Source organism: Macrotis lagotis, chromosome 2 (genome assembly GCF_037893015.1).
Source record: "Macrotis lagotis isolate mMagLag1 chromosome 2, bilby.v1.9.chrom.fasta, whole genome shotgun sequence".
Taxonomy (NCBI): Eukaryota; Metazoa; Chordata; class Mammalia; order Peramelemorphia; family Peramelidae; genus Macrotis; species Macrotis lagotis.
Window position 1 is genome coordinate 79028238 of NC_133659.1, and position 288358 is coordinate 79316595.

Sequence of the window (288358 nt, forward strand, 5' to 3'; positions counted from 1 at the left end):
ATAGCTATAGGCTAGCTCATTCTCACATTCAACTTGAAATTTTGATATTAGCTGAATAATCTCATTCTAGTTCTTTGTTGTTTGATTTTCATAACGTTGTGAGAGCAGTGTGAGATGAACTCATTCAACACCTTCCCCCACCTTCATCAAAGCAGCTCACTCTATTCTTGAAGGCTGCAATCATTAAGACTTTTTTTTATATTGAATCAAAATCTTCCTTCCTTTCCCTTTAATCTATTTGTACCACTTCAATCTTCTGAGGCTACATCATCTTAAACTTTTCCCCAAAAAAATAACCTTTTGGGGGCAGAGCCAAGATGGCAGTGTGAAGGCAGCATTTCCCAAGAACTCTGAGGCCCCCAAACCCCCAAAAAGCAAAGGGCAGCTCTAGCCAAAATTTAGAGGGGCAGAACCCACAGAAAGACTGAGTGATACATTTATACATTTTTCCTAGTCCAAGATAACTTAGAAGTTCCGTGGGAAAGGTGTGTTTCATCAGAATGGGGGGGGGGGTTGGGAAAAAAAAAAGCTGTGGCACAGCCCAGCCTAGTCCAGCCCAGAGATGACTGGCAACAGCTTGAAGGGGTGGTAAGAGAATTCTGCTGTAGCTGGGTGAATGTGGAGTGGGGGAGCACTGGCAGCAAGAATAGGGAGAAAGCAGCCTGCACCCCCAGAGATGGTAAGGGAAGCCTGTAGAGATTTCTCTGCTGTCCCTGGGGTAGGACTCTGCTGTTTGCCTACACTCACATATTGCAGTTTGGGCTTACACACTAAAAACCAAGCTGGATCCCTCCTTATAGCCCTAGGGCAGAGGGAAGTATTGGGCCATCTACATATCAAAGCACAGGCTAGAGAGCATAACACCTTAGAGGAATAAAGGTCACAGTGGGGTGTCCCAAAAAAAAAAAAACCCAACCCCAAAGCCTTGGAAGTGCTTTAAATTAGTCTTGGGTTGAGAAAATGAGTAAACAACAGAAAAAGAAGAAGCTGACTATAGAGAATTACTTTAGTCCTATGGAAGATCAAAACACATATTCAGATGATGACAAAATCAGAGCTCCCATATCCAAAACCTCCAAGAGAAATAGAAAATGGGCTCAGACTATGGATGAGCTCAAAAAAGAATTGAAAAGCAATTAAGGGAGGTGGAGGAAAAATTGGAAGGAGAAATGAGAGCAATGCAGAAAAATCATGAAAACCAAATCAAAAGCTTGGTAAAAGATATACAAAAAATGCTGAAGAAAATATTATGTTAAAAACCAGTTTAGGCATGATGGAAAAAGCAAAAGAAAAGGCAAATGAAGAGAATGCCTTAAAAAGCAGAATTGGCCAGCTGGAAAAGGAGATTAAAAAAGCTCTCTGAAGAAAAAAACTCCTTCAAATGCAAAATGGAACTAAAGAAAGCTGATGACTTTGCAAGAAATCTGGAAGAAATAAAACTCTTCCAAAATATCCAAAAATTATAAGAAAATGTGAAATATCTCATTGTAAAAACAAATGACCTTGAAAACATATCCAGAAGAAATAATTATTGGGCTACCTGAAAGCTATGAGCAGAAGAGCCTAGACTTCATTTTTCAAGAAATAATACAGCAAAATTGCCCTGAGATCCTAGAAGCTGAGGGTAAAATAGAAATCAAGAGAATTCACCAGTCACCCCCTGAAAGGGATCCCAAAAGAAAAATTTCCAGGAATATTATAGCCAAATTCCAAAACTCCAAATCAAAGAGAAAATTCTAAAAGCTGCCAGAAACAAACAATTCAACTACTGAGGCTCCACAGTCAGGATTACACAGGATCTGGCTTGTAGGGTTTGGAATATGATATTCTAGAAGGCAAAAGATCTTCATTTACAGCTGAGAATCAATTACCCAGCAAAACTGAACATCCTCTTTCAGGGGAAAAGATGGATTTTCAATGAAACAGGGGACTTTCAAACTTTTCTATAGAGAAGACCAGAGCTGAATAAAAAGTTTGATCTCCAAGTACAGGACTCTGGTGAACCATAGAGGGAGTGGAAGAGAAGGATTAACTATGAGGAACTTAATGATATCGAACTGTTTGTATTCCTGCATGGGAAGAAGATTTTTTTTTAGGTTTTTGCAAGGCAAACGGGGTCAAGTGGCTTGCCCAAGGCCACACAGCTAGGTAATTATTAAGTGTCAGACTGGATTTGAACCCAGGTACTCCTGACTCCAGGGCCAGTGCTTTATCCACTGCGCCACCTAGCCGACCCCAGGAAGAAGATATTGATAATTCATATGAACTTTCTCATTTATAAGAGCTGTTAGAAGGAGTAGAATATAATGGTATGGTGTGGGAAAGGGATGGAGTCAATGGGCAATGGGGGAAAGTACTGGGAGGAGGAAAAGGAGATAAAGAAGAAGCTGAGAGATTTCACATAAGAGTCAAGAAAAAGCTTTTTCAATGGAGTGAGGGAGGGGAAGACAAGGGGGAATGAGTGAGCCTTCATTCTCATCAGAAATGGCTTAGGGAGAAAATGACATACACACTTAATAGGGTAAGGAAATCTGTCTTGCCCTGGAGAAAGATGGGAGGAAAGGGACAGGATGAGGGGGAATGGGAGGAGGGAAGGGAGGAATAGGTGATAGAAGAGAGGAAGACTGAGGGAGAGTGTACTCAGATTCAACACACTTTTGGACAGGGTCAGGATGAAAGGAGAGAGAGAATAGAATAAATGAGGGTGGGGAGAAATAGAATAGAGGTACAGCTAGTAATAGCAACTGAGGGAAAAATATTGGTGGACTTAAGATAAAGAAAGCAACTCACTCCAAAGACAGAGCCATTGAAATCTGAGCACAGACTGAAGTAAATTTTTTTTCTCTCTATTCTTGAAGTTTCTTATCTTCTTGGAGGGGTATGTTTATTCTTATGTTTACTCTTATAGCATTCAATTTACATCAATGTATGGCATGGAAACAATGTAGAGACAGCCAGCCTTCTGTGGGGGGGGAGGGAGGAGGGGGAAATTGTAGAATTCAGAGCCTTGTAAAAAATGATGGGTACATATTACTATTGTATATAATTGGAAAACAAATAAAATGTTAAAATATTAAAAAAAATAACCTTTCCAATATTTACAAATTGCTAAAAACACCCAGACTTTTTCCTTATATACTTCTTTCAACCAGTAAACAGAGGACATAATTTTCGGTTCTCTCACCATCCTGCTTTCAGGTCTTTGATTATCTTGGTTATTGGTTTCTGTTATGCTTATTTACTATACTCTCATATACTCTCATATACCTGTTATAGCACTGTCTGGTTCTTGCTTTAAAATGGGTGTCACTATTTATACCTTCCCCTTTATTTCATATTCTTCTTTGGAGATGACATGAAAAAAAAACTTGGGAAGGTGCTTGAAATGAAATTAAAAGCTTGGGAAGACCATTTTGCATCATGCAGTTGCTAGGTGTTGGGGGGGGGGGCTCTGCTAAAGCCTTGAGCTTAGAAGACCTTCAAATGATTGAATAATAATTTAAATTCTTTAAAATCAGCGCTTTTATTATACACCTCTACATTAACCATCAAAACAGTGATGAGGGGTCATTATAACCAGTAGTTGCAGTCCTTTTTTTGCTCCTAAACAGAAGATGCTTGATTAGGAGAAAGTTGCCTTCTGCTGTGTATTTAACCTTGGTAATCTAGAGAGTCTTCCTACATTCTTCTGATGTACAAGGAATAATGACTTCCCATTAACACTAAGTCAATTCTACCTCAATTTTACAGGGATTTCAATGTCAAGATGTTTTAGAAATAGAAGACACAGCAGTGATGAGCAGGAAATCACTTGGTCCTTTCAATGGCATTGGTTAACTCTAAGTATCAAATTTATCACATTCTTCAATGGTTCTAGAAATAAATCCTGGGAGAACTGACTTCTTTTTTTTAAAGGTTTTTGCAAGGCAAAATGGGGTTAAGTGGCTTGCCCAAGGCTACACAGCTAGGTAATTATTAAGTGTCTTGAGACTGGATTTGAACCCAGGTACTTCTGACTCCAAGGCCAGTGCTTTATCCACTACGCCACCTAGCCGCCCCGAGAACTGACTTCTGATCAATATGATTTAGAGAATCAATGAACAATCACATATTTTTTTGGTCTACATTTATTTAGTTTATTAAAAAGAACTCCAGGAAAGCGAATAAATAGTTTGTAACTTTTTTGCCCCCACCCCTCACCAGCAGTGACATACCCATTTGAAGGTATATACATTTACACTACAAAACAGAGGCAATGTGAATTATTAAGCTTCCATACTCTTCAATATTCCAATGGTGGTCATGTATGAACACTGTCTGGGAAAATGGGAATGCTGAGAGGATAGAGAGTAATGTGTTGGTTCTCTCTTTTGATGTATTGGACTTTTAAGAAATAACAGCAGTAATGATGGAGATAGCCCTTTTATATATGGCAGAAGTCCTTAGTAACAATAAGGAGTGTCCAGACTACATCTGCCCTTCTAAACTTGGGCGCATGGGCACAGCAGCTGGAGACCATGGGTCTCATCCTTTGCTGTTGAAGATGTCACTTTTAAATGTGGACATTGTGAGCCCGAGGCTAGGATGGAGGCAGGAGGGATGATGAGCTGAGCTTGAGAAGGTGGAAGGGATAGGTGAAAGGATCCATTCTGAAGACATCTCAGCAGCTCCCCTCCCATCACCTCCATCCTCAAATTACTGCTGCCGTTCACAAGGTTCTTCTGTTTCCTTTGTGAAGAAGCCAAGGGGGAGGGAAAAGAGCTTGATTCACAGTAGAACAGTTCTACTCTAAAGTCCTAGAACTTAAGGTCACTGTCATGTAGAAATGGAAATGTACAACACTATCAGACCGGCTGACAGGGAATATTAATAAACACAAGTAACGCTTGCTTCACACCTGAAGCAAAGCAAAAAACACAGAACAATCACTCCTGCTCACTTCCACCCATTCCCCACTCCTCATGCATCCAAATCACTCACCCTACAGACACCCACCTCAATTTACATGCACACACATAAAGTACAAAATATCCAAATATTAAACCATCCTAGGAAATCAATTAAAGCTTCTGCCCCCCCATCCAAATTCCCCCCATTACTTAATGTTCTTAGAAAATAGAGAAAATACAATCATGCAGCTAAGTCTAAGCAGTGTAACTGAGAATCCAATAGGATTTCTTGATTTCTGATTTTTTTAAAATGATTTTATTTCATTTTTAGCCTTTGGCTGCTTCTCCAAATGAAAAAAACAAAACAAAACAACAAACATTAACACCCAAGCAAGAACATTAAGCTTGGTGGGTGCTATGTTTTCTCTAGCCTAAGCTGCTAGAAAAGACTTCCCTCAAAAGGGAAGTCAAAAGACTTCTCCTTCCCTCAAAAAAGGTAAAAGGCAAAATGCTACCAGCTATGGCCCAAACAGTCCCTACTGAGCAGGGAAGATCATGAAAGCAGGGTCTATATTGCAGGGAAACTATTTCAGAAGGCACTTTGTTTTGGACCCCAGAATCCAGAATTTAAGCTTATGCCAATAGTTAGTTTACAGATTTACACTGGAGCTAGGAAGGGTCTCAGTGATCATTTAGTTCTATCTTCTTATTTCTCATATAAAATCAGTAAGAGAAAGGTGGAAGAAATGGTCTCAGTGGAGATTTCACTTCATATGGCCTGGTTCTGGGATATCTCCAGAACTGATAAGAGGGCAGGATCTTCCTGTCTCATGAGCCAGCAGTTTCCCAGTTTGTTTGTGAAGCTAACTCAGGGTCTCTAGTTGTGACTTCTTGTTAGTGTCTGGGAGGGACTTCTATCACTCAAGCTCCAAGGGAGTATATTTTGATTGAACAGTCAAAATATAAATTTGCTATTTGCTTTTTTGATGGCTAGAATTTTCAGAGGTCCCTCAGGGAGAACTAGGCTGAGAATTTGAGGAGCAATAGGAACCAAATATTAGAGAAGATAAATGTATACTAACTACTTGCAACAGGTTGGTAAAATGAAGGTCAAAACCTAAGCACCCTTAACCATCATATAATATTAAAGACTTTATAAAAGGAATATTTAAAATATAATGAATTATTCACCAATAATACTTTTCTTGGCTGCCCCCCTCTCCTCTGTCTCTCATTCCTTTCTTTCTTGTCTCTTCTCTTTATCTCTCTCTCCCTCTCTTTTTTCCTGTCTCTTTCCTTCTATCTTTTTTTTTTTAGGTTTTTGCAAGGCAAATGGGGTTAAGTGGCTTGCCCAAGGCCACACAGCTAGGTAATTATTAAGTGTCTGAGACCGGATTTGAACCCAGGTACTTCTGACTCCAAGGCCAGTGCTTTATCCACTACGCCACCTAGCCGCCCCCCTTCTATCTTTTCTTCCACTCTTTTTGTCTCTCTGTCTCTGTTTCTCAATCTCTCTCAATCTCTCTCTCTCTCTCTCTCTCTCTCTCTCTCTCTCTCTCTAATTCTAACTCTTTCTGGTTAATGTCTGATAAAATTTCATATTAAAAGTTTCTTTGGTGATACAAAGTATGGAGAAGAGAATGGGAATGTTGAAGTAATACCATGAAACCTCTTGGTAGGAATAATCATAATTCCATATTTTAAATGTTATCAGAAAAAATGGAACATCCTAACTGCAGTAATCATAGGGGAAATGCAAAAAGAAGAGCTTATTTTAAAAAGACCCCTAAAAATAACTGTTATATAAGATCAGAAAACATTGACAATTTCGTGGGACTTGGAACAGTTATTGGTAACAATCACCTTGGAGTTTTGAATAACATTATTGTCAAGTGCCAAGTCGGCAATAGAAAACATAAAACACTAATTCTATTGGGCTAGCCTGTCAAAAGGCCTAAAATGTTGGTGTGCCTCACTTTGACAAAGATAATATATGACAATTTAGAGTCACACAAAAGACAAAAACAATTACTCTAAAAAAGTACCCTTTGTTTTCCAAAAGAATGCATGACTGAATGACCCTAAATATGTCTCACTATTGTGTTTAAGAATTAATTCAGCTAAACAATGTTTGATCCATACATAATTTCCAAGCAATGTAGCTTGCATAATATGATGCACACCCATAACCACAAAATGACTGGGTCAATTGTTACTTTTGACTCAACATTCATTCCTGGGTCCCCCAAGAGTCTGGGAATTAGCCCATAGCTGTACAGATCCCTTAGCTATGGGAGTCCTGGCATTCTTTGTGAGCAGCCACTTCACAAAGGTGATGAACCAAAGCATCTGACCAAACTCAACTGAAAGATACCTTAATGTTAATAAAAAGAAGCCTATCTTTCCATCTTCCTAGAACCTTCCACTTGAATTACCTTCATTCCTTTCTAATAATTTACTATTTTCAATCAGATCAGTCAAATCAACTTGATCTTCTGAGAGTGACAATGAAATAAAATAGGAAACTGGAGGATGATCTCTAAAGACAAACAAAAAACAAGAGGCAGGTCCAGTTGTAGACAGAACCATGAGACCCATCATAACTCATCCCTTGAGGGTGCTGTGTCCAGGGAAGTGGTGGGGGGCAAAGCATCTGTATTCTGGGCATTGCTGTGAATTTGCTCCTGCTTCCGAGACTTCCAAGAATGCTTCCTGTCCCAATCGGTAGACACAGTTTCATTGTCCCAGATGGTGGATGTCTCTGTGTCACTCAAGTAACCAGGTTGCCCCGTGTAATGCGTGGGATAGATGAGTAAAGGTTCAGCTGAGAAAGCTTTCAGATCCCTGGGCTCATAGTATTCCATGTATTTAGCTCTATAAAGAAAATAAAAGGTGTTAATGAAAGCAACAAGTCTTGTAGTGGCGAAGTTGAGTGGATATGCATGTTGGAGGAGGTGGGCTTCAGAAATGGATCTTTATGTTTTTGATGCTTTGGGGAAAAAAGAGATTGTATTCTTTATAAAAATCTTCACTGCAGGAACCTCATAACATCATTTACTCATTAAAATGTTTTAAAATTTTAATAGCAGAAATAAAAAGCCAGTGTGTTTCTGTTTTGAATGGAAATATAACTTAATATGGTGAATTTTATACTAAGGGTTAGCGGTTGGATTTGACTAGACCATATCAGGCAGAGAGTGTGCCACAAAGATGAGCTCTCACAGAAGAAAAAGTCTTAACCTTGAGCTCTCTGGACTAAAAATCAGAGCTCACAGGACTTCCCCTGAGGACACAGGAGTGACCTAAGCTTTTATGATCTTAGCTTTCATAATGAAGATCAGGTAATTAAACGCTAAATATTGTATAGAAGATGGTGACAAGGTCCATCTATCTTCAGTAGACCCAAAAAGGAAATGATATTAAGCTATAGTACACAAGATAAAGGAAAAACTTTCTGAAAGAGAGCTTTTGGAATCGCCTTATAATTAAGTACTTCATTATTCTAGAGAAACTCATTTCTCAAGATTGGTACTAATTTATGTGCATGTCATATCACATACCATGATTTGTTACATAGTCTTATATACTATGTAATATTATATATTATTTATGTAATACTATATATAATTTACCTAATATATAATTAATAATATATAGTATACATGTATTCATAATATATAATTTCTGATTACATATAATACTACATAATAATGTATTATTATGCAAGTTGTCCCAAATGTCTTTCTCTGGTTTTAAATTCTTAAAGGTTTGGAATACCTTTTATGAAAAACACCATTTTATATAATGTATTATAAATACTATACCTTATTTAATAAAAAATAACACCGCATGATATGTATGAGCATACAGTGTTTCTTGGGTTAAAAAGGGATAGACTAAGTGTGTCCTTGTTAGATAATTCTGCAATATTATTGTCTTGTGCATTACAAAACTTCATATCTATTTTGTGTTTTCCTTGGAGGAAACGAAGTCCATATGACATTTTTTTATGATAATAATTGACATTTATATAGTACTTTAAAGTTTGCAGAGGGCTTCACATATATGATCTCATTTGAGCCTCAAAGCAATATTGTGATAATGATGCTATTATTATTAATGATATTAAAATACTATTTTTCTACTTTACACATAAGAAAATGAAGATCCATAAAGATCATGCAACTTAATAAATATCAGAATTGGGCTTTTTATCCAGGTCATTCCTGATCCTGAATTCATCACTCTACCTGTTATACCACATTGCCTCTTCATTAACCTCATTTTTTGATATAGGGGGCTGCTACCTTCCAATCTTTATTATAGGAGACAACTAGACTTCGAGAAGGTAATGAGGTACCAAGATTTCTAAGAAAATCAGAGAAGGACTCGGAGTAGGACAGGGTCTGTTACTCTATCCTTCCTTATGGAACATAGAGAAGAAGATGCTAAATTTAAGATGATTAATTTCATCATAGGACATAAGCTTTGGGAAATAAGATGTCCAGATGTTACTAGAAGACATAGATTCATATGTTTATAGGTGAAAATTAATAATAAAGCATCAAGATCACAAAGCCCAAGGTCTTAAGAAGGACAAGTCAAGTACTGTGTGTCCTTATCTTGGTCTTGTCCCCAAATTGCTCTGTTGATGCTAAGTGAGGCATACCTTTTTTTCCTTTCTATACCCTTTGCATCTTTCAAAAACAAACAAAAAAACCAACAAAACCCCCCCAAATAACCCAAACACTTAGCCCTACTTCCTTCAGTCATCAGTTAAAAATGACAACTTAAAATCATCCTGAAATACTTGGCAAATTATCAGATTCTCCCCTAGGAGAGTAAGAAACCAGTTCCCCAAAGGGACAATGCCACAGATAGCAGAAAGGAGACTCACACAGGATGTTTGTTGTACATGACTGGCAGGAATTCATCTACTGGGAGCATTTTCCCAAAGGGGTCAGCTCCAACCAGTTTCTGAGCCCCTTCCAAGGAGATGACATAGCCCAAGGTCCAGTAGGAGTAATCAGCCTCAACCAGATTCATGACATCGGGCACAGCCTTCTCTGGTTCTTGCACTTGCATTCTCTTCCGACCAATATAACTGGAATAAAGAGAAGGGTAGGGAAATGGAATTTGAGTATACACACCTGCATGAGAGAATATAAAGTTAAACACACCACAGAGCAGGGCCGGTGCATAATGGGGTGATGGAGAAGTTGGAGTGTATACAGGGTCCTTTAATATTTGAAAAAGTTTCATGATATGAACAGTATTATATCTGTCAATCAAAATCAAAGACTGAGTCCCTTTGAAAATTTTAAATATGCATAAACATATACATTTTAATTAACAGAATTCTTCTCTTCCATCCAAACTGTCTCCAAATGAGAACAAAAGAAAATCAAAATTCTTGTTTCTTGTTACAGATATAATCTATCTAGATTTTAGAGAGACATAAAATATCAATACAGAGTTATCTATCTCTATGTATATATAAGCAAAACAAATTTCTGTATTGGCCTTGTCAAAAAAAATACATGTCTTTTAATCTCTTTAATATAAAATCATCCCTTGTACTCATCCCCATTATACAAAACAAAAAGCTCAGAGGAATAAGGAATAAAGGATTTCTCAAGTTAGTTCCCAGATGGTAAACATTCCATCAATTTCCCTAGCTGGAAGAAAATATCCCAGGAACTGTTCAAAAATCCCATGTTTGAACCTTGAAGATCTTTTTGTTCTTCCTTCTTCCTTCTCTCCCTCCCTCCTCCTTCCTCTCTCCCTCCCTCCTTTCCTTCCTTCCTTCCTTCCTTCCTTCCTTCCTTCCTTCCTTCCTTCCTTCCTTCCTTCCTTCCTTCCTTCCTTCCTTCCTTCCTTCCTTCCTTCCTTCCTTCCCCAAAGGACAGACATTTTATAGAAGGCTATGGTTGATCTCCTTAGTACCAACCTCCATAGTTTAAAGATTGGACAAGGATTGGACTTATTTCACAGATAGCAGGAAGTTCCAGATAAGAAAATTCTCTTTACCCATGTAGCTCAGACCCTTCTCTACAACATAGTCTCAAGAGACTTGCTTAGTGGTTAAAACTTTACCTACATACATCTGATGTCAGAGGTGGGACTTTTAAACCCTTGTCTTCCTGACTCTGAGGTCAGCTTTCTTTCTATCATCTTTACCCCACTGGCCCTCATATCATAAAGTTAGATCTCCAATGTCTCCGTCTTCCCTCAATAACCCTAATAACTCAATAAGAATTTCAACCTCATTGGATTGTTTCTAAGGTCCCAAATCTAAGGTACCATGATTCTGTTGTGGTTGTTCAGTCATTTCAGTTGTGTCTGACTCTTTTTGATTCCATTTTGGCTTTTCTTTGCAAAAATACTGAAGCGGTTTGCAATTCCCTTGTCTGACTCATTTTGCAGATGAGAAACTGAGACTTTTTGCCTCAGGTAAGTGACCTGCCCAGGGTCACACAGCTAGTAAGTGTTGGAAGTCAGTCTACCTGACTCCAGGCCCAGAAGTCTATCTATTGCATCACCTAGCTGCCCATTGATATTATTATCACACACACACACACACACACACACATACATTTATCTAAAAAGTCATTGATCTTCATAATTTTAGCCTGCATGGACCTTATTTTAGGGGAAATGAGTTTAAAACTTTTATTTATTTAAAACTATTAAGTAAAGTAGAATTTCTTTATTTTGTCTTCAAATCTCTTGCTCACCCTTCAAAGACACCCTGAGTCCTGAAAAATCCAGTCTTTCATATTCTTCCATTCACACATATTCTGATATATCTTTGAAGGTTTCTTCTGCTTAGATTTTGTCTGGACAAAATAAAAAAAAATTTAAAAATGCCAGAATTTCTTAGCAGTCCTTATAGGGAAAAGAATCAGTCATTGTTCTCAATGACTTATTTTGTTCTTCCCATTTAGTATTATCTATCTTCCTGGAGAATTGGCTTCTGAGGTTTCCAACTCATTGGCTTATACCTCCATTTAGCTTCTTTTCCAACTATTTCCTTTAATGTTCTGCGCATTTCTTGCCAAAATGAACTCTTAGCAGTTTCCCTACATCCTTTCCAAGCCAGTTAAGTCTCTCAGAATTCTTTTTCTTGAAAGCTCAATTCAGGTGCCATCTTCTCCATGAAGCATGTCCTGATTGTCTCTCTCTTATTTCCCCATCCTCCACTGTCTATCTCCTAAAATTACTTTGAGTTGATTTATCTATATATGTATCCTTAGGAGGATATCAAGTCCTTGAAAGCAAAGACTGTTAGACTGATTGTTGTTTATTTATTTGTTTTGCATTTGTATCTTTATATGTAGGAGAAGGCAGTGGATAGAGTGTTGGGTCTGGAGTTTAAAAGATTCATCTTTCTTGAGTTCAGATCTGGCCTCTGACAATTACTATCTGTGTGACCTCGGACAAGTCACTTCACCCTGTTTGCCTCAGTTTCCTCATCTGTCAAATGAGCTGGAGAAGAAAATGGCAAACCACTCCAGTATCATGCCAAGAAACCCTGTATGGGGTGACAAAGATTTAGACAGGACTGAAAATAACTGAACAGCAAAATCTTCATATTTAATTGAGCACAGTGCTAGATACACGGCAAGCATTTAATAAATGTATGTTTTAATTTAATAGGAACAATTTGTCAAGAAAGACTGTAGACTTTCCCTTTCTGGGGCCTTTAGGTAGAGTAATAATGACCTTATGCTTAGAAATAGTAGTCTTGTCTGGTGAAGTGAGGAAGAAACAATGATTCCAAGTGATTGGTCAGAGCACCAATTCTAACCACAGTACCTGTTTTTAAGGTCATTTTACATAATATGGATATTTAGCTAGTTTGCCAAGGCATCGTTAAGCTATAACTAGGCTTCCTGTGAGCCAGGGATGCTTTCTCTTTGGAGGGAGCCAGTGTTCTCTCTGGGCACAAACTTAAGATCCCGTCCTGGAACAGGGCAGGCAGTGCCAGCTTCTTTTGGCAAGGAGCAGGACCCCTCTTGATGAAACTGACTTTGACATGCCACAAGAGAGATGGAGGAAAGTTTGGCACCTTCCTTCACAATTAGGAAAAAGGGAAATGTTCCTGGTTGCTTTTAAAACCTGCCCCCAAACTCTCGGTGATGGTGGGTAAATAAACATTCAGTAAAGAGCAGATCAGAACAAATTGCTCCCAGGTGTGTTATCCTGGGTTTCCTCCCATGGTTTTCAAGCTTCACTGTCAGATGTTCCTCAGACCTCTGTTGGCTTCATTTCCAACTGGAGAGTGAAAATTTGATTTTCTGGTCTCAATCCATTCCGAGGAGACAACCTCATATTCTGTTTTGGCTCTGGACCTTCCCACCAAAAGGTCAGAAAAAGGTCTTCTTTTCACTTTATTAACTGCAAAATGAATTGGGATCCACCAGCAAAGTCACCTATCTTCTTTCAGGCCTTTTGGAAAAAGAGTCAAATTTGATGTTATCTGATTCAAGCTCGAATCTTGGCTCTGTAGGTCCTTGGGCAACTCCCTTGATTTCTCTGGTCCTCAGTTTCTTCATCAGTGAAATGATGAGTTTGGACTAGACCTCTAAGGTCCTGTCCAGCTCTGACATCACAGATCCTATTGTAAACTATGTTGTTGTTTCAAAATAAACAGTAGTTTACGGATGAAAGGAACAGAAAGTGCTTTTGTCTATTGTCAAAAGATGTGATTGTTATTATGGATGGACATTTTAAAACCAAAAATAGAAAAAGAACACCACCATATACGTGAGGCAAAGATTGCTTGATGTATCATTTCAGTGTCCCCAAGAAGGCTCATCCCTATCAATCACTAGTGTATCAAGGTCTGCTGGCACATGAGTGACATTCAACTAGAAACTCAAGTATTACTCTGCCTGAATCTACCAAAAATTACATGAAATGATATGATGCTCTTATCTCCGAATTAGACAAACCAGTGGTGCAAAAGACAATAATAAAAAAGGATCTTCTCTAAGTAACTGATAAGGGGAAAGATCTTCATCTGAGAAATCTTGCTCAGAGCAGAATATCTAAATGAAGACCAGGCAAAGGGCAATGCTCCTTTTTTTTCACAGAAGCTACAACTTGTCATTGAATTTAGAAATGATCTGATGCACCCTTTGTTGTAAATCAGCCTCAGAGACTGCATTGAGGGTACAATCATCTGAGAACAAAAAGATGAGCACTGATGTCCCTTCTACTTTAATCTTGGCTTGTAGCCTTTTCAAGTTAAATAATGTCAGTGTGGTCATACCCCCCCCCCCCCCCCCCGCCACGGTTGTCACAGAACAATCTACTTTCTTTTCTTTTATGTAGATGGACAATAGAGGCATTCTTGATTTCCTGAGGGATGATCTTCTTTTGCCACATGACCCAGAAGATTTTGGTCACTTCTAATAATATATATATATATATATATATATATATATATATATATATATATATCAGAATGGTATCGGTACCAGACCCTTTACTACACTAAAGGAGACTAATGACATTCAGTAACTCTTCTTTAGTTGAATATTGGGTAGGGTAGAGAGGGATTTATTTCAATCTGAGTTTAATGGTCAGTGGCTTCACCATTGGTTAATGATGGTCTGTTGAGAACACTGTGGAAGTGATTAGTACATCTCTCAAGGATGACATTCTTATCACTGATCAATGTGGCTCCATCAGTGATGAATAGTTGAGATGCACCAAATGTCTCTGACTTAGTCTTTAAGACATCACGAGAATACTTTTGTATGTTGCTATCAGCATAAAACTGAATTTCATCTGCCTATTTAGAGCCAAGAATCTTGCATCTCTCTGAAGCTTTGCTTGCACTATCTTTTTAGAGATGGCCCTGTACAGTTCTCATTTTTAATTTAGTAGCTTCTGAATTTTGCCATCATTTCCATCAAACCAATTATTATGTTTATGAGTGTTCTGATCCAGATTGGTAAATGTAGTGCTATCCACCAAATCTCCGAAAGTTGTCCATTCCTTTTTTTGTTCCACTGTTACATCAGCTTTCCCTCCAAGTCAGCACCAAACTGTTCACAGAAAGAGAAATGCTTGAATCTTTTGACATTGAGTCTTCTGATAGTTATCTTGCCTTGGGACATTTAAATTTATTGAATGCAAATATTTAGGTTGTAGAGGAAAAAAATCTATGATCAAGCCAGAACTCTTCTGCCTATCACCTTTATTACTTTCTCTTCCCTTTACACTCTTTACAATTACATAATCTATTAAATCCCAGTGTTTGCAGTGAAGGTTCATCCATGAAGCTATGTTGATTTAGGTAAATGGAAGACAGTATTGGTGATGAGAAGGTCAAGAAATACACAAGTCTCCATTGTTATTACTGTTTCCAACTTCATTCCTCCCAAGGACTTCCCTCCATGTCTGATAGATAGTCTGTGCTTACTTTGGCATAAAAGTCACCAAGAATGACCAGTTTGTCATTTTTTGGAACACTAATTATGAAGATCTCTGGGTCTTTATAAAATTTCTCTTTGACCTCATCAGGGTGCATCATGGTGAAAGTATACACACTCATGATGGTGGCATGGTACCTAGATTAGTTTTGATTGTGCTCCCCATTATTGTAGCCACTCCAGAAAAACAGGTATCCTGCTCTGACTTTGACTAGCTGACCTTCATTCGCCAGCCTTGATTTACTCAGGGCTGCATTTTGAATGTGATACCTGCTAAGTTCTCTTGCAATAAGAGTTGCTTGTCTTTCATGTTTACTGGATTTCATGTTATCCATAAGTATATACACATTCCATGTACTGATGGTGATAAAGATGAGGGGAATCATCTTCACAGTGATTTTTGTCCATGTTTCTATGTTTTGACTGCAGAGCGAGAACTTTGCCTATCATGGTAAGCAGACTAGAGTTGGGTGAAATAGGATCTTTCTTATTCCTTTCTCATGCCAGGATGTGAGCAGTTCAGTCTTTAAAAAAGCTGCTAAGACACCTAGGGAGATGACATATCCTGCTGTTGCTTCAGTTCAGTGAGAAGACACCGGATGATCTGGGCCACCTCTGTGCAGGGTTGTGACTACAGCTACCAATGTATTCATCACTTACCTATCACCATATGATTTCAAAGTAGCTAAAATCATAGTAGCATAGTAAGATAATAAATAATAAAATAGTAAAATAATCAAAAATGAAATAGCAAAAATGATGTGGGTGATGCCTTTTGACTTTTATGTAAATTGAATTTAAGTAAGGTGGAGTTGCACAGAGTCACCAGCCTTACTCTTTCTTTCAAAATCAATGGCAAATTAAAAGTCAAGGCAATTGGTGATGGCTAATGCAGTGGAAATCTTAGCACATTTGGTGTCTGCTCAAACTCTAAGCATTCCAAAGTGCCTACTTTAGCCACCTTCTTCATCCATTCAAACAAAATGTTCTTATCTGCCTATTTTGTAGGGGAAGTTTTCATATGTTTGGGATAGCTATGTCACTAATTCATGGATGGGTTTGAGTTCTATCAGTTAACCCTCAACTTTAGTCCATCTGACAAAACAGTTTGCCAGGTATGGCTGCTGCACATACTACAGCTTCCTGGAACCACAGGTGACAACTGGGAGGTGGCTGGACAAGTAACCTTAAAAAGGTCTCAGCAAACCTTCAGACCAGAGATCACAATCCTCCCTCCCTAACACCCTATAAAAAGTTATACAAAATGATATGGAATTTGTACTTCAAAACTGGTGTTTGCAAAAGACAATAATAAAATTGATCTCCAAGTATTGATAAGGGGAAAAAAAAAACTTTCTCTGAGAATTCTTGACCCTGAGCAGAATACCTAAGTGAACACAAACAATGCTCCTTTTGTTTCTTATAAAAACTACAAAAATTCCTTGAATTAAGTTAGAAATGACGACAAGGATGGTTTCTGAGAAACTTGGGAAGATTTGTATGGACTGATGTTAAATAGAGTGAGTAGAACCAAAACAAATTTATAAAATTCAACAGTTAAGATGAATCATTGGAAGATCTAACAATGTTGATTGATGTGGTGACCAACCAGAATTCCGGAAGACTACCCATTTTCTGACACAGAGGTGATGAAATCAAACATATTAGGACATGGCTGATGAAGGAATAAGCTTTGTTTGACTATGCATATTTATATCAAAGTTTTTTGTTTTTTTGTTTTTCCTTTTTTTTAAATTTGAGACAGAGGAAGTTGAAAGTAGAGAAAACAAATGTTAATTTAAAAAACATTGTTTTTTGTTTTTCCTTTTTTTAAAAATTCAAGACAGAAGTGGAAAGTAGAGAAAAAAATATTAATTTAAAAAACATTTGAATAAAAGAATTGAATTGAGATGGTGTCCATTTTCCAGAGGGTGAGGACTCCCAAGAAGCTCAGTCTCCCCCCTTATCTTTCACTCACATCAATTCCCAGTCCAGTTGCACGCGGTCTATGTCATCCATCAGCTTCACAAGTTTCTTCTTAAACTGATGTTCAAAACGCACATCGTCCTCAATAACAAGCGTCTTCTCCAGTTCCCGATCAATTACCTGATATTTTAAGAAAAAGAGGATATGCTTCGAACCAATCAATCATTCCCATTTACCTGTGCCTTACTAAAAATTGAAAAGATACAGTAGTAGAATGGACCACTGGGAGATGAGGCATCACCAAAGCTAACTACATGGGAATTTTGTTCCTCTCTACAGAAGGCAATCTGATAATAAGCTGAGTCAATAGACCTGAAATCTCGTTCCAGCGATCTACTTGCTAAGTGTCTTTGAATGGGGCCTCTATGCCATTCAGTTTCCTTAGTGCTCAGGTAATTAAAGACATTTGTCCTCTTTGCCTGACTGGGAAGTGGGAAGGGATCTTAAGCTTAAGAATTTTATTAAAATATGTCAGACGAATAGTACAGTGACTATTATAATACCAAATTGTTGTGATAATGTAATTGTTCTTACTGTTATTATTCCCATCTGGACCTCTTTTCCTCTCTGGATCTAACCAAAAACATAGTCAGTTAGCTGTTTGGTTACAAGCTCCAACAAGGGAAAATTCTAGAGATGATAATTTGAGTTCAACTCAAAGAAAACCCTCCTAATAATTAGAACTATCAGAAAGTGGATGAGCTGCTTCAAGAAGCAGTGAGTTTCCAGTCCTTAAAGATTTCCAAGACCAGGTCGGATGAGTCCCTTTCAGGTAAGTTGTAGAGGCCTAGCCATGTAACATGGTAGGGAGCATGGGAAACTTGGAGTCAGGAATACTTGAGCATAGATACTGGCTCTGACAACTGTGGGATCAATGGGCAAGCCCCTTAGCCTCTCACAGTCTGTTTCCCTATCTCTGGGTTTAAGATAATAATTATTCCAGTAATAAATCCTTCAAATGATTTGGTACTTTGCTGACTTTGAAGCATTGTATAGATGCTGGTTATTATTTTTTCCCTACATGTCAGACTGGGTGGCTTTTGAAAGTCTCTTCCTACTCAGGGTAGATAAATCTTGTATTTTAAAAAATCTCAGTGTCAGTGGTGCCTCTGTGGTGCCAGTTCTTACTCAGCTTGGGTACTTTGTTTCTGGTCTTTGGGTAAGAGGTCAAGCATATTAAATGCATCTTAAGGTGAGCATTTTCTAAAACACAACATAAGATTCCAAGTTAATTAATACTATACCATTTCAAACCTCAAACAATTCATCTCTAGAATCCTACAACCCATATTCTTTGTTGTGAAACTGCAGATAGTCCATTCCATTCCACTGATCAAATAGTTCAATGCCTACTTTGCCTGAAGCCCTGGACTAATCACTGGGGCTACAACAATAAAAGTGAAAATTGAAATAAAACATCATTTACCTCCTTCCAGATAGAATAATGGCTAAGAAAGCAACCAATTTCACCCCTTGTCAATGGCCTAGAAGAATAGGGATCCTTATACCCAGGTAGCATATCAATGTTCAGAGCTTTCAGCTGACTTGTATTCAGGGCTCTGCAAGACAAAGAAAAGTGTTTTTTTTTCCTTTACTATGTTAAAAGAAGTAAAAACTGCATTCTCTATCATTCCTTTACCCTCCCCATCAATAAAAATTTCCAACCCAGGAATATGTTCTAAGAGAAGAATCAATTGATATACAGCTGCATAGTTACTCAATACAATAAGGAGTGAAATCCTTATTTCTAATTATGATTAAGAATGTTCTGCTGTTTTACTGGCAAGAGTTTGCTGCTCTTAAGATTAGGGTCATGATGACCCTAAATAACCAGGGTCACACAGAACAATAGGCAAAGTGACTCTTGCTGACTCAGGATTTGTGTTTCCCGTGGATAGTGAAGCCAAGGATCCTTTATAGACCATCAAGAGAGGAAGAGCTGATGATTTAGTAGACCTTAAAAAAGAGAAGGACTGGTACTCTCTTCTCTGTACCCTTCAGAGGGCATTGGACAACTCTGGAACTCCTGGTAAGAAGTATCACATTTGGGAAAGTGAGACCAGAATATGGGCTCAGCATCTTGGTGGCTGTTGTCTTGTCCCAAGAACAACAGAGTTGTTACAAGGGATTTCTTCCTTTAGTCCAAACTCAGGACTCCCAAATCTCTTGAACTCACAAGTTGGCCTCCCAGCCTGAATAATATATTTATATCAGAACCAATAATTATTCACCTAAGATGAGGAAGGGACAAATATAGAAGAACTGGCCCCAAACTCAGGAATGGTCTCACCTAAGAAAGAAATGAGTTTTAATACTTTTGTACTCATAGCTACATGGTATTTGGGGTGAGGGAAAGGGTGGATTTTTCTCTTTTTTGAGGGAAGTCTCAGAGTTGGGTGATATCATCTGGAGGGTGAGAAGAAAAAGCCACTGGGGACATAGTGACTCCCCTTTCCTCTGATTCTGTGGTTCCTTCCTTTAGTGGTTAATAAGAGAATGGCTTCATCAGCTCCAAAGTACCTGTCACAACTGAGTCATGGAAAGCAGTCAAAGAATTCATCAGCCCCCAAACACCTTCCAGAGCTGGGTCCTCTGAAGCAGTCAGAGTCTTTGCTATCCCCAAAGCACTCAAGCAACTAATCATACTTGACTGGAGGAATTAGGAAGAGCAACTCTGCCGGTGTCTCTACAACCCCTGCTTCTCTTGTGTAAGAGTCATGAATTAGAAAAAATAATGAATAGCGATTGCTAAAATAGATTGAAAAGCAGTCTATAAGTAAAATAGTTTGGCAGATTAAAACTTAAAACAGAGATCAACTTTGGCTAAGGGAACAGAGAAACCAAAACCCCACAAATCTAAACACAGAATGGATTTGTTCAGACTAGTGTCATCTCTTAACAAATTCTTCCTTTCTCCCAGGTATCTCATTCTTCATCCATTCCCTCCTATCCCTGAGATTCTAAAGTCATTCCATGAGAAAAATATCCTGGTATAGAACTACTTACTTTAGGTCATCTGGATAAATGAAAGGGAAGGGGACAGATATTTATATAATGCCCATGATATAAGTTAGTATAATAACTCAAAGAACTCCCAATTGTGAGCAGTCACCATTGCTGACCAGACCAAACCAAATCTAAAGGCAGTTTAGTTTCCAACTGGGCAGGAATCAGGTATATCTGTTGGTCAATTGGCGCTTATTATGTATTATTATTATCATTATTATTATTATTATTGTTGTTGTTTTGATACAAAAAATGACAGATTCCAAAAACAAAAACAAAGTCCAGTCCCTGCTCTCAAGGAGCTCATTGTCTAATTTCATTTACTTGTGTTGTTGCAGATCATTCTATTTCTCTTCAGTTCAAGATGTATGGCTCTGATTGTAGGAGGAACAGATGTGTTCTCTGATGGCCAAGCTCTGCCAGTAGGAGGTTCCTAGCGTAGGAATGACTTTCCACCTGAAATAATGTCTTGCTTTGGAAATGGTGGGGTGTAGTGAGACAAGCACTGACCATAGAATCAAAAAAAAATTGATTCAAACCCTGGTCCTAGAACTGATCTAGTTCTGTGACCATGGGCAAGTCACTCTGTTTCCTCATCTGAAAAATGGAGACAAGAACATGTCACATAATAAGAGAGTCATCACTTTAAATAGCACTTGATAGATGGCAAAGTGATCTATATATTTTATCTTATTTGAGACAGTTGGTGGTATAGCAAATGGTGTGCTGGGGTTTGGAAGACCCAAGTAAATCCAACTTCAGACACCAGTGGTATAATCCAGGTCAGCTCTGCCTGCCTCAATTTCCTCAACTGTAAAAGAGGAATAATAATAGCACCTACATCCTAGGGTTGTGGTGATAATCAAATGAGATAATATTTTCTAAAAGTGCTTATCATAATACCTGGCACCTAGTAGGTGCCCTATAGACACCTATTCTCATTTCCTTCTCTTCCCTTATTTGTGCTGCCTATCTTAGAGTGTGCTATGAAAGAAAAGTTTATCAACTTCAAAGCATGATGTACATGTGAATTCTTATTTTTGTCCCAAGGTGCTAATTAAACAAATTAAATAAAAATTAAAAATAAAATAAAACACAAAGAAACTCACTTTCCATCCACAGCCTCTACAATTTTGACTTCAATCTCTTGTTCATAAAGAGTGCGCAACATTCGGTCTCGTCTGTCTTTCCGACGTTTGAGATTGATCATGAAAATCTAAGTAGAAAAATAAGGAAAAATGTAGCACAAATGAAGTATATCCCACTTCAGACCTCCTGTGAAGCGAAGCCAAAAAACAAAGTCTTGTTATATTGGACCCTCAGTAAAAGGGGATAGGAAGACTTTAATGGAGTCTGGCATAGGGAGGATAGAAATCAGTGGAGGGAAGGAGACTGAATATTTATATTTAGGATTGGTTTAAAGGGCTCTAATGCTGACTTTTGGAACCTTCCTTAATATTATGAGCTGAGAATGTCTTTGCTTTCCTCAAATTTTCAATAGTACTGCCTGGATCCCATCATGATCCCCATCACTCCTTACCTTGTGCTATAAAGACCTGACTGTATCAGGTTTTTTTTTTTCCCACTTTTTTTCCCTAATTACATGCAAAGGCAGTTTTCAGCACTCATCCATTTATAAGTTTATGGGTTTCACATTTTTATACCATCCTCCCCCCCATGGAGGCAAACAATATGGTAAAAGTTGTACATATGCAATCATGTTGAACATATTTCCATATTACATGTACAATTGTGTTTAAGATATTTCCATATCAATTATGATGTGAAAGAGGAACTAGAACTAAAGGGGAAAAACCATGATAAAGAAAGAAAAAAAAAAAGAAAATTTTAAAAGTGGACACAGAATGCTTTGCTCTGCATTCAAACTCCACAGTTTATTCCTTGGATGTGGATAGCATTTTCCATAATAGGTCTTCCAGGATTGTGTTTGATACCTGAACTTCTAGGAGGAGCTGCATCCGTGATAGATGACTCATCTTGACTTGGTCATTTAAAAAAAATCTTTACATCTGAGAAATGCCTTATAAATTTTAAGTATTTACTAAAGATTATTATAATAGACTTCTTATTAATTTTGGGGTACGTTTGATGCTCCTGAAAATTTCCTAAATACTCTAGAGGGAGTATTTCAGATTTCAGAAGCCCAGAAGCCTAGAAGTAGACATAGCATTGTTAAGACAGAGTTTTCCACCAATCTCCTTTAAGAGACAGGCATTCAAAGAGACAATCATAAATACTTAATAAAGGCTCTCCATTCATTCTCAAAAAAAGGAGTTTCCTTTAACTTTATCCCAATGGTATTTACATGAACCATTGTATTTGACCCATATTTTGCTGTGTTCCTATTTGAGTTTATTTACAAAGCTGCAGTCACAAATACAATGACCACAATATGGAAAACAAGTTTGTGTTTGGGAGACTCCCTTTATTCTATATTCCTTCATACATAATATCCCAGGTTTCTTGGAATTCTTCATACATACATACATATATATATATATATATATATATATATATATATATATTTCTTTAAAACACAGTAATAATCCAGTAGACAACCATAAATTAATCTGATCTTTCTCTACTGGTGGTAACATATTTTGTTTATACAACCTTTTTGATAAACATTGTACTATATAGTTATCCTTACACAGTTCTCTAGAAACTATGTAAAATTATTAATCCCTCCCTTTGTAATCAGCAAAGAAGTCTGAATTATTTCTTTTTCTTTTTTGGGATGTTTATGTACCTTATTGTAAAATTCGGGTTAATTATTTGCTCATAAACTATCTAAAGGTTAATGTTAAGTAAAAATACTTTTTGCTGTATCATCTGTTGGTCTTTATCATTTGTGACTTCCACAAAACCCACAAAATTCCCATTTAATCTCTTATGCTGATTCACGTTATATCAAAACCACAATGGGAAAAGTCACAATATGGAAGGGATAACTGAAAAATTAGAAGAAAGAACACTGGTCTATGAAAGGATTTTCATGAACTAATGCTGAGTGAGATGAGCAGAACCAGAAGACATTGTACATCATAATAGTAACATGGGGTTGATGGACCTTAGTGGACTTGCTCATTCCATCAGTGCAACAATCAGGGACAATTTTGGGGTATCTGTGATGGAGAATACCATCTGTATTCAGAGAAAGAATTGTGGAGTTTGAACAAAGACTACTACCTTTAATTTTTAAAAAAGTTATCTTATGTAATTTTGCTGTCTCATATTTCATTTTTTTCTTAAGGATATATGATTTTTCTCTCAATACATTCAATTTAGATCAATGTATAGCATGGAAACAATATAAAGACTAATAGACTGCCTTCTGTGGGGGGGTAGGGGGAGGGAAGCAGGATTGGGGGGAAAATTGTAAAATTCAAAATAAATGAATAAATTAAAATTAACAAATTCAGACCTGAAAAAAAAAGAAAGAACACTGGTCTAGAAAATAGAAAATCTTGCTTCTATTTCTGCTTGTGCTACCAACTAAGTGATTTGGTGTAGTGGAAAAATATTGAAATTAGAATGCAAGATCCTAAGTGAGAATTTGAACTCTTGCTTGTGTATATGACTTTGGACAAATCAATTTATCTCTCTATGCCTCAGTTTCCTCATCTGTAAAATGAAGTGTTTGGGTTATGATATTTTCTACAAGATCCCTTCTAGCTTGAAGTCCTGAGTTCATAAATTGATGCAAACTAAGAGTTGTCTATCCTTGTATGAATCACAACTCATATCCAAAATATGAGGGGGAGGGGTTTGAGTGGAAAGTAAAACTAAATATAAGGAAAGGAAAGTTTTGAGATAAATAGATTTACTAAAGATCTAGGAAAAGTGGCTATTTACTTGGGGAATGTACTTTGTAAAGGGATATGTTTGGGCATTTTGTTAAGAAATATCTGTTGTGGGGGTGGCTAGGTGGTGCAGTGGATAGAGCACTGGCCCTGGAGTCAGGAGGACCTGAGTTCAAATCCAACCTCAGACACTTAATAATTACCTAGGTGTGTGGCCTTGGGCAAGTCACCTAACCCCATTGCCTTGCAAAAATCTAAAAAAATAATAAAAAAATTAAAAAAAAAATGTTGTGTTAAAACAAAATATAACAACATGCCTTTTTTTCTTTCCAAAAAAGTAGAAAAGTCTCTAAGAGCCTTTAAGAGATGCTGAAATGTTTTTCATTTAATTTAGTTGATGCTTATATTTAATTTTAAAAAAATGACTAGGGGCAGTTAGGTGCCACAGGGAATCAGCTCTGAGGTCAAATCCAGCCTCAGATACTTAATAATTGCCTGGCTGTGTGACCTTGGGCAGGTCACTTAACCCCATTGCCTTAAATAAAAAAAATTTAAATTACTAAATGAAATGTCAAATAGTATGTGTGTGTGAATATGTATGTATACGTGGGCCTTGCTGTGTACAAATTCCACAACTTCTGTCTGAGTGACCCAATAGTAGTCCTTTCACATGGATAATAATGGAGCAATCTGGGGACACTAGTTGCTCTGTTCTGGTCTAAACAGAGCAGGAGCAAAAACAGACTTCTCATCTGGGGAGACCAGATTTTAGCAAATATAAACCTAACCCCAGGCCCTACTCATTCCAAGAGCAATAAAAAGTGTAGCCACAAAGGAAAAACACAGACAACAGAGAAACATATGTATACACTCTTAGCAGACTGTAAATAGGAAGTGGGGTGGCGAGAGGTAGAGGGGGAAAATCTATTAAATACAGCCCAAATACTGGTCACACTGAACAAGGCTTTCAGACATCTTTTCTATCTCCGTCCCTCTGGGCAAGTCCAAACCTAAATCTTTCCAGAGAGATGAACAATCAGCTGTCTTTAAAACATTACATAAACATTAAGAGTGACTGCCATTATTTTTTTTTAGAAGAGATTCTTTCTCTATAACCAACTTCACTGTGCTACAACTTTTATGGTCCAATTTTTTAAAATTTGTTTTAATTTTTTAGGGTTTTTTGTTTTTATTTTTGCTAGGCAAATGGGATTAAGTGGCTTGCCCAAGGCCACACAGCTAGGTAATTTTTTAGTGTCTGAGGCCAGATTTGAACCCAGGTACTCCTGACTCTAGGGCCGGTGCTCTATCTACCGTGTCACCTAGCCACCCCTATGGTCCAATTTTTAATTGTATTCTTTAAGACAAAATCAATCATGAATAATCACGACCACATGTTCCCAAGGCTAATCAACAGAAATTAGAATCAAAATCTAGGAAAAAAATATATTTTGTTAGGGAAGAGAACAATGACTATCTCTACAGACACTTAGGTCCTCTTAGCAAAGAGCAGGGGATTTAGCTTTTTTCATATCATGGATACTTTTATTATTGTTGTAATCTTTTCTTAGAATATATTTTTGAAAATTAATAATCGGGGGTGGCTAGATGGTGCAGTGGATAGAGCATCGACCTTGGAGTCAGGAGTACCTGGGTTCAAATCTGACCTCAGACACTTAATAATTACCTAGCCGTGTGGCCTTGGGCAACCCACTTAACCCCATTGCCTTGAAAAAAAAAGAAAAAAGAAAATTAATAGTCAAAGGGATATCTATATATCTATATAGATATATAACAACATTAACTTTTCATACTATAATATTATAGTATAATTATTATAATACAATGAAATTATATTATCATACTACAATGGTATTATAATTATGATAATAGAATAACATTATAATTATTATAATAATCCCAGTCTGGGGGTAGTGAAAGCAAAGATGTAATTTTTTTCCTGTGTAAGTTCATAAATTCCTTTGAAATCTACTCACTGTCTCCCTCTCCCTCCTACAGTTATTCTTGTCTCTATGTTATATCTGAGGAATTTGAGGTTCGATGGGGATAGATGACTATGGTAACCCATTTAATATCAGGTCCAGAGAAATCACTATGCAAATCCACTTCTTTACTTTAAAGCTATGTGGTTGGGAAGTTCTCCAAGAGGCAGAGGAGAGAGGAGAATCAGGAGATGGATTATTATATTCAGAAAGCAGTAAGAGATTCAATTTGTCTAGAATATAGAATGTGGGAAGTGAGGTCTGTGAAATCAATCTGTAAAAATGTACAGATTACAAAGGGCTTGAAATGTCAAACAGAGGCATTTGCATTTTTCTCCTAGAAGTGACAGGTAGCTACTGAAGCTTCTCAAGTTAGAGGAGTGGTCAGCACTATGCCTTAGAGAGCCAGAATGACTAAATATACACCAATCATCTATTTGTGTTGAAAAATTCAAGGAATTGCAAGACTGGAGGGGGGAGATTTGTCAGTTAAGAGGCATTGGAATTTCTTAAATAATCAACCTAGACAGGTGGGTTGGAGCATCTCAGATTGTAAAGAGTTTTAAAGGTCAAGCAGTATTATATCCCAGAGGGAAAAAGGAGATGTTGATGTTTCTTTAACAGGGGAGTGGCATGTCGAGCCTTGCCAATTAATAGGCTATTGCAGAAGGCTAGGAAATGAATACTTAAATGTTGGGCTTTGTAAGTAGAGAGTCTACTGACTGGAGAGGAGGCTGCGGTAGAGAATATGGATTAGAGGATGACTCTGAGGTGGTGAACCTGGGTGCCTGGAAAGATCATAGATATGGATTTGAAGATCCTGGGAAGAAACAGTAAACTTAGAAAGAGGGGTAGGCTAATTAACTGAACTTGTGAAAGAAGGCAAGCCTAGGTTTCTGATTCATGAGCCACTATCCCAGTTGCCACATATTAATTTAGTGGCTTTCATTATAGGAGAGGATAGGGGATCACTAGGAAATATGCAGGATTCAATGACTTTGAAATCTGACCTTGCCACTGATTTGCTCCATTTTGCTAAGACTTATTTATTTAGGCAGCTGGCTGCACAGTGGATAGAGCATTGGACATAGGATCAGAAATACTGGAGTTAAAATGCATTCTCAGCCATTTACTAGTTGTGGGAGCCTGGGCAAGTCACTCAGCCAGTGTCTACCTCAGTTTCTTCATCTGTAAAATGGGCATGATAATAGCACTTACTTCCCTGGATTATTGTAAGCATCAAATAAGGTGATACAAATAAAGTGCTTTTCAAATGTTAAAGAGCTATGTAAATGTTAGTTATCATGATGATGATGATATCCCAATTATTTCTTCTATGAATGGAATGCTGGCATTCTCCCCTAAAGGGCTGGTGTTGAATTCTTGTTCTTAATACAATATTATTAAGACAGGGACATAACAATAATAATAATAAATTATTATTAAATTAAGTTCCCCTCCATTCTCTCCCTTTCATCTCTTTTCTCCTCCAATCCCTGCTCCCATACACCATCTTCCCTATTGAGTGGAACTGAAAAGTAATAAAACATGAAAAACAAAATAGGTGCTTATCCCAGAATGCTTTTTCCTCACTTAAAAAGTAGTGAAGTGAAACTAAAGTCTTCCTTGAGGTACATGAAAATTATTGTAATTTCTATCTTTGGGAAATTTACTTCAGAGTCAGGATTCAATATTGTTAGTTTCTTTTGGCTAATGCCCAAGTTGCTTCTACCATGATTCTCATCTTTACAAAAGAGGAAATCTGAGACACTATATGTTTGATGATTTGCTGAACATCAGATAGTCTATCAGCAGCAGTGTCAAACGAGTTGGTTTTTAGAAAAATAGGACATCCAAATATATATTTAATGTTTCCATCTACCTCTATATAAATATACACATATATTTATGTTCACAATGCACTTATATTTAAATATACGTGTGTGTGTGTGTGTGTGTGTGTGTGTGTGTGTGTGTGTGTGTATGTATGTCTGTGTCTGTGTATCCCCTTCCTTACCTCATCAAATCCCATCTTGTCTGGGTACTTGGGGGCAACTGAGACAAACTGGGAGGGTTCAATTGGAGGACGGTCAACTGAAAGACAAGAAATATAATTAATGAAAGAAATATGCAATTCTGGAGCCTAGCATTGTACTTTGTATATAACAATTGCTTAATAAATATCTAGTGAATTGAGTTGACTTCTATCAGGATTCCCTTCTCTTTTTGGTTGGAGAACACTTCATTCATCATTAATCCATTCCTCCATCCATCCATCCATCTATGCATCCATCCATCCATCTATGCATCCATCCATCCATCCATCCATCCATCCATCCATCTATCCATCCATCCCATGCATTCCATAAGCATTTATTAAGCCTTACTAAGTGTCAAATGCTAAGGGACAGATTTTTTTTAAAAAAACAGTCCTTTTTCTTAGTTAAGTTACATTATCTTACTAAAATTTTGTTTTATTATTTATTATTCATTTATATAATATATTGTTTATATATAACAACATATGATTGATATTATTTTGTTATTTTTTATTATTATATTACTTTTAAAAGCAACAGATAAAATAGGGATTTGAATATATACAGTAGAACAGAATAAGGATATTGTACATGGAAAATGTAGGTTGATTTTGTGTCGTTTGCTTTTCTTTTTAAATATATAATAAGATCAACTTGTAGCTTTCAAAGCTGTCCTGCGTATCAATAGAGAGCCTTACACTCTAATGGGGGAAATTATAAGTAAATGTGAAACATAGGCAAATAAAATAAAAACTATTTTTAGGGAGAGAAGACATAAGAAAATGGGAGGACCAAAGCAGACCCTTGTGTAGGAGAAGACACTAGAGCTGGGACTTGTAGAAATTGAAGTAATGCAGTAGTTGGAAGGGAAAAGGAAATGTATTTCAGGAATGGAGGAGATGGCAGATGGAATTGTGTATACAGGAAAAGAGCAAGTAGGTCGATCTGGCTGGATTATGAAGTTGCTCAAGGAGAGTAGAGTGTGATAAATATGGGAAGGTGGGCTGGAGCCAGATTATAAAACATGGGAAATGTTTTAAAAAAAGGAGTTTGTACTCTATCCTAGAGAGAGCGATTAAAATTTCTGGAACAGAAGTGGGACTTCGTGCTTTGGAATATCACTTGGCAGCGATATGGAAGATGGAAACAGGAGAGTCTTGAGGCCATAAAGACCAATTATGAAGCTAGAGCAGGAGATCAGGTGAGCACTGAGGAGGAATTGAACTAGTTTAGCAATCCTGTGAGCACAGAGCTAGGGGCAGTTAGGTGGTACAAAGTCTAGAATCAGGAAAACTCATTGTCAAATGTTTAAATCCAGCCTCAGACACTTATTATGTGACCTCGGGCAAGTCACTCGTAATTTTGCCTCAGTTTTTATTTGCAAAATGAGCTGGAGAAGGAGCTGGAAAACTGCTCAGGTATCTTTGCCAAGAAAACCCTTAACTGAGTCACAAAGAGTTAGACATGACTGAAAATATCCCGACAACAATAAAGAGTGGTGGAAAGGATATAATCAAGGCTGTGAAAGTTAGGAATTATCATTAAGACCGGTATTTACTATATATATATATATATATATATATATATATATATATATATATATATATATAGAGAGAGAGAGAGAGAAAGAGAGAGAGGAAAGAGAGTGAAGAGTCAAGGATGACTCCAAGGCTGCCCACCTGGTTGATGGAAAAGATAGCAGTGTCATGCCAAAAGTAAGAAGTAAGGAGGTTAGGAAGAAAGGTAGGTTTGGAGGGGAAAAGAATGATGCACATGGGGCAGGAAGAAAAGGCAAGTTCACATGAATCCAACCACTCCCAAAGCATTTCCTTGGTCCTCTAATATATAGCCTGAAGGATACTTTCCTGAGCAGACATGAACAACTTAATGACTAAAGTCATGAGAATTGTGGATTCTGCTATCAAATTTGTTATAGCTCCTTTGTACCTCCATTTCTCCAATGGCAAATGATTACAAAGCAAGCCACTGGCCTTCTCTGTACCTTTTTTAGAGTCATTCCACATAATCAAAAGATCTTTTCAAAAATCTTTCAGAGTTCCATCTAATCTAAACTAATTGAGCAAATACAAAAGCATTTATTAAGCATCTGCTGTATGCTAGCACTCTGCAAAGAATGCACAGACAAAGGAAACAGTTCCTGTTAATATTCTATCAAGGGATATAGTGTGTGCATATGTATGCACTTATATGTGAATACACACATACATATATATATATATGTATGTATGTAACATAAAACAGGTTATGTAATCATGCCCAGCTACCCATTTGTGGTTTTCTTGGCAAAGATACTGAGTGGTTGGTCATTTCCTTCTCTAGCTTATCTTACAGGAGAGGAAATTAAGGCAAACTGGGTTAAGTGAGTTGCCCAGGGTCACATACCTAGTAAATGTCTGAGGATGACTTTGAACTCAGATACTCTTGACTCTAGTGCTACCCACTGCGCCACCTAGCTGCTCAAACATATAACATATATTATATATTTTTTCCTGAAAGTATCCATGCATGGCTAGAATAAAGAGTACAATGGGAGACACTAGCATTAGAGAGGGTCGAGAGGCTTCACGAAGATGGTGATTGAGCTAAGTCTTGAAGGAAATAAGAGATTCTAAAAGACAGAGGGAAGAAGGGATGGTCAAGGACTAAGGTATTAGACAGAAGTTAAAATATTATTTGTGAAGAACAGCAAGAAGTTCAGACTACAGAATGACTAGGTAATGTATCATAAGGGGAAGAATGTATCATAAACCAGAAGGATGGTTTGGACTACTTTGTAAAAGACATTAAAAGTCAAAGAGAGGGGATTGTATTATTGTATCTATCAATAGGAAGGTAATGAAGGTCATTGAGTGATATAAACAGGTCCACTTTGGAAGCTATAAGGGACAAGGGAATAGGGGATTATTTAAGGTAAGGACTCCAATTAGGAGATTGCAGCAATAATCAAATTAAGAAGCGATATCTTTGCCAATAAAACTTCAAATAGGGTCGTGAAGAATCAGATACACCTGAAAACGACTAAACAACAACAGTGAAACAGATTATTACACCAAATAACCTTGAATCATGCTCTCTAGTAATAAATGATCAGTCTGACTCTTTTTATGCTTATTCATTTTCTAGATCAACTCTCTTGTACTGAGCATTGTACACAAGATGCCAAAATGCTGCAGGCTACTCACACCCCCACAATGTGCCTCTCCAGTGCACTCGTGGTCACCCACAATCTTGATTCCTCTGATTGTGGTGTTTTATGATTCACAGCTATATTGCGTCACTGGGAGACTATTAGTGCCAAAAGAAAGGTTTTGGTGTCAGAGAGCAGCTCAGTAGCATTATAGAATGGGACAATTTTTCAATCTAATCCAAACCACATTTTTGCCTGCTAATCAATTCTGAGCCATTTGTCCAAAGCATACACACACACACACACACATATAATGCACATAGACATACACATATGTATTTATACACACACAGACTGCCTCTCCATATTTATACTCTCACACACATATACACACACTCACTCACAGATTAGCTAAATTAATTGCCCATCCAACAGTATGTCATAGCTTAGGTAATAAAACTTTTTTTTATAAATTTGATTTTTTCTCTATTCTCTATTCTCTTTTGAATGGCTCTAGATCTTCCTGAGGGAGCCCTTGAGTATTCTGGGGCTTGATACAATCAGCAGGATTTCATCTACAAATAGGAAACAAATTGACATTCTGCTCTTAGCCTTTTTTGGATCACAGCCCTTTTTCCTTTGGCAGTCTGGTGAAGCCTACAGGCTCCTCAGAATGATATTTTTGAATGCATAAAGTTAAATACAATAGAAAATAATATTAATCTAAAATATAAATTATATTCTTCAATATAATCAAAACTAATTGCAATAGCTATTATTTAAATGTACTTGGAGTCAGAAAGACAAGGATTCGAATTTAGCCACAGACACTAGTTGTATGACCTTGAGTAGGTCACTTCACTTTTGTCTGCATCAGTTTCATCATCTGTAAAATGAGGATAATAATAATAATAATAATAATAGCATCTACCTCACAGGGTGTGATGAGGATCAAAAGAGACAGTAATATGCATAGCTCTTTGCAAAATTTAAAATGCTGTTTAGATGTCAACTATTATTATTATGATTACATTACTTTGATTTTATAAAACGTCTGAATTTTAAAAAAAGACAACTGTGGAATAGACAATAAAAGTAGGATTATCCCCATCACAAATAAAGAAACAGAGGTTCTAAGAAGTTCTATCATTTTCCCAAGGTCACAATAAACTGAGTAGACACTGATCATATTGAGTAGGGGCAACAAAATTATTCTCACACACTTGAGTATATGATCTGGGATCCAAACCCAGGTCTTCTGACTCTAAGGTTGGTGTTCTTCCCATGATCTCATGGTGCATCAAATAGTTGCTTAAAAATATTCTTTCAGGGATGGCTAGGTGGTGCAATGGATAGAGCACTTGCCCTGGAGTCAGGAGTACCTGAATTCAAACCAGGCCTCAGACACTTAATAATGACCTAGCTGTGTGGCCTTGGACAAGCTACTTAACTCCATTAACTTCCAAAAAAAACCCCTAAAGAAACAAAACAAAAAAATACTCTTGCATTTATTTACTTTTTGACCTTATTCTACATGTAGGAGATGGTCAATCAATGGTAATATTTATTAAATTAGGACACGAAAACACAGTGTTCAATTGATCGGTTTCATGGTGAGGTGTGACCATCAAATAATGGTTCTCAGTTCATCAATCATGCAAAAACTCATCTTAGTCCCTGCTAGCAACAGTTGGCAGTCACTTCCTCTCTTTGTTTTTTTGCAAATACATACAACGTTGAGTATATTTGTTCTGCTTTGTTTCTTCTCTCATTTCTTCTGGATTTTCATGGGAAAAAAACAAACTCAACATGAATTCATCATAACCTTTCCAAACAGAATAGACTAGTTGCTCTGATTCTCTCTCCCCTCCCAGGAAGCTTTCCTTACTTAGATCTAAACATGTTAGTTTTACTGCTCCAGAATGGTTCAGAATGTGCAAATAGCCTATGGAATTAAAAAAAATGACCTCAGCCTGGAAAGATGTTGCACTTAGTTATTTTGTTTCAGGCAAAGATGGTTCAGACATTATAGCTTGTTCACTGATTCACTTGTAGCAGCCATAAAGGGACTGGTTTCTGAAAGTCATAGCTCAGTTCCAATTTCAAGTCTATGTGTCTGATATTTAACATTTGATGTTGAGGAGTAGTCACATAATAATGATGATAATGATAAAGTCTATAAAAGAATAACAATGGTGAGGATCAAATGAGATAATCCTAATAAAATATTTTGTAAACCTTAACACACCATTTAGAGTAAATAAATTGGAAAAGGAAATGGAAAACTACACCAGTATCTTATTCAAAAAAATGCCAAGTGGGGGTCACCAGACTGAAAAACAACTAAAAAGAAAAAAAAAACTTAGTAAATGTCAGAGACTGGATTAGTACTCACATCTTTCTGATTACAGATGCAGTGTTCTGTTCACTATGCCATCACTATTTTCCAGAAAGGAAAAATGACATTGGGTCAGACTTAGAACAAGCTTGGCATATAAGAGAGCCCAATTATTCTTCTTGAAACCAGTCTTTGAGGTTGAGTATTACATATATCCCCACTTCTCTTTTTAGCTATTTATCTTCCAGTCATATATTTACCCCAATACTTCATGAAGAGTTATACTTTTTGACTGTACCACCTCTTAGGAGTAATGAGTTCTCCCAGTGTATTGCATGCTGCTAAGAGTAGTTTTAAGGGTACCTGATCCTTCTTAAGAAATATGTTATGATGATAAGGAAAGAGCACTTCATTTGGAGCCCAAGGATCACTTCCTGAGGAGGTTGGTGATGAGGAGCTGAACTAATATAGAGAAAAGAGGATGAAGGCAACATATTGAGTGGGGAGAATCAATAAGACTTGGGAAGTGACTGGTTGAGGCCAGTGAAGGAGGGTTAAGTGCAAATCTAGGCATCTGGAAGGATGGTGGCACTACCAACAGGAAAAGGGATATTAGGAGGGATGAGATGGAGAGTTCTGTTCTGGACTTCCTGAGTTGGAGATGCCTATCCAACCCACAGGTTGGTAGGTAGTGATGTAGAGCTAGGATTCAGGATGAGATGAGGGCTGGATATGGCAATTACCACATGCTAACTTTGTTGTTTATCTTGTGTAAGTCCTATCTCCACAAGTGAACTTTAAGTTTTTTGAGTGTAGGAACTGGGTAGTTCATCTCGCTGTATCCTCAATTCCTAGCACTTAGGTCTTGTAAAAAGGAGAGAACTCATGTTTAATGATAATTGATTGAATTGGCTCTTTGTCCACAAGTGAGAACCAATGTGCCTAAATTTATATTGAGGTTAATAGTCAGAGTTTCTTACTAAAAGGCATTTAAAAATATGATGTGATCCATGTGGATTTTTTTTCTGTTTTGTTATGGTGACAAACAATTCTTTTCAATTTTTTTTGATAAATGGTTTTATGAAAACAAACTAATAAACAATAATAAATTGATCTACACAGGACTTAATGAGTTCTCCCAGTGTATTGCATGCTGCTAAGAGTAGTTTTGAGGGTACCTGATCCTTCTTAAGAACTCATTAAATCCAGGCCAAGGGTAAAAATTAAGCTTTGGGAAAATCGGGCTACAGCCAATATGTTATTTTTTTGACTATATTGATTTATTTATATATAAAGGGGTCTTGATTTTGTAAACTCTGAGGAGTTTCAGCCTGGCTCATACTTACATTGGTGAACTCCTCCAGAAGAAGGCTCATCTCTTTCTTATCTAAAGGTACTCCTTGATATTTTAAATTCATGCTTAGGAAAGGTGTCATTCACATAAAAACCTCCAATCAACTAAATGACTTTATTTTTAAAAATCAAATGGCAAAGGACAAAAATATGAACATTGAATGCACTTCAATCTATCAAGTGATTATTATGTATCTACTTTGTGCAAGGCACTGTAATAAGCATCACAATCAAAGAGCTTACCTTCAATTAGGTAGATATAATATGCACATAAATATGGATAGTACAAGGTATCCCAAAAGTCTCGGGACAGTGTTGTTCGAATACCTTAAATCTGTATTAAGATCTTTTGGGCACATCATATATATGGAATATTGACAGAGAGAGCACATTAGTGAATGGGGCAAGGGCGAGTCTAGATTAGAGAAGGTGCTATAGAAGAAAGACCCAACCCTGGGCTCAGGCTGGAAAGAAGACAAGAATTCTGAGATGTGTTCATGAGTATATAAGTCATTCAAGAAAGGAGAGGAAGAAGCTGGAGCATTGTAAATACACAGACCTGGAAAACATAGTATGACATTCTTCAAGGTACAACTAGTAGTCCATTTCAGCATATAATTTTTGGAGTGGAACAATATGAAGCAAAACCGGAAAGGCAAGTGGGAGACAGATTGTAGAGGGTGTAAATGCTGAGTTAAGGGGTTTGAATAATTGATGAGCAATTTTTAAGTATCTAAAAGTCAGACTGCTCCTGATACATTTCCATCAGTTCTTTTCTATTTCTTCTCTCATTTCTTTTGAATTTCCATGAGAAAAAAGCAAATCCAATATAAATTCATCAGAACTTCCTGTACAGAATGTTCTGGTTGCTCTGATTCTCTTAGCCCTCCCGGGAAGCTTTTCTTGCTTACATCTAAACATAGTGATTGTACTGCTCCAGAATGAATTCTTCTGTCTTTTACTTTAGGATGCACAATTGATCTGTGGAGTTTTAAAAATGGCCTTAGCCAAGAAAGAAACTGGGCTTCACCTCAATTTGATTGTATTCCCAAATGGGATATGAGAAAAGTGCAGAAATCACAGAACCTCAGAATGAGAAGAGACCCCAAAGGTCATTCTGCCTGCACCAATGGAGGACCTCCACGAAGGGAAATCCTCCACCTTCAGAGGCCCCTCATTCGCTTGTGGACAGATCTAATTTTTTTTTTTTTATTTTTAGGTTTTTGCAAGGCAAATGGGGTTAAGTGGCTTGCCCAAGGCCACACAGCTAGGTAATTATTAAGTGTCTGAGACCCAGATCTAATTGTTAAAAACATTTTTTCCCTAAAAATCAAACCTCAATTTGTATTTTTACAGCTCAGCCCTATTGTTTTCTTATTCCTTTTGGGGTCAAAGAGAAGAAATAGAATCCCTATTCTACATGACTGACCTCCAGACATTTCAAAACAGATACCATATCTCCTAAATCCTCTGTTCTCTAGATTAAACATTTTTTGTTCCTTCAACCACCTTTCATGTGGCATGAACTGGAGTTCCTTCTCTAATTAGGTTCCAACCTAACTTTCTAGGTTGACTTCATGTTATTCCTTCTTACTCACCACCTTCCAGTCAAATTTGTCCCCATTTGTCTGTTCCCCCTGGCAATACCTGGAAGGCTTTCTTTTCTCACTGCTACTTGGTAGCAACACTAGCTCCTTTTAAGGCTAAGCTCAAGGACCACTTCTCCTGATGCTCCAAGTGCTGGTACTCAAATCTGTTGAAAATACCTTGTACTTACTTAGCAAACCACACTGTGCTCCCCTTGCTACCTTCTGTTGGTTGTAAAGACTTTCAGGGCTGGAACCCTCATTTTTGACTTTGAATCTTTAGCCCCTTGCAGAGTAACTGGCACATAGCAATAACATGGGGTCACAAGAAGTCAGACTGGATTGAAATAACTGAATAACAACAAACAAAAAAAGTCAGACAAATAGTGAAATAAATCATTCAGTCTTGAGGGACTGAGACCTGAACACAGTGGAAAAAACCACCAGACTTTTCAGAAGACATTGAAATCCTTGTTTTGCTATTTTCTCCTTATTTGACCACAATGAAGTCACTTAGCTCCCCTGTACCTCAGTTTTCTAATCTGTAAAAATGAAGTGTATATGACCTCTAAAGTCCTTTATAGCTCTAAATCTGTGATTCTGCTTCTTGTTTTCAAAAAACCCCAAAACAAAACAAAAAAAAACCCTGTTCATTGCTGCTAAAGCCAGATCTGTGTCTGCTGCTAGTGTCCAAAGAAGGAAGGATCCTAGATTTAGGATTCAGATTTAATTGGGAGGGACCTTAAGAGTCACCTAGTCCAGATCCCTCATTTTGAAGATGAAGAAACAGGTTCAGAGATGAAGTGACTTGTCCGAGTTTACACAGGTGGAAGGGTCTCCTTAGACATACATCTCAATTCTAGAATGAGCTCCTTTTCCACTATGATTTGACCTATGGATTTGGAGCCAGGACTTTTCACCATGGAAAAGAGAAAGAAGAAACTGAAATGATCTCCTTTTCTTTGCCATTAAAATCCACAACCAGCCATCTATAAAATTGGACCCTGCCCTACAGGTGTGTCTTCCTCATCTTACTTACTCATTGCTTCTATCTGTACATGAATGAGGTTCTCAATATCTTCTTGTAGTGTCTGATGTGGCTTCAGTGGGATGGGAAGGTAGCCATAGTGATCCCTGTTGCAGAGATACATCTGAATACCTAGTGATTAAAGAATAAAAACATTGATTAGAAAACACTCTTCTGGAGGGGTTTTGCACAGGCAGTTGGAATAGTTACAGGTTCAATGAGGGAAGAAGAAACTGAGCTATCAGGAAAGGTAGTTTGTCCTTATACATTAGCAACAGTAGTTTACAAACTAAACAAAATAAAAATTCGTATCAACATTACTTGTAATTGCAAAACCCAGAAAAATTGCCTGAAAGTCCAACAACAGGGAAAGCTTAAATAAAATATGGTATGTTAATGGAATGGAACATCATAATGTCATGAATATCAAGAAGTGCAAAGAAGGTAAGGAAATTTGCAAAGACCTGTAATTGCAAATAATGCAACATGGGTGGGGGGATTCACAATAAAAATAGAGTAAAGGATAATTATAGCCATACAATAGAAAAATTAAGAGAGTATACCCAACAACTCTTGATGGGTATTAGTAGGGAGCAGCTGAAAAATTTCTATGATACTTTATGAATTCAAATTAATTTTCAAATGACTAAGAAAGTTCAGCTTCAAGATTATATTCTCGATAACTGTTTAATTTTTTACAGGTTTTTTTGCAAGGCAATGGGGTTAAGTGGCTTGCCCAAGGCCACACAGCTAGGTAATTATTAAGTGTCTGAGGCCGGATTTGAACTCAGGTACTCCTGACTTCAGGGCCGGTGCTCTATCCACTGTGCCACCTAGCCACCCCATGTTTAATTTTTTAAAAGTCCATCACCTTCCAAGAATTAAATACTTGGAAGTTATATGCACCATTTCCAGTCTTCAGAGACATCAGACTTTCCCTTTATTTAAAATGACACCCACCATATGGAAACACAGTTTTGGGACCATTTCTCTTCTAGCCAGAGGAAATTGAATGTTTATTCTCTGAAAGAAAAAAATCCTCTGCTGGCCTAAAGTACAGTTAAAAAATAAAGGTAAGGAAAGAATAAAAAGGAAGGGAAGGGATTATGGTTCCCAGAGCAGAAATGAACACTAAAAGAATCGAAAGGAAGTAAGGAAAAAATTAGGGATGAAATCCTTATTTGATATGAAAGCAGACAGAAAAGACCCATAAACTTAGAGAGGTTATGAAAGATAAATGTAGGCATTGCCAAGAGAGGAAAAGGGAGGAATTCAGTTCTCTGATGGAATAGAAAGGATAAAGGGAATTTTAAAATGCTCCGATTTTCTTGGATCATATTTTCGTCTCTTGACGATGAGTTTGAAGTCAACCTATATAGATATAAACCTTTCATGTTAGGTTCAGGGGGTAGGAAGAAAAATCTTGTCTTTTTAGCCCAACTGACAACCAGCAATATGTCAGAATCACAAACACACCAAGAGCCTTCTGTATTCAGCAACCTCCTTCTCCTGTCCATCTCATGAAGCAAGCCCTGGGGCCATCCACCTGAGAGCAGACAGTTTGGAATCCAGGGTAGAAGAAGGAATCGGTAATAGTTCCAAGCCTTGGCAGGTCCCATTTTAATGAAAAAATAGTTTAGTTAAAAGGACAAGTCAGCTAAGCGTGAGTCTGTGCTTATGATTTTTTAATTGACATAATCCAAGAATTATCTACCTAGTGATGCCTTTATTTGACCTGGATGAAATTTCCTCCAGTCAGCTGCACTGCCTGCCAAATCTTCTGAAGCTGTCAGCTGGCATTAACAGATAGGAGGGAGGGTGGAAGGGAGAAGAAAGACCTTTATTCACCTCCCTTAATAGGTCTGGCCTCTGTTTTAATTAACTAATCTGACCTGGCCCACAAATCACTGTCAGCTCCCCTTTCTTGCTGAGAGAGTTTCCTCCTCTCTGACTCTGGGCTTTGCAGGGATGCATGCTTCCAGGGGATTCAGATGACTCTTCAAACCCTCCTGACATATAGAAGGAGATGGCGACATAATTAAGTTGTTACCCTGCATCTCTTAGATAAATCACTTTAACCATTTAACTTCACTTTGTTTTATTTTCCACATCTAGAATTAAAATAGTAGGAAACAATAGTTTTGAGGGAAGCACTCTAGAACTCTGAGACATTAGACTGTAAGCTCTCTGAAGTCAGGGATAGTCTTTTGCCTCTTTTTTAAATTCCCAGCTCTTAGCACAATACCAAGAATAGAGTAGGTGCTAAATAAACATTTATGGATTAATTAATGGATTGAATGATACTATAATTTTTTTAAAAAGGGTAAATGATACCATATCTCTACCAGATTGTGCCTCTCTTCTAGTTAGATCTATCTTTTATTTGCATTTTCTTATATAAAGGGGTTGATCAAGGTAATCACTGATCAAATTGAGTCCTGCAATAAATGATGAGATTATAGGTCATGAGCAATTGCGCAGTATTTTTCCATAGAATGTGAGCATGCTACTTGGCCCCAGATTGATGTGACTTCAGAAAAACCCAATTAGTTGAATTCTCTTGACTGCTGAGAGTCAGCTGCAACCCCTGTGATCTATAAAAAAAGTTATCCTTAGACTTCAAGACTAGAGATTAGCAGAATGAACCTTCAACCATTCCTTTTTGATTCTTACTTACCTTTATTTTTAATTGTACTTTCAGAGAAAAAAAGTTCAATTTCCTCTGAGCTAGAACAGAAATGGTCCCATAACAGCAGAGATTTGGGAACTGGGAGGAAGAGAGCAGTAGTTTCTTTCTGCCACCTCCACTTTGGGAGGAATTATGGCAACTTATAACAGAAGCACATGGTACTAGTATACATGCCACTAGGTGGTGAAAAGAGTAGAGCATTGGACCTGGCATCGCAAAATCCTGAGATCAAATCCAGCCTCAGACACTTATTAGCTATGTGACTTTGGGCATAACCTCTGTGCTCAGTTTCCCTTTATCAATGGGGACAATGAAGCACCTACCTCACAGGGTTGTTTTAAGAAAAAATGGGATAATAATTGTAAAGCACTTTAAAAACCTTAAAATACCAGATATTATTGGGATGACAATGATGAAGCATGCTTTAATGTGATCTGAGAGAGGGGTTCAAAGACATGATTTCTAATCCTAACTTCCTGTGTGGAGGAGGGGAGTTTTAAATCCCCAAAGTAGTGTGAGTACCAAATTAACTCTTCTGGTGACAGAAAGGAGATTTTCTTTGGGCATTATCTCATGAAGAATTCCAAGTTCAGGAATTGCTGAGCTGGCAAATTCGTGTTCTAGACTTTCTACAGATATAACATTGCCCGATAATGTGCTTTTTGGAAAAATAAGAGAATAATTCACACTGTTCCTCCAGAGTATCTTACTTGAAGAGCAACGAGTCTGAGTTCTAATATCTCCCATTACATTTTAATATTGTGTTGCCTCATTTGACATCTCTTCTTAACATTCATTGGGTATTTATTAACATTTCTTGAATTCTTCTGAACCAAATTGATTTCGCAATCACCTCACAAAGGCAGGAGTCCCAAACCTGGCCCTTTACACACACACACATGCACATATATACATTCACACAGACACACAGAAACACACTTACCTGCTTGTCTACTGGAAAAGGCAAAAACAATGATGTCATCAAAAGTCCAGGAATAATCTTGGTGTGGGGGAAAAAACATCAGCTTGTGGGAGGCTTCTTTCCTGAGGTCAATGAGGAATGTGGAGTGAACCATCGGGACAGGAAAACAGCCTCTTTTCTTCCATTCCCTAATCTGAAGGTAGTCTGGAGTCCGTTTATAGTACCCCTGTAAACCAACAAATTGATGAGATGAATTCTTTGATAGATTTTTCCATAGTTATTCTCTAGTCTGCTGGTGTAGTAGATTGCATGCTAGAAGAGAATCTGAGTTCCAATCCTATCTCAGACAGGAGCTCTGTGCCTTAGCATAAGTCAGCTAGCCTCTTTTGATCTCAATTTCTTCATAAAAATGGAGAAAATACCTGGAATTTTTAACTCACATGATCACTATGGGGAGTGGTGAATGAAAAATGCAATGATTAAGTACCTAAAATATGCTTATATATTTAAAATATATTAATATATTTTAAAATATAATACATTATAGAATTTATTTTAACTTAAATATTAAATATACTTAATATATATATTTAAAATATTATCTTATTTTAGCCCCACAATAATATTGGTAGGTTGGTGCTTTTTAGGAATTGTCTGAGGTAGAATTTTAACTCAGTTGACTCTAACTCCAGATCTGCGGCTGGGGCTTGGAGTGACTTTTTTTTTTTTAGTTTTTTTTTTTTGCAAGGCAAATGGGGTTAAGTGGCTTGCCCAAGGCCACACAGCTAGGTAATTATTAAGTGTCTGAGACCGGATTTGAACCCAGGTACTCCTGATTCCAAGGCCGGTGCTTTATCCACTATGCCACCTAGCCACCCCTTGGAGTGACTCTTAATGGCACCTCCTAGCTGCCAAATACAAAGTGCTTTGTAAATGTTGGAGTACTTTATAAACATCAATTATTATTTTCTACCTCATAACAATTTGTTGGTCATTTAAGATAGCACAGATGTACTTTTCAGCATGAAAATGTTCAGATCAGTGATTTTCACTGTATCTTGGTAAGGAGAGTACAGTGTTATCTCCATGAAGCAATTAAATGGATGACAATGTGGGACTTGGAGGCAGGACAACTTAACACTAATTGTTGGATTTGGAATCAGAAGACATTTAAACCCTGACTGTAATACATAGCCAGTCCTCGCATTCCTCATCTATGAAATGCCGCAACTGGACAAAGTAATCTCAAGGTTTTTTTCCCCTACTTCTGAATCTATGATCTCAATTTATTAAATAGAAGAACCAGAATTTGAACACAGTTCTAATTTACTGCATCATGCTTCTTTCTCTCCAAATTGCCTATAACTTATCGAGATTTTGGGCAACAATAAGAATGATTCTTCATGGTCTCCTCATTTAATATGCTTTATACCAATATACCACAAATAGAAAACCATATGGGCTGCATATTGACTTAGAAATCCACATATTATGCTTTGGAGTTCATCTTTCATCAAACACTAATTTTTCTAAGATCAGAACATATTAATGTTTTTAATTAAAGTTTTCTTTGCAGTTTTTTCTCCGTCGATGCTCAATTAGATTTAGCAAATTCAAGTCTTAAAATAGACTTCTTTTCTAGTTCCTTCTTATATTTGTTATTTGTTTCTTGGTAGTTGTTTCTAGAACTACCTATAGTAGCAGATTGCATTGCATTGATTCATTTTTTGATGGTGATAGTAGAGCAACTAAAAACCCTTACTTCAATTAATTGAATTATATTAAGATTTCTAAAATAAAAAAAGAAAATCACATGTTAATGTGATAAGGAATGTGATAAGAGGGGACATGCTATATAATCTCTGGGAGGAGATGGGAAAGTTACAGAATGGCATATTGAGTTTATTCTTAAACAATGATCAACTTACATGTTCATTTAAGGCTGAGAAGCCAAATTCCTTAAGGCTACCACTATTCAACCACAGTCAGTTTATCGACCATACAGGACAGATTACTAGTCTCATTGCTTTATAGACATAACTCCCTTTTTCACTTCTTTTCTTTTGTCTCCATTTCTTTTTCTTTCTCTTTTGTTTTTAATTCTGAAACAGTATTAGCCAGATTAATAACCTATCTTATTCATAAAGAAATTCCAAATGACCCCTGGTATTTTCCTAAGATCAAAGATTTGTCAAGAGTAATAATAGGAAAAGCTCTAGGTTTTGAGTCAGATCTGGGTTCAGCTGATGCTTAATTAGCTGTGTGGTCTTGGGCAAATCGCTTCAAGTCATTTCTTAAGCCTTAGTTTCCTCATCTGAAAAATGAGGGTGCAGTGCTCGCCTCATGGAACTGTTGCAAGGATGAAATAAAACAATAATGATACCTGGTATGTATATACCAATTTAAGGTTTACAAAGATGTTGTTGCTGTTGTTCAGTTGTTTAGTTGTTCAGTTGTGACTGGTTCTTCAGGACCTGTATGAATTTTACTTGGCAAAGATACTGTGGTGGTTTGCCATTTTCTTCTCCAATAGATAAAAGTAGACAAAAGTTAGATGACTTGCTCGTGGTCTCACAGTTAGTGAGTGGCTGAGGCTAAATTTGAACTCAGGTCTTCTTGAGTTTATCCACTAAGCCATCTAACTGCGTAGGTACTCTTGTTATCACCATTTTCCAAATGGGAAAACTTAACTACTCAATAACTGAGGCAGGATTTGAACTAAGCTCTTTCAGACTCCAAATCTAGTATTCTATTCACAGCCCCAGCTGTTTGTCTCAATCATAACTTTGTAGTACTTTGTCAAACTCAAAATGCTATTGAGGTGTCAATTATTAACAATTTAAAATATTAATTTATTATTAATATATTAATTATTAATTTAAAAAACATAATGAAGGTTTCATGAATATTGTCCTCCAAAGGAGGCACCAAGAATGACTGGAGCAGCAACAGTAGCATTTTTGGAATAAATGTACAATCTCAAAATATAACTAGGTAAAAGGATTAGCATTCATCTCTATGTGGAAATTCTGGTGTGCACATTCCTTCCAGACACATGAAATATCAGAAGACAAGCTTTTGGAAGACAAAGAGCATGTCAAGTATTTTTCATAGATCCTTGCTGGGGTCTGGCACAACTGACAGTGGCTAAAGAGATTCTTTCACCTAAAAGCATTTCATAATCCTCAGACAAGCACTTATATTTAAATTTGTATTACATTTATCTGCCTCTCCTCTCTCTCTCTCTCTCTCTCTCTCTCTCTCTCTCTCTCTCTCTCTCTCTCACAAGGCAATGGGGTGAAATGATTTGCCCAAGGCCATATAGCTAAATACATATTAAGTATCTGAGTTCCGATTTGAACTTAGGTCCCCCTCACTCCAAGTCTGGTACTCCATCCACTGAGCGACCTAGCTGCCCCTACACATCTGTCTTTTGCCCCCTTATTATAAAGCAGACTCCATGACGGCAGAGCTTGGTTTTTAAATTTTTATTTTTTGCAACTCTTCTCCCTCCTTCCCTCATAAGATGATGACTAGTGCACAGCAGATAATGAAAAGGCTATTACTGAATGAAGGAATGCAGGAATGAATAATTGAATAAATTCTATGCTTTATATAAGCTTATCATCTTGGGATCTCTTAGTACCTTTACAAAACTTAATTAAATTAACAGTGATTTGTTAGCATTTCCACTTCCAAGTACAGGTTAAGGTGAATAAATTGGCCAAAAAACTGCATATATAAATATTCTTATACACATGTACAGCAACACTTCCAAACACATAAACACAATGTACATGTAAATATAAATTTTAGTATACATTTTAGGTGGCACAGTGGATCAAGTGCTGGCCCTAGTCAGGAAGAACTGAGTTCAAATGTGGGCCTGAAACCCTTACTAATTGTGAGATCCTGGGAAAGTCACTTAATCTGGTGACTCAGTTTCTTCATCTTTAATATGACAAACCACTCCAGTATCTTTGCCAAAAAAAAAAATCTCAAATGGGGTCAGGAAGAGTTGGACAATGACTGAAACAACTGAATATCTACATACATATATAAATATATAAACAATATAATCAGATATAGTTACTGACTTAAATATAAAACTCTGGGTTATTAATGAGGAATATTTTAAAAATGGGGAACTTAGTATATTTACAGTAAAATTATGTCTCCTGTAAACAAGAGGAGGGTTGATGAGACATTTCTCACTTAGTTTTCTCTTTTATTTTCCATAAAAATAAGGCTCTGTTATGGTGTTCAGCCAAAGGCCTCTAGCATGGGTTTTGAAGATCTGGTTGGGAAAACACTGACCATGTGAGTCTCTCCACAAAGACACCCTCAAACTTTAGACCAGTTCCTTCCAGCAAGACCAGACCAGGAGTCATGTGAAGCCAAATGGTGAAAGGCAAGAGTCACCCCCCAAAAAAGTGTTAGATGTCTGCTTACACTCTATTGGTTAATCAGGGTATGACATACCTTTAATGAATAAGGCAACAGCAAAAGTAGAAGAAAACCTAGAAGCTGGGATATACTGGTCTTGGATTATGACCCTATAGAGTCACAGTCAAAACAAAATTTTTTTTTTTTAGATTTTTTCAAGGCAATGGGGTTAAGTGACTTGCCCAAGGCCACATGGCTGGGTAATTATTAAGTGTCTGAGGCCGGATTTGAACTCAGGTACTCCTGACTCCAAGGCCAGTGTTCTATCCACTGTACCACCTAGCCGCCCCCTCAAAATTCTTTTTAAATATTCCTAATGTTATTTTGCCACCTGTCCTATTTTAGAGTATTTGATTTTTTTTTTTTTTTTGGTTGAGAACTTTCAACATTTTTTTCAGTTTAAAATAACAGAGTTTATTTTCCTAGGGAGAAAAAAGATTATTTTTTTTGCTTTTTAAAAAAATAACTCACTGGTTATTACTACTAATAAGATGTGTAGATGCTAACTTGGAAATGGGAACATTGCTTCAGAAATGGGATAAATAAGGCACAAAAATTTTGTTCTTTTGCTCAAAATTCAAGTCAGTGGCAAGAATTCAACTCTTTTAGCTATTAAAATTAATTACATTCTGGAAAGTTATGTTAACTCTTTTTTTAACTAATTTTTTTTGGCCCTTGGGTCATGTTAGCCCACAAATATGCCACAAAGTCAGGTTCATTTTCCTTCCTAAGGCATGAATAAAATGTTAAAAATGCCAGCTATCAGTGTGCATTAAACTGTGGGAATTCCAAGCTTAGGGTTATTCAAGTTTGGCTGGTACATAGGAAAGTTGGCAATCTGAAATGTAGCATGAGATATTGGGAAGACCACCAGATCTAAAATGAGAAAGCCTGGCTTCAAATCCCAGTCCTGATGCTTATTATTAGTGTGACATGGGACAAATCACTTATCCTCAGTTTTTCATCCATACAGTGATGGTATTGAACTTGATGTCTTCTGAAGTCTTACAGTCTAACTATAATAAAAGCATTATATATAATTAAATATATATAGTTAATTATTTATAGTAATATATTGATCATCAAATTATGCTGCTATACTGTTATTTAATATAATAATGTTCTATTCTATTAGAAATAAATATAATTACATTTATATGGCACTGACTATGACCCAGAGACTGTAGTAAGCAAACATTTTATAATTATTATATCATTTGATCCTCCCAATAACCATGGGAGGTAGGTAGTATTATTAACATCCCTATTATACAGATGAGGAAATTGAGGCAAACAGAAGTTAAGTGACTTGCCTAAAGTCACAGTGTCTAAAGCCAGGTTTGAGCTGAAGTCTTCCTGATTTCAAGCCCTATACTCCTCCCTTGTGTCACCTAGCTACCTTTAACAGATAGCATTTATATATTAATTAACTATATGTTAGGCAATGTGCTAAGTGCTTTACAAATATTTTCTTATATTTATTCTCATAACCCTGGGAGATATGTGGCATTATTATTTTCATTTTACAGTCAAGGGTCCAATTTCACCCAGCTAGTTAAGTTTGATTTGAAGGGGATTTGAACTCAGGTCTTCCTAATTCCAGCCCCAGCCCCCTATCCATTAAGGCACCCAGAATACATAGTTCTATAATATTTTGCACCCCTCACCCTTTCCCTGATCAATGGGGGGGGTGATTGGAGTTTTACAAAAGCAAATTCCCAAATCCTAGTTTTTCTTTAGTACTCTTTTGAACTTCACAACATATGTTGATCTCTTTAAAATTCATCATTCCTAAATTAATACAGGATGTCCTAAAGTTTTAGGGCAGTATTTAGTTATTAAAGCAGAAACCCACCCTTAGGCTCTTGGGACACCCTGTACTGAATGCCTCCTAAATATCAGACAGACAAGGCAGAGGGCCAGAATCCCAGAAGCACAGAACCTTAGCATGAGAAAGTACATGAGGACCCCAGAGATAATAGATTTATAGCTGAAAAGAACCTCAGCTCATCTTCAACATAGTGCCATGGAAAAAATGTATTTGGAATCAGATGAACTAGGTTCAAATTCTAGTGCTGTTACCAGCTGCTGTGAGTTTTTTTCCTACTAAATATGGATGGGTTTTATTTTTCATTTTTCATTTACCTTCTCTTGTCCTCAGTTTCCCCATCTGAAAAAAATTAGGGGTTGGACCAGATGATTTTGAAAGCTCCAGCTCTAAAACCAGGAATCTATTACTTTCTCCAATCTCCTTAATTTTCAAATAAGGAAACTGAGGTTCGGAGAAGCAAAATTGACTAAAAAGTCATCCATCTTAACCTTGCACTCGAAAGTAGGAATTCCCTCTAAATTGTCTCAGCACTGAGCCCATTACATGGTAAACATTGTATAAATAACCATTGATTTATTGAGTTGATTCATCCAGTCTGCTTGAATACTTTCACTACTTTCAGGGTTGAAAAACTCATCATTACTGTGATGCTACAAGCAAGAGCTTTTTATTTAACTGGAAAGCTATTTCTTTCTGAAAAAATATTTGCATATTTGTTTCACAATATTTGGGGGGGGGAAACAAGAAAGAGATGGGTATGGATCTACCATTGTTTCTTTACTACCCACCACCCTCAAGCTACTGCCCAATACAACTTGCCTGAGGGGTGATTCCACACCAGAAATTAGAGTAGAGGCTTCGAGATTCCAACATTGGGGCCACAATAGTCTTGTTTTCAGAGATCATCAAATTGAGGGTTTGTGGATTAGTCAAGAAATTGTCGACATCTATAAACTTAGAAGAAAAAAATAAGTGAGACATTTTCAAGAGCAATTTAAAAGAATAATAACACTCAAAAATAATTCCTCATGTACAAAGCGAGTTATTTCAGGCTCCACTCTCCAGAAGAGAGAATAATTAAAAATTTTTTGAAAATTGTATTAGTGTCTAAATGCAAGACTCATAACAGTTTAATAGAACTAGTATTTTTATCCCTGGTCTCAATACAAGGCTAGTTTCTACCTCAACATTACCCAAGACAGATTTTTGCTAGACTTTAGATAAAATAAAGTCAAAAAGTTTACTACCCAGGTTGACTCAGAATCAATCATCAATAATGCTTTACTATTATGGACAGCATCTCAGTTTAAAGAATAACATTATATCAAATAATGTACAATGAAGTAATTATTTAGTTAATGATTGTTTTCCTGATGTCGCTACAATAAATATGTTATATTGAAGAAAATCTACAAAACAGATGCATTCTAAACCTTCTAGACATTTTCAAGTAAATCTATTTACCAAAAATACAAAACAATCAATAAATATCTGTTGAACAATTATGATGCACCTGGAACTGTGTTGTGCATTTTTCATATTATATTTGACAGGGAGCAGCTAGAATAGCCTGGGTTTAGGTCCTGTTCCTGTTACATACTATCTATGTGATCCTAACTTTTCAGTGACCCAAGCAACTCTTGAAAACTCTAAGTTACTATACAGTGGGACAGCCTGTGTGCGTTGAAAGATTCCTCAACAGTTGTTAACAAATATCAGATTAAATCATAGGGCTAGTAAAAATATCTTTATAATTATATGATTATACTAGGAAATTAATATAATGTTAAATATTTTTGAATTATTATTTTCTTTTTTCAGTTAATAAGCATTTATTTCCTTTACCTCCTACTTCCTCTCCCCTCAAACTGAGAGTAAGAAATATATATATATATATATATATAAAATCAAGGAAAAGAAATTTCCATATTCACCATGTCCAAAAACATATAAACATATGATCTACATCTTTGTTCTTTCATCTCTCCATCAAGAGGTAGGTAATATGCTTCATAATTAGAATCATGGTCTGCATTGACAAGACTTCATCAATTATTCAAACTTGTTTGACTTTGTTATTCTCTTTTAGTTTCCAGTTCTTTGACACTTCTAAAAGAGTTACTACAAATAATTTTGTACATGAAGATCTTTTTTCTTCCTTTCTTTGATCTCTTTGGGGAAGGGCAGTTATTGAGTATTGTGCTGTAACTCCAAATTGCTTTCCAGAATCAATTCATAGTATACCTGTTTTCCCACAGACCTGCCAACATTGATCATTTTCCTTTTTTTAAGTCATCTTTGCCAGTCTAATAGATCTGAAGTGAAATCTCAGAGTTGCTCTAATTTGCATTTCTTTATTAATGATTCAGGGTGTTTCTATATATATATATATATATCTATATTTACATAGATATATATATAGATATATAGATAGATATATGTATTTGGATTTCTTTTGAAAAAGTCTCCTCTTATCATTTGATCTTGTATTAATTGCAAAATGATTCATTCTTATAAATTTAGATCAGTTCTGTTTAACTTGGAAATGAGTCCATCAGAGAAACTTGTTGCAAAAAAAAAAATTTTGCCAGAAAAGGTCTAAATATTTGTTTTAGGTTTTTGTAAGGCAAATGGGGTTAAGTGGCTTGCCCAAGGCCCCACAGCTAGGTAATTATTAAGGGTTTGAGACCACCCAGGTACTCCTTACTCCAAGGCCGGTGCTTTATCCACTGTGCCACCTAGCCACCCCTAACATCTAAATATTCTTAAGAAAATGTGACATTTTCTACAAAACATACTGGTGATTTACATAGTGAAGAGATGATGTTTTACATCATTTTTGGATGGGGTTGGGCTGGGTGGGGGAAAGTGTGCATCCAGAGAGAAATAAAAAGTTCCTGTCTGTAATAGAATTCCCTGCACTAGAATAATAGTGACAACTAAGACCTTGTCATTTCTGTCCCCTTCCCAAGCACCCCCCCCAGAAAACTGGATCTCTAGTTCATAGAAGTCAGTGTGCCAAAGTCTATGGAGACCAGACACTTTTTTGGGGGGCATAAGAGAATTATCTCCCTTGATTCCTGGGAGTAGCACAGATGTGTATCCAGCTGTTCTACTATTAGGCAATATCAGGTGCATTGAAACCAAATACACTCTTGAGAGGATGAAAATGATGCTTACACACCCAATACAGTACTTTTCTCAGTAATTCTAAAAGTAACTTTCTGAGTTATTCTAAAAGACTCATGGAAAAAAATGTTGGAATGAATTCAGGGACAATAATTTTCCCTTAGAATTGAGCATAGAAGGGGAAAAGAACCCATTCTTTCCCTAAACATTTAGAGTATACATGTTCTCTGGGACAAAGGCTAAACTGGTACAGAATTTCACATTTTAACTGCAGTAATGAAATTTTAGCTTGCATAATAATCATTCTGCCTTGTAAGAATTAGAGAATTCTTTCTTCTGAGGAGCTCAGAAATCTTCGGGCATTTTGCCTTATTCACAGATTCCCAGCAGGACACAGATTCTTTAGTGTCATTTCTCATGCTATAGGAAAACAGCAGAGCTGTGTAAAGAACCATTCTTTCACCAACTGAAACAGAGGACTATTAGTGAGGCTAGGACAAAAATTGGAAATCCTGATAGCTATTCCTATGTTAAACTGTCTTTACTATCTCTCTTTCCTTTGTTAAAAAAAAATGCATTCAAATGGCAGAAAGAGAGCACAAAAGGAAATAAAACTCCCTTTGGAAAACAGGAATAGGTCAATAAAAAGGAATTGTATTTCTTGAAAAATATTAAAAGGCAATAAGCAAACTAAAGGAAAGTTCTAATACAATTTTAAAAATAGAAGTTTAAGAGAAACAAGATGGACAAATTGAGAAAAGTCTAAGGAAGAAACATTAGAAACAAAGCAAGAAAAATCACAAAAAATGAATTTTCTCAAAGAAGAAAATCTTTAAATCTTGCTTCAAACTTATTAAAAATTAAGTTCTGGGAGAAATTGAAAGAACACATGATTTTACCTAATAAATATCACACAAAATCAAAGGATTATCTGAACACAACGAAGAAAACTGTACAATTAAAGACCCAAATGCAACTTTAAAAGTCTGCGAATGGAAATTTTAAAAAAATTCACAAAAATGGAAAATAACATAAAAACATCATTAAAAGCAGGAAAAAGGCAAAACAAATGCAGCAGAATGAAGAATGATATTGTAGTCAATGTGGAAGAATTGAATAATCAAATTGGAAAAATATTTGGAAACAATGAAGGAAAAAGTTACAGAGCTTGAAGATGGATCTAGGAGACTGAACTTTAGTAATAAGAGTGTCCCTAAGCACAATAAAAAAAAAAAATAAAGTCATTACTTTTCAAGGAGTTATTCAAGAAACTTCCTAGCACATTCAAGGACAAATGATACTCTACATGTAGGAAGAATTCAAAGAACTAAAGAATAAATTTAAATTTTAAATTATCCAAGAAGATCATCTTCAAATTTCAGAAATCACAGTGATAAAGCAAATCATCTTTCAGGTCACCCTTAAGAATGAAATCATAGCGGTGGCTAAGTGGCACAGTGGATAGAGCACTGGCCCTGGAGCCAGGAGTACCTGAGTTGTGTGGCCTTGGGCAAGCCAATTAACCCCATTGCCTTGCAAAAAAAACCCCTAAAAAAATAAAGGAATCATAAATCATAAATATAACCAAAATAAAAAAAGCCAGTTGAAGCTGAAATAAAGCTTGTGCCAACTAACCAATCAATAAGTAAATATTTAATTCACTGCACCAGATTCTGGAGATGCAGAGGAAAAAATAAATCAAATGAGCCCTGTAAGCTTAGCAGCTTACATTCTAGTGGAGGAGACATTATGTACCAGTATATTCAGAATCCATAGGCAGAATAAGAAAAAAATAAATATAAAGTGTTTAAATAGTAAGGAAGAAGGATATGAGCAGTTGGGAAAGCGAACAAGAAAGATAGCATGAAGAAACTAGTGTTTGCCTCATTGTGAATGATGAATGTTAGAGATTTTGTGAGGCAGAAGTAAAGAGGGAAAGAATCCTAGCATGTTAACATGTATGAATTTGGAAAACGTAAGTTTTGATGTCAGAATAAGTTTCCAAACATTCTGCTTGATGGGAAGAGACTGACATTTAAAATTCAAAACAATTCCAAAGAATACATAGAGAAAAGGATTTAAGTGTAAATATCTTTCCAAACTAGGTCATAATTGAAAGTGTAAAGTAAGAGATAAAAATATTCAAAGACTTAAGTCATAATTAAAAGTGGTTTTTCAGATTCATAAAGAAAATGGTGGTTAAAAGACAGAAGCTGTTGAATCTACAATAGAACACAACAATTTAGGGCATGAAGTAGTATGGAAATTTGAAAATACAATGACACTAGTGGTTGTATCTAGTTTTGTTAAATTAAGTTTAGTTATCAAAGTGGCACAGCAAAATAAAAAAAAGATTAACTTGTCTTCCAACAAGGAAAAAAAAGCAAAAAAAAAGTTAACTATAGATGGACTATCTCTTTTTACAGAGGAAAAAATGTCATAAATATACTTAAAATTAGAATGAATCATTATGTTGTCTAAAGGAAATATTATTATTATAAAAGATTTATACAGATATCAATTTAAAGATTGGTCAAAAAGATATTAAACAGTCAAGCTAAGAAAAACTGGGGCTATAGTGAATGGGATCATAAGATAGAAAACAAAGTAGAACTCATTAATATAGATATGGTTAGGGGCAATTTGGTGGCACAGTGGATAGAGCATCAGCCCTGGAGTCAGGAATACTTGAGTTCAAATCCAACCTCAGACACTTAATAATTGTCTAGCTGTGTGACCTTGGGCAAGTCACTTAACCATATTGCCTTAAATAAATGAAATTTAAAAAAAAAATTTTACAAAAGATAGATGTGATTAAAAATGAAAATGATTATGGATAAAGTTATATAGTGGCCAAATCCCTAAAATAAAATCTTAGAGTTTTATAAGAAATAAATATAAAAGCAATAATGGTAAAATTCACACTGTATTACCCAGATATGATAAATAGGTGATTTGAGCAGGTTAATGAATAAGCTGACACAGGCGTATGGAGGTAATATTATGGAAAAAGTAATGATGATGAGGATATAATTCACATACATGTAACATCATTCTGATTTTCTCTTCCTATCAAGCCTATGAGATATGCATTATTATTATTATATGAATATTTGTAAACAATTACAGAAAATTTAAAATACAATAATATAAATACCTGTATGTTTTGCACAGCTGGTCCCCAACATCTAGAATCCAATCCCTCCCCACTTCTTCTCATTAGAATTCCCAGATTCCTTGGAAGCACAGCCAAGGTATCACTAACCAAAACTCTACAGTTATCTTTCTCTTTAAATTAGTCAGTCAAAAATATTTATTAATCACATATTTATTATGTGCAAGAAAATGTGCCAACCATATGTATGCTGCAATTACTTTTCTATGGATGAGGCATATCTGCCCACTAGGATACAAGATCCTTGAAAGTAAAGATTTTGGATAGAGCACCGGCCCTGGAGTCAGGAGTACCTGGGTTCAAAACCGGCCTCAGACACTTAATAATTACCTAGCTGTGTGGCCTTGGGCAAGCCACCTTGCAAAAACCTAAAAAAAAGCAAAGATTTTACTTATAAATCCTTGAATCACCCTCCATATCTATCATAATGTCTTGCCAAAAAAAAAACAAAAACAAACCCAACACTAATGTGTATTGAATTGAAAATCTATAGCATGTAGTCAAAACAGCTGCAATAGGCATTGCCTTTGCTATACAAAAGAAAAGGAGAAATAAACAAGTTGAGGCTATAGCTAAAGGAAGAAATTAAAAAAAACCAATTCAACCACTCCAAAATAGAAATCAAAGGAGATCCACAAAGCAGAAAACAAATTCAGCTGTAAAGCATAACACAGAAATAAATGTCTCTCAGGCAAAATCTGACAAGGGCATCTGAGGTGGGAAGAGAAAGAAAAAGGCAAAAAATGATTAAAACTGGATTTCTTCATATGATTTTCTGGCAAGTAGCTGCTGAGAACAGCCACCTGAATTGGGGTGTTGACTAACTGGAAGATAAATCTATCTGGTCCAGCAGTGCAGGAAAATAGAGTAAAATCAAAAAAGTCTGGAATTAAAGTATTGTGAGTAAAATCAACAGCACAGATCTCACTTAGGAGTTCCAGTGAGAGATTCCTTGATACCGAAGATAGGGAATTGGTGATGGCAACTAGTAGTGTCAGTTAGCAACAAGAGCTAGAAGAAAACAAAGCATCTTATTGTCAGTTGATAAGAATGCTGCAGTATTCTGAAAAACTAGTGCTATTTTTTCCAAAAGTAATTAAAATATCTGTGTGCAAAATGCAAGTTAGTCTTCCTCCAAAAGAAGAAAGATAAAACAACTACAGCTTGATTATTAAGGAAATATTATTTGTGATATTAACAATATAAGAACTATCATTAATCTGTAAAATATTATATAAAATATATATACATGTGTGTACACATACATGGTACAGTAGGGCATATTATAATATCATAAAGTATACTATATTAAATTTATCATTTATTAAAGAGAATGAAGTAGATTTTGGAAAAGAATGCAAGAAATGATTGAGGAGGAAAACAAATAACCACTCATTTACATAGCCATATGATATATCTGGACATAAACACACATTATACTCTACAGTATATAAACTTCATATACATTGCAGCCCCCCAAACAATCACAGTAATATACATGCACATATATGTGTATATTATATATATATATATATATATATGTGTTGTGTGTGTGTGTGTGTGTGTGTGTGTGTGTGTGTGTGTGTGTATATATACACACACGCATTTCATAATGACCAAGTAGGAGATGTATTATGAATGAAAATGTGGTTCAAATTTAAGGAAACTATTCATATAATAAATCAATAAGACAGAAAGAATAAAAATCATTAGATTAGCTAGATGTGGTAACCCAAATTTATAATCCCTCCTCCTGGGGAGATGGAAGCTGGTGGATAGATTAATCTGAATAATTCTGAGTTACAGTTGTGATGTTGTTTGTCCTTCATTCTCAGTGAAGATCCATGACATCAGGAGGTGATGCCATGGACATGTAAGTGAATGAGATTTAAGTGAGGGGGTGCTATGCAGTCACTGGCCCCACTTTGACTTCTGGAACCATCTGGGTCCAGTGGCCAGATATAGATTAGGACAACCAGAGATGGCTCTGGATGCAGTGGGAGACCTTGGCCTTTTTTAAACTAAGATCTCAAATCACATTTTGACTTGAGGCAATACCTGTTCAGTGATTAAGGCTAGCTAAGAAAGAGATGAGACAAAGAATGATCACTTTTATCTAGTTAAAAAAATGTCATTTGGATTTATAGGCAAAATCCAACACCAATATTTAAATGGTGGGCCACCAGTCTATCTAAGGAGGGATTAACTGACTCGAGCAGAAAGCAACTGAAAACTTCCAGACTGACTTTCAAATTGGTATTGAGCCTAAGAGTGGTCATTACATTACCAATCTGGGAGAGATTGGGAGACCAAGTCCAAAAATACAATATAATATAATATAAATCATTTAAACAGCTATAAAAGAACTCATTTATAAAATAACACTCACAATTTTTAAACCATCAAAGTAGCAGGATTAGAAGGAATTTTCTTAATATGATTAAAAAGCATCTTTTCAAAAGAAAGAGGCTTCATTATAAATAATGGAAGAACATTAGGGGTAATTATTACCATTTTTAGATATAAAAATCAGGATAGCTACATTCATTTATTTTACTTATGATAATTTTAGAATTGCTATCAATAGTAACAAGGACAGTAATGGATAAGTATGGGACCTATAACAGTAGAAGGAACTTCTTGGGCATGTTTTACTGGTAGAACCATGTCCCAGATAAGAAAATTTTCTCTACCAGTACCATTCAGAACCTTATCTCCTGTTTATAGGCTCAAAAAATTACCATATTCAAAGAAAATCAGCTCTCTGAAGGCTGCATATTAATTTAGAAAACCACAAATTAACATCGTCTATGTTGTATCGTACTTTTATTTTGTTAAAAAAAATTACCAATTGGGCAGCTAGGTGGCACAGTGGATAGAGCACCGGTACTGGAGTCATGAGTTCAAATCTGACCTCAGACACTTAATAATTACCTAGCTGTGTGGCTTTGGGCAAGCCACTTAGCCCCATTGCCTTGCAAAAAGTAAAGTAAAAGGAAAAAAGTTACCGATTACATTTTATTCTGGTTCAGGTCCATAAGGGATTTTTGTTTGCTATCCATAGCTTGAGAGTTTGACATCCTGACTTAGAGTGCCAAGAGTTAATTGATTGCCCTGAAATATATTTATAAATATATAAATAAAATTTCAAAATGGTTTCCAAATTAAGAAAAGAGCCAAACTGAAGAATTATTTCCTATATGGGCCTAAGGAGGAATGAATGCAGTTAAAAATCTCTATAATTACAATAAATTAGTGATAGAAAAATATTTACTTCAAATATTTTTTGATAAAGATCTGATAAGTTTCTATTAATTCCCTTTGCATCTTGGATGTAAGACCAAGAGTCATAATACCAGAGGATTTTGTTATTGAATCATTTTCAGTCATATCTGATTCCTTATGACCCATATTTGGGGTTATCTAGCAAAAATACTGAATTGGTTTGCCATTTCCATCTCCAGGTTATTTTATACATGAGGGAATTGAGGCAGACAGGGTTAAGTGACTTGCCCAGGATCATACAGCTAGTGTCTGAGATCAGATTTGAATTCATTCCAGGGCCAATGCTCTTTTCACCTACCATACATGATCAGAGGATATGAAGGAATGATTTTTAGATTAAATGAGAATATCTGATGAAATATGTAAATCATTCATAATTACAGAAATACAAATTGAATCACTATGGTTTTACTATACCCCCCCATCAAATGGGTTCAGACAGTTTTGGATCACCAATATGCTATTGATGGAACTATTCTGAAAAACAGTTTGAAGCAATGTTAGAAAAGCAATTAAACTATTCATAACTTCAGTAATATCACTACTGGGAATTAACCCTAAGGAGTCTGAAGACTTTTATAATATGTTTACCAGCACTTTTTATTTTAGTAAGAAACAGGAGATAAGCTAATTGTTCATTAATTGAGAAATGAATGGTTGAATAAATTGAGAGATGTTCTTGGACCATCAAGGAAATGAGGAATAAGAGGAATTCAAAGACTTCTGAATTCTTGCAGGATGAAGTATATACCTAACCAGGAGTCACAATGACCTCAATGATATAAAGAAAAACATTAGAACTCAGATGAGTGCAAAGACCAGCCTTGATGCCAGAGTTCCAATGATCATTGAATTAGATACTACAGCATGGTGGTGCAGTGAATAGAAGCTAGGAAGACCTAAGTTCAAATCCAGCTTTAGACACTTACTAGCATATGTGATCCTAAACAAGTCACTTAACCTCTGTATGCCTCAGTTGCCTTATGTGTGGTTTAAAGGCCGTTAATCTACAACTACAACCTGTGAACCTGTGAGGTTGAAGACAAAAGGTCCATTTTGATTTCACTGCACACAACTGTTAGACAATTGCTTTGGATATACTCAAGAAATCAAAACATCTGTTTTTACCAGGATGTAGTCTGACCATTTTTCCCTCGCAGTTCGAAGGGCAGCCTGCCGGAGTTTCATCACGTGGGTAAACCGGGAACCTGGCCAGTGCTTTGGTCCAATTTCATCAGGATAAGACCTAAGAAAGAAGGGAAAGATGACTGCATTCCTGTTTTGTTTCAACTTCTGAGGCAGCTGCTCAAAACACTCAACTATTTCCCCTCTATTTTTAATGAAAGAAGCGAAGGAAAGGTTGAGAACAATCCCCTCAAGCAACCTCAAAACATCTGGATGTGGGGAGAGGTTCCCAGAGGATGCAAAATTTATTCCTATTCCCCAGTTTCTAAATAAATTTCTCAGTAGAAACTCTAGATGAAGTGAGACTATGGACCAGAACAAGTAGAATTTGTCCCTTTTTAGTTCTAATAGTTGCCCACAGCTGTGTCTGAACTCTGTCAACCCTTGGAAATAAATACAATCACACTGTTACGGCTTTTAAATTACTCTACAGTAATGTAGAGGGACTATTTTGAATATTCACAATTACTATAATAAGAAATATTGACTCGGTGGACCCTACTTTCCTAAAACATTCACCATTGAAAATTCTTTTGGGACTGTCATCTCTATAGCTCTCCCTTTTTCTGTCTTATAGAAGACAAGCTTACTCCTGGTGAATTCCATCTTCTAGTGACTCAAGATCTTAAAGTTAAAAAAAGGCAGAAGAGCAAGAGATTGAAACACAAACAAAAACAGGTCTAGGGTTTCATTAGTGGCATTATGATCCATATTTCTCATTATTTTTTTTTACTCTAATTGCTCTGATGTCAGATAGTACAATACAAACTGGTTAAGACTTAATTCCAAGGATTGTATTGAATTCTTTCATCAAATATCTCTACTTTTGTCATGTGGTAGATGTGTTTACTGTCATCATTTTCATGGTGTCTTTTTCCTTTCCCTTTATTCATGAGTACTATAAGATGATTGGTCCCAAAATGACAATTCTGGGTGACATGAAATTAAATATTTGGGTACATTATATAACCACTTTAAACAACCAATAGAGGAAGCATAGCAATGAGGATCGAGTACTAGACTTAGCATAAGAAAAGTTTTTGTTGGAATACCGTCTCAAACACTTATTAGCTACATAATCATAAGCAAACCACTTACCCTCTCTGAGAATCTGGATTTTCTTAATTGTAAAATGCAGTTAATAGTACATGAAGTGCCTATCCCACAGGGGTAATGTGAAGCTCAAATTAATATAGAAATGGTAAAATTCAAATATTCCACTCTTGTCACCAATGAGAATAAATTGCTTGAGAAATTCTATCCAATTTAATATCTAAATAATCTCTGGATGATCTGGATTAACTATATTTCTTGCCAGTCTCTCCAAATGATCCTGTTAAGGGACACTTATCTTAATCTTCAAGCTTCTTGTCCTCCTCATAAACAATTTTAGTTTTTTGGTTTTTCCCCAAATGATTTGGTACTGTTAATATTGTTCTGTAAGAAATAGTGAATAGGAGGACCTCAGAAAATTCTGGAAAGACTCAATGAACTGATGCTGAGTAAAGTGAGCAGAACCAGGAGAACACTGTCCACATTAACAGCAACATTGTGTGATGATCAACTATGACAGACTTAGCAGTTTTAAACTTTGCTTGATATGTAATCTTTATGCTGGATCTTGAATGTCTTTTTCTTCACTACATAGAAATTTTCATTATATTGGAATATGCTATATTAACTTTGATTTCTTCATCTGAAAACTGCTTTAATCGTTTATCAAATGAGGAATGATATTCTCATAAATTTTACTCATTTGCCTACATGCTTAAGAAATGAGATTTTAAGGGGGCAACTTGGTGACACAGTGTTTCATAAATATAAAAAAATGAAATGAAATTTTATCAGAGGAAACTTTCTGTAAAATCCTTCCTTTCCCACCAGTTTTCCCTTTTTTTTCTTTTACTCTTGGTTGTATTGGTTTTCTTTGTGCAAAAACCTTTTATTTTAATGTAATGGAAATTACCTATATTATGTAATGTTCCCTAAGCTCTTGTTTAGAATTCACTATATTCCTAAAATAGTCTTCCTTAAACTAAAATTAGACTGGCATTGGGCATAACAAACAATAATGAGTAAGATTTTTTATTTTTAATATATGCATTCATGGTACTGTGTCGGCAAAGTAATGACCTCTATATTGAGAAATTTACAAAAAAAAATGTCCATTGGAGCTTACAATATATTTTGAGATAAAAGGCATCTGTTCAGAATGAGGAGTAGTCAGTGCTTTGTCCTTGATACTCACTGAGGGTCATCCATAGGTCTCCATTCCACATAGTGGTATAATTTCTGCACATTCTTCAGCCACTCTCTGAGGATCTCTGTTGTATTGTCGATGTTGTGATCTGTGGCTGCCCTAGAGAAAGCATAATTTAGTCCAGTTTTATTATTAGACCCAAATAGAAGAAAAAATAAAATACAAAAGTCTTAAAATTGCCTGAAGGGAGAATAATTTATTTAAGATAAACATGTTATTGCACTATACCCTCTCAAAAAACCAAAGCTTTTAATTTAATTAAACCAGAGTCATGCTTTATGAATCATAGTTTTCCCACTGAGTGCTCAATACATTTTTAATAATACATTAATATGATATATTTTGGTTTTCATGAAGCATTACCCTCAATTTCAGCTATCAACAAGGTTCAATTTAACTTGGACTGTTTCACTTTTTTTTTCCCCCACAAGCTGTCTCTTGAAAGCAAAATTCACATGTTGAAAATACAAATGATGAGAATTAGTTGAAGCAAACAATGAAGACTTGAACGGAACATGGTTACCTGTTTCCCATATCTAAAGACCTGACATGTGGAAGTGGAATTACCTTGGCTTTGGTTCTAGAAAGCAGAACTTGGATAACTATGAGTTATTGGGAGGTAGATTAAGATTTAGGAGGTAATGGGATCTCCTTCATCAAAAGTTTTCAAGACTTCAAGTGAAAACTGGATCACCTTTTGTTGTGGTTGGATTGGATGGTCACTTGGAATACTTCCAACTCTGGGATTCTAGGATCCTTTAAATCTTTATTTTCATTTTCAGTGACAATATTGTCAAAGTGACAAGCACAAGATAGGAAAGCCTACAAAGTGTTAAATTTTAGTCAAGATAATCTAAAATATTCCTATATCTTTTCAGCATTAGGAATTAGACATGAGATTTATCTTAAGCAATTGGTGTAACAACTTCTCACTGCTGTCAACAGGAAGAAGACACCATGGGGTGCTAAAAGAAAAGACCCATAGCAGTGTGTAATCAGCCCTACAGATAGATCCAATGGGGCCATCTTTGTTAACTGCCTGTAGAACCTATTATGAACTTAAGAGTTGGAGGAAGCTTAATCATGTCTTCCAATCTGATTTTTAGCTATGCAGAAGTTAAGAATTTGCTCATTTGCACTGTTACTAACAGACTGATTCAAGCTGACCTTAAAACTATTAACAATTCATTGAATCGATTTGAATAACAAATCATTCAATCAATTTTTAATCTAATTGTGTCAATTGTCCTCATCTCAACATCTTTTTCACAAAAATAGTTTGAAGCTATATTAAAAAAAGCTACAGTTCTCCTTATCTCCTTATCTTCTTTGCATTCCACCATCTCCTTAGTGCCAGAGTAAGATCATGATCACACATTGCATATCTCCCTGCATACCACCTCTCAATGAATTCTAGCAGCTTCCTATTATCTGAAAGATAAAATATAGTCTTCTTTGTTTGACATTTAAAGCCCTAGATAACTTGGGTCCTTTCTCCTTTTCCAGTACTTCTTCCATACACTATGTTCTAGCCAACATTGGTCTACTTGTAGTTCTTCCAACAAAATATCACATCTTCCATGTCTATATCCTTTTCTTTTGTCATGCAAAATATTTTCATATTAGCCATGTTCCAACAGAAATTACACACATAATACTCCCACCCCCACCTCCAATAAAGAAAGTTAAAAAATTATTCTTCAATCTGCACTCAGAGCTCATCAGTCCTCTCTCTGGAAGTGGATAGCATTTTCCAAATTAAGTCCTTCAGAATTGTCTTGGATCATTATAAGAGTAGCAAGTCTTTCATAGATGGCCATCATAATATTATTGCTTCTATGTGCAGTGTTCTGTATCAGTTCATGTGGGACTTTCCAGGTTTTTCTGAAATCAATCTGCTTAATTTCCTATAGTATGATAGTATTCCATAACAATTGTATACTATAACTTGTTCAGCAGTTCCCCATTTGATGGACATTCCCTCAATTTCCAATTCTTTGCCATTACAAAGAGAATTACTAAAATATTTTTGTCCAAACAAGTCCTTTTCCCTTTTCTTTGATCACTTTGAGATACAGACCTAGTAGGGGTTTTGCTCAGTGGGAGGGTATGTACAATATTATAGTCCTTTGTTTGGGCATAGTTACAATTGCTTTCCAGAATGGTTGGGTCACTTTACAAGTCTACCAACAGGCACATTTTCTCATGTTTCCCAAACTTACATATGTATATGGTATGAGATGTTGGTATATGCCAAACTACTTTCCACTTTTCCCAGTATTTTTTCAAATGGTGAGTTCTTATCCCCCCAAACTTAGATCTTTCTATTTAGCAGATTCTAGATTACTAGGGTCATTTACTCCTGTGTATTGTCTACCGAACCTATTCCACAGATCCACCATTCTATTTTTCTTTTTTGCAAGGCAAAGGAGTTAAGTGACTTGGCCAAGGTCACACAGCTAGGTAATTATTAAATATCTGAATCCAGATTTGAACTCAGGTCCTCCTGACTCCAGGGTCAGTGCTCTATCCACTGTACAACCTAGCTTCTCCCCACCTTTTTTTTTAGCTAGTACCAGTATTTTGATGATTATTGTTTTATAATATAGATTAAAATCTGTTACCGCTAGACTACTCTCCATATTTTTTTCCATCCATTCTCTAGGTAACCATGACCTTTTGTTCTTCCAGATGAATTTTGTTATTATTTCTCTAGTTCTATGAAATAATTCTTTAGTAGTTTGACTGGTATGGGACTGAATAAGTAAATTAACTTAGATGGAATTGTCACTTCTGATTTGGCCTACCCATGAGCAATTACTATTTCTCTAAGTTGTTTAGATCTGTCTTTGTGAGAAGTGTTTTGTAATTGTGGTCACATAGTCCTTAGGTTTCACTTGGTAGTAGACTCCTATGTATTTCAAATGGTTTGCAATTAATTTATAAGGAATTTCTCTTTTCAATTTCATGATTGATGTGGGCTTCTTTTATATCCTGAAACTTTTGCTGACTTTCTTAATTGCTTCAGCTAATTTTTTTAAAAAATTTATTTTCTGGAGTTCTCTAAGTATACTATGATATCATCTGCAATGAGTGAAAGTTTTGTTTCTTTGCTGTTTACCTTTTCCCCTTCAACTCCTTTTTTCTGCCTTATTGCTATAGCTAGTTCTTCTAATGCAGCATCGTACAGTAGTTGTGATAATGGAGATCCTTGCTTCACCATTGATCTTATTGGGAAAGTTTCAAGTTTATCCCCTTTAAAAATAATTCTTGCTATTGGTTTTGGAAAGATACTACTTACAAGTAGTTCCATTTATTCCAATGCTTTCTCATCCACTTCATTTAGACAATCAATTTTATTTGCATATAATTGGGCAAAATAATTTGCACAAATTGCTTTAATTTCTTCTTCATTGGTGGTACATTCACATCTTTTATTTTTGATACTGTCAATTTGATTTTATTTCTTTTTTAAAAAAATAAACTGTATCCATTTAAGTGTTTTTCTTCATAAAACCAGATCTTAGATTCATTTATTAGTTCAATGATTTTTTTAAAAAACTTTCAATTTTATTAGTTTCTCCTTTGTTATCTGGGATTTCCAATTTTGTTGTTTAATTGGAAACTTTAAATTTGTTATTTTTCTAGTTTTATTTTTATTGTATGTCCAATTCATCTATTTGCCCTTTCTTTTACTGATGTAAACATTTAGAGATATAAAATTTTCCCCAAGTTCTGCTTTTACCTTATTCCACAAATTTTGGCATGTTATCTCACTGTTGTCTTTCTCTTTAATGAAATTATTGATCATTTGTATAATTTGTTCTTTGGACCACCCATTCTATAGGATTAAATAATTTAATTTCTAATTAATTTTTAATGTTTGCTTCCATGGTCCTTTATTAGTTGTAATTTTCACTGCTTCATGACTGAAAAAGGTGCATTTAATATTTATACTTTTCTGCATTTGGTTGTGAGTATTTTATGTCCAAATGCTCAATTTTTGTAAAGGTGCCATGTATAGCTGAGAAAAATGTATATTTTCTTTCTGTTTCCATTCAGTTTTCTCCAGAGTTCTATCATATCTAACTTTTTTGGTTCCTCTTTTATCAAACCATTATTATTTCTTTTCATAATTGTCTTCTCTTTTTCTCATTTATTTACCCAATTTCAAATTTTTTTACAGCTTTTCCAGGAATTCTTACTGGGCTTGTGTCAAATTTTCATTTATTTCCCCTTTTTGAAACTTTGTTTATAGTTATTTTGACATCTTTGTCTTCTAAGTTTGTGGTCTGTTTTTTATGGTCAGGTACTTTTTGTTGTTGTTTGTTCATTTTTCAAGCCTATTTCTTGAGTTTGAACTTTATATAAAAGTTCAGTTCTGTTTCTAGTGGGGGCAGGGACAGCGAGACTATCCCAAGTTCCAGGATTTGTCATACTTCTGTTGTCAGGTGTAGGTCTGAGGCTTAGGAGTTTTCGGGTTTGGGTCCAAGGAGGTGTGATTTGGGAAGAAATATGGTCACTGCTCTTCTGGAATGAGCTTTGCATCCACATGGGCTCTGGGTCAGCCTTCATCCTTATGTTACAGGTCACTTGCTCTGACCTTCTAAGTTGTCTTGGGCTGAGAGAACGTCTCATTCTGACCTTTGGTTGGCTCTGCCACTCCAGAATTCAGTTTGAGGTATTGTGTTTAAGTTATTTGTAGGGAAATGCTGGGAAAGCTCAGCTGAATGTTTACTCCACTCTGCCATCATGGCTCTGACTTAGGGAAGTTTCTCCGTGTCTTTTCACCATCTGTCTACCACGACTTTATGCTTCAACTCTCTCACCTCCGCCTTTTGACTTCCATTACTACCAGACTTAGTTCAAATCCTATCTCTTCCATGTCTTTCTCTGTCCATCCACTTAGTCACCAATGTCTTCTCAGAATCTCTTTCATTTTGTATCTATCTTACATTTACATAGATGATATTATATTGTCTCTACCATCAGTGTAAGTTTCCCTGAGAACAAGGACTGCGGTTTCTTACTTTATTTGAACCCCCATCATAAAAGATACTTTCTAGCTGTTCTTTTATTGCAGTATCCCTGTAATCTCCTAGATTGTTATTGTTTAGTTTTTTTAGTTGAGTGTGATTCTTCATGACTCCATATGGGTTTTTTGACAAGATACTGGAGTGGTTTGCCATTTCCTTCTCCAACTCATTTCACAGATGAGGAAACTGAGGCAAACAGAGTTAAGTGACCTGCCCAGGATAACAAAGCTAATAAATGTCTGAAGCCAGATTTGACCTTGGGAAGATTAGTCTTTCTGACTCCAGGACAGGCATGCTATCAACTGTAGTGCCACCTATTTACCCAGAATAAAGATAAATTTTTAAGTGTTTTCTGCTGGCTCAGAGAACAAATGGGGGGGGGGGGGAGATGCTTAAATTTTATTTAGGTCAAATATAAGGTGAATTTCTAACAATGAGAACTATTAAAAAAGAAGTCAAATTTTTTTCACTGGACATCTTTGGATACTTATCTGCCTGGGATAATTTAATTGTGATTTTGTATGAATGTGGAAGAATGAACCAAATGATTTCTCAAACTCTATTGCATTCACATGGATTTTTGAATGCTAATTGCCTGGCTAATGGACAAAAATAAGCTCTGGTGGCAATAGTTGCTTCCTATTGATATCACTATATAATTATGATCATAGCTCCATTGACTTGGAACATTTTAACTATTTAAACTATTTTCCTCCTATATTCTCCTCTTCACTAGCAGAAATGATCCTAATTCTTTTATCTTCTTTTTCTTTATCTTTGTCTCTATGGGTGATATTAAATAGGTCATGTTTTCAATGTTTCCATTGTATCTGCCAATGAAAGTTGAAATTTGGCATCTATTTTCTTTACTCAAGGGATCAGAAATTGTTAATGATTAGAAGTTACTTCAAATTTCTTTCATTTTCCACAGTGGAGAGGAAAGAATACTAAATCAATAATCAGGAATTCTTAGTTCAAATCCAGTTTCTGGCATGTACTAATTGAGGGACCTTGGGCAAATGTCTTAATTAATTGGGCTTCAGTTTGGTTATCTGAAGAGTAATGAGGTTTGACTAGATGTTCTCTGAAATTTCTTCCAGTTCTAGAATGATAATCTTGAGACACTAAGGTATATTCATTCAGTAGAATGTCAGCTTCTAGAGGATAGGGACTGTTTGATTTTTAGTTTTGTATCCATAGTACTTAACATAGTGTTTGACCCATTAAAAGCTATTTAATAAATTTTTTAAATTGAAATTTAATAATTACAGTGGATAGAGCACTGACCTTGGAGTCTGGAGGATGGGGGTTCTAATCCAGGCTCAGACACTTGACATTGTACTGACTGTGTGACCTTAGGCAAGTCATTTAACCCTGACTTCCTTGCAACCAGGGCCATCTCCATTTGTCCTGTCTCATATCTGGCCACTGGACCCAGATTCCTCTGGAGGAGAAAGTGTGACTGGTGACTTTGTGTAGCACCCCATCACCAAAATCCAGTTCACATATTTGTCATAGCATCACCTCTCTTGATGTCATAGTTCGTCTTTAGAAAGGACAAGCATCATCATCATCTTCAAACCAAAATTTATATGAAGATAAATTATTTACAAATGAGGGGAGTCAAATTCCATTTGCATCACCATTCCTTGATTTTGTTACTTGTTTTATGGTCGCAGAGTGCTTAAAGTCTCTAATAATTATTTTTACCTATGCTTATTGGAGTCTACAAATAATTTTTTGATAGACTCAGTATTTCATTGACAACAATATTTCTTCCACCAGTACTCAAATAATTCCCTCCATGACTTAGTGATGATTTCATGAGTTTTTTTTTCAAATATGTCTGTTATCCTAATAGTGAAGCCTATGAGGATGAACCTCCCTAAAGTAATAAAGCTGGCCATAGGATGACAGTCCATCATCAGTCAGAACCACGCTTGGTAGTAACCTCCAAAGCTCTTACTCAGCTGGCTTATTTCTAGGAAGTCTGGATCAACTTCATGTTATGATGACACATTAAAGCTGGACTTTGTTGGAGGTTTTGCAACCATCCAAGTCCAAAAAAGATACTGGCAATTATGCCAATATTTTGGTAGATAGAGTTTGACTTGGGGTGAAATGTGGTCTCAGATATTTATTAGCAATGTGATTGTAGGCAAGTCATTTAACCTCTGTCTGCCTCAGTTTCCTCAACTGTAAATAATAGAATCTACTGCTTATGGTTATTGTGAGGATGAAATGAGATAATATTTGTAAAGTGCTTAACAAAGTGACCAGAAAGAAAGAAGAAAGGAAATTTATTAAGTTGTAGACATGTAACGACGTGCTTGGCACTTAATAAGTTTTGACTGTCTTCTTTTCATCCTATAAATCTTCCACAGATGGTCCCCCAATGTACTGGAGATCTTTGTTTAGATTGTTTGTCACTTTCTAGATACCAAAGGAGCATGAGATGAACAGTTGCATTTCTGAGTTTTCACTCTTCATGACTGGTCCAACCTCTTTTCAGGTCACACATTTCTCTGGTAAGATCCCTTATACCATTTCTTTTACACAATTCTTCAATAATAATACATTTGCAGTGTTTAGCTTTTACTAAATTTCATTAAAAAGCTCAGTTCTTAGTTATCTGGGTGTTTTTTTTCTTCCTCTCCTACTTTTCTAATGGCAGATGGTTAGCCCTGGCAACAAAAGAGGCCCTTCTGCTTCCCCCAGTATGCTAATGTTTTCTCTCACCATTTAAACAAAGTTGGTTTTGTTTTATAAAATGTGCTGTCTAGATGCATTATAAATAAATGACTGTAAAAACTGGCTTCAGAATACCCCAAGGACAAACTTCCTGTGATATCATGTGCCTTGAAGTGAAGGTGGATGACTTTTTCTAATTTAAAAAATAAAAGTATAGATTTTTTAAAAGATCACATTCTTCCTGTTGAACAAATAATAATATTAAATCTTGATAGTTAAGCTGTCTTTTCAACTGTACTCTCACAAGCTAATAAGATTCTTATTGTTCTCAAGCTTTGAAGGGAAGGTAGCCTCCTCCAGTTTTGGCCACTTGAGTTCTGTCCAGGCTCGACTTTGATTTTAAGTGTACAACCTACCCCCTACTTTTTTTTGCTTGAATAGTTAATCTAGCCTCCTCCACACGTCCCACAGGAACAAAGCCAGGGGCTGCCTGGGATGTGCAGAGAGCAAACTAACCCAATGGAGCACTTTGTGTTTTTTCCCCTAGAACCAAATGGCTGGGCCCCTTTATTCACATTGCAAAGGAAAAACAAGCAAGGAGATGGAAATTAAGGGAGATACTTCCAACTGTTGCCCTTTAAACCTTTGGGCAAAAATGTTTTTCTACATACATAATAAGGAAAGCACTTCAATTAGAACCTATCTTTTAAAAAAAAAGAGCTAGAAAAGGCACACATGGCGAAAGAGGCAAACTTTTTAGAAGAAACGTTTAGTTTGTGTTGAAGATGCTATTTATAAATTCCTGTAAAATGATACTAAAGAATCAATTCTGTCCCAATAGAAGACCCTAAAGAGGGACAAAAATTCTCTGATCTTAACATTGACTTTTCCACCTGGCTAGAAAGAGGAAGAGGAACCATTATGGGAATAGAGGTTCCCAGGCCTGGATGTCACCAAGGAATCTCTTGGCCAAACAGAAAGCAAAGAAAACATTTTCTGAGCTCACCCTCTTGGGCCTCCCAGTAGAAGCTGTAGCCTACAGGTCTTTCCTTCCCAACATGAAAGTAGCCAATACTTTCTCCAATTTCCCTCCAGAAAACAAGTGTAAGGAGTTCTTTCTAAACAGGACTACACAAACTTCCTAAACAGGACAACACAAAGTAAGGATCAAAAGCAAAAGACTTCCTTGAAGAAAATGGATAATGTGGTGAGTAGTTGGAGAGCTGGAAAAATGATTTGTAAACGATTACAGCATATGGAAGTCTGGACGCCTTGTCCATGCTAAAAAGCAACCATGGTTTGGCTGAAAGACAACCCTCCCCAGAGGCTGGGGTTATTACATCTTTGACACAATCCTCCCAATTCGAGTTTTTCACACTTACATCAAAGGTTCCCTGCCTCTAACTTCCCCAGAACTCTCTGGTCCAAGATTAAGATATAACAAGAGTACAGCTCCTGAGTTTTGCTAACTTACTCTAATTAATTTTTGCAAAGGTAACCAAGGGGCAATGATTTCTCTTTAATTTTAGAGAGCAATGGCATGCTAACTGTCAGAACAAAGAGAGGTAACATGTCCCCAAAGATCTCCTATCTCAATTCCACACAACAAATTCAAGGAATGTTTATTTGGTTCTGTCTCGTTACAGCTGGCTCTCCCTTTGCTAAAAGATGTCTTTGCAAATATTTCTAGATGAATTGACTCTAAATGACTGTAAGACCCTGGATTTAGAATTTGGAAGGAACTTTGTGAGTAAAATCAAATCCAACCTTCTCACTTTGAAGAAAAGGAACCTGAAGTCAGGTCTTTCTGACTGAGTTCATTAATACTCTAAACACTATACTTATTGCTTCTAATGAAGAAGCCAAGACCCAGAGAGGTTAAAGGATTTTCCCAGTAAATTACTGAGACAATAACCCAAATCCAGTCATTTTGATTCCACATCCCACACAATCTATTACACTAGCTCATCTCTGACTACGCTAGGGAAAATGAACACGGATGCTATTGTTTTGGCCATGGCTCTAGGCCTATAAGCCAAGTGTCTTACAATCAAAAGAGACATCCTTAAAGTTTATCTTTTTACAGATGAGGAAATCAAAACCTAAGAAGTAGAGGGAACTTGTACAAAGTCACAGATAACCAAGGTAGGATTCAAACTCAGCTCCTCTAACTCCAAATTCAGTGTTTTCACCATCATTCTTCTACCCCCCAATTTTAATCCTGTCTTTGGAATCTTCCTTCATTCTATTGCCCTTTATATTTCTATTTAGTCCATTCTTACTTTCTCCTCAACATATGAGGAAAATGGTGAGAAACGAGTGGGATATAAAATATAGTTCCAGAAGGAATGGGGGAAAGGAAGAGGGAGAGAAGAGGCATTTATTAGACACTTACTATATTCTAAGTCATTTACAAATATAATCTCAATTGAGGCTAACAACTTTGTGAAATAGGTGCTGCTATTATCCCCACTTAACAGATAAGAACACTGAACAGGCTGAGGTTGTGACTTTCCTGACCAGAGTCAAACAATGTGTAAGTTTTGGGTGCTGGAACTCACTCCTTCCTGATTCCAGATCCCATACTATGCCATCTGTCTATGATGACCATTTCTCAACAATGATCATCTCTCAGATTCTGCTTCAGTGTCAGTTTTCTTTCACCATTATACAGTTGCACAAATTTGTAAAGAATCAAAATGCCGGCAAAGAGAACATTGTACACAGAAAGAGCAATATTCCAACAATGATCAATTGGGGAAGGCTATTCAAATCAATATATGATATTTGAGAATTCCAAGGACTCATGATGAAAAAAATACTATTCACCCTCAAAGGAAAAACTGATGAACCCTGAATGCAGATTGAAGCATAATTTTTCTATTTTATTTTTCTTGGATTTCTCTTTTTTGTAACATGGCTAATTAGGAAATGTTTTGCATCACTTCATATGTATAATTGCTAACATATTGCTTGCCTTCTCAATGAATGCAGGAGGGATAAGAGGGAGAGAATTTGTAATTCAAATTTTTTTAAAATGTTAAAAGAAATTTAAATTAAAATAAAATAAATTAAAATAAATAAAATTAAAAATTTATAAACAGTAAAATAAATTAAATTTAAAATAAAGTTAAATTTAAATTAAAAATTATAAAAAGATTTGAGTCAAGATCTGAAAGTAAATTAGAATTAGGCAGTAAGAACCGAAAATAAAGGCCAATGAGACTGACCAAGTTAGATTCATGTTAGCTATAGCATTGGAAAATAGGATGAACACATTGCAGCTAATTAAAAATGTTTACAGAGTGATTGCTTTTTTTTCTTTTTAAGGTAGTACCTGGTTAGTGCAAAGTTTAAGCAGTGAGATTTCTTCTACTAATCAGGTCATCATTTATTTTTCACCCTGGACTCCAGTCAAAATTACTATTGCTATTTAACTAAGTGCTCTCAGATGGAAGCACACTTTAAATTTTTTTTGTCTTTTTTTTGTGTGTTTTACAATATGGCTAATATTGGAAATATGTTTTGTAAGTCTTGCATATATAATCAGTATACTGCTTGCCTTTCAAGGAATGGAAGAGAGGCAGGTGAAAGGGAGAGAATTCAAAATTCAAAATTTAAAAAAAAATCATTGTTCACTTTCTACATGTAATTGAGAAATATTTAATGAAGTAAATAAAAGTTTTTTAATTAAAAAATTAAATAAGTGCTCTTATCTAGACCACAGGAACTAAAGTAACCTAGTTAATTCTGAGTCACCAGAGCCCCATCAGAGGTTTTGACATCTATTTTTTTTTGGCGGCAATAGAGTTTAAATGATTTGCCCAGGGTCATACAGCTAATAGATGTCTGCAGGAAAATTTGAATTTAGGTACTCCTAACTCCAGGGTCAGTGCTATAGTCATTGTATCACCTAACTACCCCTTTGCATGATCCTTTTATTTTTTTGGCAAGGCAATGGGGTTAAGTGACTTGCCCAAGGTCACACAGCTAGTATCAAGTATCTGAAGCCAGATTTGAACTCAGGTTCTCCTGACTCTGGAGCCAGTGCTGTATTCATTGTATCTCCCTAACTTCCTTTTTTGTATAACCTTTAAACAATATGTATGGCAAACCAGTGCATGAGAACTTCAATAAAATAAACAAGGAATGTCTGTACTTCTAATGTGATTGGGGCACTGCAAAAGGAAGGAACTTGTAGTTGGTGGAGAGAAAGGCTGGTGGCTTCATACAGCCCAACCCTGCACAACCCTGGGAAATACAACATAAAAGGCAATAAAATGAAGAACAAAGTTAGCCGCTGCCTGGACTCCCCAAGGAACTATGACTAGTAAGTTGGCAAAAATTAATCTTTCCAACTTAAGAATAAAAAGCAAATGATCCCTCTAGAAAAACTATAAGTTGGATCTCTCTCCTCTCCTCCCCTCTCCTCTCCTCTCCTCCCCTCCCCTCTCCTCTCCTCCCCTCCCCTCCCCTCCCCTCCCCTCCCCTCCCCTCCCCTCTCCTCTCCTCTCCTCTCCTCTCCTCTCCTCTCCTCTCCTCCCCTCCCCCTCTCCTCTCCTCCCCTCCCCTCCCCTCCCCTCCCCTCCCCTCCCCTCCCCTCCCCTCTCCTCTCCTCTCCTCCCCTCCCCTCCCCTCCTCCTCCTCCTCCTCACTTTAGTGAAAATGAAAACAGTTTTCCAGACTCCCCAAACCACTACAAAATCTATTAACAAAGCATCAAACTATGAAAACTTTCTTCATTTCCACATCCTCAATTCCATGTATTCGCCTCTGTCTCTGACTGCTGAGAAAACATCACTGGGAATTACCACAGGTGGGAGAAGAAATATGCTAATAGAAAAGAAAGTATGAATGCCTTTTCTCATTTGATACTATTTTGAACTGAGCCTGGACTAATACAGAAATGCATTAGTTTTGCATGACTTCATATGGATAATGGGTATTAAATTTCTTGCCTTCTCAATGAATGGAGGAGTGGGTGGAGGCAGGGAAATTTGAAACTCAAAATAAAAATTAAATAAAATGTAAAACAAAGGAAAAAAAGAGAATTCAGCTTAGAACTCTAGGAACACCTGAGGACTTTTTGGTGGCTCGTAAGAATGCATTAGAGTTCATGATCTGGCTTTTAAAGGATTCTATAAATGAACTAGAACAAAATGAGTAGAAGTAAAATAGACACTATGTCCTGGATACAGTGAAGAAAGGAACAAGAAAAGGCAGCATCAAACAAAGGGTATTGGGAATTAAAGATCTCAGGTTAAAATTGAATCTCTGTTATGTATGTGTGTTGGGCAAGTCAGTAAATTGCTCTGTACCTTAATATTTTCATATGTAAAATTAGGGATTTGGACTAAATGACTTCTGGGGTCCCTTTTACTTTTAAATCTATTATCCCTTAAGTATACAATTCAGATCATTCAAAGCAAATATTTGGCAACATATGCCATTAGAATGGTCATTCTACATTTCCTGAGTTATTAAAGGCATCTGTCTCATTAATAAACTTTTGACCCAAGTTAAAAGTTTAAAATGTAGACATAAGAGCTACAAATGGCTCTTCTATCAACTATTTGTGTAGTCTTGTTCGAGCTTCTCATTGTAAAAAGATGTATCTATCTGTGGTCCCTTTATGTCTTATTTCCCTAACTAAATTATAAATTTCTCAAATACAGGGAATACACATCCTAACTCTTTTTAAATTTTTATTCCCCTATGGTTCTTGATACAGAAATGTATTTTCATATGATTCTCAAAAAAAAAATGCCTATTGAATGAGAAACATTTAAAATGGGTATCCAAACCAATGTACGGAGGTGGTAAATAGTATAGTTTAGTGGAGAGTTTGTTGAACTTGGAGTAGTTAGATGGTTGCTATAGGTAGACTCATTTCCTGAGTTCAAATCTGTCCCCAGACACTTACTGGCTGTGTGACCCTGGGCAAGTCACTTAAATCTGTTTGCCTTAATCCACTCCAGGGCTGTTGCCAAGAAAACCCTAAATGGGATCATGGAGAGTTGGACACAATTGAAGCAACTGAACAAATATAATGTTGGGCTTGGAGTTATCTCCCCACATGTGTTAGATATATGAGCCTAGACAAGTTACTTAACCTTAGAGACGACTGAGCCACAGTGGATAGAGCACTAGACTTAAGAGTCAGGAAGACAGTTACTTGTTATGTAACCTTGGGCAAATAACTTAACCTCTCTTATTGATCCAGAAGTCACAGCAGCCATCATTGAAGGCTAGGCTAATACAAATGCAAGGGTCTTTGAGCTCCAGAGAAATGTGAGATGTTGATTACTGCTATTGCTACTTCTTTTAGCTCCTAGGTTTTAGCTGAGGTTTATATATACAGATAGCTAGCTAGCTAGATTGAATATATATATATATATATATAATTAATATATTATATATGATTTTTATTCTTGTAATGCTATATTTTGAACAAAAAATGCATTCATTATTACAGATGATCATGCCTCCAATCAATTCCTAAATTATTAATGTAATTCAATCCCCTCCCCTCTCAGCATTTGATCTCACTGGGACAAATGGATTGAATGACAGTCAAGTAATGAGAATTGCAGTTCATCACCCCAGCAGAAGATGAAGGGAAAAAGATATCAGGCTTGGGATCTGAGGATACAAAAGATGGCAGTCATTGAACCTTAAGAAGAAGAGGGGCTTGGATTTGAGTGGAGTGGGCCAGACATAAGAAAAAGGAGAGTTGAAATCTAATCTATGCTCAAAAGGGAGATGAGATCCTAAATATAAACACATTCTAATAACTAGAAGTCTTTGGATCCTGTGTAGAATCATCTTCAGAAGACTTTGGGGCCTGAGGAAAAAGTACAATAGGTATATCTTTCTTCCTTCAACATTTTAAAACAGGCAAAATCTGTTTATACATATACATATATTTGTATTTTTATATTTACATATATGTATATATCAATCTCTCCCCATATATATATATATATATATATATATATATATATATATACACACACAAACATAGGACATATAATTTAATAATAAACCTGCTTTTAAAAAGAGTCATTTAATCATGTCTGATTCTTCATGACCCCATTAGGGATTTTCTTGGTAAAGATACAGGATCAGTTTGCGATTTCCTTCTCCAGGTCCTTTACAGAGGGGAAAGGGAGGTAAACTGGGTTAAGTGACTTGTCCAGGGTCACATAGCTAGTAAATGTCTGAGGCTGGATTTTAACTCAGGAAGATGAGTCTTCCTGATTCCAAATCTAGTGTTCCATTGCAGCATCTAACTACCCACATTATAAGAGTATTATGGATAAATCATGGACAAGAAAAGGAGTCACAAAACTATGATATGTAGTCTGAGTGTTGTGGAAGGAAACTTTCTGAGACTTCAGAGTTAACTATGAAGGTCTCCCACTTGCTGCCTCTCAGAGACAATGACCAGATCCATGAGGACCCTTCAGAGTAAAGGGCCCAAGGCAATCAACCAAATGCACTGTGGTATCTGAGAAGTTCTGGTGCTATCCCAGTTAAATTTCTAATTTGCACAGTCTTAAATAAAATTCTTATTTGTATTCCTGTCCCCAACCTTGCCTTACTCCACCCCACCCCCAAGTATTCTGTCCTAGCTAGCCAACTGAAAAGTTTAGGTAAAATGGGAAGTGCTGAACCACTCCATTCCATTTTCTTGTATAAATAGCAATTCAGTGAGAGCAATAAATAAATGAACCAAGAAATTGTCATCCTGAACCAGGAATCATGGCTTGGAAGTTTAAAGGAAAAAAGTCACTTTCCCCAGTACAACATCTTTTCCCATTGAAAAAGCTGGGTGAGGAATATGAACATGGACAGAATGGACTCAGGCTGAATCCAAGGTTATTTTCCCACAGAATTACGCAGAATAAGAAATTGGCTCTCAGTGAGTAAGGGTGTCTGTACAGTCCATCACCGATACCTAATACCACCAGCTGCCTCAGTTCCAGTAACAACATCTCCAGCTGGCAAAGGAGAGAAATTTTGCCTCTGAGTTTCCCTGTTTTGGAAAGTTTTTGATTTGGCCTTTGGTGTTATCACCTCACTTGTGGTTTCTTTGCATGGGGCCATTACAGTTTGGCAGGTGGTAGGTTCATATTCATGAACGTATGTGTGTGTGTATGTGTGCATGTGTATACACACATACACACACATGAGCATCAAAAATATTTCAGCCAAGTCTTCCCTCAGTTCCCTTTGGTTTTTCTCAGCTGTGGTGTCAGAGGAGTACAGAAGGAAATTCTGATTTTTTCCCAACTCTATTATGGAAAATTACTGTCAGACAGAAGAAACACTGTATCCTCCTAAATCTTTCAGTGTAGATGCAAGCATGGGGTGAGTATACATGTAACTAAAAATTGTTTTCCTGCTACATTTAGTACTCAAAAATACCAGAGGAAAAAGGAAAAAGCTTTTTAAGCATGGTTTTATTTTAACTTTTGGAATGAAAATTCAGACCAAAAGCAAACTATTTTTAAAAGAAAAGTAATAACTGAGTTTCTCCCCCACCCACATACACTTTGAACAAGAAGAAAAGTTAATGGATTCATTCAATAGGCATTTATTAAGCACCTACTGTATGTATCATTCTGCTTTAAGAGAGATAAAGAAACAAGGCACAGTTCCTAATTAAAGAGCTTAAGATAATTTTTTTGATTTGTCATTACATGCATTATTGTTCAAATCTCTATAGACTCAAGTATAGTCTGATTCTGTGACTATCTGATGAAGTAGTAATGATATCGTTGGTCATCTCTGCTAAAATATAAGCATTTCATTCACATGCAGCAGGACAGAGCTCTTAGGTCATAAATAAAAGGAGACCTTGTCAACTACTTTTCAGGCAATTTTTTTTCAGTTTCACAATTTATATCTCCAAAGATATAACCTAAACTAGGAAGTGGTGAAGTAGTTTATGTTATTATATTGCAAACTAGTGGTGATTAAAAAATAAACTTATCTGAGAGGAAGCACTCAATGCGGCAAGCTATTTTAATGCTATACAATCAATAGTATTTATTATAGGCTTTCTAAGACTCAAGTACTGTAGAAAAGAAGGTAGGAAGCAGTAAACATTTGAATAGTAACAGTTAGAATATGAAAGTATTTTAATAAATGATTAAAATGGCGATTCTTCTCCTCAGTTTTCATTAGGGTGTGTCTTGTGGGCCAAATTGGAAACCCGGCAAAGGAACTTGGCACTTGTCACAGTCAACCCAAAGCTTAACTCTAGCCAATACAGCAAGAACAGTGAGTCCCCCTGTGACCCTGGAAGAGGAAACTCAGGGGTGTGCCCTAAATCAGTGGATGAGCTCCTCCAACAGCTGAGCTGTTGTGATTGGCAAGTCAATGAGAGCCAGCTCACCCAGTCTACTGTACCTAGCTTTCAACCTCTTTTTCTAGACATCATAACCAAAGTAATATTATAACTTCTTCTGGAAATGACTACTCACTTTTCTTATGGCTCCATTCACCACCTCTTTGCCATTCCTCTATAGGTCTCCCCCATTACAAAGTAGGCACCTTACAAGAAAAAGTTACCTACCTCTTGATTTATGTGCTTCTGTAGGATAATAAGCATTTATTGAAGGATATTTTTATTCATTCTTGCTTAAGGAGAGCAATTATCTTCCTTTCCCACATTCCAACTAGTCTAGAAGATCAAAGATTTAGAGCCAAAGGAGGTATTAGAAACCATTAATTCCAATTCCTTATTTTACATCTGAAAACTCTAACTAGTATCCACATCTCCTGATTTCCAGTCCAATGTTTTGTTGATTTTTTTTCCTCTACTAATTACATTTCAAAAATCTGGGAAAAATGAACATTTTCATTCCTACAAAACTGAGGGTCAGAGGGGAAAACAGGTCTTATCCGAGTCGGCATTTGAACATAGGACCTCAAAATAAGTATCAGAAGAATGAAAACAAGACGAGCCCTACAATTTTAATGACTACCATCATTTCCAGATTTGCAGTGAGACACTCTCCTTCTGTAAAAATTTCCAGGTTGGAGAAGAATTATCAGGGGAGGTACTGATCTTCTCATATTCTGAATCCTTGACCTTGAAGAATTGCTTCCCATCTTATGGTAAAGGTTTGTTTGTTTTTCAGTGGGTCAGGGTCCAATAAGTCTCTACTATCTTAAAAGTGACATTGAATCTCCATGTATGTCCTGAAATTCTTTCTTCACTCATTCTCATTTAATTTTTCTTTCATTTTGATTCTATATATTTCCCCACCCCCTTCTTTGTTGTTCTGTTGTTTTTCCTTCATTCTGGAAAGGGACCAATGATAACATGAGGGTGACGTCTTGATGAGTATGAATTGGATTTAACTATGGTAGAGTACACAAAGCTTCACTTTCTCCTCCAAAGACACCAAAGTCTAAGCACCAAGACAAAGTCAAGATGCCTTGTTTTATATCAATCAATAAAACAAAAACAAAAACAAAACTAAGTTGTCTCACTTCATTTTGGGAATAAAGTGAGACACAAATTTGAGCTCTTCTTAATAATAATATACTTTGCCTTCATACATAGCCCACGATTGGAATGAACTTCAGGGGGCAAAGTGCAGCAAGTGCTCTGAGTGAAAACTCATTTGCTTCTCTTATTTTCATTACTCATTAAACCATGAACTTCAAATTTGGGATCCTTTAAAGAGAGAGCCTTGTGCTTTTTAGCTCTTAAGAATGTTCTACATGGTTCAACAGCACCTGGATCTCTCTCTCTCTCCCTCTCTACGAATTCTAGAATAAAATTGCTCAAAACCCCCAAATGGACTTTCTCTCTATGGCTATACTTGGTCATGTATTAAATTATTCTAGTTCATTTCATGATCTTCTTTCTAACCCCAGTTGACTGAATCATGACACAAAGGGATGCAGTCAATCCCAATTATAGACGATGAAATCCTGACCAGAGAGTGGCCCCATCCAAGGAAGACAATGGAGCCATTTCACTCATCCCTCCAGGTTCTTGCACTCTTTGACAAGTGAATCTGTCAAACCCTATTTAGTAGCTATGAATAGTCCAAAGTAGCCAGAAAAAGGAGAATTTCCGCTAGACTTGCAGAGACTAAAGAACCTATACTAAATGTTCTTCCAAAAGAAAAAAGCTGTAGATATTCTGTTGGGAAACTGAGGTTTATGAAACTCCAACATTCTTCAAACACATCTGTGCTGTAGCAACATCTGTCTACATGAAGCCTTTCTTGATTCCCTTAGATGTTAGTAACTCCTGATCCCTCTTCCTTTCAACTATAAAACTGTGTTCTGAATCTTTTCTATTAATTATATGTGTATAGTCTAAATAAATGTTTTCTCGGGCCTTAATTTTAGTCTCTTTCCTCTGAGACTATCCCAGTTTATTCTACTTGTACGTGGCTGTTTTTATGTTGTTTTCCCCAATAGACTGAGCATTTTGAGAGCAGGGAATGTTTTTTATTTGCTTCCAATTCTTTGTATTCCCAGAACTTAATACAGTGGTTGGCACATAGTAGGCACTTACTGTTAATTGACAATAGAATACAAATTTCTTGAAGACAGAGATGGCTTCATTTTTTTCTTTTGTATTCCTAGTACCTAGAAGATTTTCTGGAACACAGTAGAAACTTAATAAGTGCTTTCTGGGTCAGTGAAAAAGGGACAAGATCATCCACAATCAAATCCCTTTGGGGGAAGAGGCACAGGTATGGCTACATTTTGTATCCAGATTGGATTTTTAAAACTAAGTACACACATGATAACCATCAACTGCACTGTTACAAAAGGATTAGGAGCTCAATTTAACAAGCAGACCCTACTCCCAAGAATCTAGACAGTCTCATATTTGACACATTACCATGGATACCTAGAGCCCCCATGGGTAATTAAAATCTATTGGGGTCATTGGTTCAGATCCAAAGAACTACTGAAATTACCTAAATCTTTACAGAATTTGGTAGACCATATAAGGCCACACTAGAACATCAGAGCAATCATTAACTGAATTCCTAACAGAGCAGTAAGTAAGGAAAATTTCATATTGGACATGTGCCTAGATGTGATGACTAATATCACTAAAGAAATCACAAACTAAGCATTTAACTTGGACCCTATCCAACTCTTCACCTAATTCCAAAAGAAAAGACTGATGAAATGGGTATAATGCAGGAGTAATCTGGAGTCCCTAAACTTAAAAAAAATTCATTTATTTTAACATATTTCAAGATAATTGGTTTTCTTATATTTCTTTTCAGGCATTTAAAAACATTGCTCTAAGAAGGGTTAAGCAAAGGGTACAAAAAAAAAGAACCCTTGGTCTAATGGAAGACCTATGACAGTCACCATGACTTAATGGACTACCTATACTCTTGCCTAGGGGCTTCAGAGTAGGCAAGATAGATTCTGGTTCCTTTAATTACTCTATGTTACACCCTCCACTCTATGGAAAACCTCATTATGTAGTCCATAACCGATATGAATTTTATGATAATATAAAGAGCTCCAACCAGCTCCACTGTAATTAATAGAGTTAAATATATCTAATATGAAATTTGCTCAAATAATACAGCTGCTAGTATGGAGAAGTCTGTGTCTGACTACTTTCTCAAACAAAGTTAGACTATGATAAACTTTAGCATGGGGGAGAACTTCTAGAGAGAGAGAGATTACTGGATATGTCTTGATTTAATTTTATCTGAGAATGTCAACATACAATAAAAAGGATGTCATGATACAAATATTATCTCATTTGATCTTCATTGGTTATTGTCCTTCATTCTCAAAGAGGATTCAAATGACATTACTATGTGGGGGTCAAGATATGGTGCATCCAGCTCTAGGTGATCAGATCACTAGGTGCTTGGAAGGCTCTATCATAGGTTGGGTACCAATAAGTCTATGGGAACAGAGCAGAAATGTTTCTCAAATTGGTCCTCACGATGACCTTAAAAGAGGTAGGTGCTATTTTTATCCTTATTTCATATTTGAGGAAACTGAAGCAGACAGAGATTAAGTGACTAGTCCAAGTTAACACAGCTAGCATGTATCTGAGCCTGGATTTGAATTCAAGACTTCCTGGGGTCTAACGTTCTATCTACTATATCACCGCACCGCCTAAATGTCTGAGAACTCAACAAAATGGAGATGCTGCTGTATGAAAAGCTGTCTCTCATGTCTGGGGCTCTCTGTAATTGTATATTTATGGGTCTCAGTGCTTCTCTTTCTTATGTGGAAGTTTTTCAAGGATATGTATCTTTCTTCGGAAAGTTCTTATTTAATGTTTCATAGGAGTCATGAAACTTTAGAACCAACCAGGACCTTAGAAATCTGGTGCAGGGGTCAAGCCTGGGAGTCAAATATGGCCATTTCTTTCTTTCTTTTCCTAACTATATCTAACAGTACTTTTTTTCCTACATGTTTCCCTCCCTCCCTTCCCTTCCCCATCCCCCTGATAGACAGCAATGAAATACAGGTTCTATATCTATAACTATGCTAAACATAGATCCATATTATGTACTAATCATGTCCAACTCCTTTTCTAACAAATGAGGAAAGTGAAGATAAAGTTTCTTGCTTTTTCAGTAAATCTCTTGGCACCTCTCCTACTTCTTTTTGCTGTCTTCCTTTTTAAATCAGTCTCATTCTCTATGTCTTGTCTCTCTCTTCTCTCCCCTTTACTTCTCTCTCTTTTCTTCTACTTCTAGCTTCAAGAATCCATGTGGTATAAGCATAATGGAATTGGAATCAAGAAAACCTAGATTTCAACTACGTTCATCAGATAACTATTAGCTGTGGGACCCTGGGCAAAATAACTTAACCTCTCAGGCTTAGTTTCCTCATCTGTAAAATGGGAATGTTAATATCTATAGCATCTACCTCTTAAGGCTGTTGTGAAGACCAAAGGACATATTATATGCACAGCTCAAACATTAAGGGATTATAGTAATATCTGTTGATGTCATCATTCCTATCTTTCTTCACTGGTCATAATATATAATCAATTAACCAAAAATATTTAACTGTCTGCATTGTGCCTAACACTGTCAAAGATAGAAAGAAACATAAGATATGATCCTGGCCCTCATGAAGCCTGTGATCCAGTTGGGCAGTCAAAATTAAACATAAAACTGATACCTAAAGATTTCTATTACATGGTAATAACACTAAATTGAAAGAAAAATCCTAGATCATGGTGCAATTGGGCTGCAGAACTCATTGACAAAGTTGATTTAAGCTAGATATCGAGGACTGTTAAGATTTATGTAGACTTGGGGGCAGCTAGGTGGTGCAGTGAGTGGATAGAGCACGGGTCCTGGAGTCAGGAGGACCTGAGTTCAAATCCAGCCTCAGACACTTAATAATTACCTACCTGTGTGACCTTGGGCAAGCCACTTAACCCCATTGCCTTGCAAAATCCTAAAAAAAGATTTATGTAGACTTAAGAAGGAAAGAGGAGATGCTCCATAGATACAATAGCAAAAGCATAGGCAGGAATGACCAGGAAATGGGTGTGGGGAAAGCGGAGAGTAAAAAAGCCTATTTCATAGGAGGGACTTAAATCAAGAAGTAATAATAGGAAATAGCTTTAGAAATGTTATTAATTATTCAGCAAATTATTTTCTTAATCTAATTAACATTAATAAATTGTTAATATTTCTAAATCATTACAGCTTTCTCAAAGTGGAATTTGTTTCACTCAAAGTCTTTAAACAGAGATCAAGGGAAAATAGTTGGAGATAACCCTTCCAGCTCTGTGTTTCTGTGTGATCCTCTAGATAGGTGGGGAAGAGTCAGCTTATAGAGGGCTGGGTTTGAATTTCTAAGTATGGACTCTACAGAGTAGCTACAAAGAAATGATTGGTATGATTGTTGAAAGATTAGGTGGGAGAGTATGGGGAGAAAATGGAACAAATGATCTTAACTCATTATTCTTGCTGACCAAATACTTAATTGTTTCTGTTAACCAAATGAGTTGTTTATGCTTATCAGCACCCTCTAAATTTTGGTGACCCGGGGCAAAGTTGCAGCCACCCTGCTCTAGTTGTGGTTATGAAACTTCATCTTACATAGATAATAACTTATGGGTTCTAAATTAATACCAACATATTATATGTGTATAAAATTTAAATCTTTCACATACATCATCTCATTTGAATTACAAATACACCCCTTTCTTCACAGAGTATTATCTCCATATGACAGATGAGGAAATTGAGGCTCAAAGGTTAAATGACTTGACCACACATCTAGTTACAAGCAAAACTAGGCCTGGAACCCAAGTTTCTTGGCTCCTAGCCCATGTTCCTTTCTCACATTCACTTGAACTTTCCATAACTGCTACCAGAGGAGCAGGAGGTTCCTGGATGTTTGGATCTTCAGAGGGACCTCCCAGAAGTTTTCTGCTTCATCTAGTCCCTTGAAATACCTTCCTCTTCCTTCTTACTCCCAGATGATCCAGAAACACTCTCCAATTCCCTGATCCCATATCGCACAGATCCCATATCGCACAGTTCTTTCTTTCCTTTCCCCAATCTGTCCTCAGCCCTTTCCTGTAGAGTCCTAATAAGGACAAGGATGAAATTGAATGAAACTAAACTAACTGCCTATCTGCCAATGAGAGAGTTCAATCCTGTTTCAGGATGTTAATGGTTGCAAAGTTAATCCCAACACCAACCTACCCAGGCAAGACCATACCTTAAAGTAGTATTTAGAATTGTAGGGCACTTTGGAGATTACATTGTCAAATTTCTTCATATTACAGCTGAATAAACTAAAGTCTAGAAAGTGATTTGTTGAAGTTCATAAGACCAAGGAAAGAGCCGAGATCTCCTGATTCCAAATAGCATTCTCTTTCCACTGTACACCAATTTGGCTCTCTGGAGCCATCACAGGATTAAAGGAGCTGGGTTGTTATTACATCTGACATCTCCCTAAGGCACCAACTAAACTCCTTTCATATGAGTGCAGATGCCTATTCATGTAACACAACAATTCACTCACAACTTAAAGCAATTAGAAGGAATGTTGATTCTCTTTCCTTCAGATGACCCTTTGGTCAAATGCATGGGGAGCTAATTAGTTTTGGCACTGGTGAGCCATAAACTTTGGAATTTATCTAGTCAGGGAATGCAGACTGACAAGTGTTTTTATAAACCAGTGAAATTCAAGAATAAAATCAGATAGCATTAGTTTTAATCTTAGAAATAGAGATAGTGATTTGGTTTTCATGGACTTTAAAATTAGAAGAAGAAATTTGTTTTAAGTCATTAACTCCAAGAAAAAGTTTTTTAAAAACTGAAGGGACTCAGATCATTGATTTTTGCCAACAAGTGCTTCCAATGATCTTGACTCTTAAGAACCTTCTCCATGTAGATTAATCCAAAGCACTATGCTTTAGGGCTCTGAAGAAAACAAGCAGGACCTTTTTAAGGCTAGTGAGTATTTTCTGCCAAACTACCAAAAGAAGTGTTTTTGACATTCTCAGAGGTTTAGTAATCACTGTATGAACACTCACTGACCTTAGGTCCCTACCAGCCAAAACACTGCTATTGGCCAATGATCTTGGACTTTCTCAAAGAGAAAAGCAATGCTACTTAATGGAGAAATCCCAAAGTATTTTCCAAGCGAGAAAAACATACTAGAAGCTGCTTTGAAGGTTTGAGCACATAATAGGTACCAAAGAGACCATGAAAGGTAAATATTTTTGCAAAAATATAGTGATTATTTTGTTTTTTTATTAGTATATTTATTTGTCAATCCCTCTCTACCTGAACTTCCTTCTGAATAAGAGATTTTGAATGTCATTATCTCTTTTAAATTTTTGAATTTTTTTTTTTAGGTTTTTGCAAGGCAAATGGGGTTAAGTGGCTTGCCCAAGGCCACGCAGCTAGGTAATTATTAAGTGTCTGAGACCAGATTTGAACCCAGGTACTCCTGACTCCAAGGCCGGTGCTTTTATCCACTATGCCACCTAGCTGCCCCTGAATGTCATTATCTCTTGTAAACTCTCTCTGGCTGTTCTATGAGAATTTTGGGTTATACAGCAAGAGGAAATTATCTGCTAGGATAGGTCAAAGATGCCTCCATTGTTCATCTATATATAAAGGAACAGGGAAAAATTGACTTGTGATGACCAAAGGGACATCTCTTTCTTAGTTATGTCCAGTAAGATTCTTGCCAGAGTTCTCCCTAATCAGCTGTTCCTTCACAAAGGTCGTCTATACAAGAATCAATGTGGCTTTAGGAAGGACCAACAAATGGTCAATTTGGTGTTTGCTATCCAACAACTCCAGAAGTTCCAAGAGCAGTTTGTATACAATGTCTGTTGATCTAAACAAGGCCTTTGATACCATCAATTGGAAGGACTTGTGGAAGATCATGGCAAAATTTGATTGCCTGGAGAAGTTCATCAATATTATATACCAGTTCCATGATGGCATGGCTGCAGGAGTTCTGGATAATGGATGATGCTCTCATACTTCCTAGTCACCAAAGGAGTGAAGCAGGACTCTGTGCTTGTTCCCATGCTTCTGAGGATGATGTTTTCATTTATGTTGTTAAATGCCTTCAACAAGGATGAAAACAGTATGAAGGTCAGCTCCCCCACTGATGACAAATTATGTAACTTGAAAAAACTACAAGCCAAGATTAAAGTAGAGGGAAAATTGGTGTGTAACTTTTTGTTTGCCAACGATTATGCATTCACTGAGCCTCTGAGGCTGAGATGCGAACGAGTATAGATTTATTTCTGCCCATTGTTCTAATTCTGGAATGACAATTAACATAAAAAAATAGGTTCTTCATCAACCAGCATCACACCATTCATAAATAAAATCATTAGTTATAGCAAATGGAGAAATTCTGAATGCTGTTGATGAGTTTATTTTACCTTGACAGTATACTTTCCAGGGATGTGCACATAGATGATAAAGTTAATGCAAGTATTGTCAGTGCTAGCTCCGTGTTTGAGAGCCTCTGAGGAAAGTATGGGAGAGAAGAGGTATTAGGTTGCATACCAAACTGAAAACTCTACAGAGCTGTTGTGCTGACCTCATTGTTCTATGCTTGCAAAACTTGGACAGTATACCAGTGTCACGCCAGAAAATCCAAACTGCTTCCATTTGATTGTTTTAGGAAAATTCTGAAGATCATCTGGAAAGATAAGGTGCTGAACACTGAGATCCTTTCTCAAGCTGAACAGCCAAGTATTCAGACCTTGCTATAATATTAAAGCATAATTCCAATGAACTGGTGACCTTGTTCCAATGCAACACATTTGCCTTCAAGATTATTTTACAAAGAACTCAAATGATGGTCAAAAGCAGCAATACAAAGACATTCTCAAGACTTCTCTGCAAAACCTAGGTATCTAAGTGGCGCAGGACCACCCAGTTTGGTGTGATAGGATCAAAGAAGATTCTATAAGCAGTAGCATTACAGTAGCTCAAAAGAACTGTGAGGTGACAATTTTAGAGACATCTCTTTCTAAATGGTCATATGGATTATTTGTGTCCTTTCTGTGGTAGAACTTCCAATCTCATAATGGTCTGAGCAGCAACAACTGTGTACACCATACATTATCCCCAAAATTGTGGAGTCATTTTGGTTCTCTACAAAAACTAAGGACAAACAATAAAGACAACAGATATATCAAAGAGGCAGTGCAAACTAAATATTTTTGCAAAACTCTGGTTATTATTTTATTAAAAATGAATTTCCTACAATGTAAAGACTGACAGATTGCCTTCTGGGGGGGTAGGGGGAAGGAAGTGAGATTGGGGGGGGGGGTTGTAAAATTCAAAATAAATAAATAAATAAATAAATGAAAGAAAACAAAAAGAGAATTTCCTATCTAACATAAGTCAACATTCACTAGTTAGGGGAAAAAAAGGTTAAATGTTTATCTCCCATTCTTCCTCTCAATTATTATCCCTTGTATATCTCCTAACCTCTCAGGTACAATCTAATAGAAAGAACATAAACCTGGAATAAGAATTAAGAGATCTGAATTCTAATAGTGGCCTAGCCAATAAGGTGAGTAATAATAAGTATGTACATGAAATTATCATTTCGCAGAATATTTTCCTATCAACTCTATGAGATAGATAATATTTTATTAGACCTATTTCAAGATACAAATAATAAATGTCAGGACCTAGACTCAAACTCAAAATCAAATTCATCCTCAGGACTTCAATTAGAGCCAGAGTACATATACTTCAAAACAAGTTATTTGATCTTAATATTTCACTTTCTCTCTCTTCAGGCTAAAGGTAATATTTGCTTACTTTAATCAGATGTTGGGAGGATAAGTAAGATAACTCAGTGGAGTCCTCTGGAATGTGCTATGTAAATATTAGTGCTGATTAACTAATGGACTTTTACAAAGCACACCCTTAGTAGAGAATTTGAGAGTGTTGACAAATCTTAGAGACCTGTTAGAATACAAACTCTAGTTTTACAGGTGAGTTTATTGTAGTCTAAAAAAGACCTTTGTCTAATCCAAGGTTATAATACAACAAGGCTCGGATTAAGAACTGGCACCATTGCTAAATAGGTATGCACATTTTACTTGGATTGGATTGGATGGAACTAATCCAATCCACTTTAACAAGTGGGGATTCAAATTACAACATAGTGTAGATTCTTGTAGTAGCCCTTCAAATTAGAGAGAAACAAAAGTCAATGTCTTCCCTCAAGGACCTTACATTCTACTTCAAGGTACAAGTATTTATAATTACTATTAGGGAGAAAAGGCATAAAATCAATTAAGTCGAAATGTCAAACTACCAGTTGAAAATAATGAAAATTAAATATGGCATTAAAAACACTAACATTTGAACCCCCCCCCCAAAATTAGTTCATGCCTTGAAACCTTGTTTCACCATTTTTATCAAAGCTTATGAAATGAATTCCCCTTTCTCTTTAAAGGGCCTGTTTTGAAACAAAGGATATTTATAATCTAAGACTTTTTTCCTTTGGGCTTCTAAAAATCATCACCCATCATAAATAATCTGCTTTCTAACATCACTTCACAATACCTAGCCTCCTTGACTCCTGATTGTTTAATATGTCACTTTTCATTGTATCATTCAAAAATACTTCCTAAAAACTAAGGGGAATTTGACTCAGGAACATGTTCTAAAGATCAGTATGTTGGATACCATGTGTAGAAAGGGCACTGGACTTGGGATCAATGTGTTACAATCTCAGCCTATTCCAACCTTTAGGACAAATAACCTCTTTCCTCATCTATAGAAAAAGATATTACTACTTATAGAACCCACATTGAAATACTTTTGTGAGGATTGCCAGAGCTTTAGCATAGAGTCTGACAGCAAACAATTATTAAATATTTTTTGCTTAAAAGTGTAAATGCTTTGCATAAATGTATGCTACATGCCTGAATTTCCATAATGACCCAATTACCCTTGAAGGAGGAAGGACAAATATTTCCACCACATCTTTTTCAAAGGAAAGACTTAGATTTAGATTTGAAAGGGGACTTAAAGTTATTTCATCCAATTTTCTCACTTTATGAATAATAGCGTTTAAGATGAGTTAAATCACTTGTCTGAGGTCATATAGGACAGCTAGAATACTGGACCTGGAGTCAGGAAGACCTGAGTTCAAATGCAACCTTAGATTCAATATAGCTGTGTGACCTTGACAAGGTTACTTAACTATTTGTCTCAGTTTCCTCATCTGTAAAATGAGCTGGAGAAGAAAACAGAAAACCACTCTAGTATTTTTCTGCCAAGAAAACCCCGCCAAAATGGAGTCACAATGAATTAGACAGGATTGAAAAAAAGATTAAATAATATCCAAAAGAAGGTCATATAGGTCATCTCACAGCCAAGTCAGACCAAGAGTTCTGACTCCAAATTTGTAATTGCTTTCATCATTGTTTCCATGATGCCTTTCTTTACCATAAGATTCTAAATATTTGCTATTTTCCCATTTGAAAGAGGCAGAAAGATTCTGAAGTGGAAATTCAATGCTTATCAGTATTCCAAGGCAAACCTGTTGCTGTTTCTTCCTATAGGCAGGACTCAGGTATTGTCTTCATCATCACATATGGTCCCCTTGAGCTGGACTGCTGACCAGTGATTGCTGGTCAGTGGCTGCTGGGAGAAGGCTAGATTTAATGCAGCAAACAAACTCTTAGCATTCTACTTCATGAGTCAGCAGTTCTGTATGAAAGAAATCACTGTGTGAGGAGCAGAGGGCTGCAGGATTTGACAAAAAAAAAGAAAACTATAGGGAGGAGAGAGGAACAGATCAGAAGGTAATCAAAAGGAAAGTTACAGCTACTGTTGAAGACAGAATGGTACTATTATTTTAGGAAGAGTTTGCCAAATAAGAATTATCTTATACAAAATGAGTTATTTATGACCATGGGCCAAAGATATTATTATAAGGGGGAAATATAATGCAATGATAGCCAGAATTCCAACACTTAAGGGAAAGCAAGGGATTGAGAAAGGCAGCACAAGGAGGACCTAAATAGCTAAGTAAATGTGGAATTCAGTGCTAAATTATCATTACAGCCAGCCCAACCAAGTACATTCTGAATGTAAGTGATTAATAGTCTCTCAAATCAAGCATCAGCCCAAATAGAGTTAGACATCTGGCAAGCAGAGTAGAACCTAGCATCTTCCAAATATTTGAAAATCCATACTTCTTCATTCACTCTAATTCTATGAGATTTAGTCAAGTATTCTGTATACTAATGAAATATGAAAAAAGTTCTTCTAAAATGGATTTTTGTTGTTGAGAACTTGATTTCTTCCTCTACAAATGTGAAGGACTAAGGAGATGAGGTCTGTGTCTAGTGACTTTGACTCTGATGAATATTACCTGTGAGAATTTGGAGCAGTCATTCAACTTATCTCAGTTTCCAAATCTGTATAAGTTGGATATAATACCAATTGTCCCTACTTCACAATTGAAATGCTTAAATGTGATCATGAATAGTATAGTGCTCTAGGGCTAGGGACTGAATTTGTTAATTCACTGTATATATAGTAAGTCCATATAACTATAACAACAACTAAGGAAACTACCTCTATCAAAGCAGATAAACATCTTCTCTGTTACTTAGAGCCTAGAACTCTGAGAGATATTAAATGATTTGCTAGGTTCACCCATCCAGTATAATCAAAGGCATAGGTCTTCCTGCCTATGAGGCTAAGTCTTTGCCTATAACTTCATGCTTCACTTTTTTTTTTATCAACTTTTAAATGCCATATAATTCTCAGCCATTTTAATGATATTATTATCATTCCAATAATATCAGAATGCAGGAAGAAAAGGGAAAAAACAAGCTTTCTACAACTCAAAAGAAATTATGAGATGGTCTCAGAGAAATATAGGAAAACAATTAGGAACTGATGCAGAATGAAGCAAGTAGAACCCAGAGAACAATTAATACAATAACAGTGGTATTGTAAAAAGAACAATTTTCTTTGGAAGATCTCTGAACAATGGAATGTCAAATCACTATTGCAGAAGATTAACAATAAAACATGTTACTTCCTGAAAATGGGATGATAAATTCAGGGTACAAAATGAGACATATTTTTAAGAAATGCTGAATTTAAGAATTTGTTTTACTTTATGTATATTGGTTACAAAAAAGTTTTTTGTTTTTTAATGTATAAGGTAAAATGAGAAATAGATATTTATTAATTTTTAAAAAAGTAAAATTAAAATAAAAATACTTTCCACACCTACTTGGCTATGTTTTAGAGCTTCTAATTCATTCATTTTTATAAAACTCTTCTGAAATGAGTATTATAATAAGAAAATGAACAACTTGCCTTAGATCCCATGGCACTTAAATGATAAAATATATACTATGCAGATTTTTCAGCACTATCAATTTCATGTATCTTTTCAACTTCAATATTTTCTAGGCAAGCATAGGAGATTATTTAAAAACCACACTTGCATGTCAGAAATTCATTTGGGCATTGTAAACAGTGTTATAGCCAAGGGAATTTTTTTATTAAGTTGCTTTTCCTTGCCAACTCAGAAACAGCTCAGATGCAGAGCTAAAGGAAGAAGGTGTGTGGGGGTTGGGGATAACAATGTCTCCTTGTTCATTCAGGGGAGTCAGTGGTTTATCATGGAATTACTTTTACTAAGACATTTAAAATCACATTGGATTGCTTGTGAAAAATCATTTAGAGAAACTAATAATTTACATATTAATTATATTTTCCATTGTAATAATTGAAGTTTCTCTTTATAAATGGTCAGTCAAAAATGTGAATTTTGGGGAATGGAAGTTTTATCATACTACTGATGGAAGAGTGTCTGTGGGGCAGCTAGGTGACACAGTGGACAGAGCACCAGCCCTGGAGTCAGGAGGACCTGAGTTCAAATGCGGCCTCTGACACTTAATAATTACCTAGCTGTGTGGCCTTGGGCAAGCCACTTAACCCCATTGCCTTGTAAAAACCTAAAAAAAAAAAAAGTGTCTGAAAACAAATTATTCCAGTACAAAGATCTCCTTCTCATTCTACTATAGGTTTGTCTCTCTTCGAAAAACTCTTTTTTTTTTTTGGTACTAAATGAATTAATCAGCATTTAAATGTGAAAGGCACATTCTTCCACCTCCTGTGTCTCATTTCCCCCAGATCTCTCACCCAACCCCAGCCCCCCCCCCCCAAGCACCTTCTTCCTTTAGCTCTTCAGTAGAGCACTGGACTGGGTCTGTTTCTAAGTTGGCAAAGAAAAGTAACTTATAAAATATGCTGAAGATACCAAAAAGATATCTGCAGATATCAAAAAAAAAAAATGGAACAGCTCCTGCCCTCATGGAGCCTACATCCCACCTTTTAAATTTTTTCATAAAACTTTATTTTTTCCCCAATACTCTTAGACAAATTGTACACCATTAATAAGAGAGCAGGTATTTTTGCCACAATGAAAGTTAAAACAGTTTTCTTTTAATATATACTATTAAAAGATATACTGGGGGGGGGGGCAGCTAGGTGGTGCAGTGGATAGAGCGCCGGCCCTGGAGTCAAGGAGTACCTGAGTTCAAATCTGACCTCAGACACTCAATAATTACCTCGCTGTGTGGCCTTGGGCAAGCCACCTAACCCCATCTGCCTTGCAAAAAATCTAATTAAAAAAAAGATATACTGGGAATAAGAGGCCTAAAATTCCAAGATTTGTTTTTGTTGACAGCCAGAAAAAGTCAATGCCAAGAAGGCAGTTTGCAAAAACAAAAAAATCTTATTAACTAAAAGAAAAAGAAATTAAGCAAATTGAAAATGTGGAAGATAATTACTTTATCACAATAGCTGGTGCTTTTGTAGTAACATCACTAAGTGACTATCAAAACTCATAAAAGAACACGAGCCAACAGACTATTGTATGACTTAAAAAAAAAGCAGAGTACTGACTGCTGAATTCTGAAGGTACATAGTAAAGAATGAAAAGAATGAAAGGGAAAAGAAGAGAGAAAATGATAATACTGTGACTTGAAAAAAAGAAAGGGTTTATCTTAATACTATTAAAATGATATACCTTGCTACTCCACACCAGATGAAGTCGTATTGCTCTAAAATATGGAAATTGTATTCTCTATCTTTGTGCCTAAAAATTTGATTAATATTTATTAAATACACCCAGAGGGTCACATCTATGGAAATGACATGGAATGAAGCCAAAAAACAAGAAAGGAACTGGTCTCTGAGGAGCTTTGTAATCTAACTCAAACAAGAGAGGTATTATACATTTACACACATAAACATAGATATGAATAAATAATTGTGAATAAAGATTTAAAAATAGTTATATTTCATGTCAGATGGAAGTATAATAGCCTACATTGGATTTGAATATGTCTAATCTGAAAAGGGTTTCCTTTTCAGGGTGGGAAAGAATGAGATTGCCATCCAAGTTTTTAAGAAAGAAAATGAAGGAGCCTGAGAGATACACATAAATATAATGCTTTCTTCCATTTCTATGCCTTTGCCTTTTGTCAATGAACTTCATAGGCTTGTTCATCTGTTGAAAGTCTTCCTTTCCTTCAAGGTCCCATCTTTTCCCTGAAGTCTTACCTGATTTTTCCTAGTTGGAATTTCTCTCTCTTCTAGAATTTCTAGATGGATCACTTTGGATGGTCACTTTGCACTTTTTCTATATTTATTAAACACCTGTAGGGAGTTCATTCAGTTATATATCTTAGTCTCTGCAAGTGGACAATGGGCCCAGGAATGAATTTATTTTAAGTCATTCTGGGAATTTTTAAACAAACTATTTTTGGATAATTCTTATTTTAGCTGTCTTTCATGCCTTCCTTTTTTTAAAACCCAAATACATGAGCATTGTGAGCCATTTGCCCAGATTGGCAAATTTATTCCTGCTCTCCTATTGCAGTTGAACCTCTGGAAATGATAGACAACACTAAGCACCAGGAGGCCAAGCTGTGATAAGTAGGATACTTTCCCTACAACTGTGAATGATCTACCCCCTTTTCCATTATTCTATTCTCTTCATGTTGCCCCTTTCCATTCCTTTTATGCATGGGTGGGTCCCACATTTAGGTCATCTTTTGAAATTCCTCAATATATTTCCACTCATTGAATCTAGGGCATAAAACACTGAGACCTTCTAAAGATCAAGGATCTTGGCCAGTGCCATATAGTCTACTCATATGTGGGGCCCCTGAAAAACAAGGTTTCATTGTGTTCACATACTGTTAGAAGCAGGACATCCTATATTAAACCTATCAGTTGTCCTCTGGGGACCCACTGGCCAATATAACTGAGAATTGGGCAACTGGACTAGCTTGTGTTGTCTCTTCCAAAAGAACATAAGCTCCTTAAAGGCAGGGAGAATTTCTTTTTTTAGCTCTATTGGAGATAACTTCCATAGTAGCACAGGCACTATGGTACAGGATTACTTAATTCAAGCTTATTCACTGAATAATTGCTTCCTAAATGTTCATTGAATTGAAATAAAGGTAGTCCAAATCTTTGATTTGACCAGTTAAGGAAACAGAATAAATAACTTACCCAAAGTCACACAGCTGGTCAATGTAATGTTCAGAGTACTTACCACTATAATATTTAGTGATCATCACACTTGAGGTTTATTTTCTTTACTTGGCCATGTACATTATATGTGACTAGTTTTCCCTGAGAACATATGCTAGGTTGGCTGTCCTCTGATGTCAACTCTTCAGTAACACTTTCATTCCTATATTATTATTCTCACTATTCCAGAGGTGATCTCACTATACATTGTAAAACCATTCAGATTGCTTCTCCTTGTTTTGCTCTGCCTTCCCCAGGAAGCTTTCCCCAAGCTCTTGCCCATTTTTTATACTTCCATTACAGCTGAAGTGAATTTTCAACTATTCAGCATCAAGAGATTATGGTATGTGTATTATCAGGAGAGAGCAAAGTTATTCGGGTCCTTTGGTAATGTACGAAGCAAATATAAAGGGGGCAACTAGATGTTGCAGTGGATAGAGAATTAGTTAGCTGTGTGATCTTGGGCAAATCACTGAACCCCATTGCCTTGCAAAAAACAAACAAAAAAAAGAAGCAAATAGAAGTATAGAGGGGGGAAATCAGGGAGGATGAGCAGATGTTATATTACTACACTGACAGTTTTTAATTCTTTGGTGTAATGAAGATTATATGCCTTTTCCTTTGGCTACATGACTGGGAAAATCATTCACTTCTCTGGTCCTCAGTTTCCTCATCTGTAAAATGAGAACTTTTGGACTAGACAGCCTAAATCCTTTCCAACTCCAGATCAATGCTCTCAGGATTCTACTCTTAAAGCAAGAATGCTCTATGCATATTATCCTTCAAAATAAAACCAGGCATTTGGTCATAAAAGTCATTTAGATTGCTTCAAGTTGGGAGGCTTCCTGATCTGGGTAATATGTAATAATGTGCCAAGAGCCATGGAGACTTGCCTAATCTGAACTTTGGCTTGTCAAAGTGGACACCAATAACAATTTCCATCTCTATGGTCCTCAGGGTAGCTGCCATTTTAATGGAACAACAAGCTGCAGGGGTTCATATTTAGTCCATGACAAAATATTCCCTGGAAGAATCCCTCTGAGTCTTTCTTCCTTACATTATATTGTTGTTGGAGTGGCTAGGTGGTACAGTGGATAGAGCACCGGCCCTGGTCAGGAGTACTTGAGTTCAAATCTGGCCTCAGATACTTAATAATTACCTAGTTGTGGCCTTGGGCAAACCACTTAATGCCATTTGCCTTGCAAAAATCTAAAAAAAAAAATTATATTGTTGTTGCTTACCTTTGTTAATTTCTACCATCATTCCCAGTAGCTCCTATGTTCCTCGAAGTTGAGGGAGGGACTGGTTTTCCCCTTATCTAACACAGTGTTTTGCTCAGTAAAGATTTATTTAGACTGATTAGAAAGTTTTACCTTATTTCCTAATAAATTCTGCCTCTTTGAAGCTTAGTAGCCCCCTTTATTATAATGCCTCTTCCCTCTATCGATTATCATCTCCAATTTATCCTGAATGCAGACCTAGTTGATCACATGGTGTCTTTCCCACTAGATTGTGAGCCACAAGAGAACTGAGACTGTCTTTTGTCTTTTATATCCTCAGTACTTTGCATAATGCCTTGTTCATAGCAATCACTTGTTGAATATGTATTGACTATCTGATTAGAATGATAATCTTAGTTCAAAAAATGGACTTTAGAAATCATCTAGTCCAATCTCCCTATTTTGTACATGAGGAAACCGAGACCTGTGAAGATTAGGTGACTTTCTCAAGGATACTTAGATTGTAAATTGCAAAGCCTGAATTTGAACCTAAATCCTCTCACTCTAGGTCCACCATATCACATACTCCAGACTACTCCAGATCACAACACACCACACCACCCTGCCTCCTCATTCTGTCCATTGATTCCAGCTCTATTCTCTGGGACCACACAGAACACAGCTTATCTGTATTCACCACAATAGCCAAGGAATAGTGACTGTAACACTGAAGAGAATTTTACTAATGAGGGCTGTAACCAAGTGCTGCTGGGACTATAAAATTTACTGCCCAAAATAATTAAGGAGAAAGGCTCTGAATTTATCTTAGGTAGTGCAATAGTACAGCAATTGGTTTGGAACCAGGAAGATTCATCTTCCTGAGTTCAAATCCAGTCACAGATACTTACTATCCAGGTGACCCTGGACTTAACCCTTGCTTGCCTCAGTTTCCTCATCTGTAAAAAATAAGCTGAAGAAGGAAATGGCAATCCACTCTAGTATCTCTACCAAGAAAATTATAACTGGACTCACAGAGTCTGACACAACTGAAATGATTGAACAATACAAGACTACCTTTGCTCTAAAAAGCCTGACTTCTTAGCTATGAGGTCTCTTGGGTCAAAGGACAAGAAAGCTTTATTTCATGTATTAGTTAGTATGCAGGCGATGACCATCATGATATAACGTGCCCCTTAGCCAGGATCTGTGATCTCAAGTATTTACAGTGGCTGAGAAAGGAAGAGCCAAAGAGAAAAGTGGCACCCAGTCTACAGATGTTTCCCACTGACAGTGGTATGATTAACCCAGGGGCTACTTGTCAGGTACAGGTTATTCACTATAAAGCTTCTGTGATCAGTGGCAACATTTTCCTAAGGAAAGCAAATAAACCCCAAAGGCCATTTCAATCTTTTCAAGAAAAGCTTCAAATATTGGCCCAAACCAATGAAAAGTTGAATACTTTTCAACTCTCCTCTTAGCTCATAGTTCTATCTACAGTATTGCATGCCAGACTCTGTTATTAGTTTTTAAGTGAACCATAGCTATGTGAGTGTAGACCACATGGTTTTAGTTTGAGGAATATATTTAATGAAAGCAGAAATCAATTCCAGAGAATATTTCATTTTGGATCCAGCATTTTTGATATAGAACATTCAAATTTAGCCACAAAAAAGGTTGAGAAATAAAAGAATTAGCTACAGCAGCCCCAGCAGAGTGCAACCTGAACCAAATTAAAAGGTAATTGGAAAGTATAGTAAGAAAATAAATAAAAATACAGCACAACGTAGATAAAGTTAATTTGTGGTTTTCTAAATCAATATGGTACATGCAAGAATCCATTTCTATTTGAGTCTTCTCTATTCTTCTACTCACAGTTCTCTGTTTTCTCTTCATTAATACCCAGATCAAATGGAAACTGTTGGCAGTCACTTTCAAAGCCATTCACAACTACTTTGCTGCTCTTATTTTCTTCTATAACTCAAATTCCACCTCTTCCATCCCCTACTTCCAAGTTGGGAACTATTAAACTGGGGTTAATGAAACTTTTATAATATATATTTGACAACAGTTTTTCAACATAATTAGTTTCCTTTATAATCCTTTATATTTTGTTTTATGCATTTATAACATAATTCTGAGAAGGGGTCCATAGGTTCATTGGATTGCCAAAGAGGTATCAGATCCAATAAAAGGTTAAAAATACCTTGTCTAGAGACTTTAGAGGTAAAGCCAAGATGACAACATGCTAACCTGCTCCCAGAGCTATTCCCTACAATATTAAATGAAGCCTCTACAGAGACATTAAATCCCAGCCAAAAAAAAAAAGATCAAAGCAAGTTTTCAATAAAGACTTCATGGAGAATCTTCAGTGAAAATGTGTCTTGGGGTGGGGGGGAAGTGAAGCCCAGTTCAATGGGAGAGTAGGAAACCCAACGGGCTTCTAGCCCACAGTGCAGCCCAGGTCCTGGCAGCTAGACAGCAATCCAGATAGAGTAAATTAAATAGCAGGCCAGCAAGGAAAGTCCCATTCCCCAGACAAAGTGTGAACCCTGGAACACTGGGGCACCAGACAGAACAGGATTGGGAACAAATCCCTGCAAAAGCAGAACCTGGATATAAAGGAGGAAATAACCTTTGCATAGGTAATGACTGGGTTGCCATAGGCAATATCTAGGCAAGAGATAAGCCATGGGTCAGACTCCTGCTCCAGCATAAAAAAGCTTGGTACTATATTCCCTATTTCCCAGGAGCAGAGCACAACAATCAAAATGACCAAAAAACAAAAAAACAAACACAAAAGAGTTACAAACCAAAGAAGGTTAGCAAGGTTAATAAACAAAGGCTAATCTACTATTCAGATAGAAAGGCAGTAATTACCTACATGGTAAATCTCAAAGGAATTTATGAATTGGACTCAAATCCAAAACCTCAGAAAAGCTTTAAAAAAAGATTTTTAGGGACAGCTAGGTAACTCAGTGGATAGAACACTGACCCTAGAGTCAGGAGGACTTGAGTTCAAATCTGACCTCAGATACTTAATAATTACCCAGCTGTGTGACCTTAGGCAAGTCACTTAACCCCACTGCCTTAATAAATAAAATTTAATTTAAAAAAAGATTCTGCATGGCTTTTCCCCATAAGGAAGTTACTTCAAGTTCAGAAACTTAGGGAACTCTGGGAAATTCATGCTTGCATACAATCCCATCCCATCATTTCTTCATAATAATAATGTCTCAGGTAGGAGCAACCTAAGTCAGAGATAAATTCTATATTCCAGGTGAGGAGGGAAAAAGACCTATTATAGTAGAGGGAAAGAAGGGAGGGCGTGAACATTGAGTAAATCCTATTCAATAGATTTGACCCAGAGAGTGAATAACATACATTCCCAATTCTGTTTAAAAATCTATCCTGGGGGTGGTTAGGTGGTGCAGTGGATAGAGCACCAGCCCTGGAATCAGGAGTACCTGAGTTCAAATTCAGCCTCAGACACTTAATAATTACCTAGCTGTGTGGCCTTGGGCAAGCCACTTAACCTCATTGCCTTGCAAAAACTAAAAAAAAAAAAAATCTATCCTGACCTACAGGGAAGTAGGTTAGGGAAAGAAAAGAAAGGGGTAAAAGAGAGAGTGATAAAAGGAAATGTGAAGGTATAAGTGAAAATAAAGTTAAAGTTAAAATTTAAAAGAAAAATTAAAGGAAAAAGGGAGCAAAACATTGGAGGAGAAATAAGGAAGGAAGGAGAAAAGTATAAACAGGACAAAGACAACATGGAAAGAAATATAAAATTAGTAACTTTAACTACAAATGTGAATGGGATGAATTCTCCCATAAAACAGAAGTGGATAGTAGAATGAATTAAAGACCAGAATCCTACAATATGAATATATTTGAAGCAGAGAGACACACAGAGGGCAAAGGTAAAAGACTGGAACAAAATATATTATACTACAGCAGAATTTAAAAAATCAGGGGTAGCAATCCTGATATAAGACAAAGCAAAGGCAAAAATAGATATCATTAAAAGGAATTAGAATGGAAAAACGACATCTTCTTAAAAGACACCATAGGCAATGAAGTTATATCATTATTATTAAAGATATATGCATCAAGTGATACAGCATCCAAATTCTTAGAAAAGAAGCTGAATGAATTACAAGGAGACATAAACAGCAAAACCTTAATAAATGGAGACCTCAACCTCTTTCTCTCAGTATTAGATAAATCTTACCACAAAATAAACAAGAAAGAAGTTAAAAAGGTGAATAAAATTGAAAACTTAGATATGATAGACCCCTGGAGAAAAGTGAATGGGGATAGAAAAGAACATACCTTTTTCTCTGTGGTACCTGGCACCTATACCAAAACTGATCATGTATTAGGGCATAAAATTTTTACAATCAAATGCAGAAAGGAAGAAATAATAAATGCATGATTTCCAGGTCATGATGCAATAAAAATTACATGTAATAAAGGAAGGGCCATGAAAAGATAAACAAAAATAAATTGGAAACTAAATTTTAAACTTAATTTTAAAGAATAAGTGGATCAAACAACAAATCAGAGAAACCCAGCCATTTCATCCAAGAAAATGGTAACAATGAGACATTATTCCAAGTTTGTGGGATGCAGCTTAAGCAGCTTTTAGAGGTAATGTTATATCTCTAAATACTTAAATGCTTAACTGAATTAAATAAAGAAGGGATAAATGAACTGGGCATGCTATTAAAAAAGTTAGAAAAAGAATGAATTAAAGATCCCCAATTAAATAACAAATTAGAAATGAAAAATCAAAGGAGAAATCAATAAAATTGAAAACAATGAAACCATTGATCTAATAAATGAAACTAAGAGTTGGTTTGATGAAGAAAAACAATGAAATGATCAATCTGATTAAAAAAAAGAAAGAATACCACAAAATTACCAGTATCAAAAATGAAAAGGATAAACTCACCACCAATGAGAAAGAAAGAGCTATTTTGCCAACTGTTTGCCAATAAATTTGACAACCTGAGTGAAATGGATTAATATTTACAAAAATACAAACTACACAGATCAACAGAAGAGGAAATAAAATACTTAACCCCATGTCAGAAAAAGAAATTGAAGAAACCATCAATATACTCCCTAAGAAAAAGTCTTCAGGTCCAGATGGATTTATAAGTGAATTCTACCAAATATTTAAGGAACAATTATTTCCAATTCTACATAAAATATTTAAAATAAATAGGAGAAGTTCTGCCAAATTCCTTTCATGCTGATACCTAAACCAGAAAGAGTCAAAACAAAGAAAATTATAGATCAATCTCCCTAATGAACATTGTTGCAAAATCTTAAATATTAACAAAGAGATTACAGCAAATTATTACTAGGGTAATACACCATGATTAGTTAGGATTTATACTGGGAGGCGGGAATGGTTCCTTATTAAGAAAACACTCAGGGTTGGCCAGGTGGCACAGTGGATAAAGTACCAGCCCTGGAATCAGGAGTACCTGGGTTCAAATCCAGTCTCAGACACTTAATAATTACCTAGCTGTGTGGCCTTGGGCAAGCCACTTAACCCCATTTGCCTTGCAAAAAACCTAAAACAACAACAACAACAACAACAACAAAACACTCAACTTAATTGAACATATCTGCTGGGAGCCAGGGTCTCTAAGCTGTTTAACACTGTCGCAGCAAGAAGACTCAAGGCAGTCACACTGCCTGATGGAACATTTCCTTCTTCAATATATATAGGGATTTCATGCATACCAATATCTATAGGTATATTATTGATTACAATATTTACTCACCCTAATACTGGAATGACTATAAAGGATTTCAGAAAAATTCCTTGAATAAAACAGATTGTAAACTCTGTCCAAATTTAACAGGACTGCCTCTCTCTGAGGCATACAAAAGGCTTCAACATTATGAAATCTCTGGAAAACCCAACACTGGGAATTCTAAGGAGATGCTAGAATATATACAGGGAAAACAGATACAAGATGGGTCAGATAGAATTCCAGGGAAATTAATGGTTTCCCCCCTTACCATACACAGAAATATATGAAAAAGATGGTGAGAAAATAGTTAGTACAGGTGACTGATATGTGAACTCCAGCAGCCTTAGTTTCATGGGAAAGAATAAAAAAGTCACAGAAACTGTGGCTTCTACCAACTAGGCTAGAAAGAAAAATTGGTTATTGTAAGAGTTAACAGATGGGTGGACAAACATAAAGACCCTCACTACAGACTGTTAAGGAAGTGTATCAAAAAAATTACCTACACAAAAAAATATAAAAAACTTTCCATTAAAAGAATTGCTTAACTAATAACCCTAAATGAATTAACAATTATACAATGTAGTAATAAATAAGGTAACAGACAGGTTGAGGTCATTGTGGTCCAAGTAGGGGTAAGAAATTAATTAACTACATGATTATTACTTAAACTTGTAATCACGTGATTAAAACTTGTAACCATATGAACTATATTATTGATGATGAAAATTGTACACTCTTGTAACCAAGGAAATGATCTCAGCTTGCTTGATTGCTTGAAACATACATGATTCTGAAACTATAAAAATAAATGCAAGCAGCTGACAGTCAGTCAACCTGCTCCTGCCTATACCCACTTGTTGACTCAACTCATTTCGCCGACTCTATCCCTCCTGTCAGGTTCCAAGAACCCCATGGAGGCTGGACCCCCGCACATATCAATGACAAAGCCATCAGAAATCATATGATTATCTTAATACTGAAATAGTCTTTAACAAAATACAACATCCATTCCTATTAAAAACCCTAGAGAGTATAGGAATAAATGAAGTTTTCATTAAAATAATAAGCAGCATCTGTCTAAAACCATCAACAGATTTTATACATAATAGGGATAAACTAGGAACATTTCCAATAAGATCTGGGGTGAAACAATGAAGCCCATTATCACCATTATTGTTCAATATAGCATAAGAAATTTTAGTTTTAGGAATAAGAGAAGAAAAAGAAATTGAAGGAATAAGAATTGACATTGACAAAGCAAAACTTTCACTCTTTGCAGTTGATATGATGATATACTTAGAGAACCCTAGAAAATCATGTTAAATTCTACTTGAAACAATTAACAAATTCAGCAAAGTAGAAGAACATAAAATAAACCCACAAAAAATCATCAGCATTTCTATTTATGAAAAATAAAGTCCAAAGGCAAGAGATAGAAAGAAAAATTCCATTTAAAGTAACTACAGACAACATAAAATACTTGGGAATCTCTTCCAAGGCAAACCCAGAAACTGTATGAACACAATTACAAAACACTTTTCCCCACAAATAAAGTCAGGTCTGAATAGTTGGGAAACTGTCAGTTGTTCATGGTTAGACTGAGGTAATATAATAAAAATGACAATTCTATCCAAATTAAATTAATTATTCAATGCCATACCAATCAAACTACCAAATAACTATTTTCCAGAACTAGAAAAAATATAACAAATTCATTTAGAGCAACAAAGGTCAAGAATATCAATAGAATTGATGGAAAAAAAAAGTGTAAAGGAAGGTGGCCTACCTCTACCAGATCAAGCATTATACTATAAAGTGGCAATCCTCAAAACTGCCTGGTATTGGTTAAGAAACAGAGTAATAGACTAATAGATTAGGATAGGTACAAAAGAAACAGGAGTATATGACCTTAGTCATCTATTATTTGACTAAACCAAAGACATAAGCTTCTGCGAAAAGAACTCAAAATTTGAAAAAACCATTAGGAATACTACAAAATAGTATGACAAAAAAACTAGACCTAGACCTACTTCTCAGATCCTAAATGAAAATAAGGTCAAAATGGGTCCAGGATTTAAATATAGAGGGCAATATCATAGACCAATTAACAGATCAAAAATTACCTCTCTGTAGGATCTCTGGAAAAGGAGGAATTTATGATCAAAAAAGTGTTATAGTACATTATAAATTGCAAAAAGGATGATTTTGACTATATTAAATATAAAATGTTTGCACTAATAAAACCAATGCTGCTAAGATTAGAAAGAAAAGGAACTGAGCCAAGATGGTGGAATAGAGACAGGATTTCCAGAAGCTCTCCCCGCTATCACTCCTAATGCCTTAAAATTATGACTCTAACCAAATTCTAGAGTAATGGAACCTGCAGAAAGACTGAGGGAAAAATTTTTCCTTTCTAAGACAACTTGGGAGATCCATGGGAAGGGTCTGTTCCACCAGTGTTGGAAAAGACTCAGCATAGCCTGCACAGCCCTGGCCACTGGAGTAAACCAGCTCCAGTCAACCACAAATAGTCTGCAGGGTGCTTGGGTCCTCAGGAGATGCTTGGGTCTGTGGCAGTTTCCAGATCTCTCAGCCCAGGAATTGCCAAAGTCAACTGGTAAGGTCAGTGGAAAAACTTTGCCACATCAGAGTGAGTGTAAAACCCAGGTCAGCCAGGTCTCAGCGCAGCCCTGCTCTAAAATCAGAAGTAGGCCTATGGAGCCACCCAGCAATTGCTTCCAGAGTGCTCAGTCCATAGGTGGTAAAGGGGTTGGGGGAGACTTCAAGAGTCTTTCCACTATTCCTGAGGCAGAACTCTGTTGCTTTGCCTATATTCAGATCCAGATCCCAGTCTGGGGCCCTATACTGCCATAGTGGAGCAGGGACCTTCCTCAAGCTCCAGGGCAGATGGGACTGCTTGTGGTCATCAACAGACCAGAGCACAGGCCAGGAGAGCAGTCAGAACCTCTCATGAGATTTTGAAAGAATTGAAATCCCTTGGGGGAGGAATTTCAAAACCCCTTAAAAGCTTGGGGAAACAATTGACAAATGGTCAAAGGATATGCAAAGGCAATTTACAGATGACAATCCATAGCCATATGAAAAATTGCTCTAAATCATTAATTATTAGAGAAATGCAAATTAAAGCTTCTCTGAGGTACCACCTCACACCTCTCAGATTGGCCAATATGACCAGAAAGGACAATGATCATTGTTGGAAGGGTTGTGGGAAATCTGGGACACTATTACACTGTTGGTGGAGTTGAGAACTCATCCAACCCTTCTGGAGAGCTATTTGGAACTATACCCAAAGGGCAACAAAAATGTGCATACCCTTTGATCCAGCAGTACTACTACTGGGTCTATACTCTGAAGAGATGATGAAAAAGGGTAAAAACATCATTTGTACAAAAATATTTATAGCAGCCCTGTTTGTGGTGCAAAGAATTAGAAATCAAATAAATGTCCTTCAATTGGGGAATGCCTTAGCAAACTGTGGTATATGTATGTCATGGAACATTATTGTTCTATTAGAAACCAGGAGGGACGGGATTTCAGGGAAGCCTGGAGGGATTTGCATGAACTGATGCTGAGGTAGATGAGCAGAACCAGAAAAACACTGCACACCCTAACAGCAACATGGGGGTGATGATCAACCTTGATGAACTTGCTCATTCCATCAGTGCAACAATCAGGGACAATTTTGGGCTGTCTGCAAAGGAGAGTGCCATCTGTATCCAGATAAGGAGCTGTAGAGTTTGAACAAAGTTCAAGGACTATTCCCTTTAATTTAGGAAAAAACCAGATATCTTATTGTCTGATCTTGTTATCTCTTAGACTTCTTGTCTCTTCCTTAAGGATAGGCTTTCTCTCTCATCACACTCAATTTGGATCAATGTACAACATGGAAACAAAGTAAAGACTGACAGATTGCTTTCCGTGGGGAGGTGGGGGTGGGAAGTAAAATTGGGAGGAAATTGTAAAACCCAAATAATATCTTTAATAAAAATAAATTTTAAAAAAAGCTTGGGGAAATAGGCTGGGAAAATGAGCAAACAATAAAAGAAAAAGAATCTGACCATAGAAAATTATTTAGGCCCATGGAGGACCAAAATACACAGTCAGAAGATACAAAGTCAAAACTTCTATATTCAAAGCCTCCAAGAAAAATAGGAATGGGTCTCAGGCTATGAAAGAGCTCAAATAAGATTTTGAAAATCAAGTAAGAGAAGTAGAGAAAAAAGTGGGAAGAGAAATGAGAGCAATACAAGAGAATCATGAAAACCAAGTCAGTAGCTTGGTGAAGGAGATACCAAAACATATTGAAGAAAATAACATGTTAAAAATCAGTTTAGGTTAAATGGAAATAGCAATCCAAAAGGTCAATGAGAATAATATCTTAAAAACCATAATTGGAAAAGCTCTCTGAAGAAAATAGCTCCTTCAAATGTAGAATGGAGCTAAGGGAAACTGATGAGTTTGTGAGAAATCAAGAAACAATAAAGAATGAAAACCAAAACAGTGAAAAGCTATTAGAAAATGTGAAATATCTCATTGTAAAAATAACTGACTTGGAAAACAAATTATTGTGCTATATGAAAGTCATGCCCAGGAAAAGAACCTAGACTTCATTTTTCAAGAAATTCTCCAGGAAAATTGCCCCAATATCCTAAATGCAGAGGGTAAAATAGAAATGGAGGGAATCTACTAATCATCTCAAGAAAGATTTCCCAAAATAAAAACTCCCAGGAATTTTATAGTCAAATTTCAGAACTCCCACATCAAGGAGAAAATAGAAACAATTCAAATATGGTGCAACAGTCAGGATTACATCAAATTTAGCAGCATCTACATTGCTGCTTGGAACATGATATTCTGGAAAGCCAAAGAGCTTGGTTTACAATGGAGAATTAACTACCCCGGGGAAAAAACCCCCAACATCTTCTTTCAGGGGAAAAGATGGATATTCATTGAAATAGGGGACTTTCAAACTTTTCTGTTAAAATAACCAGAACTGAAGAGATGGTTTGATCTTCAAATACAGAACTCAGATGAAGCATATAGAGGGTGGATAGGAAGGGAAAATTATGAAAAATTTAATGATGTTGAACTGTTTGCATTCCATCATGGAAAGATGGTACTGATAATACTCATGTGAATCTTCTCATTTATTAGGGAAGTTAGAAGGAACATATATAGACAAGACACAGGAAGGAGCTGAATATGATGGTATAATATATTATAAAGATGGAGTTAATGGGTGAGAGAGGAATGTACTGGGAAAAAGGGCAAGGAGAGTAGAATGGGCTAAAATATTTCATGTAAAAAGAGAGAAGAAAAAACTGTTGCAATAGAGCAGAATGGGGGAAGGTGAGGGGGAATGAGCTAACCTTCATTTTCATTGAAAGAGCTCAGAGAGTAAATAACATACACACTCAGAGGGTATAGAAATCTATCTTACTCTGGAGGAAAAAGGAGAGGAAGGGGATAGAAGAAGGGATGGGGGAGGGGAGGGAGAGCTGTAGGTGATAGAAGAGAGGAAAGATCATGGGACAAAATAGTCAGATACAATGCACTTTTGAGCAGGGACAGGCTAAAAGGAGAGAGAGACACTAATAAATGGGAGTAGGGAGGAATAGAATGGAGGGAAATACAATTAACAATAGCAACTGTGGGAAAAATATTGAAACAACTTCTCTGATGGACTTATGATAAAGAATGCAACCCATCCCAGAGATAGAGTTGATGGAATCTGAACACAGACTGAAGTACACTTTTTTTTCCTCACTATTTTTCTTGAGGTTTCTCTATCTTTGTGGGTAAAGGGGGGATTATGATTACTTCTACAAAAAGACTATTGTACTAATGTGAAAATAAATAAATGCAAAAAAAAGATTACAAGGAAAACAAAAAAAAGTTCTGATAAAGGTCTCATATCTAAAATATATAGAGAACTGAAAGAAATTTAGATGGTTACAAGTCATTCCCCTATTCATAAACAGTCAAAAGACATAAACAGGCAGTTTTCAAATGAAGAAATTAAAGCTATATATGACCATATAAAAAAATGCCCCAAATCATTATTGATTAGGGAAATGCAAATTAAAACAGCTATGAAGTACCACCTCACACCCATCAGATTGGCTACGATGACAAAAAGGGACAATGATCAATGTTGGAGATGTTGTGGGAGGATTGTGACATTGATGTCCTGTTGGTGGAATTATGAACTAATCCAAATATTCTGGAGAGTAATATGGAACTCTGTCCAAAGAACAATAAAACTGATCATACCCTTTAACCTAGCAATAGCAAAACTAGACCTATTTCCAGAATAAAGCATAAAAAATAGCAAAAGATTTATATGTTCCTAAGTAGTCATAGCAGCTCTTTCTGCAAAGTGTAGTAGCAAAGAAGTGAAATTGAGGGGATGCCCATCAATTGGGAGAATGGCTGAAAAAGTTATGGTATATGAATGTAATGAGATACTATTGTTCTATAAGAAACCTTTAATGGTCAGAATCTAGAGAAACATGGAAGGAATTACACAAACTGATGCTGAGTGAAGGTGGCAGAACCAAGAGAATATTGGACACATTAACAACAACATTCTGAGTTGATCAGCTATGATGGAGAGAGCTAGGACAAGCCTGGGAGACTTGTTATGGATAGCACCATCCACATCTAGATAAAAAAAAGGAAAACAAAACCAAAAACCCCCACAAAATCTGAATGTTCACTTTTTAAAAAATTTCTCATGTTTTTCCTTCCTATTCAATTTTTTTCTTTTTTTCCTTTAGTCCTAATTCCTCATATAGAAAATGACTAATATGTAAACATGTTAATATGCATGTACAATGTTCCCTAGACTGTTCACCACTGAAGGGAGGGAAGTGGGAGAAAGTAGTATTATATATAAATATATAAGTAGATGAATGTTGTAAAAATAAATATATTTTTTAAAATATCTTGGCTAAAGTGTTAACCATACTGTTAAAAAGACCTCTTCTTTGTCATAAGGAATAGTCATACTTTCTTTTAAATGATAGTTGAAGGTGCTTTGCATTCTCTGATTAACCCAGGGCTGCATGATTTTTCATTCTACCTTTCTTCTCAATACACTTTTGTAATATAATTCAATGGGTTCATGCTCTCATTGTTGTGGGTACCTTTCAAATGGTACAAAATAGAATCCATCTTTGCCTTCTTGTCCAGTGTGATTTCTGTCCAAAGACCTACCCAACACATTGGAAGTCCATCTTCTTCTGTTCTATTAATATTTTATGAATACTAGTATAAATGGGAAGCTAGGTGTTAGAGTAGATAGAAAGTTGGACCTGGGTCAGGAAGAGTCCTCTTCCTTGAGTTCAAATATGGTCTCAGATGCTTACCCTGGGTAAGTCACTTAAGCTTGTCTGTCTCAGTTTTCTGATCTATAAACCGAGTTAGAGAAGGTAATAGCAGACCATTCTAGCATTTTTCCTAAGAAAACTCCACATAGGGTCATGAAGAGTTGGAAATGACTGAACAACAATAACCAGTGTAACACTTAAGCTTTCTACTGTTTTTTTATCCTTGATACACAGATAGTCTACATACTTTTTCAGTCATTCAAGTCCTGGTATAATGTCTCTTATGCTCTTTCTTCCAAGGGATTAATCATTGGTAATATGCAGCAGCCCACTTATTCCTGCCATGTATCTTTCCAGTGCTTTGAGTTATCTGTAATTTTCATTCATTTAAAAGAATAATCTATTTATTTATTAAATAAAAGGCTACATGTTTCAGTAATTCATCTATTGGAAAAAAATAAACTATGTCGACATGGTGCCAAACATCAAAATGAGAAACTAAACATATAGAAAATTGCCAGTATTCACTGGATGCAGACATTTAATATCATTACACACAATTTCCACTGCTTCAGGAATGATGTTTATCAACATGTCCAAGACCAAAGTCAAGGGCCCTGTTGATCTTCAACTATTTTCTCTCCTGTGCTTTTTTAAAAATAAATTCAATCTAATTTTTTTTTCTTTAAAACTCAGTGCAACTTTTTCAAGCTCAGTCCATAAACATGTTATTTCATCAATGAATCCATGAGGTATATCCTTTTTTATTGGTACAGATCACCATCAATACCTTCTCATTCTATGTGATTTTTGTCCATATCCTCCCACAAATCCTCCAAAGAAAACATATGACATATTTCAGGTCTCTTAATATTCTATAGCTATTCTAGGTCTCGTAATAGTCTATGGTGTGGGTAATAGTCTATGGTGTGTAAGGGGAGACAGAGACAGAGAGTGTTAATCAGAAAGACAGATAGACAAGAGAAGGAGAAACAGGGAGGGAATTAGGGGACTTAGTGGATTTGAAGTTAGAAAAATCTGAGTTCAAGTCTGAGCTCAGAAACTATCTATGGGATCTGAGACAAGTCATTTAACTTCTGTCTGTAAAATTCCAATAATTATATCACCTCCCTCCCAGGATTGTTATAAACGTCAAATGAAACTGTGTTTGTAAAGTACTATATAAAGCTTAAAGTGCTACATAAATGTTGCTTATTACTATTACTATATGATTGATCCAGCTTCCCAACCATTTCCTTAATGATATTATTTAGGCCACTTCTTGCATATGAATCATCATTGGTAACTGTAATCTACCTGCATCTACTACACATATAGACAATATTTCTCCATGTATAAGACACACCCTTTTCTGAAAAATATGGGGTCTAAAAACTGGGAGTGTCTCATATAGTGGTTGTAGATTTTTTTACTTGAATTTCCTGCTTTTTTTTTCCACGCATGTTACCTTTGTGCTCATTTGTTACCAGTTTTTTAGGTTCCATTTTTACCACATTCTGCCCAGAAATGGTTCAGAAAAGATTTTCATCCAGTGATGAATTCAAGTTCAAAGTGATTCAGTTTGCAAAATGAATGGAAATCATGCTGGTGAACATCAGTTTGGTCCTCCTCCAACTGAGAAAAAATTCCAAGACTGTCTACGGGAAAAAGAAAACTACCGAAAGTGGCCCAGCATAAGGAGGCCGAATGGGCTGAGTTAGAGAGGGAATTGAAAAGACTGATTGAAGAACAAAGGGCAAGTGGAATTCCTGTCTCCACAAAGATGATTGAGCAGGAGGCAAGAAGAATTGCTGATGAAGAAGAAGCTATTGATTTCAAAGGAGGACATGAAATTCAAGTTCATGAAACAGAATGGACTAAGCATGTGTCCAAGCACTGGACTTGCCCACAGAGAGCTTGTGATCAACCACAGAGCAGAGCACAAACAGGAGAGCAGTCAGAGCCTCTCCTAAGACAGTGATTTCTTATCAAACACAGATGAGGTTGAGCTAATAGATGGAAGTTTTGACAGTGATGAGGAATTGTATGAATTTTATGTTAAATTAAACTTCAATTCAAAAGCTTTAAATAATACTTTTTTTTCAAATTTCAGACCCTAAAATTAAGGTGCATCTTATGCATGGAGAAATATGGTACTGTCCTTTTCCTTTGGGTCACTTGTAATTTTGATTATTCAGATGTTTTTCGGATTTAGCTACTACTAGAAAAAAATTTTTTTTGTTGTTTAATCACATCTGACCCTTCATGGATCCATTTAGAGTTTTCTTGGCAAAAATACTGCAGTAGCTTGTCATTTCCTTCTCCAGTGGGTACATTTTGTCAAACAATCAGAGATTATGTGACTTGTCCAGAGTCACACAGCTAGGGAGTATCTGAGGCCACATTTGAATTGGTCTTCCTGGCTTCAGGTCCAATGCTCTATTCACTGAACCACTGGCTGTCTCCAGAAAAACAGTATTTAAAAGATGTGTCTCTCCTGCTATGGACAGTGCCATCAATATCCAAAGGGAAAAAAAATCCCACAGAATTTGAATATATACTATATTCACTTTTTTTATAAATTCTCTTATGTTTTTACTTTCTATCTCATGATTTTCTTTCTTTCCCCCTAGTCCTAATTCCTCTTTCACAAAATGACTTAGCATGTAATTATATTAAACACAAATTGTACATGTACTACTTTTACCAGGGAGAGGGAAGGGAGGTTGGAAGAAAAATGTGTGACTTAAATTTGCAAATGGATGAATACTGAAAAATTATTGTAATATATATTTGGAAAGCATAAAATGAAATGAAATAAAAATAAGATGCCCCTTTTTCAAGGAACAGTTTAAAATAATGGATGATGCTACACAATTTCAAAAATGCAATTTGGTCTAGTCTGTTCCAACTAGATAACATATTCTAGACAGTATGCATTACTAATTCATTTTGATTTTTCTATGTAAAATTTTTGGACAATATCTTTTGAGTGTCAGTGTATAACACTGAGGAAACCCTATAGTATCTGGATCTGATGCAATCAGCACAATGTCATCTGAAAATAGAAATATCTGTAAGATGCCACTATCTTTATTTTTATTCTAAATAGGACATGACTGTTACAAAAATTTCAGTTAAACAAGTATTATCCTATTTTAAGCCTCTTTTAATATTGATAATCAGAAAGTCAATGGACAAAGTTATCTATGTGGTTGCATCTTTCAAGAAATATTATATAAACAATATATGCATGGTGAACACCTTGTTGGAAAAGGGTGTTTTAGTCTGTATTTTGCTTAAGTGAATCAAGTGGAATTTCTTGATTAATAAAAATGAATTATGAACACATTAATCATGATAATCAGTCAATCAATGAGCATTAAATGCCTCAAATGTACCAGACACTATGCCAAAGAGAGGGGGAAATAATCGTCCCTGTTATCAAGGATCTCACAGTCTAATAGGATAGACAACATAAAAAAAAAGTACAAAAAAGCAAATACAGGATAAATGAAAGACAATCCACAGAGAGAAAGTACTAGCATAAAGGGGTATAAGGAAAGGAATCTTGTAGAAGGTATGATTTTCACTTGGGACTTGAAGAAAGCCAAGGACTCTTGGGAGAGCAATCCAAATACGGGGGACAATGTTCAAAGTCCAGAAACAGAGTGTCTTATGTGAGGAACAGCAAGGAGACCAAAGTGACTCAATCATAACTTATACTGAAAGAAAAGGTAAAAACAGACTAGAAAGAGAGGGGTCAAGTTATATAGGACAAGTATATATATAATATATATATATATATATATATATATATATATATATGTGACTGAATACAGGGATGTTATATTTTAGACAAAGAGACAGAGAGAAGAGAGGAGAGATGAGACTAGGCTATGTTTGTGATGCCTTCCTTAATGTGGGATTAAGATCACAGTTATCTCTCATAATTCTTTAGTATGCAGTTGCTATTTTACATAAAAAAGGGCTGTTGGGATGAGTTTAAATATTTTGTTTATCTCAGTATCTCTCAACCCTGCTTTTGTTTTAAGGAAATGGAGCTCTAGGGAGATTTAAGGAGAATGATAAGATTTAAGAAGCAGAATGGACTTCTAAATGTAAGTTAGATGCAATCAGGGACAAATTGGGGCTGTATGCAATGGAGAATGCCATCTGTATCCAGAGAAAGAACCCTGTAGTTTGAACAAAGTCCAAGGATTATTTCCTTTAATTTAGAAAAAAAAACCCTGATATCTTATTGTCTGATCTTGTTATCTCTTATACTTTATGTTCCTTCCTAAAGGATATGATTTCTCTCTCATCACACTCAATTTGGATCAATGTATAACAAAGAAACAATGTAAAAATCGACAAATTGCCCTCTGTGGGGGTGGGGGGAGGGAAGTAAGATTAGGGGAAAAATTGTAAAACTCAAAATAAAGAAAATCTTGGGTGGCTAGGTGGCACAGTGGATACAGCACTGGCCCTGGAGTCGGGAGTACTTGAGTTCAAATCCGACCTCAGACACTTAGTAATTACCTAGCTGTGTGGCCTTGGGAAAGCCACTTAATCCCATTGCCTCGCAAAAACTAACCAACTAACTAACTAACTAAATGAATGAATGAATGAATGAATAAAATCTTTGACACCCAAAAAAAAATGCATGTAAGTTAGATGATAATTGAAGCTAGAGGATCCAGGGGAGCTGCAGAAGGCAAAGCAATAAAGCTTAGAATAGAATTTAGAAGAGAAATTTTCAACAGAAAAATTCATCAGGTAGATCACATCTCACCCTAGGCTTCTTCTTTCTTGGGCATTCTGGCTGAGAAGAGAAGGCTTCATAGCTTTTGATAAAGAAAATTGACTGAAATCCATACCCAGGGATGAGGATCCTTGGTTTTACTGCTGGAGCTCATATTAGATTAGCACCATTGTTCTCTATTTATCTATGTATCTGTAGTATTCACATTTGCACGCTTAACCATATAACCAATAGTAAAAAAAAAAAAACCCAAAAACACCTGAACTCCCAACTACTCACTGCAGATATCCAGGCTCAGCTTCTTAATTGTGTAGGCTACTCTTCCCTGGAATGCTAGTACACCTTCTCACTGCCACACTCTAAGAAGTTTCATTTTATGTGCAAATTCCAACTCTCATAATGAATTCCTTTATGTCTAGAACTGCTTATTTCTGGAAAGATTTGTCAATTCAGAGATCAAAGCTGTCTTCCTGGTCACCTTTCCATTTTATATGCTTTCATTTTCTCTTACAATACAAGCTCCCTGAAGGCAGGGATTGTCATACACAAGACCTAACTCATAAAAAGAGCTTGAAAATGCTTTTTCATTTTTTTTCAATTTATGGAGTATAGAACCAAAATTTTACAACTACAAAGAATCTGAATCAAACCTCTCCTTGTACAGATGGGAAAAACTGAGGCTCAGAGAGGTTAAGTAATTTATTGAAGGTCAGATAATTATTAAGTATTAGAAGCAAGTTTCCCTGTCTCTAAATCTCTAACCCTCTCTCTCTTTGCCACCTTGTCTTCTGATAAGGTCTTACTCCAAACCTCAAATTGGCAGGAGTATCTTCATTTATGGGCACCCAATGGTCTTTGAGGTCTTAAGGAGTTAATGACATGGCAAAATGCAGTTTTCAAGTAATAAAAAATTCTTAGCTGTTATTTTCATGTCAAGTTGATTTAAAAGTTTCTAATGTGAAAATAAATTATCTGTGAATTACTCCCAACTATCCACCAGGGGAATCTTCTAGCTACTTGATTGGCTCTCTTGCAGTGTCTTATGATGTTTAAAGATTTTTCTAGTTAGTATTCCTTAATATAGATAATGAGGAAAACAACTTCCTTGAATTGACTTTGATATTTTCCTGAAACACTTTCTTATCTCAAATTAATATGTGTGTGACCTGATACCACTTTAAATCCTATTGTATCTATTTTAATAACTGCTGTTTTTGCAAATACTCATTCATTCAGCTCCTACTCACTTGGAATGTGCTTTAGTATAGAATGAATCTCTGTTGATATCTCTGAACTGAAATTTCAAGGGAAATATTTGTTTTACATGAGAAAACTATTTGAAATTATCTGTTTAGAGACTATTGATCACTTTAACCATCCCACACAGACATTTCAAGTTAATCTTTCAAATGAATAGTTTTGATCATGTAACACTAGTGGACGCTCCTATGGTTTCCTACTGCCAACCTGGATTTCAAAGCTTTGCATGTCTTGGCTACAACTTACTATTCCCGCCTTCTCATAAACAGCTCTCCCTCACATACTCTATGCTCTGGCCAAACATGACCACTCATCATTTCCCAAACATGTCCCATAGTTTTTCACTGCTGTGTTTTTAGTCAGTAACACCATTCAATTTGCCAGAAATGTCTTCCATTATGAGCAGGATGAGAGCAAATTTCATCTCTACCATTAAACACTTCAAAAACATTAGTGATCATTTTTAGATCTCCCAGAGCTCTCTGTATTTCTCTTTTGAATTTATCCTCTTCTATTTGGCATTCTATTTTTTTGTATATGTCATATCTCCTTTACTGAATAGTAAGTTCTTAGAGGGCAGAGAACATTTTATTTACCTTTCCACTTTTTTGATGCCTAAAGAATGATTCCAAATAGGCAATTAATAAATGCCTATAGATTGATAATATTTTATATTATACTATAAGGACAGATAAGCGGCACCCTTTAAGAGCAGCTAGATGGGATAGTGGCAAAGTGCTAGGTCTAGAGTCAGAAAAACTCATCTTCTTAAGTTCAAATCTGATTTCAAATACTTACTAGCTAAGTGACCCTAGATAAGTCACTTAAAACTTATTTGATTTAGTTCATCTATAAAATGAACGAGTGAAGAGAATAGCAAATGCCCTATCTTTGCCAAGAAAACCTCAAATAGTGTTCCAAAGAGACAGACATGAATGAAATGACTGAGCAGCAGCAATAGCAGCAGCAGCAGCAACAACACCACTACCACCACCACCACCAACAGCAACATTTTATATACTTGGGGAAAATCCCCCACCTGAAATGTATAGTCACAGAGGCTCACCTAATACAGATGAGGCTATTTATGGCCAGACTTCTACATCAATGGTTCTCAAACATTTTGGTCTCAAGATTCCTTAACGTGATTACAAATTACGTGTGGATCTAAATGCCTTTTCTTTATATGGGGTTTTATCTATTGATATTTCCCATATTATAGATTAAAACTGAAAACATTTGAAATATTAATTTATTTTTAAAATGAATACCCATTGCATGTTTTAAAAATCACATTTTGTGAAAATTAACAATATTTTCCAGAATAAAAAGGAAGTAAGAATCTGGGCATTGTTTTAGATATGTTTGCAAATCTAATTAATATTTAGTTTAATAGAAGACAGCTGGATTATCATATCTGTTTTCATATTCAATATGTTACAATGCATTGTTTTTGTTGGAGTAAAAATTTCAGCCTCAAACAGATATGTTGCTTGAAAAAGAAAGAATTTTTTTAATTATGGAAATAATATCTTAGCATTGTTACAAAAAAGGTTTTAACCTCAAGGATCCCTTGGGAAGGTCTTAGGAACACCCAGGGATCTGCAGACCACATATGAGAACTGCTGTTCTATATAATTCTTTGCTTACAGGATTATTTCTTTAGTCTTTTCCCCCTGAATCCAAAAGCATACTAGGGTATTATCTGAAATTATCAAAAATAGGAACAACTAACGAGTTCAGCCCAACACCAGTCTAACAAGAGAAAAATTTAAAATCTTGTACTTTTAGACTTGGGCAAAAACCACAGTTAATGATCATATACTTGAACAGATGTAACAAATATCATGAATACACAGGCATAAAATCAATGTATAGGAGAGCTAATATCTGTAATCAGATTGAGGGAGTGAGGGGGAACATTTTTGTTCTTGCCCTTTCCCTCCCTCTTCCCCTTAATCCTTTTCACTGGTTTTAGATGAAAATGGGAAGAGATGTAGTTGGATAGGAGCTTCCTTAAATTTGGGTCAGGAGAGGTAGAGGTTCAGAAATAAGCTATGGCTGGTCCTCACTCTCATCAACTGCTACTACTCTTGGTTTCCAGTCAGCTCTTTCCTTTTCTGACTGATCCCAGGCCATGTAAACAAACATCTCAGTCACTGCTCTGGTCTGCTTAGCACCTTACTTCCTCTTCTGGACTTGCTCTCGTCTGGTTGTCAAACTGCATCTATTCTCAGTCTCACTTCTGACATTTTCTGTATTCAGTATCAAGAGAGTCATCTTAACTTCATCTTAACTCTGGAAGAAGCACTGAGCTGAAGTCATCAAAGCTATGTTATTCTCCAAGATTCTGCATAGATGAGGGGCAGTTAGGTGTAGTAGTGGATAGAGTACCCACACTGGAGTCAGGAGGACCTGAGTTCAAATCCAGCCTCAGACACTTAATAATTACCTAAGTGACCTTGGGCGAGTCACTTAACCCACTGACAATAAAGAAAATTTAATTTAAAAAAAAGAGATTCTGCATGGTTCCCCCCCATTACAAAGTTACTTCAAGTTCAGAAACTTATGAGTATATACTGTCCCATGCCATCATTTCTTCGTAATGTCTCAGCAACCTAAAACAGAGATCAGTTCTATATGCCGATTTTAAATAATTCTTATGTAATAATCTACTCTTCCCACCCAGAAGCTTATAGCAGCTCTCAGCATTTTACTCAAATGCATCCAGATAGGATAGGGCATCAGAAAAAAAGTCTTCTTTTGAACACAAGTTCAATCAAAAGTTGTCGTGAATCAGATGCAGTATAGACTACATCCACAGGTTATAAAATCTATGTTGATGACTGCATCAGACAATGCTTATGATAATTGTGCATCATTGGCCAGTCCTGTTCTCACTCCTTGTGTTACAAAGACACTTTGAAAAGTGTTTTTGAAAGAGGTTTTTATTTATTTTTCAACTCCCAGTTACATGTACATTTTTTAACACTCATTTTTTAAAAAAATGTTGAGTTCCAAAACAAGTTCTATCCTTCTCTCCTATCCCTCCCCTGCCCCCTTGAGAAGGCAAACAGTATTATATCAATACATCAATTATACAAGTGAGGTCATGCAAAATATATTTCCATATTAGCCATGTTGCAAAAATAAAAAACACAGTGGTTAGTATATTTTATCATGGATTTTTTGGAACTGTCTTGCATCATTGTCTTGATCAGAGTAGGCAGATCTTTCACAGTTGATCATTCTTGCTATATTGCTGTTACTATGCACAAAGTTCTATTGGTTCAGTTCACTTCATTTTGCATCAGTTCATAAAAGTCTCCTCAGATCATTCTGTTACACTTATACTCAAAGAAAAAAGTCTTCTAGGAAACTAGGTGGCAATATTTGTTAACAGAAGCTGCTACAGGTTCTTGAAATTAAGAAAGTGTGTTGCTTGTTGTTAACTGGACTTGTGATTTCAGTTTAAAGAGGTCCTGATGAGAAACTCCTTCTGCCAAAGTAGTTGACTATTTACTTTGCAACTTAGCCTTTGAGAACTAGAAATAAAGGGACTCTTGACATCATACTGTCATTATGTGTCAGAGATAGATTTGAACTCAGATTTCCCTGACTATTAGACTGGGCAGTTCTCTCTATACACTACTAAACTGCCTTTGAAAGAAAATTGCTTTTTTAAAAAAATACTGTCATAATTTTCCCCAAATGAGCTTGACCTTTCCTTTCTGACCTTCACCTACTATTCATAAATTAGAATCAGAGAACACTTGCAGAATCCTAAACTCTCAGGAAATATTTTAGAGGTACAGACTGACTCAATTGCCAATTGCCAAAGACGACTACTACTCCCTTCACACAACAGCATTCCAAACATGAAAAAGCCCTACTTCTTTTTAGTTATTTGTTATAATTTTGTCTAATTCTCCTAGTTTCTTCATAAAGACTTCAAATGTTTTGACCAACAATTCAAATATTCAAAGTACAATATCCCTTAAAACAAATACTAAAAATGATTTTTAGTAGAAAATTGAATCCAGAACTCAAGTCACACTATATAAACATTTTTTAAAAAAAACTAAACTAGATGCAATTTTCAATCCTCCTACCCTGGACATTTAGGCATCACTGATATAAAATGTGGCAGCTTATCAAATGTATATAGCAACAAAGTATATAGAACCAAAATTCTACACTAAAAAATACCCAAAATAGTTTAGAATCCAGTTTGAGTTGTTGGCTCCTGGAAAAATATATTTGGGGCTTTCAAAACTCTATACAAATGTGAAGCATGGTTCTTCAGACAGCTAAGATTAGACTTAAGTCCTGCCAATAGCAAACATTCAGAAAGCCAAAATTTAAGACAGGGGGAGGAAAAAACAAAATAAAAGGCTCTAAGTAAACAGTGACTATTATTATAGACAGGTATTTGAAATATCTTGCTTTTGGACTAGATAATCCCTGAAATCCCTTTTTAGCACTAAGTCTTATGAGTTATAACTTCTTTCCCTTTTAAAATCAATAAACCTTTTTTTAAAAAAAGTCTGCCTATGATGACTTCTGTATTCTTAATCTTAACTCTCTCTTAGTCAAATTATGCATGAGGCAAAGGAAATGTCACTAACCAAAACAGTCTTTTTTCTTTGGTGAAAAAAAAATAATAAAGTAGCGATCTTGATGTCTCATGTATGAGACAGAAAAATCCTGGCACTACATTTATTTTGTGTGAAGAAACCATGCTCAGCTTTGCCAAGCAGACAGCTATGAGCTCATTGGTATGAAATAATAACTCTTTGAGATTTTTCCCCCAGTACACAAACTAATGGGTTTATGCAAGAATTAGAATGCAAATATTGATTTAAAGGCTTTTAAAAATATTAACTATCTTATCCCTTTGCAATTTCTTCCTGCTTCCCAGCTTTACAAGGTTCTTTAACATTAATTGGATTATTATGAAGCAAGAAGTTAGATGTTAAAAGTTCAACTAATGAGTTTTTGCTTCAGCATAGTTCTTTAAGTTTCATTATCCTCTTAAAATAGTTTAACTAGAAGGGGCCACTAGGTGGTGCCGTTGATAGAACACCAGTCCTGGAGTCAGGAGTACCTGAGTTCAAATCGGACCTCAGACACTTAATAATTACCTAGCTGTATGGCCTTGGACAAGTCACTTAACCCCATCTGCCTTGCAAAAACCTAAAAAAATATATTAACTAGGTGTAGTTGATAAGGCACTGGACTCAAGAGACAAGAAGACATGGATTCAAACCCTAATTCTGTTACTTATTAGCTTTACTTATTAGCTAAGTTGATAAGTTATTCTGTCATAAAACTCCATGGGCTTTGTTCCATGAGGTTTTTCTCTGTACTTTGACATTTCTTTCTCCAATGTGTCCAGTGTTCTCCAGTGTGAGCTGTGATATCAAAGTGACTGGCTACACTCAAAGAGTCATACTGATTTATAGATAAAAGCACTGGAGAAAGTGATCTAGTTTTCTCTTCCCTCTTTTATACACATAGGAAATAAAATTAAACAGAGTACTTAGCAACAAATAAAACTTTAAAGCATAAAGCACTATATGACAGATATTTGAAATATCCTGCTTTTGGACTAGATAACCCCCTGAAATCCCTTTTTAACATTAAGTCTTATGAGTTGTAAGTTCTTTCCCTTTTAAAATCAATAAACCTTTAAAATAAAGGCCTACCTAATGATGATTTTTGTATTCTTAATCTTAACCCTCTTTTGGCCAAATTATGTATACTGATGAATTCTATGTAGGTTTGGCCATCCTTTGAATTTGTTTCAAATCATTCAATATATATGAATTTAATGAGCTTCTAATGAGCAGTGATGTTGGTATATAGAGGTGGGTCCTGGAGGGACAAAGGCTTGAGTTCAAATCTAACCTCAGATATGTACTAGCTATCAGCTAGTCATTACTTGCTTAGTTTTCTCATCCAAAAATTGAACTGGAGATGAAAATGGCAAGAAATTATCTTTGTCAAGAAAAACCATAAGTGAGGTCACAAAGAATAAGACAAGAATGAAACAACTGAACAACAACTTTTCCAAGATCATTGGATCAAAATCTAGAAGGGACCTTTGGAGCCATCTGGAATGCAGGGGTTCTTAATCATCACCCTTGCTATGTGATCAGTACAGAAATTTTTCTGCAATAAACAATCTCATAGGTTCTCAAAGTATGGTTCAACGACCCCTGGAGTCCCTAAGACTCATTTAGAAGGTCCTTAAGTTATAAAATTTATTTCTCCATAATAATAATAACTGACTTTAAGTTTCTAATCTGGTAAAAATAATAAATAAATCACACAGAAACAAAAGCTCGGGGCAGGGGAGTCCACAGTGATTTAAAAATCTAAAAGGATCCTGAGACCAAAAAGTTGGAGAATCATTGGCCAACCTTGAAAATATTTGTCATGTCTGGATATATATAAGGTTCTTCATTGATCATATGGTTCTGGAGATGGGTTTTGCCAGTATTCTTTCCATTATAGGCTGGGTGTCCCCATCCTTCTCCTGTAATATACATAATATCTCTTTGTTTATCTTTAGTCATTGACAGTATTATCATATTTGATGTTTATGTTCAAGAAGCTAAAAAATCATAGGAAAGAATCTAGGAGCTAAAAAGGGATCGTAGAGCTCATCCTCTTCAATCTTAGCTTCCAAACATTAAGTAATTCACTTAAGGTCAAAGAGTAAATAATTGGCAATTCAGGGTGAGGATCTATGTACCCTGACGCTAGTTGTTAGTTTCCCTATTTATGTTACTACCCTGTTTCTATTTTAAAATCAGGCATGCAAAGTTAATTCTGATGTAAGGAAACTTCATATGAAAGAAAAAAATGTCTTCAAATATTGTTAACCTGAATATTAAGATAAACTGAAAAATGAGTACAACTATCAAAGTATTCAAAAACACTAAAACAAGAATATACATGAAACAAAAATATGAATATAAACACACCACATTCTGTCTATTATTTCCACAGAGAGGCAGCATAATATATATGGTACTGGATTCAGCATCAGTAAAACCTGGGCTCAAATCCTACCTCAGACATTTATTAGCTGTGTAACTCTAGGCAAGTCACTTAATCATTTCATTCTATTGGAATTGATGACTTGTAAGGTCCTTTTCAACTCTAAATCTATGATCCTTGAACTTCTCATTAAGGACAAAGCCTCAGTGTCAGAATTATATATGGAAGTCAGATTGAGAGAGAATATTATTAGCACAAATACATCAGCTTTATGGAGGAAGTTCTATATGTGCCTGTCCAAGGTGCTAGCTAGTAAATGGAAAGTTAAATGTAGCAAAAAGGGCATTAATATGCTGAGTTGGCTGTCCAGAGCACTGACAGAGCTCTTACAATGACTCTGCTGTGTAGGAGACAAATATATATGTAAGTTGAGACCCACAAGTTAATGTTATTAAATCTGAGTATATTTTGGGAGTAAAATGTTGGTGGGTAGGGCTTACAGTGTACTTCATGAATCAGACAGAATGTTTCTCATGCCTAGACCTCAAATGCCAGCAAAAACCAATTAAGCATGAAGAATACCATTCATTTATCCAGGAGTCACCAAAATTCACACTCTTTTTTCCTGCTGATTTCAATTCAATTCAACAAAGAGCTACTAGGGCACAATTATCTGTAAGGGATTGGGCCTGGGGATACAGACCTAAAAAAAAAGTCTTGGTCCTTGAGGTGCTTATGGTCTTTTGGAGGAAATTTCCCATGTTCAAAGATATGAAAGAATTTGAAATGAACAATTGGGGGTAGAGACAGTCCCATAAAGGTTTCACACAGGAGGTTGTAACACCTAAGTCTTGAGAAGGGAGAATTCTGGGTAACGGAGACATGGAGTCAGTGAGTTCTAGGAATGGGGAAAGGGCAGGCACTATGGATGTACAACGACAAGAAAAAGCATTCTGAATTTGAACAACAGAGCTGTTTGGCAGAAATTTGGTGTGATAAGGAGAATAATAAATAATGAATATGAAAGTGTAATTAGAAACCAGACTTTAGGATGCTTCAAATGTTAGGCTGAGGAATACTGATAGTGTTAAGTATTTTTAAAAAAGGACAAGGGAGATGAAGAAAAAGAAAAAAAGTCAGTTAAGAGATAATGAGAGAGGTGGGTTCATAAGTCAGATTACAAAGGTTGAGAAGTGACTAGTTAGAAAATGAAAGCAATGTTAATATAAATAACTCTTTCTAGAAGTTTGGTAGTAAATGGAATGAAAAATATAGAAAGCTTGTTTGAGGGGAAGGCAAAATCAGATGGTTTTTTTTAGGATGGAAGAAACCTGGGCATTTGAATAGCGTTGTGGCATTATATTTTTAAAAATTACTAAATCTAGGATACTTAAGGTCTCCTCCAATTAGAAAATTCTATCATTTTTTGAAATGGCTGCATACATCTATAATCTGTTTCTTACTAAGCAGAAGACCTTGGCAGTTAGATCACAGGTAAAGAGAAAGCATATTGTAAAATCCAAACCCACATTTCTGCATGGTATTTAAATCTTTGAAGTTCTTCCTTAGAAAACAAAAGACTCTTAAATTCTCAGTCATCCTGAAGAACATTTTAACTTATTCTCAGCACTTGAATTGTGACATGTTAAGACAACTCAGAGAGAGAGGAAGGATGAGGAGGAGGAGACAGAGAGACAAAGAGAGAGACAGAGACAGAGAGAGAGAGAGAGAGAGAGAGAGAGAGAGAGAGAGAGAGAGAATGCATAAATCATGTAAACAATATCTTTTTATCTTTTTAGATGAGGAGGCTGGAGGAAGAAACTGGGCAGGAAGATGGAGATATAATCCCAAAGACATCTGCAGATAATACACTTGAATTTGCATTCTGCTGAAAGAAAAGAAGGCTCCAAGGAGTCTTTGATGTCCCCACAAAACTTTGATGCTGTGTCAAGACCACAGGACAAAGGCAGCACTATCCATGCAAATTCAGAAACAGAAGAAGCTAACATGTAAAGCACCCTTTTAAGTGGCAGCAAAAGCTCTATCCCCAGAGAAACGTTAAGACACTTTATCAAAAAAGAAACCATAAAGGCACAGATAAGCTCTGTGTGTGTGTGTGTGTGTGTGTGTGTGTGTGTGTGTGTGTTTGTACACATATATTTAAATCCATCTGTTGGAAGAGAATAATTATTAGCTGACTAGGGAATGACTTAGACTTATTCATATGTATGTCTAATGTAGCTACCTCCTTTGGCCAAGAAAGTCATTACTTTGCCAAAAGGAAAGATATCCTAGATTTAGGTTGTTTCTAAATCTGATAACTGTTTTAATCATCTATAGGCCTAAATCAAAAGTACACCAAAGTTCTGCATAAGAGAGATTTTTTAAATTCCCTGTTCTTAAAACCGGCTGTTGTCATCACCTCTAATTAAAGAGTAAGTTACATTAAAAGTCAAAAGCTGGAAGGGACCTTAGGTATCACCCATTCCCATTCTCTCATTTTACAAATGAGGAAAGTGAGTCCAGAGAAGGGAAGGATCTTCCCTATGGTCATGTGTGGGAGAGACTAAAACATACATTAGAAGTGTGAGCAGGGGCAGCTAGGTGGCGCAGTGTATAAAGCACCGGCCCTAGAGTTAGGAGTACCTGAGTTCAAATTTGACCTCAGACACTTAATAATTGTGTGGCCTTGGTCAAGCCACTTAACCCCATTTGCCTTGCAAAAAATCTGAAAAAAAAAGTGTGAGCAGATACACATACAAATATACACACTTTGTTTTTCAACAGATTTTAAATGATTTACAGAAATCTGTGCATAGGCTTGTCACAATATACAATATAAAATTTCCAAAAGCATTTGAATCAAATAGAAAAAAAATACCCTGGGTTTAGGGAAATTAACATTTGAGCTTTAATTTTCCTCCTCAAAGGTTTTTTTGCAGGAAGAAGTCTCCAGAAGTTGTAATGAGATTCTCATTGGGCATCCACAAGGTCCAACTTTAAAAATAAAAGATTAGTATGCAACAACAAAATCGACGTATAATTTCAAAATGAAATGTTATGACTAACCAACGAAACTGCATTTTAATTCCTAACTGGTAAAGACTGAGGGCTGGCTCAGCCTCAAAGTGAAATCAGGACTGTAGCCAAGAGATGTACCAGGCGCTTACTGGCCAATTCCAGGGAGAGTGCCAGCCTCCAGCACAAGGCTGACTTAAAGACTGGTTAGGTATGTCGGAGAAGGAGGAAAGTTAAAGAAAAGCAAGCAGCAGTGGAGTCAAAATCTGGTAGGGGTGTGCTAGTAAATGTTTAAAAACTAGTTCTTCAAGAAAAATGTACAGAGGACACATTTTAAAGTTTAATTTACATTATCAACCTTTTCTTCATCACTTTCTTATGTCTAGGCAATCAACAGAACAGTAAGTCAAGCCCTGATTGTAGTTTATTTCCAAGGTGTAAATGCTCACACAACATTTAACAATCGACTCCAAGTCAGTAGGATCTTGCTCCAGCATATGTTAAATCAGTGCAGAGGGCCTGAACCAAATCTTGTGGAAGAATACTCTCTACAGCTGAAGGCACTGATTCTTACTCCACTCCTAAATTGGAATTTTCTTTCACAAAGGAAATGGGTAAGTATTTACCTTCTGGGAAAGTGAAAAAATATTATTATTATTATTATTATTACTATTACTATTACTACTGTTATTATTATTATTTAGCTAAACTAAATGGACACATGAAAGCTTTTTTAGGCAAGGGTCAGTTCAAAACTATCCCTTCCCAAAACTGTCAAGTGTTCTTTGATGCAAAGCACTTAGAGCCAATATGGAAGAGGTGAATGAGAGAAATAGGCAGATAAGGAAGTAATGGTATTAATTATAGACAGCTTTTTAATAAAATTAAGACTGGGAAACGAGAAATGTGCGATGGTAGCTGATAAAATAGAAGACTAAAGGGAAGGTTTCTAAGGGGGGGGAAGAATACTTTCAGTCAGATAGGAAAGATGGCAAAGAAGAAAGAAAATCAGCAGATCTTTGAAGGAAAAATAAGGATTTTTGAAAGGTACAGAGGAGGAATAAGTTATTACAGGAACCAGAGACTGTCAGTATGGCTCATGGTATGAATACCTGGAGCTTTCATGTTCAGAGAATACCGAGTACTGTGGTGTAACTGGAACATGAGTGAATGAAGTAATATGAAAGACAGCTAGAATTCTGAATAGAGAAATGGTAAAAGAATATCAAGATATATTTTTCCAAAAAAAAGAAAAGTTACAGCAACTATATAAAATGCCCCATATTTCCTGATAGAAATGAAAATTAAAATAATTCTAAAGCTTCACCTCAGAGTCACCAATTTGACAAAGTTATAAAAGATGTAAATACTAGGTCTATAAATAGTAAATGTTGGAAGGGTTGTAGGATGACACGTAAACTAATACACTGTTGGCTGAACTGAGAACTTAATTCAACAATTCTGAAAAATAATTTAGAATTACTCAATAAAAATTACTAAAATTAAAATGCTCATATCTTTGAATTCAGACTATTTGTGTTAAAAGTTCCTGGGCACAGAGGGAGGCCCTTAATGCTCATCCTTCCCATTTGAAGAGGACCAATGACATAAGGAGAGTGATGTTTTGACCCAAAATAAAGTGAAATATATTCATTTATGCAGAAATATTCCCTCATTTCCATCTTTTATTCTTTTATCTTCTTTCAAGATTCCCTTTAGGAACCACTTCGTTTGTGAAGCCTTCCCAATCTTCTCCCATTGTTAGTATATTGTCCCTCCTTCATTTTTCCTAAAACATTTTATTTAGATCTTGTCCCGACTCTCTTTGCTCCCTAATATACTATTGTTCGGTGGTATCTGATTTTGGTGACCTAATGGACTACAGCATACCAATACTTTCCATGTGTTATTCCTGGAATGGTTTGCCAATTCCTTCTCCAGTGGATTAAGGGAAAAAGAGGGTAAGTGTCCAAGTCAGTATCCAAGACTTCATTTGAAGTCAGAACTTCCTGTCTCCAGGTAAAGCACTTTATCCACTGAGTCACCTAATTGCTAGATGTTGTTGTTCAGTTATATCTAATTCTTCATAACCTCATTTGGGATTTGCTTGGCCTAGACACTGGAAGTGTTTGCCATTTCCTTTTCCAGCTCATCTTACAAAGGAGGTTATGTGACTTGTCTAAGGTCACAAAGCTAATAAAGGAAAGGACAAATTTGACCTTAGGAAGACAAGTCCTCTTCAGGCTTGGCATGCTATCCACTTTACCATTTAGCTGCCATTGTACATATATATATATGTATATATATATATATATATATATATATATATATATATATATATATATATATGTATGTGTGTATATCTCTATGTCTATAAATATATATATATATATATATATACTATATATATATGTTTTTTTTTGTACCTGTTGTTCTTTTGAGCAAAATATAGATTCTTTAAAATCAGAGACTGATTCAGTTTTGCCTTTATATCCTCATCACCTAGTATACTTTCTGGCTCACAGCAGGTGCTTAATTTACATTTTCAAATTGTATCTGACATTTTTAGGTCATCTCAGTGACTAACTGCTCATGTACAAATGGCTCGTGAAGCCAGTATGACTCAGCATAGTGTCTTGTCATTGCTGGGTACTTAATAAATCTTTGTCAAATTTAATTCAGCCATTGAGATCACCAAAAATAAATAAATAAATATTACCTTTAAAAATTCACCATGCATCTTCCAGGCAGGATGGCAGAGGGAAGCCAAGCAGTGTGCTAAGGTCTCCTGGCTTTCCCTCAGAAATAATATGCAAGAAATTCAATCAACAAAACCCAGAAAAAGAAGCTAGGAGAAGAACATCTACCAACAAGTTCTGTCTCAGGGGAATGTGGGTGAGCCAAGGGCAGAGAGCAGAAAGCCAGCACAGGGGTGACGGGGTGAAGTTGAAGGAGCAACCGAGGCTTTGGCTGTGGGGCAGTCTGGTGAGCCCCAGCAGGGCTAAAGGGTGAGTTTCAGTACAGAGAGAGTGTAGAGTAGGGCTGGACATCAATCTTCTAGGCTTAGGCCTTGAGCTCCTTTCTTTCAGCAGAGCCCTCTTCCCCAAACAAACACAGGAACAGCCCTTCCACCTCCATGCTCAGGTGTGGACAGTAGGGCTCCCTCAGCAGAATAGGGAGAGATTAACTACCTCCCCTCAGGGCGTAGCCCACATTGTTCTGTGACTGATAGAATGATTTAAGTATCTCCTTTTAAAGGGAGGGGAAACAGCATATATATATATATATATATATATATATATATATATATATATATATATATACTCAATGGGGTACAGACATCTAGAGTGAGGAGAGAAGTGGGACTGGAGAAGGGGGGGATGTGAGTGATGGAGGAGAGGATGTGGGGAGAGTGGTCAGCTATAACACATTTTCTTTTTTTTTTACTTCTTGCAAGGGGTTGGGATTGGATGACCTGTCTGGGACCATAAGGCCGGGTGGATGCTGGGCCTAAGGGGTGGTATTTGGGCTCGGGGCCTCTTGGTCCCAAGGCCAGGGATCTGTCTGCTGCACCACTCAGCTGCCCTGCAGCACATTTAAGAAGAAGGACAGAGTGAAAGGAGAGAGGAAATATAGTATATGGCAGTGGGGAAGTACAAATGGAGGGAGCTGAGATCAGTAATGGCAATGTTGGAAAAATATGGAAATAGCTTTTGTGATGGACTTATCCTAAAGAATGTGATCCTCCCATGACAAAGCTGGAGGTGTTGGATTATTATTAGTATTATTGGGGGTTGCAGGGCAAATGGGGTTGGGTGGCTTGCCTGGGGTCACACAGCTGGGTGATTGTTGGGTGTCTAAGGCTGGATTTGGACCTGGGTGCTCCTGGCTCCAGGGCCGCTGCTCAGTCCACTGCTCCACCTGGCCAACCCTACTATCATTATCATTTAAAAAAATTTTTTTTCTCTTTCCTTTGCTTTATTGCTCATGTGGGTCTATAATTTTTTGGGGGAGGGGATATTATGTTTACTCTTAAATAAGAATATTTTAGTAATGTATAAAAATGTCATTTGTATAAAAATAAGAATAAATAAATTTTTTTTAAAACGGAGATAAAGGGGGTAAATCACATTACATAAGGAAGGCAGGCAGTGAGAACCCCATGAATCTTACTCTCATTAGATTAGGCCTAAAGTTAGCATACACACACTCAGTTAAATTAAGAAACTTATCTTACCTTTCAAGTATTAAAAGGGGAAAGGGGAGAGGGAGGAGGAAAAGAGGAACTAACAGAAGGAAGCAGGGGCAAAAGGAAAGAGGAAAGAAAGGAGAGGGGTTTGGACACAAGGGGGCAAACACACTAAAGGTGATGTATTCAGAAAGAAACTACTGGGGAATATGGATAAAGAGAAAAAAGGGAGGGAAATATAAACAGAGGGAAGATAATATGGAGAGCAATAAAGAGTTAGTAATTATAACTTTGAATGTGAATGGGATGAACTCTCCCATAAAATGTAAGAGAATAGCAGACTGGATTAAAAACTAGAATCCTACAATATGCTGCTTACAAGAAACTCATTTGAAGCAGAGAGAGATACATTCAGAGTAAAGGTAAAAAGTTGGAGCAAAGTATATTTTGCTTGAGCTTAAGTGAAAAAAGCAGGAGTGTCAATCCTTATCTCAGACAAAGCAGTTGCAAAAATAGATCTCCTTAAAAAGGATAAGGAAGGAAACTATATCCTCCTAAAAGGTACCATAGACAATGAAGCAATTTAAATACTAAATATGTATGCTCCAAATGGTATGACATCCAAATTCTTAGAGGAGAAGTTGAATGAGTTACAGGAAGATATAGACAGCAAAACTCTACTGGTGTGAGACCTCAACCTCCCTCTCTCAGATTAAGATAAATTTATACATAAATAAACAAGAAGGAAGTTAAGAAGGTAAATAGGATGTTAGAAAACTTAGACATGATAGATCTTTGCAGAAAGTTGAATGGGGATAGAAATGAATAGACTTTTTTTCTGCAGTACATGGCACTTACACAAAAATTGATCATGTACTAAGGCATAAAAATAATAATAATAATAATAATAATAATGGCACAATAATAAGGCATAATAAAGGCAGAAATAGTGAATACATCCTTCTCAGATCATAATGCAATAAAAATTGCATGCAGTAATGGGCCAGGGAGAGATAGACCTAAAACTAATTGGAAACTAAATAACCTCATTTTAAAGAATGAGTGGAACAAACAACAAATTATAGAAATAATGATTTCATCCTAGATGATGACAATTACAAGACAACAAACCAAAACTTATGGGATACAGCCAAGGCACTTGTCAAGGGATATATTATATCTTTAAATGCTTACATGAATAAATTGGAGAAAGAGGAAATTAATAAACTAAACATGCAACTAAAAAATTAGAGAAAGAATAAATTAAAACTCCCCAATTAAATACCAAATTAGAGATTATAAAAATTAAAGGACAAATTAAAACAATTAAAAGCAAGAAAACTCTTGAACCAATAAATAAAACCAAGAGTTGGTTTTATGAAAAAAAATGCAATAGATTGGTAAACCTGTGGTCAATTTGATTTAAAAAAGTAGAAAACCAAATTGCTAGTATCATAAATGAAAAAGATGAACTCACCAACAATGAGGAAGAAATTAAAGTAACAATTCAGAATTATTTTGTCCAAATGTATGCCAATAAATTTGATAATATAAGTGAAATGGATGAATTTTTAATGAAAAAAAAGTTGTTACAGGTTAAATGAAGAAGAAATAAAAAACCTAAATAACCCCAACTCAAAAAAATAAATTCAAGAAGCCATTATTAAACTCCCTAAGAAAAAAATCTCTAGGGCCAGATGAATTCACAAAAGAATTCTATCAAACTTTTAAGGAACAGTTGGTTCCAATTCTATATAAATTCTTTGGCAAAATAGCCAAAGACAGTACTCTGCCTAACTCTTTCTATGTCACCAATATGGTGCTGATACCTAAATCATGAAGAGTCAAAAACAGAGAAAGAAAATTATAGACCTATCTCCCTAATGAACATAGATGCAAAAATCTTAAAATCTTAGCAAAGCAATTACAGCAAATTATCACTAGGATAATATACTATGATCAAGCAAGATTTATCCTAGGAATGCAGGGTTGGTTCAATATTAGGAAAACTGTTAATGTAATTGATTATATCAAAAACAAAAGTAATAGAAATCATATGATTATATCAATAGATGCTGAAAAAGCCTTTGAACAAAATACAGCACCCATTCATACTAAAAACACTAGAAAGCATAGGAATAAATGGATTGTTCCTTAGAATGATAAGCAGTATCCATTTGAAACCATCAACAAGCATTAAATGCAATGGGAATAAGCTAGAGACATTTTCAATAAGATGGGGATGAAAAAAGGATTCCCATTATCACCATTACTATTCAATATTGTGTTAGAAATGTTAGCTTCAGTAATTAGAGAAGAAAAAGAAATTGGGGTGGCTAGGTGGCGTAGTGGATAAAGCACCGGCCCTGGAGTCAGGAGTACCTGGGTTCAAATCCCGTCTCAGACACTTAATAATTACCTAGCTGTGTGGCCTTGGGCAAGCCACTTAACCCCATTTGCCTTGCAAAAACCTTAAAAAAAAAGAAACAAAACACTCACTTTTTGCAGATGACATGATGGTCTACCTAGAGAATCCTAAAAGATCATTTAATAAACTACTGTAAACAATCAGCAACTTTACCAAAGTCACAGGACATAAAATAAACCCTCATAAATCCTCAACATTTTTATATATTACTAGCAAGATACATCAGCAAGAGCTAGAAAGAGAAATCCCATTCAAAGTAACTTCTGACAATATAAAATACTTGGGAGTCAACCTGCCAAAGCAGACTCAGAAACTATGAAAACAACTATAAAACACTTCTCACACAAATAAAATCAGACTTAAATAACTGGGTAAATATAAACTGATCATGGATAAATGAAGCTAATATACTAAAAAATGACAATTCTACCTAAATTAAACTACTTATTTAGTGCTCTACCAATCAAAATTCCAAAAAAAATTACTTTAATTATAAAAAAATGTAAATAAATTCATATGGAGAAATAAAAAGTCAAGAATTTCCAGGATTTAATGAAAAAAAGTGCAAAAGAAGGTGACTCAGCCCTACCAGATCTAAAGTTATATTATAAAAGATTAGTCATCAAAACTGTCTGGTATTGGCTAAGCAACAGAGTGGTGGATCAGTGGAACAGACTAGGTGCAAAAGAGATAGCATGAAATGATTATAGTAATCTGTTATTTGATAAACCCAAAGAGTCCAGATTCTGGGATTAAAAGCTCTCTCTTTGATAAAAACTGTTGAGAAAATTGGAAGTCAGTATGGCAGAAACTTGGATCAGAACAATATCTTACACCCTATACCAAGATAAGATTAAAATGGGTACAGGAGTTAGACAAAGAATACAATATTATAAGCATACTAGGAGATCAAGGAATAGTTTACCTGAGAGATCTATGGGAAGGGAAGCAGTTTATGACCAAGGAAGAGATGGAGAACATCATTAAAAACAAACTAGATAATTTTGATTACATTAAATTAAAAAACAAAAATTTCACAAACAAAACCACTGTAACCAAGATCAAAAGAAACATAGTAAATTAGGAAACAATTTTTACAACTAATATTTCTGACAGAGGACTCATTTCTAAAATATATAGAGAATGGAGTCAAATTTATAAAAAAAAAACCCAAGCCATTTCCCAACGGACAAATGGTCAAAGGATATGTAGAGGTAATTTACAGATGAGAAAATCAAAGGAATCCATAGTCACATGAAAAACTGCTCTAAATCACTACTGATTAGAGAAATGCAAATTAAAGCATCTCTGAGGTACCTTTCAGACTGGCCAATATGACCAGAAAGGACAATGATCAATGTTGGAAGGAATATGGGAAATCTGGGACACTAATACATTGTTGGTGGAGCTGTGAACTCGTCCAATCTTTCTGGAGAGCAATTTGGAATTATGCCCAAAGGGCAATAAAAATGTGCATACCCTTTGGTCCAGCAATACCACTACTGGGTCTATATACTGAAGAGATGATGAAAAGAGGGTAAAAATATCACTCGTACAAAAATATTCATAGCAGCCATGTTTGTGGTGGCAAAGAATTGGAAATTGAGTGAATGTCCATCAATTGAGGAATGGTTGAATAAATTGTAGTATATGTATGTCATGGAACACTATTGTTCTATTAGAAACCAGGAGGGATGGGAATTCAGAGAAGCCTGGAAAGATTTGCATGAAATGATGTTGAGTGAGATGAGCAGAACTAAAAGGACATTGTACACCCTAACAGCAACAAGGGTTTGATGATCAATCTTAATGGACTTGCTCATTTCATTAGTGCAACAATTAGGAACAATTTTAGGTTATCTGTAATGGAGGATATCATCTGTATCTAAAGAAAGAATTGTGGAGTTTAAACAAAGACCAAAGACTATTACCCTTAAATTAAAAAAAAAAGGATCATGTAATTTTGCTATTGCTTTTATTTTATTTTTTTCTTAAGGATATAATTTCTCTCAACACATACAATTTTGATCAATGTATAGCATGGAAACAAAATAAAGACTACCAGACCAGATTGCCTTCTGTGGGGAGGGGAGGGAAGTGAGATGGGGGGGGGGGAATTGTAAAATTCAAAAACCATAAAAAAAAGACAAAAAATTCACCATTCATTTTGCCACAACTGTGGCCTCATATCCAATACTCACTCAAGTCCCTCAAATACAATCAATGGAGTATGAAGTCTAACAGAATCTAATCTAATGACTTGTAGAGGAGTCACCCTTGATATTTTTTAAATGATCACATCTACTTGTTGTATAGAATAATCTAAGTGAAATCTCAGATTTCTTGGGATGTTTTGAAATCATCTTAGCGACCATTCATCCCTTCAGTGGAAATCTGAAGATAGATCCATTGATACCAAATCTGGTTCTGTGTCCAGGAAACCATAAACTCCATCCTACTTGTCCTACTTAACATATGTAGGGAATTTCCCAAAAGTAATCCAAAAACTCCCCAGGGGAGGAGTTGGGAATATTGATGACATGAAAATTCCAAGTCCTACCTGGGCAGTAGCTTTGCAGTATCTTATCTTGTCTGAGTCATAATCACTATAAGAGATTTTTCAAGGGATGATGGCCAGATACTGAAAGGCATTTACTGAGGAGAATAAGTAATTTCCTCAGATGAAAACAATACAACTATGTCAAATATTTAGAAACCTTAGATTTTAATTCTAATCTTAGGAGAGACTCATGAGAAGTTTTTCAAGGTTTCTTGAAGAGTTTAGGTTTTTCTAACATCTAAAGGAGAAATTTTCTAACCTATTACAGCTTTCAAGGACATCATCAATGGATGGCCACAGAACTTCCATGAATCAGGATCAATGTCTCATCTCATTGCACTAAGCATCTTAATTTATTCTCTTAGGAAGGGGAGGTAACTGGTAGAAGAGACTCTCCTTGTCTTCATCCTCCTATGTATCAGCAATGCAGAAACTCAGTTCCAAGGAGTTTTAGAGTTCATCCTCTCCAATTTTTCTTGCTTACTGCTTGTTTTCAATAGATTTTGCATGTTGTTTCCCCATTACACTGGGAGCTCTTTGAGGACAGGGACAGTGTTTTTGCCTTTCTATATCCCTCAACGTTTATTTAGCACAGTGCACAAAGAATTCACAAAGAAGTCAATGTTTGTTGATTGATTGATCAAGTCCAATGCATAACTGACCCAATGCCTAACTAATATCCTTTTGGTCTGGCCTGCTCCAAGGGCCCTTTTGGCAACAGAGGCATGGAAGTCTCATTTAAAGGGAATTTTCTCTTCCAACCCTGCTGTCATCCCTCTGAAGACCATGACTCAGAGTCAGTTACAGAAGAGAGAGAGGAAATCTGGGACAATCTACCTACCAAAGAAAATAGACACTTCTGAAAATAATAAAGACATTTAGGGGCAGCTAGGTGGTGCAGTGGCTAAAGCACCAGCCCTGGAGTCAGGAGTACATGGGTTCAAATCTGGTCTCGGATACTTAATAATTACCTAGCTGTGTGGCCTTGGGCAATCCACTTAACCCCATTCGCCTTGCAAAAAATAAAAACCTAACAAAAAAACTTTAAAAAAATAATAGACATTTATTTGTACAATGCTTTATATACATCATCTTGTTCAAGTTTCACAAAAACCCTGCAAGACAGATACTATAGGCATCATTAGCCCTATTTTATAGATGAGGAAAATGAGGCTCATAATGGCTGACCAACTGGTCCATGGTCCTACATTGAGTAAATGAAAGGGATTGGAGTGGAATCTAGGGCTTTCATTCTAAATTCAATGTGCTATCCACTCTATCACAATATCTTTCTAAATTCCCTCAGAACCAGCTTCCTGGTACCAAATATATAACCAAACAATGCCATATCACTGGTGAATATACAACAAGGATCACTATTTACCATTAAGACTATTGTATCTGAGTTTTACATCTTCTTCAGCTATTAATCACAGACATGGTAGAGGGCCAGGGGATGGAAAGAAGTTTTCAAAGGGCCTCATCAGGGCTAAGGCAATGGGTCAGTCTTTAGCTTGTTGTCAGATTTGACACAGGTTGTGTTGAATATTTTTTCTTTTTCTACTTTTTTAACCTGTAAAACAAAACTTCAAAAATAGTGAATGGCACTACCATGAGTGGGAAAGCATTCTAGAGCCTTCAATTCCACATTGGCAAAGTAAGTGGCAAAACTATTACTTCAAGTTCGTAATGGATCATCATACAGCACCTAGAAAAAAATAAACATCCCACCCTCTCACCCAGCCCTATCCACAGCTGTGATTCACACAGGGGACTCAGCTACAGCCAAACCCACAAAGCCTGTGCTTCCCAGATTCTGAGCAGTGGCACTTACAGAGGGTGACTTATAGTCACTCTATTTATGTTCATTGTGGCTTATTGATTCTTATTTAGAGTGTGGAGATTTATTTTTACCTTTTTTAATAAATTTGAAACAACTTCCCTAGCAGTAATCTGGATACCTTAAGGGGCAGTAATGTGATCCTGACCCATCCATCACTACGTAATTGGCTGGCTGCTAGCCCAGCCTGGTAGTTCTTAAAAGCTGTTACTACTTGAAGGCTGGTTGCCTGTCTAAGTAGCAGTCTGTGTGATATTTGTTGCAGACACATGTCTTAAAATGAAATTAAAAGGGAGGCCTCCTTCCACCTCCTCCAAAAAAAACCTCAACCATAAGGAAGATAAGAAATGGAGCTTAGAACTTTGTCATAGGTTTGCATCCAATATGAAAGTCCTGTATTTATTGTGGCTGAAGTTTATGAAAAAATCTGATAATGTCTCTCATAAGAGACTAAATATGGACTCATGGAAAAGATCCTGGATTTGATGGACAGAAGATCTGGATTCGCATCTTAGAGCTGCCTATTTGCTACTGCTCCTGCTGTTATCTGAGTGACTGTAAGATCATCTTGCAACTTCTCTTGGAGCTCAGGTCATTTATCTGTAAAATGAAAAAGCTGATTAGATGTTCTCTAAGCTCTCTCTAAATTCCAAATTCTAAAATTAAATGACTTTTTTTTCAGTTAATGCTTAAGAGTATTCCTTTACTGACATTTCAGGTCCATGAATGACTATGGCAAAATAATAATTGTGTTTCAAAGTAGTTTTAAAAAGGAAAAAAATAGCTTTTTCAATAACCCAATGAAAGCAGTTAAACCAATGAACAAAAGTGCCAGTGTAAGTGCAGGTATAAATAAATAAATAAATTGAATTGTTTTTTAGTCATATATAATTTTTCATGACTCCATTTGGGGTTTTCTTGGAACATATTGGAATGGTTTATCATCTCCTCATACTCATTTTACAGATGAGGAAACTGAGGCAAACAGGGTTAAGTGACTTTCTCAGGATCATACACTTAGTAAGTGTCTAAGATAGATTTGAATTCAGGAAGATTAAGTCTTCCTGTCTCTAGGCCTGTTGCTTTATCCATGTAGCCACCTGACTGTCCTGTACAAATAAATACAAATATACTAATTGCTCATGGAAATTAACTATGACAGATGTACAGAGGCAATTCCTCTTAGAAAATTGGGGTTGGGAGTTAAGTATTTTATGTTAGGGATGATTCTACTAACAAACATCTATTAAGTTTTATGTGCCAAGAACTATATATATAGATATTGTTGTGTTTGGAGCAATATCATTTGTCCTGCTATCCATCATGCATGCAGAAACAAATCTCACAATGGGGTGCTACTAGATCTCTCCTCACCCTTGAAGCTAATGCTGATGTGCCACTGTTATTCATGTGTCCATATAGGCCTGACTACAAAAGCCAATAGATGACACACATGCCTTCCAATTACAAAGCTCACATTGTTCACTACAGATGCCCAACCAGGAAGGAGAACAGCATGGAGCAGGCATTTATGTACCTATATGACCTAAGGTCATAAAGAAAGAAGTTGCACCAGAGAAGTGATTTGAAGTCAAAGAAGCCAAACTAGATCTTCTTTGAAACAGTTGACAGACATCAACAACTTAATCAATCTAAATAGTACATAGGATTCAAAATCAAAACTCCAGTATTGTTCTGGTTCAAACACAGATTCAGAACAGAATATCAATTAATCAATCCAATATCAGTTCCCACATCTTCAGAACTACAATAACAGAACTAAGCAACATTTTTACCCTATAAGTAGTTATAAGGATGGGTAAAATTTATGTCTTTACTTAACACTGTATTTTGCATTTGACTATGAGCTCCTTGAAGACTGTCTTTACATTAATTGTATTTAATACAGTGATTGGCACATAGGTGCTTGATAAGTGTTTTTATTGGATAGTTAGGTAGCCCAGTGGATAGAGTACCAGGACTGGAGTCAGAAAGACCTAGGTTCAAATCTGACCTCAGATACTTAATAGCTGACTCTGGGCTTGTCACTTAACTGTGTTTGAATTAGTTTTCTCATATGTAAAAAAAGTTGTCAAAGGAAATAAAAAATCTCTCTGGTGTCTTTCTATCATGAGGAATTGGACATAACTAAACAACAAATTTTTATTAGATTGGATTAGGAGGTAGTCAGTAAATGCTTATCCTTGGAATGTAATGAATGTTTGTCTATTTGATTCAACTTTTATCACTAAAGAGGGCAGTTAGACATGCCATGGATAGAGCACTGGTCTTGGAGTCAGGAGGATTGGAGTTCAAATCCGGCCTCAGACACTTAGTAGCCATATGACCTTGGGCAAGTCACTTAACCCTGATTGCCTCACATCCAGGGCCATCTCTATTTGTCCTAATTCAAATCAAGCCATTTGACCCAGATAACTCTGGAGAAAGTGAGGCTGGTGACTTAGCACAGCCCCCCCCCCCCCAATCACTTCCCTGATGTCATGGTCTTCTTCAAGAAAGGACAATCATTATTATCACTAAAGGAAGAGTTCACATTTAAATACCACTTTTAGGCTTGAAGAGTGCTTTCCTTAACAATGACAAAAAAATACTACTGTTCCCATTTTAAAGACAAAACAGTGAAACTCTGAGAGGTGAATAAAGTTGTGTATGATGTCCAAACTAGCAAGTTCTTGGTCTGGGACTCATGAGGTCAGTGATCTTTCTACTATCCAGCATCCTGTCTCTTAAAGTGGGAGACAATTGTATATTCAGAGTTAGGGGAAGGTTGAGTGTTTTCTCAAAGAATTTAATTGTGTCAATTTAGAGAGAAAAATCTAAGATTAGTGATTAGAAATCATGAAAGAACTGACCCATTCTGCACCAACATTCACCCAAATTCTTCCACAGTTCACCCAAATGGTTGGATTTGCCTTAATTGTTGGATGCTTAATAACTGTTGACATTTCTTTACTCCACTATACAAATGTGCTTCCAGCAAGGAGCCCATGGATTTCCATTCACAATCCTCTTATAAAGTGCACCCTTAAGACAGGGATGGAATGCCCAGCTCACAGGTCATATAAGGCCCATGAAATCATTTGATCTGGTGCTGCCATGGCAACTGCAGGAAGGACTCAAAATTCAATAAATCTAGGAACTTTTTAGGGGTGAATTAACTAAATTTTGATCAAATAAATATAGAGCAATTTTTAAGATGATAATTTTGCATGGCTCACAATATTATAAATATTCAAATAGCTCCTGGTAGGATAAAAGATCCCCACCCCAGTCTTTTTTTTTTAGGTTTTTGCAAGCCAAACAGGGTTAAGTGGCTTGCCCAAGGCCACACAGCTAGGTAATTATTAAGTGTCTGAGACCGGATTTGAACCCAGGTACTCCTGACTTCAGGGCCGGTGCTTTATCCACTATGCCACCTAGCTGCCCCACTACGCCACCTAACTGCCCCACTATGCCACCTAGTTGCCCCCACCCCCACCCCAGTCTTAAGGTAATCATCACAAAAATGGTTAGGACAAGGTGAAGCAGACACAATAATACTTATTTCGTTAAAACTGATCCTAGTGTTGTCTGGATAAAACACATATACACACATGCATAGATAAACACAAACAAATGGATATGGAAGGATTATGAGAAACACCAATTGCCTATTAGTAGAGTTGCAGACTAGTCCAACCATTCTGGAAAACAATTTGGAATTATGTAAAAAAAGTTACTAAATTGTTCTCTGATTCATTGATATTCAAGGATGTTATTGACAGTGATACACAAATATTAATTCAGCATTAGTAATAGTAATAATACTAGTTGTAATAACATCACTAGAGCAAGAAAACAAGAATCAAACCATGTATCCAAAAAATGGAGTAGGGGAAATGGTTGAATAAATTGTGGCCTATGAATATAATGAACTTTTACTTTCCATAAAAAAATGAAATAAAGAATTCAGAGAAATGAAGAGGTACTTGAATGAAATAGTGCAAAGTAAAGAACAGAGCCAGGAGAAGAACCATGTACTTTTCATATTACCTTCCTCACTAAATTGCAAGCTTCTTGAGGGCAAGGAATACTTTTACATCTTTTTATATTCTGATACCTAGCATAATGTCTGGCACCTAGTAGGTGCCTAATGAATGTTTATTGATTGATGTACATAATTTATAATGTAAATAAGGGTATTATTCTCTAACAAAACTCAGAGCAAATAAAAAGGACAATGTATTAAAAATATAATCAGAGGCCTGACCAATGAAGGCATAGTCATTACAGCATGCTTATATTTACTCCTGAGGAAATGTATAGAGTGTGTGGAGTTGTTCTTTGTCTGATTCCAATATCACTCTAGAACTGTGGGGAGCTGGTTTCTGGGCATGAGTGACTAAGGGGTTGCTATGGATAATAAGATAGTGAAAAGTCCACTGACAGGATGTAGGGTAAGAAGAATGGATAATTCAGGAAAGACTGAGTCAGAATTGAGTTAATATAGAAAAGGGACCACCAATCAATCTTTTTGTTCCTTTTCCCTTCCTTTTGGGGAGTGAGGCAGAGTTTCATTGAGTTGTCACATAGGGGAAAAAGTGGTTTCTCTATTCCTAGCCCTGGCCTTAGCCTTTACCATCTTGTGAGCAAACAGTAGTTCTATTTCTTTTGTGTTTACTCTTTCTCTCCTAATTTTGGATGAATGAGTTCCTTGAGATGGAATTATCCAGAAGGTGTCCTTGGAAACTCAAGAGATCCTGAAGTGCCATCCAGATCTTACTAACAATCAGAGACACCTGAGTAGTACTGGTCAACAACAAAGGAATCATCTTTACTGGTATGGAGAAAAATAAGCATCTCAGGATAGTGGTCGTGTTTCAGAGAGAATGGCCAGTTAGGAAGGCACCAATCATAAGTAAATAAACAAGTAAACAAATGAATAGATAGATGAATAAATAAAGAAATAGATGAAAAGATAAATAAAAAATTAATGAATGAATGAAAGGAAAGCACCAATCTTTAACACCAGCAGTAAGCTACCCCTTTCCACCACTATTTTCAGGACCAGGAGTTGGAAGTTGTCACATTGTTCTCTACATGACTTCCTCATGTAGACTCCAAGTCTATTTACATTTGAACCCAGTCTTTCCAGGGACTTCATGAGTGCAAAAAGAGAATATGTTCCTGCTTGGTGAAGGGTATTATTTAATATCAACTTCTCTTGCTATACCTTTTCAGTAAATTGCTGCTGTTGCTCAATCGTTTTAGTCAAGTATGACATAAAGGTATGATCCCTTTCAGGTTTTCTTGGAAAAGACAGTGAAGTAGTTTCCCATTTTCTTCTCCAGCTCATTTTAGAGATTAAGAAATTTGAGCAAAAAAGGTTTAGTGACTTGCCTAAAGTCATATATCTTTTAAGAGTCTGAAGTCAAATTTATAACTCAGTAAGATGAGTCTTACTGATTTCATGCCCACTTCTCTACCCATTGTATCACCTAGCTGCCCTTCAATAAATTACCTTTCTTTTTGGGGGGTTGTTTTTAGGTTTTTGCAAGGCAAATGGGGTGAGATCGGATTTGAACCCAGGTACTCCTGACTCCAAGGCAGGTGCTTTATCCACTAGGCCACCTAGCTGTCCCAATAAATTACCTTTCATAGAAGCTAATTGATTTCAACACGTTAACTAATAATGACTCACACACTGACAGGGGCAAAGAGGACCCTTATTTTAAATGTTTAAATCATCTATGTTGAACCCAGAAACTAAACAATCCAACCTTTCAGGATTACATTGAATGGAGTAGTATTACTTTCTAGATGTCCATTCAAAGGTGAACAGTAACACAGGTTATCAACCATGATCATTCTTTTAAAGTTAGTGGAAGCATTGAGGGGGATGTGTTTTAAGAGGGGTATCCTTGTGTATATGTTGAGAAGTGTCTGTTGTGTCAAAATCAAAGAATTATCAATGAAATTTTAAAAAGATGCAAGCTCCTACTTTCCTGCAACCGATCTGTTCTTTTCTTATATGCTGAGTAGTGATGTGCCTCATTTGTAATATAATGTGCAATTCATTGTAATTATTTGGTAGTAAGGAGAGTAAAAAAAATACAAGTATTTATAAACACATTCAAAGCATTTCCCTTTAATAGAGAAAGAGTGAGAGAAAAGGAAAGGAAAGGAAAGAAGTAAGGAGAGAAGTGGAAAAGATAAGAGTAAAAGGATCATATTGGGGAAGAGAGGGAACATGAGGCACAAAGAGAAAAGAAATATTAAGGAGAGAGGTGAAATACATCAAACACAGTTAAAATCTGACATCATCCCGCAGGGGTAACATACCATATCTAATGGCCACAACTATGTAAATGAAAAGTAATGTCACTGTCCCTATTCGTGGCAGTTGGAGGAATTTTGTAAACCTGCCTACATGTATGTGATGAAACAATCGCCAACAGTTCTGTTTGACCCCACAGAACTGCAAAGTTGGAGACAGATTCACATTAATCAAAGAATAGTGTTTTTAATGGTATGAAAGAGCAGAATTGTTAACCCAAAGTAGTGGGACTTTACAAAACTTCTGAAACTGGTCAGTGTGAGTACTCATACAAATAGAAACACTTTATGAAGAGCTCATTTGAAAAGGTCTTTTCTGAGAGAAAAAAGACAAATAGAAAACAAATCTCATTTAAGGATATTACATCCAAAAAACTCTACCCAAATGAAATGGGCATATAATACTCTAATTATATATCCAGAGACATATAGCTACTAGGGTAAACTGTGTGCAGAGCATCCTGTCTTCAGCTATACCACAAGAACCAAAAAGCGCTCCAAGAAGTTTGCAAAAGTACAAACTGTAATGTGCATTTTGGTCCAAGGGTTTTCCCCTCTCCCCGCTCCATTTTCATCTCCTCTTGAAACTTGGCTCAGCTCTATATCATGTGTTGGCAATGAAAACCAAAGTCAGCCTTCCATAGCCAAGGCAGTGCCTGAACAGCTTATGGAATTGAACAGAATATACACAATGCCAATTTGCTTCTCCCCCTTCAACCTAGTCATTAGAACTGAATATCTTACAGAATTATGCTTCTTTGGTAACAAAAACATCATTCAGACAACTCTTTTAATCTCAAAGATGACAGGTTTTAACCAGAGTATGAAGCATTTCTCTATTCATTTTACATTTGGAGTACAAGGGAATCTGCAGGTGGGGTAATTGTTGAAGGGAGGGTTTAAGGAGGACATTTAGACATGGAGAAACTGAATTATAGAAACATATAATTATAACATATAATTATAAATTGCACTTTTTTGCAAAGTACTTTACAAATATGTTCTCATTTGATCCTCCCAACAACTGAAGTAGGAAGGTAATATTATTATCCCCATTTTTCAAATGAGAACACTGAGACAGACTGGGTGTGACTTGTCTAGAGCCACGCAGCTACTAAGTGACTTGACTAAAGGTTGGATTTGAAGTCAAATCTGCCTGACTCCAAGTCTGGCACTTCAACTATTTCCCTATCTAGCTCACTCATTCTAACTTTAAAAAATCCAAAAGCTATAAAACTGTGTTGATCTGGACAGTTGTACTCAGTTTTCCAATGTTAATAGATTTTTAGACTACTTTAAGAATCACATTCAATAGCTCTGCACGAATGAAAAAAATGTCCCAGAGAAGTCAAAAGTAAATTATCCAGAAAGGCTCCCTTTCAAGCATTTAACCAAAGTATGGTGGAAGGGGGCCAAAGAATCTAGTGAATAGTAAATCAGAAAACTGGGATGAGTTGAAAAGACAAGATCCTTCCTTTCCTCCCTTCTAAATCAATGATTCTGCCATGCTTACATTGCAGTGTTTATCGAGAGCACCAAATGGTAAGCATGAAAAAGCTTTGGAAATAGTAAAGAGTCATAATTATAGAGTTCATTTTGCAAAGTGCTTTCCTTTTTAAAAGCAACAATTGTGGAGCAGGTGGTAAAAATATTCTTATTGCCATTTTACAGATGGTTGAAACTGAGCTTCAAGGAAGTGAAGTGATTTGTTATAGTGAACTTGAAGGTGAGCTTAGTTCTTTCCCACTGTTCTAGTACCTTCTCCACTTTGGATAATGTGAATATACCAGAGTATTGGTAGGAACTGGGAAGTGTGAGGAACTTCCATTGTGGAAGATCCTTCCACCAAGGTAGATACTTACCAGTCTACTAGTATTAAATAATTTATGAATAATTGCCTAAGGTCATTGCCTTGTCTGGCTTTAGGAAATAAATGTCAGAAAGAAGATTTGAACCTCGGTTTCCCTCTTTCCAAGCCTAGAGTTCTAGCCACTTCATCTTATTACCTCTGCGTGCTAAAATAACAACAGAAGCACTAGTAGCTGCTTTGCATCACCACTGCTCAGCAGATAGCTTTAGTTTCTACATCAGTACCAATACAGAGAGTCGTTAGGTGAAGTGGAGAGAATGCCAGACTTGGAGTCAGGAAGACTCATGGTCTTGAGTTCAAATCCTACCTCAAAGTACTTTCTAGATGTATGCCCCTGGGAAAGTTGCTTAACCCTATTTGCCTCAGTTTCCAGATCTATAAAATGAGCTGGAGAAGGAAATAACAAGTTTCTCCAGAATCTTTGCCAAGAAAATTACAGATGGAATCATGAGGAGTCAGAAATGACTGGAACAAACCAATACTTCCCAAAGCTGGGTCCTCAGTGCCCAATTCAGGGATTCCCCTATGACTTCAAAAGATCCATAAGCATTTTATCTTAGCCTTCAGATGCTGGTGAAAGAGAAAATAAAACAGGAAAGAAGTCATATCCAAAGGATCACCAAGATGAAGAGACTTCATAACCTCATTTTATGAGAAAATTGAAGCAAAAAGAGATTACATGAAGAATCCTGATTTGAACTCTTGAGTCTTTGACTCTAAAGCTAAAGGAGTCTAGTTTGCACTCAGGCAAAGAGTGGGAGTCTATTCTGTACAAGACATTAGTTCATAAACTACAGGAAACCCTAGCCACCTAAACCATTTCATAACTGTATAGACCCAGAATGTGATTTATATTCTTTACTATGAATACACAGAATAAAACCCTAACATTTTAGAAAATAGAAAAATAGAAAACATTTTTGAAAATAGGAAAATCCATAACATTTAGAAAATACTCAACAATCTAGTCCAATCCCCCCCCCCCCACTTTATAAAAAAGGAAACTAAAGCTTGCTGCTAGGAGACTTGCCCACAGTCATACAACTAGTATCAGAAAAGCTGGCACCAGAACACAGGCCTCTTGGCTTGTCTTACAGTATCATTGTTTTGTCCATTTTTTGCACACTTAATAATTTCTCTGGAGGTCTTTAGCTCTGATTACTCATGAATATTAATTCTTAACTGACCCTCATTCAAACTAAAATCACCTGCTTTGTTGACCATTCACTGCCTATTAAATACAGTTGTGCCTTTTAAAGCTAACCATTTTATACAGAAATCCCTGTGGGCTTTCATTTAAAATAATAACCAACTATTACCACAGAAACAATATTCCTTTGGTACTGCCTTTTTTTTTTTTTACAAAATTCTTAACTGTGATTTAAAGCACACACACACACACACACACACACACACACACACACAGAATTCATACATATTTTCCCACAGTTCCAGTCGTGTACAGTGCTGTACTGTACTGGCTCTGTTTGCTTTCTCTCCTCCCTACCTCTGCCATCAAGTTAAACCAAATGAGGTGGATGGTTTCTTTACTTCGCTTCCCCCTCCCTCCCCCAAATCCGGGCTTGCTGCTTTGTCTTCTTGGGGAATTTGTAAACTCCCGGTAATAGCAACAGACAGAAACTGGGAAAGAGTTAGCAGTTCCTAGTCTTCCACTTGTAGGCCAACACACCTGACTAATCAGCTCACCTTGACCATTTTCCATCCGGCCTCCTACATCCACGGGGCTTCTCCGGCAGGTCAGCCTGCCGCATTCCCCTATTTCATACAATCAGTGCTGGGAAGTGACTTCTCAGACAGCTCCCCCACACCTCCATGTCTCCTCAAATCAATAGTGACTGGTGGAGCTCTACGGTGGAACTCGAGGTTCCTTCCTTCGGGGAAATAAACAGAAGTGATCACCTTCCAGAAGGCGTGTTCTTTGGGGCACAAGTAACCGTACCATGTACAGATGGCCTGTCTCGGAGGGTATATCTGGGGAATGCGGGAAAGAAAACTGCTGCTGAAGGAGGGAGGGGAGGACACAGCCTTCCAGGTGGATGGCAGGGAGAGGAGGGGACCCGAGTGCTCAGCGATAATCAATCGATCAATAAACATTCAGCAAGCACTTAGTACGTGAAGGGAAACAGAGTACAAATCTCCCAGAGTGAAGGGCGGGAAATTAAAAGATTGATTGTGGGGAGAGGAGAGGGGGAACCAAGCGTTTGAAAGTGAGTGGTTTGGAGAAGAGTTCAAGAGAGATGTGAGGGATGGAACTTAGTAGCTCTGCCACTCCAGCCCCATGCCAATCAGTACCAGGGCTCAGGAGAGGGGAGGGCTACGGGGAAGCAGGTATTGTCCAGGCTGGGAGGGTGCGAGGTGTGCCGGGAGGTCGCTGAAGCTTCCAAAAGGATGGCGCAGCCCCTTTTTCGAGATCCGCAAGGGAAAAAATTGAGATCTCACCTTCCCCCCCGCCCTTTTCTCACTTTCTCCGTGGTCGCCTAGCAGGAGAGCAGAGTGGCGAAAGTAGTCTCGCCGTCCCAGCCCCCCAGCTGCCCCCCAAGTTTGGGAAGGCTGAGGCGTGTGAGAGAGCTTTGCAAGCACCACGTTGTTCCCTTTCCCCTGCAGGCCCCCACTCTGCTCAGCTGGAACAGTGCTCTCTCTCTCTCTCAATCTCTCTCTCTCTCTCTCTCTCTCTCTCTCTCTCTCTCTCTCTCTCTCTCTCTCTCTCTCTCTCTCTCTCTCTCTCTCTCTCTCTCTCTCTCTCTCTCTCTCTCTCTCTCTCTCTCTCTCTCTCTCTCTCTCTCTCTCTCTCTCTCTCTCTCTCTCTCTCTCTCTCTCTCTGTCTCTGTCTCTGTCTCTCTGTCTGTCTGTCTGTCTGTCTCTCTCTCTCTATTTTCCCTCCCCACCCACCCAACGGGGGACGAACCCCGTTTCCCTGTCCTCCGCCTCCGGTGCGCAGCAGCCTGAGACGGCTTCGCAGGGACGCGGGGCTCTCCTGGCTTTCCGGGGGCGCCGAGGGGGACGCCCCCAGCCCTAGCTTCCTCGCCCGGCCCTCGACCCCCAGACTCACCAGATGGCCATCCTGTCCTTGGGATAGTCCAGGCGCTCCAAGCAGCCCAAGAAACGGGGCAGCGTGTGCGCGGCGTTGCGGGCGAGGACGGCCACCAGCACCGCGGGTTTCCGCAGGGGCGACTCCGGGAAAGCGGGCACCGCGGCCGCTGCCTCCGGGGCTTTGGGGTCCGCCGGGGCTGCCAAGCGCGCCCGCGGGCAGCTCCAGAGCGAAGCCACGGAGAGCAAGAGCAGCAGCCGAGGCCAGGCGCGGGGGGCGGCGGGGCGCCCGGCCATGGTGCGAGCGCGGAGCGGGGGTCCCCGCAGCCTGCGCCGAGCCGCCGGACCAGACTGAGCCGGGCTGGCCCGGGAGCGAGGGGCTGGGGAGAGGGAGGCAGCGAGCCGGAGCCGGGGATGCCGCCGCCGCCCCGCCGATGCTCTGCTCTGGGCTCCCCCGCTTCACGCTGGCTTTATAAGGCTGTCCCCGGCAGCCCTCCCCTCGCCCGAGCCCGGCTCGGAGGCTGGGGCTCAGCAAAGGGCCAGACTCCGGGACCTGCCCGGCCCCGGCCCCGGCCCCGGCCCAGACAGCCTGGAACAAACGTGCCCGCTGGCTGGTCTGTGCCCAGCCGCGCGGAAAGTTCCTGTGGGGCGCGCTGAGGTGTGTGGGTTTCCCGGAGAGGTGTCCCCACCGAGAGCTCAGAGGTGTGGTTGTCTGTGCCATTAGACACCGGTGTGTCCACACGCGCGCAGGCATTCACACTCCCTCCCTCCCCCAAGAAAGACTTTTTGTTCTCCCCAGTTAGTTACTGCACAGTCTGTTCTCGCCTTCTTCATACCTCTCCATTCGGAAAGATCCATCGACTTGATTTAACATTTACCGGCAGAAGGGGGAAGGAGTCGCTCCATCTTTCCAAAACCATAGTGGGTTTTTTTAAAATTCTACATTTCCCATTTCTCCCTCAAACAAATCTTCATTCTGATGGTAACGTCTACCTAAGGTTACATGTGGAACCTGACCCACACATTCCCTAGCTGCCAATAGCTTTCTCTTTTGTATACTCATTTATTTTTATTTCTCTACTGATTTTTCTCTCCCCACCTCAGCCCCAAAGGGTTGCGTTGGAACTATTTCAGTTTTATATTTTTTCCTCTCCAGAGTCTTGACGCCTCTCAGGGATTTCATAATTGCTTGTTGATTGACTAATCTCTCAAGAGAAGCTTGAAACTCCAAGTTCAGGGAGACTGAGCTAATCCCCACTTTTTTTTTGGAAGAAGGGAGCCCTCTGGATCAATGATTTCATTGATGGTATAGAAGAAAATGGAAGTGAATTTCCCTCTACCAGTGGGGAACATCAAACACCCCTGAAGCCTCGGGAAGGCCCTAAAGACAGAGTTTCTTGATTCCAAAGCCAGATCTCTATCAATTGTCCTCTCAGTCAGTAGAATCATAAAATTATAGAGCTGGAATTAACCGTTTCGATTATCTAGTTCAAGTCTGCAATAAAAAATGAAGACTTAGCAGTTAATGCAGTCTATCACTCATCCTTGAGCTTCCTGATCTTTTTTGATACATTAATTCTCATAGATAACAGCAACCTGTATGTTCTTCAGCAATTGTTTATTTTTATTTATTCCCAGTCACCTTACTAGTGTTTGCTGAGTTATGGAGACGTGTTACTATTGTGTAATTATGTATTACTATTATGTGTTATAAGATAAATCATAGAATGTTAGAGCTGGAAGGAGTACCTTGCCCAGCTCCTTCCCAAAGTCTTGACTTGCATATTATGCAGTAGACTTGCATAATTATTTTAGATCATTATGCTTGCAAAAAATTTTAAGAACTTCAATGAAGAATTGAAAACAATGCACAAAAGAGAAGGAGGCTGGGAGGGTAATGGTAAAGTTGGATATAGCTTTGGAAGTAACATGATGGAAGCATAATTTACTTAAAAACAAGTCACACATAACAGATGTGTAGCTTTATTTTTCTATTCTTTGTATATAAATGCTCATGTTTGCTGGTAAACTTGCTTGCTAGACTCAGGATGACAAAAATTTTTTAAAATTAAAAATAAGGGGTGGCTAGGTGGTGAAGTGGATAAGCACCAGCCTTGGAGTCAGGAGTACCTGAGTTCAAATCCGACCTCAGACACTTAATAATTACCTAGCTGTGTGGCCTTGGGCAAACTACTTAACCCACCCCACCCCGCAATTGCCTTGTAAAAAAAATGAAAAATAAATGTTTGTTGAATCTAATTTTTAAAGTAGATAGATAAATTAGGTGTATGTATATATATATATATATATGTATATACACACACACATATATATATATATATTATAATGGGAGGGACGGGATTTTCAAATTAAAAGTTCTATACTTAGCCCTGTTTCTGTCATTTACTGGCTGCATGAACTTTTAAATTTTATGTAATTGCTTTGTCTCTTTACCAGCAAAATGAATAGATTGGACAATATGATCTCTAAGTTTCAGAGGTGTCTTGTAGATAGAGAGCTAGTCTTGAAGTCTAGTCTTTGACACATATGCCTGAGCAACCACTTGACTTCTCAGTGGTAGTCTAAGCAACTCTCTAAGACCATATAAGATACAGAAAAGATGTCAACCTGCACTGACAGATGGAATTGCCCTATACTAATGGAATCACAGGTATAGTTCAGTGAAAGATAAATAATTTAGTACATGAAATCCATGTACTTTAATTCTTTCTAGCTCCATACTCTAGAGTATAATGTTATAGTAACATTTGCATAATATGATTTTTATATTTTGATGAGTTCATATATTCATATATGTGAATTCTCCCTCTACCAACACAAATCACTGTCTACCAAGGCTTCCTTAACACAATGAGATTCTTGTCCATTTTATCCATAAATGCTCCATGAAGAATTTTCCTAAGTGTTCTGAAGGTCTTTTAGGTCTCTTACCATCATGCAGGTACCATGCCAACACTAAGTTCATCCACCTCTTATCCTTCATTCTCATTAAATGACTATTCTGTTTCCTTTCCTGTCCCTATACTTCCTTGAATATATGAGGCAAGTCAGTTCACCTCTTTGTATCTCAGTTTCCTTATCTGTAAAAGGAAGCAGTTGGACCAGATAATTTTCCTAGTTCTAACATTCTGTGATCTATTGTTTATTATTTGTTGTTGTTCATTTGTGTCCATCTCTTTGTGACCTCCAGGTGCACATCAGGTCTGACATCGGCCCATCCTTAGTCACTTCCCTTTACATGCCAAGGTTGAAAATCTGTACTCATTTTCACACATCTTATTAGTTGCTACATTATAGGGATTATGAATTCATGATCTTGTAATCATCCCCTTCTTTTTACCCATAACTGCTCAACTTAAAAATCGTAATAGTCTTTTAACTAATCTCTGTACTACCAGATTCTCTTTACTCTAATCCATTCCTCACTGAGCAACTAAAAGGACATTTTTAAGATACAGATCTGTTCATGACATATTCTTACTTTTTAAAAAACCCAACCTTTTGTAGTTATTGATTGCCCCCAATACTTTAATCCTCCACAGATCTCAGATGTCTTTAGATGGGCATTTCTTCCAGTGATGCAGATTGAAATCCATTCATAGCTTCACAATCTCTATTACTCTTCTCCATGACCTACTATATATTTGAAAAAGGGAATATAATTAACCTGCCAGGAATCTTCCTCAAATTCTTTTGACATTGGGAGAATTCCAATAGGACATGCAAACTGTCCATTATTTATCCCTTCTTCCCAACAAATGACCAAACCACCCTCTTTTTGAACATTTTTTATAATATCTTTGATATTACTTCTATATTCCTTTTTGTAATGTATTACAAAAAGTTCATATTCACTAAGTGCCTTTTCATTGTCTTTTGGGTGACTCCCGATTTAAATTCTTCTGAGATTCTAAGGACCTTTACTTAGAGTCATACACTCTGTGAGAGAAAGAAAATGCAAAAATTTCCAATCCTATGGGACTAATATCTACAGCTACAGTGATAAAGGTGGAATGGCGAAAATGGTCCAGCAGATGTCAAAAATAATACAGTTTTTAGGTTGTCTATAAATATTAAGATCTAGTGCATAGAGATTGAACCCTAACATTAGAAAGAACTGTATTCAAGTCTTTCCTCTGATACATACTAGTTTATGGCTTGGGTAAGGGACAGAAAGCTCCTACTACATCCTCTGTTTAAGGAAGGTACCTAGAGCAACTATCTCATCTGTTCCACCTGGCTATACTTCTGGACTTAATCATCTAAAACTCATCATCTTACAATGTCATATCAAGCAGCAAATTCATATTTACACCTAGGTCCCTCTCTTCTACCCTCTTATTGTAGAGTAAACATGGAGAGCTTCTCCTAGATCTTCCATTTAAGGAAGGCACCAAGAGCATTCATAGTATTCTTTCCTCTTTTCAGCTTTGTCCCCCTTTAGATGGTGAGCCCTTTGGGCTTTCAAATAGTCTTTTGCCTTTCTTTATATCCCCTTAGCTTAGCATAATTCCTTTTACATAGGCAGCACTTCATAAATTTTTAATGAATGGCAACCTCAATGCTCCAGATAATTCTAAGCTGTAAATTGCAAGTGTTCATTTGCATTAGTTGGAAGGAGTAGTACAGTCATAGATCTATTCCCTATTACTTTATTATAGCTGTTGGCACCTTAAAATGAGCTCCTTGACCATTGACTAGAGGACTAGAGGACATACTACCTGAGGAAGAAATTCTTACCAATACTATCTTCTTGTAGGAAAACTTTCCCAATCTCTCTTAATTCTAGTGTCTCCTTTTGTCGACTATTTCCTAATTATCCTGTACAGTGGTTGTTAGTACCTATGTCTTCCCCAATAGATTATGAGCTCCTGAGTTCAGGGACTATCTTTTGTCTTTCTTTGTATCCAAACAGTGTCTGACACATAGTAGTCTTTTAATAGGTGTTTATTGAACTAATCTTGACAGTCTTACATTTCACCTAAGTAGAAGGATTATTTCTTGAAGAGAACAAAAAGAAATTCAATTTACTCCCATTGGGTACAGGATAAAATACACACTTCTTAGTCTAGCATTTAAGTTCCTTCAAAGTCTGACTTAATTAACTTAACCTTTCCAGTTGCATTTCATATCATTTACTATCCTGTATTCTGTGTTCCATTAAGATGTGACTATTAGATGCTTCCCTGAAATCAATATGCTTTCTTTCACCTTACTGTGTTTACTGTTTATCCTTCCTCCACCCCTACCTTTATGCCTAGAATGTACTATTTTCTCATATGAATAACTTGAAATCTCTTCCTTAATGACTCAACCTTCCCTTTATAAATGTACCTCCTTCCCAGTAGATAACAAATTCCTTGCAAACAAGAACTATATTATTATCTACCTCCCAGGACCAAGCACAGTTTCATGTAGTTGCTGTTGTTGATGATGATGGTGATGATTTTGAGACTCATTCTCCCTATCTTGTCTGGATTAGAAGTGGCGGGGACCCTCATGTCTCCATCCCAGTACAGTCCAGCATAGAAGCTTTGACCTTCTCTCTTTCTGTTATGGGCTCATTTGTTCCTCATTAGTCAGTCTGGTGACCCCCTTCTCCCAGGGCTTACATATTCATTCTGGACTTATTCTAGTATCAGATTGGCTTTGACATTATTGCAGCCCAGAATTCCCACCTCCAGTGATTTACCAACCATAGCCTCCGAAGTGGCAGGATTTAAAGACATGTGCCACTCTGACCAGCAACATATACAGAAGATGCTTAACTATTTTTTAAAGACTTATTGAGGGGTGGCAAGATGGCGCAGTTGATAGAGCACTGGCCTTGGAGTCAGGAGTACTTGAGTTCAAATCCAGCCTCAGACACTCAATAATTACCTAGTTGTGTGGCCTTGGGCAAGCCACTTAACCCCATTGCCTTGAAAAAAAAACTACAAAAAAAAGACTTATTGACTTTAATTCTACTTGATTCTAAAGCAATTTACAAAACTATGAAATGAGAAAAGAAATTGAAATTGAACTTGGGTAAAGAACAGTCATTGCAGTAAATTTTATTAGAATATGAAACAAGTTCACAACTGATGTCTGTCAGAAGGTTATTTACTCTAGAAATAAACAGTGTAGAATACATACATTCTAAGGGTATATATATATATATATTAATTCTCACTTGAACTCTTAGCCACTCCACTTCAGGATTATAGGATTATATCTCTGCTGCTTGATATGATATTGTAAGATGATGAGTTTCAGATGATTAAGTCCAGAAGTACAGCCAGGTGGGAACAAATGAGATAGCTGCTCTAGGTACCTTCCTTAAACAGAGGATGTAGGAGGAGCTTTCCCTCCCTTAACCAGGTCATAAACTAGTATGTATCACACATGGTATTCTCCATGCAGATAGCCCAAAATTGTCCCTCATTGTTGCACTGGTGGAATGAGCAAGTCCATTAAGGATGATGATCACCCCATGTTGCTGTTAGGGTGTACAGTGTTTTTCTGATTCTGCTCATCTTGCTCAGCATCAGTTCATGCAAATCCTTCCACGCTTCCCTGAATTCCCATCCCTCCTGGTTTCTTATTTTTTTTGATTAATATGACTTTGTTTATACATTACTAAATTATTCTTCTTTAAGAGTAAACATAATACCCCTCCTCCCCCACAAAAATATAGAACATCATGAGAAATAAAGAAAAAGAAAGAAAAAAGAATGTGTTTCAGTCTGTGTTCTTCTATCAGTGTTCTAAGAGAACTCTGAGAGCTGTGTTTTTCTTTAAATTTTGACCATATTTCCTCATATATAAGATACTTCCATGTATAAGATGCACATTAATTTTAGGGCTCAAAATTTGAAAAAAATATTGCATGAAGTTATTGAAATCAAGTTTTATTCATCATGAAATTCAAAGAGCTTCTGCTCATAGCTTTCAGGCATCTTTTCTCAGGCATCTTTTGTGTGTGGATGCATGCTTAGTCCATTCTGTTTCATCAACCTGAAGCATCCATTGTGTCCTCCTTTGAAATCAGTCACTTCTTTTTCATCAGCAATTCTTCTTGCTTCCTGCTGAACCATCTTTGTGGGCACAGGAATTCCAATAGCCCTTTGCTCCTCAATCCACCTCTTCCATTCCTTCTCCACATCAGGTCATTTGATTGACTTGCCTCTCATGGCCTTCTTCCGCACATTTTCAGTAGGGTTTCTTCTTCCTGTAGCAAATCTCAGATTATTTTCTCAGTTGGAGGAGGACCAAACTTAGATTTAGCAGAACAATTTCCATTCACTTTTGCAAATTGGATCACTTTGAACTTGAATTCAGCACTGGAAGAAAATCTTTTCTGAGCCATTTCTGGGTAGAATATGGCAAAACGTAACCTAATATACTGGTAACAAATGTGAAACAATGAGAGCAAAGACACCCAAGATGAAAAAGTGGGAAATGCAAGTAAAAAAATCTATAATCACTGCATAAGATGCTCCCAAGTTTTTAGACCCCAAATTTTTCAAAAAGGGGTACATCTTATACATGGGGAAATATGCTATATATTTTAAATTTATTAAAATTTAAGTTTATTAAACAAGCATTTCCATAACATAGTACAATTTAAAAAAGATTGCTTATGAAACAGAAAATTTATGTTGTACAACTTGCTATTCTTTTGAAAGTTATCATATAAATTTCTTTTTTTCTCTTTTTTTCTTCCTATTCCCCTAGAAATGGTTATCATTAGACACAAATATGTATGTTTATTTCTAATGCTATTTAGTTTGAGCCCCCATTCCAATATATTCTCCCTAATGATTATGGACTGATTATTAATCCTTGATTCCATTAAGTTGTAGGCAGGGTTTTTTTAATTAATATAGTAAGAAGAGTTTGTATAAACCATCCTTCTAAAATTCTCTGACATTCTTTCTCATCACTACATACAGTGTCTGGGGGAAAGTGGCTTCGAGCTTAAAGAGCACATATTGCAAATGGGTAATTCATAAGTCTGAGTTGTCAAAAGTACTTTTCTCAAGGGGCTGCTCAAGAAATTATCTTTAGGCATGGTCCAGCTTCTTTGCTAAGCAACTTGGGAGGCAGGAATCTGTCTCCCTACATTTTATCCAGTCTGTGCTTTGGATAGACATAGGATAGACATTGCCACCATGTATTTTTGTCTTACAGGGTGATGCTAGGGCACAGTGTAAGAGAAAGAATTTGGGTGGAGATGTCAATTGACTGGAAGCAGAGAATTATGATTGTAACAAAAACAACTGTAATCTAAAAAGCTGCTTGGGTGGAGACCCTCCCCATTCTTGAATGTAAAATTTGTATCCTGATCTCCTTAGGCTTTACCCTCTACCTAATTCCAGGTCCAGTATAAGGGGAGTTCACCTTTTGCCCTCTGGATGAGCGGCAAGGCAAAAAAATCTGGGTTGGACCCTAGCTCAGAGCCACAGTCTTCTCTACCAACCTGTGGCCCAGCCAATGCTGCTTGGCTATTCTTCTCTCTCTCTCTCTCTCTCTCTCTCTCTCTCTCTCTCTCTCTCTCTCTCTCTAATAAATTTTTGTTTTATCTCCACCCATGCTTTCCTGAATCTGAATAATGATTTCTCATAGGCAGAACCAAACCCAAGTAGCTAGTGGCTACAAGAACAGAGCAAGTTTTAATTCCTTTGAACCTTTGGAAGCTTTCTCTGACCAAAGGTGAGTCTGGGGAGACCTAGGCTGAGGGCAAAACTGAGGCATTCTCTCCCTATTTTATCCCCAAATCATTCATTCTCAGAGTTTTTATTGGAATTCTTTGTCTTGACTCCTGCTTACTCCAATCTCTGAGCTGAAATAGTCTGATATTTTATAAATGACTCTTTTTTTAAAGGTTTTTGCAAGGCAAATGGGATTCAGTGGCTTGCCCAAGGCCACAGGGCTAGGTAATTATTAAGTATCTGAGGCCGGATTTGAATTTAGATACTCCTGACTCCAGGGCCAGTGCTCTATTCACTGCCACCTAGCCGCCCCTATAAATGACCTTTAAGAGGTGATCATCTTCTTAGGGGGCGGCTAGATGGTGCAGTGGATAGAGCACTGGCCTTGGAGTCAGGAGTACCTGAGTTCAAGTCTGGCCTCAGACACTTAATAATTACCTAGCCGTGTGGCCTTGGGCAAGCCACTGAACCCCATTGCCTTGAAAAATCTAAAAAAAAGATGTGATCGTCTTCTCTGTCAAAACAAACACATTTCCTTTGTAATTTCATTCCAGGTTGATCAAGGATTTTTTCACTGAAAGTTCTTGATTGATTGATTGAAGTATGTTCTCACTTCTTTAAGGCATTTCTTATTTTAAATTGGGTGAGGTGATTTGGCTGATTTGCTTAATGAAATCCCAACTTACCAATAGAGAAACTGATCCAAGATTCTTAGGGCTTATATTTTGCTTGTAAAACATTTTCCTCCTTTAATTTCTCCATATTATAATGCTTCCATTTTCCTCCTTCACTCAAAAAGTTATGTTTTATTAAAGTTAAACAAATTATTCTTGATCTAACTAAAAAATGCTTGCCAGATACCCAACAAATCTAGATGCCTTTCAGAAAGGTTCTATTCCAAAGAAGCATTAAAGTGGGTATTAGCAACATATTGAAAATATTTAAAAAAGTACTTCCTCTTAATGACTTCCGTCCAAATGGAAGAAAGAAAATTGAATCCTGAGACATTCCCAGTGATGAAATGGAAGTTGTTTACACTGGGAACCCAGACCACATTGCTGCTAAATCACTTATATAATTTGCAAGTCCGTGGGGTTGAGAGGACCCAGAACTGACTTCTTGGATTTTTTTTTCCTTATTGGCTCTTTCTATCCAATTCTGTAGTATTCCTGACCCATGTAGACATACATCCTCTGCAATTGGGTACGCTATGAAAGAGATTCTGAAATGCTGAAAAATAATTATTTGGCACCATTTTGGAGGAGAATTCCCTGAAAACCAATTTTTACAAGTCAACTCAGTTTTATAAAAAAGTATTCAGCACCTACTATATACCAATACTAGAGAGACAAATATATAAGGAATGAGATATAGATAGAAAAATTAGATAGATAGATAGATAGATAGATAGATAGATAGATAGATAGATAGATATCACATTTAGTGGTTTTCAATTTCGGAGACAATGGGGGACCCATATTCATGTTTTAACGAAAGAGTTTGAAAAAAAGAGAAAACATTCATCTGTAGAAGACCAGAGAAAGTCCCATGACAACTGAAGGAAGCTTTGAAGAGAGCTTTCATTAGATTTACTTGAGAAGAAACAACATTCCAGGTATTTGGGATACCCTCTAACAATTCTCAAAGAGCTCAGAGTGCAGGAGATGGGAAAGAGTTAGTGTTCCAGTATCACTGAAACATTAGAGACTATAACCTGAGACTAGAGGGCAGGTAACTACCAGGCAACATTCAACTTGATCCAAAAAGTCACGTTCCAGGAAGATCTTTTATAAATCTGTTTTCCCATGGAATCACTGTTATATATTATAGAATTTATAGAGCTAAAATGGACAATGGAGGGGAAGGAAAGGAACAGAGGTAGAAAAATGTGAAACTCAAAAATTTGCAAAAGCATGAATGTAAAAAACTACCTTTGCATGTCATTGAAAAATAAAATTAAAATAAAATAAAATGGACAATGGTAGCAAACCCAAATAGAAATGAATTCTTGTGGGTTGCCTAGTGACCTAAGGAACCTCAAATTAATATTATCAAAAAAAATTAACATTATCTATGTATTTAATTCATTAATGTTTTCAAATTACATTTTAATTTGGTTTGTGGAATAAAGAAAGAGTCTTGTACTGGGCACTTTGACACTTTGATCTAGTCCCTTCTCCCCATTTTTACAGATGAGGAAACCAAGGCATTTAAAGGTTAAATGACTTATCAAATCTTATTCCACTAGTTAGTTAATGGCAGTAACAGGGCTAGGCTCCTTCTGGTTTGTTTGCTACTACAACTTAGTTGTTCTTTTAGTTTTCCAACCTAACCCACAAAAACCTACCTATTTAACTTTCTTATATTTGAGCTATTCTATATTACCAATAGGATGTTCTATACATCCAGAGAAAAAACTGATAAATATAAGTTTATAAAATGATTTTTCCATATATATGTATAGCTGTAATATATGTATGTTTATATATGTATATAAACATATATTAGCATTTATATATATATATATATATATTTGCACATATACTTATCTGTTTCTAATGGTAACCATATGGGAGGAGGGAAGAAAAAAGGAAAAAAGAAATTTACATGATAACTTTTTTATATATTAAAAAAGGAATAGCAAGTTGTTCATATTGGATTTGCAGTTTCATGTACATATTTTTCTTTTTTCTTTTTTTCAAGGCAATAGGGTTAAGTGACTTACCCAAAGTCACACAGGTAATTATTAAGTGTCTGAGGCTGGATTTGAACTCAGGTTCTCCTAATTCCAGGGCTGGTACTCTGTCCACTGGACCATCTAACCACCCCTTTATATTTCAGTTTTAATATGTTATAGAAATGCTTGTTTTCTTCCATAATTTAAAAACAAATAATATGCTTTAACGATAGAATGTTCTAGTGGAAAAAGAGCTAGTAATTTAGAGTCAAAAGACCCGGGTTTAAATCCAGACTGTTGTTCTTTTCTCTCTTGGTATTTGGAACAGTGTTTTCTTGTCATTCTTCTCTTCCCTATCTGCTTGCTTCTTCTCAGTACCCTTTGCTGGATGACTATCAGCAATACTTCCTCTAATGGTAGCAATAGTATGTGGTTTTGTCTTACATCCTTCTTTCTTTTTTGTTCTTTATCAGTAACCTTATTAGCTCCCATGGGTTTAATTACCATCTATATATTAATGACTCCCAGATCTATTTATCCAGTTCTAATCCCTCTCCTGAGCTCCAATTGCTCATACTCAATTCACTATTAGACTTTTCAAACTCACGCATTCAAAGACAGCCAGGGCAAAGACATTGAGATGAGAGATGGAAAGGAACAACAATAACCTAAAACATGAATGGAAGGGAATCATGTGAAATAATTCCCCCAATCAGTAAACTCCAGTGGCTTCCTAATCACTTTAAAATCAAATATATGCTCTCTCTATTTGGATTGAAAACCCTTTACAACCAGAGCCTAATCTACTTTTCCAAATTTATTTCACATTATTTCTCACTTCTAGTGAGAAAGAACCACCTAGAATTGCAAACCATCATCTTTGTTGCCATTATGGTCTCAGTAGTTAACACTGTGTATTAACTCATGTCAGAGAAAGGGCTTGAACTCACAACTTTGAGAGTCTGGGGAGGTCACTTTTATTTTCTACTCGGTGCTACTTCATATATGAGTGCAATAGCTATTTTTAAATACACTACAGTGGTTGTACAAGTATTTTATTGTGGGGTCATGTCTCTTTTTAAAACATAGCATGTTTAATGCTCGATTAATAGGTTTTTATTTATCGAGCCTATATGAAATTCAGGGGTTAAGAGCACCCAGCCCTGTAGTCAGGAAGACCTGAGTTCTAATCCAACCTCAGACACTATCTCTGACCTTGACTAAGTCACTTAGCCCCATTGCTTTACAAAAACAAACAAAAAAAGTATATCTATCTCTTGTATCTCACCAATTTTACCATTATATTCCCCCAAAATAGTAGTAATCAATTATTTTAGGAAATAAAGGTATGCATAGGACAGTTTGGTTATGAACTTAACTCCCCAACTAAAGTCTTGGGTTCAAAAAACTCTCTGTCATCTGTTGCTGGATCAAAGGGTATGCACATTTTGTTGCCCTTTGGGTGTAATTCCACATTGCTCTCCAGAAAGATTCGATGAGTTCACAGCTCTACCAACAATGTATTAGTTTCCCAGCTTTCCCACATGCCTTCTAACATTGTCATTGTGCTTTCTGGTTATATTGGCCAGTCTGAGAGGTGTGAGGTGGTACCTCAGAGATGCTTTAATTTACATTTCTTTAATAAGAAATGATTTGGAGCAATTTTTCATATGACTATCGATTGCTTTGATTTCCTCATCTTATACAGGATGTTCTAAAAGTCTTAGTGCAGTTTTAAGTTACCAAATTTTGAAATATTTTTGTTTTTAAATCTTAAAACTGCCCTGAGATTTTGGGGACCTTGTATTGAGACTTTTTTTTAAACTTTTGGCCTCCTTAGACTATGTATGCCAAATTAGTGTGATCATTAATTGAATTTTTAAAAATCCCATCCAACTCAAAGGTTCTCTGATTTGATCATTTTCTAAACTCTTTTCAGTGACAAAAGCTCACACTTAAATTGCCTTTTCCTCCTAAAACGTCTAACTCTTTGAGATAGAGAGCCCAAGTATTAATACTCTTATTTTACTAATTAGAAATTGAGGCTCAGAGAGGTTGTTGTGATTTTCCCAGAATCACATAATCAGTGGAAGAGCTGAGGCTCAGTTTCCATTTTCTAATTCCATGGCCAATACTCATTGTGTGGTCCTTTCTTTGGACTTGTTGCCATCCAACTCTGGCTTTGATTAAGTATCTCACAATCTTGGTAGCAGAATTGATTAAATCTATATGGATTAGGAGATTTTTTGACTCAACAGCTGCTTATGATGTTAAATAATATTTTGGATGCCAAATAACTGTTTTAGGTTCCAAATAAACAGCTGTGAGTTCTCTGAGTGTTGATCAGATTCTCATCTTTTCTATGCCCTGTATTTGTTATTAAGGACATTCATATAGAGCCCTAGAGTTGTAAGAAATGGGTCAGTCTCATATTCTGAATTATTTTTTCATATAATAGAAGCAGCTGCTACACATGTGAAATAATTTTTTTTAAAGCACAAGCTTTATTGAGCATCTTATGGATCTTACCAGAAATGATTTTTTGATTGTCCTTCATTTTTTTAAAAAAAGACTTTGACATCAGAGAGGTGATACCATGAGAAGCACATTAAATAGATTTAAATGAAGGTGTGCTGTGCTAAGTCACTGGTCATACTTTCTCCTCCAGAGTCATCTGAATCCAATTGCCAAATTGGAATCAGGACAACTGGAGAAAGTCAATCAGGGTTAAGTGACTTGCCCAAGGCCACACAACTAGTAAGTGCCTGAGGTTGGATTTGAATTTGGGCCCTCCTGACTTTAGGGTCAACACTCTACTCATTGCACTAAAAAGTTATACTCAAGCCTAAATCTTACAAGAAATATAGAGGACAAAAGATATGGAACTTTTTATACTTGTAATGTGAATTGGTCTGACTGGTTTGACTATTATTAGATAAGGAGAACATTCAGGACTATAAGTGAAGTCTTGCAGCTTTTGCTTTTTTCCATTTTATTTTCATTTTATCTTTTTTTTCCAATAATATATAATATTTTTCACATTTGTTTTTAAAAATTTTGAGTTCCAAATTCCCTCCTTACCTCCTTTTGTCCCTTCCTCTTTCATTGGAAAGACAAGTGATTTAAATTACTCATATGTAATTTTAAAAAATTAAGCTTTTATTTAAATTTTAAAAATAAAAGACTGAGTCTATCTTGCCAGACTGTAAGCACAAGAGTCACTCAGGAGTTTGATCTCACAACTTATATTACCTGGTCCCTCTATTGGAACTAGATTCAGTATGAATACCCTTGGATTAGTCTACTTTATCTAAGAAAGTCAAAGTTCAAGAGATCCATCAGCCTCAGACTCTTCTGAAGCTGGAACTGTCCATAACATCTCAGAAAATCTTTAATTCAAAGTTCAAGCTTAAAGGTTAAACCAACTTGGTTAACAGAACTTGTTGCATGTGAAGTTTTATATCAGGATTCAGGGTTGGCTTCTTTATTTATCTCATTCTTTTCACTTTTCCATTTGAGACTCAAAGCTCTAAGATACTTATATTTGCATTTCAGTCTTTTTTTCTGATTAGTCATTTCTCACCTTCTGTAGCAATAACACATTCTGCCTAGGGAGATGAAATTGGGAATCTGTATTACCAGATTACACAGAAATGTATTTTTAACAGGAAATTCAAATCAGGAATGAGGACTTTGGTACTAAGAGTCTTATTACAATGGAGCTCTAATGGACTCAGTTATTTAGGCATGAGTAAAATGAAGAAAAGCTCTAGCATTCTAGAAGCTGAAACATTACCCTTCCTCTGGAGAAAGCTATCCACTATTGCTTAGGAGGCATTCAGGGGCTCCCTCATTGTCAACTCTGTAATTAATACCCAAAGACACTCAGTGTTCCAAATCCTATGTTTTTCTCTATGACCAATACTTTAGTTGCTGGTCATTTAAGGATTTTTGGCAAACAGTAGTGACTTGAATTTGCAGGACTCTGTAACTTTAATTATTTTGGTTTATTGATTTAAGCCTGGATTTCTCCTTATCTCACCTTCTTGGGAAGTGCATGGGAGACTCACATGACATGGGAGATTGACCTGCTTCATTTCCAACCTAGGTCCCTTTCTCTCTCTCTCTCTCTCTCTCTCTCTCTCTCTCTCTCTCTCTCTCTCTCTCTCTCTCTTTTTAGTTTTTGCCAGGCAATTGCCTGAGGTCGGATTTGAACTCAGGTACTCATGACTTCAGGGCAGGTGCTCTATCCACTGTGCCACCTAGCTGCCACCTAGCCGCCCACCCCTTGCCTCTCTTAGTCAATCTGATCTCCTTCCCACTCTCATCCCTCCATTGGTGGGGAGGGGAGATCACCGTAGTGATGCAAAACATAGTGTAGACACCCAATTTGCGTAACTCAGAACTAGGGTTCAAGAGATTCTTTGGCCTCATCATCCCTGACAGCTATGATTATAGAAGTCTTGGAATGTCCTGCCTTTAATGATTTTACATTAGAAAATGAACTACTCTCTCAACTCCTCTCTGCCTCCTATCTTCCTTCAAGTTGCAATCAAAATCTTACCTTCTAAAAAGAAAACTTTCCTAGACCCCTTATTGCACATGCCTTCCTTCTGAGATTACCTCCCACTTACCGTGTATATATTTTGTTTGTACATTGTGTCTTGCATTTTTGTCTCTCCCATTAGAATGTAAATTCTTGAGGATGGATCCCCCCCTTGCCTTTTTTTTTTTTTGCATCTCCAATGCTTAACCCAGTGTCTGTCAATGAATACTTATTTTAAAAAAAAACTAGTTGATTTAATTTGACATAAAAGGTAATAATCATTTAATGTTTTGTCTCATCAGGATCATACCATTTTAATTATTAAGGAAATTATAAGATTACTTTTAAGATGTTGGCTTTGGGCCGCTAGGTGGTGTAATGGATAAAGCACTGGCCCTGGAATCAGGATTACCTGGGTTCAAATCCGGTCTCAGAAACTTAATAATTACCTAGCTGTGTGGCCTTGGGCAAGCCACTTAACCCCGTTTGCCTTGCAAAAACCTAAAAAAAAGATGTTGGTTTTTCCAGTTTCAAGTTCTTTAATTATATTTTCTGCGTTATTTGTATTTGTAAGGATGTCTTCCTTTTCTGAGAAGAACCATCACTTATAACCAAGACCTTCCAGCTACCAAAAGATGCTTAAAGTTTTTTTCTCTAGTAACTCATCCCAGAAAGTACCTTCTTATTTATAGCTGGAATGGGGATTCTCCAACCCATGGGCCTTATCAGACCCTCAAATCTAGCACTGCCAAGGCAACTGCAGATAGGACTTGAAAGTCAATAAACCTAGGGATGAATTAATTAAATGTCTTATCAAATATAGAAGGCTAATTTTTAAGTTTTGACTCTTGGTAGAAAAAAGGTTTCCCACTCCTGATTTATAGGATACCTCCACTGTATAATGTACCATATAAACACCATAATAAAGTCCATTGTTTTTAATTGATTTAAGATCCAAGGGAGCGTGTCAGGAGATTTATTCACTTCCAAATGATTTCCTCTCACATCAATATTCAAACTTGTGCTTTTTCTGCTCTTACTAGATTACAAGGTCACTTGTTTTTGAACATATTGCTAAATTTTCTAAAAAGTGAATTTTTAAAGGAAAGGAGTGATGATGCAAGGTGAGGATCTGAAAGAAGCTGTGAGTAGCAAGGAGCACGCCAGCCACCAGGACTAGTGTTTGAACCTGAACATAAGAGAAGAGACATTTAATGCTAAAGAAGGTGGCCAGTGAAGAAATTTCTTCTGGATGGAGAATGCCATAGTTGCAAGCACCTTGAAAAAATTGGAATGAAAAGAGCAAATTTAAAGATAGTTGTTTTAAAAAAAAAAACAATAGAAGGGAGTTTCAGATGTTACAATGAAAGGAGAGGTTGAATAGGTTTATGAACACAGCCTGGGTATGACTGAGGGAAAGGTGGACAGATGAAGATGAGGTAGTAGAGAAATATATCCATTAAATAGAGTTTTGGCTGTAGGTAGCCCTTGCCTCCTTTGATGTTGTTAGAACACTGGAAAGTAGAGTTGGGGTTGAAGCTGTGTGGAATAAGAATCCACTTAAAACAATATAGAGACTCCTCTGAGTAAAAAGGAAAGTTTATTTTGGCTTTTCTCGAGAAAAGGGCACCCCCAAGTCTCACAAAGGTAGTGAAGATCAAAGAGCTTTCCTGAAGTGACAGTCAAACAAGATTATATGGCCTAGCACGATCCCCCCCCAACCTGATTGGTTGAGGTTTTCAGAGTTACAATCTTTACGGGAAAAATCTACCCAGCAACAAAGAGAAGAATAATAGGTTTTCATAAAATATTACCTCACCATCCAGATGGTGAGGGATCAGAAGATTTCTAATGACCTTCTGTTAAATGAATTAATGTCTGAGTATTTGAGGTCTTCTTAGTTTATTACTTATCAAACAAGAGGAGGCAGGTTACTGTTCTCACAGTCTATTATCAAATAGGTGGCTAACTAAGACTGCAAGGTCTCCTCTCTGGAAGTATTCCACTATTTTCCCCCAACAGAATCAAGGCAAGGTCTTTCTGGAAATAGTCTACTGTTTCACTCCCTAGCAGAATGGGGAGGGTGTCTGACTGGGAATGAGAGACCTCTCTCCCTCTGCTAAGGGTAATAGTCTGTCTTTCTTTTAATTATTTTTAACTGTGAGAGGACTTCACTAACAATATTAACTCTTAAGAAGGAATATTCCACTCAAAGCTCTGAATATGATCTAATCAGTATGGCCAGGAAGTCTGGTGATGAAAGTCCTATCTGGGAGGTGAGATTGGAGCAAAGGAGTTCTGGGGACAGCAAAATAAATTGTGATCTTTTTGTATTGAGAACAAATCTGTGACTTTTTCTGTACTGTTAAATACTGTACTATACACTTCTATATTGGCTTGGTAGACATGTAACCTTGGTCATACCCTTAGGGCAGGAGCAGGCATGGTGCCAATAGATGCCAAGCATGCTTAATAAGTAACAAACACTACACTGGCATTGTGATTTCTATGGCAACTCAGATTTCTATAGTAACTTCACCAGGCATTAGCCACTTTTTGGGAACCACCCCTGTGGCATACCTACACCAGGTGTTAGACTACCTCCTAATGCCTGCCCTTGCTCCACCTACCACCAAGAATGGACTTAAAGAATCATCTATCTCTTCCTCATCTGGTTTCTTTTTCCTTGTCTACCTTCCTTTCTTTAAACCGAATCCATGTGCTCCAGTTCCTTAGAAGCTCACTTTCTTTCCCAGCTTGTGACTGCCTGGGAAAGAAGGTGAGAAAGTAACTGTTTGTGTTTCTGGAACTGTAATTGTAGAACTAAGTGTTTCTTTAACTTGACTATCCCCTTCACTGTTCTCCCCCAATTCCTAGTTACTCCCTCAAATACCTAAACTGGAATCCCACCTGACCACTCTCCCTCATTAGGGATCATGGTTTCCTACCTTTTCTTTAGTCTTTCTCTAAACTTCTGCTAATTAGTCTGTGCTTTAAGAAGTTCACTATCTAGCTGTTTCTCCAAGGGATGCAACTTTTGAACTTTTTGTGGATTTTTTGTGATAACTTGCAAACTATGCAACCTGTGAATTAAAGTCTAAGCCTTTCTTACCTCCCTGGGTCAGAGATTGAACTAGAGCTGTTTCTCCCCAGCCCAGTTGCTCTGGCCACATTTTTTGGCATCCCTGGGTGGGCCACAGTTGTTCCTCCCTCATGTAACAGATGATAAGAAACTGGTCTCCACAGGATATATCTCTATCTCTATCTCTATCTCTATCTCTATCTCTATCTCTAAAACCCAAAACAAACAAACTGATTTACTCTCTTTCCCTTGTCCAGCAAGGACAACTTGCCCATGAAACCAGCTCTTCCATTGATTTGATTGTCACCTCTTGGTTAAGATAGGGCAGGGAATCTGTGGTTCTGGACCAATAGAAATTCTCCCTTTTCAAAATTTTTTTCATCTGTTCTTTCTTCTACTGACATTAACCCAAACAAGGATTTTACTCATATAATTATGCCTTTATTCAGCCTGTGCCCTCTGACTGGAATATCTGCCCTTCCTGATTTCCATCATTGAATTTCTACACAGTTATGAAAGTCGAACTCAAACATCACTTCTCTCCTTGAAGCTTCCATGATTCTCCATCAGCAATAACTTCCTTCCTTTCTACGACCTCACATAGCCCTTTGTTTTGTATCTGGGGTGGTGTCTTTTCTATCTGAAGTTTCCTGAGGAAAATGCTCTCAGATCTAAATTTAGCATCTTTATCTTTTTTTGCTTGGAATGTCTAGATCCCTTTAAGGCTCAGAGCCTTTTTTATCTTCTACTTTCTCATCCTCTCAAAATTTTGTTGCATTTACTTTGCATCAATTTAATATATTTATTTTATGTATATGTACTTTCCCTCCCAGTAGAATGTAAGCTACTTGAGGGCAGGGTTTGTTCCATTTTTTGTCTTTGTTTCATTATTTCTTAGTTGGTGCTTAATAAGTGCTCATTGAAATTGAATTGGATTGGGCAGCTAGGTGGTCCGGTGGATAGAGCATGGGCCCTGGAGTCAGGAGGACCTGGGTTCAAATCTGGTCTCAGACACTTAATCATTGCCTAGCTGTGTGGCCTTGGGCAAGCCACTTAACCCCATTGCCTTGCAAAAAACCTAAAAAAAATGATAAACATGGGATGTGCTATGGAAAAAAGGTCCATTGATGGACACATGGTGTAGTAGTGCATTGGTCCCAAGATTCTAGAAAGAAATTCGGATCTTTGACCCAGATAATACTTATTTGAGATTGCTCCTCGCCTACTTTGCATATATCATGTACAAAAATGGTTGTTCTTAGGTTGACTCCCCAAAGACTGTGAGTTCCTTGCTCAGCTCTTTAACAAAAAAGTATATACAAGAATGGGGGGGCATGATTCTTCTTTAGGGAGGTCCCCCCCTTCTTTGTATCTCCAGTATGTTTGGAACATAGTAAGTGCTTAATATGTGCTGGTCTGCTGAATAAAGCCATACCGCAGAGATCAAAGAAAAAGGATGGCTAACAAAAAATCTCACTTCATCGTAGCAAAGGATTGTCACCTAAGTAGGGCACATTTCAGATGGGGAATAACTAAACAAATGATGGTATAGAAATGTAAAGGAATCTTAATTTTTCCCCGGAAAATAATGAATAGTTTCCCTGAAACTTGGAAGACTTGTACGAACTGATGACAAAGTGCAGAGAGCAGAACCAGGAGGGTGATTTTTGCATTTAACAAATTTTACATTTTTATTTCTTTTTAATTCATGGCATAGAAGAAGCGATTCCAAACATACTATACAGAAAGGAAAAACCGGGAAAGGTTTCCACGTGTGTCCGCCCTGAGCACAGGCGCCGATCCGGGGTTTTGGGGCGCCAGGCAACGCTGCGGGTGTGGAGGGGGGGCCGAGTCGGAGCGCCGGCTCCGCCCCCCGCCGGGACCCAGTCTGCACGCGGGAGGGCGTGGCCGGAACCTCGCCGCTCGGGCCTCGATTCCCGCCGGACGGAAGTCGGGGCGCACCGCCGGCGGAGCGAAGCCGCGCTGCACCGCCCCGGCATGGAGGGCGGCCTACCCCCGGCCCTAGCGGCCGCCGGCGGACGGCACGACTGGGTGACCGGCCACCCGCAGGTGAGGTGGGCCCGCTCCCGGAGGGGGAGACGGAGCTGGCCCGGGCCGCGGCCTTCTCCTCCCTCCAATGGGCCAACTCGGGGCTCTGCGCCCCCTCCCCGGGGCCTGCGGCGCATGCGCGGGAGCGGGGGGGCGGGGAAGCCCTGGGCCCGCCTCCCGGGGCCTGAGGGCGCTCAGCGTCTTCCCGCCTTACCTCACCGTAAGGTCACGGGGCCGGGCCGGAAGCTGCCGGCGTGAACCCGGCCCCCGACCTGCAATGGGGGTTACACCCTTCCTTAAGCTAACTAACAGATGAAACCGAGGACGCGCTATTATTTTAAAATATGAAGGAAGAAATCTGGCCTCAGATGGGCGAGGCACTTGACCCCACTGCCTTGCTAAAACCTAAAAACAATGAATAAAGAAAATATGAAGGAAGTCATGGGGCTAGAAAGAGGTCCTTGACGTCAACAAAGTTAAAAAGCCCCATGATTTATTTTATGTGTGTGTAGATATCTATCCATACATACTACACACACAGAAGTTATGCATATATACAAGTTATATATATATATATATATATATACATGTTTTATATATAAATATATCTTGCATATATATAAAACATATACATATATAACTTGTGTAAGTTGTATGTGTATGTTATATATATATATATATATAAACAAATTATATTTAAAAACAAGTTAAAAAGTGTGATATTATTACAACTTTAAATCTTATAGTTTTTAACCATTAGTAAAATTGAAAAAAACTCCCCCATGTCATCACTTCTTGTCAGATAGAAAGCCAATACTACTAGGATCAAATGCAAACAGTATATATAATCAAATTCTAAGTCCTTCAGCACTGATCATAGGTAATATTAGTGTTGGATATTTTTTATATATAAATATATCACACACAAATATATAACATATACATATATATATAACTTGTATAAGTTATATATCTGTATTTCATATATATAAACAAATTATATTTAAAAACAAGTTAAAAAGTATGATGATTATTACAACTTTAAGTTTTACAGTTTTTAACATTAGTAAAACTGAAAAAACTCCCCCCATGTCATCACTTCTTGTCAGATAGAAAGCCAATACTAATATAATCAAATGCAAACAGGATATATAATCAAATTCTAAGTCCTTCAGCACTGATCATAGGTAATATTAGTGTTGGTTATTTTTATATATAAATATATCACATATATATACATATATAACTTGTATAAGTTATATATGTGTATTTTATATATATAAACAAATTATATTTAAAAACAAGTTAAAAATGATGATTATTACAACTTTAAGTCTTATAGTTTTTAACATTAGTAAAACTGAAAAAAAAACCCATGTCATCACTTCCTGTCAGATAGAAAGCCAATACTAATATAATCAAATGCAAACAAGATATGTGATCAAATTCTAAGTCCTTCAGCAGTGATCAGAGGTAATATTAGTGTTGGATGTTTTATATATAAATATATCTCACATATATGTAACACACATATATAACTTGTGTAAGTTTTATACATATATATATACACACAAGTTATATTTAAAAACAAGTTAAAAAGTGCGATGATCATTACGACTTTAAATCTTATAGTTTTTACCATTAGTAAAACTGAAAAAACTCTCCCGTGTCATCACTTCTAGTCAGACAGCCAATGCTAATATAATCAAATGCAAACAGTATATATCATCAAATTCTAAGTCCTTCAGCACTGATCATAAGTGTTCTTTAGAAGTAATATTAGTGTTGATACTTGACCCTGGAGCCTTGTTTTACAATAATGCAGATTGTACTTCTTACCTTTTTTTCATGCCATGGACCCCTTTGTAGTCTGGTGGAGCATGTGGACTACTTCTCAGAATTATGTTTTTTTTTTTTTTTTGCAAGGCAAATGGTGTTAAGTGGCTTGCCCAAGGCCACACAGCTAGGCAGTTATTAAGTGTCTGAGGCCAGATTTGAACTCAGGTACTTCTGACTCTAGGGCTGGTGCTCTATCCACTGCGTCACCACCCCCAGAATTATGTTTTTAAATAATTAAGGAACCGATTAATTTAAATAATAGAATAAATTACATTTGTATAGCAAACCTCACAGTCATTATGCTATAATTCTTTTTTTTGTTTGTTTTTTTGCAAGGAAATGGGGTTAAATGACTTGCCCAAGGTCACACAGCTAGGTAATTATTAGTTTGGACTCAGGTCCTCCTGACTCCAGGACCAGTGCTCTGTCCACTGTGTCACCTAGCCGCCCCTATGCTAGGATTCTGTTTTTTTTTTTATTGTCTTTAAAGATTTTATTTATTTTGAGTTTTACAATTTTCCCCCTAATCTTACTTCCCTCCCCTCACCCTCCTACAGAAGGCAATTTGTCAGTCTTTACATTGTTTCCAGGGTATACGTTGATCCAAATTGAATGTGATGAGAGAGAAATCATATCCTTAAGGAAGAAACATAAAGTCCTATGCTATGATTCTAAACAATTTTGGGAAATAGGGTTAACATTGTTTTTTCAGATAGGAATGATGTAGATATTTTTACAGGTTTGAAAGTTTCTTGAGTTGGACTACAAAATCATATTCTTTTTAAGAAGTTTTTTTCTGTAAAGAATTAGAGAAAAAAAAAGTCAGTTGGCTGATGATTCAAGGATAGGTGTCTTTTGCTGGTGAGTGTTCCATAGCTCAAAATAGTACAGGTCTATAGTAAATGCACTATAAAGAATCTTTGCATGAGTGAAAGGAGAGAACAGGGTATTTTCTCAGTATAAACAGTCCCTGGGACTTTTCTGTTGTATCAGAAGAGATGAGGACATCCTTTAAACTTCATCGGAAAATTCTTGACTGTCATGATGATGTTTCTCTGGTTATTTTATTATAGAAATATTTTGTTGTTTACCATTCTCTCAATTAAAAAAAAATCCAGATTTGGTAGTATTAAGACATTTTTGCATGTAGAAATGCTTTCCCTTTGGTCAGAAAAGTAATATCTGGCCTGCTAAAATAGATTTTGTGCTTAATGAAGATTTTCTGTTACTTTAATTCTTTATATTCTGAAAATATGAAACAGGAATTGAGTAGGTTTAAGAGCAAGTTGCCTCTCAACGGCTGGGAAATTGGAAGATGAATAAAACAGGATTCTATTCCTGAAGGAATTTTACACTTAGTAGAAGCACTCATCAGAAATTCTATTCCTTGTATGGTTGTTCAATGATCTGTGCCTATATTGTCACCCCAAGATCATGGTATCATAGCTTTAGAACTGGTAGGAATCTTTGGTATCATCACATGAGGAAAATGCCCATCCTTTTGGGGCTTTTAAATGGGAAAGACCATGAGTTCCTCAAGGAACTATCTCATATTTTGCTTGGGCATAAGAGACAGGCAATAAATATTTGTTGAACGAATGAAGGAAATATATTCTTTCTTAACTATTTTATATTTACTTTGATTTTCAGTTTTTGGAGATGCAGGAGTTAGATGTGGCAGAGACTTCTCAAATTTATACGGCATTCTTAGTTTACCTAGACCTTCTGGAAGGTAAGTATTTTTGGTGGTTTGTTTTTGTCTGTGTGTGTGTGTGTGTGTGTGTGTGTGTGAGAGAGAGAGAGAGAGAGAGAGAGAGAGAGAGAGAGAGAGAGAGAGAGAGAGAGAGAGGGAGGGAGGGAGAGGATGCAGGGTAGGGTGGGCAGGGAGATAAAATATTGGAATTTTGAAAAAGAATGAGCTATTAATGTGGCTATTAATTTCATCATTAATTTAATAGGGATATTCGATCTTGAATCTTTCTGACTTTTCTTAGTAAAGATTGATAAGGTAAGAAGAAAAAAGGAGCAGATAATGTTATCTATAACTTTCAGATGTTTTTAACTTAGAGAAACTTTGTAGTTTTGAGCTTTTATTTGGAGTAATTATTGTTTTTTAATGGTATTCCTCCAGGTAGAAACTGGCATGAGGTAAAGAGTGTAGGATTACCAGAACTCCGGCTCATCTGCCTCCATGGTCGTGAGAAGGAAGGAGAAAGATTACAGATTGTGGTGCCAACATCTGTTCATGCATCTTTCAGTCATGAGAGGTGAGCAGAAGACATCACTTACCAGTGGACTTACCAGTCCAATCAGTTCCCCAAATAAACAGAAAAACTTTTAGTTAAAAGTTAATTCTTCTCATTTTAATAGGTTTAAAATTCATATTGTGAATTTCATGCATAAGGAGCTTAAAATACTATTATAACTTTATTTCTTTTGTTTCTAATTATGGAATGTAACAGTTCAGATAATTATATTATCCAACATATTAATAATTGTAGGTTTGCTTTAATATTTATTAATTGCCTATGTGTTCTACTTTATGCAGCTAGAGAAATAAACACAAAGCAAAATGCCATCAAAGATTGTATGAGATTTCATGAGATTTCACTAATTTTTATTAAGGTGATAAATATGCATAAGTGTAACTGGCAATAATGGGAAATCAGATGTTAGAGTGAGTAGTACAGGCAATAAATGTTTTAAGACTTCTGAGACTAAAGGGAATAATTCAAGGTGGCCCAAAGAATCATAAAATTGAAAGAGATTTCAGATCCATTTGAGATCAATTGATAGTGGAACAAAAATCTTTTTTACAACATATGTAATTTATGGCTAGTTAGCATCTACCCGAAAACCTCCAGGGAGGTCTCCTGACACTTTCAGAGGGATCCTGTTTTGTTTTTGAATAGAACTCTCTAGGTTTGAAAACTTTTTCTTTATTTTGTGTAAATATCTACCTCCATTAAATTCCCCTACAGTTTATAGTTCTGCTTTCTGGCCCAGAGCAGAACAAAACTGATCCCTATTGTCCACATATTAGCCTCTTAAAAATGTGAAGACCATTATCCTGTCCTCCCTAAACCTTTTCTCCTCCAGACAAAAAATTTCTGATCCTTATATTAGTTAGAGTCTTAGGTCCTTTCACCTCTTTGTTTTCCCTCCCCTGTGTATATCCAATTTGTTAGGTTGTCTTCCTGAAATTCAGTGCCCAGACCTGAGTGCAGTGCTACAGATAGAATCTGACCAGGGCAGAATACGTTGGCACTCTGCCCTCCCTTATTCTGGTTACCAAGCTTCTTTAAAGCTGTCTAAGATTGTAACTGATTTTTTTGACTGTCAGAGCACATGTTGGCTTGACACCAAAACTCTTTTGTTCCCTAATCTCATCACTGGCAAAATTAAGGGGTACAGAGTATGACTTCTCAGATTCCTTCTAGTTCTATTTATTTCTTTTGTGCATAATATATAAGTAGCTATGTGAAGGAACTTTTATGCCAAATTACTTATTTTCTTGCTCTCCTTGTGAGATGAATTCCTTAGTCTGGTTTGTTGCTTGTGTCTTTTATGTTTCTTTGTGTGCTTGAGGATCATGAATTTTGGTCATGCTGTCATTTCATTGCTATGGGGAACTCCTGATGAGGAAATTCCCTCAGACTAATCTGCATCAACACATGCTCTGTAGCTGAGTGGTAGAGCATTGTCTAGGGCTTCAAGTCACTGGTCCAGTGACTTAGAGTCTTTATGTCCTGATCTCAAGTCTTGTCCTTTGTCTCCTGTGCTGTTCCTTGCACGAGCTGACTGACCTTAAATGGGAGCTGGTCTGTTGGATGATTGCCTCTTAAAGAAGCTCTGCTCCCTGTTGTTATGAGAGCCACATTCTAGGCCATTTTGTTTCTGAAACCATCTCCTATAGAGTCTCCTGAGACTATATTCTCACTCAAAATGCCTTCTCTGTAGCTCCCAGTACCTGTTTCAACTACAGGCCTGAGTTAGCTTTTATTTTTTCTGTAACGGACCCATGTTTTCAGCATTATAAAACTTAAGTTTCATCCTAAGCAATGAATAACCAATAATAATAGATACAAATTTCACTTTAAAGTTTGCAAAGTCATTTACCTCCTCTTTCTATTTGAATCTGAAAGCAACCAAATAAGATAGGTACAAGATATCAGAGAGTTAACAATGACTCTAATTTATGTTAATTTCCATCATTTCATAAGGCAGATTTTGTATCAGAATTGGTGCCTAATATCTTCTTTCCATCACTTAAGTCCTGGGTATTTGGGATTTTTCCTTCTTTAGCTTTATTGTTTTGGGCTGCCTTTTTAGACCCTTAGAATGCTAACTTGGAAAACTGTTCTTATGCTGTCACAATAGATCATTGCTCTGATCCCAATATAGACCTCATAGCTTGTTTTTATATAATATTCTTAGTCATTGTATTAGAAAGAGAAAAATGTAGTTGTAACTCCAATATGCCCATCATACCATTAGAAATTGAATTTTATATTTAATTGAGCCTATACTTAAAAAAAAAAAGCATGAGTCTTGGCCTCATTTCTTTTCAGCTTCAGAACGATAGGGTAGGCACAATGACCTTTGGGATCCCCTTCCATCCTTATTGGTCTGTAGTTCTGTGGTTTTCTTCAGAGAGATTCTTCTCCAGCCTGTATTTTTAATGGGAGTGATTTTTTTTTTTAAATGTGTGAAACATATTTCATCTTTTTAATACCTTCATTAATATTTTCATTTGTAACATGATGTATCTATACCAACTGTGGACACAGACTTTACATTTTCTCAAAGTAGATTTTATGAAGTTTGGATGTGAAATTTCACATTACTATATATGTGTAATAGGTGATTGCTAATTCTGTAAGACTCATCAGTAAAGAAGCTCTTCTTGCACATGTTGAGTAAGTTTTATATCAACATGGTCATTTATGTCCAGTTCTGTTGTATTTTACATTGATAACAGTGTATTAAATGTTGAATAATATTACTTATTAAAAGACATTCTCATGGCAATACTCTGACATTACATGCTTGTGCTACCACCCTCTTCTAAATTCTCTGCAATCTGACTTCTAACCATTCAACTGAAACTCCTCTCCAAAGTTATCAGTGATCTTTTAATTGTCAAGACCAACATCTTTTGCTGTAACCTGACACATAGTAGGAAATTGATAACTGCTTCTTGACTGAATGACTGTAAATGTGGGTACAGAAAATAATGTTCTGTGATTTGTCCTGGAATGGAAGATAGTCTGCTAAAAATAATTCTTAAGCAAGGAATTTGTGGCCAATTTTTCTACAGTCTTTGGAGATAAAAGGTATGATTATAGTCATACCATTGTTGAACATTTCTTATTACCTATATTTCCTTAGAACTTAATAATTTTCAATGATCTTTCATACAATTTTATATCATTTGACCTTATAACAATCTCTTTCTGCTAAATCTCTGATAAAAGATGACTCTTCTTTCCTTGTAAACCCCATCCTACCTTTCATTGATTCCATCTTCTTTAACATATTGCAACCTCAGTCATCACTGACACCTGAGTTTAAATCTGGCCATGTATACTTACTAGCTGTGTGACCCTGGGCAAGTCACTTAACTTCTGTCTGCCTGGTTTTGTGACTGCAAAAAGGAGATGATAATAGTACCTACCTCCCAGGATTGCTGTGAATATACATTCCACTTCCTTTCCTTTTATTCTTCAACTCTTTGCAATCTGGCATCTGGCCTCATCCAATGGAAACTACTGTTTTCAAAGTTACCAACTTCTGCCATATCTGATGGATCTTTCTCAGTTCTTATCCTTCTTGACCTCTCTGCTGCATTTTATTCAGCTAACTTCTTTTGGTTGTATACTTTCTGGGTTTCTGAATCCCTGCTCTCTCCTGATTCTTCTTCTTCTGATTACTCCTTCTCAGTCACTTTTCCTGGCTTATCATCTATATCACAGTCCCTGTGGTGGGTATTCCAAGGCTCTTTGTTCTGGACTTCCTCCTCCTCCCCTTCTCTCCCTTCTCTCTCTCTCTCTCTCTCTCTCTCTCTCTCTCTCTCTCTCTCTCTCTGTCTCTCTCCCCCCCCCTTTCCCCCCTCTCTTCCCATATCACCAGTTCCCTATTGGGAACATTTCAACCTGTGCTGTCTCAGAGAAGTTTTAAAATCAGCATGTCCAAAACTGAACTCATCACGTTTTCCCACAAATTGTTCCTTTTTCCAGATTTTCCTATTTCTGTCAAAGGCACTCCCATCAAGTTTTCCAGGTCTGTAACTTTGGCATGATCCTTGTCTCCTCACTCTCATTGCACTTGTCTGCTGAGTTATTCAGTCTCGCTCTTCTGTATCTTTCCCATCCAGTGCCTCTTTCCTCCCGGCCTGCCTCACTTTTGTCTAGATGTTACCTCAGCCCTCCTTGCTGTCCCTTCCTCAGGTCATTCCTTACTTTGCTGTTAGTCTAGTTTTCAGGAAGGACAGATCTGATCATCCTACTCAGTTAGCCCCAGCCCTTCCCCATCGCCTCCAGGATCCAGTATAACGGCCTCTCTTTAGTTTTAAAGCCCTCCATGACCCAAAGTAGCCTCCCCAGCTTCTTGTCCGTTACTCCCTGACTGGCCCATTATCTTCTCTATGTCCTGACTTGGAGCTCCTTCTGCCTTGAATGTGCTTCCTCGTTACCTCCTGTTTGTACAGAAGGCCTCCCTGCCAAGCTGGTTCATGTTTATCTTTGTCCTTTATTTCATGTTTAATTGTATTTATTCATTTTATATTCTGTGTATGTGGGGCAGTTAGATGGCACAGTGTATAGAGCGTTGGCCTTGGAGTTAGGAGGACAGGAGTTCAAATCTGTCTTTAGACACTTGATACTAACTAGCTGTGTGACCTTGGGCAAGTCACTTAACCCTGATGACCTTGCATCCAGGATCATTACCAATCATCCTGATTCATATCTGACACTGGACCTAGATGGCTCTGGAGGAGCCAGCACCCCCTGCTCTAATCCAGTTCATGTGTTTATCATGGCATCATAATTCTATATATATTTAGATATATACTTGTCCTGTCCCCCATTAGAATGGAAGCTCCTTGTGAATAGCAGTTATTTGTTTTTTAATACGATGTACCTAGAACAGTGCCTGCACATAGTAGGGTGTTTAATGCAGGCTTTTTAATTAATAAGATCGATGATAATCATGTGAAGGAAATACTCATTTTTGTTATATAAAAAATAGGAAAATTGAGACTTATAATGTTTTTTTTTTTTTTTATCTGAGGTCTCACAGTTAGCAAGGTCTAACACAAAGGTCTTCTCTTCCTAGATCAGTACTCTTTCTCCTATAATGCACTTCACTGCTGAGTTGTTTGAGTACAGAGTGACTGAGTAGGTTTTTTTTTTGCTTTCTTTCCATTAATTAACTGTTATTTCCACTATGACTAGACATCCTGATGTGTTGAAAACTAGTGGCTCTAGCCAGCTTTATAGTTTATATGTATATACTACAAGTCCATACATTCATTGCTCTCTCTCTCTATATTTTAGGCATTGAATTTTTCTTAAAATCCAGTGTGTGGTGACTTTGTTTACATAGTTTCTGGCAAGAGTTGGATAGATTCCATGCCAGAGGAATGCATATTTAGGTAGTTGTAGACATGAATGAATTACTTTGAGCAACCAGACATTTTGTAACAATTTTTTAAAAAGTACATATACACTATGTTATCAAGTTAAAATACTTTGGCATAAGATTTCACAAGATTCAGAAGACCACGTCTATTATTCTTTTTTGTGTAGTTGCTTATTTGGTGCTGGTTGCTAATACTCAGTGGGAGAAAGGGATTGGGTCTAATGCTATTTCTGAAATATAATGAAAAAGTCATACTGATGGTGAATATTAATAGAAATTGATATTTAGATTGTTCTGAATAGATTGTTTCTAGATTAAACATTTTTAAGTTGATTATAAATGTAAAGTTTAAACTTACATTTTAAAAGCACCAAATAAAATAGAAGCTGTAGAGTTAGGATTTTATATTACCTCTTACTGATAATTTTTTGCTACAGTAGTTTTAGAAACTATAAGAAATTGCTGTAGAGAATAACTAGAGGTACACATACTAACTACTCCAGGCTTAACAAAAATGTAATACGCCTATACATCTTATATGCAAGTCAAGACATTACTCTGATGTCACTGGTCTTCAAACACAAAGGATGAATAAGCTCCTGGCAATTCTTGACTTTTTATTTCTCCATATGAATTTACTTACAATTTTTTCTAACTCATTAAGGTAATTTTTTGGGATTTTGATTGGTAGGGCACTAAACAGATAGTTTAGTTTTGGTAGAATTGTCATTTTTATTATATTAACTCTACCTATCCATGAGCAGTTGATATTTGCCCAGTTATTTAAATCTGATTTAATTTGTGTGAGAAGTGTTTTATAATTGTTTTCAAAAAGATTCTGAGTCTGTCTTGGCAAATAGACTCCCAGGTATTTTATATTGTCTGAGGTTACTTTGAGTGGGATTTCTCTTTCTAGCTCTTCTGCTGTATCTTGCTAGACATATATATATATATATATATATATATATATATATATATATATATATATATGTATATATAAAAGTTGAGGATTTATGAGGGTTTATTTTATAACCTGCAACTTTGCTAAAATTGTTAATTGTTTCCAGTAGTTTTTTGGATGATTCCTTGGGATTCTCTAGGTAGACCATCATATCATGTGCAAAGAGTGAGAGTTTTTTCTCCTCCTTCCCAATTTTAATTCCTTCAATTTCTTTTTCTTCTCTAATTGCTGACACTAACATTTCTAATACACTATTGAATAGTAGTGGTGATAATGGGCACATATGTTTCACCCCTGATCTTATTGGGAATGCCTCTAGCCTCTCCCCATTGAATATAATGCTTGTTGATGGTTTCAGATAGATACTGCTAATTATTTTAAGGAACAGTCCATTTATTCCTACACTCTCTAGTGTTTTTAATAGGAATGGATGTTGTATTTTGTCAAAAGTAAAGCAGCTGATTTATGTCCTAGACATTGTGATAGTCCTTTCTTGCAGTGAGATGGTACAGTAGATAGATTTCTGGGCCTGGAGTCGGGGAGACTTATCTTCCAGAGTTCAAATCCAGCCTTCTTTATTCTAGTCAAGTAAGCCTTTGGAATGTCTTTGATTTCTTCTTCTTCCTTCTAAGCTCCTGCCAATATTGTAGAGTTTTTAGATAGAAGGATATCCTTCAAGTTGGAGAAAAAATTGATAAATGTATATTTTCTATTTGTCATTCATCATTATTCTCAGGAATGCTTTGTGCAAGGTTTTTAATAGAATCCAAGAATCTTAGAGTTTGAAAGATCCTCAGAGATCATCTAGTCCAATCCTCATACAAATTAGGAATCCTATACAAAAACTCCCTGCCAATGGTTAAATGATTTGTGCCCCCAACACTTCTAGGGATGATATACTTATTATTTTGTAGGTAGCTCATTGCAATTTTTAGCTTTAATTGTCAAGAAATTTATTTCTTTATTCTGAGCCAAAAACAGTCTCTTTGTAACTTTCTCCATTGGTCCTAGATCTGTGCGTCAAGACCAAATTAAACTTCATCACTTTTTTCATATTTTATCTCTTTGAATATTTAAAAATCACTATTCTGCTTTTTGCCCTAAATCTTTTCTTCAGGTAAATTATCCTCTGCTTTTTCAAACAATTCTTTTGTGACACGATTTCTAGGTTATTCACTTTACTAGCATTGAGTTGAGGGCATTGGGTGCATTACCTTTACTTGGTTCTGGTTTGCAGAACCCAAGGCAAGGTGGGGGACCACTAGCACATACAAGAGCAAGCAGTTTCAGGGATACAATGACTCTAGTCACAGTTACAGGGGAAAAAAAAATACTTAGGTTGCTCATAGATCAGAGCATACACTAGGAGAACAATGATCACACTTCTCTTTAGATCATCCCACATCTAAAAAAAAACTTGCAGCATGGGGCAAGGCTCCCTCTTCCCAGGAGCAGAGTCTAATTTTAATGTAAAGTTAAAAATAAAAAATAGGCTGGAAAAATGAGCAAATAAATAAACAGAACCTGTTAATAGAAAGTTACTATCATGGCAGGGTAGCTCAGAACACAAATTCAGAAGAAGACAGCAAAGTCAAATCTGCTGTATCCAGATCCTTGAGGAAAAAGAATGAATTAGATTGGACAGCAAAACAATTGCTGGAAGAGCTCAAAAAGAATTTAAAAATCAACTAAGACAAATAGAAGGAAAACTAGGGAAAAAAATAAGAATGATGTGAGAAATTCAAGAAGAAAGCTATAGCAGCTTGGTAAAAGAGGTGGGAAAAAAATTAAGAATGATGTGAGAAATTCAAGAAGAAAGCTATAGCAGCTTGGTAAAAGAGGCAGGAAAAACTAATGAAGAAAATAACATCTTAAAAACCAAAATAAGCTTAAATGATGAGAGTCAGAAAAATACACTGAAGAGAAGCATGCCTTAAAAAAAGGAAAATTGACCACATGGAAAAAATAAACAATGGAAACAAGTCAGGTCAAGGAGAAAATATTGTCAGCAATCAGAAAGAAACAGCTTAAATATTGTGACACCACAGTTAGGATAATAAAAGATTTAGCAGTTTTTACATTAAAGAATCAGAGGGCTTATAATATATTCTAGAAGACACTAGGATTACAACCAAAAAATCATTTATCTTACAAAACAGTATAATCCATGAGGGGAAAAGTTGAATATTTAATGAAATAGACTTTCAAAAATTCCTGACTAGAGCTGAATAGGCTTTGATTTCCTCAGCTGTAAATTGCCTTTTGCATATGCTTTGACCATTTGTCAATTGGGGTATGGCTTTTTATTTTTTAATTTTATTCAGTTCTCTATATATTTTAGAAATGAGTCCTTACTAGTTGTAAAAATTGTTTCCCAATTTACTACTTTTCTTTTGATCTTGGTTACAGTGGTTTGTTTGTGAAAAGCTTTTTAATTTAATGTAATCAAAATTATGTAGTTTGTTTTTAATGATTATCTTTACCTCTTCCTTGGTCATAAACTGCTTCCCTTTCCATAGATCTGACAGGTAGACTATTCCTTGATCTCCTAGTTTGCTGATAATATTGTCTTTTATGTGTAAATCCTGTTCCCATTTTGATCTTACCTTGGTATAGGGTGTGAGGTATTGATAGAATCCAAGTTTCTGCCTTACTAACAATTTTCCCAACATTTTTTATCCCAGAAGCTGGACTCTTTGGGTTTATCAAACAGTAGATTACTATAATCATTTCCTATTATCTCTTTTGTACTTAGTCTATTCCACTGATCCACCACTCTATTTTTAAGCCAATAAATACCAGACAGTTTTGATGACTGATGCCTTTATAATATAATTTTAGATCTGGTAAGGGTAAGCCACCTTCTTTTGCACTTTTTGTTTCTCATTAAATCCCTAGAAATTCTTGACTTTTTATTTCTCCTATGAATTCACTTAGAATTTTTTCTAACTCAAAGTAGTTTTTGGAAATTTTGATTGGTAGGGCACTAAATAAGTAGTTTAATTTAGGTAGAATTGTCATTTTTATTATATTAGCTTGGCCTATTTATGAGCAGTTGATATTTGCCAAGTTATTTAAATCTGATTTTATTTGTGTGGGAAGCGTTTGTAATTGTTTCAAAAAGTTTCTGAGTCTGCCTTGACAAGTAGATGCCAAAGTATTTCATATTGTCTGATAACTTTGAGTGGGATTTCTCTTTCTAGCTCTTTCTGCTGCATCTTGCTAGTCATATATAGAAATCTTGAGGATTTATGAGGTTTTATTTTATATCCTGTGACCTTGCTAAAATTACTAATTGTTTCTAGTAGTTTATTAAATGATCTTTTGGGATTCTCTAGGTCATCATGCCACCTGCAAAGAGTGAGAGTTTTGTGTCTTCCTTCCCAATTTTAATTCCTTCATTTTCTTTTTCTTCTCTTATTGCTGAAGCTAACATTTCTAACTCAATATTTAATAATAGTGGAGATAATAGACATCTTTGTTTCAATCCTGATCTTATTGGAAATGCCTCTAACTTATTCCTATTGCATATAATGATTGTTGATGGTTTCAGATAGATACTGCTTATCATTCTAAGGAACAATCCATTTATTCCTGTGCTTTCTAGTGTTTTTAGTATGAATAGGTGCTGTATTTTGTCAAAGGCTTTTCCAGTTCTATTGATATATTCATATGATTTCCTGTTAGGTTTATTATTGATATAGTCAATTATATTATAGTTTTCCTAATATTGAACCAACCCTGCATTCCTGGAATAAATCCTGCTTCATCATAATATATTCTTCTAGTGATAACTTACTTGTAATCGTTTTGCTAAGTTTTTATTTAAAATTTTTTGCATCTATATTCTTTAGGGAAATTGGTTTGTAATTTTCTTTCTCTGCTTTAACTCTTCCTGGTTTAGGTATTGGTACCATATTGGTGTCACAGAAGGAGGTAGCCAGAGTTCCATCTTCAGCTGCTTTGCCAAAGAGTTTATATAGAATTGGAATCAGTTGTGCCTTAAATATTTGATAGAATTCACTTGTGAGTCCATCTGACCCTGGAGATTTTTCCTTAGGCAGTTTAATTATGACTTGTTGAATTTTTTTTTCTGAGATACAGTTATTTAGATATTTATTTTTTCTTCATTTAATTTTTTAAAATATTCATCCATTTCACTTAGATTATCAAATTTATTGGCATACATTTGATCAAAATAATTCTGAATTATTACTTTCATTTCCTCCTCATTGGTGGTAAGTTCATTTTTAGTTATAATACTAGCAATTTGGTTTTCTTCTTTCTTTTTTTTTAAATCAAATTAACCAAAGATTTATCAGTTTTTTCCCCCATATAACCTACCCCTTGGTTTTATTTATTAGTTCAATAGTTTTCTTGCTTTTGATTTTATTAATTTCTCTTATTAATTTTTAGAATTTCTAATTTTATATTTAATTAGGGATTTTTAATTTGTTCTTTCTTTAATTTTTTTTGTTGCATGCTTAGTTCATTGATTTTCTCTTTTTCCAATTTATTCCTGTAAGTATTTAAAGATATCATATATCTGGGGTAGCTAGGTGGTGCAGTGGATAGAGCACCGGCCCTGGAGTCAGGATTACCTGAGTTCAAATCCGGCCTCAGACACTTAATAATTGTTGCCTTGGGCAAGTCACTTAACCCCATTTACCTTGCAAAAACCAAAAAAAAAAAAAGATATAATATATTCCCTAATAACTGCCTTGGCTGTATCCCATAATTTTTGTATGTTGTCTCATCATTATTTAGGTTGAAATAATTCTCTCTGTACTTTGTTTGATCCACTCATTCTTTAAAATGAGGTTATTTAGTTTCCAATTAGTTTTAGGTCTGTCTCTGTCTCTCCTTGGCCCATTATTTCATGTGAGTTTTATTGTATTATAATCTGAGAAGTATGCACTATTTCTGCCTTTTTCAATTGATTATAAGATTTTTATGCCCTAGTACATGGTCAATTTTTGTGTCAGTGCCATGTACTAAAGAAAAAAAAGCTATATTCCTTTTTATCCCCATACAATTTTCTCCAAAGGTCTATCATGTCTAGGTTTTCTAACATTCAATTTGCTTCCTTTGCTTCCTTGTTTATTTTATGGTTAGATTTATCTAAATCTGAGAGGGAGGTTAGGTCACCAGTTGAGTTTTGGTGTCTATGTCTTCCTGGACCTCATTCAGCTTCTCTAAGACTCTGGATGCCGTACCACGTACCACTTGGTGCATACATATTTAGTATTGAAATTGATTCATTGTTGTCAGTGGTACCTTTTAGGGTCTAGTTTCTCCTTATCTCTTTTACTCAGATCTATTTTTGCAGCTTCTTTGTCTGAGATAAGGATTGTTACCATTTAGCTGAGGCATAATATATTCTGATCCATCCTTTTTTCCTTTACTCTATATGTATCTCTCTGCTTCAAATGAGTTTTTTGTAAGTAGCATATTGTAGGATTCTGGTTTTTAATCTACTGTGCTATTCACTTCTGTTTTATGGGAGAGTTCATCCCATTCACATTCAAAATTATAATTACTAACTCTTTTTTGCTGTCCATGTTTTCTTCCCTCTGGGTTTTTCTCCTTTTTCCCACTTTATCTACTTTATTCACATTATTTTCTTTCTGAATACTACCTCTTTCCGTGTGTTTGCCCCCATATATCCAACCCCCTTCCCTTTCTTTCCCCTTTCTCTTTACCCCTTCTTCCTTCCTTTCCTTTTTGTTAATTCATCTTTTCCTCCCTCTCCTTCCCCTTCCCCCTCTTAATACTTGAAAAGTCAGATAAGTTTCTTAACAATGTGTGTGTGTGTGTGTGTGTGTGTGTGTGTGTGTGTGTGTGTTAATTCTTCTTTGAGTCAAATCTGATGAGACTAAAATTTAGGCTGTTTTCACCTCCTCCCTTCTTCCTCTCTATTGCATTAGGTCCTTAGTACCTCTTTATATAATGTAATTTCAGGGACAAGTCATGAGTGTCCATTGCTTTTGGCTAAGTATATTCTGTCTAATAGAGTTACGGTTCTCAAGAGTTAGGAGAATCTTTTCCCCAGGTGGGGATATAACCAGTTTCATCTTATTGGATAGCAGTTTTTTTTTCTTTTCCCTTTTTTATGTGTCTCTTGAGTCTCCTGTTTGAAGTTCAAATTTTATATTTAGGTCCAGTCTTTTCATCAGGCAAAGTTGGAAGTCTCCTATTTTGTTAAATTTCTGACTTTTCCTCTGGAAGAGAAGACTCAGTTTTTGCCAGATAATGAATTTTTCATTGCATTCCAAGCTCCCTTGCTCTTCAGAATATCTTATTCCAGACCCTTTGATCCAGTAATGGTGATGCAACCAGGCCCTATGCAATCCTTACTGTGACTCCTTGGTATTTAAATTGTTTCTTTCTGGGTGCTTGCAGGATTTTCTCTTTTATTTGATAGTTCTGGAATTTGACCACAATATGTCTTGGTGTTTTCATTTTGGGATCCCTTTCTGGAGGGGATCAGTGTATTCTTTCAGTAACTATTTTGCCCTCTGGCTCCGTGTTATCATGACAGTGTTCCATCATTAAATCCTGAACTATGAAGACCAGGCATTTTTTATCCTCAATGTTTTCAGGAAGACCAGTGATTCTTAAGTTGTCTCTCCTGTATCTGTTCTCTAGTTCAGTCATTTTACTGATGAAGTATTTTACATTTTCTTCTTTTGTTTAACAGATTCTTGTCGTCTCATGAAGTCATTCTTTAGTCACAGATTCCATTCTTTTTTTTAGGGAAGAATTTTCTTCCTTTACCTTTTGCAACTTCCTTTCCAATTGGTCAGTTCTAGTTTTGAAGTTTTCCATTTGCCCAATTGTTTAGGTTTTTTTGGCTCACTTTTTTTTTTTTGCAACACAATGGGGTTAAGTGACCTGCCCAAGGCCACACAACTAGGTCATTATTAAGTGTCTGAGGCCAGATTTGAACTCAGGTACTTCTGACTCCAGGGCAGGTGCTCTATCCACTGTGCCACCTAGCTGCCCTTGAAAATATTTATTTAGAGCAGTAGGGTTAAGTTTCTTGCCCAAGATCACATAGCTAGGCCATTATTAAGTGTTTGAGGCCAGATTTGAATTCAAGTCTTCCTGATTCCAGGGTCAATGCTCCATCTACTGTGTCACCTGGTTGCCCCCCTCAATTGTGGTTATGAAAAAATTTTATTTTTGCATTTACCCACTTGTATTTTCTAAGGATTTTTTCTTGTTGTAAGATGTTAATTTTGTCTTGCAAAATGTTATTTTTTTCTTGAGTTTCTCTTCCCCATTTTACCAATTGAATTTAGACTCCTCCCTGATGTCTTTCAAGAAATTTTTCTGGCCTGGAGATCAATTCATATTCTCCTCAGAAGTTCTAGGTCTCTCAGAGTTAGGGTCTTTGTCTTTCAGTAGTTTTCTATGGATTCCCTTTTCCACTGGCCTTTCTTCATTTTCCTTAGATCTTGTGTTGGGGGAGGGGCTGGTCCATAGAGGTTTGGTTTTGAAAACGGTAGAGGCTTTGTTCACTGGCTTGGTAACTCCAAGTGGGCTCACCAGTAGAGGATGATAAACACTTTCTCTGGTGTGTCTGTCATCTTGATTTGTCCCTGGGGGTGGGTGGGGGGGGTGCAGCAGGATATTGGTTATCCTTGAACAATATATGCTGGCCCTTGACTGAGATAGTTAATCTCCTTATTATTCATTCAGTACTGAGGGAGTGCTGTTGCTCATACCTGAGCCTGGGGGTGTGTGTGTGTGTGTGTGTGGGATGGGGAGCTGGGGGGGGGTTGTTACTGTGTTTGTCCTGGGAAGAGTCTTTTTCTCCCACAGTGATGGAGGGGGGAGGGAACTAACTGGAAATAGGGGGACACTTCTGAAAATGGAGAGCTCTCAGCTCTGGTCTTCCATAACCAAGCTGACCAGATTGATGTCTGGGCACTGCACTGGAACTCTCTCACCTGATGCTCACACAGCCAAAACTTCTGCGGCTTTTCTCAGGTTGGCTCCCTGGCCTTCCCCCACCACCCCTGGGCTGGTTCTCTGCTCTCTGCCCATGACACACCCATGCTCCCCTGAGGCAAGACCTTGTTGGTAGATGTTCTCCTAGCTTCTTTTTCTGAGTTTTGTGAATCCAAATTCTGTTTTTTCATTGGTTTGTTTTTATAGTTTTTGTAAGGCAGTGGGGTTAAGTGACTTGCAGAATGTCACACAGCTAGGTAATTGTTATGTGTCTGAGGCTGGATGTGAACTCAGGTCCTGCTGATTCTAGAGCTGGTGCTCTGTCCACTGTGCCACCTAGCGGCCCCCCAAATTTTGTTAAGAGGCTTGATTCATGGTAGTTCTGAGGGAAAGCCAGGAGACCTTATTTAGGACAGTGCCATCTTGGCCAGAAGTCCAAAGCAAACTTTTTAAAACTTTATTTTTCTTTCCTTCCTTCCTAGCTTCCTCTCCTCCTTCCCTTCCTCCTCCCTTCCTCCCCTCCTCTTCTCCCCCTCCCTCCCTCCCTTCCTTCCTTCTTCCTTTCTTGTTTTGTAGCCTCCTTTCCATTCTTCCTTCTTTCCTTCCTTCATTTCTCTTTATCCTTGTTTTCTTCTACAATATGACTGATATATAATTTCTTGCCTTCTCAAGGCAGAAGCAGAGAGGAGGAGAAAATTTTGGAACTTGGAGTTTTGAAAAATGAATATTAAAAATTGTTTTTACATGTAATTGGGGGAAAAATAATTAAAAAAAACCCTTGTAATGTTTCTTTTTTGAATCTAGATGGATTCCTTTTTAGGCCTTTGGCCTGAAATCAGTAAGATTCATCTTTCTGATTTAAATCTCGTTTTAGATACTAACTAGCTATATGACCCAGGGCAAGTCACTTAACCCCTATTTACCTCAGTTTCCTTTTCTAAAAAGTGAGCTGGTGAAGCATCTTTGCTAAGATAACTCAGAATGGGGTCACATAGAGTTGTATATGACTGAAAAAAATCAAACAACATATTTGTCTTTAAACTTGATTTTGCAAGTTCAATCTCTATGAGTTGGAATTTTAAAAAAATCAATTCTATCACTCAGTAATAACTATTTTTTCCAGGTTCATATAATTTGTAGTCCAGATAAGCATATTATTTGTATTATCATCTAATACTTTTGAACAGAGCCAGAACCCTATTACTTATTTTTTGGGTTAAGTCAGTCAACCAATTTTGACTGGTACTATTATCAAATTTATATCTCTTTAGTTTTTCTATGTTGATAATATATGAGAGTGTCAGATGTCTTGGTCAAAGCCATATGTAGTATATTCAGAGATTAAGTTTTTTCACTGAATTATTAGACATGGTAGTATTTTGATAGCTTGAAAAGCATTCCTATTTTTTATTTTAGAAAGATTTTATTTATTTTGAGTTTTACAATTTTCCCCCATTCTTGCTTCCCTCCTCACTCCCACCCCCCACAGAAGGCATTATGTTAGTCTTTACTTTGGTTCCGTGTTATGCATTGATCTCAGTTGAATGTGATGGGAAAGAAATTATATCCTTAAGGAAGAAAAATAAAGTATGAGATAGTAAAATTACATAATAAGATAAGTTATTTTTCCCAATTTGAAGGTAATAGTCTTTGGTCATTGTTCAAAGTTCATAATTATTTCTCTGGCTACAGATAGTATTCTCCCTTGCAAATAGCCTAAAATTGTCCCTTGTTGCACTGATGAAAATGAGCAAGTCCATTAAGGTTGATCATCACCCCCATGTTGCTGTTGGGGTATACAGTGTTTTTCTGGTTCTGCTCATCTCACTCAGCATCAGTTCATGCAAATCCCTCCAGGCTTCCCTGAAATCCCATCCCTCCTGGTTTCTAATAAAACAATAGTGTTCCATGACATACATATACCACAGTTTGCTAAGGCATTCCCCAATTGAAGGACATTTATTTGATTTCCAATTCTTTGCCACCACAAACAGGGCTGCTATGAATATTTTTGTACAAGTGATGTTTTTACTCTTTTTCATAATCCCTTAAGGGTATAGATCCAGTAGTGGTATTACTAGATCAGGGGGTATGCACATTTTTGTTGGCCTTTGGGCATAATCCCAAATTGCTTTCCAAAAAGGTTGGATGAGTTCACAGCTCTACCAGCAATATATTAGTGTCCCAGATTTCCCATAACCCTTCCAACATTGATCATTATGTTTCTGGTCATATTGGCCAGTCTGAGAGGTGTGAGGTAGTATCTCAGAGATGCTTTAATTTGCATTTCTCTAATAAATAATGATTTGGAGCAATTTTTCATATGGATTGCTTTGATTCTTCAGGTGTAAATTGCCTTTTCATATTGTTTGACCATTTTGTCAATTGGGGAATGGCTTGTGTTTTTTGAAAATTTGACTCAGTTCTCTATATATTTTACAAATGAGTCCTTTGTCAGAAATACTAGTTGCAAAAATTGTTTCCCAATTTATTACATTTATTTTGTTCTTGGTTACAGTGACTGTGCAAAGCTCTTTAATTTAATGTAATCAAAATTATCTAGTTTGTTTTTAATGATGTTCTCTATCTCTTTCTTGGTCATAAACTGTTTCCTTTTCCATAGATCTGACAGTTAAACTGCACCTTGGTCTTCTAATTTGCTTATAATATTGTTTTTTATCTCTAAATCCTGTATCCATTTGGATCTTATCTTGGTATAGGGTATGAGGTGTTGGTCTAATCTAAGTTTCTTCCATAATAACTTCCAATTTTCCTATGTTTCTGTCGAAGAGAGAGTTTTTATCCCAATAGTTGAACTCTTTGGGTTTATCAAACAGATGATTACTATAATCATTTCCTGCTATTGCACCTAATCTATTCCACTGGTCCACCACTTTATTTCTTAGGTAATACCAGACAGTTTTGATGACTGATACTTTATAATATAATTTTAGATCTGGTAAGGCTCAGCCACCTTCTTTTCCTTTTTTTAAATCACTGACTCCCTGGAATTTCTTGACTTTTTATTTCTCATATAAATTTCTTTACAACTTTTTCTAACTCATTAAAGTAATTTTTTGGAAGTTTGATAGGGTGTTAAACAAGTAGTTCAGTTTTTGTAGAATTGTCATTTTTATTATATTAGCTCAACCTATCCATGAACAGTTGATGTTTGTCCAGGTATTTAAATCTTATTTTATTTGCGTGAGAAGCGTTTTGTAGTTTTCATAAAGTTTTTGAGTCTGCCTTGGCAGGTAGATTCTTAGGTATTTTATTTTGCCTAAGGTTACTTTGTTTGTTTTTTTGCAAGTCATTGGGGTTAAGTGGCTTGCCCAAGGTCACACAGCTAGGTAATTATTAAGTGTCTGAGGCTGGATTTGAACTCAGGTATTCCTGACTCCAGGGCTGGTGCTCTATCCACTGCGCCACCTGGCTGCACCCTGATGTTATTTTGAATGGGATTTCTCTTTCTAGGTCTTTCTTGCTGTATATATATATTTTTAAGGTTTTTGCAAGGTAAATGGGGTTAAGTGGCTTGCCCAAGACCACACAGCTAGGTAATTATTAAGTGTCTGAGGTTAGATTTGAACTCAGGTACTCCTGACTCCAGGGCCGGTGCTCTATCAACCATGCCGCCACCTAGCCACCCTGCTCTATCTTGCTAGTCATATATAGAAATGTTGAGGATTTATGAGGGTTTATTTTATATCCTGTGATTTTGCTAAAGTTGCTAATTATTTCTACTAGTTTTTTGTTTTTTGGTGTTTTTTTAGGTTTTTGCAAGGCAAATGGGGTTAAGTGGCTTGCCCAAGGCCACACAGCTAGGTAATTAAATGTCTGAGGCTGGATTTGAACCCAGGTACTCTTGACTCCAGGGCCGGTGCTTTATCCACTATGTCACCTAGCTGTCCCTATTTCTAGTAGTTTTTAAGAGACTTTCTGGGATTCTCTAGATATACCATCATGTTATCTGCAAAGAGTGAGAGCTTTGTCTCCTCCTTCCCTATTCTAATTCCTTCAATTTCTTTTTCCTTCTCTTATTGCTAAGGCTAACATTTCTAATACTATTGAATAGTAGTGGTGGTGATAATGGCCATCCTTGTTTTACCCTTGCCTCAAGCCTATTCCCATTGCATTTAATGCTTGTTGATGGTTTCAGATAGATACTGCTTATTATTCTAAGGAAGGATTTGTTTATTCCTACACTCTCTGTTGTTTTTATTAGGAATGGGTGCTGTATTTTGTCAAAAGCCTTTTCGGCATCTATTGATATGATCATATGATTTCTGATAGTTTTTTTATTGATATAATTAATTATACTAACAATTTTCCTAATATTGAACCAACCCTTCCTTCCTGCGATAAATCCTATTTGATCAAAATTCCTAGTGATAACTTTTTGTAATCATGCTAAGATTTTATTTAGGATTTTTACATCTATATTCATCAGAGAGATATGTCTATAATTCTTTTTTTCTCTCTAAAAAGGAGCTTTATTCGTTGCATTTGAATTCATGCAGTTTGAAGTCCATGCAGTGGAGACAAGCACAATTATTAAGTTGCTTCTTGAGGTGGGGAAAGATAGGGGATGGGTAAGTAAAGAGAGGAGGAAAGTCCTAGTTTCCCTGGGACAGAGGGTTTCAGAAGAAATGACACTGTGCCTGGAGGCAAGCTCATTTTTGAACACCAAGACTGTTTCTTCAGCTTATAGAATGGGGTGGGGCTGTGGAGGGAAAACCCAGCCCATCACTCAGTGCCCTAGGAGAGTGGCAAGTAAGGTTAAGGCAGCTGCTGTGGGAGCTCCTCCCATGCCTGGATCGCTGCTCTTGGGGGGAAGGGGCACGAGGAGGGCAGACTTTGCTGACACACTTCAAGAAAATGGTATAAATACCTTATCATTGACTATTTCCCATTTCAATATAGCATTGGACATACAGCTCAACATACTGAAATACTGATTCCTTTAAAAAACAAAAAAAAAAAACCCAAAAAGACAAAAGGAAATGAAAAAATATTGCATCTTTCAGTTGGCGATTTCTTAGCCCTCAGCAGGGGCATGTGCACCAGTGATTTTGCCTGCAGGAGGCTTGGGGATGGAGCGACGCTCACGCCAGGCCCGGCAGCAGAAATGGAGTCCATGTAGCCCAGTGCGCTGGTGTGCTGGGCAAGACCCCAGCTGGGCTCAGTCACTTGTCACCTGAGGGGTCTGCCCATCAGAGGTCTGGTTAGCTGACTGGATGAACATGGGCTGCGCAAAGTCCTGGCCCGCTGGCATGGTGACCTGCTAGATCTGGTACAGTTGCTGTCCGTCTGTGAAATGGGCTAAACTGCTGCTGTCCTTGCCGGACCTCTTTCTGTGTAATCTGCTGGGTGCTGGCTGCCAGGGTCTGGATTTGTCCCTGAACCACCTGGGTGCCTGAGACCGGCTGTGCTAAGTGGATGTACTGCAGCTGGCCAGTGTTTAACTGCACCGGAATTTGCTGGATTTCCCCTGTGTTGTTGATGATCTGCTGCATCACCTGCACGGTCTGTCCGGTGCTGCTTGGTGCCTGCTGCGTCTGGCCCTAGGGCTGGGCCTGGACACCTGTACCTGCTGGCCTTCTCTGACCTGCATTGTCACTGGGGTGGTCTGGCCCTGCTGAGGCTGAGCAATGATGATCTGTCCTGATTGGGTGGTGGCGGTAGAGGTGGTGTTCTGTTGGCCAGTCTGCTGGCCCTGGCCCTGGACAGCCGCCGCTGGTTGCTGGAAGTAGTACTGGACAAGGCTCCGTGGGAGTCACAGACTGGCCGACCTCCTCCTGACGCTTGAGAGGTTTTAGTTCATCTCTTGGAGCAATATCGATGAGAAAGTCGAACCGGTCAAATTTTGTAATCGCCATGGCAATGTCATTTCTCTGGAGAGTCCTGCGCTTGTTACCTTCTGTGTGGATCCAGGCCCGTAATGCCAACTCTGTGATGAATGTCTGGGCAGCCTTGGCGAAACGGGGCTTCAGCACTCATCATCTTTACATCTTCATCCAGTTTCATGATCTTCTTAATGTGAGCTGGTGGAAGCTCCTGCACACGGAAATCTTTCGCTGTCAAATTTTGGATTTCTTCGACAGGAGGCCTAAAGGACCATAGGCTCTGCTGGGCATCCCTGCTGCCGGTACTGCCAAGCCCTCCATCAGCGGACGTTCTGGTAACTGTGTGACCTTGGGGAAGTGGCTTCATCCCTCTGAACCTCAGCTTCCTCAGCTTCCCCATCCCTGTGGGCTGCTTTGTCCGGGCTTCTCCGACATCCCCCCCCTCACCGTGGCCTTCCCTGTCTAGTGCTGGACTTCTGGGGAAGGAGTCAGAATGGGCTGCACGAGAGGGACTCCAAGCTGCAGGGCTCTTGTGCTGGCCAGGTAGCAAACCACGACTGGGTTAAAAATCATCAATACACACTGGCATGGCTGGTCACCTGCAGATCAGTGGCAGCCTGGGAGGAGGCGGGCTCGGGTGGGGGATGGAGAGTGGGGCACGGACAAGATGGTTGCAAGTCTCCCTCTATAATTTTCTTTCTCTGTTTTAGTTCTTCCTGGTTTGGGCATCAACACCATGTTGTTGTCATAGAAAGAGTTAGACAGAGTTCCGTCTGTCTGTTTTTCCAAAGAGTTTATATAGAATTGGAACCAGTTGTTCCTTAAATGTTTGGTAGAATTCACTTGTGAATCCATCTGGCCCTGGAAAGTTTTTCTTAGTCAGTTCAATAATGGCTTGTTGAATTTCTTTTTTGAGATAGAGTTGTTAAGTTTTTAATTTCCTCTTCATTTAATCTGGGCAATTTATGTTTCTGTAAATATTCATTAGTTTCACTTATATTGTCAAATTTATTGGCATAGAGTTGGGCAAAATAGTTTTGCATTATTACTTTAATTTCCTCCTCGGTGTTGAGTTCCCCTTTTTCATTTATGATATTAGCAATTTGATTTTCTTCTTTCTTTTTTTTTAATCAAGTTGACAAGAGTTTTATCAATTTTATTGGTTTTTTCATAAAACCAGCTCTTGGATTTATTAGTTCAATAGTTTTCTTGCTTTTGATTTTATTAATTGCTTCTTTATCAGTTTTTTGAATTTCTAATTTAGGATTTAATTGGGGGGGTTTAATTTGTTGTTTCTCTATTGTTTTTAGTTGCATCTTTAGTTCATGGATTTCTTCTTTTCTCTAATTTATTCATGTAAGTATTTAAAGATACAATATATCCCCTGATAGCTGCCTTGAGTGTATCCCATAGCTTTTGTTATGTTTTTTCATTATTGTCATTATCTAGGATGAAATAATTCTTTCTATAATCCGTTGCTTGATCCACTCATTCTTTGAAATGAGGTTATTTATTTTCCAATTAGTTTTGGATCTATATCTCCCTGGCCCAGTATTGCATGTGATTTTCATTGCATTGTGATCTGAAAAAGATGAGTTCACTATGTCTGCCTTTCTGCAATTGAGCATTAGGTTTTTATGTCCTAGTACATGGTCAATTTTTGTATAAGTGCCATGTACTGCAAAGAAAAAGTATATTCCTTCCTTTCTATCCCCATTCGATTTCCTCCATAAATCTATCATATCTAGGTTTTCTAACAGTCTATTTACCTCCTTAACTTCCTTCTTGTTTATTTTATGGTGAGATTTATTTAAATCTGAGTGCAGGAGGTTGAGGTCTCCAACTAGTAGAGTTTTGTTATCTATGTCTTCCTGTAACTCTTTCAACTTCTTTAAAAATCTGCATGCTGTACCATTGGGTGATACATATGTATTGAAATTACTGTCTTGTCTATTGTACTTTTTTGGAGGATATAGTTTCCTTTCTTATCTCTTAAGGCTACCTGTTTTTGCAGTTGCTTTGTCTGAGATAAGGATTGCTAACCCTGCTTTTTTCACTTCAATGGAAGCAAAATATATTTTGCTCCAACTTTTTACCTTTACTCTATATTTATGTCTCTGCTTCAAATGAGTTTCTTGTAAGCAGCATATTGCAGGATTCTATTTTTTACTCTACTTCTGCTATCCACTTATGTTTTAAGAGAGAGTTCATCCCATTCACATTCAAAGTTATAATTAGTAACTCTTTATTGCCCTACATGCTAACTTCCCTCTGTTTGTATTTTTCCCCTTTTCCATCTTTATCCATATTCCCCAGTGTTTTGTTTCTGAATACTGCCACAGTATTTCCCCTTCTTCCCTTCCTGCTGTTACTTATCATTTTTCTCCCCCTCCTAGTCCCCCCTCCCCTTTCCCCCCTTTAATGCTTGAAAGGTAAGATAAGTTTCTTAACTAATGTGTCTAAGTTAACTTAAGCCAAGTCTGATGTGATTAAGATTCAGGTATACTAAATTGTATACTAAAGGGAGTGCTCATTAAGCAATGTTTAAACAAATTGTAATGTGCTAATGTGATGAAGTATTAGTTGATGGATGGGAAACTTAGGAAGACTTCTATGAACTGATACTGAGTGAAGTGAAGCAAATGGAACCAAAAGGGTATTTTTCATTGGAGATACAAAGAAGGCAAAAAGGAAAAAGTCTTTGAAGGAGCTCTACTAAATCTAGCTAGTCTGCTCAGCTTAGTAGACATATTATGCCAGGAGAGAGAGCTGAAGTTAGTGATCAGTTTAAAATTTTGTGATGTGTTTCTTACCTGAGCTTTTTCTTAGGAGACATGTTTAAGTAAAATATATATGGTTTATTTTTAATAGATGGGAAATGGCCAATGAGGCTTTCTAACATTTATACAATTTTTTCCAACTTTACTGGACATTTATAGAAATGGGTGAGAAATGGGCAGCATGGCTTTAGGATTTCCCAATTTCACATACATATGATTCATTAAATACAAGTAGCTAGAACAGAAATGGGATGATTTTCATTTCTGTTTCTTTTTTCATCCATTTCAAAACAATCTCCCAAGTTAATACAGAGCCTAGCCATTTTGTAGGTTTAGGAAAAATGCCACACTGACTTTTTTATTTATGCATCAACAATGGATTTATTGTTGACTTCCTGAGAACTTTTGCCAAACTAGGTATTTGTATAGATAAGGAAATTGAAACTTTTAGAATTGAACACATCTGCCTTCCTTTGGTAAGTCAGAGGCAGAGCTGAGATTCCAGAATGGCCTCCTTGATGCCATAAGATCTTTTTCATCCTCCCCCCCACCCCCAGAGCTTAGCAGAGTACCATGCACATGCTAGAATCTTTAAGAACAGTTTGTTGAATTTAGTTGAGGAATAGAATTCCAATCTTTGACTTCATGATCAGACTTCTATCTGACCATACAGTTTCTCAAAAGATACTCTGCCTTTTTTCCTACATTTTATTAAAAAATGTTTTATTTTTCTTTTCTTTATCAGATGTAATTTTTCCTAATAACAGTTTTCAGAGAATTTTATCATCTTTTTAAGGTTGTGATTATTTTACAAGGGTTTACTATCCTTTCATGTTGCTGTACACAGCATTAGCCTGAAAAAGAAAGGCCAATTATCAACTTCATTTTCAAATACAGGCATTCTTGATGAGGAAGAAAAAAGCCTGCACATTGAACTTGGTAAATTAAAGTTTTTGTCACTGCTCTTATAAAAAAAAACCCAAAACACATAATTTTTCCCTTCAGTACAAAGTTAGAAAATGCATGTAATTATAAATTCTTTTCTTTTGAGCAATTTTCTTTGTAGAAGTCTCATGAATATAAATATATATAAATGAAGAGAGAGGATGTGGACTTCAAAAATGATCTCCAAGAGAGTGCTAATAGAACTGTCTCAGAATTTTGCAAAAGGGTAAACTGTAGATAAATACAACATTTTTAAATCATTTTCCTTTTTGTAATATACTTTTTTTCCCTCCAAGGAGGTAGTTTGGGAAGGCCAGAGGAAGGTTAGGAAGCTCCTCCATTCATTGATGAAATTTTAGAATAATAACAAAAGCAATTTGTGGAGAAGTCAAATTAGTTAATCTTTAAGAAAAATAAACAAGACTAACATAATAAAGAAGGCAAGAATGCACAGAAGGCAGCAATAGTGGGAGTTTTACTATGGCATTTGGACTTGATTAAGAGCTATAGACTATCCCTGAGGTGAACTTATAAGTTGGTTTTAAGCACAGGAATGGAGAGAGGAGAACTAGAATTGATAGAAAATGTATGTGTGTGTATGGAGAGGGGCAGGTTGGGAGAAGTCACTCTGAATTTCAGGAGAACTGGTTCCAGATGCTTGTCTTTATGATAAGTGTTTGTCTCAGGATACACTGGTGAGATACACTGATGAGAAATCACAGGCTCAATCATTAAAGTAGGTGTAATTAATTGATTTACTATGCATATCAATGTCAATAGATTGAAATAAAAAATGAACTGAGATAAATGAAATAATTGACTATTAGTACAAAGTTATTCTATGAAAATAAAATAGGTAATTTGAAGGTACATTAACTCTTGGGGGACACTAAAATTTCTGAAACAATGGTTCCTTATATTAACAACTCAAATAGTATATTACCAGTATTAGGATCACCATCACCTCTGACAAATTGGAGGCTTTCAGAAAAGGACAAACCAGGATGTTGAAGCAGGCACTCAAAACTGTGCCAACTGAAGATCAGTTGAAGAAGCTGAAATGGGTATACTGAGCATGAAGAAAAGAAGACTTAATAGTATGACAGTGGCCTACAAGTGTTTGAGAGGCTGTGTGTGGAAGAGGGATTGAACTCAGTATCTTCTCTGTAGAGGACAGAAAAGGAGCAATGAGACAAACTCATAGCATGGAAGATCTTCCTATTTTCCAGAAGTAAAATGTTGGGAGCTCAGTCTTGAAGTGGAGACCAGATGTCCGCTGGTCTTTAATGAAGAGGATTCTTATTCAGATTGGGTTTGGACCATGTGAACACTGAGGACCTTTCCAATTCTATGGTTTGCTGAGCTTTAGAATGAGCTTCAAGCACCCCTGGAAAGAGATTCCCCAAACCTAAACTGTGTTTGTTTGCTTTTTAGTCAATCTAAAGAATTCTTTATTATCCCTTCACATACATAGCAGAAGCATAAAGCTGAAGACTGAGCAGCCTGTGAAAAACACACTACTTGTGTTGTGATTCGTATCCTTAATTTCCATTAAAATTTTTCCTTACCCACATCCTCATTTTTTCCCAGACCCAGGGTATGTGGTCTCATGTTAACTTGTACAAATGACCTAAAAGGGTCCTTCCAGGTTATTTGAATCAGTTGGGTTTCTCAGAGAATGTAAATTAAAAGTAATGCTAGCTCTTGAGATTTAATCATGAAACACTTTATCACATTGAGTGCTTTCATTTTGTGGAAGAGGAAACTTAATAGTCATTGTCGTTTTCTTCTCTGAGAGGCATTGTGTTTCAGAAAATCTTCTCCTTCACTTGATTTCCTTTATTTCTGGGTTTGGTGTTGTCCTCAGAGTACTCCATTAAAGACTGCAGTCCCTGTTAGTGAAACCCCAATCCAGGGAAGTCTCCTCCCTCTCCTTTCCAAAGGGGGCAGATTGGACTTCTCATCACAGTTGCTCGGCAGCAGCACAGGCACCTGATTGTTAGGTGAACTCCCTTGGGATTTTAGCTGCCTCTCATTTTTTATTAGGCAGTTGTTGGCACAGTTCCTGAAGAGGTGGCATGTGTAGATTATCTGTGGTTTCTGTAACTTTCCTTCACAGCCAAACCTCTCGAGGAACAAGGCTCCTCTGGAGCCTCAGGCACTAGTTTTGTAAGGGATTAAGGCTGATCACTGAGATGTCATGCTTTGGTTAAAAGATACTTATGGGGAGGTCAGTTTGGTCTAGCAAATTGGGGAGAAGTGGTGATTTTTTTTTTTAATACTGTCAGCATTCCATGGTCTGATATTCCAATAATATTTTGAAGTTTTATGCCTTCTCTAACATGAATTAAAGTATTTACTATACAAATGTCTGAAGTTTATAGTGATTCTGGTGTACCATAAAATGGTAAGAAGGCACTAGTTTATGGAAGCCACTAAACTTGAGAGCATTTATTCAACATTTGTTGAATAAATTTGTTAAATATTTGTTAAACAACTTCTATTTTAGTAGGCTGTACTGGGTCTCTTCCTTTTAAAATTACCTGAACTCCAGATTAAGCATTTTTCCCACTGCACTTCAATCCTTTTCTCTTTGTTTCATGAAACATTTCCATAAACTTTTTTTTTTTAGAAAATTGAAGTTTTAACTATGTGCTTGTGCAAAATAATTTTGGAGGAGGAACTTTGTCATCTCTAAATAAGGATTTGAAAATGATAGAATTAAGGACTGTCAGAGCTCTATGACTTCTTAGATCATCCAGCTGTCTGACTTCTTCATTTTGTAGATGAGGAAACTGGGAGATATGATTCCCACCCCCAAGTGACAGAAGGCCTTTAGAAGTTAAGTTGGAATAGACAAGAGTATTGGAGAAGGGATAGAATTGTTCAGATCCAGGATTTCATTGGTGGGGGGTAGGGTGGCACCTAGTGAGGATAGCTACTATACATTAGCAATTTTTAGTCAGAGAGATGCCCAAGGAATTGAGATTTTAAATGACTTGCCCAGGTTTGCTAGCCAGTGTGTGTCAGACCAGGGACTCAAACACAGGACTGACTCTGCGGCTGTCTCTCAGTCTAATACTCTATGCTGTCTATATTAATATATTATAAGTAACATACATCAGCTTCCCAGTCCCCCTACCCTTCACCATCCCACAGTTCCCTCCTTATTTCTAACCCCAGCATTGTACCTAGCATGCCGTAGATACTTAATAAATGATTGTGGATTCTCACTTTAGAGGAGGAGAGTCTCAGCTCTGATTTCCTAAGAATGAATAATTTAAGAAAATGTATTTTTCTCTATTTATGTCAACCAGATGATAAAACCCTGAAGGACAAAAACAAATGAGAATGAAAAGTGTAATGATTTTCAATTTGAAATTATAATTTGCAGTGCTAAAAAGTGGAATTCTTTTTTTTTAAGGCAGTGGGGTTAAGTGACTTGCCCAAGGCCACACAGCTAGGTAGTTATTAAGTATCTGAGGTTAGATTTGAACTCAGGTACTCCTGACTACAGGGTTGGTGTTCTATCCACTGCACTACCTAGCTACCCCTGAAAATGCAATTCTTGATGCTGAAGTCTACCTTTTAAAGTCACACACATATTCTATTTCGTATTTCTTATTTTTTTATTTTTATTTTTTTTATTTTTGCAAGGCAATGGGGTTAAGTGACTTGCCCAAGGCCACACAGCTAGGTAGTTATTAAGTATCTGAGGTTAGATTTGAACTCAGGTACTCCTGACTCGAGAGCCTGTGTTCTATCCATTGTGTGCCACCTAGCTGCCCCCTATATTCTATTTCTTAATTAACATAAGGAACAGAAACAAAGTAGAAATTATTTTTCTTACCAACATAAAAACTCCAGAAAAGGCATGTAAGATACTTGATTGGCTTCCCCCTCACCCTTACTATGTTTACAGACCATATTAATAACTGGGAATAACATTCTTTTTGCTATAAGTTTCACATAGGCCTTTGAAAATTGTCCTTTGAGTGACAGGACACTTTGCATACATTGAATATTCTACTAAGTTTTGTTAATTAACTTAATCGAAATGGGCAAGTAATTAAAATAGATTGATTTGATACCTTAAATTTTACTTATTCAAATTCTTTACTCCCTTATTTTTTTAGAAAGTTGAAGTTAAAGCATTTGAAAGTGATCTTTCTTGATGTTTTGGATTTCAAATATTCGGGAAACTTTCTTTGTCTTTTTCTGAAGGGTTATATTAATTCATGCTTTTTAAAATTTCGTTTCTAAATAGCAGAGTATACTGAAAAGTTTGAAGGGAAAACTCTGGATGTTTCAGCAGAAAGCCACTTAAAAAATTAAATTCATAAGATAAACTAGAATCCCAGCCAGTTGTTATGTAGCTGATGGAGGATTCTCATTACACCAAATAACTCTACATATTTATAGTTCAGGATAACTGTCTCAAAGAGGCATGTATTTCATGTATTTTTTTCCTGTGATGTATATTATGTCTCAACATAATTTTGAAATTTTTTTTCTTAAACAGTAATTAAAATGGAAAACATCAGAAAATAGGTAAATATTCCTGTGCCTTCCATTTTGTAAATTATAAAACTGATAAAATTCAAAGTGGCAAGTTAAAATAACACCTTTTATTTTGTCTGGTTTTCAAAATGTTTTCATTCCTATTATTTTTCATTTGATTAGCTTCATGAAATAGGCATAGTTGATATTATCCCAATTTATAAAATAGATACTGAGGCTCATGGAATATCTTATAAGATCACACAGTGATTTAGTAGCAGACCTGGGACCTTAAATTCAGATTGCATACACTAGTCCAGTATTCTTTCCACTGATGACTGTTCTTTCTAATGAAAGAAATAATTTTATTGTTTCTTCATAATTATAGGATGGAGTTAATTTAGTAATTCACATCACTTATGACCAAAGACTTTTATTAGCATTAGTTTTCTTTTGCATTAAAGGAAAACATTTTATTCAGCTTAGTATTTTTGTGGAGTTAAGTGACTTGTCCAAAGTCGCACAGTTAGGTAATTATTAAGTGTCTGAGACCAGATTTGAACTCAAGTTCTCTTGACTCCAAGGCTGGTGTTCTATCCAGCTCTATCCACTGCACCACCTAGCTGCCCCTTAGCTTAGTATTTTTGTTACAAAGATTTTATTTATTTTGAGTCTTACAATTTTTCCCCCTTTCTTACTTTCCTCTCCTATCCCCCACAGAAGACAGTCTGTTAGTCTTTACATTGTTTCCATGGTATACATTGATATAAGTTGAATGTGATGAGAAAATATCTCTATCTCTATCTCTATCTCTATCTCTATCTCTATATCATCTATATCTATATCATCTATATCTATATTTATATCTATATCTATATGTCCTTAAGGAAGAAAAATGAAGTATAAGGGATATCAAAATTATTTAATAAGATAATGGTTTTTTTTTTTTTCTAAATTGAAGGTAATAGTGTTTGTTCAAACTACACAATTCTTTTTCTGGATACAGATGTTATTCTCCATCACAGATAGCCCAAAATTGTCCCTGATTGTTGGACTGGTGGAATGAGCAAGTTCATCAAGGTTGATCATCACCCCCAAGTTGCTGTTACAGTGTACAGTGTTTTTCTGGTTCTGCACATCTCGCTCAGTATCAGTTCATGCAAATCCCTCCAGGCTTCTCTGAATTCCCATGCCTCCTGGTTTCTAGTAGAACAATAGGTGTTCCATGTCATACATATACAACAGTTTATTAAGTCATTCCCCAATTGGACATTCACTTAATTTCCAGTTCTTTGCCACCACAAATAGGGCTGCTATGAATATTTTGGTGCAAGTGATGTTTTTACCCTTTTTTACAATCTCTTCAAGGGTATTGAGCCAGTAGTAGTAGTATTTTTTGTTTGTCCTTTATTTTTTAAATTTATTTTTATTAAAGATATTATTTGAGTTTTACAATTTTCTCCCCAATCTTACTCCCCCCCCCCCCGCCAGAAAGCAATCTGTCAGTCTTTACTTTGTTTCCATGTTGTACCGTGATCCAAATTGGCTGTGATGAGAGAGAAATCATATCCTTAAAGAAGAGACAAAAAGTCTAAGAGGTAACAAGATCAGACAATAAGATATCTGTTTTTTCTAAATTAAAGGGAATAGTCCTTGAACTTTGTTCAAACTCCACAGCTCCTTATCTGGATACAGATGGCACTCTCCTTTGCAGAAAGCCCAAAATTGTTCCTGATTGTTGCACTGATGGAATGAGCGCATCCTTCAAGATTGATCATCACTCCCATGCTTCTGTTGGGGTGTACAGTGTTTTTCTGGTTCTGCTCATCTCACTCAGCATCAGTACATGCAAGTCCCTCCAGGCTTCCCTGAAATCCCATACCTCCTGGTTTCAAATAGAACAATAGTGTTCCATGACATACATATACCACAGTTTGCTAAACCATTCCCCAATTGAAGGACATTTACTTGATTTCCAGTTCTTTGCCACTGCAAACAGGGCTGCTATAAATATTTTTTGTACAAGTAATGTTTTTACCCTTTTTCATCATCTCTTTAGGGTATAGACCCAGTAGTAGTAGGTATTGCTGGATCACAGGGTATGCACATTTTTGTTACCTTTTGGGCATGATTCCAAATTGCTCTCCAGAAAGACTGAATGAATTTACAGCTCCACCAACAATGTGTTAGTGTCCGAGATTTCCCACATTCCTTCCAACATTGATCATTGTCCTTTATGATCATATTGGCAAATCTGACAGGTGTGAGGTGGTACCTCAGAGATGCTTTAATTTGCATTTCTCTTATAAGTCATGATTTAGAGTAATTTTTCATATGACTATGGATCGCTTTGATTTCCTCAACTGTAAATTGCCTTTGCATATCCTTTGACCATTTGTCAATTGGGGAATGACTTGTTGTTTTTGAAAATTTGACTCATTTCTCTGTATACTTTAGAAATGATTCCTTTGTCAGAAATACTAGTTATAAAAATTGTTTCCCATTTACTACATTTCTTTTGATCTTGGTTTCAGTGGTTTTGCCTGTGCAAAAGCTTTTTAATTTAATGTAATCAAAATTATGTAGTTTGTTTTTAATGATGTCCTCCATCTCTTCCTTGGTCATAAACTGCTTCCCTTTCCATAGATCTGACCCGCAAACTACTCATTAATCTTCTACTTTGCTTATATTGTTTTTTATGACTAAATTCTGTATCCATTTTGATCGTCTCTTGGTATAGGGTGTGAGGTGTTGATCTAATCTAAGTTTCTTCCATACTAACTTCCAATTTTCCCAACAGTTTTTATCAAAGAGAGAATTTTTATCCCAATAGCTGGACTCTTTGAGTTTATCAAACAGCTGATTACTATAATCATTTCCTGCTATTGTACCTAGACTATTCCACTGGTCCACCACTCTATTTCTTAGCCAATACCAGACAGTTTTGAGGACTGATGCTTTATAATACAATTTTAGATCTGGTAAGGCTAAGCCACCTTCTTTTGCACTTTTTTTCATTGAATCTCTGGAAATTCTTCATTTTTTTATTTCTCCATATGAATTTCCTTACAATTTTTTTCTAACTCATTAAAGTAATTTTTTGGAATTTTGATTGGTAGGGCACTAAATAGTTTAGTTTTGGTAGAATTTTGATTTTTATTATATTTGACCTATCCTTGAGCAGTTGATATTTGCCCAGTTATTTAAATCTGATTTTATTTGTGTGAGAAGTGTTTTGTAATTGTTTTCAAAAAGTTTTTGAGTCTGCTTTGAGATTCCCAAGTATTTTATATTGTCTGATGGTACTTGGAATGGGTTTTGTCTTTCTAGCTCTTCCTGCTGTATCTTGCTAGTCTTTTATAGAAACGTTCAGGATTTATGAGGGTTTATTTTATATCCTGTGATTTTGCTGAAGTTGCTAATTATTTCTTGTAGTTTTTTAGATGACTTTTTGGGATTCTCTAGGTATCATGTCATCTGCAAAGAGTGAGATTTTGTCTCTTCCTTCCCAATTCTGATTCCTTCAATTTCTTTTTCTTCTCATTGCTGAAGCTAACATTTCTAATACAGTATTGAATAGTAGTGGAGATAATGGGCATCCTTGTTTCACCTCCTGATCTTATTGGGAATTCCTCTAGCCTAATTTCCATTGCATATAATGCTTGTTGATAGTTTCAGATAGATACTGCTTATTATTCTAAGGAGCAATCCATTTATTCCTACACTCTCTAGTGTTTTTCATGAGAATGGGTGCTGTATTTTGTCATGAACTTTTTCAGCATCTATTGATATTATCATATGATTTCTGATAGGTTTGTTTTTGATATAATTAATTATACTAACAGTTTTCCTAATATTGAGCCAACCCTGCATTCCTGGGATAAATCCTACTAGATCATAATGTATTATCCTAGTGATAACTTGTAATCATTTTTTTAAGTTGTTTTTTTTTTTTGCAAGGCAAATGGGGTTAAGTGGCTTGTCCAGGGCCACACAGCTAGGTAATTATTAAGTGTCTGAGACCAGATTTGAACCCAGGTACTCCTGACTCCAGGGCTGGTGCTTTATTCACTGCGCCACCTAGCTGCCCCCTTGTAATCATTTTCTAAGATTTTATTTAAGATTTTTGCATCTATATTCATCAGAGATATAGTTCCATAATTTTATTTCTCTCTTTGAACTCTTCCTGATTTAGGTATCATCACCATATTGGTGTCATAGAAAGAGTTAGACAGAGTTCCGTCTTCACCTATTTCTCTAAAGAATTTATATAGAATTGGAATGTTTGATGTTTGATAGAATTCACCTGTGAATCCATCTGGCCCTAGAGATTTTTTCTTAGGGAGTTCAATAATGGCTTGTTGAATTTCTTTTTCTGAGATAGGGTTATTTAGGTTTTTAGTTTCCTCTTCATTTAACCTGGACAGCTTATATTTTTGGAAATATTTGTCCATTTCATTGGTATTGTCAAATTTATTGTCATATAGTTGGGCAAAATAATTCTGCATTATTACTTTAATTTCCTCATTGGTGGTGAGTTCATCTTTTTCATTTGTGAAACTAGCAATTGGGTTTTCTTTTCTTTTTTTTTTCATCAAATTGATGAGAGCTCTTGGATTTATTTATTAGTTCAATAGTTTTCTTGCTTTTGATTTTATTAATTAATTTATCATTAATTTTTATAATTTTTAATTTGGTATTTAATGGAGGGGTTAATTTGTTGTTTCTCTAATTTTTAGTTGCCTATTTAGTTCATTGATTTCTTCTTTTTCTGATTTATTCATGTAAGTGCCTTGAGTGTGTCCCATAGCTTTTGATATGTTGTTTCATTATTGTCATTATATAGAATGAAATAATTAATTCTTTCTATAATCTGTTGCTTGGTCCACTCATTCTTTAAAATGAGGTTATTTATTTCCCAATTAGTTTTGGATCTATATCTCCTTGGTCCAGTATTGCATATGATTTTCATTGCATTGTGATCTGAGGGAGATGAGTTCATTATGTCTGCCTTTCTGCAAATCTCCTAGTACATGGTCAGTTTTTGTGTTAAGTGCCATGTACTGCAGAAATAAAAATAATCCTTTCTATCCCCATTAAATTTCTTCCTTAAGTCTATCATACCTAGGTTTTTCCAACAGTCTATTTACTTCCTTAACTTCCTTCTTGTTTATTTTATGGTGAGATTTATCTAAATCTGAGAGTGGGAGATTGAGTTCTCCAACTAGTGGAGTTTTCTATCTATATCTTCCTGTAGCTCTTTCAACTTCTCATCTAAAACTCTGGATGCTATATCAATGATGTATACATATTTGGTATTGAAATTACTTTATTGTCTATAGTACCTTCCTTATCTCTTTTAATGCTATTTTTGCAGCTGCTTTGTCTAAGATAAGGATTGCTACCTCTGCTTTTTTCATGTCTGCTGAAGCAAAATATATTTTACTCCAACCTTTTACCTTTACTCTGTATGCATCTCTCTGCTTCAAAGGAGTTTCTTGTAAGCAGCATATTGTAGGATTCTGGTTTTTAATTTACTCTGCTATTCAGTTACATTTTAAGGGAGAGTTCATCCCATTCACACTCAAAGTTATAATTAGTAACTCTTTATTACCCCACATGCTATCTTCCCTCTGTTTGTATTTTTCTCCTTTTTTCCCCCTTTATCCATATTCCCCAGTATTTTGTTTCTGAATACCACCACATTCAGTGTTTTTGCCCCCCTTTATAAACCCCCTCCCCTTTCCCTTTTCCCCTCCTTCCTTCTGTTAGATCCCCTTTTTCTCCCCCTCCCTGTCTCCCCCTCCTCTTTTTCCTCTTTTAATACTTGAAAGGTAAGATAAGTTTCTTAACTGAGTGTGCATAAGTTAACTTTAAGCCAATGAAGATTCAGGTGTTTCTCAGCTCCTCCCTTCTTCCCCTCTATTACAATAGGTCTTTTGTACCTCTTAATGTATTGAGATTTACTCCATTCAATCTCCTCCTTCCTCCTGTCTCCTTACTGTCCCCCTTTTTTATGGAGGTATTGTTTTTAACTCATTCTATTTGAGTCACAAAAAAGTCATGAGTGACCATCACTTCTGGATAAGTATATTCTCTCTAATAGAGTTACAGTTCTCAAGAGTTATGATAACCTTTCTCCCAAGTGGGGATATATAGCCAGTTTCAATTTACTGGATAGCAGTTTTTTTTCTTTTACCCCAACCCCCCCTTTTATTTTTTACCTTTACATGTGTCTCTTGAACTCCTGTTTGAGGTCCAAATTTTCTATTAAGCTTTGTTTTTTTTATCAGGAAATATTGGAAATCTTCCATTTCATTAAATGTCCATCTTTTACCCTGGAAGAGAAGGCTAAGCTTTGCCAGATAATGGATTTTTGGCTGCATTCCAATAAGTATTTTGCCCTCTGGTTCCATGATATCAGGGCATTTTTTCATCACTAATTCCTGTGAAGTCCAGGCTTTTTTTTTTTTTTTGTCTTCAATGTTTTCAAGAAGGCCTATAATTTTCAGGTTGTCCCTTCTTGATCTATTCTCAAGGTCAGTGGTTTTGCTGATGAGGTATTTTACTTTTTTTTTGATTTTTTGATTTTAACAGAATCTTATTGTCTCATGAAGTCATTAGTTTCCACTGATTCCATTCTTTTTTTGAGAGAAGAATTCTCTTCATTTACCTTTTGCAACTCCTTTTCCAGTTGGCCAGTTCTATTTTTGAAAGAGTTTTCCATTTGCCAGGTGTAGTTTTTTTTTGTTTTTTTTTTTTTTTGCAGGGCAAATGGGGTTAAGTGGCTTGCCCAAGGCCACACAGCTAGGTAATTAAGTGTCTGAGACCGGATTTGATCCCAGGTACTCCTGACTCCAGGGCTGGTGCTTTATCCACTGCGCCACCTATCCACCCCTCCAAAGTGTAGTTTTGAGAGTCATTTTCTTTTTTGAATTTGCCCAACTGAGAATTTGAGAGAATTATTTTCTTTTTGTATTTGTCCAATTTCATTTTCCAAGGATTTGTTTTCTTGTTGCAATGTGTTAATTTTCTCTTGAGTTTCTTTTCCCAATTTTTCCAGTTGGTTTTTAATCTCCTTCCTGATTTCTTTAAGGAAGTCTTTCTGGGCTGGAGACCAATTCATATTCTTCTTAGAAGTGCTAGATCTCTCTGGGTTAGAATCTATTTCTTCTAAGTATTTCTCCATGGGCTCCCCTTTTCACTAGCCTTTCTTCTTCTTCTTAGGATTTTGTGTGTGTGTGTGTGTGTGTGTGTGTGTGTGTGTGTTTGGGAGGCCAGTTCTCAGAGGTTTGCTTTTGAAGATCCTAGAGGCTCGTTCACTTGGTTTAGTAATTCCAAGGGCCAACCAGTAGGAGCGCTTGTTGCTTTCTCTGGAATGTTTGAGGCCCTCAGCAGCAGATTCCAGTTGACCTTGAACAATAAACTGGGCTCTGAGGGTGAAAGTTAATCTCCTGTTCAGTTGAGTGAACCCTGTTGCCCACACCAGAGCCTGAGGAGGTGGGACTTGTTCTGGGGAGAGGGCTCTGCTGAAAGTATGGCACTCAGGTCCCAGCCCAGCTGGTTGTTTTCCAGGGGTGCTCTGAAACTCTCTGTGCTAGAATTCACCCTCCTGTAGCTCCTCTGCCCCCAGTCAAAGATTCTGTGGCTAAAGTTGTCTCTCACACCCGCCACACACCAAAGCCTCTGCAGCTTATGCTAGTCCTCTGGCTTCCCCCGGTTACTGTCCCTGCGCTGCCTCTCTGATCTCCCCTCCTGGTTCACCCACAGTCCCCTGAGACAGACCTTGTTGGTAGGTGTTCTTCTCTTAGCTTCTTTTTTTCTGGGTTTTGTGGATTGAATTTCTGTTAAGAGGTTTCTTTCATATTCTTTTTGAGGGGAATCAGTAACACTTAACACTGCGCCTGTCTTCTCTCCACCATCTTGACCAGAAATCTAGCTTCATATTTTTAAAAATGAAAAATTAACTTTTGAGAAAATGTTTTTCATTTTTCTTTATCATTCTTACTGATTCATTTTAATATCATCTCAGTAGAGAAACAATAAACATTAATGTCATTTCTAAATAAGTAGTTCATAACAATTGCAGAACTATGTTAAAAGATGTCATCTTTATGGCAGTATCTTCACTTGGAAGCAATGAAAGGATAGAGGCAGAGAGATCTCTAAAGATTTCAACAATAATGATCTATAAATCTGAGAGAAGAGTCAATGTAATATTGAAAGAGACTCTCACTTGGATATGATTTTCCTAACTCTGGAGCTGTTAAGATGCCTCAGACTTCTTCTTCCAGAGGTATTCAATTTGCCAGCATGTTTCTTCAGTGTTTTTAAATTGAAAAACTGACTTGTGAATACATCATCACTATATACTGTGGGATGTGTCCTGGAAAAATACAAGGAGATGGAGTTGGCACCAAATATCACTAGAACAAAAACAAGGTTTCAGAGTGGATTAGTAGGAATTGTCAAATAAAGAGTCTGTGTTGTACAAATGTTCCTTAAATAACTTTTTGTTGTTCCTAGACTTCAACTCTTAAATTCTTCTTAAAGAGTTTTCTGAGCTTGACCAGCTAGGCATGGTTTGCAAGATCTTTCTTTTTTCATTTTAGCTTAAATAACTAGGATTTCAGTCTCTCTCTCTTTCCACATTCAGAGTTTTGGAAAATAATAAAAGCTATTTGCTCCTACAAATATAGTGCTTGAGTTTCTGTTAAGGCTCCTCGAGTACAAGGAAGCACATCCAGCCAGCGCAGGGGAGCACATGTGTTCTAAGCCCCTTCTCGGGGGCTGGGGGGGGGGTGACTGGGTGTGTGTTCAGTCAAGAAAAGAATAAAGAGTACATGATGTGTTTGGCATTTCTGGCGAGCTTGACCAGAGCACAACCTGCTGTTCCCAGGATGGGGAGGGTGAGAACAAGCATTGTGGAAGCTTCCTGCACAGCAGACACAGGGCTCCTGGGTTTCATTCATCTGAGGTTACCTGTCTGAAGGAATGATACTGTATTATATCATTATACTATATTGTACATTATATATAATGATAAAACTAAGTAGCTTGAGCCCAGAGGGTTGAAAACTGATGCTCATTGAAATGTAGGTGATGCTACAAGATGTACTTCCTGCCCTTCTGAGACAGAGTAGGCCTGGGTTTATTTGGCTTTTAGTAATTCTGATCTTTAGTGGAGTGTGGAATGCTCAGGATGATTCTGCCTACGGTATCTCAGTCATTAGAATGGACACCCCTTGAGGAAAGGTCGGACCCCTTGTTTGTTTTGGGGTTTTGGTTTGTGTTTTGTTTTTGGTATTCCCAGATTTTAGCACAGTTCCTGGCACCCAGTAATAGGTTAACCAATGCTTAGGGAGTGATTGATCATAATAGAAAAGGAACTTTTGACTGAATTTCCACTCTGAGGATTATACTTAATACCGTCACTGTCTGTTGACAATGGGATTTATTTCTGCCTAGATAGTTTACATGTCTTCTGTCCAAATTATTCACTTATCACAGATCATCGCATTTGATATTCTTTTCTAGATCTGTGGTTTTTTTGAAGTAGGAACACATAGTCTCTGGAATTGTGAGGGATAGGAGTTGGTTCCAAAGGCAAAGTAAAAAGAAGTATGTTGGTTAGATATCTCTTGTATAGTTTAAGATAGTACACCAAGTTATTTTGTTGAATTTGTAGGATTTATTTTTTGATGCAAAATTCCGGATGGATTGTGAGGAATATCTGGAATCTCTCAGGGACTACAGGACTATTCCTGCCTGTGATAAGAAACATCTATCCAGATTATCAGGGGAAATTACTGGTGGCAGACAGAAGGAAATTGAAACCTAGGCAAGAGTACTTTAATATCTTTTATGGTATTTTTTACTTTGGTGATCTGGTGAAGTCTATGGAACCCTTTTCAGAATACTATTTTTTAAATGGGCAAAATAAAATACAAACCTTTACAAAGAAAATAAAATACATTATAATGCAATTATTAAAATGCTATTTTATAAAGCCATGGACTACAGGTTAAGAACTCCATTGCTTTAGGGTGTTTCAGGTGCTGTTGAACAAACATTCCAGATATGTTATGTTTAATAAGAATGACGGTCACTGGCTTCCTTTCCACCAGGGCATGAGTGACCTCCATCCCTGGGTTGTGTTAGCAGGATGATGTGCTTCAACCACAGTTTTCAAGCCTGGAGATTTTTGAATTGGATATGAAAGAAACTTGGCATGGAAAACATTGGCAGTCCTTCCTTCCAGATTACCATAGGGCTCTAAAAATTAAGGGAAAGGAAAAGGAAAGGCAAATCTCAAGTAAGATGATGTAAGGAAAAGTGTCTTTTACTTGTTTTTAGTCACACTCAGCAACTGCTTTTTCCTTGAGGATAAGGAATATTTAAAGCTTCTGGTTGTGAGTGATGTGTTTCACCAGATGTAGAGCTCTGAACTGGGCACTTGACACCAAAATGAGAATCTGGGGCAATGACCTTTCTCCTGTGGAAGGTGAAGATGCAGGGATCCCCGGCCTTCAGACAGAACCTGGGCAGTGATGAGGGCAGTGACATTGACTTGTAGGTAGCAGTTTGGACAGCTCTGGAAGCAGCAAGATAATGGGGAAAAACAGGGGCGCTCTAACCTGGGTATGAAGCTCATGTAGAAGTAACAGAATAATAGGAAAATAGGGGTACTCTAGTAGTAGTCATACCAGACTTCTGCAGGGTTACAGTGTGGCCTTGGTAATGATTCTTTTAGGTTTTTGCAAGGTAAACGGGTTTAAGTGGCTTGCCCAAGGCCACACAGTTAGGTAATTATTAAGTGTCTGAGACTGGATTTGAACCCAGGTACTCCTGACTCCAGGTCCAGTGCTTTATCCACTATGCCACCTAGCCGCCCCGGTAATGATTCTTGCCTGCAACTTTTCTAACACCCAAGATCTGGCAACCTAACTTGTGGGTCTTGGTCACTCAGGAGGATTGTAATATGAATCTCATGTAGAAATTACATGTATATATTTATCTATATTACAGGTATCACATAGTGACTAACCAAATGAAAGAATTCAACAAGCATATATTATATGCCCTACCCAGTCATGATGATTTCTTGCTAGATATCACAAAACTGATACTGATAAAATGGAATTATAATAGGGGATTTCAAATACATAAACATCTGTTTTAGGACAGTTTTGAGCTTTAATAGCTTTAGAACTATAGATGCTACAAACCTACAGAAAACATTAGAAAGTTTAATTATATAAAGTTTTAAGGTTTGATTATATAAAGTTTTAAATATATATTTCTTCCTGAAATTCAGCATTATCAGCATTTCACAAGTTCCTGCTTATTGACTGAAAGGTTTGCAATCATAATCCTTGCTTTAAACTCATCCAAAGGAGGCTTAGATGCATTTATGAGAGTTTTGATGTGACCCCCACAAGAAAAAGTCTAATTAAGATTGATAAGGGGATTGAGGTGGCTAGGACAGGAGCTATCTCCTCAATCTTCCACTTGACTGGAGAAAAGAGCCATCCAAAAACTGTTACAGAAGCCCTACAAAATGACTGGGGGATCCATCTTGGTGTTAAATCTAAAATTAAAAGTTTATTATCCCCAATTCTCAAAAACTATACAGCTGAAAATCAAATTTAAATAAGTAAACTTTCAAATGATTTTTAAAAATTTGTAACAATTATACTTCTGAAATTAGTAAGACATATATTTTGGACATCAGATTTTTATCAGATTGATTTACTCCAGATATTTTCCCTAGGTATTTCTGATTTTAAGTGCACTAATTTGTTTGGGGAGGTGAGGTGGGGAGGAAATGCAAAAAAAATTTCAATTTTAAGTGGTCATAATTATTCCTTTATTGTCTGTGCTCTTCCATTTTTCATTTTGTCATATGCTATATTTAGGAAAACTTATCACCTTCCCTGCTGTTTCTTATCGTTTATGATTTGACTATTAATATCTGGGTCCATTTAAACATCAGTCATGATGTGTATAAGTGGTCTGTAAAATGGAAATGATAATATGTTGCCTTCCTCAAAGACTTGTTTTAATATGGAACAGCAGAAATGGTGCTAGTTTTCCAATCAGAAGACATGGGCTCAAATCCTATGTCTGCCCTTGGTGACCTTGAACAAGTTGCTTAATCTTTCCAGGCCCTTTTCCCTCAACTATAAAAAATATAGATTTTTTAGAAGTGGCTCCTTTTTCTAAATCTCTGAGATTGAATTTGATGAAGCTTATAAAAATCCTATTTTAGCCTCTTTATGAATATGAAGATTATCTTTTGTTTAACCATCGATGAGATATGTGCATTAAGATGATTTTCTAATAGTGCTAATAGACTTATACCTAGCCATTCTTACTTTCTTTTCATTTCCTCTTGAGAAAAGTGGTCCACATTTGCAAAACAAATGGTATAGTTAGGAATGCCAACCCTGGCAATGGAATAGAGCAAAGCTAAGTGACCCATGTTGGAATCACATGTGACAATATTTGAAATTGAGCTAAATAGGTTACACATCCTCAAGAAAGCATTACTTCAAGCTTACTGTGGGGTCCAACATCCAACTTGGATATTTTTATCATCTTTAGTGTTCTACAGACATTAAATATTTCCTTATATACTTTTGATACTTTGAAAAATGTTTGTAGGTACACCCTTCTACCAATGCTAATTCAGCCTCCTAATATCATATTTTTTTTTCCCTAATTAGTATTACCAATTGAAATTATCTGGTGATGAGCTCTTTTGTACCTGCTTCTAGACATTACAAAATCACTACAGTTTTCAATTAGACCCTTATTTAAAAGTCATTCCAGTTTAGTAGTGCCTCTCAGAACATGTATTCTACTGTCCGAGTCTTCAAGAACGTGTGGTTTCTTCCATGTCAGGAAAGACTAGAGTAAGGCTATAGGGAGGCCCTATTCACATAAAACCTCCAAATTATTATTTTCATCATTTCTTCCTTTGGTCAAGTCAAATCAAGAGTGTCAGAGAATAGAGAGATTGGTATCAGAAAGTCCATGGAGGCAAAATAGTAGAGTATATCAGGGAAAAGGGTACTGATAAGCAGCTATTGATTGTTTATATGAATACTTTTTTGGGGAAAAAAATGACTTTTAGTATTACATGTAAGTATTGATTAAATGGTTTTAAGTATTGCATTTAAGTATTGATTCAAAAAAAAACAAATGTCAATTATTGCCCTTCGTTTGCTAATTAGCAATTTATTTTCCCCAAACTACATAATATTAAATCTTAGTGTTTTTTGTGACGTGAACCAAACTTTCAATCTTAATGTTTTTAATTTTTTATATTTTTGCAGAATAAGAGAGATCATGACACATGCTTGCAAATTGCAAGTTGAACCAGATTCCCCAATGTCGATTTCCCTGGCCATAGTAGAGTCTGATTCCACAATCGTCTATTATAAACTGACTGATGGATTCGTAATACCAGATCCTCCTGATGCAGTCGAGGAAACGGATGATAAACAGAGGAGAAAGAGAAAGAAACTGAAGAGATGACTTGAAGTGTGAACTGAAAATAGTCCATGGGATCGCTAATGGCAAGCCAATATGAGGATAAGCAAGAATGCAGTGTGCAAACATACCTTTTATTCCAACTCTGCTCCTATTAGGTCTAGACCCCAAATAGATAGAACCATGAGGAAAAGGACCCATAAGGACAATAGCATCTGTGGCAGATATTTTCTTATTAGTCTCCAAAAAGAAATTAAAGAAGGCCCATCTATTGGAATGAACCCCATTCACAAATTGTGATCTGTGAATCTAACAGAATATTATTTTGCCATAAGAAATAATGAAATGGATTGTTTTCAAATAAAATAGAAAGAAAGAGCTCTATGATCTGATTCAGAGTGAAGTGACTTGGAGAAGAAAAAATGCATCAGATATAGCAGAGGTGGAAGAACAGGACAGACTTAGTGATACTGTGCTCCTCCAGTCTGGGACTCTGGCTTAGCTGGACTTTTGCTCCAGTACTGTTTATTCAGTCCTTGAAAAGCCTTTTGCTTTTTCTGGAGGTGGATTGGTATTAGGGCTGTGGCATGGCACTTAGTAGACTTGAATTCAACTAGTTTCTTAGCCTCCTTGAGCAGAAAAGTTCCAGCTACTCTCTCTAGGATCTACAGTTCCACAACAGTTGCCTCACCTGCCAAGAAAAGAGGGAACCATAGCTTCCCAGAGCAGCCTTTCCATTAACTTCCTGGCACCCCCTTTGACCACCTATAACTCTAAAGCAGTTTCTTTGACCCTTCTGTTTTCTCCCTTTACAGTGCACCTTCCCCCCAAATACAGATAGCTGTCTGATGCTCTTGAGTAGCTCTGTTCCATTATTCAGATTCCCATTCTCTGCTCCTCACCGACCACTTCTCTTATTCCTATTCTCCTCAAACCAACTTCTCCTTCCTCCAAGTGTCTCACTCTAAAGACACCTACTTCTTCCTCTGAGATCTCTAGATTTCCTGCCTCATGGTTAAAAAACCTTTCTCTCCTCTTAAAGCTTTTTATTTCTTTCCTTTGCATCTTGCATATATTGGAGATCTGTTTTTGAACTGTTAACACCACATCCCTGGCCACTCTTTCCAGCACTGGTTGTACTTTCATTTATTTCCCACCTCCTTTCTTCATCCCCACCTTGCTGGTCTTGGTGGGGAAGTCAGTATACTCCTTACTTTCCATTACCCCTTCCTGGCCCTTTCTCTGCCATCATCATTCACCTCTGTTGAGGTTCATTCAATTCATATTAATCATTTAATTAATACTCTGATGTCTGTTGTTGGCCTACAGTTAGGACACTCTTCCTCTTCATCTCTGCAACTCTGCTCTCATACTGAGGCATTATCACAACTTACCCATTACCTTGACCTATTTTTCCATCCCACCTTACCTTCATTCAGAGATGGTCTTAATTTTCCTATCACCTGCAAGTAGTCTACTACCATGTTCATGAACTCAGAAACTCCTTTATTTGATCACAATCTATTGTCATTATACTTCTGCTTTGCAACCCCTATCCCAATTCTTCATCCTCGCTAACTTATCTCTACTCCTTGACTTGTTGGAATTTCTTCAAGTTCCTATTAAAATTCCACCTTCTATAAGAAGCCTTTCTCAGACCTTCTTAATCTTAATGCCTTTCCTCAGAGAGTAATTCCAATTTGTTCTGTATGTTTCTTGTTTGCATATTATCTTTTTGTAGGGACCCTTTCTATGTATTCATAGCACTTGGTACAGTGCCATAATAGGCATTTAATAAAATACTTATTGACTTGAAGTAAGCAGATCTAAGAGAACAATTTATTCATTGACAGTAATGTAGCAGAGAAAAACAATGGAAAGACTTCACATTTCTGATCAATACAGTGATAAGCCCTGAATCTAGAAGACTGAATGATTCCACACACCTTTTAGACACAGGTATAACATGGGTTTTTTGTAAGGTTTTTTTGTTGTTGTTGCTTTTTGCAAGGCAGTGGGATTAAATGACTTTCCCAAGGTCACACAGCTAGGCAATTATGAAATGTATATATGTGTTTTATTTATTCATTTTTAAACTGAAAACGATCTCACCCTCTAGAAAAGTGTGGTATTCCAACATGCCACATCAAATGAATCTGCATGTAGCTATTTAAAGACTTTATTAGTACTTTAAGTACTAGGTTTAGTCTCTATTTTAGAGATGGAGCTATTTAGGAAATGTCAGATAATCTTATGATTGTGATGGAGAGATGCTAATTGAAACATTTTTATCAACATTTTTTCATTTTGTTGATATTAGTTATTAAAATATTTTCAACAAAAAAAAATACAAGTTGCAAATGGTATTGGAAACGACGTCTACATTTTGCTTTAAAAAAGTTCAGTTAACTGAGGTTTACTTGATCCATGTTAGGAGGCCGTCACAAGTTTATATTCTGCCACTATCAGCTGACTTTGATTTTTTTTCCCTATAAAAATGTTTACATTTAAACACTGTTAAAAGTATATGCCTGGGGGCGACTAGGTGGCACAGTGGATAGAGCACCAGACCTGGAGTCAGGAGTACCAGAGTTCAAATCCGACCTTAGACACTTGATAATTACCTAACCATGTAGCCTTGGGCAAGCCGCTTAACCCCATTGCCTTGGAAAAAAACCTAAAAAAGAAAAGTATATGCCCAAGTCATTAAGACTTGGGTATGATCTGCCTCTCAGGAGACCTAAATAGTCCAAAGTAATGACTTGGAATCTTGCCCCTCTAATCTCTCACTTTTTGCAAATTAGTTTTTAATTATAGGATATTGCAATTAATTTTCTACAGTTATCCTTTGGTAAAATGGTAGCATCATGTCCAACACCTGGACAGTTGGGAACCTTAAGTTAAGCAGATTGCATAGCATCTTGTGAGTACATTTAGAGTTCCTAATCCTAAGCACAAAATTGCATTTTACTTAACACTGACCTGTTGGATGTTTCTAATCCACATATTCTTACTTCTAGTATGATAATAACAAAATATGTTTAATTTGTCTCATCAGTAAAAAATGGCACTCCTGTTGTGGATAATTCTCTGAGTATTTCTTTACTGTATGAGAATAAAAATAATGAATCATGCTGCATGTGAATAGTCTCATTTGCCTGTTAATGTTCAATTTGAAGCATGCAAATTTGCAGTGACACATTGAGCACTTTAAGCATTTTACTACTGGTCAAATTACTAGAAAGGTTTGTGGGTATGCAGTTTAAGTATTTGACCTTGTCCATTATGTCCTAACATCTCTGTAATTGATAAAAAAAAAGACATCCAATGTGAAATAATTGTCAGATTGATGTAGTTGATTTATTTTGATTGATCCATTCACTTATATGATTTTATTTATTTTTTCCCCACCCACTTTCCTCAATACTCAATTTTATTACTTTACTATATAATAAAATCCATGTGGATTTCCAGAGTGAAACTTGTGACTTCTTTATCCTCCTGGATCTATCTGCAAAGAGCTACCCAGAACCATCTAGTTTGTGGCACTGAAATGGGGTTTTTGGAGCCACTGGCTGGCTTAGGGTGATAATAGGTTATGTTCCTCTATGTAAGTACCAGAAACCATAATGTAATCCTCAGCCTTAACCCTCCAACATTTACAAGGAAGTGGGTACAAGAACTTTATGTGTCTTCTTAGTCTTTTCTTCTTCCTCTCTTTCACATAACTTGGACTTGCCGTCACCTACAACTTCCTTTGAGTTTGTTTTTTTCTGCTCAAGCAAGCATCATCCCTTCTATTAGTAGGAAGGCATCAAATCTCTCTCCTGCTCTAGTCTTCAATTTAGACCTGTCCACAATTAATCACATTATAAAATCTGTGTCCACACCAAGACATTAGCAGTTTTCATGAAAGCTCGTTTAAATAGAATGCAGTAAATGATACTTTGACTCAGTATGTATTAGTGCTAGAAGTACTTGGATTAATTTGCTGATTGATTCTGAGTGTTTTCTGTCAGTGTGATTAGCAAACCTCAGGTCTATTGATTTTTCTCACATTAATGCATGTAAAATATCCTCTACCCATGGTATAGACTTTTATTTTTATATTCAGTTCATTACTATTTTTAAGCTATTCCTTCTCTCCTTTCTGTTAGATAATGACACTAAAGTTTAACATAGAAATTCACTAAAAGTTTTCCTAAGATAATGAAACTATAATGCATTCTTTTTCCTGTTTTGGTAGTCAAGGCCATATTTCCAGTTCTGTCTCCTAGAACCTACCTTTTAAAAACATCATATCTGAGATCACCTTAAACCCTGAATACTTTTTATAAGAGAATATCCACATTGATGAGATCAAAGGGCAATGAAAATGTAATATTGAATCTAATGTTTTGGTTCACTAGGGGAAAGCTGAAATGTATTTTTCTTGGCTACCTATTATGGCCATTAATTCTCAATCTTTCTCAAGCTAAAAGAATGAAGTTGTGTATCAGTGAGCATCAAATATGAAATCCTCTGGCTTTTAAAGCTCTTCATCACCTTTCCCCTTCCTATCTGGATCTTTCTCCCTCAATTCCATCTCCTCATGTCTTTACCTTACTCCCAGTCTCAGCTAAAGTCCTACCTTTTGCAAAAATCCTTTCCAGGTCATCTTAACCTTGTTTTCCCTCTGTTGATTATGTCTAATTTCTCCATGTTTGTACATTCTGTATCCTTTTTTCCTCTGTGATCTCCTCTAGAGCAGACTCTGTTCTTTGCCTTTTGTTGTATTTCAGTGCTTAGCACTATGCCTACATAGTAGGCAGTACAAAAATGCTTATTGATGGCTTGCTTCTTGTTTTACCTTCTGGGACCAAAGAATATATCTAAACTTCCTTCCACATGTTAACCCTTAAAATACTTAAACAATGTAATTATAATTACTCTGAATTTTATTTCTAGGCTAAGCGTTCTAGGTTCTTTTAATCGATTTTCTGATAGTGTGATCTTGAAGTCCTTCTTTGGCTCTTCAGCCTTATTAATATCCTTTCTAAAATGTAACATTCAAATTGAACTCAAAACTCTGGATTAATTTTTTTATTTTTTTAAGTGAGATGTTATTTAAAAGACACTAATGACTATCAGAAAGCTTTTGGACCTTCTTGCAAAGAGATTTTTAAAAACACAACAAAACCAAGCTTTCAACAACTATTTCAGCTATCATCTAAAGAAACATTTTACCATCTTCAAGTAGCCACTCCATGCTTTTACCCTTTTCTAGAATTTTTTTCTAATTTATAGTTTTCAAATAAAACTGTGCTACTCCTTCAATCAACCATGCAAGGATTTTTATTTAAAATTTAGCTTGTGAATTACCATCTCTATGAAACCATCCCAAACTAACCCTGTTTGGTTCTACCTTTCAGCCTTCCATAATTTTCTCATTTCCCTAATTAGTTAGCACTTGGGCAGTGCCTGCATTATGTATGAGGTTGTTTTTGTCAGTCATATCTTTACATGATATTTTTACAACTTTCGCCAGTTGTCTTCAAGTGCATTGCAGTGGTAAAGACTTTAATTGTATTTTAGACCCCTATGATGCCCCTATTCTTAGGTATCTATAGGACCTTGGGCAAGTCATTTAACCTCTTAATGCTCCAGCAACTCATAAGACCAGCAAGAAATACTTTTGCTTTGGTGGAAGGGACCTCTTCTCCTAGGGGTGCTCAATCCATGAAATTTCAGATCCAGTTCCTATTCCTACCCCTTATACAACATTTAGGACAGTTCTATAAACAGCAGACCCACTGCTTCATCTTCTTTATATAACTGGGGTATCTAGAATTCCATAGCAGCAGTGCTTCATATTAATTCATACTATGAACATTTATTAAACACCTTTTTGCTTGGCACCTGTTTGAGGAACATGAAAGATGGCTTAGCCCCTATACTTGGGGATAGATTACTAGGAATTTATAATCTAATAAATGAGATAAGTGGTATGCAAACAGATTTATATGAGGTAGAGTGGGATACAATCCAGAAAGAGACATTCAGATAAAGGACTCTGGGAAGACCTGCTTATCAACTGGGGAATGACTGAACATATTGTAGTATATGAATGGGACAGAATTGTATTGTTCTGTAAATAATGAGGAAGTAGATAATTTCAAAGAGATATGGCAAGACTTGTAGTAACTGGTGCAGAATGAAGTAAGCAGAGCCAGAAGGTCAATTTGTACCATAACCATTATTATAGAAATGAACAATTTTGCAGTTTATTTTATTGACTGAGGAAAGAAATGACCAAAACTAAAAGAATGATTCATACACTATAAAGCCAACAACTTTGAAAGCTCTAGGAGCTAAGATCAACACAATAACCCTCATAATTCCAGAGGACCAATGATAAAGTCTGTTATCTACCTCTTGTCAGGTGATGAATTCAGGGTGTCTGAATGAGGCATAGTTTAACACAATATAACAGCATGCTGCATAGACTTTTAATTTGGTCAGCTCGAATCTCCCACAATGATAGTCTCTCTCTCTCTCTCTCTCTCTCTCTCTCTCGCTCTCGCTCTCGCTCTCGCTCTCGCTCTCGCTCTCGCTCTCGCTCTCGCTCTCGCTCTCTCTCTCTCTCAAGTCTTTAAATAAGAGTTATTGATTAATATACATACAACCTAAGATAATACACAGTTACATAATTTATAACTTAAAAGATTTACTATTACATATATGCATATATGAATAAAAACATTAGCATAGATATAGGAAAGATAAGATAATAGTTACCCAACTAAGGAGGCTCCAACAAACCTGAAAATCTGGCTGACTGGGCAAGTTAAGTCACACCACAGCCTCCAGGGTCTTGACTGTAAAAATCCCTTTAGCACAGTGTCCTCTTCTGAAGGGGGTGATTTCTAAAGCCCATTTTCCCAAGTAAGACCTTTATAGTGCTCACACAAAAGTGGCACAGGTCCAAGGTTTTACAGAACTGAACTCAGTACTCTGGGGAGTTTTGGCCAAAACACCCTCAGATCCTGAGTATAATCACTTTCTCCAGTATCTTGAGGTAAATACTCAGGGACAGTTCAAGTACCCAGGTGTGGACCCCTAAATATGTTTACTAGGAATGTTCCCCAGCACTCCCTGCCCAGGAACGATATTTGGACCAAGACAACTGATAGGGAAGATCTCAATTTAACCTTTCATCCTTCACACTGACAATGAAGAAATATATTTTTTTCAAATATGCATATTCTTTTTTAAAAACATTAAATAAAGGAGTAAGGAGGAGAGAAAACATTTTAAATAAAATAAAACTGAAAAAAAGTAAAGCAAGGTGAAAAATAATTTGAACTGTGAGGAAAAACAGAGAAATTTTATCAAACACCTAAGTTAAGCCTAGGAGGCTTAACAGACAGACATGATGAGAGAATATATTCCAGATATAGATATATAATCTAAGTGGATACATTCTCAGATGAAGGTGTCCTCAACAAGGCTAACTCCTTTACTTACACCTTTGACCCCTTCCTTTCCTATTTCCCCCATAATGTCCTAGTCATCCCTTCTCTCCATAATTTTCAATTTCTCCCTTCCATTGACTCATTTCCTACTATTCCCTCATGTAATTCTAGTCCCTATTCTTTCAGATTAATATATTAAATATACTGTAATGATACATAATTCTATATCTTTCCTGTTCCACAATCAGAATCATGACCAAAAAATTTTCTGTACTCATTGATTTGTTTTACTTATAACTATCACAACTCTTAACCCCTTATAATATGTTTTCTGCCCTCTCAACTCATTTAAAATGGTTCTCTCCAAAATTATCCCAGTTTTCAAATTTTATGACCTTTTCTGAATTTTCATCCTAATTAACTTCTCTTTAGGATTTAACACTGTTGATCAACTTCATTCCTGAATATTCTTCCCTTTATAGTTTTTTGGGGTTTTTTTTGGATGCTGGTTCTTACTTTTTTCTATGTTACTATTCTTTCTTTACTGGATCATCTGGTTCCCTCTTATCTCCATGTATCCCAGCAATTTGTCTTGAACCTGTTTTCTCTGCAGGTTCACTTGGTGACCTCATTAGCTCCTGTAGATTCAATGGTCATCTTTATATAGCTAATTCTCAGATATAGCAGCCCCATCAGTCACCAAGTATTACTGAAAGACAAATGAAAAAATATATGTAAAGTGCTTTGTAAACTCTAAAATACTATCAGTTTATTGTTGCTATTATTATTATTATTATTATTATTATTATTACCACCTTGGGAGCATCTCCCCCATCCATCTGATGCTCTTTAATTCACCATACTAGTTGAGACCCTCATCACCTTTTCCTGGATTATTACAGAAACTTCTCAATTGGCTTTCCTACCCTAAGTTTCTTCCTTATCCAAAATTTCCTCTATAGAGCTACCAAAATAATATTCTTTTTTTTTTCTCCCAGGTAGCATAATGGATAGAATTCTGAACTTGGTGTAGGGAAAACCTGAGTTTAAATCCAGCCTCAGATACTTCCTAGTTGTGTGACCCTAGACAAAAGTTACTGAATGTCTCTGTCTTAGCTATTTTTTAGATGGCAATAACAATGTCACTTTTCTTACAGGATTGTTGTGAGAATTACCTATGGAAAGTGCTTTGAAAACCTTAAACCACCTTGTAAATGGTAGCTATTTTGGGGATTGTTTAAAGCAAGCATGTAGTGAATGACCTGGGCTTAAGTCCTGCCTCTTCCATATACTGGCTTTGTGACTGCAAACTCCAAAAATTATAAATTGCCAAGAAAAGCTAGCTTGCATAGGTAGGGTAAGTTTCTTCATGCTGGAATTTCTTATGTCATTGAAATCACTGGCCCAGGTTCTACTGTGGGATAATCTATATAAAGTACTTTGTAAACTTTAAGCTATACAAATAGTGATAAGAACACTTCCATATAAAAGCAAAAAGATGATCCTATATGAAACACGAATCTGTTCCATACAGTTTTTAAACAATTTTGTAATAACTTCAACACATTGGTTTCAAAGTTGACTTGCTGGTTTATCTCTGATTTTCATTTTAAAATATTTCACTTGAGTAGTTGTTGCTGTTTATCCTTTATTCTCAAAGAAGACCATGGCGTCAGGGAGGTGATGCCATGACATGCATGTGAGTGTGGGAGTGCTGTCAGCAATCTCATTTTATCCAGGTCCATTGGCCAGACATGAATCAGGATGACTGGAGATGGCCTTGGATTGGAGGCAGTCAGGGTTAAATGACTCACTCAAGGTCACACAGCTAGTAAGTCTCAAGTGTCTGAAGTCAGACTTGAATTTGAGTCCTTCTGACTCCAGGACTGGTGTGCTATCCGCCTAGCTGAATGATTAAAACATGTTTTAACAACATTTCCCCCCCCCCTTTTTTTTGGTCATCATTATCACAGTCCTCCCATTCCTTATCTTATCTAAATTAGGTATGTCCAAACTTTTAGCTCTTATGAGCCTCAACATCCAACAAAAATCCATCAAGGGCCCATATAGAATTCATACCCATTCATAACTACAATGCCAACTACACCACCAACAAGCGATGAGATGTAGTTTACTCACCTGCTCTGAATTAAAAGCAAACATACCAAAACACTCCAAAATCTCTCCTATATCAAATTTGCATGACCAAGCAAAACAAATTCACATGTTGACTTTGTTCAAAAATATATTTCTTTTCAAAGCAATATTCCTAAAGCCCAAGTCTAACTTTGAACTTAGGACATTGAATCTGAGGCATTATTGTAACATCCCAGAGATTTCCAAAAGGCAATTTGGAAGCTGGAAAAAAGGTTGGAGGAGGGGCTTCATGTATAGATTTAGGAACATTTGCATAGAAGTGATCATTGGATCCATGGGGACAGGTGAACCTCCCCAATATTTTTCAGGCTTGTTAAAATTCTTCTCATGTCCATCTTAGCCTTTTCTCATTCTATCCATCTTGGCCTGACTGGTTTCGAAAGGCTAAGATCTGTGATCTTTTTTCTTGAGTAATATGACTATGAACAACAAATACAGGAGTGCCTCAAGCAGTGTTCACACCCAGAAAGAGCTTGGTTTGGGGTAGGATTGACTATGAAGGATGTCTTTCCAAAGAAGGCTTCAAATCTGGGCTTTTATCTCTCCATTTTGCTTACTCTAGGGCAGGATGGTACTTTCCATATTGGACCCAAAGCCTGCTATGGCTCAGATGCTACACATTATGTGGGATGAGGCAATGTAGCCCTGCACACTTGATTCAGGGAAAGACTGAAAATTATGAATTTTCTGCCTTCAGGGATTGTTTCTGGCCAGAGATCAGTGAAAGTGATCCATATGGGCACCAGAGGGAGCTAGTAGCTAACAACATAACTCTCCAGTTCTATTTTGCAGTGGATTCTAATGAGCATCTGAGGCACTTGGAAATTTATTTTCCATCTGTAGGAAAAAAGGAATAAATAAAAATATAAATAATGATTTATGTTCTTACCTTCCCCTTCCCCCTCATGTTGGCAGCCCTCTAAAATTACTCTCCCTGCTGACATTAAATATGTGGCTGCATCCATGGCATTATGTTTGAAACATGGGTCTATATTTGAAAGTGAGAGCTGGGGCTGTTTTTAAATTTTTCTTTTTACAGCGTGATGGTTTTGTTCATTTCCATATGAAACCGTGCATTTTGAGTTCTTTCCTGCCAATGCCTCGGTTATTTAAAATTTAAAGGAAAGAGAGGCACAGCAGGGGACCCCTAGCACTTGTTTCATCTCCCCCACACACCCCAGTTGAACTGCAGGCAACAATGGAGTAAACTGCTGCCATACTGTATCTAACTGTTGCTAATGAAGAAGTCTCCATTTTAAGTGAGAAGGAATGAAAGTCATTTCCCTCTTGCCCATGTCTTCTTTTGTGCCCTGAGATCCTTACTCTGCAGATCCTGCACTTAGAATTGGGCTTCATTCAACCAGAATATGACAGTCTCATGTCCTACTGTCATTCCTTTAAAGCTTTATTTCTTTATACATCTACCTAATGTGTTTTTCAAATATCTTTTATTTCCTATAAAGAACCCTGAGGGGAAAGTTACCTTGAAAAACTTGGGAAAAAGACAATTGGAATTAGAATCTGATTCTTAACTTTGACAAATAAAGATAGTCTATCTACAGCCTATGGCATTTTAATTAATGAATATGTTATGGGCTAGAACAGTCGAATTAATTTCCAGGATTTAGAACATTCTAATAAAATCTGAAAAAAAAGTTTCATCTTCTGTCTACATTCATTTCTGTGCTGGATTCCTGACTGAGGTTGATTTTTCCACAGCAGCTCCACCTCTCTGTCCACCCCCCCCCCCCAACCCCGCACCAGGGGCTTTTTACATGGCCACATGGTGCTTTTTGCCAAAGTTTACAACTTTCCAGTACAGTAGATCTTTTTATTCTTCAGCCATATTTCATCTTGGCTGTTTACCTTGGGTGGATAGTGCCCTGTCCTCAGAACAAATAGCAGTAACATTCCATCTTTCCTCCACTAGTTACCCTGTTCTCATTTTTTTCCTTCAAAATTCTCTTAAAGGAGTTTGAACAAGAACAGTCTGTATCCTTTAAGGAAAGAGGGTGGAAAAATTAGAAGACCGTTGGATGGATGGGCTTTTTTATTATTATAAAATGACTTGCTTTCTCCAAACTAGTTTCGCCACCAAATATTAGTTAGGTTTTTAGGTTTCAGGGTACATTAGCCAGGGGATTAAGTATAGGATGTCTTTCATTACAATATCTCTTTATGGGTTCTGGGTCCAGTCAAAGATCTTTAAAAATGTGACAGCACAAATAAATGAATGCCTTTTTTGTAGGAGTATATCCCACTGATAAATGAGAAGATCTCACAAGAGCCAAATTGTGTTATAAGCCCTGTGGAAAATGCAAGGAAAAAAGACCAACTCTTGTCCTCTGATATAATATATCCCCTGACAGCTGCTTTGAGTGAATCCCATAGGTTTTGGTATGTTGTTTCATTATTGTCATTACCTAGGATAAAATGATTAATTTTTTTCTATAATTTGTTTTTTGGTCCATTCATTCTTTAAAATGAGGTTATTCAGTTTCTGATTGGTTCTGGGTCTATGTCTCCTTGGCCCAATATTGCATATGACTTTTATTGCATTGTGATCTGAGAAAGATGTATCCACTATTTCTGCCTTTCTGTAGTTGATCATTAGGTTTTTATGTCCTAGTACATGGTCAATTTTTGTATAAGTGCCATGTACTGCAGAGAAAAAGGTATATTCCTTTCTATCCTCATTCAGTTTCCTCCGTAAGTCTACCATGTCTAGTTTTTCTAACAATCTATTTACCTCCTTAACTTCTTTCTTGCTTATTTTATGATTTGTTTTATCTAAGTCTGAGAGTGGGAGTTTGAGGTCTCCCACTAGTAGAGTTTTGCTATGTCTTCCTGTAGTTCTTTCAGCTTCTCCTCTAAGAATTTGGATGCTATCACACTGGGTGCATATATATATATTCAGTATTGAAATAACTTTATTGTCTATGGTACCTTTTAGGAGGATAAAGTTTGCTTATCTCTTTTAAAGCTATCTATTTTTGCAATTGCTTTATCTGAGATAAGGATTGCTACCCCTGCTTTTTTCACTTCAGCTGAAGCAAAATATATTTTGCTCCAACCCTTTACCTTTACTCTATATGTATCTCTCTGCTTCAAATGAAACTCTTGTTCTCTGGAAACTTGCAGTCTTACTGGGAGAATCATGATAGCAAAATAATTAAATTCTGATGCTAGACGAATTCAACAAAGGTAGAAATTATTTGTCAGAATAACATTTGAGTTTAGAGTTTAGGTTTTGTTATCCTTTTGAAAAACTCAAGAGTTTTGAACTTACTTGGAAAACCTGGTTTCACATCACACCTGACAGCTGGGTGACCACAGGCAATAGTCTCTAAGACTCTTTTATCCTTATCTGTAATGTGTATAAAATCCCATCTCACATGATTATCCTACGGCTCAAAAGAAATAAATTCAAAGCACTAAGTAAACATTAGAGTATTATATAAATGTAAGTTATTATAATTATTGTAGAGAGGCAGGGTGGTGTACTCTATATAGCTGGGTAACCTTGGGCATTTCACTAAACCTCTAATTGCTCCAGGACTAAAAGTTGAAGAAAAGGGACTAGTCTATGTTGGGAGGAGTTTCCTCAAAAGAGAGAGAGACTTAAACAGATATGGGTCCATGAAGTAATAAAACTGACTGAAGGAAATTGACTGGCCTCCAACCTACTGATGAGTTAGAAGGATGTGAAGAGTGGATGAGAATAATTTGTGCCAATGACCCCAAAGGTGACTGAATAGGCATTGTGGAGTGCTTAGAGCTTAGGTCATCTCCTACATCCCTAGCTATTAACGGTCATCCTTACTTTTTTCCTACCACTGGACTGTGATGACTCTGGAAGAGAGAGTGAGGCTGACAATTTGTGCAACACTGTCTCACTTAAATCTGATTTAATCTAGATTTAAATTCAGAGTTAAGATGTCATCCTATGATGACATTGGTCCTCTTCAAAATACAAAGGATGAACATAACTACAACCAATTAAATTACCGTTTCTTTCTCTCCCCTATTATCATTATTAACACATTCCCCCTTCCCCATCCCCATCCCCAACATTCCCTCTGCTTATTATTGCTATGAATTGCATTCTGGTCACTTTGTTGAATTTAAGACAAATATATATTTTTTAAAGATTTTACTTTTTTTCTTGTATTTCTAGTACCTCTCTTCAGCATTCTGTCTGTTCTCCATTTCACACATAGAACTTGCCCTATATCAGATTTGGAAAAAAAAATTTTATCCTCTTTGATTAAAAACTTCATGAAGGGAGAAATAGTTGAAGTTCATCTTTCTATTATTCCTAGCACCTCACAGGGATTCCTTGTAAATAATAATGATGATAATGATAATGATTAGCATTTTATGGTTTGCAAAGTGCTTTACCTTGCATTTGAAAGGCGATTAACCATAGAATCAACCATACTAAAGACTAAGTCTTGTTTTAAAAAACATAGCTAACCATAGCAAAACAGAGCAAACATTCAAGCCTTTGCGTTGTAAATGTTCCAGTAAATCTTCCATTGAATTGGCATCACACTTGTCAGTTCCATAACACTTTTGTCAAAATTAGGGGCATCATATGCTGCCTTCTTTCATTACTTAATGTTTCCTCTGTGTAGGCCTTCTCTTTCCAATTATTTCTCTCTCCTACCCCAGGACAGAGTTTGTACCTGAGACACTAGCAAGAAGAGTGCCAGACTTGGAGGCAGAAGACCTGGATTTAAATCACAGCTGCAATTTATTGTCTTTGGCATTCTGGGCAAGAAAAGGCTGTTTGACCCACAGCTAAGTCATCTGTAAAATTAAAATGATAATGGCTGTACTTATATTACAAGGTCATTAAGAGAATCAAATATGTTAATGTATGGTACATATGGCAATCTTCTAATTCATTGTTATCATGTATTGTTATGGACCACTATCACCACCACTACCACCACCATCAACAAAAACAACAAAACTGACTTGATGGCCAAACCTTTTAGTGAGAATGCTCTCAAAACTTAGCGAGGTAGATCTTCACATCAGGCACTATCAGACAACCTAAAGCCCATGTTTAGATTCACAATCAAAGCTTGGTAGGAGATTCTCTTTAGCTAGCTTAGCTGTAGAGCAAGGGATCTTACTAGGATCACCCTTTTCAATAGGATTTAGTGGAAGTATATGAAACAAGCTATTGATACTATCTTCCTAACTAGTTCTTCTGTCTTTAATTCTCCTCTTTTCAATCTCTCCTTCATACTGAGTAATCTTCTTTAGATGTACTAATTGCATCACTTAGAACTCTACATTGGCTCCCCATTGACTCATTTTCCTTTCTAAAGACCTCCACAGATTGTCTGTAACCTAAGTATCCACTCTTCACTCTTCCAGACAGATTAGACTCATTGCTTCCCCAACCACCCCCATTCTTGTCCCGGCTTTTAAGGTCTGGAAGTCTTTGCTCATTCCTCCTTCCATGCCTAAAATGAACACTTAGCCTGCCCCTATTGAAATTCCTTCTTTCCTAAAAGGATTGAGACAGATGCTATCCTCTGAAATTCCTGAGGTAAAAACCATCTCCCTTCAGCATTCTATCTTTTCTTCTCTATTATACACATAATCCTTGCCTTGCGTCTTAGATTAAGAAGTTTTATCCTCTATTAAATTCGAAGTTCCTTGAAAGGAGAAACTTGTATCTTTCTTTTATTTCAAGCACCTCACACTGGTCCCTTGTAAATAATAATAATAATAAAGATAATGATTAGCATTTTTAAATTTGCAAAGGGTTTTACCAATGTTATCTCTTTTTATCTTCACAACAACCCTGGGATGTAGATACATTATTATTTTTTTTTAGGTTTTTTTTTTCCAAGGCAAATGGGGTTAAGTGGCTTGCCCAAGGCCACACAGCTAGGTAATTTTTTAAGTGTCTGAGACTGGATTTGAACCCAGGTACTCCTGAATCCAAGGCCGGTGCTTTATCCACTATGGCACCTAGCCACCCCCGATACACTATTATTATATTCATTTTATAGGAGAAACTGAGGGAGACAGATTAAGTAACTTTATCAGAATCTTACAAATAATATATATCAGAGGCAGGATTTGAATTCAAATCTTCCTGATTCCAGACCTAGTACTCTTATCTGCCATGCCCCCTAGCTACCTCTAAGATCACATAGGAAATATTTGTTGCAACTACCCTTACATTTAATCTGCTGCATTAATGAGAATTCAAAATAATGTACTAAAAGCCAATGTCTTTATTCAATGAGTTTACTATTTATGTATGAATTTTTCCTGAGCTAATTTGTATATTAGTTTACTCAAATTCTTTTTGGGGAGATTGTGGTAAGTGACCACTACTATGTTTTGAAGTAGAGTCTCATAATTATGACTCATTTACCAAAATTAGTCTCAGAGGAGAATTTGGAGATACTATAATTCAGCTCCCTCAATTTACAGATTAGAAAACTAATGCTAAAAGAGAGAAAGTCTATTCCTCAAGATTAAGTAGTAAATTAGTGCTGCGATTGGACCCCAAATTAGTGGTTTAACCACTCTATCCAAAAGCAGAGCCTGGTACTCTATTCAGTCACAGGGATGGTCCTATTATTGGAGACAGCTGAATGGACAGAGAAATGGACTGGCAATCAGGAAGATCTGAATTCAGATCCTTTCTCAGTCACTTACTGTGGGGCCCTGAATGAGTCACTTAATTTTTCTCCACCTCAGTTTCTTCAAATGTCAAATATGGATAATGGTAGCCACCTAATAGAGCTGTTGTAAAAAAATGGGATAATATATGGAATATGCTCACATGAAATAGTGTAGGGAAAGTACTTTGTAAACCTTAAAAAACTCCATGAAGGCTGGTATATGTTTTATTTTCTGGTTGCCTGAAATAGCCTTTTCCATGGATCTAAGAACATTGCCATATTGTTTCCTGATAGGACCTGGCTCCATGAAGAAAATGAGCCATGATATTGTGGATCATTTCTAGAAACTAATCCCACTGGCCAGCATTCCATGCTTCTTAAAATAGAGGCCTGTTGCAAAGGTAACATGAGACACCAAGTCATTTGTGATGGCAGACAGGGGAAGGATAAGACCTCAGGTTGGGAAGATAATTATTCTTCTCCAGGGCTGTGTTGGAGCCAGCTTGAACTGGTTGGGGAGAGAGTGACAGTGATTAAATTTTCAGCGTGAACATTTACACCTCAGGACATGTCAATCCCTGCAAATTAGAGTTTGCTGATTTTTTTTCTTAATTGTTTAAACTTTGCAAAAAGTAATGGAGAAAATATTAATAATGCAAGTAGAAAGAGCCCTGTTCATTTGTTTCCCCTTCAACCAGAGCTGCTTGTTAAATATTTACAAGGACATGCTATTATTTTTCTTACTCAAGTCTACATGCTCTGTAGTTTTCTTTAACAGAAAGAAAGGAGCATAAGGGAGATAGAAAATATTAAGAGTAAGGGAAAAAAGGTGCAAAAATGGCAGGAAAAAGGATGCAACTTCCTATTAAATTTTCTTATCCAGGAGCTTACTACTGAAGTTATTTATCAGCTTAGGAAAAAAAAAAGCCATGAAGTGAGAAATTCACAAAGGTTAAGCAGGCTCAGTTCTGTTATTATTCAACTGAGCAGCTGTGGCATCTAACCCACTGAAAACAGAACGGCTATGTACCAGATCTAGGTTAGTAAAAAGAAGGCATTCTATTTTATTAAGTTTACATAGGAGGTTATAGTTCCAAATCACTTTGTCTTCAGGAACTCCTTTTCAGTCTGTATTTCAGACTCTAGAACTTTCTCTACTAATGCCTCAGAAATCCTCTTCACTGTGAAAACTCTCCTCACTTCTGGGCTGTCCTCACAATGGAAGCATCCTCTTCCTCCGATGCACTGGCTCTTCCAAGACCCTCTATTGAAAGGAGGAATTCCAGGTCAACCATGTCTTCATATCTCTCCAGCCTAGACTCCTGGTTCTCTAGGACTTTCTCTACAAGAACATTCTTCCCTCTTTCCCACAATGTACAAATTACCTTTATGTCTTTTCTCCTCCCTGCTCCCCTTCTCAATTTCCTTTATATGTAGTAATAATCCCTGGAGTGCAGGGATTATTTTTCTTTACACTTGTATTTGTATTCCCAGTATTTAGACTACTTCCTTTCACATAGCAGGTGCCTCACCAGTGTTTATTAACTCTCCAGATTATCAGGGAAATGAAGTGTTTCTTCTTTTTAAAATAGGAGAAGGGATTCAAAATCAAAAGGGAAAACTCCTCTGAAGCTCAAGTAAAAGTCTGAACTAAGTCAGAAGAAGGAGGACCACTGAATATATGGAGTGAAGTAAGAGGTATGAAACTCTTCTCATAAAGGGGTACCTAGACCCTTTGAAGTAGGTCTCCCAAGCAAAGATGAAATAAATCCAAAGATATTATTGAGGAGATGATATCCAGGAAGAAGCAGAAGAATAAAGAAACAAGTAGTAGTTGTAGGTTATGTGTTCCTAAAGGATGCTGAGATAGCTATTTATTGGCATGATGTCAGTAATAAGTCTTCAATCCTTCTTGGATATAAATCCTGAATGCAGCAGAAAACGTCCTAAGACTTTTTCAGATCTGAAGATCATAACAAACTTCTAATGATAAGTAATAGAGCACAAATGATTCTGACAGAACTATAGAAGGTATTGTTAAGTAGTATAAAGTCCAGGGCAAGAAAAATGAGAACTTTTAAGTCCACAGGTGCTAATTGCTGCTGCTAATCAAAAGCAGTGAAAGAACTTTGAATAAAGCAGGGGTGGGGAACCATTTTGTTTTTTTTTTGCAAAGGGCTATTTGGACATTTATAGTATCATTTGTGGGCCATACAAAATTATCAACTTAAAAATTAGTCTGCCATATTTGGTCAAACATTTAATTAATTCACCCCTAAAATGCTCCCAGATTTATTGAATTTCTAATCCCGCTTATAATTACTGTGGCAACATCACACCAAATGATTTCACTGGGTCTTATTTACCCTGCCCTGGAATAAGCTCCAGGACAAAAGAACTGTTTAAGTAGATGGTGCCTAAAATCAAGGTTTTGATTTGTGAATTATAGCTTAAATTTTGATATTTGGTTAGGTATGGAGTGTACCTAATGAGGGTGATGAAAGCATATTTATCTGTAGCCTTGAAAATCTAATTGAAGAGGAAAGGAGGAGAAAATTGTCTAAATATATTTGCTAAGCCAGATACCACAAAAGATAACTATTATATATATGGTATTCTCACTCCTGCCCAAGCCTGAGAGGAGAGAACAGTTGGAATCCAGAATATAGAGAGGAGGGGGAGGGAAAATGGAAAGGAGTGAAAGGGAAATGGAAGAGAAGGAGAGAGAGAGAGAGAGAGAGAGAGAGAGAGAGAGAGAGAGAGAGAGAGAGAGAGAGAGAGAGAGAGAAGTATTTTTTGCATATGAGTTCCTGAAGGAACTGAGTCACAGAGGGGAGGAGAGAGATAGGACAATAACTAATGAGGATAGAGGGATGAAGTGAGACTTGTTTTTTGGGCTTATTTTTGGAGAATAGGGAAACGTGGGTATATCAATAGACAGTGGGGAAGCAGTTAGTAGATATTGAATACAGCTTATAATTTCTAATTTTAAAGAGCCTGAGCAGTGAAGTTTCTATCCATTATTTAAAACTCTCTTGAAAAAATCAAATAGGAATTTTTTTTGGGGTAAAAAACTTGGAAAGAGAACAAATAGCTTAGAAGAGAAGCTGGAAAATCTTATCTAGGTAGTAGACTCCTTGAAAAAACAAAATGGAGGAAACATAATTCTAAAAGTCATTGATATAATAGGATAGGATTCGTATAATAGTATTATAGTAAAAAAACAGTAAAAATTTAAAAGAATATGTGTATTATTAAAAATAAGGTATATAGGGGTAGCTAGGTGGTACAGTGGATAGAGCACTGGTCCTGGAGTCAGGAGGATCTGAGTTCAAATATGACCTCAGACATTTCATAATTACCTAGCTGTGTGGCCTTGGGCAAGCCACTTAACCCCATTGCCTTGCAAAAACCTAAAAAAAAAAAAGAATAAGGTATATATAATGAACTTCTGTAAAAAGAAGTAGTAATGAAGAGCCACTACAACTTCATTAAGAACAAATTATATCAAATTAACCTCATTTCTTTATCTTTCCTTCCTTCCTTTAGAATGTAAGCTAATAATTCTAGTGATAATAATAATAACTGGCAATGGTATGGGTATTTAAGGTTTGCCAAGTGCTTTACATTTGCTATCTCATTTTAGTCTCACAATACCCCTGAAAGTGATAGCTCCACTGGACTCTCTCCTGCCTCATTAAATCTGTAGTATTATGTTGAATTTAGGAAACTGGTTTTGAAACAGATATTGATGAGCTAGAAGGAATCCCGAAGAGTTTATCTAGAAGAGTGAAGAGCATCCAGAGTATGACATAGAAAATTCAATTGAAAAAAAATAGGAATCTTTGGTGTGGAGAAGGGAAGATGAAGGAAAACATTTCAACTGCCTTGAAAGAATCACAGAATCTTAGAATTGGAAGGGACCTCGGAAGCCTTCAAGCCCAGTTCATACCTTAACAAGAATCCTCTCTACAAAATCTCTATCGAGTTTTACTGATTTTAATTCAAAGCACTCTTTGGAAGATAAAATGGTATTATAGATAGAGAGCAACCTTCAATATCTGTAAGCACTGAGTTTGAGTCCTGCTTCTGACATAGATTGGCTTTAGGAAATGCATTAACTTCTCAGAGTCCTAGGCAACTCTCTAAGATTATAAATTGCAAAAGAAACTATTGATTTACATAGTTCTAAGAGAGTTCTTACAAAGAGAGAATAAAAATACTGATGAAATCATGTATCCCATACAAAAAGAGAAAAGGAAAAGGAAAAACAAAGAAAAGGAAAAAAATTGTTTGCTGTGCTAGAAGCTGAGGATGCAAAGCCACATTGTATGGTCCTATTCCTTCTTTTATGTTTTCTCCAATATAACTAAAAACAATGACTAAGCCCTTCTTGTCCTCTTGAGACTCTGAGCATGCTGGACTTATTCTTCCAGGACTATTCTCCCTCCTTTACCTATATTTGATGACATTTTCTTGATGTTGACTTATTTAGACAACTCCTTCCTTTTCCTTCCTCTCAGAATTATCTCTCAAGTATATGCCTCAGCCATAAAAGGCATTACTAAGAGTAATGGGCTCAAAGAGCTGAGAGGGACAGATTTCAATTCGATGTAAGGAAAGTTTTCCTAATCATCAAAGATATCCACAAGTGAAAAAAAGCTTCTTTGGGGGTGGGCATTGATCCAATGTTACTGACCACATGTTTAAAGGTGATGCCCGTGTGACCAATTTAGTGGCTAAAGTGATGGTGGTGGTAGTAGAGGGCTGGGACTGTACACTTAGAAGAGAATAACTATCTCAAGATTATGTCCACTAATCTAAGGATGACTTCTCCAGGGAATTAGGCAATCTCTGATCCACCCTGAGAAACAGAGAAAAGAAAAATGTCTGGTGTTATTATATCATTACTGTGTCTCACCCCTAAGTTTCCAGTTGCTCATGAAGAATTTATGTCTCTGCCAGGGCTGTTGCATCTGTTATTTGTAATAATACTGAGCTTCTCCAGCCTCTTGGCCCCAGGTGACCAATTCTGGCCTTTGCCAAAAGCGACTCCACATTTCCTCTAGACAACAATAAAAGGAATGACTGTGGCCAATATTTTTTCATCATGCTCAGTACTTGACAAAGCATTTTATATACATTATCTCATTTGACCCTTGTGACAATTTGATGAGATAGATATTCTGATGAATTGATGGTTCTATGATCTCACTTTAGCCCTATGCAGGTCTTGCTGATGCCTTACTCTAAGTCCTATCCAGAGGATTACCCTAGTATGTTAGGGGCCTTCCTTTAGATCTCGATATTGAATGGCTACTAATGAAGCACATGTAACACAATGAAAACTAATTAAATATTCATTAATAATGATAGATATATTTGAGTATGGGTACAGTTTCTCTGATAGTCATGGAGATTAAACACTAGCCATATTTTATTCTTTGCTCTCACTTGGTAGCATTCCACCTCTGAGAGGGGATCATACTGGATAGAACTTTCCTTGGAGTCAGAAAGACCTCAGTTCAAGTATTGTCTCAATTATTCTGACAGTATGACCCTAGGCAAGTCATTCAGCTTTTCAGTGTTCCAGGAAATTCTATATAAATTGCAAAGCAATTATTGTCTTTCACTGATGGAGGGATTTTCCTTACAAATAACTATACCAATGATATCACAAGAAGGGATCTTTCTGATGTTAGGTTGTCTTGTATTATTATCTACATTTTTAAAAATGAAATAAATTGAATATTCATGGATTTTCCTACTTATAGAGAACGTTAGATTGTCCCAAGAGATTTCTTCTAATCCTTAGCTTATTCTAATGGCATAGTGTTGTGGCAAGAAACTTATAGCTTGACTACCCTGTCAAGCCCTCAGTGACCTCAGCATATGAGGAGGGAAGGGCAGATATCTCTCAGGCTAATTCTGATGTTTTGGCCAGGTCAGGATGCTGTATGCTTTAGCTCTCTGGAACAAGGTCATTCTTTGATGCAAAGAGCATCTCAGGGGAACCACAGGCCAGCTTTACCAGGGGAGTTGAGAGGCTGGACTTTTGTTTTTTGCCAGCTGTGTGACTAACTCCCTGTGTAGTCCTGATCTTGTGAGTTTAGCCTCTCTGCAATTTATCTCTTTGAGAGTAAAAGAGGATCTTCTTCTGTTCTCATCCTTGTTCAAGTTCCATAAGCTGATTGGTTTGTGATTATATAATGTCAGAGGATTAGAAAGCATAGTGTTATTGGAGAAGCGTCTATGTGTTTACATCATCTCTGGATTTTTAAAAGTCATCCTTCCTGGGCACAGAATGCAATCTTGCAGCTTCTTGTTGTATCTTGGCCTGGGCCCTATACCTTTTTAGCTCATTTTTATTGCATCTCTGGCTCTTTGAAGTATTTGACTAAATATAGAGGGTGGAGCAACAACATAGACAAGATAGAATAAGAGGAGATTTTGCTTCCAATCAATGCAGTTGTATCTTCTTCTGAACAGTCAGTCCTATTCTTTTCTGCAGAATAGAAAGAGTAAAGGGAATAAAAGGGAATAATATTGAATTGCCTAGCTTTTCAAAGAGGGAATCAATAACAAGACCTTACAAGAAAGAGAGTTCTGGGTCCCTCCCAGTATTTCTTCTCTGACTTTCACCATGACCTTGGGCAAGCCATAGAATCCCAGAACTTAAGAGGATCTTGAGATAGCATTTGTCTGATTGTTTTCTAAGTATGACTCAGAGACCGACAAGCAATGGTCTTCAGCAGAGGCCCCATATGGTCTTTGGGTTGGTCTTTTTTTAGCACAAATGTTTGAAATGGAATAACATCATCATTTTAAAAAAATTATTTGGTTCTGAATTTTACAAATTTTCCCCTAATCTTGCTTCCCTCCCCCACCCATAACAGAAGGCAGTTAGTTAGTCTTTACATTGTTTCCATGCTATATATTGATCTAAATTGAATGTTTTGACAGAAAATCATATCCTTAAGGAAAAAAATAAAAGAGAGAGCAAAATTATATAATAAGAACAGTTTTGCTTTTTTTAAATGAAAGATAGTAGTCTTTGGTTTTTGTTCAAACTCCACAATTATTTTTCTGGATAGAGATGGTATTCTCCATTGCAGATACCCCAAAATTGCCCCTGATTGTTGAACTGATGGAATGAGCAAATCCATTAAGATTGATCATCAACCGCATGTTCATGTTAGGGTGTACAATATTCTTCTGGTTCTGTTCATCTCGATCAGCATCAGTTCATGAAAATCCCTCCAGGCTTCTCTGAATTCCCATCCCTCCTGATTTCTTTCTTTCTTTCTTCCTTTCTTTCTTTCTTCCTTCCTTCCTTCCTTCCTTCCTTCCTTCCTTCCTTCCTTCCTTCCTTCCTTCCTTCCTTCCTTCCTTCCTTCCTTCCTTCCTTCCTTCCTTCCTTCCTTCCTTCCTTCCTTCCTTCCTCTCTCTGTCTCTCTGTCTCTCTGTCTCTCTCTCTGTCTCTCTGTCTCTCTCTCTCTCTCTCTTAGGTTTTTGCAAGGCAATGGGGTTAAGTGGCTTGCCGAAGGCCACATGGCTAGGTAATTATTAAATATCTGAGGCTGGATTTGAACTCAGGTACTCCTGACTCCAGGGCCGGTGCTCTATCCATTGCGCCACCCAGCCGCCCCACCCCTCCTGGTTTCTATTAGAACAGTATTCCATAATGTTCACATACCGCAATTTGTTCAACCATTCCCAATTGATGGACATTCACTTGATTTCCAATTCTTTGCCACCACATACAGAGCTGCTATTGATATTTTTGTACAAGTGATGTTTTTACCCTTTTTCATAATCTCTTCAGGGTATAGATCCAGTAGTAGTAGTAATATTGCTGAATCAAAGGGTATGCACATCTTTATTGCCTTTGGGCAAAATTCCAGAAAAGTTGGATGAGTTCACAGCTCCACCAATAAGCATCATCATTTTCTGGAATAAACTCATTTTCCTATGACTCTGAGAAACAAAACATATCACCTTAGAATCTTAATAAAAGGAAACAAATAAACCAAAAAAGCCCCCAACATGCATCCTAACAATCCTTGTTTGTAAAGCAGAAAATAAATAGCAAATGATATTCCACAGGGCCTATCTTCCATTAGAATATGAACTCTTCAAGGGACTACTTTTGTTCTCCTCTGTATTTCCAAGCACATAGTAAGTGCTTAGTAAGTTCTTGTTCATCAACCAACTTAGAAGATGAAAATTCCAAATCCTTCCACTGTTATGGGTTAGGACCAAAAGGAAACTCTCACAGACTGCCTAGCTTTTCAAAGAGGGAATCAATAACAACAAGACCTTACAAGAAAGAGAGTTCTGGGTCCCTCCCAGTATTTCTTCTCTGACTTTCACCATGACCTTGGGCTAGCCATAGAATCCCAGAACTTAAGAGGATCTTGAGATATCATTTGTCTGATTGTTTTCTAAGTATGACCCAGAGACAGACAAGCAATGGGCTGTCTTATTTTTCATGACCTCTAGGAAAAGAAATTTTCTTCATCTCCTTCAATAACTCTTTTCAATGTTTATCAATCATCACTACCAAAGAATCTAACTATGTTTCACTCAAAACCCCATTTCCTCTGATTCTGTTTTCAGGGAGAGAAGAAATAATGTTTTTTTGTTATTATTATTAAAGATTAATTGTTTAGTTTTCATGTTGTTGACATTTGCCACATTCTATATGCATCATAGATCTTTACAAGCCATATTAAAAATACAATGGTATGGTTGTCCCTCACCCTTCTTTTCAAAAGACAAAATTATTGAATCTTTTTATTGTTTTATTTTTCTATCTTTTCATCCAGGTGACTTCTGCTTCCTGCTTATTCTTTTTCTTCTCTTTAGAGTCCCACAACCTGAAATCTGCACTGCAGATAAACTGGAGAGCTAACTGTCAATAAAATCTACCAATGAGATCTTTCATTCCTTCACTGCTATCCCTGCTTCTCCCTACTTCCACTTGCTCCTTAAAGCCCTCCTCAACCATTTTTTCAATAGGAATTCCCACATCACTTATTAACTACACCTTTTATTTAGCCATTTATTGTTGGCTGTCTTTTTATGTGTTGATATTCTATCTCTCTTACCTCTTTCAGATTCTGGCACCTCAACTCAGGGCATCTTTCAGGTAGAATGATCACTATGCCTAAAATTAAGAAATACTTGAGTTAGAACCATATCCACTTCAACTTTTACTAGCTGTGACTTGCCTTACATTCAACTTCTCTAAAACTGTTTCCTCATCTGTAAAATGGAGGTAATATTTGGCTTACCTACCTCACAGGAAGGTCACAATGATCAAAAGAGGTCATGTTGGTAAGGCACTTTGCAAACTTTAAAGTAAAACTGTCTATATTATTAGTAGGAGGTGTTTAATTAGATTAATTCTGAATTTACTGACCCCCCCCCATATTTTAGCTGTGACAATGAGGTCACTAAGAATTTAAATAATTTCTTCTATAGGGTGATTACTGTCCTAAGCTCTGGACATACTAAGAAAAGCAAAAGACAAACCCTTGCAAACAATTATGCCCAGATATTCTTTTGGATGAACAGGAAATAATTACCTGGGGGAAGGCTCTAGAACTGAGATACTGGGAAAGGCTTCCTATAGAAGGTGAAAGTTTATTTAGGACTTGAAGGAAACCAGGGAAATCCAGGTGGTGGAGATGGAGAGAACATCCCAAGCTTGGGAGAGAGAGAGGAAAAACTTGGAGCTAAGAGATGGAGTGACTTCAAAAAGTGAAGATGTTGGGGCAGCTAGGTGGCATAGTGGATAAAGCACTGGCCCTGGAGTCAGGAGTACCTGGGTTCAAATCTGGTCTCAGACACTTAATAATTACCTAGCTGTGTGGCCTTGGGCAAGCCACTTAACCCCATTGCCTTGCAAAAACCTAAAAAAAAAAAGTGAAGATGTTCAAGAGATGACCAAGAGACTAATGTCTCTGACCTGAAGAGTAGGTGGGAGAGTATAATAGATAAAACTAGTTAGATCATCAAATCATCTGCATAAAATAATGTTTTGTTTCATCTTTACCTGTGCTTAATCTCTGAACTTTTTTCTTGTCATATTGCTATAAGTAGAAATTCTAGAACTTCATAAAATAATGATAGTATAATAGACATAGTTGCTTTATCCTTGATCATATTAGAAAAGACTCTAGCCTTTCTCAATTACATATATAGCTCATTCTTGGATTCAGAAAGATACTATTTATTATATTAAATGGAAAAGTTCATTTATTTCTTGACTTTCTAGTATTTTTAATAGAAATTATATTAGATTTTGCCAAGACCCTTTCCAGGTTATATTAATGTAATCATAGTTTTTTTTGTCATTTATATGGTCTATTATGTTTATGAATTGCCTTATAATGAATGAACCTTGCATTCCTGACTTAAATTCAATTTGTTAACCTGACTCACAACCAAGATAGGTGAGGGAAAGGCAGTCCTGTGCTGGTTACTGCCCCTGATTCTGGATTGGTGAAGAGAATAATGACTTGATGTTGTTTGCCTAAGTGAGGGGCAGAACTAACACAAGAATTTCAGAGAAAACAGAACATATGAGTTTTTAACACTCTCTTAGAGGAGAAAATAAGAGAGAAAAAGGACAAAATCTGAGAAGACAGTTGCATGGGAGGGCATTCCTCAACACATTAATTTCTAGCTTACTTATCTAGAAATTTTAGGGAATTTTCTCTTGTATGAAGTTAAGGATTATTATACAGTTTGAATTGATATATCTCACTCATAGTAGTAAGCTCATTCACTCTGTGCCTTATCTGGTATGGCTTATTAAAATTTGTATAATAACTTCTCTGACTTTTGTTTGCCATTTATTTGGGGGAAAATGTATTTATTTGGACATATAAATTACCTAAATGGGCAACCCCCTCTATATAAAATAAGCAGCAATATTGTAAGGAAAAACAACTTTGAAAGCTTTAAGAACCCCAATTAATGCAAGCATCAACCATAACTTCAGAGGACCAAAGAATAAATACATTACTTACCTCCATATAGAAAAGTGATGAACTTAAAATTCAGGATGAAACTTACATTTTGGGACATAGGCAAAATGGGAATCTATTTTGCTTGATTATTTGTATTTGATACAAAAATTTTTTCTTTTTTTTTCTTTTCAGTGTGAAGAAGTGAGGTAAACATAAGATGATCAAAAAAGAAAAATAAAAGAAAGTCATTGGAACCTTTTTTTTTCAAATACTTAGAAAATAATAGAAGGAAAATCAGAAAGAATCACAAATGATAAAGTTTGCATTTTGAATTTGTTCAAAAGAAAAGCAAGCTGTCCATAATAGAGGTCACACCTACATGTATCTTTTTCCTTATACATGGAAATATTCATTGTAACTATGATTTGGCAAGTTTAGACTTAAAAAAACCCCATAAAAATAGAAGGAAGTAAATTAGTAACAGAGAATATCAATAAAGACTTCATAGTATTTGGCACCTAAGTTGATGTTTCAAAAAATCCAAGGATGTAGAAGTAGGGAAGACTTGTGCTCCAGATATGGCATATATATAGCAGTGACAGAGAGGTGGGAGATATAATAAGAATAGGCTTCAGCAAGTTGGCCAACTTGGTTGGAAGGTAGAGTGTAAAATGGAGTAATGTTGAATGTTACTATAAATGTAGACTGGAACCAGAGGATATAGGGTTTTCAAAGGCAGCTTGGTGAAAATTAGGGTAACACTGAAGATAGTCTTCCAACAATCACCTCTTTTGGGATCAATTGTGGGAAGGAGTGGAACACTGAAGAAAAATTTCACCCAATTCAAAATTCTCTCCAAGGCAGGCCCTAAGCAAGAAGACTTCCTATTGACTCTTCATTGCTCTATTCTAATTTATACTTACCAATATTTATCAAACCTTTATTTTCTTTGACTTATTTTTATTACTATCTTTATATACTTTCCCCTTCCCAACCCAGATGATTATCTCTTGTTTACAAAAATAAAAAAAGAAAGAGAAAAAGAAAGAGAAAAGAGGTGTTTTAGTACTCATATACCTGTACCTGCAATATTCTACACTCATAGAGTTTCTCCTCAGCAAATGGGGAGGGAGTTGTGTTTTGTCAACTCTTCCTATACCTGATTTTTATAACAAGGTTGCCTTTGTGAGCTTGGACTTATTAAACAAATGATCTTTTTGTGTGTGACTTGGTTTCCCCTCTTGCCTAGAGGAGAGTATAATATACCTTTCTAGGAAAGGATGAGGATTTGGGGGTTTATCTATCCATATAGGCCCATAAGCAAAATGACTTTAATCTCTGGGAAGACGCCAAATACAGTTCTAGGGAAAATTAACTGTATTTGCTGAGATTTTTTTCTAATTCTATTTCTGAAGAGTAAGTCATAATGATTTATGTCAAATAATAACACTATATCTTTCCTAATGGGTCTATGCTTGCTACATATCATCATGTTTTCATCCCCTTGAATCAACTAGGATGAACTAATCAAGAGTAGTTCACCTGAGGCCAGGGACCATATAGTGAAAGCAGGGAGGGGGTCCAAAAGCTTACCCCCTGCCTCACAAGGTTGTGGTGAGGGAAGCAGCCTGCAGACCCTAAGGCCTATAGAAATGTCAGCCTTTTGAATATCATATTTATTTTACATTCTCCATAGCCTAAGTTGAGCAACTGAAATAAAACCAAATAGGTTATTAAAAACACACATACTAAATTAAATTTGATTTTACTTGATTCAATTCAATTCAATAGGTGTGTGATATTCTAGGAAGAAAACTATTTGAAGTTAGATAATAAGCTTTGAGACATGACTCTGCCATTTATTGCAAATGTCTTATGTGGACTCGAGGCCTCAGTTTTCCCATCTATAAAATAGGGTATTGAACTAAGTCAAGTGTATGTGTTCCATAAAAGGTCTATGGATAGATTTCAAGGGAACCACTAATTTAAAAATATATTATGATAACTATGCTTCACTATAATTGGTTTTCTTTATAATCTTTTATACACATACACACACACACACACACACACACACACACGTGTGTGTGTGTGTGTGTGTGTGTGTGTGTGTCCTTAACATTATTCTGAAAAAGTAATCCAAATGTATTAGCAGACTGTCAAGGAGATTCCAGATGTAAGAAGAGTTGAGAGCCCCTGATCTAGATGAACTCTGAGGTCTCTTATAGGCTATGAGGATAATGACTAATTTAATTTCACAAGTACTAGGTGCTGGTGATACCAAAACAATCCCTTTCTTCAAGGATCTTACATACTACTGAGTGGAAATGATGGGTGTGTAGAAAAATAAAAACAATTTGTATAGAGAAGAAGATTGAGGAAGGTGCTAATCTCTGGGAGGATCAGGAAAGTCCTAATATGTAAGAGGTGACATGGGCTAAGACTTATACACATTAACTCATGTATATGCATACATGCATACATACTAAAATTGTGCCTTGGTAGACTTGTTACATCTTTAGTCCTGGGAATCAGAGAAAAAAATCTGAACTATTCACTAGTGGAAGGCAAGGGCTGGGACTGAGTTAGTGGGAGCAATCTGAGGAGTGACCCTGAAACCTCAGGAACCAAGTGGTCTTCTATCTCTTCTCCATTTTATAGAACTCATACAAAAAAATCTTTCACAAGCTGAGAGCATTTGAGATTTACAGCTGGGAGAACCACCCTAGAGATCCTCTAGTGCTCCAACCCATTTACATTCCAGATGAAATGAAGATGTTCTGGATAGGAGATGTGAATTATCAAAGGTCAGTTCCCCAGGTAGCAAGAGGCAGAACTGGGATTCAAACTTTATCAGACTTTTCCCCCTCACCTCCTGAGGACCTACACTGCAAGGATGCTAGGGTACCTTGGTGATGTTATCACATTTCTTTCTGTGGGCATCTCACATATTCACTCTAAGGAGTATATCCATCTCTGCTGGGTGCATCATCTCTATAACATCTCTTCCAGGGCTTGTGCAGGAGCTTATATATCAAATTGGCTGGGCACTGTACGGTGTTCAGGCTACCCTCTGTTATCATTTACTGGGTTCCAGATCAGATCTGTCCCATGAATTCCCAAATGTTGTGGGAGTCCTGGGGATGAGGAAGACTTTCAGGCAGATCCAAGTATTTTTGTTTTATTATTCAATCCAAATGGCCATGTTACAGATGGTTCTGAATTCTGTTTGAGCAAATGGAACCATCTGTGATAATTGGTCAGAGTTAAAAATGAAATGGAAAGAAAAAAGAGAGCTAACATAGAAGGAAGAGGATTATTCTTGGCCTAATGGAAACCAGATGAAGGGGTCCTTTCTGAAAAAGCTTTTGGTTTTGACCAGTGGCATACCAAATGTCTCCCTAAGGCCCCCTAAATGATGAGCAGGGATTTCTATTTGCTGTCCTCTCACCTCTCTCTGGCTCTGGATGGTGGGAAGTGACTACACTTAGAATCCCTTGCCTTGGCTTGGTGAGTTCTAAAGTCTTGAGGTTAGGTTAGTATGTATTTTACTCCCATTCTCATAAGATCATAGATTTAGGGCTGACAAGGATCTCTAAACTCATCTGGATCAACCTCCTCATTTTATGGACAAGACACCTGGGGGGTCTAGTCAACTTACATGACCTGCCTAAGGTAACATAGGTAAAAAATGACAGCTGGGATATAAATATTGATCCTCTGACTTTGTGAATGATTCAACACATTCTATTCTGATGTAAGTCCAAACATGGTGATTGATTAGTTGCTTGAATATGTATCACAAAATAGTGACCCATTGGCTGCTGTCATCTTTAATTTTTAATAATAATAATAATAATAATAATAATAATAATAACAATAATAATAGCAATAATAATAGCTAAAGTTTATATAGTGCTTCTTTATATATAGTCAAACAACATGCTAAATCCTTTACAATTATTATCTCATTTGATCCCCACAACAATCGTAGGCATTAGGATATTATTATCCCTATTTTACAGTTAAGGAAACAGAAAAACATAGGTGAAGTGATTTGCCCAGGGTCAGACAGCTGATAAGTGTCTAAGACAGTGTCTAAGCCTTCCTGATCCAGACCCAGAGCTCTATCCCCTGTATCAACTTTTAAAATTTTAATTTAATGATCAACATTAACAAAAAACCACATTTCCACATACAAAGTAGGATTGTGCACAATTAATTTTTTAGTTTATTTAAAAAATTTCCAATTACTTGTAGAGATATTTTCAATATTCATTTTTGTAAAATATTCTCTCTCTTTCTCTCTTCCCTCCCCCCTTCCTTAAGACAGTAAAAATCTGATATAGGTTATACATGCACAATCATGCTAAACATATTTCCATATTAGTCATGCTGTAAAAGAAGAATCAGAACAAAAGCAAAACACAAGAAAGAAAAAAAACCAAATAAAATGAAAATAGTATGCTCTGGTCTGCATTCAAACTCTATAGTTTTTTCCCTCTGGATGTGGATAGCATTCTCCATCATAAGTCTTTTAAAATTATCTTTGACCACTGTATTGCTGAGAAGAATTATGTCTATTATAATTGGTCACAGCGTTGCTGATATTGTGTACAACATTCTCCTGGTTCTGTTCACTTCATTCAGCATCAGTTCATGCATGTCTTTCTGGGTTTTCTTGTAATTTGCCTGGTCATCATTTCTTATAGAACAATAGTATTCTATTACATTCATATTCCACAATTTGTTTAGCCATTCCCCAGTTGATGAGCATTCCCTCAATTTTCAATTTTTTGCCTCCACAGAAAGACCTGCTATTAATATTTTTGTACATGTGGGTCTTTTCTTCTTTTTTATGATCTCTTTGGTATTGCTGGATCAAAGAGTATGTATAATTTTATAGCCCTTTGGACATAGTTCCAAATTGCTCTCTAAAATGGTTAGAACAATTCAGAACTCAACCAACTGTGCATTAGTGTCCCTGTTTTCCCACATCCTTCCCAAGATTTATCTCTGTCATTTTAGCCAATCTGATATGTATGAGGTGGTATCTCAAGACTTATTTTAATTTTCATTTCTCTAATTAGTAGTGATTTAAAACATTTTTAATAGACTATAGATAGCTTTAATTTCTTCATCTGAACACTGCCTGTCCATACCCTTTGAACATTTATCAATTTGGGAATAACGTTTTTTTTGTTTTACTTGTTTTGCAAGGCAATGGTTTAAGTGACTTGCCCAAAATCACACAGGTAATTATTAAGTAAGATCAGATTTGAACTCAGGTCCTCCTGACTACAGGGCTGGTGCTCTATCCACTCTGCCACCTAGCTGCCCCATGGATGACTTTTGTCCTTATAAATTTGATTCAGTTCTCTCTATATATATTAAAATAAGGTTTTTATCAGAAACATTGGCTGCTAAAATGTTTCTCAGATTTCTGCTCTTTCTAATCTTGTTTGCATTGGTTTTTGTGCAAAATCTTTTCAATATAATGTATTGAAAATTATCCATTTTGCATTTCATAATGTCTTTTGTCTTTTGTTCGGTCATAAATTCTTCTTCTCTCCATAGGTCTGACAGGTAAACTATTCCTAATCATGTGCCCATTCTGCCTTATTTTGGTATAGGGTGTGAGAGATGTTGGTAATATAGCTTACTTTTTAAAAAGTGTACAATAAACAATGTTATTTTCAAAGTTGTTCTGCTTATGTTTCCTTTTGAAATATCCTCTGTTCTCAACTCTGCCTTTTAAAAATGCTTACAAGACTTTCCTTTTTCTTTTTCTGGCAACCCTATAATTAGCTTCCCTCCTCCCTTCACAAAATAAAAAAAAAGAACACAATATTTGTAACAAACAAGCAAAACAAATCAACACATTTGCCCTTTCTCTTTGTGCACCTTGAATCTACCATTTTTCTGCTTCACTTCTCTGGAGTCAGTTATTTCATTGATCAGACTTCTTAAGACTTTACAAATTGTTTTGATTTACAAAGTTATTTTATGGATTAAGTTGTTTTTCTTGTTCTGATCACTTCACCCTTCCATGAAAGTTTTCTAAATTGTCCCTTTCATCATTTCTTACGGCACAATAATATTCCACTATATATACATACATATATATATATATACATATATCTGTATCTATCTATATATACAAGCCTATTATGATCCAATAGTCCTGGGAGTTGGAGAAAAAATAAACTAGGTCTTCAATGAAGAAGAGATTAACAGGAGCTAGAAGAATTAAGGAAACCATGTAGGAAGGCAGGCTTGAGCTCAATGCTTGAAAGACAGAATTTGGCAAGGGAATAGCATAAATGAAGACAGGAATGGATAGAACATGCCACTTGAACATTGATGAGATGTACCTAGTCAGTCAATGCAATTTAACAAGCTTCTTCAATTTTTATTATGTTAACCCAAGTCAAAATATGTTCTGCAAAATGCTGGGAATACAAAGAAAGGCAAAAGACAGTCCCTGCTATGAAGAAGCTCATAATTTGATAGGGGAGATAACATGCAAACAACTATATGCAAATAAAATATATAGAAAATAAACTAGAAATTTGCAAGGCACTTGGAATCAGGAAGATCTGCATTTGAATTCTGACAATTCTAAATAGTTGGATGTCAATAGGAAAGCTACTCCTTAAGTTGAAGTTTCTTCATCTGTGAAATTTGGAAAGTAATATCTGTTTTATCCATTATTCAGGACTGTTATAAGATACTGTGTTAAGTGCTTTGCAAGCTTGATAAATGTCATGTCATTTTTATAGAGATTAATCTTTGAATAGATCAATCCCCAGAATTTTAGGAGGGGTCTTGAAGATAGCTTGTTAGATTCTCATGTCATTTTGAGCTATTGTTTCAAAGGAAATTTTTTGGCAGGTAAGGAAATGAATCTTATTCATTAGAGGAGACTGGGCAACGTAGGAGATGGTGTTTGGAAAATACTGTGAATGGAAATTTTTCCTCCTCCATGCATGCAGATTGCATAGGTTTTCTAGATTGCCTCTGTCACACTGTCTGATGCCACAGACCCCACAAGAGATGTGTGTTTTCTCTGGGGAATATCCTGAAATACTCTCAATTCTAAGAAAAAACAGCTGTGTTCTTCTGTCCTTAGATGGGAAGCAGATGATGAGAATCAGAATTTTAAAATTCCACCTTGTAAGGCTGAAACTCATGGGACTTTATGTGATGCTTCACTACATGATTTCTTCAGTCAGTCATATTTCATTGATGTCACAACTTTAGAGGGCATTTGTGTACATGAACATGATAACATAATTAAGGAAATTCTGTAAGAAATTTAGAAGATTCCCTTAGTGAGGAATCAGTTTTCTTCCAGAAACTTGAAATTCCTTTTTTTAAACTGTGTAGGAGTGGGAAAGATGAAGATAAGGCCTCCCAGGGAATCCATCTTTCCCTCCCTCCTTCTTTTGGAGATTTGGTTTAATTTTAGCTGCCCCCTAGGTTAAGGTAAAGATGCATCACTAGGCTGGTTTCACTCCTAGGGGACAGCTGTCAAGAAAAGCAGCAAGAAAATGCAGAACTCTTAGGATCAGTTCAGAAAGGGCTTCCAGGAAGGCAGGGACTTGGACATTACAGCTGGCCCTCTGCCTTTGCTCATCCTCTTGGGGCCTTCTCTCAGCATATTAAATGAGGAGAAGAAAAATTCAGAGAATACAAGATATTAGAAATAGATAGGACAACTACTTAATTCAGTCCCCTTATTTTCCAGGTGAGAACGCTGAAGTCCATAAAGGCAATGATTTCCAGCAAGGGTGCAGTAGACCCCTGTCTCCTGACTCCCAGCTCAATGCCTTCCTATTATACCAGGTGGTAACTATCTGCTACTTCCTTCAATTAGGCTCATAAGAAGTTTGACTCCCATTCATGCAGATACAGATGTCAACAAATATATTTTGGTAGAGTTATAAAGCACGAAGGGACCTCAGTAGGGTATGACCACCTGTTCATAGTCAAGTCATCACATATGGAAGAACTTCTATGTCTTATTTCTTTTCCTTTTTCTTTGTGGGGCAATAGGATTGAGTGAATTGCCCAAGATCATACAGCTAATAAGTATTAAGTGTCTGAGGTCGAATTTGAATTCAGTTCCTCTTGACTCCAGGGTCAGGATTCTGCCCCACCTTATGTATCTTATTCTGCTCAACTTCTGAAGATCTCTTATGGATAGAAATATTGCTCTTTCTAGCCATTTAGATTCTACCCATTCTTCAAGGCCTATCTCAGTTCTGCCTCCTCTGAGAAGACTTCCCTTCTGGTTCCCTGAAATGAGCTCTCCTTCCTTTCATTTGTCGCCCTGTCTATATCACTCATTTGATACTTAATCGTATAGTGTCCTATTAATTTAAATTAAAATACTTAAATATTATTTAACTATCATATTATTGGAGAATCAATATGATATAATAGATAAGGAAATGAACTGAGAGTTAGGAAGACCTGGGTTCAAGTTCTGTGTTAGATACAGTAACTGTGATCATTGATACATTGTTTAAATTTAAGTATGACTAAGATATCAGCAAATGGAATTGAATGTACAATGAAGATTAGTTCTAGGATAACTTTGATTTTCTCTATATAAAAGAAATGCTTAAAACACACACACACACACGCACACACACGTACACACAAACCAAGTATCAATTGGTAAAAACTTAAAAGCATAAAACAGTAAATTATGATTGATCTTGTCCTTTCCTGAGAGACTGATGCTTAAAATATGAAAACATGATACATTCAGGGGACTATTGAGTGAGAATTTTACTTTCACTACAGTTCTTCACTATCTAAATGATTCTCTCAAGGTCCATGTCTTCTGGGAAGCCAAACCAGGGCCTGGGTCCATCCTCCTGTCAGTGGTCCTATTATCCTCTGAGGAGCATTAAGATGTCCGTTGCTCTCCTGTCTTCTTTCTTGCTTCTCCCCCCATCAGTTGGTCCGCCAATTAGGAGTCAAGTTTTCTTCCCAGGGCACTATGCATTAAGATAGTTTGTAGGATGCACCTTCAACTGAGAAACCATCCCTTAGCGAGGTATCCAGCTCTCAACCTCTTGAATTCATGAGGTGGACCTCCTATCTCAGATCATTATTTGGTCACTTATGTTTAGTTATCCAGGACTCTTGAGATTTCACCAAGAAACTGTAAAATGGCATTAGTGATGGAAAACAATGGAAATTTATGGATTTAACTATTTGATCTAGGTGTTTGCATTTTTTTGTCTTCCATTTGTTACTAGTTAGTAATTAAAGATTAACTCACTATAATTATTTAAAAGTCCTATTTTTATAGAGAAAACACAAGAAACTTGTTGGGGATATGAGTGCTGGGTCTGTAGTCAGAAAGACTCATCTTCATGATTTCAAATTTGGTCATCGCACTTACTGTGTGACCCGAGGCAAGTCACATAATCCTGTTTGCCTCCGTTCTTAATCCATAAAATGAGCTGGAGAAGTAAGTGGCAAGCTACTCTACTATCTCTGCCAAACAAAAAACCCAAATGGGATCATATAGAGTCAGACACAACTGAAATGACTCAACCACAAACAACAACAAAAGTAGCTTATTCCCAAAATGAATCTGAATTCTCTCAGTTGTCAATATCTGAGTTACCTTTAGCATTGGGAACTATATAGCCAAAACTTAGCACACTTCATTGGATTGAAGTTACCCTAGGAAAAAATAATCAGTTCCTAAGGGGGCTGGCCTTGCAAACCCAGATAGAAGAAATGATGTCAAACAGCACACCATTAAGAGCTTTTGTGGGAGAGAAAGTGAGGCTGTGGTTTTCACCAACAGAAGCAGCTGGCTATTTTGCTGTTTCTGGAAAACTGCAATAGACAGGAATTGGAAAGGGAATGAAGCCTTTAATAGAAAGTACATGTTGAAATGATGGAAGGAGAGAATTAAGCAACATTATGGCTGAGAGAATTTCTCTGAGTTGCAAAGTGTGATTTGAATTAGTAAAAAAAAAATCAAACTTCATTCTGATGGTTGTGTTGGAAAAAATCTAATTTCCCTCTACAAACATTTTCATAAACAGCAATAAAACTATATATATATATATATATATATATATATATATATATATATGCATATACACACACATGTAGCATGGTGTTATATAGGAATAAAAGGTACATTCCCAAGGAATTTCATGATGATTAGAAAATTGTTGACCTTATATACTATTCTCTCTCTCTCTCCTTCTCTCTCTCTCTCTCTCTCTCTCTCTCTCTCTCTCTCTCTCTCTCTCTGTCTCTCTCTGTCTCTCTCAGTCTCTCTCTGTCTCTCTCTCTCTCAGTCTCTCTCTCTCTCTCCCCTCTTCTCCTCTAACCTAATTTGATTTAAATCATAATATATTATCCTGTTTCACCCTCTATATCTTCCACCAGTTCTTTTCTACACCCCCCCATAGATCTTTTCTTTCTTAATAGTGTGTGTGAGCATTTCCCAAGGCTCAATTCTGAGATATCTGTTCTACTTCTATATTCTTCTACAGACACTTGAATAATCACCGTGACTTCTATTATTTCCTATATGTTAATTTCTCTTCAACCTATAGATCTAGTCTTTTCCTCTTTTCCGAATTCTCATCTCCTATCTCCAGTCAACCACTGGATATTTCCACTTGGATAACTCAGAGAGCTCAACATTACTTTAAATTCAAAGTATGCAAAATTGAATTGATCAAACAATGAAGAACCATTTGTTAAACTCTTATCACTTCTCTTCCTGGTCCTCTCTTAACTCTGTCAATACCATAAACATTCTCTGTATCTCAGGTTTAAAACTTTGATATTATCTTTGACTTCTCTCTCTTTTTTATTGGTATTCAATCATATACCTAAGTCATGTAGAAATCAGATACTTTTCATGTCTTCCTCCCCCCACCCTTTTCTGTTTATGGAACTACCATTATTCCAGTCATTATAACCAAGAGACTCCAGCATGGGAGAGAAACCAGTGCCCCCATCAGAACTATTGCCAGTGTTTGCTTTGCCATCCACATAAGTCTCATTGTAATAACAGAATCAGAATAAATCACTGAATCCGAGCAGTTGTCCAATCTAGCCCCATCATTTAGAAGATGACATAGCATGATCATTTTCTTCTCTTTTTCAGAAAACTTCAATGGCTCCCAATTGTCTCTAGGATAAAATATCTTTGTCTGACATTTAAGACTCTTCACAACTTAGCTCCCAACTTCATTTCCAGTTTTATTTTACTCCCCTTCATTATTTCAGCTATACTGTACTGCTAGATGTTGACTGATATTTTCTTGCCTTTTCCTGCCTCAGAGAGGTTTAGTGACTTATCCAATGTCACACATAATATCAAAGTGATACGAATGTGGAGCTATATTTTTAATCATTTTTATCCAGAAGGACACTTGAATGCTCTTTTTAGTGTGTAGTAAAATATGCAAACAGAAAAACAAAAGAGTCTAATGTGTCTGAATGCAATGCTCTTAATGTCAGTGTCCTAATGATGCCTAAGTATGCCCCACCTCTCCCTATACCAGACTGAAGAAAGGGCCATTCATGTCATCACTGACTGTCACACAGGGAAGGCTGGTAAGGCTGATGCCATCTTGCCTTTTTTGCCAAGTTAAAACATATAGAGTTATCTATGAGAGATAGTTTCTTAATTCTTTGGAGGACATAATTCTTGGTGAGAAGATTTTATATTTTAAATAATATATTCATAATCTGATAGAAAAGGGATTATTATGCCAAGTTAGAACTGGGAGGAACTTTGAAGGCATCTAGTCCAACCTCTCTTCATGAAAACTGAGACTCAGAGAGATTATATTTTGCCCATGATCAGCTACTAAGCATTAGAAATGAGATTTGAACCTAGATCTTTCCTGACCACAAATCCATTCCTCTAACCACTAGGCAAATCTAGTTAAACAATAACTATTTACATCTCCCTAAGATCTCTTCTTGTCTTTACTGATGTGCATATGAATAGTCTAATATGTCTGAATCAGTTTATTGGAAAATTTTAGATTGATCTGAAATGTCTTAACAACATATCTTGGGGAGACTGGAAGTTCTACCTTTGTGAGAATTTGGAAAATGATAATAATTGGATGATGACTCCATTGCTCACCTGTATTCTTTCTTGCTCCTCCCCCATCAGTTGTCTGCTAATTAGGAGTTGTTTCCTTTGAGAAACCACCAAATTTGTTTGTGGGGGGGGATGGAGTCACATTCATTTTTACATAGTTGTAATCAATGTCTGCTATTTCATAAAATAATTATTTTAAATCTAATTATAACTTTTATATTTGTATAGAATTTTGAATAACTAAAAATAATAAAAATTACAGTATATAACTGTTATTTTAAAAACAATATGATCATTCATTGTATTAATATACTGTAATTTTCTTAGCAAATCCCCTATGGCAGGACATTTAAATTATTCCTGATTTTTCACTATTATAAATAGTGTTCCTATGAATATCTTTATACAAGTTATTTTTTCCATTTGGCTTTATTTCCTTGGGGTATATTCCCTGAAGTGGAGTTATTGGGCCAAAGGGTATAAACAATTCTCTTGTTCCAAATACATGCATTCATATGACTCCCTAAAACTTCTGGATGTATTATGCTACCATTTATAAAAGGGAGAAAAATGGAGGTCATCTCAGTTCATTGTTTTTGAAATTTCTCTTTATTTCTACATCTTCCTTCTCATCCTTCATTTATTCAACTTTGATATGACATCACAAGGGTCAATCAGTTCTACCCTGAAGACAAGTCTTTCCTTTGTCAGTGACCTCCAGAAAAAGGTTTCTGTGAGGGTAAAAGATCTGCTACCTTTTCAAAAAGCATACAAAGAACATTGTAGTACATTTCCTCTCTGAAATAGTACTTGAAAATTCTGGTGTTTGGTACCCAGTCCCATTTATTTTTGTGTTGTTGCATTTAGAGGGACTAAGAGTTATTTGTAAGACATGTGATTCTGGTAGTCCCCATGTCTCTGTGATTCTGGTGCAAAAAGGGACTTTCTATTATCAGTGACGTTGTTGGACATATGAATAGCAGGGAAATCTCTGCACCAAAGGATATGGACATTTTAGTCACTTCCTTTTTATTATTTTTAATTGCTTTCCAGAATAGTTGTACAAATTCACAGCTCTAACAAGAGTACATTTGCATCAGAGTGCCCATCTTTAATAACCCCTTCAACACTGACAACTTCTATCTTTGTCAATTTGCTAGTTTTGATATGTTAGATAATCATATTATACAAATCATATATTATAATATAACATTTATTATTTTATATTAACATTATATTAGGTGTTATATATTATATTTTGATGGGACCTTTTAATCTCTGCATATTTCCCAGGAGGAGATTTCTCTGACTTAGGAGAAGATACTAGGATATTAGGGAAGGCTCTTTCATATGAGTCTGTCAGTTCTAAGTCACAAACCACTGCTCTTGTTCATTTCTGTATTTCCCTTGAGTACTTGTTTTTTGACATTAACAATTCAGAATGGATGAAGATAAAACTGCCAAACTGATTTCATTTAAGCCACAAAGATAAGACTCATTTCTCCAGGGTGGAGAGGCTATTCTCCAAAGGTCACACAATTTAAGTTTGGACTAAGATTCTTGATTTTCTGGGGGGAATGCCAAAGGGTTTCTTTTTCTATTCTGATATAAAAGTAGCCAGTAAGAATCATATCTTCATCATGGGCACTGTTTTTTTTTTTAGTTCAAAGTACCTTAGGAGTCATTTTATTTAACCCCTTATTTGAGAGGAGACATTGAAGCCCAGAAAGTTAAGATAATTAGAAGAACTAGCATTAGAGCCCAGTTCTCTTAATTACTAGGTCAAGACCCTTGCCCTGACACTGTACTTCCTCTCCATCCTCATTGCCTATTTTGAGGACTGGCACATAGTAGGTATGTTATCAAGACTTTATTGATTGATTGATCCAGAGGCAACATGAAAGAATGGTGAGGTATGATTCTTGCCAGAACTCTGCTCAGAGCCACCATATTAATACCTAATGTGGTTAGAATGGTTTGAGTTAGAAATAGTGTGGTGGAATTGAAAGAATCAGGGCCTGGTAATTATAGTATTTGGTGTCATTCCCCATTCTGGCACTAATTTGTAAATTTGAGCAAATCACCGAAAATTTCTGTGCCTCAGTTGCTTTGTATATAATATAGAAAAAATACTACCTTTTGAAGATTAAATGATATAATAGATGCAAAAGGCTATAAAATAGGATAGGGTGCTATAAATGTAAATTGTTATTATTACTTGGAGCCTGTATTGCATAGGACTAATCTTGGAATTACAAGACAATTCTAAACTGTGACACTAGCCAAATCTCTACCTCAGCCTCCTCAACTGTAAAATAATAATGGGAATAATAACAGCATCTACCTTCCATGGTTGTTAGTATCAAATGAGATATTTATAAAGTGTTTAGTGCAGTGTTTGGGACATAATAAAGTGCTTAATAAAATTTGTTTCATTCTTTCCAAAGATATATGCTCATCACCCAGCCAGAATCTTCTTTTTTTTTAAACAGGAATGACTTATTAGCAAAAGGTAATAGGGAGGTCAGGGCAGGTAGGTGGTGTAGTAGATTGAAGGCCCAGCCTGAAATCAGGAAGATTCATCTTCCTAAATTCAAATCTGACCTCAGAGGTTTACTGGCTGTGTGACCTTGAGCCAATCATTTAACCCTGCTTCCTCAGTTTTCTTATCTGTAAAATGATCTGGAGAAGGAACTGGCAAACCATTCCATTATCTCTACCAAGAAAATCCCAAATGGGGTCATGAAGTACTGGACCAAATGAAATGACTGAACAAATGGGGAGGTTAGTTATAATAGCTATGTAAAAAACACTCCCATAGATATATTCACACATCATATAAATCATCCCAAATGAAGAATTGTTCCCCAAATCATGTGGTTGAATTAGGGTTCTCATACTAACATGATTAGAATACTTATGTGGATTAGACAAGATGCCAAAGTTGGCATTGTTCAAGAAATTCATTTTTGTTTTTTACTGGAGGCAAGTTCGTTAGTTCATCTCTGTCACCCATTTTTAATCTCCTGGAACAGCAGTAATGGTAATTATTCATTTATATAGCATTTTAAGATTTACAATGTGCTTTTCTCAGTTCAACTCTAAGGATAGAAAATTCCTTCTTACCAGATCAAATCAGAACCTTCTGGACATTACAAAATGATCTGGAGCAGGGAATGGTACCAGATTCAGCCTTAAACTGGTTTGTATATTGCCTGGGAGCAATTAAATTTAAAATCAGATTTAGTTGGGCAATTGTTTGCTGACCCCAGTGCACTGAAAGGTTAAATGACTTAACTAGGGTCATACAACCAGTGTTTAAGAGGCAGAACCTGAATCAAGGTTTTAGTTCTAAGACAAGATCTATATGCACTATGCTATCTTGAAAAAAAAAAGATGGAACAAAATGACTTTTCTTCTGTTTTACAGATAAGGAAACTGAAGATCTTGTATATTTATCAACTGACATCATCAAACAATTTCTAAGTATTCTGAGTTGAATACTCCTTGAGGAAGTAGGGACTACATTTTTATCTTTGTAACTTCAGTCCTTTGAATCTGGTAAGTACTTAATAAATGTCTATTGTTGAATTGAATGAACTAACAAGAGTAACCATAGCTAGGGAGAAGATAATCTCACTCTAGTCTACTTTGCTCAGATCACAGTTGGAATCCAGTTCTGTGTACCAGATTTTAGAAACTGGAGATCATCCAGAAGAAGGAGATCAAGCTGGAGAGGGGTTTCAAAGTTATACCTGCCTTGGGTGAAGGAACTGAGAATGTTTAGCTTGGAGAAGGACTTAAAGGGGAGAAGGTTTGGTGTCAGCGGTCTTCAAGTAGTTAAGGGCTTTTCATGAGGAAGAGGGCTCAGATATATTTCATTTGACCCTCATCTGTAAAATGAAAAGGTTGGATGAGTTGGCTCCTTAGGTCTTTTATAACTTTTACTATATTATATGATATAGCTAACAGAGCAGAGATTTTAGCTCAATATAAGAAAAACTTAACAAATAAAGCCATCCTAAAATGAATGTATTGTCTTATGAGGTTTTGAATTAAAAGTCTCCAAGTGAATGCCAGACTAACACTTATCAAAGATACATCAGACAGAATTAGTAAGTCTAGTAAGGGTCATCAAAGGTCATCAAGATGACCTCTGAGCTCTCTTCCAACTCTTAAAGAGTTGACTATTCTAAAACTGAACAGGATCTTTCTCAAGCTCATTTCCTCCTTCTCACTTTTCTAAATTGGTCAATTGCTACTGCATATTTTCATTCATCAAGACTAAATATCTCTATGGAAGAAAAACCTCAGTACTTTAATTTTTTTGGCACCATCTTGTCTGACTCATTCCTTAAAATATTCTAAGCATCGCTGCTTAGAGAAATCCAGAGACAGATCTAACAAGTCCATGAAAATTTCTCCAATCCAAATCATTTTCCTAATTAGAAATTTTAGGATTCAAAAACACAGACAGATTTCCACAATCAAGATAAAAGAGGAGAATGAAGCTCAGGTAATGGTTTAAATTCATCAAAAAGTACAATAGAAATTTAACCTTTGGTACAACCTAAAGTTGCCTTTCCTAAAGCTATTCAATCTCTCTTTAACCTCTCCCTTGAACTTGGCAAAAAATAAGGTCATTAGATATTTTTATTAATCATATTATTTAAAGGTTGTCTTCCTCAGTTTCAGGGAGGAATGCTTTCTGGACTTCTTACGTTTGAAATTAATTAAGCCTTCCTGATGACTGCAGAAATATGTATAATCTTCTCATTGAGGGGGATAGCGGAGGGAATGAAGAAGAGAATTTAGAACTCAAGGGGTAGCTAGGTGGTACGATAGATAGAGAACTGATCCTGGATTCAGGAGGATATGAGTTCAAATCTGGTCTCAGACACATAATAATTGCCTAGCCCTGTGACCTTGGGCAAGTCACTTAAAGCTGTTGCCTTGTAAAAACTAAAAAAAAAGAATTTATAACTCAAAAGTTTAAAAAAGAATTCTAAAATTGTTTTTACATGTAATTGGAAAAAAAATTTGAAAAACTGAAAAAAAGAATGATTGCAAAAATATTTTAGTATAGAACATTGTTTTGGAATGTATAGTTAAGGAACTGATAAGATTTCTCATTCAAATTAACAAAAATTTCTGCCTGACTGAAACCCTGCCCTAATGTTATTGTAACATGTAACCTAAAGGGGTGAGATATTGGGTGGGAAGGGAGCAGGTCTTAGAATACTTTTACATCTCTAGTTTCTTTTTTTTCCATCATTCACCAAATTCAGTCACTTGCCATGCCCTGTACATTTTTTCTTCATAACTTCTCCCATCTCTCCTTTAGTTTTACTGTGTTGTTCTTTGACTCTAATTTCTTTTACCACCATTACTTCCACAACTACTCCAGTTTAGATTTTCAGTTAGATGTTTATTTAATAGTTGGACTTATTAGAACAGACCTGCCTGGACTCACTACTTCCAGCATTCATCCTTCCAATCCATTCTATAGCGAACCATTTAAATACTCTTTCTTAAAGTACCATCATAGGGCAGCTAGATGGCACAGTGGATAGAGTCAGGTGGAACTGAGTTCAAATCCGGTCTCAGACACTTAATAATTACCTAGCTCTGTGACCTTGAGCAATTCACTTAACCCTATTGCCTTACCAACAAAAAAAAAAGCACTTTCATCATCAGTCAATTGTTCAGAAAATTGCATTGGGTCCTCATCACCTACCTTAACGTTTATCAGTCTTTCAATACCTTCAACAAAAGCTTTGATGAAATGATTGAAGTAAAATATTTTAGAATAAATCTTATAATTCCTACTGCTAATGTTGTCAAATAACATTAAATGATTAAAAATTTAATATTAACAAGTCAATTTTATTCCAAATTGGATAATGCATGAAACTCATTGGTAAGAAGGATACCATTGTTTCTTATCCATAAACATTTTCTAATTTAGGTATGATACTACAAGCAATATATCACCTTGGAAGAAGCTTCTCAAAAATTTTCATTTTCCTTCTGACTTACATGAAACAGTATTTTTGGCCTTGTTTCAGTTCATCATGCTTTCACTTAAAACATTCAAGTTTTATTTTTAAACTCTCTGTGCTTTGTTTATAGCCTTTGAAATTTTTCCAGAACCCTGGAACTAATTTAAAAAATTTGGTAATATATCTGGGCATCAGATTACTAGAAATAAACTAAAATCAGAGACAATTGCATTTCCACTGTCTTTGGGACTTAATATTCTTTTTCATTACTTTACACTTAGGCATTGGCATAAACATATAGGTAAGTTAAAAAAAATAACCTGAGTGCAAATAATGCATATGACCTTATCAATCAATACTGTGATATCATGGCCAAAAAGTAAATGAAACATTAGACTTCATTAATGTATAGGACTAGTCAGCTAATAATCCCACTCTATCTTAGACAGACCTTATCTGGAGCATTATATCCAGTTCTAGGACCACATTGGTAAGCTGGAGATTGTCTATGGGAGGGCAATCAGATGATGAAAGTCTTTAAGACATGAGAATCTTCTAAAAGAATGAGATATTTAGTTTGGAAAAGAAAAGTCTTCTTGTAGATATGGACATAATATCGGACTTCAAGAATTCAGAGGGCTGTCATGTGTTCTTGACTGCAGAGGGCAGAACTAGGAGAGATGAATGGCATTTGACAAAGAAATTAATTTTGACTTGTTAAGCCTTTTTTTTGTTCTTTTCTTTTTTTTTTTGCAAGGCAATAGGGTTAAGTGACTTGCTCAAGATCACATAGCTAGGTAATTATTAAGTGTCTGAGGCTGCATTTGAAAACAGGTGACTCTAGGGCTGGTGCTCTATCCACTGTATGAATTTTGACTTGTTAAGAAAAGTTTCCTAACAATTAGAATTAATCCTAAAAGAGAATAAACTGGTTTCTGAATGTAACTGGTTCCTCCATATTGGAAGTCATGAAACAAAGGCTGTATGAATATTTGCCAGAGATGTTTGAAAGGAATTGTTTTTAAGACAATTTAAGACAATGGGTAGGTTGAGGATCCCTTCAAAAGCTGATATCTTATGATTTTATAATTATGTACTTGTTTGAATCTTACCTGTTTTGGGGGTCTTGATGTTGATTATGCAGTTTGGTATATTTTTTAAACTGTAAATTATCCTTTTGGAGAAGGAATATGGAATGAACTGTGGAAGCTCTTAATGGCATGAACCCAGACACTAATAAATGGTGAACAGATTTCAGCTTGGATACTTTTAAAATTGGAGTCTAAAAACAATCAGAGAAACCAAGAAAAAATGAACAAAGAAGGGCATGGGAGTTAAATGGAAAAATAGGGCCACCTGCTGTTCATGGGGACAAAGATGTGGGAGTTAGAGAGGAATTATTTTTGGGAACAAAAATAATCTCTAAAGGTTTCCACCCAATCTGGAGACCCTGGGTATGGCAAACAGCTTGATATCGTAGGTGGTACCCCAGCAGGTCATCAAAGCAAGTTAGAGGCATGCCAGGCAGGGTGCTGGTGAAAATGCCCGGCCTACCTCAATACCAATAACACTGTTACCATTTATTTATACAGTGCTTTAAGATTTACAAAGCCTTTAATAGCTTAGATAGCTCAATGGATGGAGTATTGGGCCCAAGACAGGAAGAAGAGTATAAATCTTGCCTTGGATACTTACCTAGGCAAGGCACTTAACCCCTTTCAACATTAATTTCTTCATCTACAAAATTGGAATAACAGTAATACCTACGTTAGGTTCCAATGTGGTTTTTGTAAAGAATTTTGCAAACCTTAAAAGTGCTTTATAAATACTAGTTATCATTAGCTCATTTTATCTTTACATCAACACTAAACTTAGCTCCTATTAATACCCTCATTTTTCCAGAATAGGGAACTGAAGCAAATCAAACAAGTGTCTTACACACAGTGTCTCAGGCTGGATTTGAAACTCAGGTCTTCCTGATTTCTAGTGCAGTGCTCCATCTACTGAACCATCTCTCTCTCTCCTCTAGAAAGAAGGAAACTGGGCATTTTTAAAAGAAACTGACCTTTCTAGTTTTAATCAGAGGAGGTATGAACATCCCTGAAATGACTGGTTTCTACAAATATTTTTGTTGCCATGTTTATCATTGGTTGATTTTTCTTGTTCTCATCACCTGCATCTAAACACAATTTCTTCTACAAGCAAACAAGATACAAAAATGAATCACTGTTTGAAATCAGAAGTCTCATGTTATTTCCAGGATATTAAACAATTGACTTGAATCCTAGGAGACTTTTGACTCTTTTTTTTCAATTTGAAATGGGAAAAACCATTAAAAGAAGGATGCAGCAACATATTAAGTGTTGTTGAAACACCTAGATGTTTTGGTTTGAGTCAAAGTGGTGGCCATGTCCTGACTCTGGGCCTAAAAGGATGGCATGTGGTACTAACACTAAGTAATTATCTAACTTTTCTTCTGTTGGTATTTTCTGTGTTTTTTCATTATGCACCTGAAAATATATATATATATATATATATATATATATATATATATATATATATATATGTATGTATGTATGTATATGTATATATATATATATAGGAAATTGAAATGATGATTTTTTTCATATTTTAATAATATTGAATTAGGAATAAAAGATTTTCCTCTTCCTTATTCAGAAACCAGACATTATGGGAAATCTTGGGGAAAACTTATACATGTGGCAAGGTTAATATCTAATCAAAGAGAATACAGACATTCTAAGTTTAGGTGAATGAGCAGATTCTTATTTACTCAGAAATTTTGGGAAAATCACAGGGATGATATGGATACTGATAAGTCTCTTTGACTAAGTCTGAGTTCTCACTGTCACCCACTCCAAGACCTTCATTGGAATAAACTCACCTTTTCTCATTAATTGTTAACCAATCAGAGTTTATTAACACTCTCAGGAATACCAACTCTTTCATGGGCATATAAACTGTGAACCCACCATCATTTTTCATCTTTGATTCAAGAGAGATGCCCAAATGACCATCCTTTTATGAATAATATACTAGCATATTTTTCATTTATTTTTTATTTTCTAATTCCATGCATAGGTAGGTTTCAATATTCATTAATTTGCATGCAAGTTTATGAGTTGCATATTTTTCTCCCACCTTCCCTTCCCTTCCCCCTCCCTATGGTGGCCAACAATCTGGTAAATTGTACATGTACAGTTATGTGTAATATATTTTCATATTAGGCATGTTGTGAAAGAGAAATTAGAATTATGGTAGAAGGGGGGACCATTAGTAAGAAAGAAAAAACTTAAAATAAGTTTTTGGAGTTTTTTAGATTTTTTTCAAGGCAATGGTGTTAAGTGGCTTGCCCAAGGCCACACGGCTAGGTAATTATTAAATGTCTGAGACCAGATTTGAACCCAGGTACTCCTGACTCCAAGGCCGGTGCTCTATCCACTGCACCACCTAGCCGCTCCATAAAATAAGTTTTTAAAAGTGAACTTGTTATTCTTTACTCCACAATTTTTTCTCTAGATGTGATTGACATTTTCCTAACAGGTCTCTCAGGATAGCTCTTAATCGTTGAACTTCTGAAAAGATCTACATCCATCATAACTGATCATCTCACAATGTTATTAATGTGTATAATGTTCTCTTGATTCTGTTCACTGCACTCAGCATCAGTTCTTGCAAGTCTTTCTATTATACTAACATTATTAATAAAATTATTAATTACCTAGAAATTGTCTCTTGGAAATTTTTGATCATCACACAGTATGGTGTTGGGACCCATTGGAAATGATAGCCAAGGGTAGAAACTCCTTCTTATATGACAGCTCTAAAGACTCCATGGTTGCTTTTAAGCCAAGCTCAACAAATCTGATTGAAGGGTGATAGAATTTTTTACCAATTTACAATGCTGCTGGGTAACTGATGTTTATTTGGTGTTTTAGATTTGGAAAACACATTATGAAGACCCAAGGAAAGAAATTAAATAAAAAACTTTGAGTCATGATAAAGTGAAGGAGAAACAGAAATTATGCCTTTGTGGGAGTATCCTTACATATCACCTGGTAAGATGGAGATATGGAAGATGAAAACTTGATTTGGATAACTTTAGCACAAGAGGCAAAGTACAAATCCAGTGGAAGATTTCAGCTTGCTAGATGCCTACCAGTGGGGACTATCAGCTCATAACCAAGAGTCTGATAAATTCATAATTTGTCTTGGTGATAGTTTCTTCCAGGTGTTATGTTGGAACCAGCCTATACCATCTCAAAAGAACATATTGTCATATTTTCAATAGCACCATGATTCCTTGGAAATTGGCAAAGGCTACAAATCAAGGCTTGATTTATTGTTTTGCTGATTGTCTAGACTTAAAGGAGAGAAGAAAATGTTGCTAATGCTAAACTTAGAGTGTGTTCTTTGTACATCCCCTCCCTCCTCCCAATTAGATGTTAAGCATTTAAGAATTCACTCCAAGTTCCATTCTTATAGAAGGCAGAGGTAGTAATAGAAGAATAACTTCTGATAGAAGATGAGTTTGGTGATGTTGAAATCACAGGAATCTTGGAAGTGACCATGCCATTCAGGAATTCTTGATAGCCAAGGAAAGAAACATTGGATAGAGATGTGAGTTATAAATCTTAAAAGATATAGGATTAAAATAAGGTGACATAAAATAAAGATTAGACATGACTTTTTATTCTCTAAATATATGGTTAAAATAAAATAATAGAAAATAGATTAGACTTGAAGTTTTATTAGCTGGGATTTACCATAAACCTATGGATGGATATCATCTTTCCAAGATCACTCCTGGAACTGAGAAGAAGGGAGAATTTCTCAAAACAAAGGATGGAGAAAACCATTAACCTCCTTAGATGTCTGTGCATTAAAGCTACACAATATTAAATTGCCCAGTTACTCCTCAAAGATTAAGATCCTTATACAATGCTATCTGATGAATTGCTATCTCTTCCTGTACTTCAAGCATCTATAGGACAGGAAAAGTTTTCCAACTTTCTGATCTTTTGCCTTCCCTAGTTTGTAATTAACATAGGGGGAGATACCCAAGGATCTTGGCTTCTTATTTAATGGCAGAGCTTGACTAAGACATAAAATGAAGGCTGAGTACTGTCTGAAAAGAATCAGCCTTTTTATTAGCAATTTAGTTCCAGAAACTTATTATACTTTGACGGTTACCCTATGCTTCAGGAGAATAAATTTTAAAAAATTTGGAGGAAAGATGGATATCATTCCATGATCACTGCATCTAAGAAGAAAGATGGCTTAAGAAGGTTTGGAAGTTAAAGAATGAAAATGTTATGGAACATTAGTAAATGTGTCTATTAGAAAAATGTCTGAGGTGGTTGATCTTCAGGAATTGGTGTGACTGTATTGGAGGGGGGTATACAATCCCTCCACTAATTTCAGGTTTTAAAGGAGCATTCAGATTGATAGAAGCAGAAGCATGAAACTAAGGACAGCTACAAAAGAATTGATAGGACCTATAGAAATAACAATGGGAAACTCAAATTCAGAATGAGCCAAGACTTCAAATGCTGGGGACAATAAGCAAGACTTGCAAAGCTATATTTGGAGCATGAAGTACATAGTAGGGACAGGATGACAGAGAGGTCAAATCATGAAATGTTCTATAAGGAGAAAGAGTGGAACTACTCAATTGATAATCCATATCTTTAATAAAGAAGGGAAGTCATCTTCTAACACATAGGATAGAGAAAAAAATAGTGAAGAGGAAATTGAAGACCAAGATCACAAAAGGGAGGATTATTCTGTGAAGGAGTGCTAGATTGGAAGTCAAAGTATCTGGGTTTGAATTTTTACTTTACTACTGATTGTCATGTGACCTTGGGCCTCTGATTTAAACTCTCACACTGGATTTCTGATATTCAAAATAAGAGTGTTAGACTATATAACTTCTGAGGAATCTTCCAGCATCTTTAATTGTTTCTGCTTATGACAAAGAAAGAAACTAATTTACTTTAAATGAAGTCAGATTGTTTGACCCAGATGAATTCCATTTAAAGTCCTAAAAATAGAAATTTGTGGAATCATGTAAATCTGTGTTACCTTTGAGGAATTGAAGACAATGAAAGCAATGAGGACCTAAAAGATTAAAAAGAGGTAATTTGATATAGATGATTTGTCCAGGATCACACAGACAGTAAATGAAAGGGGAAGAACTTGAATTAAGCTCTTTTTGACTCTGAGATCAACTCTCTACCTTCTACATTGGGCTGCCCTTAATCTTCTTAATTCAGTGAAACTCAGAAATGCAGAATCTGATGGGTAAATAAATTATAGGTGCACAGGATAGTTATAAGGTCCATATTTATGGTTTCTCTAAGTTTCTATTTCCACCCTTAAATTTCATCATTCTTAGACCCCTCTTTGCTTTTTTATTTTTATTTTTTGTTTATTTCATATTATTATGATAATCTTGTTGTGAGAGTAATCATAAAGCCCCCACCCACCCAAAAGATGAGAAACCTCAAGAATAGTGAGAGAGAAAAAAAAGTGGACTTCAATCTGTGTTCAGATTTCAATGGCTCTGTCTCTGGGATGAGTTGCCTTTGACATCATTGCCACCAGAGAAGTTCTTCAATATTTCTACCACAGTTGCTCTCACTAGCTGTATTTTCCTCCATTCTATTTTCCCCACCCTCATCTATTCCATTCTCTCTCTCCTTTCATCCTATCCCTATTCAAAAGTGTGTTGGATCTGAGTACCCTCTCCCATGATCTTCCCTCTCTTTGATCACCTATTCCCCCCTTCTCTCCCCCCATTCCCCCTTATCACATCCAGTTCCTCTCATTTTTCTCTAGGGTAGGATAGATTTCTTTAGCCTATTATGTGTGTATGTTATATCCTCTCTGAGCCATTTCTGATGAGAATGAATGCTCACTCATTCCCCCTCTCCTTCCCCCATTCCACTCCATTGTAGAAGCTTTTTCTTGACTCTTATGTGAACTATATTAGCCCCTTCTTCCTCTCCTTTTTCTTCCTCCAAGCACTTTCCTTTTTCACCCATTGACTCCAACTTTACATCATATTATATCATTATATTCAATTCCCTCCTGTGCCTTATCTATATATTCCCCTTCTAATTGCTCTTATAAATGAGAAAGCTCATATGAGTTATCAGTATCTTCTTCCCAAGCAGTTCAACATTATTAAGTTCCTCATAATTAGTCCTTCTTGTCTACCCCCTCTATGGTTCCCCCCTGAGTACTGTACTTGGAGATCAAACTTTTTGTTCAGCTCTGATTGTTTCAAAAGGAAAATTTGAAAGTCCTCTGTTTCATTGAAAGTCCTTCTTTTCCTCTGAAAGAGTATGCTCAGTTTTACTGTAGTTGATTCTCGGTTGTAAACCAAGATCTTTTGCCTTCTGGAATATCATATTCCAAATCCCATGAGCCCTTAATGTAGATTCTGCCAGATCCTGTGTAATCCTGATTGTAGAGCCACAGTAGTTAAATTGCTTGTTTCTGGCAGCTTTTAGTAGTTTTTCTTTGAATTGGAAGTTTTGGAGTTTGGCTATAATATTTCTGGAAGTTTTTCTTTTGGTACCTCTTTGAGGAGGTGATCGGTGAATTCCCTCAATTTCTATTTTATCCCCTGCTTCTAGGATCTTGAAAAGTGAAGTCTAGTCTCTTTTCCTGGTCATGACTTTCAGGTAGCCCAATAATTTTTAAATTATTTCTTCTGGATCTGTTTTCAAGGTCAGTTGTTTTTCAAAATGAGATATTTCACATTTTCTTCTAATTTTTGTTATTTTGGTACAGTTTTATTTTTTCCTGAGTTCTCACAAAGTCATGAGCTTCCTTTAGTTCCATTCTGTATTTGAAGGAATTATTTTCTTCAGAGTACTTTTTAAACTCGTTTTCCAGCTGACCAATTCTGCTTTTTAAGGCATTCTTCTCCTCATTTGCCTTTTGTATTGCTTTTTCCATTTGACCTAAATTGGTTTTTAATATGTTATTTTCTTTGGTATTCTTTTGGTATTTTTTCACTGAGTTGTTGACTTGGTTTTCATGATTTATCTGCATTGCTCTCATTTCACCTCCCAATTTTTCCTCTACCTCCCTTAATTGCTTTTCAAAGTCTTTTTTTGAGCTCATCCATAGCCTGAACCCATTTTCTATTTCTCTTGGAGGTTTTGGATACAGAAGCTTCGATTTTGTAATCATCTGAGTATGTATTTTGATACTCTATGGGACCAAAGTCATTTTCTGTCATCAGATTTTTCTTTTTCTTTTGTTTGCTCATTTCCTCAGTCTATGACTGATTTACAGCATTACAGTTTTTTTGGGACAACCCACTGGGACCTTTATTCCTTCAAGGTCTTATGCTCTCTTGCCTGTGCATTGATATGTAGATGAAAAACAGGTGTGTTCCCCTCTGCCCTGGAGCTGTGAGGAGGGTCCCTGCTGTGGGGGCACAGACTGTAACCTGGAACTGAGTGTGGGCAAACAGCTGAGTCCTGCCCCAGGGAAAGCATAGAGACCTCTGTAGTTTCCCCTGACCCCCTTACCATCTATGGACTGAGAGCCCTGGATGTGCTGGGTGGCTCTGCCGACTCCCACTGCAGATTTTCATTGCAGGTCTGCTCTGAGGCTGGAGCCCCCACTCCACAATCACTCTGCCACTGCAGACTTCTCTCACCATCACTTCCATCTGTCCTGATGATCCCTAGGCCAAGAAGTCTGGAAACCAACCCCTCTGCCATGGACCCAGGCGTCCGTCCCTGCTGTGCTGTGCTGTGCTGCGCTGCGGCTGCACTATGGTTTTTTTCCAATCCCTGGTCCAGGTGGAACAGACTTTTCTTGCAGAACTTCTAAGTTGTCTTGGACTGGGATATTGTATCGCTCAGTCTTTCTGTGGGTTCTGCCCCTCTAAATTTTGGCTAGAGTCATAATTTGACATCTTTTAGAGTTTTTTGGGGATTGAGTTTCTGGGAATTCCTACCTTCAGGCTGCCATATTGGCTCCACTCTTTAGACTTCTCTTTTTGAGAGCAATGTCCTTTCGTTGCTGATTGTTAGATTATCCACCTGTGAAGAATTACTCTTTTGAAAGGGTAATCAAGGTGTAAAAGATAATGGAGATTTATTAAAAGAAGTTACAACACAAAAGAAAGTAGTAGAAAAGTTAAAATGAGATTAGGGAAAAGCCACATGGGTTTTCTACAAGGCTTAATCTTGGCAGGCCAACTGCCAGGCTCAGCAGAAATCTGGAAAGCAAGAGAGGCCGAGCCCCTCCCATAATCTCCTTAAATCCCCCCCCCCCCCCAGGGTCCCTGGGAAGAGGTGGTGATCTGGGAGTGTCCCAAGTCCCCCAAATGGAGATTTTGCCTTTTTGGGGGGAGGGGTCAAAAGGTTCCAGATTCTGGTATGGATAGTTTTAGGTGTGTTTCAGTGCCTGCTTGATTAGAAGAGAATGCAATCTAAATCAGATTGAATGTCAGGCCAAGGCCTAAATTAGACAGAAGATCAGGACTGAATATTTTACCAAAGGGTTAAAGGAAGAAGGAAGATTTTTTTAACAGTGAAAACAAAAGATTTACAAAATGTGTCTCCAGTTGATCTCAACATTCCCTATGCCCATGATTCCTTACATCAACTATTGCGGTCTCCAGTGATTCCCCTATATCATTAGGTCAAAACTATTCCTCAGGAGTAGTTCTCCTCCTCACTATTATCCTAACAAATCAATTCTGTTTGCCATGTCCAGGATGTCTTGAATTAGTCTTTCTTTCTATATTCATAAACCTTGGTCAGTTCCTTACCCTCTTCTCCCAGCACTTTTGATTTAATTAATCTCTTTAGTCCTTCCGGGATTTCTTCTCTCTTTTTCAGTCACCCTATCCATTTATGTCCTTTCTCTTTCCGATTCATCCTGGATGTTTAGGTCCTAGGCTTTTCATCTATCTGGGTGCTTCCTCCCCAACAAAATATTCACTCAATACAAAGTTACAATTACAAAGTTACTATATTTACATCAACCAAAGGAGGTGCCCCGGATACAAATGAGAATGGAAAGATATTCATCATGAATTTGGCTTAGCCAGGAAGGGGAGGAGCACCAATTTACTGGAGTCTGAATCATCAAGAAATTTCTTTGGCAAGTAGAACTATTTAAAAAAAGTAAATCTATTTTAAAAAAAGATCTGGTCAAGGAAAGAGGAATTGAGAAAAAAGAAAGTAAGAGGACGATGGGAGATAACTGGGAGAAATAAAAAGCAACAGTGAGAGAAACAGGATTTTATTTGAGCTAGACATCCAACTGCTTCATTTTATGAGAAGCAAGTTAGGTGACATGTTCGACCTTAATTACAAAGATGAAAAGTGAGTAGCAGAGTTGAAGGAGGAGAACTCTGAGCACCAAGAAATGTAATACTTTTGTCACGTCCTTTGGGGCAGGAGAAGGTGTAGGATGTGGAATGTGCATCATGCTTAGTAGGTACTGACTCAGGCATCCTTGAGGACTGTTTCTGTGGCATGTGCATTGGAGAATACCGGGAGTCATGTGCTATACCACTTCTCAAATACCACCTTTGCCCTGCGCACTATAGAAATATATTTGAGCAAAGACTTCGTCTCCCAGACGGAGCCTCTCTTTTCTTGCTGCTGCTCTGGCTTCTTCTCCCCTCTTCCTTTCCCTAAGATGGATTCACATATTCTGTATGATCCCATGCTGGTAGACCAATATGGCCCAGCTCCATGTGGCCAGATCTATGTTGATCTAAACTTTTTTCCTTCTTTTCCCTTTTTCCTTTTAGTTTGACTTGGATCAATATGGCCCCAGTTCCTTGTAAAAGCTATCTCCTTTAAGAAATTCGCCTAAGTTTCTTGTGTGGTAGTTTGTAGGCTTTTTGCAGTAACTTGTGAATTTTGTAGTGACTTGTAAGCCATTTGTGCAGTTTTTGGATTAAAGTCTAGGCCTTTCTCACCTCCCTGAGTCAGAATTGGCAATTTTGTCATACTTTAAACAAACCACAGCTGTATCTTCCCACCCCACTTTCTCTGGAAACATTTTTGGTGTCATTTGGTGGGCACAGCTTTCTCTCTATCCTGCTTCAGGATAGATTTCACATCTCAATAAGATGTTAACAGTTCCAAACAGATTATTAGTAAGTTTCCAATTTACCAATAATTAAGATTTTAACTTCTCCAGCAATGTTAAGAACTCTGATGAGAACAGATTCCTTTTATAGTTTTGGGGAATACAGAACAAAAAACAGTAAGGTGGTGAACAAGTTATAATTGGTTAAAAATGCTTAACATCTTGAAGGATGAAAATAGTTTGTGTGGGGGACAATATGATTGGATGAAAATTGGGAATGTTAATTGTTTGAGTCCAACTGCAAGGTTAGAGATAATAGATCAGACTTCTTTGGATAACATTGAGACATCCTTGAAGGTTAGCTTGGTGATGTAAAGATATTAGACCAGAATCCTTGATGTTGGCCTGCATTCTTCAAAGGTAACATTTCCATAACACAAGAATAGAAGAGTGATTAACAAGAAAACTAGCCTGCTAAACTTAACTCATACAGGCCAGCTACATTTCTGAACTAAACTCAGAGACAAAGAACTATGACTTAGATAATTATCGGACAAAAATCAATTAACTGCAAGTGTTGTTGTTTAATTGTTGACCCCATTGGGGTTTTCTTGGTAAAGATAATGAAGCGGTTTGCCATTTTATTCTACAACTCATTTTAAAGATGAAGAAAACTGAGACAAATAGGGTTAAGGAACTTACCTAGAGTCACACAGCTAGTTAGTGTCTGAGGCCAGATTTCCACTCAGGGTTAATTCCACGTCCAGTATTCTATACACTGTGCCACCCAGCTGCTCATTAACTAGCAATAGGACCAATTAAAAAATGTTGCAGAAAAAATAACATAAATGTCTCTCATAGGTCACTTATTTATTGGCTAATTCTATAAGTTTTTCATAATTACATTTCATCAAAGTAACCAAGAAAAATACAACCAACAAATCCCTGAAATAAAAAGTCAAAGTAGTACAATAATTATCATAAATATTAGCTAACATCAACTTTTCTTGTATTTTAATAACCAACTCCCAATGTTCATTTAGTCAACATTTGTTTTTGCATCCAAATATTGGATCCAAATATTCTATATAGTTGTCTGGTCCTGGCAACATCTTCTTTTAGATATTCTGGAATAGCTCTCATTCTCAGGGCCACTCTGAAGGGGGCTTCTCTTCAGGATATTTCCTTCTCTTGTTCCAAGTCACTTATAGAGATTTCTAGGTAATTCTTCTAAATTTTGCCAGTTAAAGGACCTACTACAATTTTGTACAACCTCTTTAATTTTTCTTTTTCAATAAAGTTCATGTGATGAAAATCAACTCAAACCTTGTGCTTATAATCTTATTAATAACAGAACTATTAGAAAAACTTCAAATTAAGAACTCATTATTGGGGAGGCTAGGTGGTGCAGTGGATAGATCACCAGCCCTGGAGTCAGGAGTATTTGAGTTCAAATCGGGTCTCAGACACTTAAGAATTACCTATCTGTGTGGCCTTGGGTAAGCCACTTAACTCCATTGCCTTGCAAAAAAAAAAAAAAACAACTTAAAAAATCCATTGTTCATTTGAAACTTCAGAGAATTCAAGTCTTTATATACCCCTTACTGTTTTTGTCTTTATCTAAACCCTGTACTTGATATACAAACAACAAGTTAAAGGAGCTTAAAAAGAATCTATGAGCCCTTCTGGTTAAAGATTTAATATTTACCAAGGTAAAGATGTAAGCTAATATGAAGAGTGCTTTTCTAAATTGACACTCACTCACTCCATTATTATTTAAATTTTAAGACTAGGGTTCATTTATTTCATTCTTTATCTCAGATATAAGCCTTGCCAAGGTTAAAAAAACAAAACATCAATTTTACTCCTTATATCTGTTCTATGATGTAAATTAGCAAAATGTTATGTTGATATGTTTAAAGCATTTCAAAGAAAAACTTAGAAATAAGAACGTAAACATTTTAAGTATAGAAGGCAGAAACTCTGAAAACCTTTTAAATTATATAAATACATATAAAATATTTACAGATGTATATATACACAAGTATATATATATATATGTATATATATGAATAATCTTCTGATCTTGTTTTGTTCTCAACATTTTCCACTCTAGCTAATTCTGCTCTGCTACTGTCAAATTCCCCCTTAGGAGGTTAAGATACTGTCAAGGATCTAATCCGATATATATGAACACATAGTAAAAACACCCTTTGTAAGTAGATGACCTCTATGCATAAGTTCAATAACTACCCAAATGAATTTGTTTACTAACTTTACTCCAATTATAATAAAGGACCTTGGATAGGATGTGTAAATATCCTAAGTAATTCCAAATTGTAATAAGAGAACAGCATATATCAATTAAGCTGTCTATAGTAAAATATATTCAATTATTAACTATGTTCCATTGGAATAGATATTACACAGAAACTATTGCTTTTAAATACCCTCTAAAAATGGGGAATTATTTAAGGCATCTCATGTGTAAATTGTTTTTCTATCAGAGCATATTGCACATGCAGGTGTATTTTAAGGACCTAACTTTAGACAAGAATATATAACTAATAGCAGGCAGTGACAAATCTAATTGTTTAATATATGAAATGACTATAATTTAAGATTGAAAATAGTAAGATTATATATATATATATATTTATATAATGTATATATGTATATTCTGTAACTGTGATGAATTACTGAAATATTGAAACAACAAAAGTCATGATATAAAAAAAGATAATATTATCTGCCCTGGTTAGAGAGATTTGTCATGAAACAAAGAAGAATGAACACAGTTACAATGGATTATGCCTAAGGGCACAGAATGACTCAACACAGGTTTAGTAGGTTAAAGCATCCTTAGTTTTGTTTAATTTCAGGTAAGAATCATATAGGCAGTAAATTACATGACAAGACATCACAGTCAGGCTCAGAATTAACTAGATGGGAAAGGTTCTTGCATGGGAAACTGAATCAAGAGGGATATACTTTAGTCTTCCGAAGTCAGGTTGTCTACTTCAACAGTAGTAGTTCACAGGCTCCATTGAGCTGATAGCATTTTTTTTTTTGGAAGTGATAAAACATTGGCTTAATGACATGAAAAAATCTGGAAATAAAGTTCAAAAAGAAAATTCACAGTCCCCAAAGATTTTTATTTTACACAGCAAAGTTTCACTAATTATACTTTAGGTCTAGATACAATTAGTACTACTCATGTATTGGTGTTTAAAAGTTTACCAGTGGGGGACCGTCCCACACACAGAGACAAAAATCACTTAACACTTTTTTCCTTCTTCTTTCCCAGTTTAAACTCATCATGGTGCCAAAACCAATCATTAGAAATTAAGAAAATAATTACATTCTGAAATTCCACATAGATCATAAATATATGCTCATTCATATCAAAAAATCAGAAAAACATTGACTAATTATTGTAACCCTCTAGACTAATAGATATCTGTCTCTTAAGGAATTTCATATTAATCTTTAAAGCAAAAGTAAATCTTCAGTATATACTATTCCAGATATAACTTCATAATTTTCATAATCACAAATCATCACATAAATCACTTCTTTATTATAAACTGACTTGTAAATTTTCTCCCCCTTTTCAAGAAGTATATGTAATAGAAGAGAGAATCCTATTTCCTCAGTAAACTAATTCCCAAGTTCTTTAAAAGGGCTGATAAAATTTTATGATATCACCCAACTGGATGGTCTCAAGAAACTTGGCTGTTTTACAAATAGGGAGATTTTAACAAGATCTTTCTCTCCTTCTCTCTTTCCCTTTTCCAAAAAAAAGAAGCAATTATTATTCTTGCCTTTAAAATAAACCCAATTAAATGCTTCATGGATTTTAACATTATATAATGTCCTCTAATAACTTAATTAATAATTTCACAGAATGTGAGTCAAAAGGAATTAAATTTTTGAAAGACACAATCATATCTTTTTTTCCTAAATAGCATTTCTTAAACAATTGTTTCCTTGAATTTACAATAAAAGAAAGTTTAGAATAACAACACCCACAATACCATGTATTTAAAACATGAAATAAAGCTTAAAACTTTAAATTAAATGTAAACTTAAAATTTATAAACACAAATATAAAGTTTAAGCTTAAAATAAATAACATCAAATCAAATACATTTCCAAAATTTTCTTACATAGACATCATTCGTTTTTATCATTTTTTCATCATTTTGTGTCAATCACATTTGAAACCCAATACAGTTATCCAATATAGAATAATTGCATTTAATCAAAGAAATATCAATAATAAACATTTATATACTGCTTATGATATGCCAGATCTTGTTTTAAGCAGTCATGTGATTCTTGAACCAACCCTAGGAAGTGGGTACTATTTTTATCCCCTTTATAAATAAATTGAGGGAGAGATAAAGTTACTAGCCTAAAATCACATGGTCAGCAAATTTATTGAAATTGAGTTTTTAACTCATATGATTCAAAGACATGATCTTTTTGCATTTTGCTTTAATGTCAAACTGCATTGTAATTTTAGTTTGGGACAAACTTTTCCTACAGCAAATCTGGATTTAAAAGAACAAAATCAAAACCGCAATTTTCCCCAGGAATCTCTCTACTTCACATTATAGGGTCTGCCTCCCTCAATTAGTCTACTGCCAAAGATTTAAAGTGACAGTCCTGCACAGTATTCTCATTTCCCTCTCTTTAGGATCTAAGAGAGATTTATATTCCTCACAAAGCAACTAAAATATAGCCCTCCATTGTTCCTTCTAGAACAGAATTTTAGTATGCTATCAAGAAATTCCATGTTACAAATACAGTGTTCATGTCATAAAGATAACTACATAGAATTTCTCATATACTTTTTCTTATCAAATCTCTTTTGGTGACTTCTAATTTATTCAAACAAGTTGGGTTATATTAATTCATAGAAGTACAAAGTGTTTTTCTATATTAAATTTTACTTATATTCTAGTTGCTTCCTCAAATAAGCAAGACAGGTTTTTTTAGATCTTTGTAAGGCAAATGGGGCTAAGTGGCTTGCCCAAGGCCACACAGCTAGGTAATTATTAAGTGTCTGAGGCCAAATTTGAACTCAGGTTCTCCTGACTCCAGGGTTGGAGCTCTATCCACAGCGCCACCCCCCCAGCAAGACATTTCTTAAATTCAGACTAAACTTGCTTTGAAATTTAGCTCAGATTAACTCAGTTTAACTTCCCTTTCTTTAATCTTCACTTATATGATTTTAAGTAGCTCTCAGGGATATACTCACACTGGGGAAAAAGATAGTGATGTTGGTTCAGATTTTCTCTTTCTTTGTCCTTTCTCTCATGTACATCTATGGTGATGCTTCTGAATTCATTTAGCCTTTTCTCAAGAATTTTATGGTAGAAAACATAAATAAATCACTTAATTTTTGCAGAGATTGATTGACAAAAGTAGAATTAATAATTTCTGTCTCATATGGTTTAAGTAGACCTAGCCCCCATTATCGACTAGCAGTTCTATTTAGTTTATTATTAAAGGGGTAGGAGTTTCAGTTTCTTCCTGACAAGTTGTTAGAAATCTACTCCAATTAATTTCATGTCTGAATCAGAGAGGCCAATATCATTTACCACAAAATTTCTTTTTGTAAAACACACACCAATTTGAAAAATTCTTTCTAAATTGAATTGTACTTAAGCATCAGATAATTCCAACTGAAAACTGTAAACCATGTTGTTCTTCACTTTGAAATTTCACCGATACTACTTCCCAATTAGCTTCTTTCTAATCAATGTAATGACCTTCCTTTCTTTGGTGTAAAATAATAAATCTGTCACTCTCCAGAGGAATGGTGGTAAAAAGTCCATGTAACATTCACAGTTATGTTCTTAAACAAAATCTAGACAGGTAACCAAAACTCATTAGAATATCTTAGAATTTATGAAAAATATTCACATCACATTTTGAAAATATCCATTAGAGAACTTAAATGCAATATTAAATTTAGTCTCAAATTAGTTCAAAACATCATAAAACAAAGACTGCCTTTTAGCATTGTCTCTCTTGTCTGCCTCTCTGACTTGACCGGAACCGGAGACAGAGAGATTCTTTTTAAATAAAAGGTTTTTTTTGTTTGTTTGTTTTAATTTTTATCCTTGGGCTGATAAGGTCCCAGGGGAGGGGAAAAAACTCAAACACTTTGACTTTTAGATGTAGAGAATAAGATAAGACAGACACAAAAGCATTTATTCCTTAAAAAATCAGTACACACCAATGAAAATCCCTTTTTTAAATCAAATTCTGGGATTTTTAAATCTTTTAGACTTATAATTTTGGTTTTCTCTTTTCCTTTTCCAACTGAGAAGATTCCTCTACCACTTACCAGTCACTTGTCAGCTATGGTTATTTGTGACTGCTAGCCATGCCTCTTGTCAATAATGGTTACTTGTGACATGTGCTTTCCAAGCCCTTCTTCAAATATGAAATATCCCTGATACTTCATTAGTCCTTTAACTTCCTAGAATGGAAGCAGGCAATATTCTAAGGTATATCCCAGTCCTTATATCACTTTCCTGAAGGGATGTTGATGATAATAATATGTACCTCTCACAGCAGGGAACTGGGAACACTTTAAGAAGAAATAAACGTTTTTTTCCCAACGATCATGTTTCTTAATTCTCATTCTCTGCTTTACCACCTATTGCCAATCAGTCACTCTTAAATACATAAAGGAAGACAAATAAACATTGCTGCAGCTTCCCCAAACATTATAGGGGCTAACCTGGAATTGAGGGAGGGTCAGGTCTCCAGTACAATTCTCTTATTTTATTTTTTTGGGTTTCTTTTTTCATTTTTTTGTTTTTGTTTTTTTCAAGGCAATGGGTTAAGTGACTTGCCCAAGGTCACACAAGTCAGATAATTATTAGATATCTGAGTCCAGATTTGAACTTAGTTTCTCCTGACTTCAGAGCCAGTGCTGCTCCTCCAGTACAATTCTCTATACAGAAATCCTTCCAGTGAAAATGTCACCTGAACATTCTGGGAGGACCCCCTCCCCCAAGAGAGATCAGCCTTCCATTTCCCCCATTTTCTTTGTGATCACCATTCTGTAACAGTTAAAATTTAGGTATACTGAAGAACTAAGTTCCAGACACAATCTATTTATTAGTAAAGTGTCAATTTATAAATAAATGGGATCCCAGCTTCCCCAACAAAGCTAAAGCTCCTGATGAGGGTGACTAGCTCTCCTTTATAGTTTTGGGGAGTATAATACAAAGAACAGGGATTCCTGGCTGGCAAATAAGTTATGCCTAGTTAAAAGAGTTTGACATTGTGATTTGCAAAATTAGTATGATCCGTTACAGGGCTGAGTCATGGTGGGGGGCAATATTATTGATTGGAAATTGAGAACAAAGGGCTAGCAACAATCCCCTCCTTCCATCCTGTGACTAAGAAATGTTCATTGTTTGAGTCTACCTGCAAAGTTAGAGACAGTGCAGAAGATGTCTTTGAATAACAACCAGATATCCATGAAGAATAATTTGGTGGTATAAAGATCACACTCCCTGGTGTCTGTCTGCCTTTTTCAAGGGTAAAAGATTTCCTTGACACAAGAAGAGAAGAGCGATTAGTAAGAGAACTAGATTTCTAAACTTAATTCCTTACAGGTCAATTAAATTACTTAACTAAGTTCAGAGACAAAAAAAACTAAAAAAACCCTTTTTCAATTAATTTTAAATAGAATCAATTAAAAAAGGAGACATAATCAAAATCCAGAACTGTTGTGCCTACCTATACAAGAGATTGCTAATCAACTAACTATTCATAGATCATGGATCTATGAGCTAGAAGAGTCCTCTGAGGCCATCTAGTTCATTTTTCTCATTTTACAAATGAGGCAATATAAGTCAAAAGAGTTTTCCAAAGTCCCCAAAGTAGTAGTAATCCCTAGAATCTGGGTTTGAACCCAAATCATCCCACTTGAGAACCAGTACTCTTCCCATTTTCCATGCTAAACATCATGGTGCTATACTACATATTTCTTCTTTATTAAGTATAGATCTCCATTTATAGAACTATTTTTTTTTGTTTTTGCAAGGCAATGAAGTTAAGTGAGATGCCCAAGGTCACACAGCTAAGGTAATTATTAAGTGTCTGAGGCTGGATTTGAACTCAGATCCTCCTGACTCCAGGGCTGGTGCTCCATCCACTGTGCCACCTAGCTGCCCCTATAGAACTAATTTCAGTAAATGTAATCAGTAGGTAACAGATGAATTTACCTGGTGGTCTTTCTAGTGAAATTTGAAAATGGAATGTATTATGTCCAGGGTTAACAGGTTTTCAAGCTGGGCAGGGCAGCTAGGTGCTGCAATGTAAAGAGCACTAGCCCTGGAGTCAGGAGGATGGGAGGCTCAGACCCTTGACACTTTACCAGCTGTGTGAGACCTTGGGCAAGTCACTTAACCCCCATTGCCCCACATTCAGAATCATTTCCAGTCATCCTGATTCATATCTGTCCTCTGGACCCAGGTGGCTCAGGAAGAGAAGGTGAGGCTGGTGATTTAGAATAACACCCCCTCACTCAAATCCAATTCATATACTTGCCATGGCATCACCTCCCTGATAATGAAGGACAAACATCATCATCAAACTGGGTAACCAATTGGTGGATGTGGAATAGAGAACAAAAGAGTTTGAGCACACAAGACTTATGAAGTCCCCTCCCAAGTCTGAGATTCTATGATTTTGTGATCTGGAGTGGAGAAAGGGAAAGGAGAAAAACCCATTTTCTAGGCATTATAAAATCTCTGCAAAATTGAAGGTTTTATTATTGTCCTTACCATGGCTCTCCCCTCAACCTACCTCCATAAATAAGTTCACCCAACTCTAGGTTTATATATATAATTTCATACTCATGGGAATATATACTCATATACATCTATATTTATATACAAATATACTCATGTATATCATTTTTTGCAAGGCAAATGGGGTTAAGTGGCTTGCCCAAGGCCACAGTGCTAGGTAATTATTAAGTGTCTGAGGCTGGATTTGAACTCAGGTACTCCTCACTCCAGGGCTGGTGCTCTATCCACTGCACCACCTAGCCACCCTACTCATGTATATCATACAACACACATATGGCAAACTACTCCAGTATCTCTGTTTCTATGTCTCTATATACATTTACATATATGTCTACACACATACATACATATATAAATCTGATTCTCACAACATTTCTGTTAGGTTGTTGCTATTATCATTGCCATCTTACACATGAAGAAACCGAGGTTCAGAGGTATTAGGTGATTTGTCCAGAATCCCATAATTAGAAAGCAAGAGACAAGTGGTTTGAACCCAGGTCTTCCTACACTAAATCTAGAATGCTATTAATTATGAAACTGCCTCTCCATGAAAATGTTGGACAATAGAGACCAACAATTTACCTTTGAGAGAAACTATTTTAATGTATAATTGATATATTTCTAATTAAATGGTAGTAAAAGATCAAGTTACTCAGTAGGAAACCATTGCTGAGAGAGAGAGAGAGAGCGAGAGCAAGAGCGAGAGAGAGAATGAGAGAGAGAGAGAGAGAGAGAGAGAGATCAAGTCTCTCATGTGGCTTAGGGAGAAGATTATTGCTTTAGAAATAATTACTGAGAAGAATTCAGAGAAGCATGGAATGACTTGTGCAAATTGATGCAGAGTAAAGCAAGCAGAATCAGGAGAAACATACACAATGACTATAACAATTAAATTGGAATAAAAGTTAAATGCTGTGAAATTATAATGACCAGGTTTAGCCTTGAGAAGAGTTGAGAAATTCATCTCCCACCCTGCATTGCAGGGATGAGAAACTATGGATATGAAGTACATATTCTATTAGATACAGTTGATATATTGGTTGGATTTACTGAAATTTTTTTAGTTCACTTGTAGAGCAAGTAGTATAGGTTATAATTGAAAAAGAATGCAATGTAAAAACAAAAGATATCAATAATGTTTTGTTTTAAATTAGTGTTAGAGATATGAACTGTGTCTATGATTTTACTGATGGAATGAACTCCTGGTATGGAAATTCCTTCTGCTAAATTTGAATTGATCTCAGATTTTGGGACTCTCTAGTTCAATGCCTCTGTTAAAAATATGTATATACATAAATACATACATATATATATATATATATATATATATATCTGTTGTGTTAGTTTATCTTATTTTTAAAAAGAATCTACTCTTGAGTAGATTCTGTTCAGAGGTTGAATAGAAATAGCACTGTGCTACAGGAAGCCAATTCCTGAATCCTCACAGCAGGATGTGGGTTGGATCTCTACATTTAGAGGCAACCCTGGCTGATTGTTTCCAGAAGTCAGAACCGTGCTCCTGTTCCTGTTATCCTTCTGCAGGTGTTCTGCCAACCCGAGTCTCCCACTGAGTAAAGCTACTGGAGGCAAATCCATCTCCAGGGGCTGTACTTAAGTTGTCAGTAGTATTTTGCGTTCTGCAAGGACAATTCAAAAACAAATGTTTCTTTAATCCTTGGGAATACAACCACTAATGTAGTAACTCAAAAATTGTGGAAATGAAGTGAATAAAGGTAAACTGAGGATACTTTTCCTTAAGCAAGGAAGGGAGGAAAGAAGGAAGGAAAGAAGGAAAGAAGGACGGAGGAAGGGAGGAAGGAGGGAGGGAGGTCAGAGGTGTCAAACATGTGGCAGACAAAACTCCTCAATTGAAGCAGATTAAAATGTTATTGGGAAATATTTAAAAAAAATGTAAAACAAGGGCTGTCTTCCACATGTAGAAGAAAAGTATTATTTCTTGAAAGGAGGCAGATTAGACATCTCTAGCTTCATCTCCCCTCACCCTTCTCCAAAGGAGATTTTAATTTCTGTCAGGAGAGGAATCAGGAGATTGGGACCAGAAGTTTAGCCACTCTGTTCTCCTCAAAGAGAGGGGATATGGGGTTAGAATTATATTATATATTCAAATATTATTAGTCTAAGGGATGTGAGCTTTTCAGGGAAAGAAAAGCTCGATAGAAAGAGCACTGTCATCTAAATGTCCAGAGCATTTTGGCTTGAAGTCTAATTCTACTACTTGTATGTATGACCAAGGATAAAGCATTTATTTTTCTAGACCTTGATGGTAAAAAGAGACTTGGATTAGATGACATTTAATGTCCCTTACAGTTTGGAAGCTATGATCCAATCATTCCAAAACTGATGGAGAAAAATCATCTTAAAAAAAATTTTCCCCCAACACCAAAGGGTTTTCCCCAGTACTGGGAGTATTGAACCTGTTGCAGTTTGAAAGAGGTTTATTTTACTTTTACTTTGAAGTTAAATAGTTAATTAAATCATCTTTCTTCTTCTGTAATCTGATATTCAAGTCAGCCAATAAAAATCTAAAATCTTCCCAAGCCCAAGACTCATCTTTTCTCTAAGGAGAGCAGACTCTGATGTTACCTATCTCAAACAAGCCCTTAGTATATGAGCTCTGTATATGGAACCCAAAGTTCTGGGGTGGGGGATGTTTCCCACTTACCTTTTAACATATCCCAACCCACCAGGACAAATCTTTCCCTCACGCTTGATAACCTCTTCCCCTTCTTTTACTTTCCTCATACTTGGAGAAACCACAGAATAGCATCCAATCCTTTAAAATGCCAGCAAATGGACAAATTTATATGAGCACAAATTTCTCATCTTAGCATGAAGGATAGTTGGGAAAATTATGTTCCGGAACTGCTGTTTCCCTCTCTAATGGCATTTTCATCCTCCAAGTCAAGGGAAGCTCTTGTTTTTGTTGTTGTTGTTTTGTGTTGTCGTTGTTTTCATTCTTTTTTGGAAATAAAGAGTTCGAAGAGAAACCAGTCCTCCAGAACCTCTTGGTTCTGGCGTATGTTTTACACTTAGGGAAAGAGCAGTATTGTTGGGACCAATCTGTCCTTTACTATATCTGGCACAATTTGCCAGGAATATTTCCAATCATCTATTTTTGTACATGGCAACTTGTAGTAAGAAAGCAAAACCACCACTAGTTCATGGGAAACAAAAGACATTTCATGGATTTCCTGGTTTCCTTTTGTTTTTGTTTGAGCTTTGGGATTTGCCCCTTCGGGCAACCTTAAAACTAGATATGGGGAAATACAGAGGAAGAGTTGGCAGATTATTATAGAGATATTTACTGTGTGCAGTTAGGGATTTGGATTAGAAGGCACCATAGATATCTTCTCATCCAAACCTTGCATTATGCACATGGGTAAATTGAGGTCCAGAGAATTTCAGTGATTTGCCCAAAGTCACAAACTGGTTGAGAAGCAAAACTGGAGCAGTCTGACTGATGTTTTTTCTATCACTCCCTTTTCCAGATCTACACTGGAAGAAACTGGCTATGATTCAAGGAACCAGGAAGGAGAATTCAACTCATTGAACAATCTCAACACAGGCTAGATGACCATTTGTTTGCAATGCTTTAGGAGGGATTTGTGGTTAGTTATGAGTTCAATTGACAGGGCTCCTGAGGTCCCTTCCAAAGCTGAAACTGCTGTAAAGCAGTTGGACTCTTCCTTTTTGTGTCAAAAATTCACTAAGGCTCTTATCTATCAGTACTCATAATCTCTAAATCCAAGAGAATGGTACTCACTTTTCTAATCTTTTGTGTTCCTCCACACATACCCTTCAGTATATGCTAATGAAGCTTGAAAGCAGCTGAACCTGTCTTTGGTTCTCAATTATGTTTACTTCATATGATTATAATATCCCCATGATCTGAATTACCTGTATTATCTGTAATTTGCTCCAGGTCCTTTATCTCTCCCTTCCTGTCTTCTGTCAAGGGATGGCCTCTTGGGGGCACTAGAAATAGCCCTATGTGGAATATTCATTACAGGCTAATTTCTCATTTTTTTTTCTGGGCCTTCTATCCCCAGAATTGACATTATCCATAGACAAAATATAAGGATGCCCTTGTGATGATTTCTAGCACACTGGAAAGGTCCTCTCTGTGGTTGCTGAGTTGTTTTTCAGTGACCCACTTGAAGTTTTCTTGGTAAAGATACTGGAATGTTTTAGTGTATTTTACAATAAGAAAGTTAAGGTAAACATGGTTAAGTGACTCGCACAGGGTCACACAGCTAGTAAGTATCTGAGACCAGATTTGAACTCAGGAAGATAAATCTCTGGACTCCAGGTCCAGCAGTCTGGACACTGAACTAACTAGCTGCTCCCAAAGATCCTCCCTACTCTCAACTAAATAACTTCATCTTGTGCCTGTAATTATTTTATTAAAGGGGGATGGGGCATAGAAAAGAAGCGGAGCCTTTCAATATGAAATTAGAGGTAAGCCTTAAAAGGAGAATATATTTGACAGAGAAAATTCCTCAAATTAAATCTCACAAAGTTATAAATAGCATATTAAATATTCTCCTGAAAGCAGGTTTTGATGGGAATAGAAAGGGTAAGAGGACCCTGGGAACTATAAGATGGGAGGGTGGGTGGCATAGAGAGAAGTAAAAATGAAGAACAGAGAAAATAGAGGTGATAAAGTTAAGCCAGTCAGTCAACTATTAAGTACAGATCACTGTTCTAAGAACTGATGATACAAAGAAAGGCAAAACCAGTTCATACCCTGAAAGAACTTATATTCTAATGGAGGAGACAACATGCAAACAACTAGGTACAAACAAGCTATATTTGGGGTGTCCCAAAATTTTAGTGCAGTTGTATGCACCCTAAGTGCAGGATAAATTGGGACTAATCTCAGAAGGAAGTCACTAAGATTAAGGACTAGGAAAGATTTCTTTCATAAAGTGTATCATCATCATCTGTCTTTTTTTTAAATGCCTCTAATGTGCTAAGGATATTATTTTTCAATTGATATTTAATTTAACTTATTATTATTATTATTAATTTAATTTATTATTCAATTACATATTATGAAAGCTTTTCAACATTCATCCACATACATATGTATATTTTTGAGTTACATAATTTCCTTCCACCCTCCTCCTCCCTTCAGCAGCAGTCAGATGAATATTGTACAAACATATTTGTGTTTACAGATTATTCAGTTTATTTTTGTGTATACCTTTGCCTCCCCTTTTATCAATCCCTTCTTCTCTTTTCTTTCCCTTCCCTTAACTTCACTTCCCTGTAGAGTAGGATAGATTTTTAAACCCAAGTGGTAATGTATCTTATTCCCTCTCTGGGTCAAATCTATTGGATAAAATTTACTCGATGTTCACACCCTCCCTTCTTTCCCCTCTAATATAATAGATCTTTGTGACTCTTCACCTGGTGCTATTTATTAATAGAAATACTATCAATCAAGTACTATTAATAGAGAAATGTCACAAAGTAATTTGGAAGGATTTTCAGCGCTTCCTATCTCCAGGTGTTATTTTTATTTATTATTTATATTTAAATACTTTTATATTTATTATATTTCACCAGTTCTAGACCTCTTAATTCACCTCTCTTCCTGTTCATTTCCCCTTTCTTGGTCTAGATCTGTGATGCCTAAAGTGTAGTCTGGGGACCCTTTGGGGTCCATAAGATTCTTTCAGGGAGTTCCTGAATAATATTAATGTTTTAGCTTCTAATACAGGGCTGTCCAAAATACAGTCTGTAGGCTACATACAATCCACAGTGCAATTTTATGCATCTACCTGTGAGTTTTAATTTTCACAAGAAAAAAATAATAGATGATCTCATTGATATTAATTTTCTTTGGTATTTTTAAGTAGTATTATGGATGGAATATATCACATGGAATTTTTAATCCATTTGTGGAATGCATTCTGTCTGTACCATGCAGACTAGTCAGTGTGCCCCTATTTTTATACTGTTGTTGCCCTTTGTTGTTTTGTGTTTGCTTTTGCTCTTTGCACCTTTGCCTGTCATACTGATGATGTGTGTTCCCCCACTTTCTAAGAAGTTAAAAGTGACATGACTTTTTATAGTGCTTGATATAATAACATTAGTGTACTATATATTTTTAATCTGAATACGGCTCTCAAATAATTATTTTATTTTAATGAGACCCTAAGATAACCTAAGATTGGATAGTCCTATTCTAATGTAATAAATATTGATAAGTCTAACCAATATAAACCAAAGCTCTATGGGGAGGTGGGGGGGTCTCTCAATAACTTTTAAGAATATAAAGAGGTAAAAACAATATAAAGAGGTCCTGAGATAAAAAAAAATGGGAACCACTGATTTAGACCATTCAATATTTGCCCAGATGATCACATGACACATAAGGTTTATACTGGTATACCCATACTGGGCAACTATGAATCTTCAGTGGACATCAAGATCCTAGGATGGTCACTATAAGAATGCAATCCAAAACAGGTCTTACTCAAAGTTGATGTTGAACTATAGTGTAGACATGATATTAATAATGTAGCAGTACATTATGGGCTCAACATAATAATGAGGTGACCAGACTACTTTCTAAGGATTTTATTCAGGTTCATGGCTAAGTGAACAATGCCAGCATTGGGGCAAAGGTACAGTTATGAACAATGAACAACCATGCTCTATAGAAGTGATAAATCCATGGATTTGAAGACCAAAAGGGCAAGATCAATAGATGAAGGAGAAATTACCAGATTCACACTTCTTATGAGAAGAAGGAACAATCAGCAGTAATCTAGTCAACAGCAAGGAATTACATGAACATGAAGCTTTACCATCATATATAGGATAAATGTTTTAAAAGGATTTGAGGGGGTTAGCAATGTAGAGGCTTGAAAATGCCAGAATACTAGAAATGTCATATATTTGACTTATCTAATGTAGTGTCTTGTTATCTCTACCTCTTGCCTTCCCTGGCTCCCTTCAAAATACCAATTCCCTTTAATTTTTTTCACACTTTATTTTATTTTATTTTTACATATTAAAACAAGTTTTCACATTCATTTTTTTAAACTTTGAGTTTCAAATTTTCTCTGTTCTTCCCACCCCACTCTCTCTCATTGAGAAAGCAAGTTATTTGATATAGGTTAAAAATATGTAGGCATGTAAAACATTACCATAATAATCATGTTGTGAAAGTAAACATAGCCCCCTTCCACCAAAAAAAAGGTAAATCTCAAGAAAAATAAAGTTAAAAAGTATGCTTCAATCTGTATTCAAACACTATCAGTTCTGTCTTTGGGGAAGGACAGTATTCTTTATCATAAGTCCTTCAGAGTTGTCTTAGGTCACAGTATTGCTGAGAGAAGGAGAGAGACATTCAGAGCTGATTATCCTGCAATATTGCTGTCACTTTGTAAATAGTGCATTTTTCATTGCATCTGCTCATGGAAGTCTTTCAGGTTTTATTGAGAACATCCTGTTCATCATTTTTTTTAATAACAGAATAGCATTTCATCATAACCACATACCACAATTTATTCAGCCATTCCTCAACTGATAGGCATCCCTTTAATTTTCAATTCCTTGCCACCATAAAAGAACTGCTATCAATATCCATATATATATATATATATATATATGTATATATATATGTATGTATATGTCCTTTTCCTTTTTTTATCTCTCTTTTTTTTTTTTAGTTTTTTTTTCAAGGCAATGGGGTTAAGTGGCTAGGCAATTATTAAGTGTCTGAGGTTGGATTTGAACCGAAGTACTCCTGACTCCAAGGCGGTTGCTCCATTCACTGCACCACCTAGCCGCCCCCTTTTTCATCTCTTTTGAGACACAGATCTAGTAGTGGCATTGCTAGGTCAAAAGTAATCATGCTTTTATAGCCCATTTGGGGCATAGTTCCAAATTGTTCTACAGAATTGTTGAATCATTTCATAACTCTCCCAACAATGCATTAATATCTCATTTTGCCTATATCCTCTCCAACATTTGTCATTTTCTCTTTTTTATTCTAGTAGCCAATCCAATAGGTATAAGGTAGTACCTCAGAATTGTTCTCCAATTGTTTATCCAATCAATAGTGAGTTAGGACATTTAAAAAAAATATGACCATAGATAGTATTGATAACCCCCATCTGAAAATTGTTTATATCTTTTGATCATTATCAACTAGGGAATGGCTCTTATTTTTTTAATAAGTTTTACTAAGTTCTGTAAGTTTGAGAAATGAAGTCTTTATCAGAGAAACTTTACTTCCCCCCACAGTTACTATTACTAACTATATTTCCCTCCATCCTATTCCCCTCACCCCATTTATTCTATTCTTTCTCTCCTTTCATCTTCAAGTGTTTTGCAACTGACTTCTCCCTTCAACTATCTTTCTTCCCTTTTATCAAATCCCCCACCATTTTCCCCATCCCCTTCCTCTCTTACTTTTCTCTAAAGCTAAGATATATTTCTATACTCAATTGAGATTGTATGTCATTCTCTCTCTGAGCCAGTTCTGATGAGGACAAGGCTCACTCCTTTCCCCTTAATTCCCACCTCTCCCACTCCACTGAAAAACCTTTTTCTAAACTTTTTTATGTGAAATACCTTCCCCCATTTTACCTCCCACCTTCCCTTTCTCCCAGTACATTCCTATCTCACCCCTAACTCCATTTTAAAAATATATCCTCCCTTCATTTTCAATTCCCACTAAGTTCCTCATGATTTGCCTTTTTTGTTTATCTTTTTATCCATCACTTGAATCTTACATTTGAAGATCAAATTTTCTGTTCAGTTCTGGTCTTTTCATCAGGAAAGTTGGAAGTTCCCTATTTCATTGAATATTTCTTTTCCCCTGAAAGTATAGGTTAAATTTTGCTGGTTGTAATTCTTGGTTGTAATCTAAATTCTTTTGCTTTCTGGAATATCATTTTAAGTCCTATGCTTCCTTAGTGTGAAAGCTATTAAATCATATATT

The 288358-nt window shown here is 36.4% G+C and overlaps 2 protein-coding genes and 1 pseudogene across 2 annotated transcripts; 1 reads left to right on the top strand and 2 right to left on the bottom strand.

Annotated features, from left to right (window-relative positions):
• Positions 1–4125: 4125 nt before the first annotated feature.
• Positions 4126–147330, bottom strand: COLGALT2 (collagen beta(1-O)galactosyltransferase 2). Its single transcript, XM_074222217.1, has 12 exons — positions 147056–147330; positions 60555–60665; positions 58250–58367; positions 48352–48486; positions 41277–41481; positions 37657–37776; positions 28171–28247; positions 21436–21542; positions 18747–18879; positions 17313–17440; positions 9787–9993; positions 4126–7763 (listed from the first exon to the last, which is right to left on the bottom strand). The coding sequence occupies exons 1-12, from the start codon at positions 147328–147330 to the stop codon at positions 7487–7489; spliced, it is 1893 nt and encodes a 630-aa protein (XP_074078318.1). The 3' UTR covers positions 4126–7486.
• An 18357-nt stretch (positions 147331–165687) lies between these two features.
• Positions 165688–220683, top strand: TSEN15 (tRNA splicing endonuclease subunit 15). The gene is made up of 5 exons (XM_074220887.1): positions 165688–165749; positions 167846–168122; positions 171591–171672; positions 172072–172207; positions 213910–220683. Exons 1-5 carry the CDS (start codon positions 165688–165690, stop codon positions 214109–214111), a joined length of 759 nt encoding a protein of 252 aa, XP_074076988.1. The 3' UTR covers positions 214112–220683.
• Positions 191723–192744, bottom strand: LOC141510837 (nuclear transcription factor Y subunit gamma pseudogene; annotated as a pseudogene).
• Positions 220684–288358: the final 67675 nt, after the last annotated feature.

What these genes read in the sequence shown, in the direction of transcription:
- COLGALT2 (XM_074222217.1), bottom strand. Translation starts at nt 147,330, where the DNA reads ATGGCCGGGCGCCCCGCCGCCCCCCGCGCCTGGCCTCGGCTGCTGCTC. An exon ending in AATGGTCAGACTACATCCTG is followed by an intron (nt 48,487 to 58,249) that starts GTAAAAACAGAT and finishes TTTTCTTCTAAG; the next exon opens with TTTATAGATGTCGACAATTT. An exon ending in ACAAGATGGGATTTGATGAG is followed by an intron (nt 21,543 to 28,170) that starts GTAAGGAAGGGG and finishes TTTTCTACTTAG; the next exon opens with ATTTTCATGATCAATCTCAA.
- TSEN15 (XM_074220887.1), top strand. Translation starts at nt 165,688, where the DNA reads ATGTGCTCCAGTTCCTTAGAAGCTCACTTTCTTTCCCAGCTTGTGACT. An exon ending in GTGACTGCCTGGGAAAGAAG is followed by an intron (nt 165,750 to 167,845) that starts GTGAGAAAGTAA and finishes CCCTGAGCACAG; the next exon opens with GCGCCGATCCGGGGTTTTGG. An exon ending in GCATCTTTCAGTCATGAGAG is followed by an intron (nt 172,208 to 213,909) that starts GTGAGCAGAAGA and finishes ATATTTTTGCAG; the next exon opens with AATAAGAGAGATCATGACAC.